Source organism: Mesocricetus auratus, unplaced genomic scaffold, assembly GCF_017639785.1.
Source record: "Mesocricetus auratus isolate SY011 unplaced genomic scaffold, BCM_Maur_2.0 Super-Scaffold_4256, whole genome shotgun sequence".
Classification (NCBI taxonomy): Eukaryota; Metazoa; Chordata; class Mammalia; order Rodentia; family Cricetidae; genus Mesocricetus; species Mesocricetus auratus.
Genome location: NW_024429182.1, coordinates 131946869 through 132226090, shown reverse-complemented (window position 1 = coordinate 132226090; position 279222 = coordinate 131946869). Strand labels below are relative to the sequence as shown.

Here is a 279222-nt window from a genome sequence, read left to right as displayed (position 1 = left end):
CTTTTCAAATAGACTCCACATTCTATGGCAGTGTTGTTGTTTGCAGCAGCATTGGGTAGAAAGGACAGTTCCAGCCTCTACTTGGCAGGATAGCCTCTTCTCCTTGAGGAGTATGTTCCCTACAGCGGATAAACCCGCACTGCTACAGCAGCCACACTAGCAGTCTCCATCAGGCTCTGTGCAGTGCGTGCTGTACGCTTTGAACATATGTATGGTGACATGAACCTGCCACTAAGTATACAGAAAGGCTTGTGCCTGAAATGCCTCTGAGCTCTGTCTGTCCAACTCCTACACCAAGTCCTGTCAGCCACTGGTTATTTCACATCTCCATAGCTTTCCTTCCTCCCTTCCTCCCTCCCTCCCTCCCTCCCTCTCCCTGTCCCTTCCTCCCTCCCTCCCTCCCTCCCTTCCTTCCTTCCGTCCTTCCATCTTTCCTTTTTATTTCAGACAGGATATGATACTGTAGCCCAGGTTGGCCTAGAATTCACTATGTGGCCCAGGCTGCTTAAGAAAATGGCAGACACACATACTTGATGTGGGTATGATCTTCCCAGGAGAGGAGTCACCTCTTTTTGAACAATTTTAATGTTTAGAGGATCATTAGTGACAGCCCCTCTTTCATTTCTGACATTAATCACATCTTCCATGTCTCTTAATGAGTCTGAGTAGAGCATACCAATTTTGTTGATCATTTTCAAAGAAGCTTTTAACTTCATCGACTCCATTTTCTCTTTCCATTTCCTGTTTGTGACCTCACTCTCTTCTGCTCTAGGATTTACTTGTTTGGCTGTTTTCCAGTTTTCCACGTAGGAGTTGAACCCAATGCTTCACAGGTGCCTGACAAGTGTTCTACCACTGACCCACTTTCTTGCTCCTTCTGCTGAGTGCTGAGTGTTGAATGCTCCTTTGTTGTGGCCTGCTTTGCGTTTAGTTCATGCTTCCTCGTCCGGGTCCTAAGATGGAAGCATAGACAGTTGGTTTTAGAAATTTTTTTTGCTAACATATTCATTCAGTGCCATAAACTCCCACGTAATTGCAGCATTTTTGTTAGTTCTGAATATTTTTAAATTGTTGTTTCTTCGTCCATCTGTGATGTTTAGAAGTGCCATGTTTAATCATTAAGCATTTCAGTGCTTACTAATCCTTTCTGTCACGGGTTTCTAGCTTGTGTTGATCTGAGAGTATCAGACTGCCCTCTCTTTAAACCTGCCAACTGTGTGTCCTGGGCCAGAATGTGCTCTGTTTGGTGACAGTTTCATGCGGGTTTGTGAACTCTGCTGTTGGATGAGGGGTAATGGATGTCAGTTATCGGCAGCTGATGAGTGCTTTTGGTTTTAACCATCTCAGCCGATTCTCTACCCGCTGGAGTTGAATTCTCTGACTATCATAGTGTAGTCATTGGGCCTCACTTTTAACAGCTCATATTTGCTCACATACTTTGATGTTCTGCTGTTAACCAGGCACACAACATAGGCTGTTGAATTGCCCTGTTATTTAGCATTCTGAAAAGACCTCTTTACCTCTAAGAATTTTCCTTGCTTTACAGTTTACTGCCTGAAGTTAATGTCGTGGTTCAGCGTTCTTACCGTTGGCATCAGCATGTCTGTCTTCTCCGTCACTCTCCTTGCATTCTGTAGGGGTCTGCACATTTAAAGTAGATTTCTTTTAGACAACATGTAGTTGGGTTGGCTGTTGTCCTTCAGAGTCGGGCTGTTAATTGTGTAGCTGAATGATCTTAGATAATGCCCTGTCCACCTTAAGGGTTACTGTTTTCTGTTTGTTGTTCTGTTTTTTTTTCATTACTTTTTTTGTAATTGTTATACTTTTTGTGGTTTTAATTGAATATTTTTGGTTCTATTTTCTCTCCTTTCTTAGGTATCAATGATACATTTTGAAATTTTCTTAGCAATGCTCCTGGGGTTGTAATAGGCATTAGCAACTTATATACCTCCGCCTTCTCCCTGATTTTCAGCTTTATTGGGGTCTGGCTGATAAAATTAAGTTATTCAAGGTGTAAAACATGATGTTTTGATATATGTATCTACTGTGAAATGAGTGCTGCAACTAGGCTAATTAGCACATATACCATCTCAACTAGTTACCTGGGTGTGTACAATTTGAATACTTAATATCTACTTTCTTTTTTAAATTATTAAAGTTTTTTCATACAATATATTTTGATCATGTCCTTTCCCATCCCACCTCCATACCATCCACCTATTCTGTCTTTCTAGTCACCACTGGAAAGTCAGGTGTTTCTAGTGGGCCTGCCTTTATATGTGACATGGTCTGTTTTCCTTGCGGTTTTTAATATCTTTCTTTGTTCTGTGCATTTAGTGTTCTGACTATTAGTATCCTGGAGAGTTGATTTTCTGTTCCAGTCTATTTGGCGTTCTGTATGCTTCTTGTGCCACGATAGGCATCTCTCTCTTTTTTTTTTAGATTGCAGAATTTTCTTCTATGATTTGATTTTTAAAAGTATTTTCTGTACCTTTGACCTGGGTTTCTTTTCCTTCCTCTCTATACCTATTATTTATATGTTTGGTCTTTTCATAATGTCTTAGATTTCCCGGTTGTTTTGTGCCTGGATTTTTTTTTAATATTTATCATTTTCTTTGACTAAGTTATCAACTTCTTCTTTCTATCTTATCTTCAATACCTGAGATTCTTTCTTCCATATTCTTTAATCTATTGACATCCTAAATGCTAAATTTTTTTATTTCCAGTTTTATTTCAGGTTTTGTTGGTTTGCTTGCTTGTTTTGTTTTTCGAGACAGGGTTTCTCTATGTTACAGCTCTTGCTGTCCAGGAACTTGCTTTGTAGACCAGGCTGGCCTCAAACTCACAGAGATCCGCCTGCCTCTGCTTTCCAAGTGCTGAGATTAAAGGCATGCACCACCACCGCCTGGTCAGTTTGGGTTTTCTTTAGTGATTCTATTCCTTTATTAAATTCTACTTTCACATCTTGAATTGTTTTCATTATTTTATTCAACTGTTTTTTCACAGACTTTATTAAGTGATTTATTCATATCCTCTTTAAGGTCCTTGATCATATTCATAATTGCTATTTTGAAGTCCTTGTCTTGTGCTTCAGCTAAATAGCTTTTCTTGGGACCTGGCTTCTGGAAGAGGTATTTGTCTTAGTTGTTCATGTTTGTGTTTGTTGATTTTCCATTTGTTCAGCCTTTGACTCTTAGGTTATACTGGCAGCAGTGAGTCCTTCATTTCATAACAAAAACTGAATTCTGAAGTTTTCAAAGACATATTAAACCATTCATTCATTTCTATAATAATAGTATTGAACTACTTTTTAAATTTTGTTTTGAGGCTATGGGGTGATGTTCCCATGGTTAAAAGCACTGGCCATGCTTCTGGAGGACCTGCATTTGATTCCTAGCACCCATATGGTGGCTCACAACCATCCACAACTCCAGCTCAGAGGATTCAGTGCTGTCTTCTGGACTCTGCAGTCTTGAGATGTGCCTGTGTTACACGGACATACATAAAAGCAAAACACCCATACACACAACAATAAGATAAAATGAGCTGGGCAGTGGTGACAAACACCTTTAATCCCAGCACTTGGAAGGCAGAGGCAGCCAGATAGATCTGAGCTCAATGCCAGCCTGGTCTACAGGACAAGTTCCAGTACAGCCAGGGCTATACGGAGAAACTATGTCTCAAATAATAATAATAATAATAATAATAATAATAATAATAATAATAATAAATGATAATGATTTTGAAGCAGGGCTACACTGTGCAACCTGTGTTGGCTTGAAGTTTTTTGTGAAGTTTAGGCAGGTCTCAAAGATCAAGCCAGCCCAAATTTCAGCAGGCCCCACCCCTTACATGGATGCTGTTGGCAGGAGAACTGCTGGGGAGGGAGAATCATTATACTTTGAGGGTGTGGCCACTGGCAGGTTTGCCATGCCCTAGCAGATGCCCACACCAATGCTTGTATGGGCAGCACTAGTTAGACTTAGGACATGGGGACATGAAGAACTAGGAGGAAGATGTGTTGTAGGAGATATTGGGAAGGTTGGAGGAGGACATGAGGGGGGGATCTAATCACATTTCATTGTATACATGTGCAAAATTCTGAAGAATAAAAAAAATTATAATAAAAATCTTAGTTGCCCTGCTTCAGCAACCATAGTCAGCTGTGAACTACTGTTTATACGAGCCAGTTGACACCCTGAAAAGGCTTTTTGATTGTGTGTGTGTGTGTGTGTGTGTGTGTGTGTACTCACAAGTGTCACAGAGTGTTTATGGAGGTCTAACATGTGGGGCCCACAAATTGAACTTAGGTCCTCAGACTTGCCGGAAAAAGGCTTTACCTGCTGAGCCATTTGGCCTACACAAGTTCCTTATTTTTACAGCCAACCTGAGTTGAGGCTTCTGTTACTGGAGACTGAAAAGATCCTAATTACATAAACAAGAAGCAAGCAAACCCCAATTGCAAAGGCCCAGCAAAGCACCCACACTGATTAAATCAAAAGGTTTTCAATAAGGGCAGGAATCTGGATGGATTGCTTCACATAGTCTCTGCAAATGGGCTCTAAATTATATAGTCTCTTTTGAAACTTGATTTTAACTGCTTGATTAACAGTGATTGTGGTTACTACAAGATTGCTTCAGGGTGTCAGAAAAAATGTGCTATTGGTGCTCACTTACTTAAGGCAAAGACAGGTAGGTCATTTATTTGTTGGACATCGTAGTATCATAGCAAGTATACACACCTCCTGGAAGTCAAGGCAGAAGTACTAAACTCATGGATTATGGGGATCTGATTCAGACCCAAGTCTTCCCCGGGAGAGCTGCAAGCAATTCCTTGTCTGCTTAGTGACTTTTTCCTTCTTTGAGGGAATGCACAGGGGTCTGTGGCAGTTTGGGGTGTGGGGCTGGACAGTATAGCACTATGTAGCCTGGGCTGAACTTGAACTTGCAATATAGACCAGGCTTAGCTTGAACTCAGAGAACTGTTTGCATCTGCCTCCTGGGAAGTGGGACAGAAGGCACACACCACACCTGGTCATTGTGGCAGTTTTGAAAGGTGTTTTAAAGCGTCATGTTTTAGAATTACTAAAACAAATCTTTATCTTCTTTGCCGTTGGGTGCTGCATCTCTAGAGAAATTCACCAGGATCAAAGATCCAGGACATAGCAAGCACGATCAGACAAGTTGAGAAGTGGGGCGGGTGAGAAACGTGAGTTAGCATCTCTGGCATGGCCTGGGTGGCTGTGTGCACACTGGCTTCTCTAAATCTGCATGCTGCCACTCAGCTCATCCTTTTGCAGAATTCTGACGGCTGGGGAAAGAATAATCTCAGCATCCCACGAAGGAACTCGTGACAAGGAGAAGTAATCCCGCCAAGGCTGTTTCTCCTTTTGCAAATAGGGAACAGCAGATCCAAGACAAACTCTCCAAAATGGCCTCTGGCATGTATCCCTGACATACAGGTGGGAACTGTGTCTTGTCCCACTGATGAGAACTCAGTTTCATAATCTGATGTGATTAGCTGACAGGTGGGGAGTGGAAGGGGAGGGTCAGGAAATGTGAGCTCCGGTTGGGCTGATAGAAAAAAAAGTTTCTCATCTGCCACCCAAATCCCAAGTTGTGTGAAGCTGGGGAAGCTTAGAGACACACATGTGGAGCAGCTGCATTCAGGTGCTATGTGTGTATGTGTGAATCCATGTGTGAATCACGTGTCCTGGTTCAGGTTTCCTGAATTCCTCTTTAACGTGAGGTTAAGGAAGGAGAGACAGCAGGGTCTTCCTTCCTTCCTTCCTTTCTTCCTTCCTTCCTTCCCCCTTCCTCCCTCAAGATTTATTTATTATGTATACAGTGTTCTGCCTGTGTGAATGACTACAGGCCAGAAGAGGGCACCAGATCTCATTACAAATGTTTGTGAGCAAATTTACAAAGAACTCGAGAAGCAAGTCTCCAAAACACCAAAGGACCCTATTAAAAAGTGGGCTGCAGAACTAAATAGAGAGTTTTCAATAGAGGAGTCTAAAATAGCTGAGAGGCACTTGAGAAAGTGCTCAACATCCTTAGCCATCCGGGAAATGCAAATCAAAACAACTCTGAGATACCATCTCACTCCTGTCAAAATGGCTAAAATCAAAAACACCAATGACAATTTATGCTGGAGAGGATGTGGTGAAAGGGGGACACTCCTCCATTGCTGGTGGGAGTGCCAACTGGTTCAGCCACTTTGGAAATCAGTATGGAGATTCCTCAGAAAAATGGGAATAAACCTACCACAAGACCCAGCAACTCCACTCTTAGGCATATATCGAAAAGATGCCCATTCATACAACAAAGATGTCTGTTCCACTATGTTCATAGCAGCTTTATTTGTAATAGCCAGAACTTGGAAGCAACCTAGATGTCCCTCACCCGAAGAGTGGATAGAGAAAATGTGGTACATCTACACAATGGAGTACTATTCAGCAGAAAAAAATAATGGAATCATGAGATTCGCAGGCAAATGGATGACACTAGAAGAAACCATCCTGAGTGAGGTAACCCAGTCACAAAAAGAGAAACATGGCATGTACTCTCTCATATATGGATTTTAGACATAGATCTAGGGAGTGCCAGCCTTCAAACCTATGGCCAGAGAGTCTGGGAAACAGAAACTTCATTTAGTGGCTGATCGAAGAAGAGGCAGACTCCCTTGGTTAAGTACTGAGCTGAACTCAAGAAAGCCAGTAACAGAGAGGGAGGACTGATGATCAAAGGGATTAAGACTGGGCTGGTTTAACCCCCAGAAACAGCTGACCAGACAAAGGTTAACTCTTGAATCCCAGGCATCAGCCTGGGAATCCAGCATGGGACTGATCAAGACCCCCTGAATGTGGGTGTCAGTGAGGAGGCCAAGTAATCTATTGAGCCTTGGGCAGCAGATCAGTACCCATCCCAAGTATACACACAGACTTTGGACTCCCATAGAACAATGTGAGGTGCATTCTCACCCTGAACTCTTGGGGAAGGGTCTAGGCCCTGCCCTATATGAAATGACAGACTATGGACACCCCCATGGAGGGCCTCACCCTTCCTGGGGGAATGAGGGGATAACGGGGGGGGGGGGGTTGGGGAGGGCACGGGAGGAGGGGAGGGAATGGGAGAGGGACCTGGAACTGACTTGTGAAGCAACCTCGTTTCTTATCTAAATTTAAACTGGAAAATAAAATATAAAAAAAACAAAAAACAAATGTTTGTGAGCCACCATGTGGTTGCTGGGAATTGAACTCAGGACCTCTGGAAGAACAGCCAGTGCTCTTAACTGCTGAGCCATCTCTCCAGCCCAACAGCAGGGTCTTAAACTGTGCATAAGACAACTGGTTGGAATGAGCTGATGTTTCAGCTACCCAATGCCAAACACGATCTGAAAATATTAAATGGAACTTCCCAGAGGTAAACTATTCTAATTTTTAAAACCTTTTTTTACAAAAGCATATCGTTACAAATGTTCTCTTAATTTTAGCTGTTGGTAATTTATGAATTATGCTTTATCACCTGCACTTGTTACAGAGAGAGCACAACATCCACAAACCCAGTGTTATCTGCAGCTCCAGGTGTCCACTGAGTTCTTACAGCAGACCTTCTACAAATAAGGGGTCTATCTACGGATGTAGATGGTTCATCTGCATCAGGTGTATTCCTATTGAAAGTTTGCATTTTCCCGTTATGTTTCATACTGTACACAGTGAGTTATTTAAATGTTCAAGGCCGTTTCTCTTACAGGACTGCATAGTAAGACCTGGCTGTGTCTACTGCTCATGAACATTCCAAGCTGCACAGATGGGGAAGGCAGAGACTGTGGCCTGGCCTGGAGCCAGTCTCTTTCCATTGACCCCTCAGCATTGGTGCAGGAAGGAGACTTTGTGAGCATAGGAAGTCCCGAGCCTCTCTGGGCATTGCATAGGAAAAGACAAGAAACTCAACTCCTGGAGGCAGAGGAAACTATGGAATCTGCTCATGGGAGCAATGGCAGTCTACGATCTCTCCACTCCTAGGGGAAGATTCAAACTGACGTGCCTGCCTTGCTACCTTGTGGCTGTCAGGCTGTGGGGTTCATGTATTTCCTTTGCTCTTTGTCACCATTTTGCATTCATCAAACATGTCAATGCCTCTGTCCCGGGCCTACCTATGGTGTATTTTTCACCATAATTAATCATGAAATTCTGGCTTATATGTCAGTCTCCATGAGTTTGGCTAATATCAGCCTACAGTGTCAAACAAGTTGGAAAGTTGACAATTCCTTTGTGTTTGATTTGCAGTGTGTTACATACATTGCCTGATTTCAGGGCAGCCTGTGTATGTGTATGGATGAATGACTTAGCAACTTCCAGACATCAGTGAGCAATGTTTGGTTTCAAAACCAAAGCTAACCCACAGTTCACACAGTACAACTTTGCCTGGTGGAGAAACCGAAAGAAAATTTCCCCTTTAAGAAAGCTCTGGGTGCTTCTAGAATATGTACATCCTCCAGTTTATCCCCACGATGGCTATGGAACATGCTCAAACATCTTCCCTGTAAATGTCTCCCTACACACTCATGGTATACACCAGAGCATGCCATGGTAAAGCAGTTGTTTGAGGTACCGTGGATGCTGGATCCACTAGAAAACAAATGAGAATGGCATGCTACGGGACCCAGGGTGACTCCCCCTGAGAGAAGAACTGCCAGTGGGGAGGCCAGGCTCTTCCATGGGGGCGGTTCCCTGGGGGAGAGAAACACAGAAGTCAGATACAAGATCAGGGGCTATTTGGAGAGGTGGGGGTGTCAGCTCTGCAGGCCAGAGACAGATAAGACAAACCCTTCAGAAAGCCTGCGGCAAAATACCATTTGGAACAACAACCTCCAAATTAAATGCTTGTGTACCTCATAAAGCCACCAGAGAAAAAGGATGGCCACATGGTTCAGCAGGCCTTGTGACCTGACTTCCATCCAGATCCCACAAGGTGGCAGGAGAGAACCGAGTAGGAGAGATGCCCTCTGACCTTGTGTGCTGCCGCTGGCAGGCAACTTCTCATTCCACAGTCAAACAACTGCAAAGTCTGTGATTTCTGGAAAGCCATAAACACGATCTTTCTTAAAACAATGTGAATTTGTACATATCGATGTAGTTTTAATAGACCGGAAACTGCTATGGCATGGAGGTGGCTTAAGCTTGCCCCATACTGGGAACTGTGTTGAGTCTTGGTCCTCTGTGCAGGGGAAGGCCCATGGATGATCTGGGTGGGCTCTCAGAAAGAATGGCAGGACCCTAAATGTGATCTCTTTCTTCCATATCCTGGTAGTTTCCTGACATTATCATCCACCAGGAGTCAGGCTGCTGGGGAGACCTTGACGAAGACTGTATCATACTGTTTGAACTCCTAGCATTATAACTGGGGGCTAAACACACCTCTTTACTATATAAAGTTAGCTTGCTTCTGGTGGTCTATTATAGGAACAACTGAAGGGACCTGCAAAGAGGGCTTGCTCCTTTCTGGACACTGGACTAGGCACAGACCACACCTAAACACCAGTTTCCAACACAAAGAGATCCTTTATTAAGCAACACAGAGAGGCAAGGTGGCTGGATCTGAATTGGACAGAAACAGCAACAAATGGCTTTGCAGGAGTGATTGTTAAAGGGAAAAATTGTTAAAAGGATGAGCTAGGATGCCTTGGTAGATTTTGATTGGACATGGTATTCAGGATAGCCAAATCGGGAATTTTGGTAGCTGGACCTTGGTGGTCAGCCTCAAGAATGGGTCAGCCTTAAGGAAGGAACCAAATTAGGAAATGGACTTGATGGCCAGGTTTAGAAACATGGAAGTGCCTAAATAAAGGAATCTAATGGCTTAGCTAGGGAGAGGGAATGGGGGAGGGCAATACCTGTAGGTGCCATGTTTACCAAGCTTGCCATGCTTGGGCCCTCAACAACAATGCGATTTATGAGCAAAACCCTCTATCATCTACCTTAAATAGACCATAATTAATCTTTGTTAAGAACCAGAGATTTGCCCTGTGCCTGTGACATTAGCTGTAGGTTTGTACTCCTTACTCTATGGAGATGCAGTCCTCTGTTTCTAGTCTCTTTGGATTTTTTTTTATTACAAAAGGTGATGGATATTGTCAAAAAACCTTTTTCTGCATTTATTGATGTGATCATGTGACTCCTGTCCTTGAATCAATTTATGTAATGGATTATATTTATTGATTCCCTTAAGTCGAACCAGCCCTACATCTCTGGAATGAAGCCAAATTGATCATTATAACCGTTCTTTAGGATTTGTTCTTGAATTTGGTTTGCAAGTATTTTATTAAGAACTTCCATGTCTGTTCATCAAGAAGATTGGATTACAATTTTATTTTTTTCTTTCCTTTTTGTTAGTTTTGTTAGTATAAAGCAGCGAAAAAGGTCCCTTTGGTGGCCTGTCCAAGGTGAGCTGCTAAGAGATCACACCATGTAACAAGAGGGTTATTGGGGAAGGAGAAGAGGGTGAAAGGACATGTCGGAGTAGGGACATGAAAAAGAAACAGAGACAGAGAGAACAAACAAGACAGAGAGAGTGACCTAGGGTAGTCGGGACCTTTAAGGAGGCGCGTGACTATATGTAACTTCACAAGACTGTGAGCAACTGGACTAGGGACGTGCTACACCTGGTGGCAGTGGGTGGGATGAGGTTGGAAGCCTTCTTTCCTTTTCCAGTTTATCTTTGAGAAGGACTGGTGTGCACTCTGTAAAGCACCCCTTGCTCCCAGAGTACTGCACTGAATCCACGGGGCTGGGCTTTTTTCTAAGATGGAAGGTTTTTAGTTACTGCTTCAACCTCATCGTTTGATCTGTTTGGGAGAAGGTTCCGTGTGCTGCTGAGAAGAATGGATGCTCTATGGTGTTTGGACAGAGTGTTCTGTAGACATCTGTTGTGTCCATTCCATTGACGGTGTCATTTAAAGCCAACATTTCTCTATTTAGTTTTTCCAGGCTCATCTGTCCGCTGGTGAGAGTGGGCTACTGATGTTACACACTTCTTTTGTGCCAGGTGGATCTGTTGCATTAAATCTTACAGCAGTGACTTTGTGAAATTGAGTGGCCTCAATTTGATGTGGAGATGTTTAGAACTGCCATGCCCTCGTTGTGGGTTTTCCCTTTAATTGACATGAAGTGACCGTCTTCGTCTTACTGGTTTCAGATGGAAGTCTGTTTTGTCAGACATTAGAACAACAACGCCTGCCTCTTTTCCAGCTCCATTTGCTTGAATGCCCCTTTCCATCCTTTCACCCCCAGGCATTATTTGTCTCTGAAGACAAGGTGTGTTTCTGGAAGGCAGATAACAGTGATCCTGATTGCTATTATCTTTTGATTGGAGGAATCGAGACCATTAGTATTCAGAGTTATCATAAAAAGGTATATATCAATTCCTGTCAGTTTGCTGACTTTGTAGCATTTGGCACTTTCCTAATCCTCTTTTTGCTTAATGATAATTTTAGCTTCTTTATTTCTTCCTTGTAGCCTCTTGGACATGTGTTTTTATTTCCTTTGATCTGAAGAATCCCTACCAATTCCCACGGAGAGCTAGCTTAGTGGTCATAAGCTCCTTTGGCATTTTATCATGGAATATTTTTATTTTACATCAATTATGATAGTTTTCTGGCTATTATAGCAATTGTAGTCTTTTAGTACTTGAAATACATCTTTAATTATCTATATGGCTTTTGAAGTTTCTGTGGAGAGGACCAACTGTTATTCTAATGGTTTTGCCTTAATATGTGAGCTGGTGTTTCTCTCCTGTAGCTCTTAACCCACACTCTTTGCTCTGTATACATACTATAATGTGACATGGGGATTTCTTTTCTGGTCCTGTCTATTTGGTGTTCTGTGTGTCTCTTAGTACATGGATAAGTCTCTCTTTCCCTAGACTCAGGAAATTTCTGCTATGATTATATTGGAAAATATTTTGTATGCCTTTTGCATAGATGTCTCCTTCCATGCCCATAATCCATAGATTTGGTCTTTTGTCCCAAAGATCTTGCATATTCCATTCATACATGTCTTTGGGTTTATTTTCTTATCCTGAACTGACTTCTATATTTCATTTCTATGTTTTGTTTTGTTTTTTAGCTAAATCAAGCATTTATTCATGCCCTCTTTCATTTCTTTGAACGTATTTGCCATCCATCTTCTGAATTCTTGTCTGGAATTTCATCTTAATCATTCTCATTAGGGGCATTTACTCTGAGATCAGTAGATCTTAGAGGGGACATGTTGTCTTTATTTTTCATGTTGATTATGATTTTGCATTGGGAGTGTGTGTCAGAAGTTAGACCACTGTTTTATTTTTTTAAAATTGTTTAGGTTAACTTTCTTCTTTCAGTTGGAAGTATTTGCGATGTATTGTGATGTTAATTGGTAGTAGGCCATAGTAGGGTTGAGGTATTATTTCCTTCTGTAAGCCAGGAATCAGAGGACTCGGTCCAACCTCCTAACTTCCTCTGTTACAACAGTCACTGCCAGGGCATAAATCCACTCTGAAAACAGAATCATAGCCTGCTATACAAAAATAACCCTTAAGGTGCCAACCACAATAGGGAGGAAAGAAGATTGATGGCATTATGTGTAGTAACATGTTACTTATTGTGGGTATAGGTGGAAAGCAAAAGAAAATAGAAGGAATAGTGAAACTCTAGTGATTAAAGTAGAGGAGGCGTGAATGAGAAGAAGAGCTATAGGGGCAAAAACAGTGGGAGGGGTGAGAGAATTCAGACTGAAGGTCTCACACACACACACACACACACACACACACACACACACACAGACAGAGACACAGAGACAGAGAGACAGAGACTGAGACCAAAACACAGAGAGAGACTATCAAATAATGTGGAGCATCACTTGGGAGACTGAAACACAGGGACCCTGGAAACCTGGTCAGACTACGCTTTTTGGGAGAGGAAAAAAATTAAGAGAAAAAAGTAAGAAGAGTGGAGGAGGAATGCACAAAACAATAAAATAAAATCAACATTGGGCAAGAAGAGAGCAGGGCCAAGTTGGCCTTGGGTGTTGAATTCAGATGGGTTAGATACAGAGAGAAAGCTGAGTGGGGAGGCAAGCTGTGGAAACAGACTGGCCTGACTGTGGCTGTGTCAGTTGTCAGTGTCAAGCACCCACTGCTCGGGGAGGAAATTTTGGTTCTCCATTTCATCACTGCTGTTGACCTGGGAAAGAGCTTTCATCCAGCTGTTTGGGTGCCCATTATTTTTTTCTGATAATTTATTTTCCAGCTTCCTCCAGATTATTCCCTGGAGACTCTTGCCCACCCTGCCTGAGTGTCATCCACCATCTTTGGTTCTGTTTTTATGCCTGTGTGTGTGTGTGTGTGTGTGTGTGTGTGTGTGTGTGTGTGTGTGTGCATCTGGCGTGTGGACACAGATGCATGCAAGCTTTTGCAGAGGTCAGAGGCTAACCGCAGCGTTGCTCCTCAGGAGCTGCCCACTTTGTTTTATGGTCCACTTACTGGGGCCTGGAGCTTGCTGATTACACAGATCTCACTGGCCGGCGAACCTCCTCCTGCATCCACCTTCCCAGTGCTGGTATTACAAGGGCAATCTACACACCTAGCTTTTTGCATGGATCCTGAGGGTAGAACTTGGATTCTCATGCCTATGCTGTGAAGACTTTACCAATGGAGCTGTCCCCCACCTGTTTGTTTTGACTTTTGGATGAAATTTTTACCTGTTCTTCTATATGGGCCATCTAAGGCACTGCAAAGTGGCAGTAGACTGGAGAATTTATTGGTGGTTAAACTATTCTGCAGTGTGACAGAGTTCCTCTTGCTAGGTGAAAAACCTCACCCAGGCTGAAGTGCGATGGGGAAACACTTTGCCACCATCAGCCCCTCTACTCTCTGCCTTTTAAAGTAGGTCACTGTCACCCTAATGTTGGATCTACAGGCATCTATCTGTCCCTGGGTCAGCAGAGACCCCTTTCATCTTCTTTGTGATCTGTCTCATTTCTCCATCAGGGTTCTTGTACTTTAATAGCTATCCACACCCTGCTTCCTAAAGCTGAAAGTGAAGGTGCTGCTTGTAAACTTACTGCCCAGTGAAAGCTGGCCTTCATGACAAATGCTTGCACGCTCCCTGAGAAAGCAATGCTGTCACCACAGTTTCTGCATCATCTGGGTTCTGGCGCTTGGCTCTCTGTTGACCTCAGTTTCCTGGCCTTTCCTCCCATGGCCCTTTCATACTCTTTGCTGCTCGTGTAGTGATGGTGAGAGAAATTTTACTTGTTGTGCAGCCCCAAACCCTGTATTCCATAGGGATTTCAAGTTTATTATCACAACAGTGCTGGCTTTTCTAACCACACTGACTTCAACATCAGGCCACAACTACAACATTCATTTTAAAACTTCTTCACTGGTATGGGTTGATCATAAACAGTACATACTTAATGCGCATAATTTCGTAAGTATTTTGCCTCCTAGAACCAAATGTGCCTTCAGATATGTGATTGTTATGCATTTCTCTCCCATTTCCATGGCTTGTCTTTTAATCCTCTTCACGGTATCTACTGTGGCACAGAGTTTCTCATTTTTATGGAGCCTATTTACCCTCTATTTCTTCTATGACTCATGCATTAGTCTATTGCCAGAAATCTTTGCTGAGCCCAAGGTCACAATTTCCTCCCAGAAGTCTAGCACTTTTATGAGTTCAGGCTTTACATTTAGACCCATGGTTCATTGGAATTAATTGTCATGTACAGTGCAGGATATGACTTAAAGTCCATCTTTTTGTGTACAGATACACATTTATTCAAGGATTTTTTTTTAATTTGTAAAGAGCATACACTGATGGATCCTGGGGACTTGCCTAGCTGAAATAGCAAGCTCCAGGTTGAGAGTGGGGGAATCCTGTCTCAGAAAGTAAGGTGAAGGTAGCTATCAATATATACACTAATGAGCATGTGCACACACACACACACAGATTAAGACAGAGCATAGAGAGATACACCTAGAGAGAGAGAGAGAGAGAGAGAGAGAGAGAGAGAGAGAGAGAGAGAGAGAGAGAGAGAGATTTTGGAACTCTATTCAAGTTTGTTGGTCTATTTGTCTTTCTGTGCATATGGCCTGCAATATTTTTGCCACTTTTGTGATGTCTTTTCAAAAACATTCTTTTTTCTTTCCCTTTTTTCTATTATTTTGTGACAGGTTCTCTCTTTGTACCCTTGTCTGGCTTGGAACTCACTGTGTAGGCCACGCTGACCTCAAATTTACTGCCTTCCTCCACCTCTCAAAGGCTGGTTAAAGGAGTAGGCCACCTCAACTGGCAAAAACACTACTTGAAAAAGGAAATGTAAGGTACTAAGCCTTGTATTTCAGAGCTGTATTGGCTATTGTAATCTGTTTCCATTACAATTTTAGAGTCTGCTTGTGAATTTCTTCAAGGAAGTTGCTAGGGTTTTGGTTAGATTAATGTTGTATTTGTATCCTGGGAGGCAGCTCCATCTCTGCTCAAAGCTGATACTGTTTATCACTCTTGAGGCTGTGGGACCCAGGAGAATGGAGCCGATAAATGAGGCAGCCTACAGTCTCATGTAATAGCCACCTTTATTCAGAGCATCAGATAATTTATACATTGGTGGTTAGTAGAGTCACATGAGCAAAGTGTCCAATCATAAGGGTGAGTTGCACATGGCGAGAAAACATGCTTTTTCCATTGAGGCCTACACACAAATAACAATGACTAACTGTAATGCATAATCTGAAGTAAGCACACTCCTATTTACTACACTTGGGTGGAGCACAAAAGCATAGTCCAAGAACAATTCTGTGTTTTGAAGAAACTAAGGTCACAAAACTCTTGTCTTGGTTTCCTGGAGTTTTCTCCCAAGCAGTCAGAATTCTCCCCATGGGGTCCCTTCTTGGACCCTGTCAAACACTGCTTTCCGTAACTATAGGAAACAAAGTAGCATGCTTTACTAAATAGTTGCTTACTATTTTTTTTAAAAGCTTCCTTTTAAGCGCTCTGCTTTTGAAATATAGTAGTTACTTTATCCGCACTTTCCCATAGCGTGAAAACAGCAAGCAGAAAATTCTGGAAATAAATAACTCATGACTCTGAAATTGTGTCTGGCCTGAGCAGCATGATAGAGCTTGGTATTGTCCCTCTGCTCTGGCTGTGATGTGACTTTCACCAGCATAGTCACGCTGCCTGTGTGCCACCTGACAGTCTCGTAGCAGCTTTCCCTGTTGTCACCATTTCTTGATGTTTCAGTTCTTAGTGTTTTCTATTGAGTGCCCACTATGAAAGGTAATCTTTTCTCTCTTCCATCTCTCTCTGGATCCCCACGTACTCTCCCCCTCCTCTCACTCTTTCTTCCAGTATTCCATTTTCCCATCTTCCAAACATAATTTTACTTAAATCGAAGTGTGTGTGTGTGTGTGTGTGTGTGTGTGTGTTTGGGGGGATATTTCTTTGTTTTAAGGCAGAATCTCCCTCTGTATTCGAGGCTAGCCATTAATTCTCTAAGTAGCCTATGGTAAACTTGAATTCATGGATTTTCCTGCCTCAGCCCACTAAATGCTGGGATTGCAGGCATGGGTTACCAAACCTAGCTTAAGAAGCCTGGCTTCTTAAAAGATTCTATGAGCTTCATCCTCTTTGACATCCTGAGTTCTCTTCACCTGTGTATGGATGGTTGAGTTGACCTCTATACACAGATAAGGACAGCTGATGCAAAGCACTTTCTTATCACTGTACTAAATATCACTGATAACAACAACAACGAAAAGTCCTAACCCACAGTGAACACATGCTCAGGAAAAGACCTACTTAGAATAATTGACTTGTGAGGACACAGATGTAGTTGCTGAGACTCCAAAGACCTTGTCCCACTGTATCCCACGAGCAGAAGCCATCATGCAGTCAGTTGTGCTACTTCCCCTGGTCTGATGAGATTGCTGTAACAAAACACCACCAATGGGCAGGGGGTCGGGGGGAGGCGTGAGAAACAACAGAAATCTGTCTCCCATAGAAATCAAAGGTCAGGTCTCAATGGGTCCAGTGCTTGGGTCTAATTTCTTAACAGCTGAGACCTTCTCCCTGGAGGGTTCCCTCCCTCTCCGTATGTAAATAATTTTTCATGCCTCTTTGGAGTAGATTCCCCAAGCATCCAGTTTAAAATGGGTGCTTGTTTGGGTTGGGTGGGGGCTTAAGGAGAAAAATATCTGCAAGGAAAGTTGAGGATTTGTAATGTTTTCCACTCTCCAACCTGCATGAACCCTTTGTCAGCATTCTTTGATTTTATTTTATTGGCTTATATTAATTTTACCTATAGAGTTGTGCTGTTGCTCTAGGGTTTCTTTTGCTTCTCTTCTATGAGGGTGGATGTCTTCATTTTCCTTCTGTTGCTCTGAAAAAGCACTTTGGTCAAAGCAACTTAAAGGACAGAGGGTTTATTCGGGCTCACAGTTCCTGAGGGGCTGAAATCCATTGTGGTGGGAAAAAACAGCCGTGGGAATGTGAGGACAGCCTGTCAGGCCACATCAGCAGTCTGGAAGCAGGACCAGGCTACAAAGCCTCAAATCCTAACCCTAGTGACACATTTCCTCCAGCAAATCTCTGCCTCCTGTAGGTTCCATAGCATTCCCAAACACCACCATCAGCTGGGGACACGAACGTGTAAGCCTATGGGAAACATTTCATATTCAAACCACAACAGGTTTGCTTTGTAAAACCTGCTAAATCTATTAGGAATGGTTTGAGCTGCAAGCAAAAGTAACTCTACCTGAAATGGTTTGCAGAAATCGAGGTTAATTTCCCAGGTAATATGAGGGGTGCATTTGAAGACTTTGGCGGAGGGACTCCATGACGCCAGCGTGATCCACTCTTTGGTCCCTCCTCCATGATTAACACACATCTGTACAGCTACCACATCTGCATATACAGAAGAAAGGCAAAAGAAGGAGATAAGGGAGGGAACTTTACAAAGACAGCCACAGAATGGCCCTGACCCTAGGCATAGTCCCTTTGCACCTTTCTAAGCTCTATTCATGGAGTGGGTGTGGCTGAGCAGTAAGTTAGTCCCAGGCTCCCACTGTGGCACGCAAAGCTGCAGAGGGCATCTTGGGCACCCTTTCCTAGAGCAGATCTCTAGAGATGGAACTGTTGATCACAGAATTTACAACATTTACATTTTCCCCAATGCCACCAAAGCAGTCTTTCCATTTCCACCAGTCATTTATAGGATGACTTGTACCCAAAATCTTACCAAGGCTTGGGGTTATCAGAATTACTAATGTCCCAGTGTAGTGGAGGAGAGTGGCACTTTATTTTAACGTTAGTTTCTGTGATTACTGGAAAGGCTCAGTCTTTTTTGCTTGTTTGTTTTTTGTCTTTGCTGTGCTGTCAGTTAAACCTAGGTTCTTAAGCCTACCAGGCAAGCCCTCTGCATCCATGCCTCCATCACCAACTGTTGGTAAGACTGCTGAACAGGTATGTGTTTTTCTTTTGTTAATTACCAGCCACGTCCTTGTCCATTTCTTTCCCACCAGCAGGCTTACCTTTTCCTACTGACTTACAGGAGTTAGTTGTATGGTTCGTATACTAATTATTGTCTTGGAAAGAATTTTGAAACATTTCTGTTTGTGACTTGGCATTTATTTTATTGTGCTTGATATCACACTGGAGGTCTTTCTAATTTTTTTAGAGTTTTATATTTCACTGAAATTGTATCATTTTCCCATTCCCTTTCCTCCATCCAATCCCTCCCATTTCCTCTTTTATTGTTATTGTTACATGCATAAATATATAAACATAACATGCTGAGTCCATCTAGTGTGGCTTGTGTGTGTGTGTGTGTGTGTGTGTGTGTGTGTGTGTGTGTGTGTGTGTGTGTACTTTCAGGGTTGACCACTTTGTATTGGATAACCAATTAGGAGACTCATTACTGGGGAAGACTAATTGTACCTCCTTCAGCAGACATTAGCTTGTAGATCTTTGTCTAGGGGTGGGACCAAGTGAGATTTCCATTCCCACATTGGCATGTCTATTGGTGTGGTCACTTTTCCCGGTCTTGTTCAGCCAGCTATATTGTTGAGATATTGTGGGTATATCTTTTTGTCACTCATTTGTGTTTGCTTGTTTTTGAGATAGTGTCTCACTGTGTAGCCCTGGCTAGACTAGAACCATATGGACCAGTTGGCCTGGAACTCTGGAAAAAATCTGCCTGCCTCTGCCTCATTAGTGCTGGTATTAGCAGTGTGCACCACCACATAGGGCTCCCTGTCACTTCTTGTAGACTCAATTTCACATTAGATTTCCAGGTCCCCTGGCTCTTACAATCTTTCTGTCCCCTCTTCTGAGATGTTCCCTGAGCCTTGGATGCCCGACCACGGGGGCTGGGCCGCCCATGATCAGTTGCTCTCTGCATTTTGGCCAGCTGTGGTTTTTGGTAATGGTCTCCATATGCTGCACAGAGAATCTTTTTTCATGACCACAGGATAAGGTTTTGGGATGGTAAGATTTAGTAAGGCTGTATTTTCTTTTTTCTGTACCAAGTGTCCTGCATTTGAAAGCTCTCTCTTCATGCAGGTTGGGTTTAATTATCTCTCTAATGAGTTTAGAGGCACTCTCCTGTATTTTCTTCTAATTATTTAAAATCACTTTTATGGATTTTTTCTCTGAGTTTTATTTTACATTATTTCCCACATAGATTAGCTAATTTCCCCTGGACTGTTTACTTAATAAAAAGTTATTTCTCTACTGATTCAAAATATTCTTTCAGTAGCTAAAATATTTCCACATAACATGTATCTGGTCTTGGGTATTTTATTTAACATTTTCTGTTGACCCATCCTGTCCCTGAACTAGTATTACAATATTTATTTAATAACTGTGATAAGGCCTGAGGGTATACTCAGTGATACAGCATGTGCTTAACAGCTGTGAGGTCTTGGATTAAATTCCCAACATGACCACCAAAGGCAACAACAGCAAAAGACATGTAATAAGTCTTGAGATCAAGTTGGTAAATACATTTCTCAGAGTGACTATTCTTGGATGCATTCACACAAATCCGTTGACTTTTGACTGTGGTTGCATTGGGGTTTAGATGAAAAGCAGGGTCACTGAGCCTCACACAGCAGATGCTCTGGCCTGGATACGGTGCAGTGGGCCACTCACCGAGCCTTTGTGTCTCTTAGTTAACTTCAGGTTCTATTACTGATACTGCCTTCTTTTGTGTTATTTTTGATTAATCATAGTCATTGTACATAAAACCTTTTCAGTTTTATATATTCGGTATTGTCTCAGATTGTCTTACTGAATCCATTTTATAGTTTCTCATTGGTTTTCTTAGGATTACCAGGGAAGTAAACCTAATGCCTATGTCTATTAACATGTTCCCCACTTCCCTTTCAAATATTTATCCAACAGTTCCTTTTTCTTGCTTGATTACAAATACAATGTTAGCTGATAGCCCTAAAAAGTAAACATCATTATATTATTCCTGATTTCTTTTTCCCACTAAACGTGATGCTTGCTATGGTTTCAGTGGGTTTATCAGCTAGACCTTCATAACCGCATAAGCAGGAAACCTGTTCAAAGGTAGTAAAGAAAGACAGGCCATGTGTCTGTCGTGCTGGTGTGCAAAAGACTTTGAGGGTCTGTCTTGGGTGATGCTTGTTTTCACCATGGCAGGGTGGCCAGTGCGGTTGCATTCCAGACATGGAGGGGAGGAGAGTCAATGGGCACTCTTACCCATTGTTAGACAAGTCCAAATTCTCAAGATTTACTTTAATTCTCATCTTTTGGTCAGAGCTAAGCTATGTTAGTGTCCTTATCTACCTGAAAACAAGTGTTTTTATTTTATTTATTTATTGGTTTTCTTGAGACAGGGTTTCTCTGTAGCTTTGGAGCCTGTCCAGGCACTGGTTCTGTAGAAAATGAGTGTTTTTTAACAAGACACATGGTTGCCTCATCTGCAATAAGGAAGAGATGTCATCTGGGCAACTAACTGTCTCTGCCAGGAAGCTAAGCCCTCAGTTGGCTCAGCATTCGTGCTTATCCTTACCCATCAATAAGCATGCAATTTAAGTATTTTGTTTTAAAAATATCAGTTGGATTGCTTTCATTTTTACTGTGATAAATTTCATAATGTGACATTATCTTCACATTTCCAGGATGAAACACAACTTGGTCCTGTAACACAGTTCTTACTTTTAATTATCACTGTTCTGAAGTATGCACAGTTTGTACCTTTTGATAAACTGTACCAAGCAAACCCATTGTCTGCTGCATTTATATCCCCTGACGACCTTTCCCAATCCTTCCCTCTTCAGGTCTCGAGGTGACCAATTCCTTACCGTCTAATATCACTCATAAACTCTGTTTCATTTTGAACTTTAATTAGCTTTAATTTTACAGAACGGCTTACACCATGCATGGTTTCTTTTGGTCATAATGATTGTGAGGTCATCCTTGTTATTATGTGACACTACAGCTTGTTAATGTTCATTCCTGTATAGTATTTCATGATAGAAAATTTATCAAAATTTGCTATATGATATATGCTTAGGTTGTTTTCAAATCGTGTATCAGTTGTAATTAATTAATCATAATTACTTAATTGTAATCAATATACTATCAATAGGAGCATTTCTATGCTTATAGTTCTGAGTTATAGGGATGTGAGTCTTTGACTTTCATAGATATTGCTGAACAGTTATTTTAAACTATTGTACAGGGACTGGGGAGATGGCTTAGTGCGTAAGAATACTTACTGAAGACCTGAGTTTGGATCCCAGAACCCACATAAAAAGCATTAGATCTAAATGCATTGTTGCTCTTATTTGTTGTAGGTCTAAATTTGTACATGTTTTTACATTTCTTTCTCCTGGACTATACTTGACATTTGTTATCATTATACATAGTTTTGTGTCAGGCTGAAAACCCTCTTCTTTAGACAAAAAGGGGAAAAGTCATAGCATCTTGTTTTGCCGGTGGACTTGCTGTGATGGCCGCATCCTAGGGGTGTGGCTTCAGCTGTGCAGACATGACCCCTTAAAAGGAAGAGGAGGGGTTGGCTCGCTCCTTTGCTCGGTGTTGGAGATCTGAAAGGGCAGAGGCTATGTCTTCAGGAGCAGGAAGACCATGGCAGTTGTTTACTATTAATTGTGTATTTCCCTATTAAATACCTGTTAATCATTTATCTGGGTCTTGTGGACTCTTTTAAACCCATCTTCCTGTAACTATAGCACTAACGGGTGTATGGCAGACACAGGAGTGCTGTGGAATATTTCTTCACAGTGTGTAAATATATGTCATTGTGATGGGCTTAATAAACAATCTGATTGGTCAATAGCTGAGCAGGATAAAGCTAGGTGGGAAAGTCAAACTCAGAATGATGGGATGAAGAAGGGTGGAGTCAATGCTCTTAACCTCTGAGTATTACTTTTAACTGATTATATGTAAGTTTCTTTGGGTTCTATATATCATCTGTGGAGTTACATTACTTAAAAATTCTTTAATAATTGCATAATTTGGTAATTACTTAATACTGAATTCTAAAACACTGAATTTATTTATGTGTCCTTTGTCCCCTGGAGAGTGTCATATGCAGGTCATTTTGAACAGAAAGTGGACTGTGCTGATTTTGATAGGTGTTGTCCTTTCTGTAGTATTACTTTGGTTTGTTGCTGTTGTTGTTGTTCTTCTTTGTGTGTGTGTGTGTGTGTGAGAGAGAGAGAGAGCGCACCCCCAGCATACTTTTGAGTTTATGTGTACCACATGTGTGTAGCTGCAGAAGAGGCTAGAAGAGGGCACCAGATTACTGACTGGATCTGTGGTTAGGTTTCAGATGACTGTGAGCTGCCTGACATGGGTTCTGGGAACCTGACTTGGGTCTTTTGCAAGAGCATCTGGTGTTCTTAACCTCTAAACCATCTCTACAGACCCTTGTTTTGCATTTTTGAGAGAGAGTCTTTCCGTGTAGTCCAGGCTGGCCTTAAACTCACTGCCATCCTCCTGCCTTGTCTCTGAAGTGCTAGGATTACAGGCATGTGCCACAACGTCTATGTGCCACTTAATATTTTAAGTCCAAGGAGGACTCTATATCTTTTTTCCTCCCTCCCTCCCTCCCTCCCTCCCTCCCTCCCTCCCTCCCTCCCTCCCTCCCTCCCTCCCTCCATTCCTCCTGCTCCTCTTCCTCTTCTTCTTTTTTGAGGCAGAGTCTCTCTATCTAGCCATGGCTCTTCTGAAACTCAATATATAGACCAGTTTGGCCACAAACTCTGAGATTCACCTGCCTCTGACTCCAGAGTGCTAGGATCAAAGGTGTGTGCCACAATGCCTGGCCTGGGGATTCTTTTATCTCTAGTCTCAGCCATGAATTCATTATTTTGCTTTAACATATCGTATTTGCCAAATATATGATGTCCCATAGAGGTAGTAATTTTATCATGTGAGTACAATGTTGTCTTGAGAGTAATTGCTTTCATGACTGTCAGCTCCATACCACAGTGACTCCCAGGCCAGAAACGAATGCAGCTGGGGACCAGAGTGGGAAGAAGGCTCAGCATCCTGGGACCTAGCTGGGCCTGCAGCCTCATTCCAGCAGCTTTGTGAAGGTCTCCTCCCCTGTCCACTGCCCTCCATGCTGCATCCATGTGCCTTAGAGTTCTGCTGCCAGCTCTATACGTCTCATCACCAAGTTGTCCTCAGCGAGAGCTCTCATCTGGTTGGGTTCTGTCTGCACCCACCTAGCTTGTCTTCTCAGGGAGTTTGGACGGGCCTTGCCGGAGGCCCATGCTGTGGCTTGTCTCCCAAGGGTTTATGCAATGAAAGTTTTGTCTCCAGGGTGATGGTATTGAAATGTGGTGAGGCCTTTAAGAGATGGAACCTAGTAGGTGATGACATGAGGATGAAGGCAAGTCTCTAGATTTGGGCTGCGTCTCAGGACATTCCATAGTACATGTTGCCACGACAGAGCCTGGCCCCTCACTGGTCTCTGGCTTCCTCTCTAGTCATGCAGCTAGTCCTCTTCCCCAGGACTCCTGCCACAAGGGTCTCACCAGAGGCAGACACTCTGCTGTGTGCTTGGATTTTGACAGCTGTGAGGAAAGGGAGAGCCCATTTTCTTTCTAAAATACCAAGTCCCGGTTATTTGGCTATGGCAGCAGTAGCTAGCTCCTCGGCTGCCTTCCTTATCCTCCCTGTGTGGTCTGCAGAACTCTCACAGCCATTGGTTCTCATTGGCTCTCAAAGAACAACATTTCTCAGCCTGGAGTACAAATCAGAATCAGCGGTAAGGGAGTGGGGGGATAGGGTGGGGGTGGTAGGCTAGTTAGAGATTGCATTGCACTGTGGACTTTGGGGTCAGTGGATCTGGGGTGAGGTCTGGGATTTTGTTGGTGGGATCAGCTGTGACACATTGCTCCTGCTGCTGATTGGGAAACAGCCTGAAAACCACAGACTGAGGTACGGAACAGGGAACCAAGCACAGCTCACTTTTTTTCTTTTGTTTTTCATTTTTGAAGCATTAAAGCCAGGAAATTGTTTATGCTCTGATTTTTGCCAACTTGGGGATAGTGCTCACAGCCAAGAATCCGAGCTGGCACATTGGGAGAAGTGTGGGGTTCCCAGGAAAATACCACATGCCTGGGCACAAGACCACCCGTCTAACTTAGCTGCTATTTTGAGGTGAAGGCTGTTCCAAGAGATACAAATACTATGTCATTGTGACCGCTATGTTTTCTTCCCAGAGTAGACTCTGGGACTTAGCTGGAGTCTGGTGCAGCCAACCAGAGCACACCAATGTCACACAGCATGGCTCAGAAAGACCTCAGAGCACCAAAGAACTTCACATCCCTCAAGTAGGCTTAGAAGGAGGAAAACCAATTTCAGGCACCCTGCCTCTCTGTACCTTTAGTTACAGGAGTTACTCCAGCAGCCAGCAGCCTATCCAGGCAGAGAGGTCCCTCTGGTGATCCCAGCCTCCACCCACTGCCTTCTTATGCAAATAAGCCTCACAATTCTCTAGCCTTAGATGGCCTGGCAGGTCTCTGTGTGTGGTTTACTGGCTTGGTATTTGAAATATGTTACATCTCAGACATGTGTTAAAATGTGAAACTCCACTAAGGTGTAGGAGGAAGACACAGGATGTGGTAAATGCAAGTTCAGGATTCTCATAGCAACCATGGCAACATATCGGAGCACCCTCCTTCTCAACGTGGTCCTCCTTTAGCTCTGCCGGTCTCCAGGAAGGGCATCATCTTCTCTCACTGCACAAGCCAGAGAATGGAGAGGAATCCTGGCAGGGCCGCTCCCTCACCAGCCCTCCTGCTAAGAGCAAGCGCACACAGGCAGCTGACAAAGGCCTCTTTCTTTAGCTTTCAGTCCATCTGCCTTCCTCTATCTCCCCATCCCCCTTCAGCCCGGCCTGCAGCATCCGCCCTGGTCCCTGCAATCTGTTCTGCACTTGGCAGAAAGAGTGTCATGCATTTGGGTATTTTTATTTATTATTATGTTTACAGCACACCTGTGCTATCAGAATCACAGAAGCACAGCTAAAGATTCTCTGCCTCATGCACAGTGAAGCAGGCTAGTTCCAGCCATTCCCCTGCCCCCAGCTGCCATTTCTTACTGGCTGGACCGACAGAGACAAGAATGGTTTTATAACAGTGCTGATGGTTTGGGGGGGTGGTGAGCAGACACTGTTATCTGAACCATGGCTTGTAAACGAGGAGGTTTCTAGTCCACAGTACTGTTGCCATGGTATTTGGCAAGTTTGGTCAAAGTTACACATCCTGATATGGTTTGACCCACTTCTAGGTACTTCCAGTGTAGAGTTCTGTGGTGATGACTACAATAGTTTGTAATGCACGCAATAATAAACAATTTAACACTGAACCATGAGGTGCTGGGCGGAGGACACACTTTTACATGGGATTCTGAATAGCTGTAAAAACACCCAAAGAAATCTTCTATGTTCCTTATGATATATGGGCATGTTTGAAAAGGCAACTGTAGTAGAAGAGTCATGTGAAACTATGTATCTGCTTGTCAGTCTTTTTTTGAAGGGGCAATAGGAACTGGTGACAAGCTAGTCAGTCCCCTACAGAGAGACCATTCCTTATGTCCTCTGTTGTTTCGTCAGACTTCAGACCAGGTTCCTACACTACTAGTGCATGCTATCAATACCTACTAGGTGCCTGGCACTTAGTAGGGCTCCACAGTTTGTTGAATTGATGACATATGTTCCTCCTGCGGAGCCTATGGAATGTGTGCTAGCTAGCTACTGCTATGATTTCAGGTGTGTCCATTACAGGCTTGGTTGCCAGCCAAGGGTACTCCTGGGAATCTGTGGAATCTTTAGGGGTGGTGGGGTTAATAGAAGGACCAAGCCCTTGAAAGGGATGTGGGACACCAACCCTTCTTGTCTTTCTCTCTGCTTTCCAGCCTTTGTAAGATGTGTGTTCTTGCAATGCTCCCTGCCACAATGCACTGACTCACAGACCCCTAAACAGTGGAGGTAGAAACTGTAAAACTGTGAGCCCACATAAACCTTTCAGCCCTGTAGACCGATGGGTCCATTGTTTGTCAGGATCAATTCCTTGCATAAAAAATTACACCTAAACTTGACAGCTCAAAAGAACAAATATTTATTTACATCCCCTTTCTGTGAGTCAGTAGCCTGGGTGTGGCTAGCTTGGCTGGGCGTGGCTTGCTTAGTGCTTGTGATGGTTTGAATCCAGCTGGCCACATACTCATGTGTTTGATGCTTGGCCCCTAGGGTGCGGTTCTGTTAGGAGGTGCGGCTTTGTTGCAGGAAGTGTATAACTGTGTCACTGTGGGGCAGGCCTTGAGGCCTCTCATGTGTGCAAGCTAGGCCTAGTGTGGCAATCTCCTTCTGCATCTGCGAATCAAGATGTAGAACTCTCAGTTCCTTCTCCAGCACCATGTCTGCCTGAATGCTGCCATGCTTCTTGCCGTGATGACAATGAACTACACCTCTGAACTGTATGTCAGCACCAATTAAATGTTTTCCCTTATAAGAGTTGTCTGATCATTGTAATAGATACTCTTCATGGTAATAGAAACTGTGGTGGTTTGAAGAGGCATGGCCCCCAACATGTGTTCAAATGCTTGGTCTATAGGAAGTGGTACAAGCATGTCACTGTGGGGGCAGGCTTTGAGGTCTCATATATCAAGTCACACCCAGTGTGGTAGACAGCTCACTTCCTGCTGCCTGCAGATCAAGATGTGAAACTCTCAGCTTCCTCTCCAGGACCATGTCTGCCTGCACACTGCCATGCCTCTTGCCATGATGATAATGGACTGAACCTCTGAAACTGAAAGCCAGCCCCAATTAAATGTTTTCCTTTATAATAGTTGCTGTGGTCATGGTGTCTCTTCACAACAATAGAAACTCTAACTAAGACATAAACCCTAAGACAGTACTCATGTTTTTCAGTCTCTCAGAAGATGGCCATTTTGTTTCAGAGGGTGCTGGTTCAGCCACTGGAGAGCTCAGCTGAACCAGGCTTACAAATGCGGATCATCAGCTCACATTCCTAGTGCCATTAGGACTGGATGTGACATTGGACATCACCTATATTGCCCAAGTACTGTTTCAGCACTGTAGCTGGTAAGCAAGGTACAAGGAATGAAATAGAAGCCATAGCCCATTTTTGAAGCCCAGAGTCAAAAAGGCCACCCACCAATGTTGCTGGATTCTGTTAATCAGAATGAAGTCAAAGAGTCACTGAGTCACTGACCACAAAAGGGAAGAACTGCAGAGGGCATGGGTCTCAGAAGGCATGAGCCTCAGGGCGTCTGAGAGGCACTGTTCACATAGGCAAATGGCTTCCATGTTCTTCATTAGGATAAGGATTTTAAGGTCTTATAGGCTTGGGCTGGCCCTGCATAGCCACCGGTTTCTCCAGCCCCTTCCACATGAGCCTTTTCTTACCTTCCTTATGTGATATATTTTCAGACACTTCCAGTGCCTCTGTACATGCTGTCCCTTCTTCCTGCAGCACAGGCCACTCTCCCATCCGGAACTTTCCCAACATGGAGCCCCTGTGTTTGCCTCATTTGACATTTCCCACTGTTTGAGTGACTTTTGTGTTAATGCCCATGTCTTCCACAAAGCTCCAAGGCAGCAAGCATATCTTGCTTTGCTTCAGTGGCATCCTCAAGGCCTAGCACAGAGTATGGTGTGAGGCTCTATTTCAGGTGTCAAGTGAACCCAGCAGTGGAATGCCCAGAGAACCGGTGACATATTAGCTCTGGGAGTGTCTGTGAAGGCATGTTTAGAAGAGTTGCTCATGTGAGTCATTGGAATGAGTGGGGAAAATACAATTCACTGTGGGTGGGTGCCATCCATCCAGCCAGGAACCAGAGAGAGCACACACATAGGAAGGGGAACTAGGCTCTCTAGAGCACTGTCCTCCTGCCTTAGGACATCAGAGGTCCAGGCTTACATGTTGTGTGACCTTTCCTGGGGAGATGTAACTAAACATCGATTTACCCCAGATAAGTCACTGATGGCAGACCTGAAGAATGACTTCACTGGGGTCTAACCTCGGGAACCATCATACTGGGGCACTTACAAGGACACAGGTGAAGGGCTACATATATTAGCATGGGAGACTCAGGGCACCTGCATCACTGAAAGCCCATGGTGACATAAATGACACCTCACAAACGCTCTTTCTTTGGAGCTGTGGGCAAGGCTCAAAGTCACCTCAACTGTCCAGAGAGTCACTCCTCCTCAGAAATTCTTATTGCTCACATGACTTTGGGGACAGAACTTGTGAATCTTGGCAGTTTTGGGAACTTGCTGAGATTTGTGAGTTGCTGACTTTTTTGTTGTTGGTGGTGGTGTTTTTTTTTTTTTTTTTTTGGAGACAGGGTTTGTCTGTTAACAGCTCTGGCTGTTCTGGACCTCACTCTGTAGACCAGACTGGCCTCAAACTCACAGAGACCACCTGCCTCTGCCCCTGCCACCTTTCTATGGGTCCTGATCCAGCCATATAATAATACCAAAGAAATACCAGGTAAATGGATTAAGTCATTCATAATTGAGTAGGCCAAGGTGCCAGTAGGAAGCTTGTGGTACTTTCAAATGAAGTAAAAAAGGAAAATTTAGTGAGAAGACTCTTAGCAAAGGTAGGATAGAGTTAAAAATCCAAAGGCCCACACCCTGGTGTTAGCAGCACCGAGTAGCCATTAACAACCCAGGCCTAAAGGAGGGGGCAGGGGAAGGCTTTCTGGAATCCAGTGAGGCTGGCAGCTGTGAGAGAGAGCCATGGGGTGGTTTCTATAGGCTAGAAAGATCACAGGGCCATTCCCTGTGCTCTGCAAGGAGAGCAGAAATCACGAGAAATCCTACATCACTCTCTTCATCCCCTCCTCCCCATCTTCTTACACTATATCCCACTGGGCAATCCAAACCGAGGGCTAGGAGCCTGCCCCAGTCTGTTTTATATGCTGTGATAAAACACCATTACCAGAAAGCAATATGGGGAGGGAATGGCTTATTTGGCTGACACTTCCACATTATGGTCCATTATGGAAGGAAGTTGGGGTCCCAACTCAAGGAAAGAGCCTGGAGGGAGAAACTGAATCAGAGGTCATGGAGGGGTGCTGCCTACTGGCCTACCCATCGTGGCTTCCTCATCCTGCTCTCTTACACGACTCAGAACCACTTCCCAGAGGTGGAGCCACCTACAGCTGGCTGTGCCCTCCCACTTCAATCATTAGTCGTGAAAATGGTCCCACGGACTTGCCAATCTGATGGAGGGATTCAATTTCTTTTCAACTGTGGTTCCCCCGTCCCAAATTGCGTCAAGTTGACAAAAATCTAACTGGCACAGAGCCCATAGGTCATCTTCATATATCGACGGCATGGTAGGAAAGGGGGCAGAATAGTTCTAGAGGAACTGCCCTCCTGCTGTTCGTGAGGATGGAGAGTCCCTCACAGCCAACCAGAGTGTGATCATGGCGACTCAGCCATAGTCTCACTGGGAACCTAGATGCTCACTTACTGCTTTATAGGAGGAAACGGTGTCATATGCAACTAGGCTTTGAAAGAAAGGTCCTGCCTGACTAAAATCCACCGCATCACTACTGTGCCCTCAACCCAAGGGTCAGGAAGTCCTATGGAGAGCATAAGGGGCTTTGAATGTCTGTCCCTGTCACACGCTTCAGAACTGGGTAGTAACTATAGGGTAAAGTTTCAGATCCAGGCTTGGGCCAAACGCTACCTGACTATCATGGACCTTCTCAGTGACTGAGCACAGTGACCTTTTGTTCTTCTAAAAAATGTCTTCAGGCTTAATGTCATTTAAGAGCCCATGTCCGAAAGTCCCTAAAAGGTTTTGACATTTCCCTTTCCCCAATGGACATGTGTTCCCAGTAAAGGGCCAAAGGCATCTGTTTACAGGGAGTAACTAAGGTGGAAAATTACAGCATGTAACTGTGACAGTGTTGCAAGGTCTTCCTGAGGACATCCAGACTCTCCCTCCACATACAGTCAATAGACCCTAGTTTTAAATTTATTATTATTAATTCATGTGTATGCGTGTTTCACCTATCTTTGGAGGACACTGGATCCCCTAGAACTGGAGTTACAGATGGTTTTGAACTACCACTTGGGTGCTGGGAATTGAACCTGGGTCCTCTACAAGAGCAGCCAGTGTGCTTAGTTGCTGAGGCATCTCTCTCTAGCCCAAAAGACTCTAGTTTTGAACTTTGAACTCACTATTGAGTCTACCCTCCCCAGTACTTTGTGACAGTGCTCAGCATCCTAAGGACAAACACTGGTAGCCACTCATTACATGAGCCCTCCTTCTCTCCTGGGGTTTCGTGCTGGCTCTGCACTGGGTGTCTCCTGATGTTAAATGTTAAATACCAAAATCCTTTAACATGATACCCACTCTCATGGATCCATCTACTGCGTGGGAACTACGTCATAGAATATCCCATGTTGTTTCTTAGGCCAAGGTCAAGCAGCCAAGCCATTTGCTACTTCACATAAATAGCTAAGTCTGAGTCAATTCTCTTTTTCAAATGAAGGACCAGCTGTGTTGCCTGAAGTTGTGCCCCTGATGGAAGTTCTTTTCCTCACTCAGGGATGCTCTGAGTGGGGCCTACCCCTTCCCTATCAGGGCCCTGATTCTGGTCCAATACTGCTGAGGCTGTGTCAGCCACCTCCAAGGTCCTGGGCCAGGTCTTCTGTGATTCAGGGAGGGTTGGGTCTATTTAAATGCTGTCACTTGACTCAGGTCATTAATCAACCTGGATCACTTTCCCTCTTCTCCCTTCATTCAGCAGATGCTCACAATCAAGGCATCACCTCCCTCCCTGGCTGTGTCTCCCATCAGTGAGGACCTCAGGAGCTGTAGAACTGTGTGACATGGATCGCAGGTCTCAGGGTGCCTCTCCTCTGTCCCCGTCTGACCAGCTGTGTACCTCCAGAATCCTAGCCTCAGTGTTGGCCTCCTCAACCACTTGTGTTGTGTCCCGTGGTTCTGAGGGGAATCTGGATCACTCTAGCAGACCCAAGATGAAGCCTCCCGAGCAAGCATGCTCAGACAGGGGGACAGAGGGACAGCAGGACAGGACAGCAGAAGAGGCTGAAGTGGGTGATCTCTAATGACTTCCTAGCTGTGGCTCAGTGCCATACGGTACTGTGGAGAATCGGGCAACTCTGGGTATCTATCTTACCAAGGTAAGAGAGCTCCCAGACTCCTATACCTGCCTGAGACTTGGGGGAGGTTGACTAGTGACAGGGGTAGAGCTGTACCCCCTTTATGCAGTTCCAGTTCTGGGCTTGAGAGGGCTCTGACTCTGGTGGTATGAAGGCCAATGCTGTAACAATCTAGGCCCAGGGCTGGAGGAGAGCCTAGTGTTGTGGCTTGAGTATGAAATGTCTCCTATTGCCTGGGGACCCTTGAGGAGGTGATGTCTCACTATAGGAAGTGAATCCTTGGGGGTGAGCCTTGAGACCTTACACAGCAGCCCTACTTCCTGTTCAGTCTCAGCCACCTGAATAGGACGACCATGCAGCCTCCCTGCTTCTGCTACTGTGGCCTTCCCCCCAGCTGTCACACCTTCCCTACCTCTGCAGCTGTAAGCCAAAGCAAACGCTTTATTCCTTAAGTTGCTATCATTGGGGTATTTATCACAAGGGCAAGTAAGCAAGACACCTATGCATGAAGCAGCTGGTGGTCAGTGCATGAGAGACCTGCTGAGTGTCATCAGGAGGCTGCTGTGTGCCCCCTGCATCCCTACTTCAGAAATGTATCCTTGGCTAGTGCTGCAATAGGAATGTACAGTTGCTGTCGCTGTCTGTGGGGTACTTATTCCAAGTCACCCAACAGATGCCCAAAGGTACATGTGAGTAGTATTTGTAACAAAGAAAACACACACACACACACACACACACACACACTGCTGTGTGCTTTAAATGCCTGATAAAACCTAAAAGCTGTGGAAATTATCATTTGAGTAACAACAAGAAATGTATCTGTAAACTGGCCTGTGGTGCCTTTAATCCCAGCACTAAGGAGGCAGAGGCAGAGGCAGAGAGGCAGAGAGGCAGAGAGGCAGAGAGGCAGAGAGGCAGAGAGGCAGAGAGGCAGAGAGGCAGAGAGGCAGAGAAGCAGAGAGGCAGAGAGGCAGAGGCAGAGAGGCAGAGAGGCAGAGAGGCAGAGGCAGAGAAGCAGAGAGGCAGAGAGGCAGAGGCAGAGAGGCAGAGAGGCAGAGAGGCAGAGAGGCAGAGGCAGAGGCAGAGGCAGAGGCAGAGAGAGAGGCAGAGAGGCAGAGAGATGCAGAGAGCCAGAGGCAGAGGCAGAGGCAGGTGGATCTCTGTGAGTTTGGGGCCAACCTGGTCTACAGAGCAAGGTCCAAGACTGCCAGGGTATACAGATGAACTCTGTCTCAAAAACAAATGAGTGTGTGGTTGAGGTTGGTTGACCCTGCAGATATGGGCCCTTTGGTTGTGGGACCTGCACCATAGGATGGGGTGCTTAAATGACAGAAAGCTGTAGTCTTACAGGTTTGGAGGCTACAGGTCCATGGTCAGGGTGTTAGTGGGACTGATTCTCTCTGAAGCTGGGGGAGGCAGCGGTGAGAGAAGTGGGGTTCAAGGCAGCACCCCTTCCTCAGCAGGACGTCAACTGCTGGCTATCATACAGGTTTCGGTGCCAGGGATGTCTTGGTTCTCAACACTGTGATCCTCCAGATACAGCCAGGTGGAGTCTTGGGTCATCTTTTGGGGCAGGGCGAGGAGGTGGACCCCTACTCAGTTCCTTCTTGTGCTGAGAGCATTTGCTCTTCGATCAGGATGCTCCTTGCATCCTGTCTCAACGATGATCAGAGAGAAGGGTATGTGTAGCTGATGGTCAGGGAGCAGCATATGGTGTAGCTGATGATGGTCAGAGAGCAGGGTATGGTCTAGCTGATGGTCAGAGAGAAGGGTATGTGTAGCTGATGGTCAGAGAGCAGGGTATGGTGTAGCTCACCCAGATCTACCCCAGAGTAGTCTGCTGATGACTGGGCAGGCTGAAGAAACACAGCCTCAGTTGCGGTGGGCCTCCTATGGTGTCTTTGGCTGGAAGCTCACATATCACTATTGAGTACCATTTCATTTAGGGGAGGTCAAGACTAGACTGAATGGAGTCTTACAGGAGTGACCTGGATCACAAACCCAAGCTTAGACCTAAAGAAGGTATGGAATGCTTGGGTTGTTGTGATGCAACTCATGTGCCCATCCTCATGACACCTGAGGGGCAAACCCCTAATCCAGGGGACAGAGAATGAGGATGGTGGGTCCTCTAAGTAGTCATCGCCAGAAGGGCAACCTGTTCTGGGCAAAAACATCCATTGTGCGATGTCTGTGGCTCAAGAAGAGAGGAGGGTGTGGCTGTCTGCTTCGATTCTGGTTATGAGTCAGAGGTGCCACTTACTTCCCTTCTCCTGAGCATCACAGAAGTGTAGCCTGTGGGCATCAGGGGACCACTGTGTGCTAGATGTAACTGTTCTGGGCTAGGATGCCCCAGGGACCACAGGCCAGGGACCTGCAGACTTTGAATGTCCAGTTTCCCCAAGCCCGCAGATAGCCTGGAAGGTGAATTCTGCTAGTTCTCCTGTGGCAAAGTCTCCCAAGTGCCTCCTTCTCAGCTCTGGGATCTGCGTGGGTACAAGGCACTGCCTGTAGCCACTCCAGATGCTCCCCCATGAGTGGGGCTTCCTCTTGATGTGCAGCCCATCTCCACAGGTGCAGACGGGTCCTTACCTTACTGGGTACCCAGAACAGAGCCAAGAGCTCTCAGGCTGCATTTGGGGTCTTGGGCAGATACTCCTTCCTCTGAGTTGCTTTGCATGACCAGCCTTGTGAAGCCTGGCTTTGGTTTGGATTGTTCTGGTCCCCGTTGAAGCTCACCCTCTGTTGCTTCAATGTCCTTTCTTTGACATGACTTGTGTAGGAGGCTTATTCCCAGTCTGTCCATCTCCTCTCCCTTAGCAAGACACGTGTTTGTGCTGGTCCAGCTCAAGCCCTTTTTTTACACAGGCATACTGAAGTGACTGTGTGTTATTACAGTCTCTTTCGGTATCCAGCAATCACAAAGGACAAGGGATGAACTGGAGACCCCTGAAGATGCCAAGATCTGCAGATTATCTCTTTGTGTATTCCTGGCTGTCCTGGAACTCACTTAGCAGACCAAGCTGGCCTCGAACTTACAGAGATCCTCCTGCCTCCCGAGTGCTGGGATTAGAGGTGTGCCACCATGCCTGGCTGATGGTTAAGTCCTTTAAAGAAAGGACACAGCACTTGCATAGAGCTTACACACATTTTCCTGTAGACCTTACTTCATCTCCAGCCAGCTTGTCAGACCTAATATCATGAAAATGCTGTAAAATAATTTAACACTGTATTGTTTAAGGAATAATAACTGGAAAAAATCAATAAGTGTTCAGGACAGATACAATGTGTTTCAAACCAAGCCCCATCCCTCACCCTACCCTTTGTGTCTGTGGTACTGAAAATCAAGGCCTGAGCCTTTCCCATACTACCCAAGCATTTTTCTATTGGGCTAAATCTCCAGACCTGCCTTTCCAAATATTTTCAAATGTGGGTTGAATCCCAGATGTGAGACCAGTGCACATGGACAGCAACTGTGTAGTACGGTGGGGACTCTGCAGTTTGTATTATCTATCATCTTTACTATAGATGCTACCTAGAGCCTCACCTTATCTCTGTGATCCACTCTCTGGTCTTGACACCAGAGAACAAAGGACTGGACTGTGGTGACTTTCCACCTCGCTTTGACCAGACATGGTAACTTCTCTTACAGGGAGCAGGAGTTGTCTTTCCTGGGCGTGTCAGCACTGGAGCAGCCATTCCTTTCTTAGAGGCTCTGCCAGAAGCCAGGGCGCACTCACCCACCTCCTCAGGCAGTCTGCCCCCCAGTCTATCCACTGTGGCTCCCGAAGCCAGGATTTGGAGGGATGGGAACCAGAGGCATATGATTATTCCTTTGTTGCTACAGAGCCTTGATTTTTTTTTCTTTTCAGAAGCTACACCCTACACTCAGCCAAGAAATCAGGAGTATTTACTTTTTAGGAAGGTCCTTTGCTTCCATGGTCACCAAAGGCATTTCCATGCTCTCTCTCTCTCTCTCTCTCTCTCTCTCTCTCTCTCTCTCTCTCTCTCTCTCTCTCTCTTCCAACACAAAGCTCCAGGCTGTGGAAGAATCCATTAGAGAGTGTGTGCTCTGGTGGGTAATTTCTTCCCTCACCTAAATCCTGACAGTAAGAGCATCGAGATATAGTTGAGGATGCATTTGTCCTTGAATATCCTGGATACTGGGGGTTTTGAAGCTAGTCTCTCCAGAAAAGGAACAGAGGATGAAACTGCCATACAGCCACAAGGTGATTTGCATGAAGTCTTGACACACACGGTGAATTAGCTGAAACAGAATTAGGACTGGCTGTTGGATCATGAAGAAGTGGGGTTCCAGTGGGGGTTCCAGTGTTTGGTATTAAGGGAGGTGAGACCCAGAGAAGCTTCTGCCAAGCAGTAACTCCGGGGTAGGGGAGATGGTCTGCCAACTCCACAGAATAAAGACATGTCTTTGTCAAGCAAATAAATTTATTTATAAATTCAGTGTAGGAATGAAAGAAAATTTTCTGTTTGGAAATTATTAAGGAAGCATCCTTCCTCATATATAACTTGAATGCCTATATTCTTCTCTATGTGTTATTTTAAGGCATGTGTTATTTTAAAAATATGCAGTGGTAAGAGCTGAGTAATCTGGCTGCAGTTTTACAGTGTGTTGCAGGAAATCTGACCTGGTCAAGACTCAGGACTCCATGCCCTGCAGGATCTGGCAACAAGCCTGCAATTCATGAATACAGCCACTAAGCGGCAGTAGGTAGCATAGTCATATGGTCCAAATACACAGGCTACCTACTCTGATTTCTCTCCCTAGAGAAAGGGACTTTCAAAGGTCATGTTCCTGTCTGGCCTCCTGCTTGACACTAGTGGGAGTGATGGGACTTTAGGGGGCAATGCCTAGTGGAAGTGCCCTGGAGGGGTATTTGGGCCCTGATCTCTTCCCATGTCTTTTCTGTCTCTCCTGGCCAAATGAGCAGCCTTTTACTCTCCAAAGGGTCTGTCCCTGAAGCTATGACTAATTTAAAAAAACAGTGAGATAATATCCAATATTTCAAAAGCCAAAAGGATAACTAATGAAAACTTTTCCTGTTACTCTTATTTTGGCCACTTATTTCTATCCAGGGATGGCCGGCATCTGCTTAATTTCTTATGATCTTCTGGGAGAGGCTTACAGTTGCATGCAGGCACCAACCTTTTCCCTCTCCTCCCTTTTACATCAGCCTTCCTGTGTACTCCAGTGTGCTCTTGAACTCAATCTGCCTGCCTCAGCCTCCCAAGCGCTGAGATTACAGGTGTGTATGACCATGCCTAGCTTCCTTTCCCTTTACTGTGTACATGGACACACATCTCTGTTCCTTGTTCTTTCACTTACCAGTGTTCCAGACACTGTCCCACGCGACTCACGTGCAGTTTCAGCGCCCAGGTATGCCGAGTGTGCATAGCTGTCCCCCACTCACCAACACCAAGGCTGATGATAAGTGACCGTGCTCCCAGCCCCTTTGCACGTGTGTTCTGTTCTTGTGGAAAAGCACATGGAGCTGGGATTGGGTTAAAGGGCTTTCTGCAGTTTAGATGACTGTCTTCCAAAGGCCCCTGAATGAAATGCTTGGTCCCCAGGCTGGCACTGTTAGGAGGTGGGGTCTGGCGGAAGTTAGGTCATTGGAGGTGTGTCCTTCAAAGGGGACCGTAAGGGAGCAGCTTCTTCTACAGTGTACTTCTTGCCACGATGTCTTGTTTCGCTAGAGGTCAGGACCAAGGTCAACTGAACAGTGGACTGGAACCTCACAGGTTTGTTAGAGAAAGCTGATCCATGCAGAGTGATAGGCATGTGCTGTTTTCATAGCAATGGTTGAATTTTCTTCCATAGATGCCAAACAGGTTACACTCCTGTGGGCAGTGAGAGGGTCTGCCAGTTTCCCCTTGACTTTGGGAACATAGTGTGCTATTGACATCAGGAGTCTCCAGCAGGTAAAAGCAAGGCAGCCTTAGCGTAGTGTTACTTTGTTTTCTCTTTCCTTTTCCTTTTGTGATGCTGGGGAGTGGTGCAAGGCTCTCATGAGTCCTATGCAGGCGTTCCACTCTGGAGCCACCCTCCCAGCCCAACATTTCTTTAAAAGCACCTCTCAGTGTTATGTGTGTATAAGTGAAATGAACTATGATTGATTTGCAAACATTTTGCATGGTTTTATTTGGTTATGGAGCTGTTTTCCAGGCAGGAACTTTTCAGTTTTGTAGCATGCTTAGTATGCCCTCCACACCATTCTTTAAATAGTCTCTGAAGAGTGGAGCTGACCCACTCCCTCCAGAGTGAGGCTGGGAGTGGGCCTGGATGTTTGATTCCATGGGCACCAGACACTATTGCTCCTGGATACCATTTGTGAGTCTGGAAAGAGCTCAAAGGCAAGGGCATGACCTCGAACCACCCAGACACAGAGTACAGTGGCTACTGTGTGTGGACCTTTAGGCACAGGTGTCTACTTTCCTATGGAGTTTGGTCACCCTAGTGCCAAGCAAGATTGACAAGGGAGACACCACAAGCTTGCAGTCCTAGCATTTAGCAGGCTGAGAAAGGGCAGTGAGTTAAAAGGCAGCCCGAGCTATATGGCAAGAACCTGTCTCAAGAAAACGAGGGCACAGGAGCATAGCTCCAGGTGGAGGGCTTGCCTTGTGTGCAAAATGCCCTGTGACCTGCAAAGCAGATGAACACATTTGGACCTCACAGTTAACATTCAATACCATTTGCATTTAGAGGAAAGCCGGGGCTGAACTCTTTGTCAGTTGGGTCAATAGAATGTTTAAGGGAATGGAAAATAAGCAAAGTATGCTCACCTCCAGGAGGAGGGAGAACGGGTCTAGAGTGGTTCTGCTATGACTGGCCCTGGGAGATGAAGGGAAGAGAGAGAGGCACACAGGCCACAGACCCAGGAGGTCCTTACTAGATCTGTCCCCACACTCGGCTTCTCTCCTGGCCCTGCTCAGGGTCTCTTCTGGCACTGGAAAGAGTTCTCCGTACTCCGCCCAGCCACTCTTCCTTCTGTGACACTCTGATCTTGCAGCACCTGGCCTTCATCCCAATCCACCAATGAAAGGAGAGTGTGGGGGGGTGTCAGCCGGAAACATTTGGGAGGCTCAAGTGACATAGGGGAGCCCCCGCCCCTTAAACAGGGCACTCTGTATGCCTTAGACCTTCAGGTTGCCACAAGTGCACAGGACAGAGTGAAAGGCCAAAGGTGACACTACATCTACCCAACCTTCAAAGGCTTCAAGAGGTTTGCTTGTACGGAGGTGCGGGCAGCTCGTTCTCTGTGGGAGTATTAGAGGTTAGGGGGCCTTTCCTTTCTGGACAGCCAAGACAACACTGGTATCAAGAGAGTCAGTGGTCACCAGGGACCGGATGAGAAGGCCTGATGGCTAGCAGGCCCCTGGGAAGCGACGGTGGGGAAGCAGAACGAGGCTTCCCTCGTAGGAAAGGCTTTCTGAGGCCAAAATCCCCTAGAGATTCAAGGGGCTCCACACAGAGTGGAGGTGGCAAAGCAGGGCGCGGTCGCCGCAGCCCCTCAGCGCCGCACGCTCTCCGGAGCCCGCCAGGGGGGCAGCGCGGCGTCAGGGGCAGGGTGCAGGCACCGGCAGCATCGCCTTCACCTGTTCTGCCCGCCGGGGACCAGACTTCTAAGGCTCCCCAACTGGCGCATCCCAGTGCACTCCCAGGAATCAGTGTGCGCCCCAGGGCTCCACCGCGACTCGTGGAGACGGTCCCAGCCCGTGTCCCGAGGACCCAGGTCCCAGGTGGGCTCGTCTGCCGGCTCCGCCGCTGTTCCCCGCGCCGCGCCGGGAGCGCGGTGCCGAAGCATCTTTGTTTGCGTGGCCGCGCGGTCCTGAATCCCTTGAATCCTTAGGGTATCTCTGGAAAGCGTTTCTGTCCCGCGTGGCCGGGAGCGGGAGGAGTGTGTGTGTGGGGGGGAGGGGGGGAGGCGGCCGGTGTGGCGGCGGCAAGGGCGGTGTGGGTGCGGATTCTCCCGGGCCGCGCCGCGTGCACCCGACAGAGCCGGCCCTGCGTGCCGTGCGCTGCGTCCGGGGCGCGCCCGCCGCTATTCAGCTTCCCGGGCTCATTAGCAGTCTCGGTGTGCGGCTCGGCGCGGGCTCACAAAGAGCTGCGGCGGTGCCCCGCTCTCGGCCTCGCCGACCCAGTCGGGGGTGGCGGCGCATCGCTGTAGCAGGTAAGCGGGGCCCCCAGGCGTCCGAGTCGCCGTGGCGGCAGCCTGGGTTGCTCGGCTCCGCGCTGGGGACCGGGGCGCAGTGGGGGGGCGCGGATGCTGTAGTCCCAGCGCTTCATTTCGGACCCTGTAGGGCTCTGGAGTGGCGTAGGGGCATCGTCGACCGGGCGGGCCGCCGCTGGGACCTGGGGTGCTGCGGACCAGCGCCCCTCTCTCTCCGGACCCGCAGGACCCTCCCCGCCACTGATCCGCGGCCGGGCGCGGCAGGGACCAGCGGGAGGCTGGGTCATCAGGGGCTGGCGGTGCTGTGGTGAGGGGCTACCTGGCGTAGCCTGAGGAGCTGGCCACTCGCTTGGGCCCCCCTACACTGGCCCGGCCGCTAGTGCGTTCCAGGTTTGGGGGGGCTGCTTGGTATTGATACCAAGTCCCAATGCTGGGCGGCAACTCTGCTTCCAGGCAACTGAACATTGATCTGTACCCCACCCCCCTTTTCCCTTTATAATGAGGCCCAGGGGGAGAAACTCAGTTAAAAATTCCACACCTGGTATTCTCTGGGGGTGCGGTGGGAACATGCCCCTTGGCTTGGGTACTTCCTGTTGGCAGGCAGAGCCTGGTAAGGGGACTTGGGCATAGAGGATGAAGGCAAACATTGATCCTAGCTTCTCCAAGCCTTGTTTTTACACTGAGCTGTATGGGCAGCAGGCCTCTATATGCCAAAGCTGTGGACAAACTTTCCCTGAGTCCGGTAGGGACAGAAACAAACACCAATGGGACTGTGTAAGGGTCTGCCCTGTCTGTAAGGTGCCAGGGATGGAGCTTGCTAGCCTTAACTTAGAATTTTGGACGACTTTTAATTCTCTGATGTCTGTGTGTGTATGTGACTTGTCAGAGGTCAGATTTAAATCTGAATTTAAATGTAGCCAGCTCACCCTGGCCTTGTGCAGGGCAAAGTTTTTAAACCTGACATATTGCTCTTCGTCTTTCATCCCTGGGCTGGTTTGTCCCTGGTCTCTTAAGTGCCACGATCCCCTTTATTCGTATTGCTTACTCTTTGGGAAAGGACGGTGCTTTCAGAAGCAAAAATCTGCAAGCTTTCAGGGTCCAAAGGAACAACTTTTTCTGAAGCACGGATCTGTAGGTGCCAAGAGCCCCTGGGCAGTCTTCCTTTGGGTCAGGGTCCCTCCAGTGAGGCGAGGCACAGGCTTTCCTGGCCAGCAACAGCTCAGAGGCAGGGGACTCAGGCCAGAGTAACTGGAATACTTTGCCCTGCACTCTGATTGCTGGGTGGTCATTTTGGTCTGTGGAGGGTCTCCTGAGCTTCTGAGCTCTGGGACAGAGGGAGGGAACGAAACAGACTTGGAACCCGCAGGCACTTGTGCAGTGTGGAAGGCATTAGTGGATAACTAGAGTCGGGCGTGAGCCAGAGGTTCCCACAGCCCTTCTTCTGTCGACACCATCAGCCCTGTCTGCTTGCCCTTGGGGAAGTCTCTGAGCTGGGTGTAGCAGTGGGACACCCCCAGGCTCCTGTCATCTCTGTGGTGTCAGGGGGCAGGCAGCCTCACCCCACTGCTGCTTTTCCATGGCTAGGGTACTGGACTCCACCGAAATCAGATGGTCTGTGAGCCAGTGTGAGCCAGAGTCGTTTTTGGCTGGAAGGAGCTGACACCGGGGACCACTAGCTGCTGGTGTCTTCCTCTTTCCCTTGGGAGGCAACCCCAGGCCTGAGTGGTGGCTTGTTAACCAGTTTGCACCACTATTTCTATGACAGTTCTAAAGTACAGCCCTATGATTTTTTTAAATTATTGAATAAAATATTAGTTTCACAGTAATAATTGGTGGGGACGGTTTGTGAAATGGAGGCGCATAAATATCCAATTTGCCAAGTGAGCTAAGAAATGCTAGATAAAAATAAAATATAATTGTAAAAGACACCAATCACACCCCTGGAGGCTAAGAGGGAGTGCTAAAACACCTTGATTTTTCCTAGACAAAACTGAGGAACTCAGAGGGAAAACACATTTGGTAGTGAAGTTGGCATCAACCAGGGTTTTGTTTAGGTTGGGCAGTGGTCACTGAGGTCTGTTGGAGGGGCAGAATGGGGTCGTACCTAGACACAGAGGAATCCTCTAGCCCTCAAGTCACCCCCTGCATTCTCCTCTTATCTCTGCTCCGAATATGCGGCTCAACAGGTGAGGGTCTCCAAAGACACCATGTTGCTTCCGGTGCCAGGAACATATGGGTATGGAGGTCCTACACACAACCCTCACTGGCCTGGCGGGCTTTCTAGAGCAAGGGGCTGACACCTGCTTACCCTGCCCTACCATCTGTGCCCTGGTATGGTGACAGCCTGGGCCGTGTGCCCTCTTTTCCTCTTCTCAGTTCCTCGTCTTGCTGGTGGCCACGAGGAGAGAAACATGTAAGCCTGGGGCGGAGAGTGCTGTGGCTGCTGGTTGACAGGCAGGCATTCCTGACATATAGGTTACACTTGAGACAGTGGCCCACACGGCAGGGTCTACAATGATGCTTACTCATTTCTTTTGGGGGATGATTGGGTGTCAGTTCTGAGAAGGGATCTTGCCTCCGACTCCTCCTCTCCTATGCCTCACCCACCATCTGGGCCAGGGCCAGCAAGAGTCTCCAAGCAGCCTGCTGGCACAGGCTGAGTCAGCATCATGGGCACTGGCTTCTCGCCTCTCCTGCAGCTGGTCCTCACTCTGTCCCTGTCTGGACCTTCAAGGGAGCCCAAGGAGAACAGCACCCTCAAGGTCATACTGTCAGGATCTATGAAACTTTACCCATTGGTGGGTGCTACAGATGGGCAACACCATCTGTACAGGTTAGGCTTGCGTGTGTGTGTGTGTGTGTGTGTGTGTGTGTGTGTGTGTGTGTGTGTGTCCAAGCGCGCCCGCTTGGGCGCATACATGCTACAGAGTAAGAGGGCAGAGGACAACAACTTATAGGAGTTGATTCTCTCCTTCTGCCATATGAGTTCTGGGATTGAACACAGCTCATCAGGCATGATAGCTAGTGCCTTTACTCACTGAGATGGTTTACTGGCCCTGGTTATGCTTTCTGTGTTGCCCCCAAGGTTTCTTAGGGTTGGTCTTTGAGACTGGTCCTTGATCAGTTGGGGCAATACTAGTCTGCCTCACTTTCCTAAGTGGTTAGTGATTCCCCATTGCCTACTCCACACCAACATTCTTGACCTGGTCTCCACAGTTCTCTCTCCCTAAGTTTGATCCCTCAAGACTGCCTAGGCTCCCAGATGACAGCCACTCCATAATTTGCCTTTGTTTTTGCCACCCACTCTGTCACAGTCTACTACTTTGGTCCAAGTCATAGCGTCCATTCTTCATGATTCCAGCTAAGGTGGCTAAGGTTTTCCTCTTACACCATGACTTCAAGTTGTTGGGCTTGTTCATTCCTCTGGGCATTTGCATCTGCTCCCTGGCCCCCTCAGATGCCTGCCTGGCTTGCTCCATTATTTATTCCTTTGTCTGTTCATATACCAGCTCTCTGACCACACTCCATGCGTTGGCATCACTTCCCCATTGTTAATGCAGCCTTGTGTTTCCTTAGCAGCTAATACCCAGTCTCTCTCTCTCTCTCTCTCTCTCTCTCTCTCTCTCTCTCTCTCTCTCTCTCTCTCTCTCTCTCTCTCTCTTTCTCTATCTCACACACATATACATATACACACACACACACACACACACACACACACACAATGCTCATTGTTTATTGTCTGTCTCTGACTACTCAGATGTAAAGATTCTTCACTTTCGTTTAGCTTCTAGAATTGTGCCTGGCACATGGTAAATTCTCAGTGCTATCGTGGCATGAATACCTGACTGAACCCCAGAGGCATCATTATCTTTGCCTTCCTGTATAACTAGGGCTGGAACCAAGACACCTTCATGCTTGGATCCTGAAACCTAGTGCAAAACCCTGAGGTCAGAGACAGGCAGGACAGAGCCACAGTGCAAGCCCATTTTTTTTGTGGAGACCAGAAGGGAATGTGGTGAGGCTAATCCAGCCCACAGAATGGACCTCTGACTTCTTACTAAAGGGCCTTTTGAATTTTTATTGGCTTAGATTGTATTCAGTCAGCAGTTCCAGCTACCAGAAGTTTCCTTTTCTTCCATCTGGGTGTTTCTTTCCTTTTCCCTTTTTCTCTAATGCTTAATTCTGTTCCCCATCACACTTCTTTACATTTTAGTACTCCCTCCCTCCCTCCCTCTCTCTCTCTCTCTCTCTCTCTCTCTCTCTCTCTCTCTCTCTCTCTCTCTCTCTCTGTGTGTGTGTGTACACATATGCATGCATGTGGGCGCGCACGCACACGTGTGCACATGAGCACATGCCTATGCACATGTATTGAGATTAGATGACAATGTGGGAAGGTCTTTCTTTCTACCAGGGTATATAAATCAGGTTGCTTAGTGGCATGTGCCCTGATTCCTTGAGCCATCTTTTGGACGCCCCCTGACCCACTGGATGTTTCTAAATCTGTCTTGTACCTCATGTCAGACCCAGTGTCTCCAGGGCACTCAGTTTGCCTGTCTGTTCTGGACGTTTTACACTGCTGGAAGCCTTCTCTTGCCTAATTCCGCTGCCTGAGTTCTGGCCTGGTGGTGTGAGCTGCCCCGGTTTCCTGAGGGAGGAAGGGGAGGTAGGAAGAGAGGGTAGGATCTAGAATAACAAGAGATTGACCCCAGTCTGGCTATGCCTCTGTACCTGGGGCATGTTGTTTGCCTTGGAGCCTTTCTCACTATGTCTAAAGTTGTTTTGAGGCATTAATGAAAGCCAATATTGAATTGATGCAAGACTCTATTATGATAGCAACGGCTTCATGGGATGCCCGTGTGGCTTCAGGCCGATTGTGGCTTTTTCTATTTTTCTTGGGAGGTGGCTTGTGAGTTTCAGTGGTTGCCTACTAAGGGAACCTAGCATAGATGCTTCCCGAACTCTGCTGAGCCATTCCAAAGTAAACATCTGTTGTGCGATTGGAAGAACAAACAAGAAAGATAAAAGTGTGTGGCTGAGATTCCAGTACTGACTGACTACAGAAGTGTTTTCTAGAAGCTGAAACGCTCCAGCATCTGAAGACGGTTTGATGGAGAAACCAGCAGAAATGAGTGAGGTGGCTCTGTGCGCTGAGCTCTGGTTCTCCGTGTTTACTGTTTTATATGGCCTCCCTTCTCACTGGAGGTGACTGGTCTTGTCTTACTCTGCAGGTAAGAGGCTGAGGACCAGGAAGCTCCCAGTGGCCTGAGGGCTTGGTAGGAGAACATCTCCTTCCAGGTGTCCTTTGGGGGATCATTTCCTGGCATATATATTTATAAATTGAGTGAGCATGACTAGGATTTGGGATCCCCTAACCCCCCAGTGCATGCAAGGTTAGTTTGCAGTGTGTGCTTGGACAGTCGATTGCTTGATGGCTGGGGAGTCAAGTGCCACAGAGATTAGGGAGAGGGCTGGGGACCATTCAGAACAGCTGCCTTTCTGGGGGCCCTAGGTATTTTCCACTTTACACTTGAAGTGAATGTGGATTCCTAGCATTTCTGGACTCTAGAATCAATGGTAGAGAGGTGTGCTGGCCTTGGGACCATTCAGCCACTTCTGAACAAACCCAAATTAGTAAATGGCAACTAGGAGAGTGATGTCGGCCTTTAGAATTCCCAGTTGGTGTGAGTACATATATATGTGTCTTTGTGCATGCATATGCTTTAGTTTTGTTTTATTTGTTTGGTTTTATATTCATGAAATTGATTCCCAGCAAGGGAGCGCTAAATATGAATGACTCTGAATTGTTGTGTGCATTGTTAATTTTATATATATATGCAACTTTCTTGAGGAATCCATTGTTTCCCAAACAGGAGAACCATCCATTGAGTGAGTGCATACATTTAGGGATGATGGATTTCTCAGGTCTCTCTGACTGCAAGTGTGTGCATTGTTCACATAAAGCAGTTTGTGTATTTAGGTCTTTTGGTGTAGTAAGTGAGCCATGTGCTGTAACATCTGTCCGTATTATCCAAAGCTGCTGACAGCTGTCACGGGTGGGGGGGAACAGAGTGAGACATGTGTGAGGAGTCGGAAACTCAGGAACGTGGGCTTAGCCTCTAGCAGCTGCGGGCTGTCTTCCCTCCAACGTGACTAGGCTTATCCTGAGAAGGGCATACACGTCCCTAGCCAGAGAGTAACGATGACAAAGAAACACAATCTGAATGCATGCACACACTCCTCAGTCGGTATGGTCATAGTTCGGATGTGCATGTATAGGTGTGTGCACATGTGTGCATTATCTCTAACCTGCCTGCTATGTCTCAGATAACTGGTACCACCTTGGGCCCTACAGCTGGTTCTGGTTCTGGCTGGTGGCTGTGATAGCTGTTATTTGATTGGTGGATGGGTGGGCTGATTCTGACTGTCGGTCACAGATAGATCTTGAACCCCAGAGGCAGGAATGAGTCTGTCTTGGCATCTGTTTCTCCAGGGAATGGCACTGGGTATGGTCAGTTTTCTTAACCCACATTCCCACTAGATGCTTCAGTTTGTGGTAAAGAGTCCCCTGGGAACATTTTTGTTCTTTGAATGTCAAGGAACTGCAGCTTGTTTGTGTGTGTGTGTGTGGGGGTCATGTGGTGGGGTAGGAGGGGCTGTTATTGGATCTGGGGCCCCATCTTTGTGATGTTTTGGGTTGGAAACTGCCAGTCTTGACTTACTCTTGGGAATTAGCAGATTTTAACTCTGAAATTAATTCCATTTTTATCAAGTACTGATTTTCTTCTTGTATCACAGTCAGATCTTTGCTTAATGAGCAGCAATGATTGGGTCTGCTATACTCATTTTGCTGTTTTCCAGGGCAGTGTCAGCCTACATTGATTCCATGTGGAAAGCTGTTTTGAGGGAGCCTGGACTATCAATGTTCCCTGCCCTATGCTTTCTGGAACCATGCCTTTAGTCCCTGCAAATGTCATTTGTTTTGTTTATAATATACGATATTTATTTAGTAAAGGAAGTGAGGGATAGGGGGTTTCTGGGCATTTAAAAGGTGGCCCCTGACTTAGCCATTATATCACTGGCCGGATACACAGGGACTTATCAGTGCTCAAATTGAGGAGTCCATTGAGGAGTAAAATGCTTTCCTTTAGTTGTCCCTAAGTGCCTTTGCTGAGGGCTCCATCCACCTATCCATCCACCCATCCATCCATCTACCCATCCACCCCATCAGTCTATCCATCTACCATCCATCCATCATCCATCCATCATCCATCCACCCATCCATCCATCTACCTACCCACCCACCCATCGGACATTTTCTGAGCCCTTGCTGAGTCTGTCTTCCCTGTTCCCTATTTGGAGCCAGGCCAAGTTGGCTCAGGGTGAGGTGAGGATGCTGGAGGGTGTTTCATGGTACCAGAACTCAGTCCTGGTTTCAAGTCCAAGCTCTTCTTTGGGAAACACAAGCTGGGAGGGGTGAGAGTTCTGGGGCTGATAGTACTATTCACAGACTCCATTCAAGAGAAGAGGCCAAACTTGCCCTTTTAGGCAGAAGGGCCATCCTTCATGGGGAATCCAGGGCACAGGGAGGACCTAGTTTTCTGGCATTAGGATGATATAGTTTATGTAGGTTAGGGCCCAATGAGTGCACAATGTCTATGGGTCCTGACTGATAGGTCTGGCGCTGCCTTGGGTGGTCCTGAGGGTTTGGGGACAGAGCAGCTGGAGTGATCATAGTGCAGTTTACTGAGCAAGCTATGTTGGACTTTCTGGAACCATGTTTCTACACCTGAGAGTAGGATCATGGGTAAATGACCATGAGGGGCCTTATGATACAGGTGACACTTAGAGGGACACAGGGAAGATTAGGGGTCATTTAGGGGCATGGGGCCATGTTGAGGTTGCCAAGAGGGGTTCTTGGAGGATATTGGAGAGGGTTGGCTAGGAGCTCCCTCATTCCCCAGGGTGCTCTGTGGGAGGTTGTGGCTGCTGAGTTCCAGCCTCATGAGCGTGAGTATGGATGCATAATTTCACCCTTTAGAGATTTATAGGCTTGCTAGATTAAATTGCCCCTGCTCTTCTACAGACATGACAAGACCTACGACAAACCATACATCTCATACATCACATTATTAATTTGCTCACGCAGAGTTAACCTGTGCAGCTCTGCTTGACTTACTCTGGGCTGGGCCCAGGCCCTGGGAAATATGTTTCCAGTTGTCTGCTAAGAGAAGGTGGCTCTCAGGACAGACTTACAGCGGGACGTATCAGCTGAGCCCGTCCTTGCCTGCACACAGCCAGCCTTAGCCTCACTGGGACACAGGCCACTATTTCCTGGGCTCCCAGAGCTTTCTGCTTGCTGCTACTGCTTCTGGGCTAGCCATGGCGCAATGGCACAGGCGCAGGGCAGGGCAGGGCAGAGCTGTGGCCAGATATCCTGAGCCTCTCTGCTGGGTGGGAACTGGATTTTCAGCCCGAGCAGCACAACAGGCAGTGAGAAGATAGATACTTGAGTGCCTCCTTTTTAGCCTAGAGGCCGGAGGGCTACAGCACCCGTTGCCCCTTTTCCCTTCACTTTCTGGCAGGATGAAGCAGCCATTATTCTCTTGAGACCAATGGGTCAGAGACAGCTCTTCCTCCAGCATACCAGCTATCAGCACATGTGCCCATCTTTGGAAATGCTGCCGGCCTGTTTTATTCTTTGACTTGGGGTGGAGGTGTGGGGCTCTATTCTCTCCCACAAGCCTCATGGTACCCTTGCCATCCTTCATGGCCTCTTTTGCTTCTAGATGCCATAGTTGGGAGTGGCCTGCTGGTGGTTGGAAATCACGACCTGAAAGGGGCGCTGCCTTTGATTGTGGTGGGGGACCCTGTGCTCAACCTTTCTGCCGTCTTGATGGCTGTTTTCAATACTGGTTTTACACTGCAGTTCACATTGACCGAGTCTCCCTTCACAGCATGGTGTGGTTAATGTCTCACAGGCCATAGGAGAACTGCTTTATTGGCATTACTACCTTTCTGTGCCCACATGGGAGTAATTGCAGTGGGAACCAACACTTTGTTCTAGATACCGGCCTTTGGTACACTGATTCCGTCAAGCCGTGCGGGTGGAACCAGGGAAGATGCCCAGAATTCACTCACATCTCTATTGTTTTCTTTTTCACACACATCTCTGGTGGAATATATTTTAACAAATACTTAAAATCCACCAATGCACTGTATAATCTATAAGAGGGCAGACAACCAAACTGGGACAGTGATAGAGGACGTTATGTGTGCATGCTTGCGCGCACACACACACACACACACACACACACACACACACACACACTACAATACAATACACAGACAAAAAGGTTCTGAACTCTGTCCGGCTACCAGGGAGATGCAGAGCAAATCATAGCTGTAATATACCCCATACTCACCAGGCTAGCTCTGATTCAGAGTGAACAGTGATAGGCTGTCAAGCAACTGGAGTTCTAGTTGCTGATTTGGTATAAATCCTCACAGCTGCCCGAGGGAGGCACCTCAAGTATCAGCTAAAGTTAAACTCACATGTCCAGCTTCATGAGCAATCGCAGTCTCAGCAAAAGCAAATTGTGGATGAGGGTCCCGAACACTTTCGTGTCTTAATCCCTATGGATGTTGCCTTCAGTTGCCTACAAACTGAGTAAGAATATGTAGATGAGAGCATAGATTCTCTGGGTAGACCCTGAATAACACTCGAAGGGTCCTTCTAGGAGGCTGGCCACAGAAAGAAAAAGGCAACATGCCCATGGAGTCAGAGATTACTCCGATGCAGCTGCAACTTAAGGAATACCAGAAGCCACAAGGAAGTGGATGACACAAAGGATGGGGAGTGTGTGTCCCCAGGAGCCTTCTGTAGAGGTCATGGCCCTGCTCATACCTTAATGTCCACCTATGGCAGCAGCAAGAGCTTTGAGAATGTAACCTAGGACTTAAGCTGCTCAGTTCTGTGATGGTTTGTAATAGCAGTCACAAGAAATTACTCCAGCTGCCAAGAGACACACACAGGTATCCACAGCTGCATGGTGATGGCTGTCAGTCTGTGAACAAGCCGGATAACTAGCAGCAGAGGAGTAGGTGGGGACACCACGTTTCATTCTCACACAGGGTACGGTACAGCAAGCAGGGAGAGGAGACTCTACAAGCGGGTGCCATGGGACAGAGGCGTCTTTCCCCATGATGTTGAGAAACTCCTAGATCCCAGAGTCTCTGCTGCATGTGTCACCTTACATGACATTCAACAGGCACCTTTATCCATGTCAGGTGCTGTCCTTGCAGATGGCAGTGAGAGGTCACATAGGGTGGAAATGGACCTCCTCCAGGGCCTGACAATGTTCCATTTACGGTATAGAATTTTCTGTCCACCTACAGTATTTCAATAAGAAGTTTAAAGCAGAGCAGCATGCCACTTTGACTTTTCCTGGAGAACTTTAGTTGACAGACTGCTGGATTATTTGCTTGCCGAAGTGATGGTGCTTAATGTGAGATAATTAAGTTTTTCCGTTACAGTGGATGCTCACTCATTTTTAAACACAAACTGTATTTTGAGAATGAGATCAAGGCAGGCAGACCCAAACGGCGTACTGATACCCTCCCAGATTTAGTTGGTATGGATATGTAGCTTACATAACTGAGCTTTTGTTCCTGCACATAGCAGAAGTTTTTGTTTGATGGGCGTCCTCCAAAGGCCAGCTTTTTTTTTTAAGAGAACCAGACCCAGGTAATGCAAATGTCAAAGCATCAAAGTGTTTTCATTGAGCAGGAATCCGAGGGCTTGAAGAAGAGTAATCAGGTAGGCAATGCACGGACAGCTCCCACATTCTTGCAGTCCAGGAATCATAGGTAGAGGTTCCCTTTAGACAGGGCCCATCGCTCCTGATCTGCAGAGGCAATGGTCCGCTTTGTCTCTAGCTCTGCCTGACATGACCACCCTTCCGCCTATGTGTTAGCTCTGTGTTTGCTTTTTGTTGCTATGACAAAATCCTTAGATAACATAAGAAGAGAAAAAGAGAATTTGGTTAGGGTCATAGTTTCAAAGGTTTCACTTTGTGTCCCTGTTGCTTTCAATTGAGGCAGCATGTGACAGAGGAGCAGTGGAAGGGGCAAATTGCCCACGTCATGGTGGCTAGGAAGCAAGGAGAGGAAGGGTGCGGCGATGTGGGGTGGGCGTGATGTTCAACATCTCCTTTGACAGCGTACCTGCGGTGCCCTCCTCCCTCTAGGCCCCCGCCTTTTAAAGCCTTTACTGCCTTCTACTATGGCCCCAGCCTTTATCACATAGGCATTCAGGGGACCTCTCCCAAACCACCCAGCCAAGCAATATCAAACTCTTTATTGCCCTGGACTTTGCTTCAGCCTTCCTAGTGCTGTCCTTAGTTCCCATGTACTTACTGCCTGAGAGCCCACAAAGAGAGGGTCATGACTGTAGAGAATACTCTTGCCAGCCCTGGCCACACTGGCTGCACAGGCTTGAACTGACTGGAAAGAGTATTGCGATGGCCTGGGTCATTTATGCCTTTGTGAAGCCCACTGTGGGCTTTTGGAGGGTTTGGTGTTCTGCGTGTCCACACTGCTTTGAGTGGCTCGCTATGTCCATGCACGTGCTTCTTCCTTAACAGCCTGGGAGGAAGGCACATCCTAGTGGGTTGGTCATGATCCCAGGGTTTGGGGATGGAGGTGCCTCTGTGTGTGTGTGCGCGCGCGTGCGCGCGTGCACCTGGTCTTGGTGCCTACTGTGCTGCCTGTTCCAGGCTGGAAGACGAACTCCAGGCAGAGGAGCGGTGGTAGTGCAGGTGTCCGGTGCTATGTCAGTCCTGCTCTAGGTAAGGACAGAGAAGGAGACAGAGACCAGGGCTGAGGGTAGTAGAAGCAGAGTCTGTGTTTTTGCCAGGAATTGACCATGTGTCATAGGTCCTCATGGCCTCCTGTCTGGCCTTTCCCAGCCCGGCCCAGATTCTCCAGGCTCTTCAGAACCAGCATGACTCTGGGTCAGGATGGTAACAGGTACCATTTCCTGAGCATGCCCATGGTGCTAGGATTTGTGAATTCACTTCTTAGTGGTGGCTGCACTGAATGAATCTTTAGGAAATGTGCCACCACTCTCTGAGGTGCTGTGGAGGGTCTCATGTGATGTGTCTGGTGACATGTGACTGTGGTGATGCTGTGATGTGTCTGGTGACACTGTGACTGTGATGCTGTGATGTGTCTGGTGACATTGTGACTGTGGTGATGCTGTGATGTGTCTGGTGACATTGTGACTGTGATGTGTCTGGTGACATGTGACTCTGGTGATGATGTTGTTGTGATGTATCTGGTGACATGTGACTGTGATGATGTTGTGATGTGTCTGGTGACATGTGACTGTGGTGATGATGGTGTTGTGATATGTCTGGTGACATGTGACTGTGATGATGGTGCTGTGATGTGTCTGGTGACATGTGACTGTGGTGATGTTGTGATGTGTCTGGTGACATGTGACTGTGGTGATGTTGTGATGTATCTGGTGACATGTGACTGTGGTGATGATGTTGTGATGTGTCTGGTGACATGTGACTGTGATGATGGTGCTGTGATGTGTCTGGTGACATGTGACTGTGATGATGTTGTGATGTGTCTGGTGACATGTGACTGTGGTGATGATGGTGTTGTGATATGTCTGGTGACATGTGACTGTGGTGATGCTGTGATGTGTCTGGTGACATGTGACTGTGGTGATGATGTTGTGATGTGTCTGGTGACATGTGACTGTGATGATGCTGTGATGTGTCTGGTGACATGTGACTGTGATGATGCTGTGATGTGTCTGGTGACATGTGACTGTGGTGATGTTGTGATGTGTCTGGTGACATGTGACTGTGGTGATGATGGTGTTGTGATATGTCTGGTGACATGTGACTGTGGTGATGCTGTGATGTGTCTGGTGACATGTGACTGTGGTGATGGTGTTGTGATGTGTCTGGTGACATGTGACTGTGATGCTGTTGTGATGTGTCTGGTGACATGTGACTGTGGTGATGCTGTGATGTATCTGGTGACATGTGACTGTGGTGATGCTGTGATATGTCTGGTGACATGTGACTGTGGTGATGTTGTGATGTGTCTGGTGACATGTGACTGTGGTGATGATGGTGTTGTGATATGTCTGGTGACATGTGACTGTGGTGATGCTGTGATGTGTCTGGTGACATGTGACTGTGGTGATGGTGTTGTGATGTGTCTGGTGACATGTGACTGTGGTGATGCTGTGATGTGTCTGGTGACATGTGACTGTGGTGATGGTGTTGTGATGTGTCTGGTGACATGTGACTGTGATGCTGTTGTGATGTGTCTGGTGACATGTGACTGTGGTGATGCTGTGATGTGTCTGGTGACATGTGACTGTGGTGATGCTGTGATGTGTCTGGTGACATGTGACTGTGGTGATGCTGTGGTGTGTCTGGTGACATGTGACTGTGGTGATGCTGTGATGTGTCTGGTGACACTGTGACTGTGATGCTGTGATGTGTCTGGTGACATTGTGACTGTGGTGATGCTGTGATGTGTCTGGTGACATTGTGACTGTGATGTGTCTGGTGACATGTGACTCTGGTGATGATGTTGTTGTGATGTATCTGGTGACATGTGACTGTGATGATGTTGTGATGTGTCTGGTGACATGTGACTGTGGTGATGCTGTGATGTGTCTGGTGACATGTGACTGTGGTGATGCTGTGATGTGTCTGGTGACATGTGACTGTGATGATGTTGTGATGTGTCTGGTGACATGTGACTGTGGTGGTGATGGTGTTGTGATATGTCTGGTGACATGTGACTGTGATGATGGTGCTGTGATGTGTCTGGTGACATGTGACTGTGGTGATGTTGTGATGTGTCTGGTGACATGTGACTGTGGTGATGTTGTGATGTATCTGGTGACATGTGACTGTGGTGATGATGTTGTGATGTGTCTGGTGACATGTGACTGTGATGGTGTTGTGATGTGTCTGGTGACATGTGACTGTGATGGTGTTGTGATGTGTCTGGTGACATGTGACTGTTATGATGTTGTGATGTGTCTGGTGACATGTGACTGTGGTGATGATGGTGTTGTGATGTGTCTGGTGACATGTGACTGTGATGATGCTGTGATGTGTCTGGTGACATGTGACTGTGGTGATGCTGTGATGTGTCTGGTGACATGTGACTGTGATGATGGTGCTGTGATGTGTCTGGTGACATGTGACTGTGGTGATGATGCTGTGATGTGTCTGGTGACATGTGACTGTGGTGATGCTGTGATGTGTCTGGTGACATGTGACTGTGGTGATGGTGTTGTGATGTATCTGGTGACATGTGACTGTGATGATGATGTTGTGATGTGTCTGGTGACATGTGACTGTGGTGATGGTGCTGTTGTGATGTGTCTGGTGACATGTGACTCTGGTGATGATGCTGTGATGTGTCTGGTGACATGTGACTGTGGTGATGCTGTGATGTGTCTGGTGACATGTGACTGTGGTGATGGTGTTGTGATGTGTCTGGTGACATGTGACTGTGGTGATGGTGTTGTGATGTGTCTGGTGACATGTGACTGTGGTGATGGTGTTGTGATATGTCTGGTGACATGTGACTGTGGTGATGCTGTGATGTGTCTGGTGACATGTGACTGTGGTGATGGTGTTGTGATGTGTCTGGTGACATGTGACTGTGGTGATGCTGTGATGTGTCTGGTGACATGTGACTGTGGTGATGGTGTTGTGATGTGTCTGGTGACATGTGACTGTGGTGATGCTGTGATGTGTCTGGTGACATGTGACTGTGGTGATGTTGTGATGTGTCTGGTGACATGTGACTGTGGTGATGGTGTTGTGATGTGTCTGGTGACATGTGACTGTGGTGATGCTGTGATGTGTCTGGTGACATGTGACTGTGGTGATGGTGTTGTGATGTGTCTGGTGACATGTGACTGTGATGCTGTTGTGATGTGTCTGGTGACATGTGACTGTGGTGATGCTGTGATGTGTCTGGTGACATGTGACTGTGGTGATGCTGTGATGTGTCTGGTGACATGTGACTGTGGTGGTGATGGTGTTGTGATATGTCTGGTGACATGTGACTGTGGTGATGCTGTGATGTGTCTGGTGACATGTGACTGTGATGGTGTTGTGATGTGTCTGGTGACATGTGACTGTGGTGGTGTTGTGATGTGTCTGGTGACATGTGACTGTGGTGATGCTGTGATGTGTCTGGTGACACTGTGACTGTGGTGATGGTGCTGTGATGTGTCTGGTGACACTGTGACTGTGGTGATGATGCTGTGATGTGTCTGGTGACATGTGACTGGAGATACTGTTTGCTCACTTTCTGCAGTGCTTGTCACCATAATCGCAGTGAGTGTCACCAGGAATATCACAGAGGCATCACCACCATCACAATGTCACTAGACACACTACAACAGCATCACTATGGCACGTGGTGTTGGGCGAGCTGGGCACTCATTCTGTGTGCTTTGACCCCAGTACCCAGTAGATTGCATTTACATTTTGCTTTCCTGTGTGTGATGTCTGATCTCATCTATGTTTCTTTTTCTTTTTCTTTGTCATTGTGCAAGGACTTCTTGAAAGTCAGTCTTTTCAGAACTGAATAGCTTCCTGATGGCGAGCAGGCTCTTGCCTCCTTACCCTCTTGAAAGCTATGGATGCCTCTTCATATTGTCAATTGGCACAGCTTTCTTTTGCACTTACACTATCCGTTCACCTGGCCATGGCTGGGGATGCTCACACTTTGCCTGAGTTCAGTAACTGTTCAGTGAAAAAGTCAGATGGTACTTTCTCCGCTGGTATACCTGTTCTGCCACACTGAAACCCAAGGATCAGGCACAGTTCTGCTTCAGTATCCTCTTCTGCGGTTGTCTCCAAAAGATGTGAATAAAATAAGGTAGTGACATGTGACAGGGGTCACTCTGCCCCTGCCTCCTCTGGGCCACTTTCAGCCAGAAAGTGCGGTCATTTAATCAGTATGGCCTGAGGCTCAGAAAGAGCATCCATATGGTCCATCTGGAGAGGCAGAGTATGGGGTTGCTATTCCCCAGGTCAGGGACTAGGGCTGGCTGTCTTGGTGCCAGAACATCTGGGGCCCTCAGGAGCCAGCCTCCACAGAGAGGTCCCACAGCTCTCGTCCTGAGGACACGTATTCACGAGTATATGGGATTTTTTAAGCTGGACACACACACACACACACACACACACACACACACACGCAGAGAGAGAGAGAGAGAGAGAGAGAGAGAGAGAGAGAGAGAGAGAGAGAGAGAGAGAGAGAGAGAGAGCTAGAACTGCAGTATAGAAAGTAAATTCTCTTAGTGTGTTTGTACTTTCTGTATCAGGTTTCCTGTACTTTTTGTATCAGTGTGGAGACTGTTGGCCAGACTTAAGGGGTGAAGTGGTTCAGAATGCTGTTCCTTTTTCATTCTCCTTCTCCGACTACAATGTTACCAGCAGTTGTTTTTGCCCTGGACAATAAACAGAGGATCCAGATTCTAGCCAGAAATTTACCTCCCCTTTGTTGCCCTCTCTGAAGCCAAGACTTCTCATTTGCAGGGAAAAACTCAGTGATTTTTTTTGTTTGTTTTTGTGTTTCTGGATGTTGGCACACTAAAGGCAGTATAAGGGAAGACTGGTCTCTGCCTTCTTGGAACTTTGGATGTGTATTGGGATGTGCGACTAAAAGATCAAGCTCGGGGTACAGCAGGATGGGGTACAGGCCATTGCTGACAGGAGCAGAGTAGGTGACATTGGTTATACTCTACAAGGGTAGGCTTGCAAAAGCCCAGTGTGCAGAGGGGAAACTGAGATGCTACTTGGTACAGACCCCGCAAATCCTATCCCATCCTGGTGGCTGAGGTCAGCATCCTCAGTGAATCACTGACAACATGTACACATGGTACCATGTGCTGGCCAAGATCAGCATCCTCAGTGAGCCACTGATAACATGTACACATGGTACCATGTGCTGGCCGGGGTCAGCATCCTCAGTGAGCCGCTGATAACATGTACACATGGTACCATGTGCTGGCCGGGGTCAGCATCCTCAGTGAGCCGCTGATAACATGTCCGCATGGTGCCATGTGCTGAGAAGGGAGCTTGGATGCCAAGGTTTCTCTTCCTTGACCTTAGCCTGTGTGAACACGAGAAAGCACCCCTTTAGACAGGTTTCACTTGAGTGACATTCTGCACACTGCCTCACTGGTAGTCTTTAAGAGTGTCTATATCAGTGGTTCTCAACCTGAGGGTTGCAACCCCCTTCGAGGGTCGCATATCAGATATCCTGCAATCAGATATTTACATTATGATTCATAACAGTAGAAAAATTACAGTTATGAATTAGCAACAAAATAATTTTGTGCTTGGGTGTAACCACAACACGAAGAACTGTATTAAAGGGCCGCAGCATGAGGAAGGTTGAAGATCATGGTGCAGGTCATCAAAAGAAGGTCTGAGTAGCTGTCACAGTCATGAAGCGGCAGATGGCTGAGTACGATGTGGTGCTCTGGATAGAGTCTTGGAACAGAAAAGGGTCATTCGGGGAAACTGAGGGAAGGAAAAGTAAGTGTGGACTTGTTTAGTTATAATGGACCAGTCTTGTTTTATACATTGTGATATAGTATATTGTCATTTTCCTGTAAATTTCGGCCTTAAAAAATCATAAAGCTGGGCCTGGGGAACTGGCTGCTGGGGCAACACACTTCCTGGACAAGCACAGGCAGACATGAGCAAGCATGAGACTCCAGCACCCCCGTGGTCACATGTAACTGTAGCCCCTGGGAGGTGGGGGGGCTGGATCCCCGGTGCAAGCCCCCACCTGTGCATCTGCAAGCACATGCGTGCTACATGCACACACAAAACAAAACAACAATGCAAAACCTCAGTAAAATATCAGGTTGATTGATATGCCATGCTTTGTGCAAGCCCATGGGAGGCCTGCCCCTTTCTGAATGGAGATGGAGAAGGATTGGATGGGGAAGGGAGGGGATGGAAGTCAGGGGAGAGGAGGGAGGGAAATCTGTGGTTGGTATGTAAAATAAATTAAAAATGTTAGTTAAATAAAGTAAAATTAAAAAATGAAATATGAAAAAATTATCTTAAGTCAGGCTGAGTCCCATCGTTGTGTACCTCTTGGTAGTAGAACCTTAGTTCTTGACATCATTCAGCTCCAGGGCCTGAGATGGGACGTCCCCATTGGCCCTCTCGAACTGTTTCCAAGAAAACAGGGACTGTGTTTGATCCAGTGTTTGAGGAAGCCAGAATTCCTTTTCTGCGACAGATTACTTGAAGAGGCACTTAGAAGGAGGGGGGACTCAGGAGAGAGGACTCAGGGGAGAGGACTCAGAAGGAGGGAGGACTGAGAACTGAGACGTGCAGAGGACTCAGAAGGGCAGAGGACTCAGGAAGGAGGACTCAGCAGGAGAGAGGACTCATGGTTTCAGTGACTTCAGTGTCTTGGTCCGATTGCAGTGGGCAAGGCAGAGCATCACCGAGAAGAGCACATGTCAAACAGAGCTCTCGCTTCATGGTGGCCTTGAAACAGGGTGAGCTCACTTTTTGAGCAGAGTCTGTCCCTCTGAAACCCTCTGAACCACCGCTCCATCGATGGATGAATCCACTAACGAGGCTAGAGCCTTCACCATCTGGCCACCTCTACCTCAGACGGAGTGCTTGGGGACCAAGCACACAGCACTGTGGCTTGGGGTGTGTGTGTGTGTGTGTTTGTGTGTGTGTGTATGTGTGTGTGTGTGTGTGTGTGTGTAAGGTTCAAGACAAAACACATTTAGAATATATATTTTTGTATGCTCCAAGTATCTGGGTGCCTGAAAACAATTTTCTCTGATAAAGTCTCTCCCCTTACTTAGGAATCATTGCCAGGGGGCAATAAACCCAACCACAAGAGCGTATTATCCATTTTCTGGTATCTGGTGCCTGGGGAATTGAACCACCCTGCTCACCCCACTCAGGGGCTGGCCACTTTTCATTTTTCTGATGACTATGGACAGCTGTGCCGCTGACCTCTACTCTCTTATGATTAATCCCTGGAGCCACAGGGGTCTTTTAAAAAATATTGATCCTGGTAGACAAAAGGCAATCAGGTGTCTGCTTGATGGTCCAGCCCGGAGGCAGAAGGAGCTGGGTGTCTGCACGGGTGGGGCTGGCATTAGCCATTTAGGTCCCACAGCCACACTCCTCTGCTTGGTTCCTCCAGGAGGGGCCTGCCTGAAAACTGGGCAGAAACCCTGGGCTGCAGATGCTAGCTTCAGTTTCCTTAACTTCTTAAACTGTCTCCTCCTGTGTGTTTGGCAGAGGAACATGATGAAGTGGGGAAGATCCCAGGGCTCATACCTGCTGTGCAGCCTGAAAGGGTGGGTCTGGTTCAGTGGACAGGAGGCAGTGCCTGTCCATCGTTAGCTCCTCCCTCCTGCAGCAGCAGTAACACCCTTTGCAAGATCATGTGAGTGTTGAGTGACATGGGACCCGGTATATGGTGCTGTGTTGTGTGGGATGGGGACTGGTGGGTTAGGCATAGGAGGTCTGTCCCTTGGAAGACAGAAAACCCACTCCACTGGGGACTGTGATAGTTTGGATAAATGCACCCTCAAAGGCCCATGTGTTAATGGCTCGATCCCAGTGTTCTGCTGTTGGGAGGTGCTGTGGGCCTTGTTAGAAGAGGGACCTGAGTGGCAGTCCCCTAGGGCACTGGAGGTGGGGTGTTCCTCCACAGGGGATTATGGGACTCTGGCCCCCTTTCTTCTTGGCCGTGAGGGGAGTAGTTTGCTCTGTAGTGCCACCTGGCACACCCACCTGAGGCAATGGGTGCATCTACTCACCGAGTGCAGTCTGCAAAACTGTGGCCGGAACACACGCTTGCCCTTGGTACGTCAGTTCTCTCAGGGGCTCCCTTACAGTGATTGAAAGATGACAAGCATAGGGACCCCGAGTGAGCCAGAGCACCCCCACTTGTCCGGAAGCCTGTCAGAGGAAACGGTTCCTTCAGGTCCTGCCACTTCTCCGGAGTTTTGGCAAAATTAGATGGAGCCATATGAAACTGTTATTTTTAATGTCAAAGTGATCAAATATAGGTAATTTCCTATGCTTCAAGCTCATTTTAGCATTCAAGCAGCTTTGGTAAGAGAACATTTTTATTTTAAAAATGTTATTTTAAGTTATTACGTATATATAATTCAGTGCATGGGGGGGCGGGGAGGACTCTGACACCTGGAACTCTTTCCTCCCAGGGCTGATTTCAGTGCTCCCTTCCCTTGAGCTGGGTACAGGGCTGCAGCGCGGCCTCCTCCATCCCTGTCAGGGGTCCTGTGTGCTCACAGACCCTGCTTCCTGCACCCTGGCCTCTGAGCTGTGCTGTCATTCTGAACTGGTCCCCAGGGCTGGCTGCTGCTGCTGTGGAGAGGCTTTCCTGTTATGACTGATGTTTTGTGGTAACTCTCTCTCTTTTATTTTAATCTCTCCCCTCCCCCAACCTTCTCCACATTTCCTTCCCCTTCCTTTTTCTCTCCCTCTCTTCATCCTCTTTCTCTTCTTCTTTCAGATACCCACGACTCTTTCTTGTGATGAATTCCCTCAAGTAGAATTGCTGAGCAAAATCTCCATGCTTTAGGTGACCCCAGGAATGCTCTACTGCCCACGAGCAGTGGGAGAGGGCGGGGCTTTCTTCCTGAGCGTCCTGTGACGCCTCTCTTCCCTCCCTCCTTGTCTTTCATGTTTGGCTTCCCTCTTCCTCTGCCCTTTGATGCCTGCCTGTGTTTACGTGCACATGGAGGTCGGAGGTCAGCCTTGGGTGTTGTTCCTCAGGCACCACACTCACCTAGCTTTTCTCTCTCTCCCCCTCCCTCCTTTTCTTTTGTTTTTCTTTTTTGAGACAGGGTTTCTCTGTGCAGCCCTGTCTGTCCTGGAACTCTCTCTGTAGACCAGGCTGGCCTCGAACTCAGTGATCCTCCTGCCTCTGCCTGCTGAGTGCTGGGATTAAAGGCGTGCACCACCACCACCACCTGGATTACCTTGTTTTTCTGTTGGCCTTGAATTTGCTAGGCTGACTGGCCAGAGAGCCCCAAAGACCCTACTGTCTCTGCCTTCCCACAAATGTTTTTTCCTTATCCCCCCCTCCATCTTCTCCTTCACGGCTAACACCTTTGGGCATGGACCTGCAACATCTCATGTAGGCTTCGTACACACATTTGTCCTGGGGAACACTGCTCTAACTTAGCTGGTGGTGTCTGGAGGGGAAAGCAAGGGCTTGTGGCTAGCCCTGTGGGAAGTTTCTCGGACTTGCTGTGGTATTCTAGGGAGGTGCCCTCACCAGGGATGGACTCCTGACTAGAACCCCAAGCTCTTGTGCCTTTAAAGACGCAATTAATTTTCCCTGTCACTTGGCATAGATGGAGCCACAGGGGCCATCTGGGTCAGGTGACCACCGATAGGAGCCTTTGGAGCCCGGCTGGCGCCCTGACAACCAGAGCTGCTGGCAGCAGCCCTGAGCATCTCGGAAAAGCTGCCCTGTCCTGTTCCCCAGGAGGATCTTTGTCCTCCTTTTGCAGAAGCAATGGATTCCTGGACCTGCTCTGTTGGGCTGGAAGCAGGAGCTTTTAGATTTCCTCTGGTTGAGGAACTTAAAATGGAACAATTTACGTCAATTCCTACAAACTGGACTTAGTAGCCATTTTCTATGCATGGAAGCACATCCCATGGGAACTCTCTGGTGATGAATTTTAAAGCATTTCATTCCCCAACACTAAGATGTCTTAAAAACCAGAGGCTGTGGGATGATGTCCACATCTAGGGCCGGTGTCCCCTTAGCCTGAGGAGAGGGACATGCAGGGCCTCAGCCTCCGGGCCAGTGGGTTGTTTGAAGCAGGAGTGATCATTCCTTTCAGCTTCACCCAAAGGCTTAGAAAGACTCAGACAGAACTGACTCCCAGCAAGCGCGGTCCCTGTGCTGTCTGTGGGAGGTGGGGATTTTGTGTATTGTTTCATTATCTAACAACAAAGAGCTAATAATGAAGATAAACAGATGTGACAGCCCTCTGTGTGAAAGCCTGCCTCCTATAGCAATTATCCTCTATCTTTGGAGGAGACACAGAGTGTTGTGTTTTCTGGCATCAGAGCCAGAGCTGGGCAAGACCCTGGTCCTGAAGGGGCAGGGCACCTAGCACTTTCTAGACCCCAGGAGACCTTTGCCTTTCATTTTGTACAAGCAGTTTTCCCCACTTATTTTTTCTGGTTATGAAATTAATATGTAAAAATTATAAAATTCAAAGCTCAGAAATAAATAACCAAGAAAACGAACCCCTCCCACTATAACCCCTGCATAGACAGATATTGTCAGTTTGGTGTATAATTTTTTTCTTTCTCTATGGGAGCTTTTAGACCTATGTTTTACATGAATACATACATAGTTATTATTTTTAATATTTTCAACAGAATGAGATCAAATTATAGGTTGAGCGTTCCTTATCTGAATGGTTCAAAATCTGAAACTATCTGAACAATGTGATGTCACATGTGGAAAATTCCAACTCTCACTCCCTCCATGTAAACCTTGTGTCATGTACAAAAGCCTTTCAAATACCAAATAAAACCATATACAGTTAAGAGTGTTACAGAGTTACTTCATGTATGTTCCTTATGGAGCATGACTTTTTCATTTGAACTTGGGTCACAGCCACAAGCTAAAATCTCAGCAGATATTCCCAATTCTCAAACAATCAGAACGCCACACCACTTCTGGTGCCAAGCATCTTGGATGAGGGGTCTCTACCCCATATAGAGGCTGCAAATGTCTCTGTAAGTGTGACCTCATCTGTGTGTCTGACCTGTTGCGCCTTGTGAGTTGTGTGTGTAGAATTATGGGTCCCCTGTGATAGATAGTCACGGCCTTGCTGAACCATAGAGTAGTTGCTGGCTCCCACCCTCGAAGGCAGGGGTAGAGTGCAGTGTCATAGCTATGTCCTTGATTAGTCACTGGTGTGCTCCGACAACACAGCTCTGACCTTCCTGGGGGGAGGGTCTAAGCATCATGTGTGAGTATGCAAGGGTGTGTGCATGCTCATGTGTGTGTAGTGCATGCATGCGTGTGCACATTTGTATGGAGGCCAGAGCATCAATCCTCAGGAGCTGTCCACCTTGTATTCTAGTCAGGGTCCCCTGGCTTAGAGCTTGCTGATTAGGACTAAGTTTCATGGCAGCTCATAAGCTCTAAGTATCCACTTGTCTCCGCCCCCAGGCCTGGTGATTACAAACATGTGTTACCATACCCCGCTTTGTGGCGATAAACTTAAATGATGCTGGCTCAGTCCCTGTGCTGTCTGTGGGGTTTGCAGCCGCATAACCTTGTTGCTGATGAGCATGTCGGTCTGCAGCTGCATTCAGCATGTGCGCTTACAGTTACAGCCTGCAACAGACTCTCGTCTGGTTCTCAGTCCTCGGTTTCAGTTACCCATGGTCACCTGTGTTCCTAAAATACACATGTGTATCCGGGTCTGAGAAGGAGGTGTAGATGGACAGGAGATGGATTATTCATGTACATTTTAGAAGAGTGCCCTGATTGTTCTGTTTCATTATTAGCTCTTTCTGTGCCTACTTTGTGAGCTGACTCTTGTCATTGGCCCTCGCGTTTAGGAAACAGTGTGTATAGTGTTCATAGAGCCTTGCCTTGGGCATCCCCTGGGCATATACGTCAAACATCATGTATATATTTGTTTTTCACTGTGCTGCTTTTAAAATTATGAACAGAAGCCAGAGATAAGGCTTAGGGAGTAGAGAGCCTTTGATGAACAACCACGAGGATTTGAGTTTGGATCCCTCCCACCCATAAAAAGCCACATGTGGCCCATCACACATGTAACCATAGCGCTTGGGGCAGAGGGTGAGACGAGGATTGCTGGGGCTTGCTGGTAGCTGGCGTAGCTCCAGGGAGAGCCCTTGCCTCACAGTAGGGCAGAAAGTGGTAGGAAAGGGTGCCCAAGTCTCTCCGCGGGGCTCTTCATGCACGCGCACACGCTCACACACAAATACACATAGAAAGTTTAAAAAAATGTTTGTCAAAGCCCAAATGGTGAACAACCACAAGCCAGATTCTTGTACTTAATACGAGTTTGAATTTCTCCTTTCACCATTGTTGCCTGTTTTCCTGCTGACTTGTTGAGTGTTTTCTCATTGATTTATTGGTGTTTAGCACACCAGGGCTGTTTCTCACTTGTCATAGACATAGCAGATATTTTTCTCTCAGATATCTCTTTGTTTCTTAACTCTGTTTAATGACAATTTTTTTTGCAGTGTAAATCTTGGGGGTTTTATGTTATCCAATCTATCAAGCATTTCTTTTATGTCTCATGGATTTTGTTTCTTACTGAAAAGATATCCCTTCCTTAAGTTCAGATAAACAGTTTCCATTTTTATTTTCATCTATTTTAAGACAGAGTCTCAAGTAGTTCAGGTTGGCTTTGAACCCATTTCGTCCAAAAGACGACCTTGATCTCTCAACTCTCTTGTCTCTACCTCTTGAGGGCTGTGTCACAGGTATATGGCACCATGCCAGGCTTCCTATTTCCTTTTTATTCCCAATAGTTTTACATTCACACCTTCTTTTATTCACCTGCAATATACTTTTAGATATGGTTTAAATTGAAGATGTAGTTTTTTTCCCACATGAGCATTCAGCTTCCCAATATTATTTATTAATGAGCCATCTCTGTATCTTTACTTTAATTTCTTCTTTTTTCCTTTTGGTGGTAGGGGTTGAATCCAGGGTCTCATGTAAGTAAGCCTGCACTCTACCACTGAGATACCCCCAGCTCTCCCTCTCCAGGATACAGGTTTATTTGGTAACCCAAGGGCTTGAACATGGAGCTCGTGGGTATTTGTTACTTTCCACATTGTGACAAAATGCAGAAATAAAACACAAAAGCAGCTAAAGCGTGAAAGGGCTCATTTTGATTCACATTCTGAATCTGTACCTGAGGGTACTGTCCATCACGGTGACAGGAGCTTGAGGCAGCTGGTCTCGCTGCATCTGCGGTCGGAAAGTGGAGGGAGATGTGTGCTGACACTCAGCTGGCTTCTCTTGTGTACTCAGCCTGGGACCCGGACTCCCGGGATGGCTTCTGACAACAGTGGATGAAGCCTCTATTGACCTAATCAAGATAATCCCTCAAGATGTGCCTGGTGGCTGGTCTACTCGGTGACCCCAGACCCTTCAGGTTCACAGTGCCAATCATCACAGCTGTTGAGGTGTTCAGGGTTATTTCTCCATGTGTCTAGACTCTCCGATTTACTTGTTTTATTTTCAGGGTAGTATCAGCTTCCTAGTGTTGCCGTGACTTTCTTTGGGAGACCATCACATATTAGAATTTAATGGAGACACCATGGCTCATATTGTTAACAGAAATGTCATGTAAGCATGGGACTGCTTTGTTATTTCTGGATCACAGCCTCTTTGTTTTTCTTCTTTTTACATTTTCCACCAGAATTTCTGTTTTGTGGCTTTTCCTGGGGAGTTGTGAACAATGTCTACTCATCTCAGATGGGACACCTATGGCAGACCAAAGGCACGATTCCACCCAAGTCAGGCTGAGTGAACCAATGAGTTTATTGGGGCCACTTATGGAGAATGAGCGACTCAATGGCAGGTGTCACTGAAAAACCTACTCCAGCGTGTGTATGGTCTCCTGGGACTGAGTCCTGTTTGTAGGCAGTTGGCCTAATGGGAGAGTCTCCCCTTTGCCTCACTTGTTACTGTACCTGGGGAAGCCCCTTGCGAACCTGGCAACTCCCTTAGCTTTCAGTGTTTGCCATGCGTTCCACTGACAGATACACTTTAGAGTAAGCTGACCTAACGCCAGCCTGCTCGGGATTTTAACTGGGACAGCTATGAAGGTTGGTATGGGCCAGAGGAGAAGACGTCTTTCATTTCCTCCTTGTCTTAATCTTTTCATTCTTTATGTCCTTCACCAGGGCCTTGCTGTTCGGTTTGAATGCAGTTGTCACATCGTCGGCTAGATTTCCAGTCAGACTGCACAGCTCCTATTGCTGTTGTCACTGGAATCACCGCCTTCCTTCACCCCATTTTCTAGCCAATTATGGAAGTCACTGCAAACCTGCTGGCTTTTGCATATAGAGACTGGTCACCTTGCTGGTGTTTGCTTGTTGGCTTAGATGGCCGGGGACTCACTTGTCCATTCTGGCCCTTCCTGTCGGATGTCTGTTCCTTTGGATACTTGCTCACTGTGGTGAGTCTTGGTTAGTTATGCGCTCCATGGGGACAGCCCTTTGGCTTCATGGTCAGTGGAATCTTCAGACATGAGCCTGCATGTTTGTTCTCAGTCACCTCCAGGCCACTCTGCTCCAGAGTAGGCACAGGTGGTAGTCAGAGAGAGCGCCTTGTTTCTGTGCAGTTGGAGCATTCTGCAGGGAAGGAGTCTTGTACTGAGGCTTCTCCAGGCCAGGGCCATGGTCCGACTGGAACCTGCCCATGAACACTCATCCATGGAACCTTAGATGCCGGTTCTACCTCCCGCTCTCTAGAAGAAGCAACAGGCAGGGCAACTCCTTGGGTGATGTCACTGGCTATGTAGTGGTGATGGTAGGGACTCCCAAGTCAGCAAGCTGCAAGGTGGCTTCTGAGGGCCTCTACTTCTTCCTCACAGAGCCATGGCCTCTGCACAGTAAGGCAGGAGTGCACAGGATGCAAGCAGTGGGGACCAGCACAGCAAGGAGTCGGTGACTGTGGAGGAGCAGGGATATAGATGAACCCCAAGATGGGACTGTGATGGTGGTTAGCCAAAGGAAGACCTCATTCTGGCTGTCCCAAGGTGTGCTTCCTGGCCACACGACTCAGACCAGACTCCTTCCTCTAAGGAAGCCCCAGACCCTGTGATGTATCACCCTTGGTTGTGTCCTCTGGTCACCATAGCTTTGGTGTTGTAGTATCCACTGCAGTAGCTACCCATTGCTGCTGGTTCTCAGTAGGGTGTCCTGGCCGGTGGTAGGTGTTGTTCTTGCTAGTTTAGATTCCTAAGTCATTTCCCACTCCATTTGTTTTATTTTAAATCTTATTTTATTTACTTTTAAAAACATGGGATCTTTCCTTAAGACATTATAGCCATTAACACTGGTTCGCCATCATTTATTTTTTTTTTGGGTAAAATACTTTTATGTATACCATCATTTTGCCTGCAGGTATATCTGGGGTCTGAGGAGGCCAGCAGAGGGTGTTGGAGTTCATGGAACTGGAATATCAGATGGTTATGAATCTCTTTGGGTGCTGAGAATTGAACCCGAATCCTCTGGAAGAGCAGCCAGTGCTCTTGACTGCTGAGCCACCTCTCCAGCCCCTCTTCATGTGCTTGGGAAGAAGAGTATTATATAATGAAATAAACCAGCCAACCTGGCCTAGCCCACCTGGTATCTTTAGGTTGTCTCTATCAGTGCTTGGCCCCTTGGGGGCTGGTTGGTAGGTGATGTTAGAAGAAATTAACCTCTTTCCATCAGTGGGAGTCAGTAGGGAGATGTGGCTCTGGGCTGCCCACTACTGGGCAAATGAGGGATTGTTCTTCCTATTACATGGTCAGGTCTCACTGGGTTAGACGTCTGATGGAGAAGAGAGGAAGCTGAGGTCTGGTCCAATCTCGGGGCTTGGGGTTTATTTTATCAACATCCTATCTGCTGGAAATCTGCTCATTGTAGCATCCCGCAGGTTGCCTACCTCATTTTCCACCTGTTCAGTCTGGATTCCTCTCCTTACAGGAAGAGGGAAAGGAAGAGGAAGAGGGAGAGAGGGATGGAGGGAGGGAGAGGGAGAGGGGGAGGGAGAGGGGGAGGGAGTGAGAGAGGGAGGGAGGGAGAGGGAGAGGGAGGGAGGGAGAGGGAGAGGGAGGGAGGGAGAGGAAGGGAGAGAGGGAGAGGGAGGGACAGAGAGGGAGGGAGAGGGAGGGAGAGAGGGAGGGAGGGAGTGACGGAGAGGGAGAGGGAGGGACAGAGAGGGAGGGAGAGGGAGGGAGAGAGGGAGGGAGGGAGTGAGGGAGAGGGAGAGGGAGAGGGAGGGAGAGGGAGGGAGAGAGGGAGGGAGGGAGGGAGAGGGAGAGAGGGAGGGAGAGGGGGAGGGAGGGAGAGGGAGAGGGAGGGAGGGAGGGGGGGCGAGCATAGAGGTGGAATTGATGGGGGTGGTGGAGAACTATTGTCCAGACTGTCACCAGCCAATGGAGGCCAAGCTTGGCCGGCTTTGTGGAAGGCAGCCAGCAAGAAGACCGGGCTACCCAAGGGCAGCCCAGATCCAGAGCCAGAGGTGCACATAGGCAGAGCTGGCTTCTGCAATGTGGGAGACCTTAGGCAACATCTGCAGAGCTGGCAAGGGAAGAAGGAAGGAGACGTGCCCTCATTTCAGGGGCAGTGAGGAGGACTGGCCCCCCTTTGACTCCAGGGTTAGTGAGCCTAGCCGCTAAGTGGGAAGATCACACCAGAAATCAATTGAATGCTTCCAAGGAGGCAGTCAATGTACTTGGCTTTGGGAATGGCATACGAAATTGGCCATGGGTTCAAATGCATGTACTACATCAATTTGGCCATCTCTTAATGTGCTTTTCTGAATGGCTTATTTTCAAATGGAATGTGATTGATATATGGTTGATCTTACATAGCTAAAATGCCACTAAAAAAGGAGGAGGAGGGGCTGATGTCACAGAGCCATGGACGGATAGTCTGAGCAGGGCCCCCTTCTGTTGTGCTGTTGGCTGAGGCTGCCATCTGCTGAGCACCTGTAGGCACCTACCATCTGCAGGCCGAGGGTCTTGGTACTCAGAATTCCCGAAACTCTGTACCCTCTCATTCATTTATTTTGAGATTCAGGAAATTCTACTTAAGGTCTTCCATATGCTAGGTAAGCGCTCTACCATTAAGCCAGATAACCTCTTGTTTTTAAAATTCTGACCCTGAACGCCTGTAAGCTATGAAACTTGTTACCGAAACTGTGGTTAGCATCTTGGCTAGGTAGAATTTGCCCGAGTGTGGAGGGCTCTCTCTCCCTAGGGTTCTATACATTGCTGGGTATTTTCTAGAGCTACCCTACTTTGCTGGTAGCCCAGCCCAGATGCCTGACACCAAGGATTGGGGGACTCTCCAGCATTATAAAGGATATAGTTCCTTGACCAGCTGACTGTGAGTTCTGCTCTATTTGACCCATTCCTTCCAGTTTGGGGTGGGTTCTAGAATTGTAGGGCAAAAGCTGAGAACGGGGCAGGTAGCTTTTGTGAGAGCAACGCTGGCCTTGTTGGGTATCCCTCAACTAGCAAGACAGCACTCTTCCAATCAAGGACTCAGCCAGGGCTGCCTGGTCAAGGAAGCATCCTTGGCCCTCCTGTGCCTGAACATTGCTTGAGGACGAGAAATCCGGAGTGACTTCTATTAGGGACCCTGGTGCACATCTGGGGCAGCTCTTCATGTGGGAGAATTTAACATCTGCCCACATGCACATCATTTCCTTTGTCTAAAACTGTGAGTGGCTCTTTGATTTTCAATTTTCAGCCTGTATCTTCTGACAGCTGGCCTGACCCTGGAGCACAGTACTGGAAATGGGCTGCCACTGCAGTGTTCCTAATGGGATAGGTTTTATTTCAGATGAATGGATGGTGACAACCTTTAACTACCTACATGTGACTCTTCTCAGAATAGGCCACTTTCTTCTCATTTAATGAGAGCTGCCATGATCGAAGCCTGCCTCACAGTTCTGCTCCCATAGTGGCCTGGGTGGATCCTGGCTCATCTGCCAGGACCAGGATCAAATGGGCCAACCACAGCCCAGGAAGTTTGGGGCAGAGAAGGAGACCTGCACCTGACCTCACTGGCCTCAGGACCCAAGTGGCCCTTAGTGTGCCTTATATGACCCGGAACACGTTGCATCCAGGTCAGAGCTGTTCTGCTGCAGGGCCCATGGCCTTTTGAGCATTTTGTGCAAGATGCTTCCTGGATGAAGAGTCAGGGAGGACAGCAAGGTGCTCACTGTGATGTTCCAGCATTTAAATGACTTGTGTTTGTGGGTGTCTTAGTATCAGGAGGTTTTTGCTCAGGAAGGGTGGAACAAAGGTGTTGGTACCTTTCCCCAGCGTGGCTTGGAGCATTTGTAGAATGAAGGGCACGTTTCAGCTTTAGCCCAGGAACCTCAGGGACTCTTGTGGCCTTTGTCTGCTTTTCTCCAGGTGTGAATGGTGTGCGTCTGCTTGAGTCAAGATGTCTGTCAAAGTGTCAGAACTTGGGCTGTTGACTTACCGAGAAAAGACTTTCTGAAGTCTCTTTCAAAACCATCATGAGAAGGTTGAGGGGTATTGTTCTGTGGAGAGGGCTTACCCAGCATGCTCCAGGTCTAGGGAGCACTCCCCACCACTGCATAAACAAGCAGTCAAGCAAGTGAACCAGCTTTCATGCTGTTACAATTTTCTCCTTGTCATTGGGGCACTATCCTCCTGTGTCCTCCGTCTTCTGTGAAGTGTCTGTGAGTGTGGGCCTGTGCCCGTTATTGGTTGGTGCCCTGGATAGGCTTGGGGCCTGGCTGGTGCCACCTGCTCTTATACATTCTAGAGGAGGTCCCTTGTGCTCTTCAGCTTTCACGGCATGCTCCTGTAGAGTCCCTTTCTGTGACTCTCATAGCTGCTTCTCTGGGGTCTTGTTCTTCACATCGGGAAATTTCCTGTTGGCTATTCCAGGCTCACGGTCACTCAGTCAGTGGAGGATCAGGAATGAGTTGACTGACATGATTCTCTTCTGTTCTTTCATCAAGGGTATTTTTATTTCCTTAGTTAAAAAAGTTACGGTAAAACATATGTAACGTGAAACTCACATGTGATACACTTTTATCTGTAAGGTTAGTGTGTTATGTGCCTTCCCCCTGATGTGTGTTAGTCGCCGCCCATCCTTGCAGAACATTTCATCTTACTCATTCCGTCATGACTGTTCATTCCTCTCCAGCCCCCAGCAGCCATTGTTCCACCCCTGTCTCTGGGAACCTGACATTTCTCAGCACTTCATCTAAGTAGACTCAAATGGTGTCTGCCATTTTCTGCCTGGCTCATTTCACTTAACGTGATGTCCTCAAAGTTTACTCCTGAGGTAGCTGGGCCAGACTTTCCTTCGTCAATACATTTGCTTTGTAACTGATACTTTTACAAACAGAAACTATGTATATAAGGTACTGTGTAATGTAATACATGTCTACATTGCACAAAATTTAAATCAGGCTAAACATTATCTGTTTTCTCAAACAAATACAGTTTCTCTGTGATGAAACTTTCAAAAACCCTTCTGGCCTTTTGATTGCTTACATTATTATTTATAATAATCTCTCATTGCTATCTGGCTTTCCTTTTTAAGGTGTTAATTTGTTCATCTGCTGGATACCAGGAGTAGCTTGTGTAGTAAAAACAGCCCAAGAAGCAAGAGAGACCTTAATCTCAGCTGCTCGTGGTCTCTGAAGAGACACTCTCTTTGTGGATAGAGAAGGCAGGGGGGAGAACTCCCTCTGGCATCTGAACACCGACTTGCACGAGCATCCGAGTCCGCCAAGTGTGAAGGCTGCAGATGAGCTCCAAAGCCAGTTCCTCAGAGAGCAGTAGCAACATGTGTGTTAGTGCCTGCTCCTATACAGGGTCTGCAGAATTAAAACATGTGTTATGGGGCCTGTTTCTACACTGGGCTTTGTGGAATTAAAAGACAGGGCTTGTTCATGGAGATGGCTGTATCCGTCCTGGAGGCTGTGGGCTTCCAGGCCTTCAGCTGGATGCAGCTGTGTGTTCAGAACTGGATGGACCTCTGGAAGCACCCATTCCTTCTCAAGCTCTGGAAACAATAGAAAGCCATGTTTGTCATAGCAAGAGCTGGGGCGCTCATACCCAGTTGCAGCAGTACTTGTGAAGTCCAAGCCTTAGATTCTCTCCTGTCAGATGACTATGTTGGTAAAAACTCTTCTGCAGTTGACATACCCAGAAACAGAGCTGAATGTGTTTAGAATTCTGGGAGCCACCATCCCAGGAATTAAGATGGGAAATGATTGGAGAGATGAAGTTGTGGGTGGGGAAATCCAGACTGGGTAATGTCATTTATAAGAGATGTTCTTGTGGCGTCTGGTCTTTTTGGTCCGAGCAAGAGGATTGTCTTACCTCTTTGGGGCCACACACAGTGACCATCTGTCAGGTTTACTCCTCAGGTCTCTTGGTAAAGCTGAGCTGGTGGTGTCCATCGTTGGATAGGCAGGATAAGGAAGGAACTCACAATGTAAGATGCCCAATGACACCAGGCAGGAAATGGAAGGTGCTGGTAATGGGAGGGGCCATAGGCTTGGCATAGCTTTTCCTGACAAATGTGGTAGGCAGTCAGTGGAGGCGCTGCCCCCAGTGGGTGTGACGTGTTTTGGGGTAATGCCTCCATCTATAGCCTGTGTCTAAGGAGTAGAAAGGTTCCTGCCCATGGAAAGTCCCCGGGAAGGCATTTTCCACATAGTGCCCCAGGCTGTACTCAGCGCTTACACCACACGACCTGGGTTAGCCAGGAGATCCCCATCATACTTCTCTGTTATCACTGGCTGTTTGGGAAAGGGTACTTTGCTTTCCTAGGAACCACAGCTGGGTTCTAGAATGTTTGGAAGTCCTACTGGATAATAGAGTGATTTTTCTCTCTGTTTTTCCTGGCTAGTCACATCCATTTCAAGTTTGTTTCTTGTCAGCTATCTAACAAGGTCGCTAGATGTAGCTTGCCTTCTGGAAAATGGGATCCATTATTACTTGAAACTTAAAAATTTAACATTTCAGGATTTAAAAGTCTTGGGATTAGGGTATTATCTCAGTGCCATCCAGTCTTAAAAAAATCAGCATCACAAAATGATGTTTCATATTCTGTGCTTTTTAGAAAGAAAGAGGATTTCTATAAAACTTCTAGGTTTTGTCATAGGAAACACTGATAAACCGATGCTTAAAAAGAACTTCAAGCAGATGAGATCTCGGTTTTGGCTACAGCAGAGGCAGGCTGGCTGCAGGGTGTTCGTCTGTGGTTCTGGAGCCGTGGCAGGTCTGTTGTGCTTCAGAGAGTCCAGGGTCTTCTCTGGCTGCCTTCCTGCTGTTTGTTCAGCCACACAGGAGCCGGGGAAGGGTGGCTGCAGCTGGTCTTGGGAAGAAAGGACACAGCCACCAGCCCTGCCTCATTTTGCTTCTCTAGAACAAATAAAATTGTCACTTACCGACAATGGGGTGAGTACCTATGGCGTGAGCTTGTCTGCCACTCTGCCGGGTAGAGATAAGATGCCCAGACCCATAGTGCCACAGTGAGATGTTTAATCTAATGTGTCCTCCCTTACCCCCCAAACCCACTTACATTCTGCCATGAATGATGCTGCCTTGTTTTTCTTTGGAGCTCTGTTCAGACTCCTGTTCTTCCTTTTAACGGAGCATTTCAATTAAAATACACATCATTGGAGCCATTTGCTAATGTTTCACATTGAAGAAAACAATAGGTAGTTGTTGCAAACATGTTCCTGACCACTCAGTACAACATGGCTTTGAGAAAAGTCCCTTCTCCTGTCTGAGATCCCCCTGGAGATGCTATGATCCCAATCAGAGCAGCAACTGCTTGAGGGGAGATCACAGGTTTCTTTCTGTGTAAGTGGCAGAGGCATGGAGATGGATGTATTCCCGTGATGACCCCTCTAAGTAGTGAGGTCGAGGAGCTGCATGAGTGAGATATCACTCAGAGTCTCCAGATGGGTGCAAAGAGAGAATGCATTACATTAAGGCACTTCTGAAATTCATTATTATATTATATTATATAATTATATGCTACATGTAATATGTATTATAACAAGCATTTCTGAAATCCAATACAGTGACTTTTTAACAATGTTTTTGTTTCCTTACTTCTGGTGCTATATTTATCTGAATTGTTTTCAAAGACAGGGTCTTGCCTTGTAGCCCACACTGGCCCCAAAGTATAGCGTTGAACCACCATGCCCAGTTTTTGATTTTAGTTTTCTAACAGTTCTCTCTAATAACTGCATTGGCTTGAGATATCTCACCTCTCTGAAATGGCTTTGAGAGAAAATTATTTGAATTAACTTTTGTTACTGGGTAGAAGGCCCAAAAGTATTTTCAGGACTCAGAGAGGCCCTCCTCCTCTCATTCCGTGGCATGTGAGAGCCAGGCTGACTTGTAGGCCAACCAGAGCATTTCTGTTTCTGAGATGATCTGGAAGCAGGGGACACTCACAGGCCTGCCCTTTCCTGCTTTGATTCTGAACTGTGGGATCTGGGGAGGGGTTTAGGTGTCCTTGGGTGGGTGATGAGGTGTATCTCCCCACAAGACTGAATCTTTGATTTGGAATCTGTGTGCAGCCTATAGAGTGCCCTGATGGCCAAGCCTTGCCAAAGCCCTGCTCCTGGCCTCTGTAGTCCTTCATAGGCCTGAGTAAAAGGCTACAGGCTGCAGAGTCTGGGTTGGTCTGTGGGGCCTTCAGTTTAGGTCTTGTGATATTCCTCTGCTATCTTTCTTAGTTTTCTTTTTTTAAAATTCCTTTTTAAAAAATTCTTCTATCATATATTACATCCCAGTGACTGCAGTTTTCCCTCCCTCTATTCCTCCTAGCCCTTCCCCTCCCCTCCCCTCACCCAGAGATTCACTCCTCCTCCTTGTTTCACTTAAAAAAATTAACTGAACATGGCTTAGCAAGTTAAGATAAGACTAGGCAAAACCCTCATCAAGTCTGAGTGAGGCAACTCAGCAGGAGGAAAGGGGTCGAAAGTACAGGTAAAAGAGTCAGAGACTCCCCCACTCTGCTCCCAATGTTAGGAGTCCCACAAGAACACTTAGCTACACAGCCATAACATATATGCAGAGGACATAGCTCAGACTCATACAGGGTCCATATTACTTCCCAGATGACCAGGAACCAGAGGCAGGACAGTCTAGAGATGTAGGAATAGAACCAAACGTGACTGGAAAAAAATCAATGAAATGATTCCTAGTGATATTTTGCTATACTCACAGATCGATATCTAGCCAGATTGTCATCAGAGAGGCATCATCTAGCAACTGATGGGAGCAGATGCAGAGGCCCATGGCCAAACACTAGGTGGAGCCAGGGGAACCCTGCAGAAGAGAGGGAGGAGGATTGCAGGAGGCAGAGGGGTCGAGGACACCATGAGAACAAAGCCCACAGAATTAACCTAGCAGGACTCACAGAGATGGAAGGCTGTTCTTTCTTCATTCTTCCTGTCCCAGAGAGACAGGAGAGGAGTTAGATTGTTTCTTGCGGGGCTTTATAGGGTTAGGGAACAACCTCTCAAGCTCCTGTCTTGTCTCCAGACCTTTATGCTTGTACCCTGGGCCTTTCCCTAAATGGTACCTTGAGACCTCAGGTATTTACTTTAAAACTACTAGGAAAAGATTGGGGGCATGGCATCCTCCCCATTGCTTCCCTTGTCCCTTGGCAAATGTTGGTTGACTACCTCCTGCAGGCCCATGATAGGCAAGCCACAGCCAGATTGCTTATCAGTACACCAGTATAGTCTGTGGCAGGGACTATTGGGTTTTGTTATTTTGTTAGTTAGGTTGAAATTGCTGTGTTAAAGACTATGATCAAAAGCTACTTGGGGAGGAAAGGGTTTATTTGACTCATGTATTCAGGGTCATAATCCATTGAGAGAAGCCGAAGCCGAAACTCAAGTCAGGAACTGAAGACAGTGTCACAGAGGAACACTGCTTTTTGGTGGGCTTTGCCACCTGTCTTATACATTAAGGACCACCCATCCAGGGGTGGCATCCACAAGGATCTGTTCCCTCCCACATCATTCATCAATTAATATCCCCATGTACTCACCTACAGGCTAGTCTGATGAGGCAGTTCCTTAATTGAAACTCCCTCTTCCTAGACGACTCTAACTTGTGTTAAGTTGATTAAAACAAATGAACAAACAAAATGTAACTAACCAGCAGTCACACATAAAGCAGAATCATCTGTACTGGCCTTTGTCTCTAGTGGATATGGACACAGACTAAAGCAAGAACTTCTTGACCAGAAGGGGTTGGCTTGGTCAAGTGGCTCAGTAGCTGAGGTTAAAGTGTACTGTTCTCCAAACCCTTCTGCTATGGCTACCCCAGTTTCTTGTCAGTCCACAGCCTCCATGTTTATGTGCTGGCTTTGTCTTCACAGTAGCCAGAGGAGTGGTGTGGCAGGTGATGTTGCGGTCTAGTTCGTGCCTCACTGGGGACCATAAGTCTACCATTCTGTATGTGTTCCACCTCTAGGAGCTTTTCAGGCCACAGTGCCTTTGCCTGTCCGTTCATTCTTTCTGGATGCTGGACTATCTTCTGACTTCACCCAGTCCCTGGGGAGTTAACCCTGGGAGGAGCTGTGCCCTTCTGCCTCCTGGTGGCATGGGATAACTGGTCAACCACCAGTCTTCCCATAGTTTCTAGATAGGTTCAGGAAAATCCTTCTGCAGTCCCAGTGTACTCTGGGTGCTGGGTGAGGTGATAGGGTTCTACTATACACCAAGGACCACTGTCCTTGCCTGTGCAGTTTATTTTTGTTAAAAGGTAGACTGAGCACAATACAAATTTATAGTTTATTCAGCTAAATAATGATTTGGGAAGCTCCAAACTGGAGGAGGCTGAGTTCTGCCAGGCAGTGCTTACCATTTTTCAGAACTGACATGGAAATGATGCAAAGCAAACATTTCTTTGGTTACAACCACACAGTTGCCTCACTTGGTCTATCCAATTGGAAATCCCCTAGTTAGAGAACTGGATGTGTTGGCTGCATCTGATTGGTTGAACTTTAGAAAGTTGAAGTTGGTTGTCAGCCTGACTACATCTGGAATTAACTAAAACCCTAGCAACTAGACACATGTGAAGGTTTTTTTCTTATTGAAGTCATCTGAGGTGGGGGAGACCCACCTTTAATCCGGGCCATTTTTTCTGTTAGCAGCCCATATAAAAGACATGGAAGAAGGAGACTTGCTCTCTTTGCCCACCTGCTTTTGCTCTCACTGGCAAGCCCACTCCTTCACTGGTATTAGAACCCACTTTGGGATTTTGGCATATATTGAAGACCAGAGGAGACTTCCAGTCTCCTGGACTGAACAACTACTGGGTTTTTAGACCTTCTGTTGGTAGACAGCCATTGTTGGTCTGGCTGGACCACAGCCTGGAGGCCGTTTTAATAAATGCCCTTTCTGTATCTACATATAGATTCATTCTGTCTGTTCTGGTCCTCTAGAGAACCCTGGATAATACAATAGGCAGCAGCTCAAGTTAAGTTATACTTAACATTTGCAAATCAAGCGAGTTTAAGTCCTTTGTGGAGCCTTACTGCTCTGGGCAGGCTTGGTCGTGATTTTAACGGAATGTTGTCATTATAACTTCTGCTGCTATTTTAAAATTTGAGAATTCCACCAGTTGCAGCATAAAGCCACATAAGGTTTACTGTTTGTGTTTGGAGTTGAAACCCTTTTGGCATATTCTGTTCTGTGACTAATGCTGTTCTTGTCTGACATCTTGGTGAACAAGAGGCTGTATCTTCTTCTGGGCTTCAGTGAGGTTCCATGACATCCCTCTAGCGATGTCAATGCTTTGGAACTCTCTCTCTCTCTCTGTCTATCTGCCTGCCTGCCTGCCTGCCTGCCTGCCTGCCTGCCTGCCTGTCTGTCTGTCTGTCTGTCTGTCTGTCTGTCTCTCTCTCTGTGTGTATGTGTGTGTGTGTGTGTGTGTGTGTGAGAGAGAGAGAGAGAGAGAGAGAGAGAGAGAGAGAGAGAGAGAGAGAGAGAGAGAGAGACTTTCCTTTCTGCAAGAGGAAGGCCTGGAGGGGACTCTTTAGAGAAATGGCAGTTCTGGATAGAGACTCGAGGTTCCCATTATGTCTGGACTGTGATGATGTGTTTGCTTTTCTGGCTACACTACAATCAGAGGGGTCGGAAGTCCTCTGGGAGTTGCAGTTGACAGTCTCTGGCATGCCATGGTTAGATGGGAGACAGAGGAGAGGTAGGATCAGACTCTCTTTGCTCCAGTGCTCTCAGATGTCCTGCTTTGTCATTTCTGACTTCAGGAAATCAGCTCACTCTCAAGCATGCTTTACATTTGGATAATAATCATATTAGGTCCCTTGAAAGGAAAATAAGTTCTGAAAGATCTGTACGTAGGAAAGCACTACATACCTGAACCCCAGCTGTGGAGGCAGGCCTCGAAGCAGTAGCTAGTCATGGGTGGTACCTGTGGACCGTCTGGGTCATGGTTTCCTCATGGTGTGTCTTGATTCTTCTCTGGACACTCAAGTGGCTTACACTGTGGATGAGACACTCTGGTTTATAGGTGGGGTGACTGTTTTACCCAATACTCTGATCCTTCTGCCACAAACACTGGGCTGCCTGTCACCTCCCACTCAACAATTCAGCCTCCTGCATAACTCTTCCTGAGAACTCATCCAAGACATTCCCTTACCTCCAGGAAAAGGTATGAAGGGTTTGCCATGCTGTCTCTCAGTCCCTCATCTACTTCAGCTCTTGGTGAGTGAAACTTGACACCATGACACACATCTTGTTCTTCCTAAGTGATGTCCCAGTGTCTAGAAGGGCCTGGTGGTTGGGACTTGGCCCCTTAGCACTTCGTATCTAGAGCCCTGCTCAGATGCAGATGGTCACTGTCATATGCTACAAACTGCCAGTCAGACAGCTATCCATAGTGAGGTATGCCATTTACAGAAGATAACCCATACTACAGACACCCCATGCCACAGATGAACACCCCATGCCACAGACAGACAATTCACATCACAAATACCCCATACTTCAGACAAACCCTGTACCACAGACAATTGCGTCATATCACAAACCAACATCACATAACTACAGATAATTCATGTCACAGATAAATACACCATACTCAGACAAACCCTGAACCATAGATATATACACCATATCATAGGTAAACATTCCTATATCACAGGTATACACCCTATACCACAAACACCTCATACTCTAGACAAACACATCATACCAGAAACACCCCACACCACAGATAACTATCCCATACCACAGATACACCATAGTATAGACAAATACCCCATACACACACACACACACACAAACACACACACACACACACACACACACACACACACATTCCCTGTCCCTAACCACACATCCCACCTGTATACTTTCATGCACACATGTATATATGTTGCACTTCAATGCTACACATCTCACCATCATGTCATACACATGAAGACATATGTATGTACCACACTGACCCTACACTCAACTGACCACATTCCACAACATGTAACATATCACACCACACACAGCTCCTACAACACATTCAACGCCCCCCCCCCATACACAGGCCGCTTATGGGTTTCAGGGACTGAGCTCAGTCAGGGTTGGCCTTTGCCAGCCGAGTCATCACGTTGGCCAAAAATATTCTTTAATGGAAAAGAAATACCCCAAACCAAAAAGCACCAGCTGCTAAGTGCAGACAGGGAGTTCTCCTGTGGGTTCTGAGCTGGCAAATTCATAGTTGGGAGAAGTCAGGGGTCCAGACAAAGGCTGACATGTTCCCTATCTATTCCCCTTCACCTTCTAGTGAATGAGGGGGGAAGAAAGTAAAACCTCAAGCAGTTTCACTAACGTTATTCAGCCTAAAGAGAAAGGGGATTGTGACAGCAGGGAAGGTTAGAAACCTGGTCCATTTGCATTGCCTTCTGGGAAAATTTAGCTCCATTTTCTGGCTTACTGGATAGCTCACTAATTATGTCCATTCTTATAATTAGCTCCCTGACTACCGTATTACATACAATATTTTCTTTTAAAAAAGCTATCTTTTTCATTGGTTTTAGGCTTGTAGAAAAAGAATGAGCATCAGCTTTCTAGTTTGCTGGGCATCTTGTCATGTATCCCCCAGTTCCCCGTGTTCTTCACGTCTTGCCTGGGTCACTCTGCCCACTGCGATGCCCGCACAGGATATGCTGCTAGTTTATGCCCATGGTGTATTCTGTGCCTTCCTCTCTGTGTTTCTCTGGAATTTGACAGGGTTACAATGATTCATCTGACTTACCTTTTCCTGTGCAGACACCTTTGTTTCACTAACTTCCTCTTGTTATAGGAATGTCCCTTGTCACATTCCTTCCCCGCTTGCTTCCCATGGGTCCTGCTGTGGTGCTGGTGGGCTGGTCTGGGGAATGATTGTTCCTTGTGTCTCTCTGGCTCTCTGGGCCCTCTGGCAGGAGCCTAGCACAGCCGGTCACTGCTTGGGTTCACTTAGGTTGCCCCCGCCCAACTTCTCCAAATCCCTTCCTCAGCAAAGCAGACCCCACAGTAATGGTAGCAGCAGCAAGCATTTGCCGTGCCTTCATGAGGGAGCCGACCGATCATAAGAGAGCCTCATGAACACAGGCCATCTCCATGTCTCATCTCACAGCCTTGCAAGAGGTGGAAGGCAGCTGTGCCCATTCCCGGGTGTGGGAAGTAAAGCCCAGAGAGGCTAAGCAAGCATGCCCAGTATCACAGAGCTAGGTAAGTGGCAGAACTGGGACTTGTACCTTGGCTCCAGGGCTAACCTCCTCTTCTCTGTTCAGGAATGGCCATGGGGCATGACCCATGCTTTGGGCGAGAGAAGGAGCAATGCTGATGTAAGCCCCCCCCAATGTCTTCAGGACCTAAATAGGAGACATGAGGCACTGGTCCTGGCTGGAGGGTCCCCTGTCCCCACTTCTCCCCTTATCCTTCTTGGCTCTACAGTCTCATTTGTGTGGAACATTCTCTTGGGATGGAGTTGTTGTTTTTTTTTTAGAACTACAAATGAGTGAGTTGGGTGTTCACGGGTGCATGGGAGCTGCAGAGAACCAGACTTTAGACAGAGAAGCAGGGTGGTAGCTCTTGCCAGCTGTGCTCTTCATGATGGCGCATGGGTGGGTGACAGTGCAACATTCTGAGTGTGGCTGCGCAGAGGGAGGCCCATGGTCTCCGGTACCTCAGGAGTTCCCAAGTCACTTTAATGTTCCCGTCCCTGCCAGCTCATTGTGAGAATAAATACACGTGGTGGGGGATTTTAGAGACTTTTTTCATTAGGAGAGCCACCAGCTCCTCTCTTTGTTGAAACAGGAAATAGCCTGGGTGTGGGTGGCTCTGAGGAACAGGCTGTCTTCCTGCCCCACAGCGAAGCCTGGCCTGTAGCATTTGGCTATGGTGATTCAGAGAGCAGAACCTGCTCTAGCCCTCAGGGTCAGGCTCCTGTGTAGCAGTGGGGGCCTGGGGGCCTCTAAGGAGGTCTGGGAGGCTTTGGCAGCACCACCGAGCTGTAGCCTGGAGCTGTGCTTCCAAATCACACTCAAGGCTTCCAGCTCCCCTTGTCCCAGTGCGGGGATGTATGAGGGGATGGGCATGCATATGTCAGCGCATAGTGGGGGGCTGTGGATTGAGTTGTGACTGAAGCATCCCAGATTCTGAAGTTGGGCCACCCGAGAAGTCATTGATTATTCTGAACCCCCAGTACAGGGGCACTGAGTCCACACTCATTGGGTCACCATCAAGTACAGTTGTAAGTGTCAGGGAATGTACCAAGGACACAGCAGATGAAGACAGAGGACTTCTGTCCCAGTGGGTGTTGGCAGTGGCAAATACTGAGCTTACTTTCAGAGGTGTGCAGGTATTGGTGGGTGGGGTACAAGTGACGTCTATCTGCAAGGCCTCTAGGGACGTCATCCATGCTGGTGTCTACCAGAAGCAGGCCTGGTGGCTCTGAGGAATGGCAGTGATGCATGGGTGTGGGGCTGAGCCAGGGGACATGGAGCAAGACAGAGGCCTTTCCAAGCATCCTGAGAACTCCTACTCTGGCAGACAGTTGGGATGCAGCAGGGGGTACTGGGATCCCACTTCCGGTTGATGTTTTACTATCAGATTTAGGGAGATATAATTAATATATTATGACGCTCACCCCTGTGCAGTATCTAATTCGGGGGCTTTAAGTATCTTCATGACATTCGTCATTACCTGCCTGTGCCCATTTCAGTAACTCCCTCTCTGCTGCTGTACTGATTTTAAATAGGTGTTGGGTGGGCATTGCCCCATCCGGGCCTGTGACTATCCCGCTTATGCAGGGAGCATCAAGCCATGCAGAGGGGACTACTGCAGACTAGAGTCAGAGCAGGGATCAGCTGGAGGTTGAGGCCAGGGTGGGCGGTGGAAACCGGGGTGGCAGGTGGGGAGGCTGTGGAAGAAGAGTCTGTCTGAAACTAGAGCGTGCTAGCTCAGGAGGAAGAGAGCTGAGAGGGATCCCAGATGGGTAGTCTCTCTGGAAGAAGGAGGCTGTGGGTGGAGCAGGGTCCTGTCAGGGGAGATGAGGCCCAGCTTGGACCAGCTGAAAGCCAGTCACCTGTAGGCGTGCTTTGGAGGTGTTGGTTGAGGTGTGAACTCAGAGACTGTGGAACTGACAGCCTAGAAGAGTGTTGTTTGGTCCCATGGTCTTACGCTAGGCTCCAGGCACCTAACACGACAGCCCGCCTGAGGTACAGAAGTACCTCCCAGTCCAAGGGCCTCAGCTCCCAGAGGTGGGCATGGCTGTCTCAAAGACCCAAGTCAGTGTTTTGAGGGTTCATTGTTTCTAATCTTTGCTTGTCTGAGGAGGCATGTGCCAGATGACCCTCAAATGTCCCTCATTTTTTTTCCTGTCCAATGTTGAGCTCTTTAATCAGCACACAGAGAAGTATAGCTCACGTGGGGACATTGCACACAACTTGTGACATTCCTCTTGTTGTCTCTCCCTTTGACCATCGTGAGGGTGTTCCTAGAAAGGAGATTTTTTTCTTGTTGGCATAAAACAAAGTCCTAACACTCTCAAGAGTCCACAAAGCAGAAAAGGCAATGGGTGTGAACGCAGCCCCCTGGTGGCCATGGCTGCTCACTGAGCCCAGGTAGCTCCTGACACATGGTGATAGGCACCGAGCGTGCAGGCCGTGACTCCACTGGGACCTAAGTCTGAGGCTCTGAGCCAGTGACTGGCTGGCTTGGCAGGACAGGATGAGAATAGAATTCCCTCAGGCCTGTCACTCGTCCGTGAACTCCCTCAGGGGAGGCCCTGTCACTGACAGCTTTCCTCACTGGGCAGGTCAGCCTGGAGCGCTCCCTTAGTTAGAACCTCCCAGGCTGTAGTTTGCAGGAAAAGGCCCTGCATCAGAATGAGATTCCACTAGGGCGCCCTTCCCTGTGTGCCCCTCCTTCTCTCTGTTGGATGCCCCTCCCACCGTCCACGCTGAGACACTCAAGGTCTCTAGGTCAACACTTTCTTAAGTGCTTGGACACATGGTCTGAAGTTTTTTGCTTTGGTCCTGGTGCTTGTCTGGGTGGTCCCACCCCTTTGAAGCTTCTGGAACATGGACAGTAGCGGCTGCAATAGTGAGGGTGAGGGTGGGGGTTGTTCACAGAGCACGTCTGGTGCCCAGGACTGTTTGGAAGGGCCAAGGACATTTTGAAGAGATGCCCCTGTTGACTTGAGAGCTTGTGACAGAGAGCAGTGCTGCCTCTATAGAGCCTGCTTTCTACTGAGGGGAGGCGGGCACGGCCACAGTCAATAAAAGATGTTGTATGTTAGGGCTGGTAAGTGTCAAGAGGCAGCTTCAAGTTGGGAGGGGTAGGGAAGGCTAGGGACACAGATAGTGGATTAAATAGTGTGGCTAGGAAGCTGATCCCTGCCCAAAAGCCCCAAAAGCATGGTGGGAGAGAAATGAAGTAAGGTGTAGATATCTGAAAGAATGATCTGTGCAAAGGCCTTGGGGTTGTCCTGTTGGGGTTGAAGGATGAGCAAGGGAGCCAGATCATATGCGACGAGAGCAGGGACAGTGCTGTGGAGTTCAGAGGTCAGTGTAGAATTTGTGGGGGTGATGGAAGGAGACTGGTCTAGGATGTCACGGGGGCTTTGGTCCGAGTAGCCAAGGACTGACTATCAACTGAATGGGAATAGTTTAGTGGAGACCAAAGTATCATCAATTCATGCAGCAGGGGTCTTAATTTGTCTTTCAGAGGAAGAGTGAGTATGAGGGATTGTAAAAGACTCACTTGGGGCAGGAATGCCCAAGGGGTGAGTGGTGAGTGGAGGAGGTTCTTTCTGGCTGCTGTTTGGCTATTGGAAGCTGGGTCACCTGGCTGTCCTATATACCTGCACCGGGTTCCCTGTGCCCCAGTCCATACAGTCCTGCTTGTGTTAGCTGACCCGAATGCCATGTTCTCTTACACCAGCAGAATCTCCAATACTAGGTAGAGGGGGATTCCCAGAGCCTCCTGGGAGGGAGCTGGATGGGGACACCATGGGAACTATAAGTGGCTGTTGTCGGGCACCTGCTGACCTATGTGGGTATGCACAGGGGTTGTGGGCAGGGCTGGTAGCCAGACTGCTGCATGCAGTGATTTCAGTGAGAAGGGCACTGGAGGGCCTGGGGATGGAAGCTGGGTGCTATTCTACCTATGCATTTTCCAGTGGGCCAAGTCACCCCCTGACTAGCTTGACTGTTTCCACCTGTCAACATTTATAGCGAGGGGAGCCATGGTGACTTGTCCGGGTGCAGAAAAGTGCAGGCTTGGGATGTGGGGGCCCACCTCTTTGTTCTCAGTGCTCTGTGAGTCGGGTACAGGGGAGAGGGAAGCAGCTGGCCCTGGGAACTGAGCTCTGTTGGCTGTGTAACAATTGTGGGGATTATAAGTGACTAGAGTGGCCTGCATGTCCCTGTAAATGTGCTCTCTGGGTGGGCCTGGAGTGTGGCCAGCCTGGGAAAGAAGGGCCAAGGTGCCCAGGATGGAGGGTTTTCTGCTGGGTAATGGTACATGAAGGAAGTCAAGCACTTAAACCCGGCTCCAGGTAGCCTGCTGTAGGTCGTCCACCCCATCACTGGTGTGGGTTGGGAGGCAAATGAGAGAACCACGGGGCCTTTGCAGCTGTCCTGGCTCCCAGGCAGCCTCCATTTCCCATGGGGCATTCCTGGAGGAAGACTGTGGATGTGTTTTTAGCCTCAGGAGCATGCTGCAGGTGGCATCCACAGGTTAGTAAGGGCAGGTGTGCAGTGAGGCAGTGATGGGCGCCTGTGTTTTGGAGACTGGTGGGCAGCGTCTGTGCTTCTGCACAGGATGCATGGCCAGGATCCAGGGGTGGCAGCTGAGGTCAGGGGAGACTTTTTCTATGTACTCCCTTTTTTCCTGAATGATTTTATCAGCATATCCTGGGTGGAAGGAGAGTGTCCCACAGTCTATAAGTTCCACCCCAAGGGAGACCTTTGCCTTCTGCTCTGAGCCACGCCAGTGATCCCGGGTTCTCCCAGGTCATCATGTACCTCACTGATTCAATGGGCTCCTCCTTCTCTAGCCTGAACCCACCCATGCCACTCAGATCTGGCTGATGGTGCTAGCCGCATTGCCCTTGGGATGCTCTGCCCCTACCTTCGTATGCTGGGATTACAGTTGTGCTGCCACCCCAAACTGGCATTTATGTGGGTCCTGGGGGGGCAGTCTGAGCTCCTGTCTCCATGTTTGCACGACAGTTTAACCATGGAGCCATCTCCTCGACCTTTTTCTAATTTTTGTTGGTTTGTTTCATCTCTTCTCCTCTATCCTCCTCTCTTGAAGGCAGCCTTTGAGGTGTGTTGGTGCTGACGTGTTTTCAACCTTGTAAAGGTTGGGATCTGTTGAGGCCAGGCATGTCCCAGAGGGAGCACTGAGTCCTGTGGGGAAGAGAGGAATGTTGGGAAATACAGCTAGGCCAGGTGCAGAGCCGTGTGATTACCAGAGTTCAGGGAGGAATGCCCAGTTGGGTTTTGGAGAATGAGTAGAGCTATTCTGGGGAGATTCCACAGGAATAAACAAGAGACTCCTAAAGATGGCAGGAGTGAAGATAAGAAGAACAGGCGGGGTAGGCTGTGGGGCGTGACAGGGTAGGGCTGTGTGGTGCCTGGGCCTCAGTCACCTTACGTCCTGTGTTTCAGAGTCAGGGTCTCGTTTTGTCGTGTCTCCATCCACACCACGAGAGTTGGTTTGTGTTTCTTAGGCATTATAATGGATCCCAGAAGTTGGGGAGGTTCTAGCTGGGTGGACAGAAAATATGTCTGAAGAAATTGCAGGAGAGAGAGCAGCAGGGGCCTGCCTTAAAGCTCAAGGAAGCATGGGTTCCCAGGTCAGCTCCTGCTTTGAAAGGGCATGGTGTAAGGGAAGGAACTGAGGGCATGCGCAGGAGGTGGTGCAAACTTGGAGTCTGGGCCGCAGCATTCTCTGAGACTCAGGCAGGTGTGGAGGATTCCTGGACTCTCCCCTGAGCAGATGGGGACCAAGGTGCTTGTCTTTGCAGCTCAGGGCTGAAAATAAAAGCAAGCCACTGAGGACATGGTGTCTCTTGCCCACCTGCTGGCTCTCTTCAAGCACCAGCACTTGAGCAAGGTCACTGTTTCCTTGCAGGGTCCTTGTTTGTTGCATTTGGCAGAAGCGTCCATCCACATGTCGCAAACAGTGTTTTAAGAGAAGCTATTTGAATGGCACAGAGCTCTGGGCCTTGTGTTGTGTTTTGCTACTTTGGGAAAAAACAAGCTGGGGACAAACAGAGCCTTGATGATGATCATATGGGAATGTGGGGGTCTGGGGGTGTGGAGGGATAATTTGATTGATTTCAGGGTCTTCCTGCAGAACAGTTTGAGAAGTCTATCCCTCACATACTCAGCGTGGCCCCAGACTGTAGGCCAATTAGTGGTCTATGGTGGCCTTTATGTGTGAAGATGTCAGGGAACTCATGACCAGTTGCACTCTATATTTCCAGATGTTGTCTGTTCAGGAGAATTCTTGGGTTCTGACTCTGTCCTGTGTCTGTGAAGAAGTGGATTGCCTTCCCAGTCTGCTGACGGCCATGTTTGTGATCTTTCTGTTGCAGTTCTCTGATCATTGAAGCACCATTGAAGCTCGGCTAGGTGACCCCGTGGAGGCTGGACTTTGTGTGGTGACAGCCGGTAAGTGTAATGCATTTCCCAACTCCAGCTTTTCCTGATGTGCAGTTGGGACAAGTCCCCATTAACATGCTAAGCAACAGCCTTACCTTTCTCTAACAAAACTCTAATACATTCATGTTGATTTTCAGCATTGTCTGGTTTGAGACATTCATATTTGCAGTTGTCACATGGTATCCATGTGGATTGGATCCCCCGAGGTGGGTTCCTGGATCCTCCAGGATGCTCCGTTCCCTTATGTGTGTTCAAAGTTTACACATGTACACATCCTCGTTGATGCCTTCTGACACCTCGTATGATGCAACAGCTATATGAATGCTTGTTTTCTTCTTTAGAGGATGGCAAGAAGCATTACTGCACCCATGTTCAGTGTGGATTGGGCCACTGTAAGCCTAATACCACAGCACAGGGGCCCCACCACATACTGTAGAGAGACCACAGGGTGGGAATAGGCTAGACCACGCCCATACCATTCGTGGGGTCTCTGCTGTTGTCTGGAAGGTTTGATAGGTGAGAAATGTTTTGACTTTTTAGGACTTTTGGAATAAAAACAGTTTTGATCTGCGGTGGGTTGGAACTACAGATGTGTGCGTTCAGAGAGTAAAAGGTACAGAGGAGAACCAGCAGTGTGTGGAGGACAAACGACCAGGAGGTCTGCCAACCATGTCCCACCCTGGGAAAGACTGTTCTTGGCTCTGCTGTCAGGGTACTTTCAACCCTCCATGATGCATTGTTGGAGACCCAGTGGTGATGGCCCAGGGCATCCGTGAGCTCCTTCGGGGTTCCAGGAAGCAGGAGCTGACAGGAAGTGGGCAGGGTCTCTGCACCTTGTGTGTGGGGTAACAGTTCTTATGTTGTTACACACTCAAACCAGGCAACCAGCCCGAAGGTGTTGTTGCTGTAGGCAGGCCCCAGAGCAGAAAGCAGGCTGCATACTCTTCAGAAAGTCCCAAGAGAATGGTGCAGGGTTCTTGGGCTGGGTCTGAGGTACCTGCATCTGTGGTTGGATATGAAGACTTGTCATCTCCAGGGTACCTCCTGCTGGGGAGTGAGAGTTTGTACTCTCGAAGTTTTGGAGGACTGAAATCTAAGACCAAGGTGCTAGTATGGTGGTTCCTTTGAGGGCTCTACAGGAAAGGACTGGTGGCTTGCCAGTCATCTTTGTTGCCATTTGGCTTGTGATAGGACAGCCTAACCTTCACATAGATTTCACTGGTATTTCTGCCTCTTACCAAGTGATGTAGTAAGGTAGGCTCAGATCATGTGATTCTGCATCATAAGATTAACTCCAAGCCCAAAAACCGAGAAAGACCATCCTTTGGAACGATCCTGGATCTCCTCAGGGGTGGTGCAGATCCCAGTGAACAGAAAAAAAATCAATCACCTAGGATATCCTCAAGGGTCCACCCTTCAGCAAACTCTTTCTCTTATAATAAAACCAGGCACCTGCTGGAGCCTGCTCTCCGTCTATGGCTTTCCGCACTTGGTTCATTTTTAATAGTCTGTTCTTTCGCTACTGTGTCTTGTTCAGTTCTTTGTTTGTGACAAACAGCAAACAACACAAACCCACTCAACAAGGCAAACTAAGCAAAGAGGCAACAACGTAAAACACTTCAACATTGCATCACGGGAGACCCCCGAGCTCTGTCTAACAGGAAAAACTTTGTAAGATTATCAGTCATGTTAGTTTCCATTCCCGTTGCTGCGGTAAAATACCCCTACAGAAGGAACTTATTTTTGACTCACATCCAGGGTACAGTCCATCATGGTGGCAGAAGCTTGAAGCAGCTGTGTATACCATCTGCCACCAGGAAGTAGAGGGCACGGTGTGGGGGTGAATGGCGTAGCCCAGCCAGCTTCCTCTTTTTTATGCTGTCTAGGACCCTAGCTCAAGGAAAGGTGCCACCCACAGTTTGGATGGGTCTTTGTACCTCAATTAATCTAATGTAGACAATTCCTTACAGACTTACCCAAAGGGGTGTGTGTGTGTGTGTGTGTGTAATTCTAGATTCTATCAAGTTGACAATATTAACTATCACATCAGTCATACTGAATTAGACCTTAGTTGACCTTGATTGTGTACAAAGATCTTATCTGCAAATAACGTTGCAGCTTAGGTCTGGCAGTGCAACCATACTGTGACAACATGACAGCTCAGAAAAGGTCACTAGGCTGTAGGAATTCATCAGGTCCACTCCAACCTTCTGTGTTGTTTGAATCTGGAGTATCCCATGAATTTCAATGTGTTGTACACTTGAAGTTGTGGGACCTTTAAGAGACAGAGCCTAGTGGGTGGTCTTCAGGTCATTGGAAGTGTGCTCTAGAAGGGACAGTGGTACCCAGGCCCTTCCTCTTCTTCTTCTCTCTGTGTTCCCATAAGATGAATAGCTATGCTCCCCCATGTGCTTCCTGTCGTGCTGTGTTGCATTGTCACAGGCCTAGAAGCAATAGTGCCACCAACTATGGGCTACAGCCTCCAAAACTGAGAGCCCAAATAAACCTTTGCTCTTTATAAGATGGCAATCTTAAGCATTTTGCTATAGTAGTAAAGCTGGATATAAAAATGTAATTTACTATATGATTGGCTTATGTATTTACATCCACATTTCTGTGTGTATGCATGTGTGTGTGTGCGTGTGTGTGTGTGTGTGTGTGTGTGTGTGTGTGTGTGTTGCATAGGAGTAAACCCAAGGCCTCTGTTCAATAGGTTGCTATTCTACTGTTCAGGCATATTCCAAACCTACACTAGTATTTCTTCATGTGCTTTTGTGGCAAAGAAGATTTTAATGAATAGCTTCCCCATCTTGGAGCTCCATCATCTGACTAATACATCTCTATAGTTAACTTCCTAGTGCCAGTCAGGACAGTCAGTACCATGCTACACTAGCCAACAGCTCCCAGATGTGAGGTGTAGGCCACCATTGTTGATTGCCCTTCAGTCTGCCCTGCCGTCATCCCTGGATTTTTCAGATTGAACAAGTCTTCCCAGCGGCTCAGATGGTTGCTAGAATTTTGAGCAGTGTTTTCTAATGAGATACATATATTGCATGTTTTAGACATAATGCTATTGCACACTTACTGGGCATGCAGCAGTGTAAACACCAACGTTGCATGCATTGGGAAATGGGAAACTCTGTGACCTGACTTTGTTTTGACATTTGCTTCATTGGGGTGGTTTGGGGGCTGAACCAAAATTACTAGGAGTATATCAGAGGAGGACAGCCTCCTCCTGCCCTGGACACAGGGCCGGGACAGACTAGGTTGGTGGCTGGCACTGGATCTGGTGCAGAGCAGTGGGGCTGTGGACCTCTCATGCAGATTTCTGGCTGTTCCCCCACTTAGTGTCCTCTCCCCTACATTGCTCTTCCGCAGAGCACCCAGGCCTCCCAGCAGCAGGGCCTCCTGGCCCTCGCTCACCCCTGATGTGCCAAGGCCTTGTGCTTTGCTTTCTGGTAGATTCCTGGTAGTTTTGGAGGTGCCTGGGGAGGAGGGTACTTATCTCTCCTCTCCCCATGGGGGGCCATCACCCTGTGTTGCTGCTGCTGCTTGCCTCTTTGGTGCCCTGTTAAGGGAGACCTGCATTTCAAGGGAAGACACAGAAAGGTGTCACCCGCCCCTTCCTAAAAATCAGATGTCACCATGGCTACTTCTGGCATGCTCCACCCCTGCCCTTCATGTGTGAGATCACCTAGACACTGTGTGCACCACATCTGCCCCCCATCTCCCTGATGCCCACGAACTTTGAGAGCTGGTCCCCCCTGTTGATCTTAGAGGATTCACCAGTAATGCGCTATCATTGGTAGGGCTTTTTAAATTAGGGAAATATACATAGCACAGAAGTTTACCATTAGCCATCTTAACGAAATTTATTTGCATTCACTTGGTGTGCTTGTATGTGTGATTATGGTGTATATGTGTGTGCATGCCATGTGCACACCCATTTAATCCAGAAGTTGACACTGGTGTCCTCCTCAGTAGCCTTCCACCTTATCGTTTGAGGCAGGGTCTCCCCGTGAACCCTCTCTTGATCACTGATACGGCCAGCCAGACTGGTTCCCCCAGAGCCCCCTGCTTCTGCTTCTCAGGGCTGGGATTACATGGTGTAATGCCATGTCCTGGGTTTTGTGTCAGTGCTGGGATCCAAACTCAGGATCTGTACTGACTGAGCCATATCTCAGCCCTTACCTTTATTTTTAAAAACTCATACGTAATTGTAAAACTTGTGTGTATTTATGGTGAATATAGTATGATATTTTGACAAATTGTACGTGATGCAATGTTCAAATTAGGACAAGCATCTATCTCTTCAAATATTCATGTTTTTTATGGTATTCTTGTAATCTTTTCATATGGTTTTGTAGTGTGTGTATGTGTAGGTCAGAGAACAGGGCAGAGAAGTCAGCAGCGAAACTTCAGGGCAGTCCGGGTCCCAGCTCTAACAGACCTGTGCTGGATCTTTTCTTTAATCCTTCCTCAGTTGAAACTTCATGGTTTGTGCATCCATCCTGTTCTTGGTGCAGTATGACCCTCTTCTCTCTCTGGTTACCCCAGAAGGAAACATTTATCACCCTTAAGCAATTGCTCCTCCTTCCATGCTTCCCCTCACAGTGTCTGGAGACCTCCAGTCTGTTTTCTGTTGCTGTGAGTTCCTGGCTGTTTTATATATGCTAGATATAGATATGCTAGATGTTTCCCGTTAGGAGCCGCCAGCTGTGGTCCTCTGTGGCTGGCTTCTTGGACATCCCTCATGCTGCAGTACTGGAGCCAGGGTGGTGGTGTGAGGTAGGGGTGGGGTGGGGGCATCCTGTAATCTTCCTGTGGGCGGTGCCCCTCATCTGTCACCTCCCGCATTTCCACTTGTGCAAATTCATCTCCATTCACTGTGGCTTCGGCCTTAATAGCTGTGATTGGAAAGCTTGGTGTCTGGGACTCATGTAACAGACTAAACCTCATGAGCTCTGAACATAGATTGCCTGACGATGATAAAAAACCATCTCTGCCCCAAAACAGCTTCATCACCGAATGTTGAAGGTCAGGGGATTTGAGGAACACTGTTCTGGAAGTGAAGGAACAGGAGGGCTAGGGGGTCCCAACCCCCTCCTCCAGGTCTGAGAGGAGGAGCGTTTCCCACGCTCTTTTTTGGTTCCACTCAGGGAGAGCATGGTGGGGATTTGGGGATAAAGTTTAGGCTCTAAGACCTGCCACCTGTCAAGGGAGTCCACTGCTCCAGGTGATGGGGTCTCAGGTGGCTCTGAGTTCACTTGTCCATTCAGATCCTGGAGGAGGGAGTCATTGGCAGTTGAACTTCACAGATAGGTCTAAGAAATTTCAGACTGGTTTTCAGACTGCCTGGCAGGCTCCCCTCTTAAGATGGGGTGGCTTGTGGCTCTTTACATGTTAGGGGCCCCTCTTTAATTTCCTTGGTAGTTTTCTGGGACTGTGTTCTTTGCTTGAACGATTAATTCTTTTTTTTTTTCTTCTTTCTGTCTGTCACCGATTCCTGCATGAGTTCCAGGGCCCATAACTTCACCTGTGGATTTACACTTATGTGTGCATTTATGTGGGAGTTTGACAAGATCTGAATGAATCAAAAGTATGGTCTGCTAATTGGAGGGTCTCTCTGTGGTTGGTGGCTTTGATGGATTTGGCTGTGGTTTATCTTTTGGGGTTCGTGTACTGGATGACTGAGAGATGGGGCTTATCCCATACCTGGGACATGTCCTTAGAAGGTATTAGTTTTCATGGTACCCTACCTAGTTCTTATGACTGGCTGTTAATGTGAGCCCACTTGATGCACTTGGCCTCATTTGCATGCAGTTGTTTCCTTGCCTCTCCCTTGTTCTGATGAAGCCAACGGGGTGCACTTACTGAGGCTGATGGAGCCCCTCAGTCTTGGACTTGAACTTCTAAACCCATAATCTAAAGAACCCTCATTTCTCTATGAAGTACATAATCTCAGGTATTTTGTTGCAGTAGCAGAAAGGGTATTACGGTAGCCTATGGGTGAAAGGTTCTCAGAAGTTCTCAAGGAGAAGAAGAATCAACCTACAGTCACCATTTCAAATGCAGAGCTATGATATCTGGCGTTTCATTGGTGTGTTGATCTATCTGTCTGTCATTGGTGTGTTGATCTGTTTGTCATTAGAGAATGTCCCTATAGTGGTGCTGAAGCCAGGGCCCCCTGAAGCATTCCCGAGTAGCCTGGTTGCCAAAGGAAAGGTGATCTTTCTATGGTTGCTGTTAAATTTTGGGCTCTTACCCTTTTACTGTACAAAGCTTCCAACCACCCGGTCCACAGCCCTACTGCCTTGCTTCGGGGATTACAGCGTGGGGTGCCCACTCGTCCAGAAAAGAAAACTCACCCCCATTCCCGTGTCTTGTTGATTTGATTCTCACAAGCAGATTTTAAGTGGTTGCCATCTGTTCTTCTCTTAATTATTTCTCCTAATTCCATCAAAGGTAGGAGGAGGAAGGACATTTTCCTAAAGTCCAGATCTCACCAATGAAGTGTGACTCTGCCTCCCACCATGGTGGAGGAGCACAGCTACCATCCCCGAGGGTAGGGAACCAGAGGGCGAAGCCAGTCCTTATGACTACATGGGCCATGCCCCTGCCTGTGGTCCAGTCAGTGCTAGAGTGGCAGGGACCTCCGGGCCTCAGCCTTCCCCTCCTGGCAGATCCCTGCACCCTGCTCAGTGGAATGCAGAGACTGGGCAGAGCTTCTGTGGTTCTGACCAGGGCCAGTTAGTCTCTGTGAACACCTAACCCATGTGGAGCTTTGTGCTAGCAGGTGCCAGGTTGAGAGCTTTATTGGAGAGGATTGTGTGGCTCCTGTTGGTGCTTCTTCCCCTGGCCTAGGCTATCACTGTCCAATGCTGCTTTGCATCCACTAGGTTAGATACTATTGTATTTTTATCCAGTAGGCTGGATACTACTGTATTTATTATCCAGTAGGCTGGATACTACTGTATTTATCATCCACTAGGCTGGATACTACTGTATTTATCATCCACTAGGTTGGATACTATTGTATTTATCATCTACTAGGCTGGATACTAACAGAGCAGTGAGGCCCATTAGCACCCCACCATCCTGCAGCATGTGTCCTGCAGGCACACTCTTCCCTGACCAGGGAAGTCAGACGGTCTCCGGAGCTTTCTCCTATGCTAAGTCAATGAGAGTCTCAGCTGCTTCCCAGTGAGGGAAGGCGTGGTCCAGCAATGTGGTGGGTGATTGCAGAGACCCCAAGTCTCCTGCCCAGCTAGAGCCTTCCCTATCCTGGAAAGCAGTGGTGGGGGGAGGGCTGTGCATGCCCCTCCCCTCCTTAACTGTCTCTCTTCTTGATATCAGACCTGCACCTGCTCAGTCCTTCTTGCCAGTGCCATTAGGTGAGCCTGAGGGTGTGGTATCTTTAGAAAAGGCAGTAAGGGTATTGATGGTCATGCTAGCACTTTCAATCCCCAGCATGTGTTTAATTCTGGCTTCTCTTGAAGGAGATATCCTGGGGATGATCTTGCTGAGAATGTAATTAACTGGGTGTCTATGCTTGCTCTGTCCAACCCAGATCCCTCAGCAGTCTCTTGGCTGGCTCTTTGAGATGTCCGCAGGGAGAACTCTGTGTCCACAGATGACTTCTCCCTGAACAGAGGCTCGTTAGCTCTTCAGGGATGGCTGGGTTCCACTCCCATGCCCGGATACTCAGGAGGTTTAGGAGTGAGCCATGAGACACTGGGGACTTAGCACTTAGTGGCTACCTCTAGAAGTTTGATTCGGGAGACAAAGCAAAGCCCCTAGGTCCTCCTTGGGCCACAGTCCTTCTTGCTGATCTCTAGGGAGGAGATTGGGAAAGCCAGCCTGGGGCATCTGCTCTTTGTGCCTGTTGCCTCCTGGGCCACATTGACCACCATGTCCCACCTCATGGCCTCCTAGGAGAAACTGCCTGAGCTGTCCATTCTGTAATTCTTATACCCTCAGGGAGGCCCAAGAATGGGAGGTCATGGAGTTCTACAACCTGTCCTGCATTTCTCTGGGGAAGGGTTGATAGGGTGACTCAGCTTTCCTGTCCCCTGTCTCTGGGACTCATATCACCACCATTGAAGGCTTCTCCTGCATGTGACTGGAGAGCCACCCTCACTTTGTGGAGGTAGGACGTGGCATCACATCTAGATTCAATGCCAGGCTCCCTAAGCTCAGGAGCCATCTCTCCTCAGTGGGCCTGGAGGGTCCTTTTAGTTCAGCAGCGTCTGTAGGTGAACTGGGGTGTTGTCTGCATCTGGCTTAGAGACGGGAAGGTTTTATTTCTGTTTGAATTAACAGCACTTTAAAATAACAACGTCAGTCTTAGCTGTGTGTATTTGGGATTCTATTTGCATCTTTGGAAGCAACCGCACAGTATGTATTTTGGGAAGTTATGCTCGAATGTACAGATGCTCACGTAGAGGAAGTCTCCGGGGGAGAGCCTCCGTGCTGGCAAAGGGGCATCTGGGACAGGTTTGCGGCAGCTGGCCCTTCCCCACCTGGCTCCTGGGTCTCAACATAGCTGCAGGGAGGCAACCACGGACCCAGCCTCCTCCCCCAGTTTAGCACTCAGCTCTTGCTCAACTTTAGTGCCCAGGATGGCCTGCAGGTGCCTGAAGCCACCAACTTTGCTACCTGCTCATAGTTGGGTGAGGTACATATTAGGCACAGTAGGAGACCAATAGTAATGAGTAACCCATACATTGCTGCAGTTCATTCATGATCTCTGAAGTGTTCATTTTTGAACTTTCCCATTTGATATTTTTGGGTGAGTGTTGACTCTGGATAACTGAACTTAAAAAGCAATGTCTCCAGATAGCAGGGGTTGGGGCACAGGGCCATCAAATCCCAGGAACAAAGCCACTGGTCCACTGCACAGCTGACCTAGTGTTACAGTCATTGTCTGTGACTTTGGTGACAGCCTGTGGCACAGGGCATGATGGGTGCAGGCGGGACGATCCCTGAGACTGTTCACACTTGTTCACAGTTGCCTCCGCTTGCAGTGGGCTCTGCTGCCTACAGATGGGTCAGTTTCCCCTGGAGGTTTTCCACACTGGCCAGCCTTTGTATCCCCAGGGCAGTGCCTGGGTGTGGGGACAGCCTCACACTCAGGACTTCTAATTTGGGGCATGTAGGACAGGAGGGGATGGCCCCATGGGGCTCCGCCTGAGCACCTGTGAAAGGGCCTTGTTGAGGGTCTGTGCTCCACAGCCCTCCTCATGCTGCCCCCATCATCACTGCAGAAGTGCACTGAGCTTTGTGACAGAGTGACAGTGACAGGGTGGCTTAGCTTCCTTCAGGGATCGGGTGGGAAGCCCGGGTCCTGATGTGGTCGAGTTAGACGTGGGATGATGTCTAAGGGGTGGGTTCAAGTGGAAGATGGTGGGGCTGGAGGTGTACCCCTCAGAAAGGATGAGGGAGTGGTGCTGAGGATGTGAGCTCAGTTCCCAGCACCCACTTTAGTGACTCACAACCACATGTAGCTCCAGCTCCAGGGAACCCAGTGCACTCTTGTGGCCTCAGCGGACTCCCGTACCCACCAGGCAGTTCTCTCAAGAGCCTATCTGTGGACAGAGAGTGCCTCTGGTCCCTACTTCCTAGCTTCCTTCCTTGCCAAGTGAGCCTTCCTTCTCCCCCACGCACCTTCTCCAAAGGTAGACCAATGGACTGACTGATTTCAGACTCATTTTTAACTGTGAACCAAATTAACCTTTTTTTCCCCATAAAAGTTACAAGCCTCTGGTATTCGGTTGTAGCAATAGGAAAACAAAAGACTAATATGTATTTCAGATACGCCAAGACACCCTTCAAGCAAATAATCCTACTTTATTAAAATGTGTACTTTGTCTTTCTGAATCTGGCTTGTTTTGATTAATATGGCCATCTCTAGTTGTCATGTCAGTGTTTTGGAACAACTCCTTCCTTCCTTCCTTCCTTTCTTTCTCTCTTCTTTCTTTCTTTTTTCTTTCTTTCTTTCTTTCTTTCTTTCTTTCTTTCTTTCTTTCTTTCTTTCTTTCTCTCTTCTTTCTTTCTCTTTTTTTGATTTTTTTCAAGACAGAGTTTCTCTGTATTGTTTTGGAGGTTGTCCTGGAACTTGCTCTGTAGACCTGGCTGGCCTCGAACTCACAAAGATCTGCCTGCTTCTGCCTCTGCCTCTGCCTCCTGGGTTCTGGGATTAAAGGCGTGCCCCACCAGTGCTTGGCAGGGACAATTCATTTCTTTCTGGCAAGTTGGTGCAGCTACTATCAAAGTCAGAATGGAGGGTCCTTAACAGACTAGAAATGGAACTGCCACTCAAGCCAGCTGTTCCCCCATGTGCCTCTGAGTTAGCATGTCACAGAGACACTTGTGGGTCATTGCTTCAGGATTCACAGCAGCAGTGTCAGAAAGCAGCCCCCCTGTCCATCAGTGGAGGACCACATCCGTTGCAGTCCATACACCAGATGCTTCCATCCTTTGCGCTGGAAGATGGCCACACCCCACTAAGTGAATGGAGGCTGTGTTGCAGCAGCTTAACCAAGTTCTGTTCTCCGGAAGAGGTGGACTTGGCTGTAGTCCTGCCACACCACCGTCCAGAAACACTTCCCTGTGTGCTCAGCTGTGGAGTAAGCCAGCTGTTGCCTGCCACCTCTCCTGTTTCCCCTCTTTCCTGAGGTGTTGGACACAAGTGGTCAGGCATCTTAGAAGCTTCCACCCCAGGAGTCCAAAGCCCACACCTCACCTGCTCTGTTACTTGACCAGAGCCTGTGTGGGAAGTGAGGGTCCCGTAGTTGGTCTTCTAGGCCACAGCAGGGTGGTAGACACATGGCCCCTGGTGACCATCATTACAAAAGAAGAGGGGCATTTTCCTCTTTCCCCTGCATGGTGGCCTGGGGCAAGAAGAGACTTACTTTTACATCGGCAAGCTTCTTTGAATTCTTGTGTGTGGCTGACGGACAGTCCCCAGAGCACAGGTGTCTCTAAGGAGGTCAAGAGCCTGAAGTGATCTGGCCCTGGACTCCTGCCATCTGGTGCATCTGCGCCTAGTCCTCTCTGCCCTGCTTCTCCCTGCTGCTCTGTCCAGCTCTGTCCAGATGGTGACATGAAGCTGTGCATTCAGGTGGATGGGGAGCTAAGCCTGCAGCTTGGGGTCCTGGGAGGGCTTAGTTGTCCTAGGGGGTGGGGTTCTATAGCTGAAAGGGCCATGGGCCACAGGACCAGACAGCCTGATAGGCCAAGCAAGATCTGCTGGTTAGCTCCTAGGGGCATGGACAGAGGCCATCAGAGGGCAGGGCCATGGGGCCAATGGGGAACACAGACCAGGAAGGTTGCTATGCTTTGAATGAGAATCTAACCGACAAAGCCATATGTGGGTGACTTTGAAGGATAATTACCATTATTAGACGAGGTCATTGGGGTTGGTGCCCATTTTGGCATATGTATGAAGAGGGAGAGAGACAACAACCTTGTACACCATCTCCCCACACGGTGCCCTCTGCCATGTTACAATACAGCAAGTAAACCCTTGCTAGATACCAGCACCATGCTCTTGGTCTTCCCAGACTACAGAACAGCGAGCCAAATAAACTTCTATTCTTTTCAAGTTATCCAGAATCAGAAATTAGTCAAACAACACTGAAGTTCTGGGTTGTCATGTAAATCCAACACAAGAGCTGCAACTTGAGGGCCAACCTGGGGGTGTGGCTGGAGTGCATTGACTGTCCCTTCTCCCAGAAATGGATCAAGCACAGGACACATATTCCAGGCTGGGCCTGGCTAGGAGGTTCAGCTCTTCTGTACTGGGAATACAGGGAGTCGGGGCAGGAGCCAGCCAAGTTGTTCTAATTAGGGACCTCTAGTTGTCTAAGAGGAGACAGGGGGATTTTTATTTTGTTTAGCATATTCTGTACTATTTTACTTCGTAGTCCCTGAGAATCTGTATTTCCTGCAGAATGTTTCCCATAAATCAGCTGAGACAAAATCCCTGTCTGTTCACCCAGAGGGACAAGCAGCAGGTATAGTGGGAGGGTTGGGGTGGTATATTTGCATCCTCTCTGGATGTAGGGCCTGGTTTCTTAGCACACTGATGGGCTTGTTGTAGAGTAATGCTGACAGTCCCCAGCCAACTGAAAGCAGCATTTCAGTGCAGGTGAAAACAGCCGCAGAAGCCTCAGCAATGTGAGGCTGGGGTGTTAGGAGGCCTGCATAGAAAGGCAGACAATGGCTGTCTTGTGCTTGCTTCTCTGGTTTTGCCACCTGGGTTCCCTGCTAGCCCTCTTGCACATTGATATGAAATGATGCTGGTACAGACCGAGGGCACTCAGTCCCGAGACCTCTGACCTGTGTGTGACCCGCCAGAGCGGCTCTCTGTGGGACTTAGAGGCCAACCCACCAGGATGACACACAGGCAGCACCATGTCTCCACAGAGTCCTTGTGTGTAAGGAGGCTGTGCCATGCACCTGCTGGCAAGTTTATGGGAAGCACAGAGGCCCTGGCGGAGCCAGGGCTGGAGCTGGAGGCATCTAGGATGGTGGGGGCAGGGTCCTGGGAGGACAGCGAGTAGGTAGAGGCCCCTAGAAGACCAGCTTTGTCCAATCCTCACTGATGGCAGTCCCCCTGAGCCTTAGTCTTTCCCACACAATTCTGTGAAATGGCCGTAACAGAAATGCTCATTTTTACAAATGTGTTTAGGCAGAAAGAGGCTAAAAGACACAGTGTGTCAAGTATCATTTGGAACATTGTTCTGAGATAGTAGCTCTCTATTTTCACTTGAGATGTGTACTTGGTGCGGAACTGGTGGTTGTTGGAGCCCAGGCTATGTTAACAGAGGGGCAACCCACTGTCAAGACAGTGTCCGAAGAAGCATGTGTGTAAGCGCTCACGTGTGTGCACGTGTGTGTGTGTGTGTGTGTGTGTGCGTGTGTGTGTGTGTGTGTGTGTGCTATGCTAGATGGAGGCCTGCCCTGTTTCTTCAGGTCCACATGGGCTGGTGAAGCATTGTTCAGCCTGCTCTGGGGAGGAGGGAAGGGCTCAAACACTCCCTGAAGCAGTGACTGTCTGTGAGTGTACCACCTCTGAGGGACAGGAACCCCTCACAACAAGTTTGCTGAGGAGTCAGTCAAACACTGCAGACTGCTTGATGCATGTCTGTGACATCACTGGCAGAGTAAGATGGAGTGTGACCCCTGCAGGATGGCATTACCAAACACAGGGTAGAAGTAAAAGGCTTCGACTTGGCCACAATTTGAAATGAAAATGAAAGCCATGGATGGTTTTCACATTTACATCATGCAGACTCCTGTAGTTTCCCCTGGTCCGAGGTAAGCACTTCCAGTGGTGGTATTGGGATTGCTTTGTTAGCATGAAGGATCTGGGGTTTTGATGGGAATGGTTTTCATCATTAGAAAGGGGAAAGGATTTTCTAGCCATCAAATCCTCAGGGAAACATCTAAACCCATTGATTATTGGTGCAGTCTTCTACCATGAAGACTGAGGGTGGAGAAGCTCTGCATGGGTGAGATTGTGTCACAGTCTCTGAGCAGATGGGGAGAGAAGTAGGGCTTTGCATGAAGCCAAGGGGTGTCATCTGGGGAGGGTCTGTCTGTGCCCGTGTTTGGTGTGATGGGTGTTAGTTAGTGGATAAGAGGCCGGTCACTATCATGAGAGTCTGTATGGGTGTAGGTACACATACCACATGTGCTGTGCTTTTTTGTGAGTGTAGGTACATGTGTGGGTGTAGGTACATGTTCCACACATACTTTGCTTGTGTGTGTGTGCGCGCGCACGTGCGTGTGTAGGTGCTTGTTTTCATTTCTTTTGTTTTTTAAGCTAATTCCTGGTGTTGTTGCATGGTGTCATTACAGAGAATGCAATCAGCCTTTATCGGGAGTTGTGCATGGAAGATGTCTGGGTACAGCTGTGCCTGTGCTGTCTGTCCAGCCCCTTCCTGTTCTCCAGAACTCTTCATAGTGCTGACCCTGCATTCGTTATAGTACGTCATCAGGAGTGGTTTGCAGTCTATTGGAGGATGCACAGGGGTTCTGGGGAAATGCTATGGCGTTTTACATAGCCTTGAGCACCCACAGTTTCTGGTATTATCAGGTCCAGGTCATCTGGAATTAATCCCCCAGGTATACCAGTTGATGACCACATATTACTGAGAGGCTGAGGTAGGAAGGAAAATGGGCCCTAAAGATGCTGATCCTGGGAGCATATTAATCTGTTCCTTTATGCATGGTCCCAAAGACTCTACTGATGTCACAGTAAGGGGTTTGAGTTGGAGAAGTTATCCTCTATTGTGTGGATGGGCACATGTCATCTTAACTGTGTTAGTTAACTGTGTGTTACTGTAACCAAACACAGGCTAAACCCCAAGTATGACATCAGGGTTGACCAGTGGCTCCTCCCACCAATGGCTCTGCGTCTGTTCATGAATAGCGGTGGCTTCTTGTGGGCACCAGCTCCTCTAGCTGTACCCAGTCATGGTCGTAGCCACTCACACTTCTTGGGATATACAGGCTTACCCCGTCAGCTCTTCTGAAATGCTAAATACTGGGAAATACTTGATGGACTTGGGGCAGCTCCGTGGAGGCAGCTGGACCCCAACCTGGGAGTGAGCAGTGGGTCTGCTATCCTGTGAGGCTGAGTGTGGCATGTTGTGTGTTCCAGCCCCAAGCTAGCTGAGTCAACTGTTCATTTTCCCACTTGTGTCCTGAGGTGGGGTTGGTGGACCGAGATCCTAGAGAGATTTCCCCAGCTGTCTCCTCTCACACTCAGAGATGAGGTTGCTGCCCTCAGGCTGCTCTCCTGCTGGCTGGTTCCTTTCTTAAGCACATTCCTCTGAAGTGGCCTGGGCATGTTTGGCCTGGTACCCTGTTGCCCATCATGAGGAAGGAAAGTTAGACTGCTTAGTCTCCTGGGCTGCCATCAAGGCAATGAGCCTTAAAATCAGGGGTGTCGCTGTGGCCTAGCAGAGAGCACCTGGAGACAAAAACCATGTTGCAGTGCTCACTGGGATGGGATCTACTTCCCGATGGAGGCCAGGCCTGTGTGCATGAGCTTGTCCCTAGGTTTCCCCTAAATCTGTGGTTTTGGAAGTGGAGATTCTGCTGGCTGCTCATTAATAGGTAAAACAGCTTTTCAAGGAACACTGAGGAACTGAAGGAGTAATTCCGAGTGGATCTGCCACTGTCTGACTCCTCCTGGGAAGCCCCATCCTCTGCTGGAGATGTGAGGATCAGCTTCCTGCATCACTGAGAGGTGAGGATGTGGGTTGGTGCTGGTACATTTGCATATGCTGTCATTTGATTTTTCCCAAAGCATGCAGACAGAGGCTGGTGGCTGGGGATGGGTCTGACTCTGAGGGCTCTGAGCTTTGCAAGCTTCCAGGGGCCTTCAGCCCTCAGAGCTCTCCTGGCTTCTTTATCTGTGCTGTGCCCAGGGAAGGTTAATAATCAATAATCCCTTCTTCTCCCCCTCCTGTCTCCTCTTCTCTTCTCTCCTGTTCTTTGCTCTCCAGCCCTTTGATGAGCTCACTGCCCAGGTCCTCTTGCTGACTTTGGCTGGGATAAATGTGAATGAAATCTGGGTGTGGCAGTGTAGCCATCAGCATCTGGGGTAAAGTGCATTTCAAAGTGGAGACTGCTATGGTGTCCTGGGAAGATGCTGCGTGGCTTTGGACACCCCCCCAACCCCCAGATCACAAATAGGCTGCTCAAGAAGTTGGAGTCTGAGGATCTGGGAGATTGTAAGGATGGTGTGAGGAGGGACCCAGGCCTATAGCTTAGATTTCCTGGCTTGAGGGACACTACAGCTATGAGAGGCAACATGAAGGTGGTTTGGCTTCAGCCTTGCTTCTTGTTTCTTGTTCTTGTGAGGAGAGGAGACAGAGGAGGGGGCAGAGAGGATAGCTGAGCCACGAGGCAGGGGCCCAGGATGGAAGATACCCCAGTAGGTTGCCTGTTCATTCGCTCAGTTTTTGGATCAGAAGAGCTGCTCTCTCCACAACATGGCTCGGGTACCATCTGTCCTGGTGTGCCTGCCTGTGTGTGTATGTGTGTGTCTATGTGTGAGTTTGTCCGTGTGTGTGCCTATATATGCCTGTGTGTATTTGTGTGTGCCATTATGTTTATGTGTGTGCCTGTGTATATCTGTACAAGTCTGTGTATGTATTTGTGTGTGTCTGTATGTACCTGTACATGTCTGTGTATTTGTGAGTGCCTGTGTGTTTATCTATATGCCCATGTGTTTCTATGTGTGTGCCTGTGTGTATCTGTACGTGTCTCTGTGTGTGTCTGTGTGTGCACCGGTGTATACATCTATATGTGCCTCAGGCAGGGGAATTCTTGTGAGAGGTAGAGCTCTCAGACCACTCTGAGAAGGCAGTGAATCAGGGCAGAACAGCTTAGGGGCTGGGTCATCTGCAGAGACTTGGGAGCTGTTCCAGGATGTGTGGTCAGGTGTGTGGGGCCGCCAATCACAGAGGGGAATGCTGCCTTGTGGGAGGCCTCCTGTACCCTTGGTCACTGTTGATGAAGCTTTAACCTTAGAACACCTTTAGATATGTGGAGAGTTTGCAGTGATGGCAAGATAAAGCAGAGAAACACCAACCCAGCCCTGGTCCCCTCCACATCGGCTGCCCCAGTGGACTGTTTGCCACAACCCTGGAAGCCACATTGGTCTGTGGCCATTTTTGGACTTTCTTTGTTTCTGATGATCTGGGCAGTGTTGAGGAGCAAGGGACTGGAACTTTGTAGATTGCACCTCAGTTTGGATTTCTCTAATGTTTCTGTCCTGGGTAGGAGTTACGAGGGGAAAACCCACAGAAGTGAAGTGTTACTCTAATATCACATGTTAATGTAATCAAAGTAAAACTACCCTCTTCCTTTCCAAAGGACTCTGTAGAAAGAAGCCGCCTAAGGGACAGGGGTCATAGGGAGAGGGTGTGCATCAGTGTCTTGGGATTTCTATATGGGGGAATGTTACTTAGTTATCAGTTCATTCAGTCATGAGTATTAGTATGGATTCCTGGCTTTGCTGTTGCATTTTGCATCATAATCCTCTGTATCCGTGGGTACCACATCTATGGATTCCACCCCCTGTGATTGACAGCCCTTAGGAAAACTGCATCTGTGCTGTACACGCACAGAATTTTCTCCTGCTATTCACTGTTTTCTCAGCCACTCAGTATCCACGTCACTGCGAATCAGCTGGAGTGACTGAAAACACACATGATGATGGCACAGGCTCTGATTTACATGAAGCACTCATGCCTCCTACGACTGTTGTGTACCAGGGGTTCTGCATGAGCCCTGTGGGCACCAAGGGGCCATGGTACCACGATATTGATTTTTCTGCTAAAATTGTTAAAAAATACTAGAATTCTGGGTACCTTCTGGATCACTTTGACAAACCACTGCCTTCTCATGTTTTGAGGGCTTTTGTTTAATGAAAGATTATTTTATATGTATGGGTATATTGCTGTGTGTGTATGCGTGAGTGTGTGTATGTATGTATGTGTGTGTGTGAATACCATATGGCTGTATGATACTCAAGGAAATCGGAAGAGGGTGATGGGTCCCCTTGAACTAGAGTTACAGGTGGTTGTGAGCTGCCACACGAGTGTTGAGGAGTGAACCCGGGTGCTCTGGAAGAGCAGCCAGTGCTCTTACTACTGACCCATCTCTCTGGCCCTTTGGCACTGTCTTACTTTTGGATATAAAATGTTTCAGGTTTATCTTGTACATCATGTTCACGGGCCAGTCTGGTCAAATTACTAAGAGAGACTGTGCCTCAAAACAAAAAGTGAAGAAGTGGCTGTGGCTGTAGTTTGGTATAGATCAGTAGCCTAGCACACACACGTCCTTCACACCACAAACAAACAAACACAACCAACCAAACAAACGCTGTCTGTGTGCTCAGTGTGTTTGTTGCTACCCAGACACCACTGCTCTGGGCTTTACCCTTCAGAGGTAGGTCACATATGTGTGCTCAAATCTATGTGGCAATGCATAGGCACCCTGGCTATTTGAAGGTCTGGTCCCACCCAACAGGATCACCAGTGAGGGAGAGCTCTGTGTGTCCATACATATCCCTGTAGAAAGGAATACTGGCACCACCTGACCTGTAGTCACGAACAAACAAAGGACTTGGAAGGCTGAAATAATATTATCCAGGCATGAAAAACTAGAGTTAACAGGGGAGATATCTGGGTACCTACTAGTGAGTTTGAGAAATAAGACAAACACAGTTCAGCCCTCCACAAGTGTGACTCCAGGCTGCCAATAAAAACACAAAACAAGTTGTTGATCACTCAGGTGATCTGGGTTGCGGTGACAACGGTTGATCACTTGGGTGAGCTGTTGTGTTGTCGTGCTGTCAGTCATGCGTGGTGCTATAGTGTCATCCTGGCTGTTGACCGTATGCTGGATGAGTTGTTATGTTGTCACACTGACGTTGATCACAGGCTGGCTGTTGTTTGTTACAGTAAGTAGGCACCCTGTTTCTCACATGCTGTAAAATGCTGTTACCGTGTGCCCGCAGCATGGAGTCCGGGTCTCCTGGGTACTTCTGCAGTTATGTGCCCCTCAGCTGTTCTGAGAAAAGCACGTCTCTGATTCCCTGTGTAGCCCAGGAAACCGATCATTAAAGCAGTAGTTGTCCATTGCCAGCTCCAAGCTGCTGATAAAACAGGCTCATGTGGGACTGGAGACATGGTACAGCAGCTAAGAGCACTTTCTGCCCTTGTAGATGACCTGGGTTCAGTTCCTAGCATCCACATCTGGAGGCTCACAGCTGCCTGTAACTCCAGCTCCAGGGCAAATGTGGTATACACTCAGGTAGGCACACACACACACACACACACACACACACACACACACACACACACACTGATAAATCTTTAAAAAAAAAGCAGGCTCATATTTCTATATGCAGAATACCAGAAGACTGTGTCCTTTGTCCTATGTGTCAGAGGTGGGAAGCAAAAGTGGTCATGTGTGAGTCCCTCGCACAGTCTGCCTTGGCAGGGACCTAAGATTTTTGGTATAAAGAGGCCTCTTATCATTGTTTAGATTCCTCTTCCCTGGTAGTCCCATTTTCTCTCCTCCTGGTGCTCAACATAAGACATCCCCGCAGAGTTGCCCCCTCTGTTCTTAGCAGCAGATGCCGCTCATCGAAGCTTCACCCTGAGCATCACACAGCCTGCTGTCTTGGCTCATTTCCTGCACGCTCCAGCAGCTGCTTTTCTCTCCCATCTTGGAGAGAAAAGGTCCCTGGCTCCCACTTCCTACTCCTCCTGTCCCGTTTTTCAGCTTTGTTTAGCCGAGGCTGCTGGAAGGTCTGCCTCTCCTAGCTGTCCCGTCCCTCCCTCCCACTCTCACACCCACTCCAGACAGACATGCTCCACTTCTTGCAACACTTCTGTGGGTGCCTTTGGCAGGGAACTGTTCCAGCAAGGCCACCTCTCGCTTGTTTCACTGGTCCAGTGGCCAGCCCTGAATCTTCTTTCCATCTGCTCTCTAGGACCATATGGACTGTCATCCCCAGAAATTCAGGCTTCCAGAAGTCTGGAGTTTTCCTTCACCCCATAGAACTGAGTCCACTCAGTCTCTTCCCTGGAGTCTTGGCGTGTCCTCATAATCCACGCATGGGCCTCCTTTCTCCTCAGTCCATGTACACAGGGTTGTTGGTTGCATCCAGCCTTGTAGTGTTAATTACCACCGGGCCCACGCCATGACTCAGTGGGTGAAGGCACTTGCTGCCAAGCTGTGACAGTTTGATCCCAGGAGCCCGCGTAGTGGAAGGAGAGAACTGTCTTTGCTGGTTGTCCTCTGACCTCCACACATTTGATTGTGTGTGTGTGTGTGTGTGTGTGTGTGTGTGTATGTATGTATATTCTAATAAATAAGCAAATAAGTGTAAAAACATGTATCCATATACGAAAGTATCCCCACCTTCATAAGTTACCCTTGACTTCTCTCCAGGACTCCGAACTGCTGAGTCCAATTGACATTCCAACACAGCAGGGATCATGCCATCCCTACCATCTTCCTGCCTTACATGTCTCTACTGTATTCACTGGAGTCAGTCTTGACTTCTTTCTGTCTTTCAAATCCGACAGCTAGTCTACTCCAGAGTCTCATGCCTGTCGCCTTTGCCATTACTATGGGGGTATGATGCTGTCGTCCCTCATGGATTGTATCACCTGACAGAGTTGCTATTTCTACCCCACTCCACATCTCCAGGCTGTGTCCTTCGGTCATCATGGCTGTCCCTTTAGATCTTAAACCACATCATGTGACTCCTTGGTGTAGAATTTTCTATCATCCTTCTTGCTTAGAGGAAAAGCCAGAGGCCCTGTCTTAGTTTATTTTCTCTCTGATGTTATTTCCCAAAACATTGCCCTTCCAAACTTTCTTGGTTAGCTTAGCATCTTCACATGCTGGTTTCAGATTCCCTCCTCTATAAGGCTTCTGTAGATGGACTCAGTTGGTACTGACCCTCCTGTTTCTGCTTTTGCCAGCTCATCACCCAGGGGGAACATCTTCTCCATGAACTCCACAACTTATGTATTAATCATGCTCTCCATCACTCCAGAGTGGAAGCCAGAGAGCTCAGAGCTCTAAGTCCACATATTTCAGCTCCAGGTCTGCCTCGGGGTCTGGCACACAGTCGAAGGAGGTGCCCACTCTCTGCAGGGCAAATGGCAGGTTGCACTTGAACTCTGCACTCTGACACTTTCTCATGTTCATGCTAGTCGTGCAGCCGAGTCAGGAAATTTCCCACCACTAATGCCCACATGTGTGCTGGTCTCTGTCTGGAAGCCTTGGAGGGAAGTTGGAGTAAACTGAGTGTGGGCAGCTTCTGCATATGGGTAGGTCATTTCCTTTTTTTACATTTATTTATTTGTGTGTGTGTGTGTGTGTGTGTGTGTGTGTGTGTGTGTGTGTGTAAGTCAGAATATAACCCAAGTAGCTGGTACAAGTTGCTTGGGACCCCCCAGAACTCCTTGGGACATGGCTATCTGACTTCTATGGATTCACACCCAGGAGAAGGCCCTTTCTCTTATGAGGGTGGCATACATGTGGACATTAATGGGTGAATTTTGTGTCCTCCACAGGGAAGAGGGATTCTGGTCCACCTCATCATCAGTGGGTAACCCATTCTTGGGACCATCTGATGATTCAGTTGCCCTTGATGTCCACAGGTGTTGGTGTCAGGAGGACTGCCAGAATCTAGGATACTCAGGTCCCTCATATATAAAATAGTGAAGTATGCAGAACTTGAACACATTTCCCCCGCATACTTTAGTTTTTTCAAAAGTTATTAAAAGTATGTGACAGCACATACTTTTAATCCAAGGACTCCGGAGGCAGATGAAGGAGGACCTATGTGAATTCTAGGCCAGCCTAACATACATACTGAGTTCCAGGACAACCAGAGATACATAGTGATATCCTCTAAAAATTATTAGTGTATATTAATTGAAAAAAGAATGCTTTTCATTGTGACATTTTCATAGTGTAGACAAGTACTCTGACAATATCTTCTCGCCGTGACATAGAGCACTGAATACAGTGTGAGTGTTGTGGATGTAGCTGTCATACTGTATTGTTTAGTGGATAATGATAAGAAAAAAATGACATGTTCATGGGCCAGTGCAATGACTCAGTGGATAAAGGTGCTTGCCACTAATCGTGACAACATGAGCTTAGTCACCAGGACCCACATGGTAGGAGAGAATGGAATTTAGGATTATCTCAGTTGTCCTCTGATCCATCTGTATGCCATGGAATTCCCAGCGCTATCCTCTAAATAAAATGTAATAATAAAAAATCATGTTCATAAAGAGGTAATTTTTTCTGGGTATTTTGCCCATGATTTGCTGAATCCTAAGATACACACCTCATTACATGCCAACTTGCTCTGCTTGCTGCACGGAGTAGACTCTGGAGATGTTGGCTTTTCTTTCAGAAACACCAGGAAACCTTTTCCTGGTTCAGCAGCAGTGATGTGATGTTCTGTAATCTGTGTTGGTTTTAGGCTTCCATTGCTCCTCAGTGCATATGCCCGCAACATGGGCCTCTGGTGATCCACGAGGGCAGCTTTCTCCACCATACTCACCATCCAGTGGGTGAGAAGCCTGCCCCGGAGCACTGAAGGGTCAGACTGAGATCAAATACACGAGGTGGATTTGCTGAAGAGCCAGGACTGGAATCCTGCCCCAGGTTCCCACCATGCAGCTTCCTGAGGCTTTTTATAATTAATGCTAATGGTTGTGCCGTCATGGCTTGTTTAAATTACCCCAAGAGGAACATCATGTCTATTAAAGAAACTTGATTGTAGCTGCCCACCTGGTCTATTCAGGGCCATGCAGCCTTTGTGGGAATTCTTCTGGGTAATTAAGAGGGTCTAAAAAAGCTGGTTTTATAGTCACTGATTGAATGGTAGATAGCAATGAAGTCAAATAATTTTTTTAAGAAGCAGTTTCCATCTTCAGAAGCATATGAGTGCTTTGAATTAGAAAGAGTTCTTCACATGCTGCTCAGGTGTCTGGGAAGGCGTGTGGCCTGTGGGGGCTCTGGGCATGTTCCCACTGTGGGTGTCTGGGGAGAAAGGCTGTGTGGGGTTGTGCAGGGCTGTTGTCCGTCTCTTGGTTTGGGCCCTGAAGGAGCTCAGGGGCCACACGGGGTGTAAGATCTGCAAAGGGTTTTGCCCAGAACCTCTGCAGACTTGGAAGCTGCATGAGCACAGAGCCAAACTCCAGTGTGTACCACAGCCAGAGCAGCGCTGGTCTGGGGATGTGGGTTTCGGGTGCAGGCTTTGCCTCCAGCTTGGATATCTTCAGCTCTAAAGAATTGGTGCAGTGTGCTTACATGTGTGGTGCTATGCTGGATGCCAGTGTGGCCAAGAGGCTGGTATGCTGCACTCTGGAGGTTTGTGTTTGGAGAGCAGGGAGGTGCCATTTTGTTTGGCTATGTATCATGGTATGTTTTACAGCACTCTGGGCACTCAGAAGATGAAGGTGGCACAGAGGGGTGTAGCTAGCAATGGCAGTGAGTCCTAGACGCCAGGGTAAAGGTTTTTTATGATAGCACATTTTAGCTTCAAACTTAACACCCCCACACACACCCCCACACATACACGCATGCATGCATGCAGGCACGTACGCACACACGCATGCATGCACACCCTATCAGTTTCAGGTGGACAGTTGGCAGCATCAAACGCATTGCATAGCTGTGAGTAGCACAGGGTATTTATATACTTTCCACCCATCTCCTGAACCCACTAGACATGACTTCTCTCCCCTCTCCAACGCTTCTGCCTTCACTCTGCCTTCTTTCTCTCAGAATTTGACTGCTTGAGGAGTCATACCTAAAAGGCATAGGCGCCACTTGACTTAGAAAGAATATTCACCAAAAGCGCTGCCTGGGTGCCTGAGAGGCATACCCAGGGACGTCTAAGTGTATGTGTGTTTGTGACTGGCTTGCTTTACTGAGTGTAATGTCTTCCAAGCCCGTCCATGCAGCAGGTGGCAGAATTTCTACTCTTTGGATTGTTTGGCGTGTGTGTGTGTGTGTGTGTGTGTGTGTGTCTACTGATGACTTTGTGTGTGTGTGTGTGTCTGTTGATGACTGTGTGTGTATGTGTGTGTGTCTGTTGATGACTTTGTGTATGCATGTGTGTGTGTCTGTTGATGACTGTGTGTGTATGCATGCATGTTTTGTGTGTGTGTATGTGTGTCTATTGATGATTTTGTGTGTATGTGTGTTGATAACTGTGTGTGTGTCTATTGATGACTGTGTGTGTGTGCATGTGTGTGTGTGCATGTGTGTGTCTGTTGATGACTGTGTGTGTATGCGTGTGTGTGTGTGTGTGTGTGTGTGTGTGTGTTTGGGTGCATGTGAAGGCCAGAGGCCAGTGTTGAGTGTCTTTTGATGTCACTCTTCACCTTGTTTTTTGAGACCAGGTCATCAGTTCAGTTAGCCGACTGTTCCGCAAGCCTTAGAGCCAGTCCTAGATCACCTGCTGCCACGCCTGCAGCACCGTGATTACAGATGCCTGGTGCTAAGTCTGTTTTTTTTAATGTGGGGGTTGGAGATCTGAACTCAGGCCTTCACGCTTTCATGGCAAATACTTTACCCCCTGAGTCAGCTCCCCACCCCATAACTTCCAGTCTGGTCAAGGCTCACTAATGCTCTGTTTATGTATGGATCATACTTTGTTTACACATTCCCCCTGATGAACTTCTGGCTGTTGTGAGTGATGAACTCTGCTTTCAGCTCTGTGCACACATACCTAGCAGTGGGATTGCTGGCTTACAGCATTCTACTTTTAGATTCTTGAAGACACACCATACTGTTTCCCACATTGGCCATGTTTGACGAAGCCAACACTCTTATCACATCAACACCAGGTGAACATGGGAGGCACCTTCACATCAAAGTGGGCTTCCTCTGCCCTGGGATCACGGGGACATCGAACAAGACAGAAATCATTATTGGGCCAAGGAACAGAGATTTAGGGACTTCTTATAAATTGCAGAAGCTCATCCATTCTGATGGTTCTGAGGAACCTGGAAAGAGTTCTAAGTGCAAATATGGGTTAGGATAAAACAGTGGCGCTTTGGGCCACATCGTAGGTTTAATGGCTCAGTGTAAGGAGCCCCCAGGGTGGCAGCACATTCTGCAGGAAGGGCTGCCTTCTTCTGTAGGTGGTTCTCTTGCTGGAGAGGTAATTACTGGATTCTTTTTTTTTCTATAGCCATTTTTTATTCTTTTTTTTAAATTTAGATAAGAAACAAGGTTGCTTCACAAGTCAGTTCCAGGCCCCTCTCCCTTTCCCTCCCCTCCTCTCGTGCCCTCCCCCCATCCCCCCCCCCGTTATCCCCTCATTCCCCTAATTACTGGATTCTAATGAGTGTATTTTGCAGGTGGTGCTGAGCTGATTGCTCACAGCTGCCCCAAGAGAACGGAGCTGCCCAGAGCTTGTATACATCACAGCTCTGTCTGGAGTTGTGGCCTCCATTTTCCAGTCTCATCAGACCCCAAACCTATATAAATTTAGGAGACAGCCCCTGACTCCATGGACCTCATTAGACTTCAAAAGCAAGAGAGTTGTTTTGGTGATTATTTCCAATTTTTATTCTACTACAGAAATGTCCTTTTAACATCAGAGAACTTCCAAGGCTTTCCTCCATGTGGTCCCACTAATAGTCTTAACACTCTTTTGCTCACTAAGTAGCTACTTGCTAAGAAAGTGTTTTTAAACTTAACTTTCCATTGTAGAAAAATTTACATAAAAGCAAAAAACCACCCCAAACAAACCATGAAACAAAAAACATGGTGTCATCTGTCCCTGAGAGGGTTAAGCCACATTCTCTCCCAGTTCTTCTGCTTAAGTGCTAGACCCAATAGAATGTGGTCGTATTTGGGAATAGGTATTTAGAGAGGTAATCAAGTTAAAAATGAGGTCACCACAGTGACTTCAGCCAACTCACCCGATGTCCTTATTATAAGAGAATATTGGAACACAAACCTCACAGAAAGACAGCTGTATACATTCACAGGAAGAAAGGGCTGTGTACACACATTGAAGAAAGGAGGCATGTGCAAGCAGAGAGAGGTGCCATGTACAAGCGGAGAGAGGAGGCATGTGCTCAGTGAGGAGAGTGCACCATGCACATGCTGAGGAGAGGGGACCACGTGCACATTGAAGAGAGGGTCCTCTCTTCACTGAGATTAAGGGCCGAGACCCACAGGGAGAGGGGCAGTGTGTGTCCAGATGGAGGGGACACTCCAGTGAGATCCAGTCTACTCCCATGATACCAGCATTGATCTCTTCTGAGTGTGGAGCCTCTGCATCTGCCCTAATTACTCACTTAAGATCCCATCACTTCAAAGCTCCTACGTTAGCTCCCAACTTTTCAGAATATTTGGGGAGAAGCCGTATCTAAGTCATAGCCATCAAGAAAGATGGAGGGAGACCTATGGCTCCAGCATCTTTGCCCCAGCAAGGCCAAACATGTCATGTGGACCTGGATACACTTCACTCCTGGGACTAAGCCGGGCCCAAGAGGAGCCGAAACAAGCATCATTCTTACACAATCAGGAAGTGGAGGATGAGAAATCACAGTGAAAAACGGTCCACGTGCTTACTGATGGATCCATCCTGGATGCCTTGAAATATCAAATCCCCATCTGTGTTTAAAGCTACCCAGTTCTCTCAAAAACATGCCGGGTGAGCGAAGCCAGACACGAAAGACTGCATATTGTACAATTCCGTTTATAGAACATTTCTAGAAAATGACTAAATATAGGCCCAGAAGGCAGATGAGTGAGTGGTTGCCTAGGTCTGAAGCTGTACATGGGGGTTGGCTTCAGACAGGCATGTGGGAGCACCAGGCTGCCACGTGTTCTGAGTCATCATGCAAAGCCTGGCAAGTGTAATGCATTCATGAGAATGGTCTCCACTTACAGTGAGGACTGCTGGATCTATAAGCTGTTTGTGGGTAAAGTTGTGCCTTGGGCTTTCTGTTGCTGTGATAAAACACCATGACCCAAAGCAACTTGGGGAGGAACGGGTTTATTTCTGTTTGTAGCTTGTAGCTCATCACTGAAGGAAGTCAGAGCAGGAACTCAAGGAACTGGAGGCAGGAGCTGATGTTGGGACCATGGAGGAACACTGCTTACTGGCTTGCTCCTTGCGGCTTGCTTAGCCTACTTTCTTAATAACATCCAAGGTCACCTGGCTTTGAGCTGCATGGGGAGGACTGAACTGTTGTGAGATAATCTTTTTGTGCATCTTGAAGATGTGTCTCTGCCTAAGGTACCTTTTCATTGATTTAATAAAGAGCTAAATGACCAATAGATATACAGAAGAGAATAGGCGGGACTTCAGGGGGAGGGGGTAGAAAGAGGAACTCAGGAAAAATCAGAGTCACGTGGGGATTGAATCATGGAGACACAGAGGAGTCGGACATACTGTATGGAGGAGAGGTAACAAGCCACGTATCAGAGCATAGGTGAATATAAATGGGTTAATTTAAGTTACAAGACCTAGTTGTGAACAAGCCTAAGCTAAAGTCAAGCATTCATAATTAATAAGAAGTCTCCGAGTCAATATTTGGGAACTGGCAGTCCAAAGAAAGTACGACAAAAATGACTGACTGCACTGGGCATCGTTGGAAGGAGTTAAAGACGAACAAGACCCTGGGGTGTATGAAGAGGGGAGGAGCTTGTCTCACATGAGAGTCTTAGGAGCCTGAATTAGGGCTGTCTAGATTAACAGAGTTTATAGAATGAATCTCTCTTCCTCAACACACACACACACACACACACACACACACACACACGCAGATTTATTAGAATGGCTTAAAGACTGTGCATCTAATTTGTCTGCTTATGAACAGAAGGCCCAAGAATCCAGTACTTGCTTAGTCCATGAGGCTGGATGTCTCAGCTGGTCTTCAGTATATGATGGAATCCCAAAGAAGTAGGCTCTAATGCTAGTGAAGGAATGTACTTGTGAACAAGGCAATAGCAAGTAGGCAGAGAGCCAATCTTCCTTCTTTCATGCCCCTATATACGCCTCCAGCAAAAGGTGTGGCCCAGATTAGGGGTGGGTGTTCCATGATTGGAACTGAAGTTGTGTCTTCCCACCTCAAAATTCCAGATTAGAAATGGACCTTCCCAGTTCAAACTAAACAAAAATCCCTCCCAAGTGTTCCCTACTGTAGATGGAGTTTCTGTCCCACCTGGCCCTGCAGCCCTTCACTCCTAAATAAACACACAGAGGCTTATGTTAATTATAAACTGTTTGGTCTATGGCTCAGGCTTCTTACTCACAAGCTCTCTTCTCTATAAATTCCCCAGATTCAGGGTTCTGCAATGGCAACAAACAGGAATTGAGAAAATGGGGCGCACACTTGTTCATCTTTACACCCACTGAGCATCCTGTGTGGACCATCCCACTGTGCGGCCACACACAAAGACTGTCTCTTTACAGAGACATTACCAACTGAGGGCTGGAAAAGACATTAGCAAATTAGAACAGCCCTCATTTCAAAATAATGCATAAGCAATAGTAACCACTGGAATATATGCCCCAGACCAGTTCAATCTGAATTCTGGTCAGCTTTGCTTTTTAGAGCTCTTGCCAATTAGTGAGAGTGGACAGAACTGCTGGACACCATGCAAGTTCTGTGATGGCTATTCTTGGTTGTCAACTTGCCTACATCTGGAACTAATTAAAAATCCCCAAACTGGTGGGGTGATGGGAAATGTAGTTGAGTAGAGGGTTGTATTGTGATCTCCCAGGAGGAGAGGATGGGTCAGGAGGGCATCCTCGAAAAGATAAATCCTTATAGAAATGTATATTAGTAATTATGGGTTAATAATTAAGTCAGAGATAGCCATTAAAAACCATAACAAACAGTCAACAGCTTCATAATTAATATAGTGTCTTGTGTGTTATTTTGCAGCTAAAGTGGTGATGAGACCCAGGCAGGATCCCGCAACAGGGAACAGGTTTCCAAAAGCCAGATAATCACCAGGGAGTAGTCCTTCTCTTGTTAGAAGCCTTACTAAGAGATCAAGCTAAACAATTGTCACACACTTTTGATATCCCCCTAGCAATCTTTGATAGTTTCTTGGCCTTTATAAAAATGAAGCATTAATTGTCCCATATCCCTCCTGCTAGCTTATTATGGAAGCATCCTGTATTGTTTCTATTGCTAAGATACCAACGTTGTCTTATCAGATTTTAAGGGCTTCAGAATCTGTTTTAGGTTGCTTTAACCATTCACTGGACAATATATGGGCTTGGCATACAGATACTAGTACACTCTGAAAGCTTTGCAGATCTTTGTGGCAGTCGAAGCTTGGAAATTCTGTGAGGCATTGCATGTGTGACAGGCATTAAGGAAGCTGGCTGGATGCTGTGGGTGAGATGTGGTCCAAAGCTCTCAACTGGGTAATGAGCACTATGCCATTTTAGACTGTGTTAAGATGAAATACATTTCATCTTGACCTTGTTATATAAATTTGGCTCAAACCAGTTTAGTGATGAAATTTGGTCCCAAGTAGCCTTTGTTCATAGTGAACATGATCCAACTTGACAGATGAGTAAAATGCAAACTAACAGTTACTGGTAACTAAGTGGCTGAGTCCCAGCCAATCATAACAGTCCCTTAGCCAATAACAGCAGGCTTCCAGTCAATCATAGTAGCCAGCCACTCACCCAATCATAACATCAGGCCTCCAGTCAATCATAACAGTCAGCCACTCACCCAATCATAACAGCCAGCCATCCAACCGATCATAAAACCAGGGCCAGCCAATTGGAGTCAAGAGACTACCAAGTTATACCGATATAAGGCAAATGCCAAGCTGTGCCCATCAGGTGATCTCTGCAGTAGAGCCTGTATTTTTCTGGCTGTAAATATAGTTCAACATATATTGTGTTGAATTCTGAACTACCCTGGGTCAGGAGTGCTCTTCTGGCACTCGGTTCTCAGGTTCATATTTTGAAGAGAACTTTCTGCTTATCTGCTCATTTGGTGTGGCTGCATGTGGTGATGTGGTATTTTCAGTGTAAAGGTCCTTCAGGGTAGTGTGGAGAACAGGCCCTTTTATGCGTTGCTTGTTACTCAGCAGTAGGATAACACAGTAGAATAATAATCACACAGCCAGACCTGGTACAGGACACATGTAAGATTCTCAGCTCCACCTTCACAGGTGTCCACTCCTTCCCGGGGGAGAGGGTCCTTCCCTGTGCCCGGCACTGTGCCCGGCCAGTCATGACCGTGTCTGTAGCAAGAATCCAACCCTGGATACCTGTTCAAAATCACACTGACCAGAGGTATCGCAGCCAGGGCCAACACAGCCCTAATATCTGCTGAAGAGGGTGAGGAAGTAGACTATAGTTCATCAGGAATAGCCATGACCAGAACCTCACTGACGGCAGCCTGACAGCCAGGCTTGTTAGAAAAGACAGACCCCAAGGGAGCATTGGTCCCAATGACACTGAGTGTGTGTGGTGAGCTGATGCACACTTTTAAAAGCTATTGTATTAAAATAATTTCAAATTTACAAGGACGTTCAAGGAAATAGGAGGTAAAGCCCTTAATGCCCTTCATTTTGTTCCCTTCAGTGTTGGCATCTGCCACATACCTTCGCCCTATTCTCCTTCACTGTTAGCCTCTACCAAAACTACTGTGTGAGAGTAAAACCAGGAAATTTGATTTTGGTATAGCTAACAGAACTTGTATTTCACAAGTCGCACACTAACTGTGCTTAAGTGTACGTGTGAATGTGTTTACATTTCTGTGCAGTGGTGGAGCCGTTTGACTGTGCCACTGCCCAAGGACTTCTTCCTGCTGTTCCCCGCAGCCACACACATAGTCTTCCACCATTCACAACTCTGGGCGATCTCTATTCCCCGTAGCTCTGCTAATCATGAACAGCCTATGTAAATGGAACCTCTCAGTAAGGATCATTCCAGATTGGCTTTTATCGTATGGCATTGTTTCTTTGGGGTTTAGGGTTCACTCAGGTTATTTTGTGTATTAGTAGTTATTTATTTTGATTGCTGAGTATTCCATGGTATGGTTCTATCATGTTTGTGTGTTTACTTACTAACGGACATGTGAGTCGTTTCCATTTGGAATTGTTATGAATACAGCATCTGTGACTCTGAGGGTGGATGAGTTTCTGTGTATAAATGAGTTTAAAATAAAAAATACATTTTATTTTATTTGCACATAGGTATTTTGCTTGCATGTGTGTCTGTGCCTGGTACCAGTAAAAACCAGACAAAGGATCAGATCTCCTGGAACTGAGTTACTGGCAGTCGTGAAAATGTCATGTGGATGCTGGGATTTGAACTTGGGGCCTTGGGAAGAACAGCCAGTGTCCTTGACCTCTGAGCCATCTCTCAGTGCCTAGAGGAGTTTCATCCCTCTGGAATCCATTACTGGAGGTGCAGGACTACACTGTGGAGATATTTTTAGTTGGAGAGGAAGTGCCAGGCTAGTATCCAGATGAGGTGCTGGTCCCCATCGCCGCCATTGCTGTGCAGGTGCCCTGGCGTTCCTCTACATCCTCGTCAGCATTTCAAGCTGTCACTGTTTTAACTTAAGCCATTCTCATAGGCATGCTTTGATATCCCATGGTGGTTTTACTTTGTGTTTTTCTCATGGTTAATACCGTTGGATAACTTTTAATGAGGAAAATCTCCACCTGTGTTACTTCCTAGGCGATATATGTGTAACTTCTTTTCCCTGGAACTTTCTTTTCTAATTAGATTAAAAAAAAACGCTTTTTTGGGACGTTCTTCATCTATTCTGCACACAAGTGCATTGTGGGATGTGTGGTTTGCAAGGGTCTCCTCTGCTGTAATATGCTTAAGTTAAGCTTGGCAGAGAAAAGAGTTTTAATTCTGATGAGATCCATTTTTATCATTTCCGCCTTTTTATTTATTTGGTACTATGACTGAATCTCCACTTAATCACAGCTCTCAAAGTCCTCCCGTGGGTGTTTTAAAGAAGTTTATTATTACTTATTTATGTTTTTAAGTTTATGGCCTATTTTGAGTTTTTTTTCTTTTGTTTGTTATAAAGTGTAAGGTTCATGTCAAATTTCTCTCCCCTTCTCCACTGCTTCCCTTTCTTTTTCTTGTTTACCTCCTCTCTGGATACCCAGATAGCCCAGCACCACTTGTTAAAAAGGCTCTCCTCTGCCTGGCGTTGGTGGTACATGCCTTTAATTCCAGCACTCAGGAGGCAGAGGCAGGCGGATCTCTGTGAGTTTAAGGCCAGTCTGGTCTACAGAGTGAGTTCCAGGACAGCCTCCAAAACAATACAGAGAAACCCTGTCTCGATAATCCAACCAACCAACCAAACAAACAAACAAAAAAAGGCTCTCCTCTTTTTTGATTTACTTTTGCTTTCTGTAAATAATTTGGTCACATTTATTTGAGTAATTTTGTACTGTTGTTACTACTGTGTCATTGTAGTAAGCCTAACTACCGGGCAAGGTGATCCCCCTCATTAGAAAGACAAATACATTTTCAAAATTATTTAGCTGGTCTACAGTTTTCCTATAATAAGTCTGCATCTGCAAAAGTCTTCAGGAGTTTTAGGCTGCTCTGCGTGTAGTGGACCTGCCCTGGCAGCCCAGAATATCCAGAGTCAAAGTCTTGTGCCCCCCCTCCCCCGCTACTCCCTCTGCTTAAGGTAAGTCTGGGTTCCACCCAGGCCCTACGACCCCATCCTCTTCCTGGAACTTCCTGGGTCTTCTAAGCCTGTAGTAAACCTGCCCCAACAGTCTGGACCCTCTGGAGTCTGCCTGCATCCCAGTCTTGGTCCCCCTATGCCTTCGCCTTGAGCTTGAGTCTTGACTCCCTACACCCAGGAGAGACGGGACCATCCAGAGTTGCTGACATCGAAGTCTTGGCTCACCTACACTCACCAGGAGACAAGAGGAGAGGAAGAGACCCCACCTACACCCACTTGAAGAAGGGATGGGAAGACGACAGTATAAGAACACATTCAACAACAGAAAGACCGGTATGACACCTCCAGAATCTAGGGGCTCTACATCAGCAAGACCCAAACATCCCAATGCAGATGAAGCAGAAGAGAAGGACCTGAAAAACAACCTTATGAAGATGTTAGAGACCCTCAAAGAGGAAACAAGAAAATCCCTTAAAGAAATAGAAGAAAAAACAAACAAAAAATACAAGAAATGGAGGAAAAGACAAACCAAAAAATTCAAGAAATAAACAAATATCTTAAAGAAAGGAAAGCCAAGAAAAGAGTGAAGGAAGCTATTCAAACAGTTCAAGGCTTGAATGCTGAAATAGAAACAATAAAGAAAACACAAAATGAGGGAATGGTGAGACTAGATAAGCTAGGTAAACGATCTAGAACTACAGATGTAAGTGTAACCAATAGAATACAAGAGATGGAAGAGAGAATCTCAGGTTTTGAAGACTTACTAGAAGAAAGAGAGTCATTGACTAAAGAAAATCTAACATCCAACAAATCCCTAACACAAAATATCCAGGAAATAAGGGACACTGTGAAAAGGACGAACCTAAGAATAATAGGTATAAAGGAAGGTGAAGAAATACAGCTCAAGGGCACAGAAAACATGTTCAATGAAATCACAGAAGAAAACTTTCCCAACCTAAAGAAGGACATGCCTATGTAAGTACGAGAAGCTTCACCAAGTAGATGTAACCACAAAATGTTCCCTTGCCGCATAATAATCAAAACACAAAACTTACAGAATAAAGAAAGAATAATAAGAGCAGTAAAGGAAAAAGACCAAGTAACATACAAAGGCAAACCTATCAGAATTACACCTGCCTTCTCAATGGAAACTCTGAAAGCCAGAAAGTCCTAGATAGATATTCTACCAACACTAAGAGACCACGGATGCCAGCCCAGACTACTATACCCAGCAAAGCTTTCAATCAAGATATTCCATGACAATACCAGATTTAAACAACACATATCCACTAATCTAGCCCAACAGAAAGTACCTGAAGGAAAACTCCAACACAAGGAAGTTAACTACACTCACAAAAACATAGGCAATAGATAATCCCACTTTACCAAACAACAAAAGTAAAAAAAGGGGGATCCACAAACAAAACCACCACCATGAACAAATAAAAAACAAACAAGAATTAACAATGTTCATTAATATCCCTCAATATCAATGGTCTTAATTCTCCTATAAAAAGACACAAGCTAACAGAATGGATATGAAGACAGAATCCATCCTTCTGTTGCATATAGGAAACACACCTCAACTTCAAAGACAGACATCACTTCAGAGTAAAGTGCTGGGAAAAGATTTTCCAATCAAATGAACCCAATAAACAAGCTGGTGTATCAATCCTAATATCTAACAAATTAGACTTCAAACTAAAATCAATCAAAAGAGATGAAGAAAGTCATTTCATATTCATCACAGGAAAAGTCCATCAAGATGAAGTCTCAGTTCTGAACATCTATGCCCCAAATGCAAAGGCATCAACATTTATAAAAGAAACATTACTAAAACTTAAATCACACATAAAACCCAACACACTTATAGTGGGAGACTTCAACACCCCACTCTCACCACTAGACAGGACCATCAGGCAGAAACTTAACAAAAGAAACAAAGGAACTAACAGAAATTATGGCCCAATTGGATTTAACAGACATTTATAGAACATTCCATCCAAAACACAAAAGAATATACCTTCTTCTCAGCACCACATGGAACCTTCTCTAAAATCAACCATATACTCGGCAACATAGCAAACCTCAACAGATACAAAAAAAATAGGAATAACCCCTTGTATCTTACTGAACCACATGCTTTAAATTTAGAATTCAACAACAACACAAATTGCAGAAACCCTACAAACTCATGGAAATTGAATAATGCACAGTTTAATCATTCCTGATTCGAGGAAGAAATAAAGAAATTAAAGACTTCCTAGAATTCAATGAAAATGAAGACACAACATACCCAAACTTATGGGACACGTTGAAAGCAGTGCTAAGATGAAAGTTCATAGCACTAAGTGTCCACATGAAGAAACTGGAAATAGTCACACTAGAGAATTAACAGTACAACTGAAATCTCTAGAACAAAAAGAAGCAAACTCATCAGGGGAGTAGATGCCACAAAATAATCAAATTGAGTGCTGAAATCAATAAAGTAGAAACAAAGGAAACAATACAAAGAATCAATGTAACAAAGAGTCGATTCTTTGAGAAAATCAGCAAGATAGACAATTCTTTATCCAAACTAACCAAAAGGCAGAGAGAAAACATGCAAATTAACAAAATCAGAAATGAAAAGGGGTACCTAACAATGAACACTGAGGAAATCCAGAGAATCTTTGGGTCATACTTTGAAAACTTTTTTTTTGTTTCTTTTTTGTTTTTTCTTTTTCTTTTTAAATTTAAACAAACAAAAAGAAAAATCACATGATCATCTTACTAGATGCTGACAAAATCCAATACCCCTTCATGATAAAGGTTCTGGAGAGATCAGGGATAACATACTTAAACATAATAAAAGCAATAAACAGCAAACTGACAGTCAACATCAAACTAAATGGAGAGAAGCTCAATGTGATTACTCCAAAATCAGGAACAAGACAAAGGTGTTCACTCTCTCCATATTTCTTCAATATTGTACTTGAGAAAGTGGAAGATACCTTTGAACGAATTGGTACAGGAGATCATTTCATGAAGACAAGTTGCACAGACACTGAGATGGAAAATTAATAAATGGGACCTCCTGAAACTGAGAAGCTTGTGTAAGGCAAAGGACACAGTCAACAAGACAAAACAGCAGCCCACAGAGTGGGAAAAGATCCTCACCAATCCCACATCTGACAGAGGGTAATTTCCAAAATATACAATGAACTCAAGAAGCTAGTCACCAAAACATCAAACAATCCAATTAAAAAGTGGGGATCAGAACTAAATAGATAATTCTCAATAGAGGAATCTAAAATGGCTGAAAGAAACTTAAAGTGTTCAACATCCTTAGCCATCAGGGAAATGCAAATCAAAGCAACTCTGAGATACCATTTTCCATTTTCTTTTTGTTTGTTTATATGATAGATTACATTGATGGATTTTTGTTAAGTTGAACCAACCCTGCATCCATGAGATGAAGCTGAATGGCTAAAAAGAAAAACACCATTAATAGTCTGTGCTAGAGAGGATGTGGAGAAAGGGGCAACATTCCTCCATTGCTGGTGGGAGTGCAAACTTGTGCGGCCACTTTGGAAACCTGTATGATGGTTTCTCAGGAAAATGGGCATCAGTCTACTTCATGATCCAGGAATTCCACTCTTGGGCATATACCCAAAGGATGCACATTCATACAACAAGGACATATGTTCAACTATGTTCATAGCAGCATTGTTTATAATAGCCAGAATCTGGAAGCAGCATAGATGCCCCTCAACAGAAGAATGAATGGAGAAAAAGTGATACATTTACACAATGGAGTATTACTCAGTGGAAAAAAAACCAATGAAATCTTGAAATCGCAGGCAAATGGATGGAACTGGAAGAAACCATCCTGAGTGAGGTAACCCAGTCACAGAAAGGCAAGCATGTTATGTACCCACTCACATAGATATTAGACATAGAGGAAATGACCACCAGCCTACTATCTACACCACCAGAGAAACTAGGAAACTTGGAGGTTCCTAAGAGAAAATACATGGTCTCCCAAAGAAGGGGAAAGGGACAAGAACTCCTGAGCAATTTGGGAGCACGGTGCAAGGGGAGGGGAGAGATAGGAAAAAGAGAAGGGGAGAAGAGGAGGGAGGAGGAGAACAAGAGGGCTCATGAAGGCTGAAACAGGGGAAGAATAGAGAGCAAGAAAAGAGATACTTTAATAGAGGGAGCCAGTATAGGTTTAAAGAGAAATCTGGCACTGGGGAAATGTTCAGAGATCCACAAAGATAACCCCAACTAAGAATCTAGGCAATAGTGGAGAGGCCTCCTTTGATGCCCTTCCTTCCCGTATAATAAGATTGATGACTACCTTAATTGGCATCCTAGAGCCTTCATTCATTAGCTGGTGGAAGCAGAAGCAAGCACCCACATAAGCACTGAGCCATAGTTCTGGAATCCAGTTAGAGAGAGGGAGGAGGTTGAGCAAAGGAGTCAAGACCATGCTGGAGAAACCTATAGAATCACCTGACCTGACCTCGTGAGAGCACAGGGATTCCAGTCGTAAAGCTGGGGAACCAGCAGTGAACTGAACCAAGCCCTCTAAATGTGGGTGCCAGTTAGGAGGCCTGGCCAATCTATAGGACCTATAACAGTGAAACCAGTATTTATTCCTAGTGCACAAATGAACTTCAGGAGCCCATTCCCTGTGGACGGATACAATTTCAGCCCAGGTACATGGAGGAGGGCCTAGGCCCTCCCCTAAATGATGTGACAGACTTTGATGATCTTCCATGGAAGGCCTCACCGTCCTTGGGGAGTGTGTGTGGGGTGGGTTGGTAGGAGGCATGGGAGAATGAGAGGGAGAGAGAACAGGGGGGGATTGATATGTAAAATGATTGTTTCTAAATAAAAAATGTTGTTTTTAGACAGAGTTGATATTTTATCCAATTTGGTTTCCTGTACACGGGCGTGGTATTTCTCACCATGGTATTTGTTTTGGTCAGTGGTTCTCAACCTTCCTAATGCTTTGGCCAGTGAATATAGTTCCTCATGTTGTGGTGACCCCCAAACCATAAAAACTACTATTTTTGTTGCTACTTTATAACTGGAATTCCCACTGTTAAGAATCAAAATGTCAGTATTTGATATAGGACTCCATGTGGGGGTCGTGCCCACAGGTTGAGAACTACTGCTTTATGTCTTTCATTTATTTTAGCATCACTTTTAGTTTATAAACCCTGTACATGTTTTGTTAAATTTGTTCATGTATTTATTATGTATGAACATCTCATTGCTACTCTAGAGGAAATGATAAGTGTTAATTTCTATTTTTATTTGTTGTCAGTATTTTGACAAAGTGTTACTTTTTTCATGCTTCCTTGTGTTCTTTTGCTTATGCTTCCTCTTAGTGCTCTCTGAGCTGCACTTGAGCCGATTGATATGTTTTCACTTTTTCATTCTTGTGTGTGTTAAAATTTTCATGAACATTTCCACTTTGACATATAGACTATTTAGAATTTTGTTGGTTAATTCATGAATATTTGTGTGTGATTTTAATTGGTTTGAGCTCCTTCAGGTTTGTCTAGTTGGATGTTCCATAGACTATTGAAAATGTGTTCCAATATGCCTCATTTATAGTGGGTTTGTAGCCAGATGCACTTAGTTAATGTGAAAATGCTGTAAGTCATCAAAGGACAATCCCCCTTTAGGCCACAACCCCAGAGAACCCAGGTAACAAAGGACTATAAGAGAGACATACATGGATCCGCCCAGGAAAGGGGAAAAGATAAGACTGCCCAAAGATAAATTGGGAGCATGGGGAGGTTGAAAGCAGAGAGGGGAGAAGGAAAGGTGAGTGGGGGAAAATGTATAGCTCAATAAAAAAAAAGAAACCAAGAAGTAAAAAAAAAAAACCTATGCTTTGTAACCCACTCAACATCAGAGTATGGGGTGACTGAAACTGAAGCTCCCACTCATGCCCCAGCACCCCAGAGAGGACCAGAACAAGAAAACAAACCAGAATCTGTAAGTGGACATGTGGTTTCTACCGAGTGTGCATCTGGGTGTGATAAGCTAGTTCTGTGGCTCGTGGGTGGAGTCTCCTGAGGGTTGGCTGGATCCTAATGATTCGGTGCTGATGTTGGCTTTTGCATCCTTGATGATTTTCTGTCTAGTAGTCTTAGCAATTATTGGAGGTGGAGTATGGAAGTTCCAGAGCATCACTGTGAATTTCTGTGTCTCCTCCGTAGAGGTAAGGTTTTTATATTAGTGAGCCAGCAAGCTGAATCTTAGGCTGAGCATTTTTGTCATCAAGTGATACATATTCTTGTCTTCGTTGGTTTCCTCTACTCTGAAGTCTACCTTACCTGATCTCCGTAGAGCCTCCTTTGCTTTCTCATGACCAATCTTTGTATGGCAGGTCTTCACCACCCTTTTACTTTCAGAATAGATTGGGTATGTTCAGGGTGTTATGACTTAGATTCCACCATTTTACTTTCAATCTGCTTGTGCTGTTGTGTTGTTTGTAGGCAGCATATAGCTGGGATATACTTAATCTACTCTGACAATTTATGTTATTTAGTATGTCTAGATGTTAGATATTTAAAATGGCTGTTGACAGGTTAGAGCTTAAATATGTCTCTTACATTTTTTAAATTTTGGTTCTCTTTCATCCATTTATTTTATCCTTGCGTTTCTATGGATTACTTAGCATATTTTATAGCCTTATTTTGCTTTAGTTTTATAGTGCACTCAAACATACAGCCTTGTTTAATTTTCTTTGTGGCCATTTGGGTATTATCACAGCCTAGTGGTATTGTAGTTTCCTTACTCAGAGCAAAGTGCAGAAGACTTCTTTTTTCCATGGAGCCCTTTTTTAATTCTCTCATTGTTTGACTAAATATCTGACGAAGGTTAGGTTAAGGGAGGAAGGCTTTGGTTTGGCTCGTGGTTTGAAGGGATGCAGTCCATTATGGTGGGGAGGGCATGGAAGCATCTGTTCACGATGGGACCAAGCCCTGGGGTTCTCCCCATTTCACAGATCTGCACAACAGGAAGCTGAGAATAGGGAGGAATGAGGGCTTGACTAAGATCTCAAGGCCCACTCCTAGTGACCCACTTCCTCCGCAGGGCTCCACCATCCAGAGCTTCTGCAACCTTCCAAAACAGTGTTACATTCAGGGGCTAGGTGGTCAAAAGCATTTCACTTTCAGTCCATAAAATTCCTCCTTCGACTCCACAAGCTCATGGCCTTGTAAAATGTAGAATGCATTTAGTCCACTTCAAAAGTCTCCATAGTTCTGTAGTTCTAAAACCGTTGTTCAAAGGTTCAGAGCAGAGCCTTTTCTGGGACTCAAGGCACAATAGAGGCAGGAAAGTCTCTAAGAAAAGAGTATTTGGTTCTGGAGGCCAAAGAACATGACACCAGCATCTGCTCTGCTTTTTTTGGGAGTGTGTGTGTGTGTGTGTGTGTGTGTGTGTGTGTGTGTGTGAACTCACAGAGGAGAGGGCGTGTGTAGAAGAGAGAGGGATACAGGAGGGCCGGCATTCTCTGTACTAACTTGCTGTCCTGAGAAGCAGTCCATTCGTCTGACAACCAATCCAGTCATAAAAGAACGAGATTCCTCATGAAGCCTCACTTCCCAGGCTCTGTCCCAGCCTCTGTATTGGGAATCTGAATTCAGCACCAGTGTGGTAGGAGGAGCCCACATCCAAGGCTCTGGATCTTTTTGTGTGTAGTGAGAACAGAGGTAGGAGGTGGCATCACAGAGGAGCAAGGCTGGGCTTGAGCAGCAGGACCTTATTCCCTATGGTTGTGGAGGTCAAGGTTGCAGGGCTTTCAGACAATGCGGTGGCTTCTCTGGTGCTCACAGGGAGTGAGAGAGATTTCATAGGTCTAACCTAGAGACAAGTTACAGTTAAGATTAAACAGTTACAAAGCTCCCTTTGGAGTCAAGGGATGTACTTAGATATGTTTCCAGAATATTTTGTGATGGGTATGGAAGCCACAGTCAGGGCCAGTGTAGCACTTCCTCAAATAGGCTGAGTGAGGTGTGGTGTCTGTCACAGAAATGCCAGCCAGCTCTTCGCCAGGAGGCGATAGGTGGGGCTCACTGGCCACTTACGTGGCTTCCAAGATGCTTGCATTAAGCTTTATACTGCCTGTACGATTTCCAGAGCGTTTGCCTCCTGTCTAGTCTGGGGTTTCCTTTAAATATCAGATTAATATTCAACCCTTCCCATCATTCTGCAAACCTGAATAATACAGTGCTTTCTGGTCAAGTGGCATGAAACAGGGCGGCAGCTTTGTCAGCCACACACAAATTCACATAGCCTTGTGTCCCTGTGATCTTTACTCTATTATTTATCATGCTGGATTTTATGTAATGTTTATTTAACTTAAACTTATTCATATAATTATACTGTCTTAACTACATAATATGTTAAAATGCATAAATCTGTTATATAATTACTGTTATTAGAATAATTCATTCTTTGTATTCCTATTCTGTGTGTGTGTGTGTGTGTGTGTGTGTGTGTGTGTGTGTGTGTGTGTTTGCTCTGATTGGTCACAGAGTCTTATATTTGTTAAGTTAGGACTCTCTGCACATTAACTCCACTCTGAGTCCCCCTTATCATCAGTATTATTATTATTATTATTACTTGTAATTAAATCACTTTCTTCTAATTAACTCACCAATAAAAAAACACAGATAGAGATGGCTTAAAGAAACCACTCAAATACCTGCCTAATCCACTCTTCTTTTCTCAGTGAACTTCTACATACAGAATGGCTGTCCTGAGCAGGGATTATTAAAGGACAATCTCAGAACTGCTGTGCGTGTTTCCCATGTAGTTAATTCCATCTGCATCGCATTACTTTAGGATGCCCTTGACGTTTCTCAACAGAGCAGAATAGTTCTGCCAGAGAAGGGAGGCTGAGTGGGTAGCAACCCTGGAGAGGATTCGATGGGTGAGGCAGGACAGGAAGCTGGTCTGGGAAGCCCAGTGTCAGGGCTCTGCCTCCTCAATCAGGATTTGCACACATACCCCACTCACAACCCTCAGGAGCTAATGTGTCACCAGTGTGGTAAGTTGACATCTCCTGGTCCCTGAGACTCCCTCAGGCCACCCTACAGGCCCTCAGCCACTGGACAGCATGTGCAGTGCCCACTGAACCCACACTGTGAAATCTCTGCACCTGTTTTTCATTTCCTATGAATTATCCTAGGGCTTATCATTTATAAAAAGCTATCATTTCCTCAGTATATTTACAATGGATATGTTTTTAGTAAATATCTCTTTTATGAGTTTACTTGAGGCATTTTAAAGAAATCATAACTGGATGCCTGAAGATTCCTATACAATAATGGCTGTTAAAACAGAATGCCTGCCTGTGTTCCCTGAAAACCACAGTAGGAACACTGGTGGCCATCCATGCATAATCACAGCACAGCTGAAGCCATCAATGCAGCAGGCTTTGCTCCCTATGGGGGGAACGGGCTTTGTGACTACAGAATCAGGGTTTAGAGCACAGACCGCTGCCCAGAGTTACATCAGAAAGAGCCTGATGGGGCCAGAGCAGCACTGACAGTCATGGATCTCAATTCCCCCAAGGGAGGAAAAGGTAAGTATAGCTCCCACAGTGCTGGCTGCTGAGGGAGAGACAAGGGAAGCTTGAGATCAGCTGCCTTCTTCCAACAGTGGGGTGCAAGGGTCTGGAAGGAAGGAGCAGCCGAAGACAGGAATATCACCCGACAAGACCTCAGCCAGGGAGAGGGTGACCCTGCAGAGCATAGAGAGAGTGCTGCTCACTAAACACACTGTGCTTCAGGGCACAGAGGAGGCCTGACTGAGCAGCTCCCACAGGAGCAGACCCCTCCCTCTGCTCTCCCTGCTCTCTCTGGTCTCCTGCAGTTTTGCTCCTAGGACTCTGCAGTGAGCACACCAAGCACCTTGCCCCACAGCACTCAAACAGGGCACAGGCAGAAGCCAAAGGACATAATTAACAAGCAATGACAGACACAAAAGAACCACCATGACACACAGTTCAAAGGGTCAGAAGTCCAAGTTCATCCTCTGTTACCTACCAAGTTTGAGGCTAGCCTGGGATACAAGAGACCCTGTCTCAAACAAGCAAATAACAACAAAAACCAGAGAGAGTGTGTCTGGACACAGTGCCACCATGCATGTGTGGAGGTGAGAGGACAACTTTTATTTTTGTGTTTTTAATTTTTACAATGTCTACTTATTTGCGTGTGTCTATGTGTGCATGCGTGTGCCACAGTGTGCATGTGGGTATCAGAGGACAATTCAGGGAGTCCCATCTCTTCTTCTACCATGTGGGGCTTGGGGATTGAACCTGGGCTGTCAGGTTTGGCAGCAGGCATCTTTGCCTGCTGAGCCATGGTCCTGGGCCCAGAGTCTGAGTTGCATCGATGCTGCTATTGACATGTTGAGGATGTAAACAGTCCAACAGTGAACAAGTGGCGAGGCGTGACCTTCTTGCTTGACAACTGCCATTTGAACGTGACACGGGAAATGTCTTGCCATATGCAAATTTTATCTTGGACTAAAATGCATCTTCAAAATTTGTTTATTGTTCTAATAATTGCAGATGTGTCAAGGGACTACTTATCCTTGATGGTTATTGTGTGATAATTACTGAAAACATTTTTGTTCTACAGAAGACAGAGGTGACAGATAGCCGCATATGCCAGGTAACAGGGGACAGGACAAGATGGTGGAGAGAGTTCTGTTATATATTTACTTTTAAGACCAAAACAGAGAGAGGTAAATGTGGGAGAATATAATATATAAACACCATATTTTATGACAAATGAAATAAAAATGGCAAGTGAAGTGGGAAGGAGAATAGAATTGGCTTACTAAGTGCCCTGAAGATAGGGTGGCTTCAGTAGCTGAAATCCAGGAAGAGACCTTAGTGTTGAAAACATGACAGTGGAAAGAAAATTGCAAGCCCTCTGGAATATTCACAGAATTGAATGATGAAACGAGATATAGGAAGAGAGGTAGGGAGGGCAGAGAGTAAGGTGAACAAATTACAATAAGGTGCATGAAAACATTAAGATGAAACCCAGTATCTGTACACTAGCAGGAAATTAATAAAATAGTAAAAATAACTATTAAAGGAATATATACACGCATTGCATACATGCGTATGTGCACACACGCGCGAGCGCACCCACCCACCCACACACACACACACATACACACACACACACACCCCACACTGTGACATATGCTGTAGAAATAGCACAAATAAAGGCTGTGGAGATAGCTTCAAGAGTAAAGTGCTTGCGTTGCAGGCATGAGAGCCTGAATTGGGATTCTAGCATGTAAAGGCCAGGCACGGCTAACGGTGCCTATAACCCTAGCACTGGAGTGTGTGCAATAGGAGGATCCTCGGAGCTCTCTCCATGTTTACGTCTCAAAAAAATAAGACGTGGAGTGATAGAATACATCTGATGTTGTTGATGCTGACATCTGGTGTCCATTAGTGTGCACATGCATGTCCCGTGTGGTGGTCTGAGTAGGAATGGTTGCCATTGACTGGTACATGTGAACGCGTGGTTTCTAGTTGTTGGGACTGTTAGGAAGGATTTGGAAGTGTGACCTTGTTGGAGGAGGTGTGCCACTGGGGGTGGGACTTTGAGGTTTCAAAATCCCATGCTAGGTTCCAGCTCCTTCTTTCTCTCTTGCCTCTTGCTTGTGGATAAGATGCAAGGTCTCAGCTACCGCTCTAGTGCCATGTCTGCCTGCCTGCTGCCACACTTCCACCGTGGTCATGGACTCACCTTTTGAAACTTTAAGCAAACCCCAATTAAATGCTTTTTTAAAATAAGTTTCTGTGGTCATGATGTCTCTTCACAGCAGTCAAAAATAACTAAGGTACATTTATGCATGAATATATGTACACACACACACACACACAAAGAAATAACACAGTAAACAGAGATGAAACCAAACCAAACCGTCCCATTGATAAATTTAAGACAATCTCATGTAGCGTAGGCTAGCTAAATCCTAGGATGAACTTGAGCTCCTGATCCTCCTGCTGCCACCACTACAGTGCTGGGATTACAGTCCTATGCGCCGTTCTGCCTGGTTTATGCAATACTGGTGATTGAACCTGGGGTCTTGTGTGTACAAGGCCAGCACTCTACTAAATGAGCTACATTACTGGCCTTGAATCAATAAGTCTGAGTGAATTTAACTCATTGACCACAAGCAGAGATTTAAGTTTTTGATCCAGTTCATCTGCCCTTCACTGTATAAAGGAACCCTGTCTAAATGGGAGTGATGTACAAGGCAAAGAATGACAACAGGGCCTACAATAGTGAAGCTCAGGGCAGACCCAAGCCAAGCCAGATACTGGCGACAGTGTTCAGTTTGCAGACAAGATGGGGTACTGTGGTTGAGTGTGCTATGCATCACATGGACTCCAGCTTCACAGGCAAGAAAGAGAGGCACAAGCATGTGTTAATTCCAGGATAATGTGACAGCCACTCTGAGACATGTAAGGGAACAAAGAAATGTGTCCCATGCATTCCAGACTTTGTACCATGTTAATAGAGAATGCAACCACGTTTCAAAGTTGCATGAGACATTCATGAAGTTTGACATATATTAGATTACAAAGGAAACCTCAATAAGGTCCTTATCATGGAAATGATATAGACAATATTCCCCAGTCACAATGCAATAAAGGGAAAAATTAATCATTTGGTAAAAAAGCAAAAATGGCCTACAGTGTGGAAAAATACAGATTAAATTCTCCTCAATATGTTCCTGAGTGAAAAAATATACAACCAATTTCCATAATTTCCAGAATATGGTAATAATGAAGATGTATCAATCTATGAAATCTGAACAAAGTTGTAGCTATGATCTCAGTAATAATGTTAACAAATGGATGCATTAAACGTCTAATTCACAGTGTTAGAGAAAAACAGCAGAGTCAACTGAAGCTGAAATATGGGAAAGGGTGAGAAGTAATGGAAGAGAGAAGAAGAAAATGGAATCGGTAAAGACTAAGTACTGATTATCATTGGAGATGGAGTGAACAGCCCTCTGTTTGACATTGCGGGGAATAAGAATGCAAACACACAAATGAATAACCATCGATGCAAACATTAACAAAGACACTGGAAGCGACTTAGTGCTGCGCATGGGAGCAAATGTGAGGGACTTAGAGAGAACAGACACTTATGCTAGGAAAACACAACTGATATAGACTGACCCCAGTAGACACAGTTTAAATCAGTCTTCATTTGGAAAAAAAAGAAAACCCAAGTCTCTAAACTTCTTTTTTTAAACAAGGGAATTATATTTATCTGCATAGCCCAGATAATGTCATTGCTACTTAGAACATTTCAGAAGCTGGGCGTTGGTGGCGCACGCCTTTAATCCCAGCACTCGGGAGGCAGAGGCAGGCAGATCTCTGTGAGTTCGAGGCCAGGCTGGACCGACAGCCTCCAAAACAGAGAAACCCTGTCTCGTAAAACAAAAACAAAAACAAAAAACAACAACAACAACAAAGAACATTTCAGAGCATAGAAAAATAGAAAAGCTTCAAGATTGTGCACTGTAAGAAAGCTCCATACAGGACAATGTGAAATTACTACATAGGCAACAGAGAGGCTGCTCTATAAGTGCACTTGGAGAAAGATAAAATTTAATCAGTGTCTTTCATCTTACACCAGGGTATGTTTCAGTGGCCCCAGACAGGTGGTCACCACAAGAACCAGAAGAAAACTTGGGGGAAATCTTGCACTTCTATGCCAGGCAGAATCATGATCCAAAGTTCAAAAGCAAGGCAAAAAGAGGTGGATCCATGCAGCTGCTTTAGGGGAAATGGAGAGCAAATGTGTCAAGCAGAAGGCAAACCCAGTTGATAAACCCATAGCAAATATTTGCTACTTACATCCAACGTCAGAGAATGCAGATGCTGTCAAGTGAAGAGCACAGCTAGTAAATCCGGGGCAGGGTGGGCAAAACCCCAAAAGAAAACCACCAAGAGATCCCAGCAGGTACTTTACAGAGAAATAAATGCACATGAGTTTTTGAGTCTAAGAAAAATATATTCTATCTCTCACAGAAGAGAAATGTGCATTAACACAGGTACCATTTTACTGACCAGATTGGAACAACTTCAACTTTGAGGGTGCCCCTCTTGCTGAGCCTGTGGCGAGTTGTTCAGCTAGTCCCCACCCCTGTCAATGGGCTACAAGGGACCCAGACTCTGCCTCTGCCCTGACGCTTTTCTGAATCACAAGAAAAACAGCACACCAGATCTATGCATGCCTGCGGTGCCCAGGGTCTTGCTTTAATGGATCTTCTTTTACGGGCTTCATTAAAGCAGTAAATACTTTCCTATAAAGTTCTTGTGTGCTTGCGTCAGACTACTGTCCAGGTTCTTTGCTCCTAGTCAAGTGACATCCGTCTGGAAGTGACCTCTTCTGATTGTTGTAGAGCTTGGGTCTTCATCTTCTGTCCAGCAATCTTGCCAGGTAGCTTGTGGAATCTACCAGACTGCATGTCTTCTGCAAACAGTGACAGCTGGATATGTCCACCCACAGCAGCCCTTGTCCTTGAATAAACTCTGCTTCCTTCTCTCTTTGGTTAGGGATGATGGGACAGACAGCAACACAGTGCTCCTGGGTTTGTGTAGTCCCCTGGAAGGGTTAAGCTTGGTGTATGATGAGGCTGTAGATCTTCACTCTCCCGAGGAAATCCCCTTCTGGGGTCTGCAAGGAGGGCTCCATTAGAAAAGGCTTGTCCTGTGAGCACGAAAACTTGAGTAAAGATGCTGAATGAGACAACACATGTGTGCGCTCCTAGCACTGGGGAGTGGAAAAAGGACCACCTCTGAGGCTTGCTGGCCAGCTACTGTAGCCCAATTTCTGAGCACCAGCATGATTCTGAAGGACTTGCCTCAAAGAAGGACTGGATCCTTCATGAGGTGTTATCCTTAGGCCAGCATACACACACACACATACACACACACACACACACACACACACACCCCTCCCCACCTCCCAGCAGACATGCCCACACACTCAGAAGCTGCTGTTGTCTTAAGAGAGTCTTTGTCCCACTGTCAGTCAGCTTCCCATTCTTGTGACAAATTAACTGAAACAAAAAAAAAAAAAAAAGAAAGGGACGGAATGTTTATTTGGGGTTACAGTTCTACAAAGATCAGTCCAAGTTTGACTGAACCCATTGCCTTGGGCTCGGGCAACGCCCAGATAAGGTAGGGAGTAGATGGTGGCCCAAAGCTAATTACCTTCTGGTGTCCAGGAAGCAAAGGGAGAGAAATGAGCAGGGATAAAATCACTCTCCAAGGGCACACCCCAGCCCCACCTTCTAGCACCCCATCCATTCAGCTGCGAACTGGTGATGGATTAAGCATGGCTGAAATTAGTTTCTTCCCAACCAGTCACCTCTCAGTAGAGCCAATGGCTGGACATTGCTCCTCCAACACATGACATTTTATATGCAGATCACAACACGGTCCTAATTTGTGAGGGTTTTCTTTCCTCCCTTTAATTATGAATGCATCATATGGTTCAATTTTATGAAATGGTTTCTGCATCAGTTGAGTTCATCATTTCCTCTGACAAATTATTTTGTGGCACTAATAGCTTTTCTAATGTTCGCGCGCTAAACCATATCCATTGTGATGTGTTTTCTATGAGATACGGGGCTCATGTGCTTTTTCGCTTTAGGTTTTGGGTGCCTGTGTTAATACGTGAGTGTGGCCTGTGTTCTCTCATCATCCCGTTTGGCACATATGAGGCCCATCATATTCAGTACCTCACCTTCTTCTCCTCTGAGAAGCTATTAGTGTGTGACTGAAAGGACTTGTTCCTTGATAGCTATATTGAGACTCCCATGTAGGCCAAATACAGTGTCGTGAGCAACTTCCAGCCACTCAAGAGGCTGAGCCCAGAAGTTCAAGACCAGCTCTTGCTGTATTGAAAGTGGGTACATTTTACTGATTAAAAGTCTGTTCAGAGTGGGTAATGAGTTTCACCCAACTGGTCATTTCTCTCCAATGTCTGAGTCACAGCGGAATGAGGCACGGTGTGTGCCTGCTACAGCCTCATACATGCCCAGCATACAACCTTGTGCACAATCTCCAGTGTGTGTTTACTACAGCCTCATGAATGCCCAGAGTACAACCTTTCACACAGTCTCCAGTGTGTGTCTACTACAGCCTCACGAATGCCCAGAGTACAACCTTTCACCTTTCCTAGCTTAGAAACACTGAACACTGCACATAGTGAGGCCCTCACCTACAGACTGTCAAAGAGTTGGTGATGGGCAGTTAGACTCACTCGCCCCCCCCATCTCCTACCTAGAGGCAGTGAGACTAGCTGGGGCTATGGGTTCAAGTGGACCTGGGTCAAATCCCAGCTCTGTCACAAAGGGGCTGTGTGTGTGACTCTGTAAATGGGACCTAAGATATTGTTTAAAGCTACCACTCAAGGGAAAAAAAAGCAATCTGTCTCTCCGGGGTATGGCAATGGCTATGTCTTACTCACAGAGTGGCTGAGTGCCGGGTCAGGTGGGTTAACCTCTATCTCTCTCCCTCTGTTCCCAACTTCTATCTCATTCAAGGGTGACACCACTGTCACTTGTCAAAGGATGGTTTTGATGTCCACCGCCCCACCACTTGTTCATTTGTTCATATCATACAGCTGCTTGTCTTAGCTGTGTGGCAGCATGGGAGACTTAAGCAGTGCCCATTAGTTTACCGAAGCAGAATGATGCCTGGGCCGTCTTTGCTTAGGTGGCTGAGTGTCTGTAATGTGGACTTGCCCTGCTTCAAGTGTTCTGGAGGTAGAGAAGGGGATGCTGTCCCGAGCTGTGAGCATGAAGGCTGTAGGTAGCTGGGCTGCTGCTGGCTGCCTTCAAGTGGGCAGTGGCACAAGGCTTTTATGAAAAGGCAGAAGGAAGAACAAAGAGTTCCCTGGTGTCCAGCTGTCAGGCCTGTAGCTTGTTTGGAGGGCACCCAGGGGAGCCTTGAAGGGAGTTCATTTCCCCATCTTTCTTACAAAAGCTATTGGTAGCTTGTGAGCTGAGGCAGACCCAACTGTGAGGTTGCTTGTCTGTGCACTGGTGCAGGGTGCATGTCCTTCCATGGTGGGTCAGGGCTGGATCCTGCAGAATGGCTCCCCCAGGGCTGCAGGTAGGTGGGCACTAGCTTCCTTCTGCACAGCATGCAGCGCAGAAGACAGGTGAAGGGACTTTACTAGCACCAGGAGATAGGCTGTATTTTTCCAAATCCATTAAGGATCTTGAGCAGCAAGAGTTGCTTAATGGTCCTGAAAGCATTTGATTAGTCCATTTGATTAGTACAGCAGGTCCAGGGACACTGAGATCTCAAACTCCTCTGGGTCTGAGGCCCTGGGCTCTCTGCGGTGTCAGAATAGTCCATGTCTCACTGTCACTGTCACCTGCCATCTTCCAAGGCAGGCTCTAGGGAAGCACTTTCCAGGGTACTTTGGCCAGCCCTCTATCCTTCCCTGCTATCCTACCCAGGGACCCTGCAGGCTGGGCCTCTGGTACTTCTTCTGCTGCCTAACCCCTTAGTTCTCCATACCTTTTTCCAGGGTGATGCCATGGCCCCAACCGCCCTGCCTCCTAGGTCTCCTCTGGCTATTCCTCTCTGTCCCCACTCTTCTTCACTGTCATTGGTGGCTTTCCAGGACTCTTATCACGTTGTCATTTAGTCTCCTTGGGGACACTGTTTTCAGAGGTCAAGGCTGTGGTCCTTTCATTGTTATTTGATTTGTCCATCAAAGGCACCCACTGTCTACCTCAGTCAGGGACTGGTGGCCCTCTCAGGTTTACCGCACTCCAGCCAGTTTCAAGATAAGATGGCTTCTCTAGGGCGGGGTGTGTCAGGGAGCTAGGGGCCCCTTTTTGGGTAGGGCCCAGCCTGTTGTAGTATCTGGAGTCATTGTTCATAGTTGGCAGGACTTTCACAGAAGTCCCCTGTCCCTCTAGAGTCCCTCTCTGAATGCATCAATGGCCACCCAGCTGCATCATTAGCCGATGGTTGTGGGGTACCTGTGGCCCACAGCAGGGAGATGGAGTGCGGAGATCTGTCTGGAGCCTTCTGACATTGTCAGTTTGACCTGGCCTGTGACTGTAGCAGGCTTCTAGGACCTCAGGTCCTTGGGCCCTGAGTGGGATGGGCAGAGGAGGTCAGAGGTGAGGTTCATTATTATTATTATTCTTTTGGTCTTTACATCATCAGCTATGGAATTGGGCTAGGGTGAGTGTTCAAGCCCACACAGCCAGAGCCAGCTGATCAGAAGAACAGCGTTTATTTGTGCTGCTGGTTAAAAGAAAATTTATTTCTGAAGGCTGACTTAAGATATCCTATGAGCACAAGAGGGTGAGCGAGGGTCAAGCTGTCTTTTGGAGATGGGAACCACTCCGTGTAGACAAAGTGCTTAGTAGATTCACCATGACTATTAGGCTCAGGGCAGTATGGGAGCTCCAACTGAGTTTAATTTCTGATTAAATTCCAGTGTAAGACTAGAAAAGTGGACCTGCCGCCAAGATAATGAAGAATTTTGTGCTTGTTTTAAACTGCATGGCCCAATATTTTTATATGTGTGTGGGAATGTTGTGGACTCTAACTCATCTTGAACTCCTGAGTTTTAGATGACTAGGTCATGCTGTGTCTCTGAGATGGCCCTCATCCATTAGCATGCTTCATGCAAGTAACAAAACCGCATTTCACAGTGACAAGGACCTTTTCTTCTCATGCAGTTGAGAAATCCGATGGGTTTCAGGCAAGTTTGATCTGTGTCTTGACCTTGTGATCATGGTCCTGTTTCTCTTTGCTCTCTCTTCTACTATGCCAACTTCATCCTAGAGTTGGTTCATATACTTCCCTATGTTCTGGTGCATATATTCTCATTGTCTACATTTCTATTTTTGCAATAGAAGAAATATCTAAAGTCCTCAAAGTAGTCATGTCATATTAAAACTTAATCATTGGACAAAGAATTGATGAATACAGTTGCAAACCAACCAAAACAGCGATTATCATGATGGGGGAAAAACTAACATAGAGGTACTAGAGAACCATGATAAACTTAGAGATACCTGTAATGTAAAGAGAGCATACATCCTTCCTAAGCTCACAGGAGCCTGGCATGGCTCCTACAGAACTGGTGTCAGTCTACTCTAGAAGCCAAATTGAGATTTGATAATGGGCCATGCTTGGCAATGACTCTCGGGTGCTGTCATCTCTTTATAACCATAAAAAATGTGACACAAGACTCCATGCATACTGGTGGAATCTGTGTGTTGGGTTTCCCTCTGCTGTAGGGTTTTCTGGAGGAACAGAACCAATAGAATGAACACATATTAGAAGAGGATTTATTAGAGCAGTTTACACAGTATGGTCTGGCTAGTCCAACAGTTGCTGTATCCCACTGGAAAGACTGAGAACCCAGTAGCTGTTCATTTCTTGAAGCTAAATGTGTCACTCTGGGACTGATGGTCTGGGGGATTCTAGGAGAGCTGTTTTTCTTCAGTCCACATTAGAAGCAGTTACGTAATTGGCTTTAGTGGTGATATGGATATGCTGCCCGAGTCCTGCCTAACATGAAGTTTGAAATTTGAGGCCAGGCATAGCAGTTTTCTGTGTCTTTAGTTCTCCAATACATTGTTTTATAGAGTCTCTTAGCATATTGAAAAAAAAATCACCCAAACTCAGAAGTTAGTTTTTCCCTCCATGCTTTCGAGGAATGTAGACATTCCGAGGGTACAGAATGTGAACAAGATCATCACTGTGTTACTCTCCGGGTGGGCCACCTGGCCTGTGATGATTAATCTTGTCAACTCGATTGCACTAAGAAGTACCTGGAGATTAGTCTCACACATCCCTGGGTGTGTCTGTGAGGGTGTTCCCAGGGGGAATGCAATAATGGGGAAGGTGTTCCTGAATCACGGCACTGGGGTGAAGGTTGATCAAAGTGGAAAGGAAGCATTATAGCAGAGGTATCCTTACTTCCGACATGAGGTGTTGGTCTCCTCCATTACCTATGTCTGCAGCCTTGCTATGCAGCTTGGGCTCAAACCCAAAGTTACAGAGCCAGGCAGCCACAGACTCTCTTCCATTGTTCATACAGGATTTTTGGTCAGTGGTTTAGGAGTAATTAACAGCCGAGCTCCTTCAGCCTGTGTGTGAAAGAAAAGTTCCAGGACCCTGGTACAGATCACGGGGAGGCCCACATCTGGGGAGTGTGTGGGTCTAGAGCACATACAGGGGTTAGGAGTCAATTCACAAGACCTACTGATCCAAAGCACTGAGGCCATCTTGTGGTCCCCACAACTGGGCTAGATTTTTTTCTTCAGGATTAGCCATGCTAGAAAACCTAGGGCCACCTCAGAAATATGATCTCCTCTGCTGACTTCCTCTTTGAATGTGTTGTAGAGAGTCCTCAGGCCCCCCCCCCACTTGGTGTGAGGCATGGACAGCTGATGCCTCTGGCTGTTGTGGATGCAAAGGTGCAAAGAGGTAGGCTATTTAGTAATTACCCCAGTCATGGTGCTTGGTACTACAGATGTGAGGCTGGGGACAGGGTGACTTGATGGAGCACATAGTGGGGATGGTGACAAGCATCATGACAGGGTAGCTCTAGGTTGTATGACTCTGATGGCCTTAGAACAAGATATGTGTTTTCCACAGAAAACTTCATTTGAACCACACAATAAGCCTGTGACACAGGTTCCTAGGAACTCCTACCCCATTTTATGGTTGAGACTGTTTCTGATCAGGATCCCTGGTATTTGAAATGCCACCAAAAAAGCATCAAAAACTTGGTCCCCAATCTGCAAAACTATTGGGAGGAGGTGGAACCTTCTGGAGGCAGGGAGGAAGTTAGGTTGGCGGGGACTCACCTTTGCTTTCTTCCCCCTTGAATCTCATGGCTCCCTGTGTGGTACCCTTCCGCCATGACTGCTGCTCTGCAGTCCAGGCACGATGGAAGTCCCGAAGCATCTGAAACTGAGGCAAGGCAAACTTTCATCCATGATCTGTCACAGTGATGCATGCTGATGGCAGCAGGCACGGAGCTCCCAGTCTCCTACTGGCACCAACCTCAGGCCCCCAGATGGCCTCTGGGAGTTGAGTTCTCTCAAAGCACGTTATTGCCCCAAAAGCCAGAGAAGGACTGTGGGAACTTCGGGGTCCCATTTCCAATGAAGATCTGAGCTCAGGAGTGGCCATAGCATGGTAGCTGAGGTAGTTAACCCGGTCTCTAGCTGTCTCTGTGGGAGAAACAGATCTGCTTGGAATATAGGACAGCTTGACTTGGGTCTCAAGCACTGTAGTGTAAGGTCATCTATCATCCCAACCCTTCAAGATCTACAAGATCTGAGTCTGGGGTGGCAGTGGCTGGGAGGCTTGGGGCAGCAGGCACTTGAGGGGAAGAGGAGGCAGAAGGAGGGACTGGGCTGGTCACAGCCTAGTGAAGCTCTGTGCCCCTGAGGTGCTGGCATAAGAAAGCATGCCCATAAGAAAAGTGGGCATGCTTTTCTTCATGTTTGCATTTCTCACTTTTCCCCACTTGGTCCAGCTGGAGGGTGATGAGTGATGAGAAACAGAGTACATAGTGTCATTTCCCAACTGGTCAAGGTCAAAGGAGAACAGGAAAAAATTGGATTAAACTCCGTACTTCAGCCTGAGTGTTCTGCCAAAAGGGATGCAAGCTTGGAATTTATATAGTGTCTGTTGTTAGATGGTAGTAAGAAAGGTGGCTGTTTTATCAAGATCAATTTTGGATGGCCCACTGGATGATGAACTCTTCTGTGAGTGAGTGTGTGTGTGTGTGTGTGTGTGTGTGTGTGTGTGTGTGTGAAGACAACTTTGAGGAGTCACTTTTCTCCTAAAACTATGGGTCCTAGGGATTGAACTCACATTGTACAACTTGATATCAGGTAACTTTACCTGCTCTCAACTCAAGACTCTGATTTATGTTCTCAGTAAAGATCTATAATGAAGCAGCATCTTGAGTAGCTTGACGGTAGGATACTGGGATGGATATAGATAGCTGGGTCAGCAGGAAGCATCATGCTCTGTATTCCTGGTCTCAGTAGTCACACTGTCACACTTGCTTTCTTCTCTGTACCAGGAACAAGACATTGTGTCCAGACACCTAGGGAAAGGGAACTGAGCCCACTTTTGAAGGGTTTATCAAAAACTATATGAGACATTTAAAGCACCAGAGAGACCAGAGTGGGACCCTTTCTGTTTTCATCTTCCTGTCTCTTGCGGATCAGTTGACTACTTTCATTTGTTGCTTTTCTGTGACACACCGCGTTTGTAAATATGCCTTCACCTGTTACTTTACAGGCTGTCTGCAAGCACTTTGTAAATGATATCAGGTCACAGCATTTGTTTTTTAATCTGTCATTGCCTTCTTTGCTTAACCTTTTGCTGGGGAGCTTCCCCCACAGGAGTCATAGCTGGAGCTTGCCATGTCAGCGTTGCCTGGTGCTGCTCATTGGCTCCCACTGATGGATGTTCAGCTGCTTTCCAGTTTCTGGCTGCCACAAGCAAGGCTGTCATGGATATTTATGTGTGTATCTTTGTGAACGTGAGCCAGATTGGTGAGGCGTGTTTTAACAAGGAGTTGCTGTGGGGTTGAGGATATGAATCTTAAATTTTACTACAAGTAGCCAAATTGCTTTCCAGAGTGGGTGGAGATAGCAAGGAATATTGCCACCAGTGTGTGTGAGTCTCCTCTTTGCCCTTTCCTTGACAACACTTAGCATTTCAGATGTTTTTAGTATTTGTTAGTCTGAATGTATTTTCTACCCATGGTGGTTTGAATGAGAATGGCCTCCATAGGATCATATATTTGAATGCATGGTCCTCAGTTGCTGGAACCATTTGGGAATGATTAGGAGGTGTGGCCTTGTTGGAGAAGATGTGTCAATAGGGGTGGGCTTTCAGGTTTCAATAGCCCACATGAAGCCTAGTCTCACGTACACTTTGCCTCCTACTTGTGGCTCAAGAAGTAAGCTCTCACCTACTGCTCCAGAACCATGCCTGCCTGCCTACTGCCATGCTCCGTGCCATGATGGTCATGGACTTACCCTCTGATACTGTAAGCCCGATAAATCCTTTTTTCCATAAATTGCCTTGGATGTGGTGCCTACACAGCAATAGAAAAGCAGCCAAGCCACTGCTTGAGGCCTTGATTTCTATTCCCTGCCTGCCACTGAGATGGAACACCTTTCATATATTTATGTTTACGTATTTATAATTAATTGCAACTACTTTTTCTTCGTAGATGACTGGGCCTACTCTTTGCCCCATTTCATCTTTTCTTGTGGTCAGTCTGATCCATTGTTATCTATTGCAGATGGATTTTCCCTTATTTCCTCTCAGAGCCATCCTGCCAGCATTAAATCCTAGGTTTGGCACTTCCTCTGTGTCCTTGACTGAGTTAATTAATCTGCATATGCCCCAGTTCCCTAGTCTGTGAGTGGGCTGGGAAGGGTAAGAGGTTTGTGTCTGTGTCGCAGCATTTATGTCCTTTTGCTGCTGCTATACAGAATACCACAGGTTGGATTTCCAGGACTTGCAGTTCTGCAGCCTGGGGAAGGCAACATGAAGGTACTCACATATAATTATAGTTGTATCGCCCATGACAGAAGACGAAAGGGAAAGACAGAGAAGCGGACAGACAGACAGGAGAAAGAGAAGTGGGCTAAGCTCGTCGTCCATCAGAAACCCACTCCTGTGACAAGTGAACCACTCCATTGATATCCACATCAATGCATTCACGAGGATGGAGACCTCCTAACCTAAATGCTTTTCAAAAGTCCTTCTGCTCAACACCTGCCTTTGGGTTAGACCTCCAGCGGGTAAACTGTGGGGGACACAGTGGAACCATAGGAGATGGTGGCGCACTTCATCTGACCATACTACCAAGGACACATGGGAGCCTGTCCACAGTCGTAGCTACCCTGTCCACAGCCCAAGTGAATTCTGTGCCCTCCTTTGATGGACCAGCAGGCGCTGCTGTACTTGGCCTTCAGCCTTCTGCACAGCCCTCCCTTTGGTCCCCAAGCTGCCTGAATAAAAAACAAAATCCCAGCCTTCCTCCAGGGGATGCCTGGGAATTGGAAGGCATTAGGCTCCTCACAGCAAAAATAGAAGCTTCATTTGCTTTGGAGAAAATGACAGTGAGAAGGGCAGCCAGCAGAGGTGGCTGGGGAGGCTAGGGAGCCCTCCCTAGTTCTGGGCACCTTGAGGTTGGATGCAGCTGTGCTGATCTGCCAGCAAGCTGTCCCTTCCCTTTCATCCTGTCCTCCCACTAGCATTACCATTGGTCTGTGACATCCACAGTCTTGGCATCCAAGGTCCAGTTTTTAATACCTCAGTAATGTACTGTCCTCTGGCGAGACTCCAGAGTTTAATGTGGAGAATCATTGGAAAAATATGTCAGAGATTATGGGATAGTCAGCCCCGCCAAGAAGGGCAAAGGAACTGTGCTTTGTCCCCGTGATGACATGGGAGACACATGGACAGACTTACTGAAGATCAAAGTACAGTCGAGACAGGTGATCACTAGATTAGTAGACCTGCTAATTCATAGCTGGGATTTGCAGCCATGCCTTGCTCAGGATATGTTCTGACAAGTGATGTCATTGTATAGATACTGTCTACCTTGAGGTACTGTGACATCATTGGGCATATGATCTCTGGCCACTATCCTTTATGTCCCACATTACATCACATGGACTCTGTGATGCCATTCGGTGTATAATCTCTGTCTGTTGTCAGTAATATGGCGCCGTACTGACCAAATGTCATTACGTGCCGTGTGACTGTATTTGAGAGTGCCTTGGGATATTCTCTGCAGAAGCAAGCACCAAGCAAGCCATAAAGTAAGTTCCTGAGTTCGGCCTTGTTGGCACATTCCTGAGCCCAGAAGGCTGGTGGTTTGAGTATCAAACCGATTGAAACAGTCCACGTCTGTACCCTCAACTCTTCCTGCAGGGTGGCTGCCAGGGTTTCCTCTAGAGCCAACAGTCACCCTTGAAAGAACTAGTGTGAACCAGTGAAGCCCTCTCCCACCCAGACTCTACTCTCAGATCTGGAGCAGGAAGTGAGTGGCTGGTAGCTCAATGTCACCTGTTGATGTGGCCCATTACCTCCAGACTGAATGATATCCTTCCAAGTCTGGGGCTTTGTAACCATTTTCGTGATGACAGTTTGCACATTATTTTTAAGTCTTTCCAATAGCAACAGTTGAAAGCACCTGCTATAACAAGCAGTTGTTTTTGAAACTTTGTGATCATCAAAGACTCAAGTTAAATCCAGCTTGTTCCCAAAACATTTGCACAAATAAGAGTCTTGAGATTTGAGCTTTTTATTCTGAAGATGCAGCTTGCACAGGAGGAAAATAACACATTCTCGTCTTTATAAATAGAGTTATTAGCATTGAAGACTTTACTTGGCAGCCAGCTTAGGGACTTGGCTGTTCAGAATTTGAACATCTTACTTATTAACAGTACCTGGCTTCCTCTGGTAATGTCTCTCCTTCCTGCTGGATCTGAGGACCTGGGAACCCTCTCTGAGCTTGGCCTCTCTTTGCTCGCAGAAACACTGCTTTGATCAGCTCTTGGAGTTGTGCCTTTGGGCCTCTTTCTTTCTTTGCCCTGGACAATACTTGCTCTGTCCTCCTGAGCCCGTCTTTGTGTATCACAGCAGCGATAGGCCCACACCCTTAGTCTTACAACACCTGCTCGTGGTCATGGGAACACCCGTTTTCCCCTCCTAAGAAGGTCCATCCTGAGTGATGTGTGGGTCCAGCCCCATCTATGGGGATATGTTTCATTCTTCTCAGGGCAGTTTGGAGGGGGGTCTTAAGTACCAGGTTCTAGAAAGACTGTTCTGTAGCCTACCTATCTAGAGCCTGCTTCTCTCAGTGAGGCATCCCCAGGGCAAGCAAGTCACCCAGTCAACAGTCCTGTGGGTAGCAGGGTACAGGTATGGGGGTGCCAGGGTATGGCTGTGAAGGTGCAAGGAGGAAGCCTCTATCTTTGATGCTTCTGGACCCAGACCATTACTTCTGACAAGGACTCTTTTAGACATCCCAAGGCCTCTGCATTGTGTGGGTAGGGTCCTGTTCACAGATGTCTGCACAGTTAAGGTTCCTCTTCACATTGTGTTCATTCTCCATCCCAAGCACAGAGTTCCAGACATCTCTGGTCTGTGTGTCTGGCAACAAGCACCTTACACTGTAGAGTTTTCCTGTTAGCACAAGGAAGTTAATATATAGCTCTGTGGTCAGCAGGATGTTAGAGGCAGTCCAAGTAGTCCTCTGCCTCTCTAATGGTGAGTCCGGTGTTCTTGGGTAGGATCAGAGGTCTCAGCTCTACCCAGTGAGTTAGAGGTGCTTACATATCCATCTTTCTGGTGCCTTACTCCTTCCAGGTTGTGGACTTTATGAAGCTGTAATGGTTTGCCTTGCATTTCAAGGATGCTTCTAATGAGCATGTGCTACCCTTGTGCATGCCTAGGTCCTTTTGCTGGTGACCTTGACTTTGGATGAACTCTTCAATGAGCTGCCTCACCAGGAGTGATGTGGGGTTCTCTCTCTCTCTCTCTCTCTCTCTCTCTCTCTCTCTCTCTCTCTCTCTCTCTCTCTCTCTCTCTCTCTCTGTGTGTGTGTGTGTGTGTGTGTGTGTGTACGATCTGGGACCTCCCCAAAGCTATCAAAGATAATCAGCAAATTCTGCCTCATCCCCTCTACAGAATTTTTGTTTCTGGAATGCCTGGAAACACAGAATTTCAAAGGCTGTGTTTGACCACGGACTAATGTATTCCCAGAAACTTGTATGTTGGAAAATATAGGACCAATGGTGGCAGTTGAAGTGGTGTCCTGTGAGAAAGTCAATGAGTCCTGGAAACTGATGCCAGAAATCACAAAAGTTACTTCCAGTAAGAAACCAGGCCTGGGGGTGGCATATGACATCAGGTAGCTGAAAGCTATTCATTGGATGTGTTCTCTATGTCTAATTACTGCCATAGACAGGACAATAACCCAGAGTGCCATTGTTTCTATGGTGGTTCCTAAGGCAGGGTGCTCTGGGAGGCCAAGTACTCTGGAGGATCCTATTGCATGAATGGGAAAGGAGCAATTCTTTGGCTTGAATTTGCATGTCTTTCTGGGGAAGCTAAACTGCAAGGTCAGCCATCTCTCACCTCCATCCAAAGCCAACACCTATGAGTGGGTAGATATTCTGGAGTCTTGGTCTTGTGGGGAGACCTGCAGATTTAATTCCCAGCCTGGAGGTTGCTGAGGTCTAGAACATTATTCTGAAGATAGCTGTGTGGTGAGTGGGTGAGAAGCAGGCACTGTCTAATCACAAATGGCTGAGGAGGCCCCCCATGCCAGACTCCTGTGGAGCAAGAAGGGGGAGGAAAATCAGAGGTGAAGACAAGCCCAGGTAACTCTAGCAGGCACGCTGCTGTCTTGTGTCCCTTGAAGCCGCTGGCAAGAGCTGGAATTTCCTGGTGACCCAGTTAACTAGAGGGATAGCTACTGACCCTTCTGTCTTAGGGGCCTTCCCCTAGTCTCATGCAGATCCTGGAGAGGACAGGAGAAACTGGTGGCGGTGCTGGGTCAGAGTGGTAGGTGACCTTGCATTTGAGTTAAAAGGCTGCTGGGAAATGGGAGGAAATAAACATAAAAAGAATGCAAATGAATTGCATCAGAGTGGACAGGAGCCCTGACTCCATATCCACCAGGGACGGCTGCATGGAGCCTATAAATAGACACTTAAAGCCCGGTTCTAAATTGAGTTCAGATGTGGGCCTGTTTCCTCACACGGAAAAGTATTTGTGTAAGGTATAACACACACCACTGTTTCCAAGCTGGGGGATTTTGTGCTTTCTGAGGGACTCTAGGTGGAGCAGGTGGGGGATGTGCTGCTTCCAGATGAATGAGACTCTGTCCTTGTCCTGGACCTCTCAGGAGAGGGAGCTCTAGAGAGAGAGGTTCCCTAGGGAAGGAGGCAGCTGCACTTCTCCCAGGGGAGCAGAGTGAGTCCCTGGACAGGCTCTGGGCTTCTCCCAGGTGCCTCTGCTCAAGGGCAGGAGAAACACAGTGAACTGGGATGATGCCAGGTGGTCTACAATGGGTGATGAGACCCTTGCTTATGGGGGGGTGAAACCTGTATGGTGGGCTGAGGAGTCCTAGCTTCCTACATGTGTGAGGGTTTTGGTTCCCCTAGAACTGGAGTTATGGACAGTTGTGAGTCACCATGTGGGTATTGGAAATTGAACCCAGGTCCTTTGGAAGACATATCAGTGCTCTTAACCACTGAGCCATCTCTCCAGCCTGGAGTCTAGTTTCCTAGTCAGGCTTCCTGGAAAAAATGGAGGTGCTCTCTCTCTCTCTCTCTCTCTCTCTCTCTCTCTCTCTCTCTCTCTCTCTCTCTCTCTCTCTCTCTCTCTCTCTCCTCCCTCCCTCCCTCCCTCTCTCTCTCTCCCTCTCCCTCTCTCTGTTTCTCTGTCTGTCTGTCTCTCTGTCTCCTTCTCTCTGTCTCTCTCTCACTCAATTCCCATTTTCTATTATGCTAATTGATGGGTACTTTGGGGGAAAAGAATCTATTTTCTTGGTCCTGGAGGAGCAGCATATTGGGATGGCCATCCATCTGGTAGCAGCCCCACGTGTGCACTCATAGCCTCAAGTGGTGAGCAAGAGAGCAAGGGTACTGTGCGTTCAGATTTCTCCCCCTCTTCTGATAACCCCACCAGGGTGAGTTGTGGGAGCTCAAGATGGCGGGTCCTATCCTGATGATCACCCCAAACCCCCACTCACCCCCAAACACCATGGTCAGAATTAGTTTCCATTCTAACTCTCTCACAGCAGAGACTAGACTCCAACACTAGTTTTGCAAAGGACAAGCCATATTCATACCTCAGCACTGGTTGGCTAGTTTGGGACCACAGAGCCACCTCCTAACTAAGTGATGAGCAAGGGGCGCCATTTCCTGGCGTGCAAGTGAAGCGTTTTATCCAGGGGGCTGTAACATGTATTCTATGTGCTAACTCCATAATCGGTTCATTTTGAAGGTGCCCAGGTGGCAAGTCTGTGCTGTCGGTGTAGCAGGGACTCTGGGATGGCAGGGTGGCTGCAGGGTTACTCTGGGCATCTGCTGGGTTTCACCTTCCCAAGTGCCTTTCAAGCACCTTTTCTTTCACCTTATTTCCCTGATGTGTATATTAATACGTATGCGTTCTCTCTCTCTCTCTCTCTCTCTCTCTCTCTCTCTCTCTCTCTCTCTCTCTCTCTCTCTCTCTCTCTCTCGTTATGTCCCCACTGGTGTGTGTGCGCATGTGCATGTGTGCATGTGCGTGCATGCGTGCGTGCGTGCGTGTGTGTGTGTGTGTGTGTGTTTGTGTGTGTGTGTGTGTGTGTGTGTGTAGACCAGAGGTGAACTTGACTATCATTCCAGAGGTGCCATCCACCATACTTTTTGCGATAGGGGCTCTCATTGGCCTGGAGCTGGCCAGTGAGTTCCAGGGATCTGCTTAGCTTCACCGCCCAGTGCTGGGATTACACAAACTACAGATGTTTGTTTGTTTGTCTGTTTATTTGATGTGGGCTCTGGGCATGGAACTTGGATCCTCGGGCTTGTGCTGTGGTTGAGCACTTTGCCAACTGATCCATCTCTCTGGGCTTGATGGTCGTTGTCTCCACTTTCATGCCGATGCTGTGCAGACTTTGTCCATGTCCACATAGGAAGCGAGCAGCCCATACTGACTGTGCTTTGGGAAGTGAGTGTGTGGCTGAAATGCCTCATCTGTGGTGCTCAGATGGGTGTGATAAGGAGGCCTCTTCAGAGAGCCAGAATCGGTAAGGCATTCAAACGCTGTGTATGCACCAGGTCTTTGGGAAGGACCTGCAGCCATGTAAGTACCTGGCCCCTGCCACCCTGGGGAGGGCACAGAGGCTAAGGGTCTGCGCATCCCTTAAGAGTCTTCTAGAGGATTCTAGTCCTTTCTCTCTGGTCATAAGGCATTTGCACGGGCCGTGTTGGGGCAGATGAAATTCTCCAACACTGGGAGGACCTGCTTCTAAGAATGTCTGTTGAGAGAAATGAGAGTCACCATCTGGCCTTGTTGGAAATGTGATAATGCAAATCTAGATCAGGCCTTGGTCACAGAGCAGAAGCCATTGTCTCCTTGGGCCAGGAACAAGACCCATTTTTTCTTCCAGGTAAATGAAGCCTGTGACCTCGGGTCCCACAGTAGGTGAAGGTACATTGCCCACACAGTGCAGGTCTCTGTGGATCCTCTGGCCTGGGCTTTCTGCCTTTGAAGGCCTCAGGAAGAGGCTTTCTAAAAGGGAACAGAGGAGCTGAGGAGATGGCTCAGTGAGTGACCTGTTTGCCCTGTAAGCATGGGTTTGGACCCTTGGGCACCCATGTAAATATCTGGGTGCAACAGCCTGGAATGGCAGAGATGGGACGATATCTGAGGTCACTGGTTAGTCTAGCCAGTGAGTGAGCTCAGGGTTCAGAGAGACTGTCTTAAAAAATAAGGAGAGGACTGACTGAGGAAGATGCTAGGTGTTGGCGTTTGACCTTCACATGCACGCACAAATGCCTACACACACATGCACACACGGGTTCACACATGCACACGCATGCACGCACATCACATATACACAAAATGAAAAGAAACAAAGTACTGTATCATTTCATCCTGCTTTAGCTGTAGCATACAGAGAGAAGAGGATTAGATACGGTTCTGAGGGCAGGTTAACCATTCTTTCCCTCCTCATCCCATTCAAGGTCTGGTCTTGAATCCCTCAAGTCCGTTGGCTTTCTTCCTCAGTTTTCATTTCTATAGCAGTCTCTGTTTAAGGGAGATGGAGGGCAGGGTCCTCTTTGGGTTACCTCATCATGGCCAGAAGGGAGGGCTGAGACCCTTGACAGAGAAAGTGAGTGATGTCCTTTCTCTTCCTGTAATAACTCCAACCCTTGTGCGGACCCCAGCCTTCTCCAAAAGTGTCACAGAACAAGGGTTCTACAACCATTGGGGTCAAGCTTTGTTGTGAGGAAATGAATATTCATGAGGTCTTTGACAAGCTTCATTAATATGCAGGTAGTCTCTCCTTCTAGAACGGAACATAAGCCATCATTATTTGCCCAACACGTTTTTCTTAAAGCAATAATTACACAATAAAATGGCTAAAGAAACATTTTAATTATTTGTTTAGGGTACTTTCTATCATCCCGTTCATTTGATTTTGCAGGTGATTCGAAACCTCTCATCTAAATTTGTGTGCATGGAAGAGCCCTATATAAGCATCATTGCATTTCTGGAATGAAGTCATTTTTTCTGTTCCTTCTGCTTTATTCCAGGAAGACTGGATCACCAGGGGAGTTTTCAGGACGTTATCAAGGCACTAATTTTTGGTAAGCAATCAGGGGCGGTCTTGCATGGAACCCGGTCATCTTGCATGGAGTAAAATTGGTCTTGCTTGGAATTACTTCTTGTTTCTGCCATGTGGTAACTGGGATTGCCTCAGCAGAAGGATACTACACCATGGCAGGTGGACAAGTTCTGTGTCCATTTCCAGGGAAATGCATGGGTATAGTTCAGTTTTCCTGAGCACAAATCTTTGAAGCTGATATTTGATTTGACTGCCAAGGTGTAGACAGACCATGAGCTCACCACTTGTCATTTACTTTGCCTGGAACTGGTCCTCATCTACCACCCATGACAATAGCAGTCTGCACAAACGCTATTGTCCTTTCTCTCTCAGACTGGTATTCCTCTGAACCCTTGTCCTCCCAGGGAATCCTATTTACTAAAGGTTGGGATTAGCAGCAGACCTGTCAGTATCCAACAGAGACAATTGCTACAGGTCCAGTGTCCTCAGTCTGAAAATTAGATGTCCCAAATGTGCAAAGTCCCAGGGTCAATCTCTAACGTTACAAACAAACAGTAAAGACAAAACCCCCCAAACAAAGTAAAAATAAAACAGCAATGACATGCAAAGCAAAAAAGTCTATGGAACATTCCCATGTCTAAATACTCTGAAATCATAAGCACTTCTAGTCCCGAGAATTTTGGATAAGGGTTACTCAGCCTATAGTCTGGTTTGAGAAGTCAGCCATTTGTGAAATTCTAGGAGTCAAGCACAAGACATCTGATTTAGATCAGAAAAAGGCCTCTTCTATCAGGTGGTTCCAGGTTGCCATCTGCCTGTGCTCGCCCTGGAGGATCTGCGGGATTGCAAAGGGGAAGGTGAAGGATGAATTCTGGATTGCAAGGGCTTATCTTCATGGGTCAGAGCTGCACCATCTGGCCTGGTGGTAGGGAACCTGATGAATGGGTTGGGGTGTGTTTGAAGAGGAGGGAACAAAAGGTAAGGGTTGTTACTGCCAGGAAGCAGAGCAATACATGGTCTCTGTGTCCTGACCCAGAGCCTTCAGAGCCTCTGCTTAGCTCCATGGCTCCCCCTGGATTCATGAGAAGGAACAGCGGCTGGACAAGCATAGACTAAAGGTGCACTGTCACTTGTGTTTAGAAGGAGAGGGAAACTTGTTCTACATGGGGAAGCTGTACAGCAGTTCTTAAGATGAAAGGAAGACTAATCAGGCCAACAGTGGGCTTCTGGAAGTCAAGGCTATACTTAGAAGCGCCGTTTTGCCTGGTTCTGGGTAGCAGAAGTCCATGGGTCATAAGTAGTGGTTTTGTTTTTGTTTGTACAGTGAGGTGACTGTCTATTCACTTTCAGCATCTTCCTTGTGTTTGCGGGACTACTCATATGGCTGGTGGGATGCACAGGCAGAACTTCCTATGCAACACATTGGACATGTTTTTGTCACAAAATGCCATGGGTGGATTGTGTGGTGGCTTTTGGCTGTGGCATATTCATAAACAGTTTGGAGTTGTAGAGCAGTCAGAGATTTTCCAGAGAACAAGGCAGAACTTCAGTGTTTCTCTGTGACTTCTAAAGGGTTGTGGCTGAGTGGTTCTGAACTTGTTCCCTCTTATCTGTTTATACATACACTGTGAATTTACCCCATGCTCTCCACAGACTTTTCACATCTTATTTGATCTTGTGCTAAGAGTCATGCACACATTTCACTTTTAACATCAAGAGATGCATCAGCCTTCTCAGCTCCGAAAACATTAGAGCATTTAGGAACCAGGTTCTGTAAAGAGGCAGGGTTTTGTTTGTAACATGCTTGTGAAGGGTGACCTTAATAATGAGGATGCAGCCTCATGAATTATTGTAAAATTCTAATGCTGGGTCATGCAACCAGGACATCCCTCCCACCCTCCAGGAATTACCCACTGTGAAACTTGTGCCTTAAAGTCTTCCAGAATGAAGTCCAGGTACATTGCAGTCAGCTGGAGCCATGGTGTGGTTCACTTTATACCTCCAAAGCACAAGGTTTTTTTCTTCCGAGCTTACAAAAACGCCTGGTGGGGCCTGGTGGGATTTTATATGATAGAGGAGCTGTACCAGTTGCAATAGCCAAGGCCCCTCCCAAGCGCTCCTGCTACCAGCAGTACGGTAACCCATCATTTAAGTGAATGTGCTCATCATCCTTCCCTCCAGTGTCCCCGAAGAAAAGCATATTCCTCCTTAGAAAGAAAAGTGGTGATGAAATGGATATTTTTAAATGTCAATTATGCCAGAATGAATGTCTGCTTGGAGAGCTGCAAAGAGAAGTGGAGGCCTGGCTTTATATCTTTTTCCGCTGCAAATGGAGCCATTTTATAATCTCCGAATACTAATGCCCATGATGCTCCCAGTGTCTTGTAGCAGAATAACTTTATAAATGCGTTCCCACTCTCAGTGAAAGTTTGAGATCCTCTTCTGTTTTTTTCCCTAGAATAATCGATTTATAATCCTCATCATTTTGTGTATGTATAGTTTGGTCTCTACTTACAGAATGCATGGAGATTAAGATCAGTGGTTGTCCTGCAGGAGCACTGAGAAGCAAGTGAACTGTATTTAAATCATGGAGAGCTCAGAGCATATGTGTAAAGAGAAGCTTTTTCCTTGAGAGAAGCCTTCCCGCCAGCCTGGTTCCAGAGCCGCATCAGTCCCAAATAAACACACAGGAGGCTATATTAATTATGAAGCTGTTGGCCTTGCTTGTTTCTTACTGGCTAGCTCTGACTCAAGTATTTATCCCATAATTGCTAATCTAAGTATTTCTCTCACCAGAGAGGTTTCCAGGCTTCCTACCCCATGGCGTTACATCTTGACTCTCTGTGTTTCTCCTTCCCAGAGTCCTCCTAGACTCCTAGTCCCACCTATCTAGATTCCTATTGGCCAGCAGTGCGTTATTGACATATACATAGGACTTCCCCAACACATATGGGATGAGGTGTTGTTGCAGTCGTGAAGATGGCTGCCTGGTAGAACCACAGCAGCTCCTGCCCCAGCACAGACGTGTGTCAGTGCTGTGTGAAACCCTGTCAACCATGTTTGGGGAAAAAAAACACAAAAAAGCAAAACAAAACAAAACACAAGCAAACAAAATCCAGACACAGAACCAGAACACCAAGAGAAGATGGCATTAGGCTGGGGCATTTCTGATGGGATGCTGCCACGATTGAGACTGTGGTATTTGTGTGGAGAGAGACACAGACACAGAAGACGCCCAAAGTGACTCTATGGTTAGATGTCATATGTGTAGGAACCGGGGACACAGTAGAGCTTTGCTGTGGTCCCGGTAGAAAAGGTTCCACCAGGTACTTTTTCAGTTATTATGGTAAGATGCGTATCATAGCTACTTTTATATCACTGTGATAAAAACACCAGGAACAAGGCAACTTGCAAAAGAGAGCATTTAATTTGGATTACAGTTCCAGAGGGTTAGAGTTTATGGTGACTGGGAGGAGAAGGAACATCTGAAAGCTCACCTCTTGATCACAGGCACCAGGAAGAGAGAGGTAACTAGGAATGATATGGGCTTTTGAAACTTCAAGGCCCACTCCCAGTGACACACCTTCTCCAACCAAGTCATACTTTCTAATCTTTCCCAATCATTTCCACCAATTACAAATCCAGTATTCACACACATGAACGTATGTGGGCCGTTCTCATTCAATCCACCACAATACCTAAGATAAAAGATTAAAGGAGGGAGAGTTCAGAGGAGAGGTTTCTGTCCATCATGGTGGAGGAGGTGGGGAGGTGGGGAGTGTCCTTCTGTATATATGTTTCTCTTATTGGTTGATGAATAAAACACTGATTGGCCAATAGCCAGGCAGGGAGGATAGACAGGGCTACCAGACCAGGAGAAGGCTGGGGAAAGGAAGGAGGAAGGAGAGAGAGGGAAGCCATGAGAGATGCCATGTAGAGACTGGGAAGATGGGAGGCACCAGGTGTTCTCTGGTAAGATAAGGTCATGTAAAAATACATAGATTAATAGTTATGGGTTGATAATTAAGACAGAGCTAGACTGTAAGAAGCCCTAGCTATCGGGCATCAGTTTATAAATTAACATAAGTCTTTGTGTGTTTACCTGGGGCTAAGCAGTGATGGGACCAGGTGGGACAAGAACCTCCACCTACAGTGGGGGAGGGCATGGCAGGTCTGGGGAGGTGTGGGAAGGCATGCAAGTTCAATTCTATGGAGCAAAGAAAGTACCAGGAGCATTAGTTTAACCTTCAGAGACCTGTCCTTAGTCTTCCAACTAGACCCCAAACTCCTAAAGTGTCTGCCACTTTCCAAAATAGTGACTGGCTACAGACCAAACATTCAACACATGAGCTAGTGGGAGATGTTTCATATTTAAACCACAACATGCAGGACAACTGATTGGTTATATAGCAAATGATAAAATGAGATTGCACCTTATAGCTTACATAAGTGAATGTCTATGGAGTGAAATAGTAAAAGTTTAAAGTATGTGGAAGACATTTTCTTCTCTTGGTCTCTCTAAAAATAATAATTAATTACACATATATAAGCATTTTAAAGAGAACCAAGAAAAAAGATAAAAGAGTTGAAAAATGGGCCAATAGCATGAAAAAGCCTAAATGGCTTATAGAGTAATGAACACTTTCTGTCTTCAATTGCCAAGTTAATGATATACCATTTCAAAACTGTATTTTGGCAGATTAAGATAAACCAAGAATGTGATGAGCAGGGGGTTGTTATGCCTTCCTTAGTGGGAGCAGATTGAGTAAAAGCCCCTTCAGAGAGCAAACACACAGCTTACAAACAGAACAAAATGTGGAACCCTATGATCCAATCATTCCACTCTTAGGTGTATATGTTTTTTGTTGGCCATGAATTAGTCAAAGTTTTCCAGGAAACCAGAAGTCATGGGATCAGTCTCAGGGTCTGTCAATATACTAATCTATCATTGGTGTGTCTTAAGATTTATGGTTGAAGGGTTTATTGCATTACAGTTATTGGCTCATTTGCCACAAGGTCCTATGATCTGCCTTCACTGACTGGAGAGCCCGTTGGCACACACTCCCAAGAGCAAGAGCACTAAGTGCTGCTTCCTGCCCAGGCCAGCAGCCTCATAGCCAGAGGACAGAGGATAGGACACAGATGTCCTGACTCAAGAAATCAGACAGAGAGCAGATTCTGTCACTTGGATTGTTGGAGGTCCCCAACCCTGGCAGGACCATCTGCTTTACCCAGCCCACTTGTTCAAATGCATGTGCACATCTTCCCAAATACCCTAAGAGAGGTAGCCAGGACATGCCAAGGTTAGCCAGGTATGGCCCAGTCAGTATGACACAAAGAAATAGCCATATGTCCCAATGAACATTTTTTAAATAAATTAAAACAAAATAGAAGATACCAGGACCCATTCTACGTGGGAGGGAATGTCTTTACTAGTATTATGAGTCTAATGGTTTGGGAGGTAGAGAAAAACTGAGTAACAATGGTTAAGCCTGAATGGTGTGTGTTCATGGGTCTCTGCCTCATTGTTCTCTACACTTTGTTCCGTTTATCTCAAAGCACTGATGGAAGAAGAGGTTAGGCTAGGACTAGAGAGATAACTCAGTTGCTAAAATGCTTGCTGTGCAAACACGAGGGCAGGCATTTGACTCCTAGGACATCCCCACAAAAAGCTGGGTGTGGTGGCACAAACTTTTACTTAATGGCAGCACTGGGGAGGTGGAGACAGGTGGATCCCTGGGGTTTCCAGATAACCCAGTGAGAGCTAGCCCGTGAGAAACTTTGTATCAAATAACAAGATAGGGGCTGGCAAAGTGGCTCAGGTCTTGCTCCTAAGCCAGATGATCTGAGTTCGGTCCTGGTTCCCACATCTCAGAAGGAGAAAAGCAAACCCTTAAGTTGTCGTCTGACCTCCACACTCTCATCGTGGCACTTGTGTGTTTATACACACATACAAATAAACATAAATACATGTACTAAAGAACTTAAAAAATAAAAACGATGAAAGACGCAGGCAGATGGTACCTAAGGAGTGATACCCGATGTTGACTTTATGTGCTCATGTACCTGCCCACACATAAACACATACACATGGGCCCCCTGACACACATACAAAACGCCCACAGGTGGCGCCCCTCCCCATTCTGTACTGTGTGTCTCTTCGAATCACTTTGCTTGCAATTGCTAGTGGACCCACTAACGGGCTGAATTCTTGGCCTTACCTTTTCTCAGATGGCTCTGCAATTGTCTCTTCCTTGTGGTGTTGGGATGCCTCATGAGCCAGGGTGTGCTGACTGACCTGGCCCTGTGTTTTCAGTGACTGCATTTCGGGCTGCTTTGGGTCCTGCCTAGCTTACCCATCTCTCAGGCACTTCTGAACGTCTTTCCGAACAACTCCCCTTTTGGATGTTGGCTGGAGGTCTGGTCCCACGGCCCTACCTGTTGTTGTTCTATTCCTAATCTCTAATATTGGTGTGGACTCCCAAGACCACTGATCTGTGTCGGTGGCCCAGTGTTTCATGGGTGCTGGATACTCTGGGAATATGGGATCGTTAATTCTAGATTCTCAGATGTCCAGAAATGCCTTTTTCCTACTCTACTAAATGGGAAGTCAGGAGTTGTGGGCCAGGCGGGGTGTGCAGCTGATGGGAGCTCTCTGATACTGAGTGTCCTCTGGAGGAGGCCTAAAGGAGACACCTGATTATTTGTTCTCAGATTCAGAATGTGTTTTCAAATATTTGGAAACTTCTGCCCTGACACTGACTATGTTTTTTAAGTTTCGTTAAGAGAGAGAGAAAAATCGCCAACACCCCACTTGAAAAGATGAAAAATGTGTTAAAATAACACAGGGAACTGCAACTAGGTTGAGCCCAACATAATTAGTGTGATTAAATTGAAGGAAGTCAGCCTTTTCTGTATGTAAGTTTTTATTAATGATATTCAGATCAGGTTAATTATGTCCAATTCTAATTAATGACAGCACTGTGCACTCAGGCTTTCCCAAACTATATTCTCTGGAGTCCCATGTGATGGTCCTGAATATAGTTCACATGTCCCTGGCTGGACAGTCCCCAAGAGACCTGCTTAATAAAGGCCTTGGGAAGTTCTGTTGGGAAGAAACCCATTTAATTTGATCAAACTTACCTCTCCAAGCTTGTTCCCAGTTACCCATGGAATTGTTAAACTATACCACATCTTTGCTTGAACCAGTAGGTAATGAGCAGTAGGCACCCATGTGAAGACACTCATCATTCATGGGTGGGAGTGCCCTCAGTTGAGTTTTGGAATGAGTTGGCATCATAGAGGGCAGGCGGGATTCTTGGTCTGCCAGTCAAGGCTCGGCTACAGGTGCAGCTGGTATGGATTTGAAGAGATCAGAAGGAAGCAGCTTATGTGGTGGTGTAGTCTGTGTAGGCAGACCTGAAATCCATAGGGAAGACTGTGAGGAAGGGTGGCTGGTGCTTCAGGCCTGGGCAAAGCTGCAGTCCACAGGGCAGACCACCTTCCTATAGGATGTCTCATGAACTGTGAGTGGTGCTCCTCGGGAGGGATTAGGAGGTGTGTTCTAGGAGTAGGTGTGGCCTTGTTGGAGGAAATATTTCACTGCAGGTGGGCTTTGAGGTTTCAAAAGCCCAAGGCAGGCCCAGGTGTGCTCTTCCTGCTGTCTGAGGATCCTGATGTAGAACACTCTCAGCACCACGCCTTCCTGTATGCTGCCAGGCTTCCTACCATGCTGATAGTGGACTAACCCTCTGAAATTGTAAGCAAGCCACCAGTTAAGTGCTTTCTCTTATAATAGTTGCCTTGGTCGTGGTGTCTCTTCACAGCAATAGAACAGTAACTAAGGAAGTAGTTAGTACAAGGAAGTGGGGTATTGCTAGCCTGATGCTGCTGCTTGTTGGTAGAATGTGGATTTGGGGGTTTTGGATTAGGAAAGCAGTTGAGCACTTTAAGTGGAGCTTAATGGGGCACACTAATAGGAGCATGGAAGACAGTAGTGCTGAGAGCAATGTGGATTATGATGACCTGAAGAGGTCTCAGAGGATAACAGTATTAGGAAATGGCCTAGAGACCCTTCTTGTGATTTGGAAAAGAATGTGGATGCTTTTTGCCCTGTCTTAAAAAATCTCCCAGAGGTTAATTGGAGAGGTTTTTTTGTTTGTTTGTTTTTTATTTATTAATGGCTTTAATAAAGATTTCAGGACAGTCTAGTTAGTATTGACTATGTGCTATTGTCTAATTGCTGCGACTAAGCACCATGACCAAAGAGCAAGTTGGGAGGAGAGGGCTTATTTGGCTTATGCTTCAGCATTGGTGTTCATCACTGAAGGAAGACAGGACAGGAACTCAAAGAGGGCAGGGCTCCAGAGGCAGGAGCTGATGCCAAGGCCATGGGGGGGGCTGCTTCCTGATTTCCTTCCCATGGCTTGCTCAGCCTGCTTTCTTTTAGAACCCAGGACCAACACCCCAGGGATGGCACCACCCACCATGGGCTGGGTCCTCCCCCACTGATCACTAAATGAGAAAATGTCTTACAGCTGGATCTCATCTAGACATTTCCTCAGCTGAGGCTCCTTCCTCTGATGACTCTAGCTTGTGCCAAGATGACACTCAAAACCAGCCAGTACAGATATGGTTATTATTAATAACTCTCAGGCACAAGCTAAGCAAGGAAAAATACAAAAACTACAGTTTGAGGAGAAAAGGAGCGCCAGGAAGTGTCGAGGAGAGTCCATGCTCAAGGAGATAAAAATTTTAAAGAAAAGCTTGAAGCTAAGTGGAATAAAGGGAGGGGTGACCTCTGGTAAAGACTCCCAACTTCTGAAAAGGAACTAAAGAAAATCTTCAGCAGGGAAGAAAACCACCACAATGTGTTATGTCCAACTTTAAAAGTCTCACAGTCTTCAACAATCCCAAGGCCATTCAAAGGCCATTGAGATTGTCCTAGTTTTGTTTCAGTAGCTGTGATAAAACCAGACAGAAAGTGAGGAGAGTGTTCCTTTCATCTCATACTCTATACCCCATTACTGAGGGAAGCCAAGGCAGAAACTCAAGGCAGGACCTTGAGGCAGAGATCATGGAAGAGAACTGACTGCTTACTGGCTTGCTCCTAGGCATACATCCAGCTACCTTTCTTATATAGCCTGAGCCCACTTGTCCAGAGATGGCACTGCTCACATTGGGTTGGACCCTTCTACATCAGTGAGTAATCCAGAAAATCACAGACACACATGCCCACAGGTGACTCTGATGGAGGCCGTTCTTCAGGTGAGGTTCTCTTTTCCCAGGTTTGTCGAAGTGACAACCAAGAATACCCTTGTGTTTGACTTTCTTTTGGGACCACCATCTCACAGATAACAACATGGAGACTTCTTATTAATTATGAAAGCTTGGCCTTAAGTTTAAGCATGTCCCCGACTAGCTCTTACAACTTAAATAAAGCTGCTTTATTAATCTATGTTTTGCCACATGGCTTGGTTGCCTCTTCTCTGTACTGTATGTCTGACTTACTGCCTGTCTTACTGACATCTCAGCATGCACCTAGATTCCTTCTCCTCTTCCTCCCTCTCCCTGGAAATGCTGCCTATCCTCTCCTGCCTTGCTATTGGACATTGAGCTCCTTATTAAAGCATTCAGAAGGGGCCTTGACAAAGATACATCTTCACAGTGTAGGAAAAAAGGATTATCCCAGGACATACCCTTAACAAAGACCGAAGAAAGTCTCTTAGTTCCAAGTCCTTTATTAAAAAGGACGACAAAACAAGTTACATACTTTCAATTCATAATATTATAAAGATTATCACTCAACATAGGGAATGAGAGCATAACAAAGAAAACTCAGTCCATAGCAATACCAAGAACTACCAGAGCAAACATCAAATCCTACAGCTTTGTATCCAGCATTTGGGGATTGGAATGAACTCATCTGGGCTCCACCTACATGGGGATACCTTCCTCTAGCCCTACTGTCCACAGTACAAGAAACCTCTCTCAGGAAAGATTCACTAAATACTTGACAGTTTCTTCTGAGGCCATCTATGGTCCTGGTATCTTTAACCTCTTGGGATCTCTGAGGCAATTTAGGTATTCCCTTCCCAGCTTCATGCAGTGGTCTAGGGGCCTTCGTGCAGAGACGCCGACACTGCCACTTATTGCCTGGGTTCAGTGACTCTGGAAAGTTTGGCACAAGCCTACATTTCTCTCTTGCATCTCTCATGCCTTTAAAACAAGACTACATAAATAACAGTGTGTAGTTTTGCTGCCCAACCTCTTGGACCACAGTTGCAATAGCCTGTGTGTTTCTTTGAGACTGACCCTGGGGCTACATTTTCCCATGTGATTGCATTTGAACAGGGAACTCTTATAGTGGTGGTCTTAGTTTAGACTCTTTTAAATTAGTTTTCATTTCACAGTAGGACCTTTTAATGGTTGAAGTCTTGCCCTTGGGATACCTTTGCTTTTGTCCCAGTGCACAGCGTGAGATGTTTATATTTTAATGATGTTAATTGATAACAATGCTGCTTACAACCTGCCTCAACTGGGGCTTTAAATTTTCCTTTGCAAACTGTACCCTTATATCTCCATTCTACTTACTCTCCTTTATTGTAAACCCAGATAAATTTAATGTGCAGCACAACCATACCCGAGGCTAAATGCTATTCTGTTTTTAAAATCTCCCAACCAAACAAAGTAGTCCATTACTTTTTAATTCAGTCCCAAGGTCTCAGGACAGTGGCAGGATGAAGTGAGATTCTTTTCCACAATATAATGTGAGTGGCCTCTATTCCCCACTCCTGATAGTGTCCTCATTGCCCTCTCAAGCCTTCTGAGCTAGACCCCACTATCTACATTCCTCTCAGCATTCTCGTCTTTGGACTCCCATTGGAATAACTACATTTACAGTACCCTGGAGATTTTCTAGTTCGAAGTTTCACACTCACCCACATTCCTCCTACAAGCCAACTGTAAAGGCCTAAGAACTGCAGTCAGGTTTATCATAGCAACTGTGCCACTCTTCTTACCAATTTTCTGTATGAGTTATCTGTTTTCATTGTTTTGGCAAAAGTGACTTGAGAAAGGAAACAGGGTTTATTTTGACTTTGAGTTTGAGGGCACAGCCTCTTGGTAGGGAAGAAGGCATGGTGGCAGGTGTCTCCATAGTAACAGGAATGTGCACCTGGGACTCCTCACATATCGGCATATTAGGAAGCAGACAGAGGACAGGCTGTAATAATTCCCATCCAAGTACTACCAGGCCTGACCCTGCTTCTGAGATCAGATGAGATGGGGCACATTCAGGATGACCATAGACAGGCTGTACTAGCTCAATGACTACTCAGTGCCCTACTTGCTGCAGTGAGGTTCCAGCTCCTAAGTGGAACCATAGCCTTTTAGGCATGCCACCAGCTGGGGACCAAGTGTTTAAACACTTGAGTCCATGGGGAACATTTCCCATTCAAACCACAACAGTACCACACCCTAAGGTTCCTAGAATCCTATCACCATGTGCTACTTTTGCTAATTTTCGAATTTTAAAATAATGGTGTACTATTTTGGGACAACTTCTTTCACACCATGTTGTGCTTATGAGTCATCCATTAGTATTGTCACTGTTACTTACTGATGACTGCTGTTCTAAGTTTACATGGTGTAGATATACAAGTGTTTGTTTTCTTCGTTTGATGGACACAGGACCTTTACCATTCGTGGGTATTATTTATCATAGAAATGTCCTTATATGTTGGGTGCACATGCTTGCATTTCTAGGGAGTATCTCTCTATGAATCAACTGGAAAGGCTGTGGGATCTGCATATATCTGTGCTTTGGTGAACAGGGCTAATCTGTTTTCTGAAGTGGTTGTTCCAGATTCCACTTCAGCTAAGTGTTAAGAGTTGAGTTTGCTTCACATCTTGCTACTAATTGCTGTTGTCAGTTTTAATTTTATATCTGGCAGATGTGTAGTGAGATCCTGTAGCTTAAATTTGCATTTCTCAGAATACTAATGGGGTTAAATAGCCTTTTAGAATGTTCTTTATTGTTTCTGAAAATTGCACTTCAAGTTGCCATACAGGAATCTTGTTCCTTTTACCGTTGGCTTTTCTCTTTTAGCTCTTGGTTGGAGTTCATATTTCCAACATGTTTAACCTATGTTACACACACACACACACACACTGTTGGAGACATTTTCTTACATACTTTCTGTCTTGGTTTCAATGGTGGTTTTTGTTGAGGAGAAAGCCAAGTTACCAGCCTTACAAGTCAGTGTGGTAAATTGGTAAATGTCTTGTTCAGGACATCTATACACACTCTGAAAGCTTGAAAGCACTCTGCAGTTAACTTTTAAAATTAACTAACTAACTAATTAACTGACTAACTAACACTTTCTTGGACTGCCAGTCCCTATACCATAACACAGAGACTTATTATTGATTATGAATGCTTGGCCTTAACTTAGGCTTGTTTCTAGCTGGCTTTTTAAATTTAAGCTGTTTGCTTCTCTGAGCCTCATTTACCTTATCTACATTCTGTCCATCCCACTTCCTCAGAGTCTGTCTGTCTGTCTGTCTGTCTGTCTGTCTGTCTGTCTCTCTCTCTCTCTCTCTCTCTCTCTCTCTCTCTCTCTCTCTCTCTCTCTCTCTGCCTGCTGCTCCCTGCCATCTCTCTCTCTCTCATTCTTCCCTTCTCCTTTCTCTCTGCCCACTGGCCCTGCCTACTCCTCCTCTGCCTAACTATTTTCCACTAAGCTTTTTATTATACCAATCAGGTGCCTTAGGCAGGTACAGCAAGAGATCTTTACATAGTTAAACAAATATTCTACAACATAAACAAATGCAATGCATTTTCACATAGTTAAATATTCTATTCCACGACAACTAATTAATGTGTGGTTGTTTTCCTGTATGCATGTCCATATGGAGGACAGAAGAGCCTGCAGATCCCTGGGACTGCAGTTACAGTGGGTTGTGAACCACCATGTATGTGGGTACTGGGATCCAGATCCTCTGGAAGAGCAGCCAGTAGTTAAATTTTTGAAGCTTTACTTGCTTTAGCTTTCACTTTGAGTTGCTTGTCTGAATGTCTGAATTGATGCCAAGTAAATGATGGAGTAGATGCCAAGATTTGCTTTCTTTTTCATGGGTGTCTGGTGGATCCAGCATTATCAATTAATCACTCCATGGCTCGCTACAAAGGGTCTGATTTCATTTCTGATGTCTGTGATCTGGCAGTTTTCAGACCTCATTCTCACTTCTCTTTCTGTCCCACAACTGGCCATTCTAAGAAGGGCCGGACAGTATCACTCATGGTACTGACCACAACTTCAATCCATGTAAGCCCCCTTACTGCACATAGACTCCACCAAGACCTAGTTCCCTAGCCATCAAGGCCTCTCCCACTTTCTCCCATGCTACTGGTGCCATGAGTGGACGGACCAGCCTTCATGGCTGCCTTGTTCTCCTTTTGGTCCTGGGTGTGATCACCGGTCTCACGTCTGAACTGCTTTTGCGGGGGAGGCTGATCCCACTTGCCTTAGCTTGATCTCAACACAGTTGTGTCACATTTTTACAAATGAAATCACTGTGATCATTCTGTCCCAGTGGCTCATCTGTCAGTGTATAAACACTGCAGCATTGTAATAATCTCACTTTTACAAAACACACTTGCTTCCGTGTTTAGTCCTTCCTTAAGTGTGTCTTACTGTGTTTATCTTTGCATTTCCACGTAAAGTTAGGCTCAGCATTTCCACATAAAGTAGGTCCATTCTCTCAATTTCCACATAAATACTTGTTTCTAAATGTGAACCCAGCACATGTTTTCATGACAGCTTTTGAGGTACAGATTCATCTAGAAGAAGTTGGCGAGAGTAAATGGAAGTCTTCTAATCGATGAATTTTTAATTTCCTTTCATATTGGTCTACAGTCTTCTTTTTTTCTGGTAATTTTGTGTATAGAACACCTTTCTTGAATTTTGATATTATTGTTGTAAATGTATTTTAAATTGTTATAATAGGTTTCATAGCTATCTATAAATGTCTTTCATATATTTCTTTTATGTACAGAAACCTTTCTAAACTTGGCTAATAATTTTGACAGTTATTTGTAGGTTATTTTAGATTTTTATAACTGTGAAGCCATATTGGCCATGACCAATAAGAGCTCCCCCTTTGGCACCTACTGAAAATCATTTTGGTGATTTTTACCTTAGGGGAAATTCTTCTGTCATTTCCTTTCAAAAGTTGTGATTATGTTTCTTTGTCTGAAGAAGTTGTCTGTTAAGTTTTTTGAAGTACTCTATACAATTCAGAATATTACCATCTGTTTCTAGTTTTAGTTTGCTACAGGTTTATCAAGAGGGAGTATGAAGTTTTCTGAAATACTCTTTGTGTCTCAGAGCAGCCTGGTCTACAAGAGCTAGTTCTATGACAGCCTCCAAAGTCACAGAGAAACCCTGTCTCGAAAAATCAAAAAAATTAAGCTAACCTTGAATTCCTGGGTCAAATCCAACCAGGTCTAATATGATGTTAGCTTTATGTGTAACTCCTTTTAATTTTCTATGTATGTTTTGTTTTGTTAGTATTTTTTTTTGTAATTTTGCTCAAAAGTGATTTGTTACGTTTTGGTTGTTGGTGTTTTTTTCTTCAGTATTAAGGCCTGTATTTGGGATCTGGGTAATGGATGCCTCATAAAGTGTTTGGGGGTACTTCCTCTTTTCCTCCTCCGTAGAGTTTGGGTAATATTGGTGGCTTTTGTTTGATGTATTGGCCTGACTATCTTAGTTTGCTTTCTGTTGCTGTGATAAACACCAAGAGCAAAGACAACTTGGGGAGGAAAGAGTTTATTTCATCTTACACTTCCAGGGAACAGTTCTTCACTGATGGAATTCAGGGCAGGAACTGAAGCAAAGGCCATGGGGAAGAGTGCTCCTTATTGTTCCATGCTTGCTCAGCAGCTTTCTCACACCCCAGGACCGCCTGCCAGCACTGGCACCATCCACAGTGATCTGGGTCCTCTCATATCCATCAGAATAAAAAACATGCCCCATAGACATGCCCACAGGTCTGTCTGATGGTGCCCATTCCTCGGCTGAGGTTTCCTCTCCCAAGTGACTCTAATTTGTGTCAAGATGACAGAAACTAACAAGCACTCTGATTGTTGGGAAGAATTCACGCAGGAAGCCAGTGAACTCTGAAGTTGTTTAAGATGAGGCTTTTAATGGCAGATTTAAGTTTCAATTTGGAAATACAGGGCCACTTGAAGCTTTGCTTCCCATACCAGTTTTGATGTTCGCTTGCTGTTCTAGCCGCTTTCTGTTGCTGTGATGAAAAAGGCAATGGGTGGAAGGAGGGACTCATCTCCACTTAAATTTAGGATTGTAGACCACAGTTGTGGGGAAGGCAGGGCAGGGACTTTGAGCAACTGGTCACACCACACCTATGGTCATGAGAAATGAATGTGTAGCCGCTTGCTTGCCTGTGTTCAGCTCTATTTCTCATCTCTATTTCTCTACTCTTATACAGTTCAGGATCTTCTCTCTAGGAAATAGTGCCACTCACTATGGGCTGAGTCTTTGCATATCAGTTACCTTAATGAAGAACACACCACCACCACCACCACGCTCTGATGGTTTGAATGAAAATGACCCCCATTGGCTCAAGGAGTGACCGTTAAGAGGTGTGGCCTTGTTGGAGGAGATGTGTCACTGGGGGTGGGCTTTGAGAGTTCAGAAGTTCAAGCCAGGCCTAGTGGCTCACAGAATCTTCCTGCTGCCTGTGGATAAGATGTACAACTCCTAGCTCCTTCTCTAGCACCATGCCTTCCTGGGTGCCATGCCATCACAGGCATGGACTAAACCCCTGAACTGTGAGTCAGCCTCAGTTGAATGTTTTTCTTTATAAGAATCACTGTGATCATGATGTCTTTTCACAGTGATTGAAACTCTAAGACACGTGTCCATAGGCCAATACAATGTAAGCAGTCTCTCACTGAAACTGTTTTCCCTGGTGGGTCTATGTTGGGTCAAGTTGACAACACTTATATCACATGTAGTTTAGTGATTTCTTCATCTCATAAAAATGCCATGCTTACTGGTGTTGAGTTGCTGAAAATGTTTACTACTGTCTTATAAGGGCTGGTCACATTCCACATTGATGTCACATTTGTACATGCTCATTTCTCTTCTTCCCACAGCCCCAGTTTCATCATTCTTTGGGGGTATTTGTTAATTTAAATCCCCTGAAGAATCAATGTATGCCTTTGTAGTCTCCTCCCCCTTTTTTCTTTTGAGAAAGGACTTGCTGACCACCAGGGTGGTCTTGAATTTTCTGTAATATTCCCTCCCCCAACCTGAGATTTTCCTATTTTAGATTTGTTGTCCATTCCATTTTTTCTATTTTTAAAAAATATTTCTTCTCTCTCTTCAGTTTTGTTTGGGATTAAACATGTTGTAACTTTAAAACCACTTTTCTACTTGTAAGTATTCAGGCATTATGCTGGCTGCCCCTGTCACCTGGTAGAATGCACTCGGGCAGTACCCTGGTCAGCCTAGGGCTCCATGGCTGCTACATCACTGCCAACACTACTTGGTCTGCACTCAGGTGCAAAGGACCCTTTTAAGAAAACCCTCTACTGATCCAGACCCCCTGAATGTAGTGTCAGTGAGGAGGCCTTGGCAATCTCTGGGGCCTTGGGTAGTAGTTCAGTGTTTACCATTGTGTACCAATGGATTTTGGCTGCCCATTTCACATGGAGGGATGCTCTCTCAGCCTGGACACAGGGGGGAAGGGCCTATGCCCTGCCCTGGATGAAATGACAGACTCTGGAGATCCCCCAAGGAGGGCCTCACCCTCCCTAGGGAGTGATACGGTGATTGGGTGGGGGGCTGGGGGGGGCTGTTGGAAGGACAAGGGAGGAGGGGTGGGAGAGGGAGCTGGGATTGACATGTGAAGCATTCATGTTTCTAATTTAAATAAAAATATATTGGAAAAAAAGAAAAGGAAACCCCCTGCCCACTTATGCTGCCTTTCCCGCTGTTCCCCTGGGGCAGACAGGACTTTTCCTGTCTCCCTCTTTTCTTTTGTCCTCTCTGTCTCTGTGTCTTTGTAGCTCTGTGTCTCTTTACCACTTTTCTCTTTCCTTCCCCCTTATGTCCCTTTATAATAAAAGTTCTCACTAAGCTCTGTCAGCCTGACATGTCTGCCCCCCACCCCGGTCACCCTCCCTAGCCATGGAATCCACCAAGGTTCCCCACACTCTTTATCATAACACTACTCTTTTTCTAATAGTGAATTTAAAGGTGTAAATGTCTCACTAAATTGGTTTTAACATTGTTATTAAAATTGTAGTAAAACACAACTGTACAACTTATCATCAATATCTTGAAGTGTGTGGTTCATTAGTGTTGTTGCATTTCAAAACCAATCTCCGAATTGTTTTCATCTTGCCTGTCTCCCCATACACCACCCTTTGGCAAGACCTCTGTGAAATATGTGTATGGAGTGACCTTTTTAGTTTCCTTATTCAAGTGGAATCATAAAGTTATGTCTACATGTTTTCAGCTTTTAAAATAAATAACGGCTCTTGGGTCAGGATTTCCTCTCTTTTAAAGGCCGTATAATATTCCATTGTGTGAATAAACCATATTTGTCTGTTCATATGCAGATGAACAGTAGCTGGCTTCCATCTGTGGCTATTATGAACAAGACTGCCAAGAACATGAGTGCGAAGCGTAATTTTCATTATTAAGTCACTGAAATGAGTTTAATTGTTGCAGTTCATCATTTGGTCTGAGGGTCATTTTAAAGGCACTAAATCGAAAATACTTTGCATTTTTTCCAAGTTGTATTTTGTGGTTTATTGCTAGATCAATTATGCTCTAGTCAAAAATACCCTGTCAGTGTCAGTGTTTTGAAACTTGTTTATTACATTTAGAGTTTCCCTATATAATTAATTTTGAGGAAGTGGTCTGTGTGCACTGGAGTGTAGGTCCTCAGTTCCAGGAGCATGTATGATAATGAGTGAAGGCTGCTAACTGTAGTGTTTATATGGCTGCTTTTCTCATTTGCCTGATGGTTACATACACATCATTACCGCCAAAGCTCACCTCACCTCTGACTTCAGGTTTGACTCTGTGGCCTTGCCAGTTCTTCCCCTCTAAAGAGTGAGATTCAATAACTGGACACAAAGCTGTTTAGAGCTCAGAACTAGTAGGCTGCCCTTTTCTTTCTTTCTTTTTTTTTGTTTGCTTTTTTGATTTTTGAGACATGGTTTCTCTGTATTTCTTTGGAGGTTGTCTTGGCATTAGCTCTGTAGACCAGGCTGGTCTCAAACTCACAGAGATCTGGCTGCCTCTGCCTCCAGAATGCTGGGACTAAAGGCATGTGCCACCAATGGCCAGAGGACTGCCCTTTTCAATATGAATTCCTTCACTATTCCTTTGGGGCAGCTTACTTTTCTGAAGTCCACGTGGTCTAACGATCAACACAGCGATAATGAATGAAAGCTTTGGCTGATAGAGACAGAGAGAGCCACACACTCCCTTAATTATCGTATCCATTATTTTTTCTTGCCTCTGGCGATACGGTACAGCTGTTGCAGCTGGTGAACCCAGGTCCGCACCTGATTGTTAACTGAAGCCTGCACTTTGGTTGTATTTTCTTAGATTTTTAACTGTGACTATAATTATGCCTTAACTTGTTTTCGGTGTTGTTGGTAGTTTCGAAGAGCACAGATCAAGAATGACATACCACAATTTATGATGTTTCTTCTTCTGGCTAGACAGAGAGTCACTCTGGGAAGTGCCATTTTGATCTTGTTAAGTCCGGAGTATGCAATTTATACTGCTGACAGTAATCTTGATCATGTGGGAGTGAGGCACCGTCTCCATGAGAGGACAGTGTGCATACATTATTTGGAATTCTATATGGGAATATTTGTCTGTTCTTCCTAATTATTTTTATTTACTCATTTGTTTGCATTCCTGTAAACTCAGAATATTCATTTTATACTTTGGGCTATAAACTAAACCTGCATGGTTGAGCATTTCAAATCTAAAAATCTAAAATATAAATGTTTTCACAATCAGAACCTATGGGGACTAGAATGGGAGGTCAAGTTGACAAAGGGTGGTGGTTAATGTTAAATGTCAGTTGACGGTTTTAGAATAACCTGGGAGATGGGCCTCTAGACATGTCTATGGGAGATGTCTTGGTTGGTGGCACCATTCCCTAGGTCAGGGATCCTGGAGAAAGGGAGCTGAGTGCATGCATTCCCTGCCCTCTTCTTCTGTCTGGCATAACGTGAGCAGCTACTTCAGGCTCCTGCCGCCTGACTTCTCTGCCTTGATGGACTGTACCTGGGCATGTGAGCTAAACTCAGCCCTTTTGCTCTTAAGTTGCCCTTGTCATATTAGCAGAGAGGAAACTGAGAGCCTTACCAAAAGTAAGGTAAATTACCTTCAGACTATGTACATAGTCTGTGCTATTAATTGGGTGTCTTATTTCAGACCCGATTTACATTCCCAAGTTTCTTAAAGTGTATATGTGCAAAGATTCCCAAACCCTAACCAAGTCTGAAATTGAAACTACCCATGTCTTAAGTATTCCAGATAGGGAATACACACAAGCACCACTGTTTGTTCTGTTCATATGGCTCCATCATTTGTCCTTCCCTGAGACACCCAGGCTCAGGCTCACTTCTGTGCCCCTGGGAGCTTGGCTCTTGGGTCTCCCTGCTGTATTAGCCATAGGTTGTAAACTCTCTCCTGAGTCCCCTGAGACTGTTGGAAGCTCTGCTTTGTCCAGTTGTCAGGTTCACTGCTTTCCTCCTTCTTCAGCCTCATGGCTTGAAGATACCTGAGTTCCCAGAGAGCTTGAATAGTAGAAAGGTATCACTAAATGGCAAATACTGAGGCATGCTTCCCTGCAGGTCCCCATCTCAGCCCCTGGGGACCTAGGTGCCATGGCAACTCTCTGATGCTCTTCAGATGTCATCAAGATCTTCTGGTTGTATTTGCTGTGAGGACTGTCTGATGCAGAGTAGTGCATCGTAGCTGGATGTAGCATCCTCTGGGAATGATGTTTCCTTCTTTTCCTACCAGGTCATGGTTGGTGGCACCCAATGGTATTTCAAGATCAGCACTTTACAACCATACATCAAATATCCTACAGAGTTCAGTGTATGTCAAATAGAGAATGAGGCATTGCATGCATGGCTTCACCTATAGCACACTATGCATCTATATCATCAGAGATGGATATAGCGGAGGCATCTTTTCTTTAATGTAAGGAAAAACGATGTTATCAGGAAATCACGACTATCGCGACAGCTTTCTAAAAGACAGACACATAATAATTGTGCATACTGTCAGTGGCATAAGGATCACATGAAGGTACTCGGCATGTCCAGCACTTCAGACACTCACTGTTTCTTTGTGGTGAGAACATTCAGAAGTTCTCTGTTTGTAGCCACTTGAGAATGTACAGTGTGTTATTGTTAATTGTGGCCACCATACTATGTGATTAAATATGAGATTTGTTTCTCCTTTTGTTTACAACTTGGTACTCACTGACCAGTCTCTCCCAGCTGTCGACCTCTTCATTACCCTCTGGTCCTCTGCTAACCACCGCTCTGGTCTGTTTCCATGAGAAAACCTTTTGTAGATTCGAGTATGAGTGGGATCATACAGAGTTTATCTTTTCTTGCGTGGCTTATCTCACTTCCACACACAGTCCCCAGACTCATTCATATTGTCACAAGTAACACAGCTTCATCTGAGTAATATTCCATATGCTAATGGTATTCTGTTGTCTTTATGCCCATCCACCTACTGATTGGATATTTAGGATGATTTGTACCTTAGCTTTTCTGAACACTTTAACAATAAAAGATGACACGTGTGGTGGGAATGTGGAGGAAAGGGATTCCTGACATACTGTTGGTGTGGTTGCTGCTTACTGTAAATACTGTGGAAACAATATGGAGGTTTCTCAACAGACTGAAAGCTAGAGCTGCCATATAACCCAGCCATCCACTGAACAGCCCATGGAAATAAGATCTGTGTGCGGGCCTAGAAGGTTCTAACGAAAGCTTCTTGGGTAGAGCTACTTCAAATGGCCCTCTAGCCATGGGCATCTTAGGATAGGCAGTTTATGGAGCAGACCTGCAGCAGAGATTGTGTGGTCTTGTTCATGTATGTGTTTGTGCAGAGGACCCGCAGCAGAGATTGTGTTGTCTTGTTCATGTAAGTTGAAAAGCTCCCTGCACTGGGCCTGGTGGCTCCCATCCCTCAGCCAGTGCTCCAATTTTATGTCACCTACAGGTCTGAGGAGCTTCTCAAGTCTTTGTCATCATCCAGAGATGAAAAGAACCAAGTACTAGGAACTTTCCATGGCCAACATTTACCCTGCCAGGCAAGGCCTTTGCCACATTGTTATTCAGCAAGCAACTGGCCCACCTCATTTGATTTGCATATTCCAGGCAGTCCACAGCACTTGGGAGAAGAACCTCTTAAGTATCTAGCTAAAACCCAACTATCCCTCTCCTGCCCCCGCTGCCACTTTGTAGAACCAACCTGGGAGAACCTATTTCCATGGAACTCATTTTAAATTCTAATTATTTTTCTTTTCTCAAAGCATCCCTTTAATACGTGCATCTCAGAGCTAGACTTTATCCGACTGCTATCTGAATGCAGCTCTCTCTGCACATGAAGCAGTATAGCTTTCGTCCCTTAGAGGAATGGCCATGCTTCCAGGCTCTGTGCCCACTGTATGGGGCAGGGCAGGTAACAGTCTGCCACTGTTGAAGTTCTCAAATCTTCTACACAGGGCTGGAGCACACTAGCCTGCAGATTTTGGAAAATTGCTTTCCAAGGCAAGCATCATTCCTTGCTCACTTCTGTGAGACTAAAACTCGGGTATGGAGTGTGCATCAGCATTTGGGTTCCGGTGAGACGCCATTTAGATGCCACACTGGATGGGCCTGCAAATGGCACTACCCACCCACTGATGCTTACCTGAATGTCTCTGTTGCCAAGGGAAGTAGGGAAGGGAAGTGAGAGCCCCAGTGGCTGGCCCAGGGTGTGCTCTGGAGTGCTGGAGCCTAGACTTGAGCTCTTGCAAGGTGGCCAAAGACATGGTAAACTTTTTAATTTTTACCGTTATTTGTTTAATTTACATATGTATGGTTATGTGTGTACTCATGTGTTTGGGCAGGTGCATGCCATGGGACACCTGTAGAGGTCAGAGGTCAAGTTGTGGGAATCAATTATCTGCTTCCATCCTGTGAGTTCTTGGGATTGAGGAACTTGAGGTTGGGCAGCAAATGTGTCTGCCCACTGAGCCTTCTCACTGGCCTGCTGTGATCTCGTATAGCTTCATTAGTAGAAATAAAAAGCAAAGGTGTGGCGGTTAATAGATCTGTGCTTTTTCCCAAGAAAGCCAATCAAGATGACTGTGCATCCAGACTGTGAAGATGGTGGCGGTGACAGCCCTGCTGAGATTCAGAGGGAGGGAGGTGGGCAGTTCGGGCTGCTTTGCAGGGTCTGAAAGGGCTGGGGGTGGGGCACTGCAGACTGATGCTTCTTCATCTGCTCAGGGCACCTGCACCCACCGGAGGAAGAGACTCCAAGCCATGGGGACACTCAGCTCAGAGCAAGCTTAGGACGCCTCCCTTAATGGAGCTGCAGCTCTCTGGTTCCCCTTTCTCTCTTCCTGAAGCTCTCATTCCCCATGTTCCCGTGTCAATATAACCCTCTGTCTTGCTTACGCTTTCTTCTTGGTTTTGGGTCTGTTATCCTGGTCCCCCATTTTGTGAACACTTCATTGACTGCATTTCTAAGTTGCCCCTTTGAGGCTGTGCCGCTTCTGTCTTACTCTCGGGAGCTGTCACTCTGTCGCTGTCCTTCTGTGTTCTCTCTTTGTTTGGGCCCGCCCCCTTCTGCTTGCTCTGGAGGCTTTTCCTCCTGGCAGTTGGCAGTGTCAGTTGGCATTCTTTTTCTTCAGTGGTTGCTTGGAGCCCTGCACTGCCTTTGTCTGCCCTGCTCCTTCTGCAAGCCTCTGTCCTCCTGGCCTGTACTTCCTGGAGGCTCATTTGCACACGTTCACATTTGCAGCTGACTGAAAGCCATTTGCACCCCTGTCTGCACAGGAGCTAACCCTGGGGTCTGGCCCAGCCAGCTGGGAATGTGGGTACTGATAAATTAGCATAGAGAGCTGTTGGTAAAGATGTGTGGATTTTAGCTCCCCAGTCATTCCCATTGCAACTCTGGCTGAGAGCCGGATGTGACAAGCTCTTCCTCTGGAGGCGGGGTGTGACTGCCTGCACTGAAACCAGTCCAGTGCTTTTTACTGCACTGCTGCCTGGGAGAGTCTGATTGCATCCACCCCATTTTCTGTTTCTCTGCTCCTTTGTCCTGTTACAGAGCGGGAGGGATGGCAGAGCCCTACAAGGCCCATATGGAGAATTAAGTTTCATGGATCTATGGATAAGAGTGATGAGCTGGTGTCCCAGGGGCTTGGGGTAAACTCTTGTCAGAGGTATCTTTGCAGCAGGGACAGGCAGGTGGGGAAGGGTAGCTGCTAAGGGTGGAGTCTGGGCATGGGGTTGTCCAGCAGAGCAGCGCCTGGCTGTGGAGAGGAGAATGGAAGGGAAGCTTAGGGATCAGAGCTTTGATGTTCAGAGACTGCTGAAGCCCACCATCTCTTTCTGTATGATGTTCAGAGACTGCTGAAGACCACCATCTCTTTCTGTATGATGCTCAGAGCCCACCATCACTTTCTTTATGATGCTTGGAGGTGACTGAAGTCCACCATCATTTTCTGTATGATGCTCAGAGGCCCTGAAGCCCACCATCACATTCTTGGCTTCTGTGCAAACAGTAGGGGCAAAGAGGCAGCTGGAAATGGTAGAGTCATAAGCAGGAGGAACCTGATGCTGGAGAAACATCAGAGAGCAAGAGCTCTACTCCATTAAGGGAGAAGTCACAGCCTAGGCCACCACACTGCCCCCGTGTCACCTTGGGGCACCTGTACTGCTCCTGGGTCTCTCTTCTGAGCTGGAGGATAAGGACCACTCTCTTCTGACTACAGGAGGTTAGTGCCAAAGAGTGGCAGGGAGAGCACTGTGGAGACTGGCCTGGAGCTCTGATGTTTTCTGACTCTTGGAGGCTAATGCAACTTTTCTGTGAGGGAGATTGGAGTTGGCCCTTGGTCCAGCTGTGGTGAGATGAAGGCCCTGTAGCTGTGTTGCTGGCGAGTTGGAAGCTGGTTTCACAGACCCTGTGTTCACTCTACTTTCTCCCTCCCTTCCTGGGGCTGCTCCAGCACTGCACTCCTCCAAGGAGAAGAGTGGCCCTTTCACATTCTCTTTGGCTTGGTGCTAATTGCCCTTAATTTTCAATTAAGAGTATTATAGATAGGCAGAAGTCTGTGCTTTCTTTCTCTGTCTCTGTCTCGGGCTCTGTCTCTCTTCTTATGTGAGTGGGTGTTTTCCCTGCATGTGTGTCTCTGCACCACTTGCATGCCTGGTGCCTGAGGAGGCCAGAAGAGAATATTGGATTGCTTAGAACTGGAGTTACAGACAGTTGTGAGCCACTCTGTGGGTGCTAGGAATTGAACCCAGGTCCTCTGAAACAGCAGCCAGTGCTCTTAACCATTGAGCCATCTTTCAGCCCCTGTATTTTTCTTTCAACTAAAGAATTTTATTTAATTATGTGTATGTGGGGGGGTGCTGGGGGGCAGTGCATGCGTGCACAGGTGCCTTGGAGGTCAGAGGTATCAGATTCCCTGAAGCTGGAATTAGCAGTGATTATGAGCTGCTGGACAAGGGTGCCAGGAATACATCTCATGTCCTCTGTAGAGACTCTGCTGGGCCATCTCTGTAGCCCTTGTATTTTCTTTAAAAACACTTGGATAATTTTTTGTGGTACCCAAAAAACAAACAAACAAACTAAAATCCCCCCAAACTCAGGAAGCAAACATTTGGATCCTTCCTAATATGACCTTATGTGCTCAACACCATAAGGTTTAACAGTGTTAGAGGAAGCGCTTTCCCTTCTCCACAGCTCAGTGCCTGTAGTTAAGTGTTTCTTCCCCAAGGAAACTTCATTGTGGGGATTAAATTCTAACACCTGAGCCCTTGGGCACACGCATCCTACCTTAGGCTTGGCAGTATTCACAGCTGTGGTGGGCTTTACAGGCAGGGGCAGCATCCCAGGGTCTGTGATGTTTGCCTCCTCGGGGAAGCTACCCCCATCAGTCCCATCAGGAGCTCAGCCTCGTTTGTGGTAACTGCAGTAGAGGCTTCCCTGAGCCGCTTTGCTAGGCACCGTGTAATGAACGCCTTCCTGCTAATGAACACTTAGATTGTTTCCTGACGGTTGCTCTCATAAACAGGATGCTTGTGGGCTAATGGTTCTCTCGAGGAAGCAGTGAGGGAGCGGAGTGGCTGGCTCCACAGCTCCACAGATGCTGCCATGTTGCTTCCGGAGTGGACTGCGGCATTGGGTGCTGATCCCGGAACTTGGCTCAAGAGAGATAGAGGACCTCAATTCTCATTCGAGTTTCCCAGGCTCTTTATGATGGCCATAATACCAGCCTGTCTCTCTGGTCAATTATCTTTCTGTAGTTTTCCTTAATTCCCACTGGGCTAGTTGTTTTGTTTGTTTGTTTATTAATATTTATACACATATGATATGTTATCACTGCTATCTATGCCATGAACATCCATCTGCAAAAACTGTCTCACACTCTTTTTGTTTTTTTGTTTTTTTAGAGAAAAACACTTAATAGAAGATCTTCCTTCCTGACCAATGGGTGTTTAGTACAAAGTTCACTTTGCCTTTTGAGCAGATCTTTAGAACATGCTTATTTGCATACCTGAAGCTTTGTTCTTACTGGCCAACCCTCCCTACCCTCTCCTGCCTCACACCCCTCAGCCACTGCTCTGCTCTCTGCTGAGGGGACTTTGTCGTAGATCCCTCGTTTCAGGGACAGCATGAGTTTCATGTTTGTGTGCATGGCTCACTGCACTTGGCTCAACTCTTTCCAAGTTCATCTGTTTCCATAACTGGTGAGATCACCTTCTTTCTCAAGGCTGGGTAATGCTGTCACTTGTGTATGCCATCTCCTCTTTACCCATTCACCTGCTGGACGACATGGAGGCTGTCTGTATAGGTGAAAATGATTCTGCAGTGAACAGGGTGGGCAGACATTTCTTCTATACCCTGAATCCATTCTTTGGATATATACCCAAGAATAGGGCTATTAGAGAAGATTATAGTCTCCCTTTTAATTTTTTAAGGACTCTCCATGATGTTCCATAGATGTTGCACTAATTTACATGTTTGATGGGGAATGTCCTTCTGTATATATGTTTCTCTTGTTGGTTGATGAATAAAATACTCTTTGGCCAATAGAGGCAGGGAGATAGGCAGAACTAGGAGACAAGGAGAATTCTGGGAAAGGTAGGCAGAGAGAAATCGAAGAGGAGGATGCCATGTAGCTGCCAAAGAAGTAACAGGTCCAGGCATTCTCCAGTAAGCCAAGACCAAATGGAAATACATAGATTAATAGAAATGGGTTAATAATTAAGACAGAGCTAGCCAACAAGAAGCCCGACTTATCGACCAACAGTTCAATGATTAATATGGTGCCTCTGTGTGTTCATTTGGGACTGAAGTGGTGGAGCCTGGTGGGACAGGAAACTCCAACACCACATGTTCACTAGCATCTCGCGGGGTGCCTGCCAATCCTCTACCCCACCCATGTTTCCTTTCCTATCTGAGTCAGTGGCCTTCCCCACAGGCGTAAGGGAAGTCTCACTGGCTCTTGCCCGATGGGGGTCACTCCTTTCCTTGATGACAGTGATGCCTGCTCTTCACAAAGGCCTTCCCTGTGCCAAAAACCCAGTGTTCTAGAGGTATCTGTTTTCCATGCTAGCCTCTCTACAGTTTATTTTGTGAGAAGTTTGGGAGCAGTTGTAGCTTTTTAAGTAAAAGGGTTGCAAAGGTTATGTCACCCTCCCTCCCCAGTTATTTGAAAAACCCATTGTCATCATATACTAAGCCCTCACATGTGCTGGGCTGTTGTGAACAGTCTTCTTGGGTACTTCTGTCCACTCCTATGCTAATAAAAGCTCCCTATGTAATTTTATTTTCCTGTGTCTCATTACTGCCCTGTAGTGTTTCTCCAGTCTTTTCCCCTGTTTGTCAGGGCTTTATTATTCTCACTGGGGATTCTGTTGATGTTGCATGGACCTTATGAATTGATTTCAACCAAATTAAAATATTTACAGTATTCTTTCATCCAAGGAACATAGTGTATGTTTTCAGACAAATTTTTTATATGTCTCTGTTGTTCCTTTCTAGATGCTTTATAACTTTGTTCCCTTGAGATGGCTTTTCACTGTCACATCTTACTAATTGCTGGTGCAGAGGACAACCATCGAGTCTTCATATCAAGGGATCTTGGCATCTGCTTGAAAGTTTTTCTTAGCTCTTCTGTTGCATTTGTTCGTTCTGTAAGGCAGCCTTTGAATCTGACAGGTAACTCCCCTGCCTCCTCCTCTCAAGATCTCCACAGTGTGAGAGGCTCTTCCTTTGGTAGCAGCTGTAGCCGCGATGAAATGTACAGAGTTGCTGGAGGACCGTGGTGGCTGGCTGCTCCTCACCCCCACCCCTCCTCTTACAGAAAGCCGTCCTTTCTTCCCCGCCTATTACGGCATTCTGCTGAATGTTGCTGTTAGATCTCCTTTACAGTTTCTGCAATTTGCTTCTCAGTCTGCTTTTTAAGGATCATATGTCTGTCTGTCCATCTGTGTGTGAGTGTGTGAACCTGTGTGCAGGGGTCCTCAGAGGCTAGAAGAGGGGTGAGATGCCATGGACTAGAGTTAGAGGTGATGGTGAGTTGCCTGACATGGGTGCTGGGACCTGACGCCCAGTTCTATCTAAGAGCAGGAAGTTCTCTTGGTTGCTGAGCCATCTCTCCAGCCCCTGCCTTTACTCTTGAATGTTTGCTTCCTTATTGAAGCAAGGCTGACAGAGCCTCACTTTGTAGCTCCAGCTGGTCCATAATGATTATTTTTAATCAGGTACAGGTTAGGTTTCATCCAGCTTTGTCCTACAGAGCTCTGTTGGTCTTGGGCACAGGCAGGTGGCAGAGGAAGGCCAGTGGTGGTGATGCATCTTAGCTGATTATTATTTCCATTTTGTTGGACTTAAACATTTTGCATTCATAGTAGGAAAGGAACCAGGACACTGGACTCACACCGCCCTCACAGATCTGCTCAGTCTGTATTAACGTTTTATTTAGTAAAAATTGTTTCCTTCCCCCCCCCACTGAAAATCTTAATGTCAGAGTCATTCGTCATCAATTGTCCAGGATCCACACTGTAGGTTAAAACAGTGAGAGGTTTATGTAAAAATGACTGAGCATGGTAAGAGTGGCTGGAAGTCAGAGGCAGCACTGTGCTGGTGCAGGTCTGAGCAAGAGTTCTGTGATGGGATGGGGCTCACCCCCCACGTGCTAGAAGCTGATGGTCCTGATGAGTGGCTGGATCTTTAAGAAGTGGTTCAGTTATGATCTTGTAATGCATTTCTCTGGGGCTGGGAGTCACGCCTACTGGTCATGCCTGATGATCGGAGCTCGATCCTTGGAACCCATGTTGTAGTGGAAGGAGAGAAGCAACTCCACCGAGTTGTCATCTGACCTTCATATATGTTCATTGGCACTCACATATGTTATGCATATAATAATAGTCACTTTTTAAAGAGACAAGGTTGAGAGTAATCGAGAATGGTACCACTGTCTGCAGCTGGCCTCCACATGTACACATGCACACACACACACACACACACATATACACACTCACACCACCAAGATGAAATCATGTCAACTTCTTTTCCACATTATCTCCCAGAGGCCCCACCTCTAAATGAGACAGGTGGATCTAGGGGTGTGGCTCGGTGGGAGAGTACTTGTGTAACATATAGGGACCCTTGGGTTTAATCTCCAACACTGCAGAAACAAAGAACCCCCTCGATGAAGCTTCTGTCCTCCTAAACATCTCACAATGGGGTTTAAGTTGCAACACACTGGGATACTCACTTGAACCATAGCCAAACTGTAGCAGCACAGTGGCAAGCTAGAAGCTGGTTTTCAAAAGAACAGTATCTTAACAGGCAAGGGCCTGGGCTTGTTTTGTTATCCAAGAGGCCAGCCTGTGATAATTCTGTAGCTCTTGCTGTTTGCTGGGGACACAGTGTGTCCTCATGTCTGCTGTGTCAGGGCATCGAGGAGTAGCAGGACAAATTGTGCTGCAGACTGAATACAGCAGTGCCTCTGTCTGCTCTGGTCCCCATTCAAAAGCAGGTGACTCTGCAGGAAGGTGGGAGCAGCAAACTCCCATGCAATTATGTTGCCCTTCAGACAAACAAGAGGGGTCCCCAAGTACTGTGTCTCTTCCCCGTTGGAGGGTGGCACCAAAAACATGGCTTGTTTTCCACCATAGAGGGGAGTCTTGATGTGCTCCAGGCCCTGGGGTCTCCAGAAGCTTCAGAGTGATGATAGCCTCGGAACTATTAAGGGATCGGTTTCCTATCTTCTTTCTTTTTCTTTTTCTTTTTCTCTTTCTCTTTCTTTTTCCTTCCTTCCTTCCTTCCTTCCTTCCTTCCTTCCTTTCTTCCTTCCTTCTTGTTGTTGTTGTTGGTTTTTTGAGACAGGGTTTTTCTGTGTAGCTAGCTCTGGCTGTCTTGAAAATCACTCTGTAGAGCAGTCTGGCCTTGAACTCACAGAGATCTCTGCCTGCCTCTGCCTCCTGAGTGCTGGGCTCTCAACCAAGACTATAAGGTTTCATATCTTCTTATGACTGGATTCATTACTAGGCTCTCTCTTGCTGAGACTACAGTCTTACCAACTACAGTCAGTCAGCCCAAGGTGTCATTGCAGTGCATCTGTGATGGGTTTTGGAATGTTCCACAGACAGAGTCACTTTAGAGATCAGAATTGCCAAATGCACCTGTGGCCCAGCCAGAAGAGGCACATTGCCTCTGGTGATGCTTTAAGGTCAGTGTGGATGAAAAAGCCTTCCTTGGATGGGTGACTTCACACCAAATACCAGAGGCTGAGCTGATTTTCTCCTACAACAATGTCATATCTGAGATAGCAACTGAAATCACTACCTGATTGAGGCTATGCTAGCCCCCAGTCCTTGTCTAAGTCATTGAGTTTTGCAGAGATCATATCATATCGGTGAATTAAGTAAGACTTGATAAGAATCACTAACCCTGCTAAGATTGTCATTGATGGCAATATTGATTTCTCTACCCCTCCACCCACCCACCAAAGATGGGAATTTGTGTTCATTTTGCTATCTTGGGAATGCAAGAAGTTCTAGAAACTTCCATGTAGCCATCATGGGCCTTGTCTCATGAATCAGAGAAGTATTGAATGGATTCTGTCAGTTGAAAAATATGTTTTCTCCAATTGAATATTCAGGAACTGGGGAAAATAATCCTGTAGTGGGCCCATGGGCCAGCTGGGCCCACTGTGAGTTAGAACTGACATAAGTAGGCCATCATTTTAATTAGTGACTGCAATGATGTTTTGGGTTACCAGAAACTGTCTTATTCATAGCCAGTATCTAGTAACCCCCTCCCACAAGGTCCAACTGGTATTTTTACCTTAATTCACAGTCTTTCAGAAAGCATTGCCAGTCCCTATGGGGAACAGTGGGCAGCTGTGCATTTCTTCCACAGGGGTTCCTGCCTCCCCTTCAAAGTAGGGGCTTGAGATGTGTTAACTGGCCTTGGAGGCAGGGGATCACAATTCCTTCCTTCTGAGACTCAAGACCATTTGCTGGACTGCCCGTCTGTTTGTCCCCAAGTCACCATGATTAATCAGCTATTACCAAAGGCCTGTCTTTGTAGGACAATGCATTCTGGCTGAGGTGACAGCTCTGCTTTTCTTTATGGCCGATGTGCCCCCCTTTGACATCTGGCCTCCATTAGTCTAAACATCTGGAAATCTATCTGAATTGTGGCATTCCTCACAGTCTCACCCAGCGAGCAGAGCAACCATGGGCCTCTTGGGGGTGTAGTTATTCATCCCACAAGTCTATTTTTCAGTGCCTTTGTGAAGAGAGTGTCTTCAAGGCCTTCTCAGGAACTTAGCTGTTCAGGTCACACATGTAGATCATCCCAACTGGATTGTCTTTGGATTTCTTCCTCCATAATGTGACAGAGAAACTATTAATACCAGGTATTATCCAAGGCAGACCTCCTCATGTCCACATTTTAGTCAGCAAATCTAGTGAGGTATTGAAGCCCACTCTCATGTATGAAGTTTGGAAGCAGAGTATGTATCTCCATTCAAGTACTTGGCCCAGCCTGCTGTTATATTTCAGAGTCTACCTGACACCCTCAGGCTACATTGCCACCCGTGTTCTCCAGACTTCTGTCTATTTTTTCAAGGTCTTTTCCTCCTGGCTTACAGTGTGCACCTGGCCTCGGAGCCTATTAGACTTATCCCAAATTATGAGTGTCATGGTAACAAGCAGTGATGGAGTTCTTTTGGATAGAATGAGCATCTCTTTGAAACACCATCCTGCCATCCCCAAGGTAAAAGTCCCTCCTCAGACACCTTTGGGACAGCGCTGTCTGAAGACAAGGGAGTGTCGGCATGGCTCGGATGTCGCTGTTATCAGCTTTATTTGTATCTAATTAGAAATTCTGTTCCAAGTTTTGAGGTATCATTCTTACCTGACTGCTGCTGTGTCATAAAATTGGCGAGTTTGTGAATTCATCTTATCACTCAGCGCTTGCACAACTCAATTGCATGTGTGACTTGTGTTAATAATAGCTATGTGACTCCAAGAAATTCTTCTCCCAGGGCCATTCTGGAAGCTGTCTGAGTCTCAAACCAGGACTTGGTGAGTCAGGAGCCCAAATGAATTCAAAAGAACCTACTTCAGGTCCTGTACCCATTACTTCCGCCTTAACAGTCATGTGCAGGAAGCTCCTTGCATCTCTAAAATGGGGACAGTTGCCTCTTGGCATAGCCACTGCAGTTGTTCTGAGTGTGGTACCGTCACATGCTGTGGGGACACAAGCAGGCCATTTTACACTGGCAAGAGTTCAGCATGGCACTCAAGCCCAGGAACACTGTGACCAAACTTAGTTGCAAACCCAAGCTCGAGGGGGTATTTTTTCCTTAGGACTAAGCAGCAGTTCCCTAGCAGCCTGCATTCAAGCAGGAGATAGAAATAGCCCAGTGGGTTAAAGAGAGAATACCCATGTATGATTAATTATTGTAAAATAGTAATTAGAAGGTACAGGAGCATAGCTGGGTATGGTTGTGCCTGCCTTTAATCCCAGCACTTGATCCCTGCACCTGAGGCAGGAAGGTCGTGAGTTCCCAGCCAGCCTGGGATGTGTAGCAAGTGAGACCTTGTCTCAAAAAACAAAAACAAAACAAAAACCAACACAGCCAAGAATAGACAAGGAAAAAAAATAAAAGCCAAACAAATATTCAAACATAAAAGTGTATAACTGCCTATAGACTCTTTAAGGCTAAGAGTGCCCAAGTAGAGAAAAAAAACATGCAAGTCACATACTGTACTAGGAAGGCATTGTTCAGCTTGTACACATCACAGAAGCTTATGGGCTCAGGAAGTCTGAGCTGGTCTGCAGTTCCTGTTGTACTAGGTGACCAACCTCCATAGTGCAGGAAGGGACTGCTACCTGGCTGGAGGCAGAGGGGATCATTCAGGCTCCAACAAGGCAGAAGCCATGGGGAAATACAGAATACGTGGACTGAGCAGTTATGCCCTCCTGATCAGAACGAGGGAGTGCAGCATGCGAGACCAAAGCTTCAAGGTCACAGTTTCCCCACTTGTGGCCTGAGCTGTAAATGACAAGAGCCCTCTTCTTCCTATATGCCCTTCATCATTCTCTACCAGGAAAGGCAGAGCTGAAAGGAATCCTGTCGTTCATCACAGAGCATACATGGAAGGATGTGTTCTGAATTGCAAGGCAATAAACTGACAACTGTCACAATCACTTTGTCATGTCTCATTTTGCTGCAGACTTACTCAGTGAATGTGGTGGACACAAATTGCCCCTTATAAAATGTGTGATTTCCTTTGAAGTTTGATGTTGCACATTCAGGGCTGCTTAAAGCTCAGCATATATATGTGCATATGTGCATGGAAAGCTTAGCATATATGTACATATGTACACACACTTACATACATATATCTTTTAAAACTGTGTTGGGTTCGGAGTTATAAGTAAATGTTGTTAATTGCTATTTAAATTTTTATGCCCCTGCTTATTCTCATCTTCTTTATTTGAACTCTGTGACTGTTCCCCATGTGAATAACAACTGTCAATCTCCCCTTCCTGCACCATCATGGGCATTTTAAAGGTATGTTGCTAAGTGGATCCAGGAACTATTTCCTTCTTATCTTTATATATTTCTCTGTTTACATCTGTTTTGCATGATCGATATCACTGTACCTGCTTCATTCTTTTTTTTTATTTTTGGTTTTACGAGACAGGGTCTCTCTGTATTGTTTTGGAGGCTGTCGGTCCAGCCCAGCCTCGAACTCACAGAGATCCGCCTGCCTCTGCCTCCCGAGTGCTGGGATTAAATGCGTGCGCCACCACCACGAGCATACCTGCTTCATTCTTGTTAGCACTTTCTTGGTAGATTTTTACTCCTTGTTTTTTTGTTTGGCACTCCTCATCTGCTTTGTTTTGGGTACAGGGATCCAGGCAGCTCAAGTCTGCTTTTCTGAGTGCACTGGAACAAAGTGTGAAGAACAATGGACTCATGTCCTAGGGCTGCCAAGGCTTGTACTCACAGGCTGTGCTGCTTAAATAATGGACATGCATTTCCTTGCATGCCCATGATTACTTTCATGTACTCTTACCATGCACAGGAGAGTGCCTCTGGCTGGGGGTGGAGGTGCACACTTGTATCCAGCACACAGAATGCTGAAGTACTAGGATCATAAGTTCCAGGACAGCCTGATCTTTATACCAAGACCCTGTCTCAAACAAAACAACAATATAGGAAAAAAACAGAGAGAGGGAATGCCCAGCCTGGCGTTGGTAATACACGCCTTTAATCCCAGCACTTGGGAGACAGAGGCAGGAGGATTTCTGTGAGTTCGAGGCCAGCCTGGTCTACTAGTAAGTTTCAGGACATCCTCTAAAACAATATATAGAAACCCTGTCTCGAAAAACAAAAAACAAAAAGAAAGAAAAAAAGAGGGATGCCCTTAGACCAGCATTGTCATTCTTGGTATCCATGGGGAATTGGTTACAGAACCTCCATGAATGCCCCAAATCAGTGAAAGTTCAAGTCTTCTATGTCATGATGCAGTGTTTATATATAAACTGTACACATTCATCCATGAGCTTTAGGTTCTTTGTAGTTTTCTTAAAGTCTAGCAACATGCTATGTATGAGTTGTCAATGCTTTATGGTTATGCAGAAAGCCTGTATGTGCTCGGGAATAGCAAACTTTCTCTTTCAAGCATTTCAGTCCTCAGTTAGTGGGATTCTTAGGTGAGGGGCCTAAGAACAGAGCCCTGGCTGTAATGATCAAATTCTAAGACACATAAGGACCATCCTCAAGACTTTATGTGTAGACAGGTCTCAGGTCTCAGGCCTGCCGCCAGCATTCCCAACATAGTACTTTAGTACCTGCTGTGGTTTTCTATCTCAGAGCCATTTTAAGAACAAGTATCGCTGGCTTCCATGGGATGTGGGGGACCCCAGAGGCTTGGGAGAGTGAACAGAGCATTTATAAGCTTTAGGTTGTAAGTCAGGAATGGTATCTACTACACTCTATTAGTTATGGACCACTTGCCCTAAATTCTGCAGGTGAAGGTGCTTTAGGACCCCACCTTTAGGTTCTGGAGAGCTGGTATGTTTGTGTGTCGATGAAAAGAATATCTGTGTGTATTTGAAGATTTTGTGTGAACAAACTAACGTCTGATAAAGACCTCTGCTGTAAAGTAATAAGGTCTGGCTGTTGGAATGTGTACCCAAAAGAGGAACTTTATTCCTTCTTAGGATCTGAGTGAGTAAGCTGGGGATCATATAGTACCCATTACCAAACAACCACTGCTTGGGATCTGCTCTCCAGGGTAAGTTATCCTAGCTCTGAATCCCAGGATGACCACACCCACTGAAGGAGAGGCGGGAAGGAGTAGGGAAGGGGAATCAGGTGTGGGAGTGATGCTGCCTTGGTGTCAGAAGAGGAAGGTGGTGTTAGCAGCTTGACCATGACTATGTGGTGAAGATATTTTCCTCAGAAGGGATGGGATACCTGGAGGGTAAGTTGGAAAGAATAGAAATAGATGATACCCCTACACTGGAAACATGATGTTGTATCATTTACCCTGGCTTGGGGTACCCATGGCCAATGTGTGTTGAGGTCAGAGTAATAATGTCCATGCATTTGTAGTACAACTTTGCATGTCAGCTTTACTAGGCCTCTGGTGATTGGCCCAAGCACCAGAGTGTGGCTGGTGAGATACATCATTGGGCTCTGAGTAAAGTGCAGTGTTCTCCATGGGATGGACGGATCTCATCTGTCCACAGAAAGCCTTCAGAGGCCTTCACACTTCTCGAGGAGGAAGGAACTATACTCTGGGATGCCTTCCGACTCCCTGATGAGTCCCAGACTGCATGATGAGGCCCTGCTGGAGTGTTCAGCTTCTCATCTTTCACTGCAAACCAGACTAGCCAGCCTTCATAGGCATGTGAGCTATTTACATGAACAACTCTCTCTGTGTGCCCCATTGACTGTTTTCTGGGTAAGTCTCACCCATTCCTCAGCTTTTCAGTTGGCGATCCATATGATTGTCCCACCAGCTTCTACCTTGGGATAATCTTAGATTCAGGAAAGAGTCATCTGCTAACAGACCCTTCATTCCCCAAATTCCCCTGAGTTCCCCATCCACAGGCCTGCAGCTCTCTCCATGCCTCTGAGGCTGCACCTCTGAGACCCAGTGCTGAGTCCTTGGAAGGCACAGACACTTTCCTTCAGACCCCGATCCAGCCCTGCAGTAGGAATCCCCTCAGTGTTGGCTCATGCATAAAGATAAGTCAGTCAGACAGACCAACAGATAGACACACTGAATGAGCAACTGTGGTCTATGTAGTGTGGGCTCTTCGCACTGATATAGTGAGATAGCCCTATTGCAGAGCTGGATTTCTGCATATAAGAAATGGGACCACCCTGCCTCCTTTACCCCCCATCCCCCCCTCCCTCCCTCCCCTCCCTGTCTCAGCAGCCTGACTCTGGCTGTATCTGCTGCTTATCTACACTTTTGATCAGAATTGGAATATCATCAAAATGATCAAGTTATGTGTGTACATGGAATAGGTTCAGAAGCTATGGAGGAAAACACTTTCAGATGCCAGGAATTGACAAGACACCTGCCACTCAGTCCTCCTGTCTGTGATGTCTCTCTTGTGCCAGACACTTTTCCTTGCATGTCCATCCTTGGTTTACACTCTGAGATGTCTTTCTACACCTGACATTTCCTCCCTTCTCCACCATTCTTCTTGTATTACCTTCCCTCTAAGACCTGTAGGTCTTAAACCTGTTTAACAACCATCCGTGTTAGTCAAATCAAACGTTAGAAGATTGCCTTCAGCAAAGCCACCCTAACATCTGACAAGTGGACTACAGATTCCAGGTTTCCAACTAGCAACCCTAATTTGCTAATTTCCTAGAAAGACTCATGGACCTCAAGAAAGCACTAAACCTACAGGCCTTATTCTAACCCAAGAGAAGAGACATGCAGGGTGAAGACTGTAAGATGGTCACACTGGAAGCTTCTCAGGGATCTATAATTCGTACCTGCCCTGAAATGTATAGTCATCAGGAAAGACTGTCGAGTTTCTTTGTCCAGGATATTTACTAGGGCTTCACTGAGTGGGTGTGACTGATTATATCAGTGGTTGAACTTCATCTCCAGCCTCCCTGCCCATCTTCAGAGGTCAGCTTGTATCAAGTATCTCAGATTCAAACTCTACAATAGCTGTAATTTCAGGAGCCCACCATGAATAGCAGAAACACTTCTTCCTCTGGCCCAGGACTCAGGGTCTTCCTCCCTGAAACCAGAGACAGAGGCTACCCAGTTGTATTACACAAAGGCTAACTGCTGTCACTGGGTGTTAATATGAAGCAAATGAAGACTACATGACTGTAAGAGATGGGGAAGGTTACATGCATCTATGTGTTTGCTCCAAGAGTGATGCTGAGAACCAAGCTGCCTTCCACCATCTTAGAGCACAGAGCCTCCCAGTAGAATTATGATGTGTCAAGGTAGAATGATAGATCTCAGACATACATGTGCATCAGATCGTGGTGGTGGTGGTGGGGCGTAGATTGCTGTACCCTGTCATGAAGTTTCAGCTTGTCTGAACTGGTACCCGGGATTTTCCAGTCCTAACTAGTTCCCAGGTGATGCTGCTGTTTCTGGTTCAGGGGTCACACCAAAACACTCCTATGGGCATTTCTCACATCAGAGTCTTGACCATGCCTTTCAGATTACAATGACAGAATGGGGAGTTGGCAGGAAGAGATTGCTTCCACACACAGGCTGCTAACACTGTCCTTCCTGCCCTCCAGTCTCTCCTGGGATCTCTCTCCAGCTGTCAGTGGGCATTCGGGCTCCAAATGTCATGGCTCACTGGGTTGTGATAGCAGTTGGTGTACATGTGTTGACAGGCCCTGCCTAGGCTGCTGCCTCTGACTTCTTCAAGTGCTGGAGCATGTGCTCTGGAGAGGGATATCAGCAGCCTAGATTTTGAAGTCTCCACCTCCAGGTAGGCACCTGACATCTGCCCTGTTCTTGAATCATAAAATGAAGCCACATTCTGATTCTCCTAGGTTTCTGAATGTCCTTCCCTCCTTGTCTTCCCTTTGGTGTGGTAGAGGCCACAACCCGATCCCAGAATTCTGTGAGGAAGAACAAGGGGACAGCAAACACATCATGGGCTGTACTTGAGGGTTCACTAGAATATTCAGTAAATTGCTCCAGACACTCTGGAGCATTGTTGTTTTGGCAGGAAGCAGGAATGGAATTTATTATCAGTGGGGTCCTGTCACCCAGCTCTTATCTGTTCTCCCTCTTGGTCAGTGGCATGGTGACAATCAGGGATAGAGTGCATTTTAGTCTCTTTTAGATCTGGAATCTGTCTACCCAGTTTTCTGAGAAGTCATCATAGACATTAAAAACAAACAAGGTTTGTAAAGGGAAGCCTTCCCACCAGCCTGGTTCCAGAGCTGCTTGAGTCTCAAATAAACACACAGGAGGCTATATTAATTATGAAGCTGTTGGCCTTGCTTGTTTTTTACTGGCTAGCTCTGACTTAAGTATTTATCCCATAATTGCTAATCTAAATATTTCTCTCACCAGAGAGGTTTCCAGGCTTCCTATCCCATGGTGTTACATCTTGACTCCTCTGTTTCTCCTTCCCAGAGTCCTCCTGGACTCCCAGCCCCACCTATCTTGATTCCCTATTGTCCAGCAGTGCTTTATTGACATATACACAGGACTTCCCCAACAGAGGTTTATTAATTGATTTTGTATCTGTGGGGGCACTGAGCATATGTGTGAAGCAACACCTCTTATGTGTGCAGTACCCACAGAGGCCAGAAGAGGGTGTCAGATCCCCTGGGACTGGAGTTGCGGGTCACCTTGGCTTCCCAGTGTGGATGCTGAGCCCTGAACTTGTGTTCTGTGGAAAGGCAGTAAGCGCTCTTAACTGCCCAGCTACCTCTCCAACCACATGGGCTTTTTTTTTAACAAAGGGAAAAACTTAAGTTGTGTTGATTTATTATATTTGGAATTTTATATATAACTACTGTATATTTTATTTTTATTTATTTTTAAGTTTAAATTTAGATTAGAAGCAAGGTTGCTTCACAAGTCAGTTCCAGGTCCCTCTCCGTTTCCCTCCCCTCCTCCCATGCCCTCCCCTCAACCCCCCCATTATCCCCTCATTTCCCCAGGGAGGGTGAGGCCCTCCATGGGGGTGTCCATAGTCTGTCATTTCATTCAGGGCAGGCCCTAGACCCTCCCCCAAGAGTTCAGGGTGACAGTGCATCTCACATTGTTGGATAGGAGTCCAAAGTCCGTGTGTATACTCGGGATGAATACTGATCTACTGCCCAAGGCTCAATAGATTACCTAGGCCTCCTCACTGACACCCACATTCAGGGGGTCTTGATCAGTCCGATGCTGGATGGGCTTTTAATTATCAGTTCCACAAATGTGGCTGCTGAAGGGTGGGCAGGGGTCCTGCCACTCATCATGTGACAAGAAATCTATGCATCTATGTGACATTTTGAATATAAAGCAGTGGCTCTTGGTGGTATTTGGGGCACACGTTGACGGCATACTTCCTCAGTTCTACCGCTGCAGCATCGTTCCTGCTGGGAGTTGTTTCATCTCTCAGATGACTGTCACACAAAGGGGCTGTCAGATATGAAGCCAACCAGAGGTGGTATGAGGCCATAGAGAGCTGAGATGGAATCTGACCAATCAAGGATGACAATGGCACACTGTCTCAGTTGCAAGCCAAGGACCAGTGGCTACACCTCTGGTATCATCTTGTACCTGGCCCTGGCATACTCTCCTTTGTGGTGGGGAGGGGATTCTAGGAAGTTAGAAGAGTCTGGGGTCCTGTGTCCTTGCAGTGTAAACCCTAGACGCATGCTTGGGATCTGTCAGCTACAGCTTGCTGCTTTGCAGATGGGACCGTTTTTATTTTTGTCTTGAAAAGTCACAACCAGGGCCTTTTCTTAAAAGTGCCACTCTCTCTGCTCCCAAAAGAGAGAACATATTCTTCAGGAGACAAAGGTTTCTCCAGGGGATTCAGAGACCCTGCATGGGGGAAGGGCAGCATTGGCAGAAATGCTCTCCCAAGGAGAATGTTCCAGGAGGTCATGGGGCACACAAGCCAGGAGGGAGGGCAGATGTCCTGAGCCCATGTTAGAGGTCAGCTCTGGAGAATCTTGTGGGACTCCCTGTCACCTACCTCAGAAGCTCGGGTACAGGATGATCACCTTTACCTTAGTCAAGGATGTGAGGGTCTCTCTCTCTCTCCACTGGGTCTGTAGCCAGAGGCACAGTGGCAATGCCCACATCTCTTCTGCAATGGTCTTCTGCTCAATTCCCACAGGGAACATTTGTGTAAAGTCTGTTGTACATAAATATAACTATATAAATATATACATAAATATAAATGTATACATAAGCTAGGAGAAACTCATCTCTTAAAGTTACCCCTTGGGAGGTTTTTATTCAGATTTGATGAAGTAGAATAAAATACAAATGGATAAAGTAGGCCATACTGTATCCATTTGGAAGTTTTCTTTTAGCATTCTGAGTTTTCATTCACCTCCTGTTACAAGCCATCACTGAGCCAGGGAGGAAGCATCTGTGGGGAGCTGCAAGAGGATGCTAATAAGAGACCCAGCTCCTGCTTGCACTGGCTTTGGTCTGGGTGAAGGCATCATGGGCAGGAAGCTCCAGGGACCAGGCACACAGACTGCAGGAGTTACTGAAAGGATGATGTGAATATTACTGTGTTGTTACAGGTTCACAGTCGCCATGGGTGGAGAGTGCAGGGCTGTGCAGGTCATTAATATCCCTTGTAAGTGAGGGCTTAGAGCAGGCAGGGACAGGCAGCTGCAGTTAGGTGGGACTGGGGTGAAATTAGAGGGCTACCCTTCCCAAGGATCATGACCTCCTGTGTCCCGAGTCCTGCCCACACTCTCTGGCACTCCTGCACAGTCCTTGGGACTCTGCTCCAGCTGGGCAGATGGTACTGTGATTTTCTCTCTCTGTACCTTCAATTCAAGTTCCATTCCAGTACCTTCTTCTATAGCACTTCTGACAAACCTCCTTTCTGGGCCCTTTGCACCCTAGATGCAGAAGGGTAGCTAGCAGTTGGCAAGGACATCAGGTGGGGAGGACTACAGAGTGTGGGGAAACCAGAACCACAGGTCATCCCAGATGGTTAGTTTGGAAAAAGAGTTCATATTTTCCCTGCCATGAACTGGGTTGCTATCCTATGAAAGCGGACAATTCCTGTGATTCAGGCCTCCAGGGTGATACGACTAAAGTGTCACATTAAGCATGAGGACAGACACTCAGCTCCTTTACCTGGAGTAGGGGGCCTGAAAGGGTGTGTGCATGCATGTGCGCATGCATGCAGGTACACACACACACACACACACACACACACACACACACACACACACACACACTCCTGCACACACGTCTGTACTTCTCAGTCCTTTGCAGCTTTATTCCAGTGGTATAATAGGATGTGAAGAGAAAGCCATACCAGGCGTATACATGAGGGATGAGAGCTGAATGGGTTTGGAGAGTCTGCACTGGTTCTCTAAGGTCCATGTGGTAGATAGTATGAGGGACTAGAGTCAGAGAGGTCTTTGAGGGCACGTATGATTGATAGCAAATGTGGTGTCGTAGTACCCGTACCAAAGGTCTCAGATGCTCATGGCAGTGGGAGGCTGAGAAGGGGCTGCTTGGCCAGCCTTCATCTCCACCCATCATTCCTTATCTCCTCCCTGTTCTCTTCACCTGGAGCTGTGCACGCCGAGGGATTACAGGACCCCAATGGGCCATGGGTCCTTTCTGGTTTCATCACATCTCACTCAGTGTCTCACCTTAACTGTGTGTCACCCACAGACTTCCAGTGTAGATGCTGGCACCCTACTCAGAACTAGCACTAGGATGTGACCCACAAATTGATATTTTTAGAACTTGTGGCTTAATTGTACCAGGCAGCCTGGGTTGAAGTCCCCAGGGCTGGTAGCATTTGTCCATTTCCCATGGCACGGCTTTTCCTGCTGCTGCTAATGCCGATGCCACCCAGCCGAGCCAGGGAGTGACAGAAGCTGTATTGGTTTGAAGTGAATGAAATAAAATAAGTTGATTTTTAACTTAAAATACCTTTCAAAAGCAATATCAAGATCAATGGAGAACACGGTGCTCATTGGGTAGTGTCACCACCCCACGGCTCATCTCTGTCACTGGACAGAGTTAGAGGCAATGCCCTGGGAAGGTTGGCCTGTACTTATGTGCCCAGGACTTTGGCATTGAGTTTTTCTTTGTTTTTTTCTGCTTCCCTTCAGTAGCAGAGCTCGCTCCTTTGAACGATAGCTTAATGAGCAGGGATGTAGAACTCTGAGAATGGGCCTTTGTGGCCAGAGGACTGTTGTGTAGGCTAACAGGGATGGGGAGATAATTATCATGTGACCATCACAGAGATTCCCATTTTCCCTTCCCTTGCTGCTCTATCCTCAGTCCGCCCTTCAGCTGACCAAACCTATGGAACTGTGTATTAGGCTAAGACTCTGAGACTGCCCACTGTTTGGAGACAGGAGCCAGAACAAGGAGTCTTTGTTAATTGGGGAATATGAAAGAAATCTTGGAGATGACAGCTACCTACCTGCCTGCTAACTACCTGCCTGCTACCTACCTACCTACCTACCTACCTGCCTACCTACCTGCCTACCTACCTACCTGCCTACCTACCTATGGATCTTGATCAGATGTATGTATCAGATGCACCCACAGAACATTAGTAAGGCCATTGGAACTAAGCTGTATTGTGAGTCATGTTCCTGAGCCCATATTTAATCCCTAGACAGCTCATGAGAAGCAGAGACTCAGTGGTCACAGTCAAGCTTTTAAAACTGAGTTGACATCAGAGTCAACTCCTGAAGATAGCGGGAGAGAGCTGAGGTCTGAGTCAAAGTGGGTAAATTGCCCAAGGTACCAAGCAAAAGAAAAGTCACATTCACTAGAGTCTCCAAAGGGAATCCTGACAAATGTCTAGGGTGAACCCCAAATTTCTTTGATCTACAAAGCACCAAGAAAATCTACATAATTCTCCAGTCAATCATGATTTTATTTTTTAAAAAGGGACCAGCTCTGAAGTTGGGAAGAATATAAATGTCACTCTGAGGTGGCCTAGATGTTGTAATTGCCAAGGGCTTTAAAGTGTTCCATGAAGTAGATGTTAGCAATTTTTTAAGTGAAAGGGAAGAAATTCTTGGTAGACAAATATAAATTTTAAAAAGAAGGAAATGGAAAATTTCAAACTTATAAAGACATCATTGGTCGATCTGAGAAGCAAAATAGACATGACAAAGGGAAGAATTAGCTATCTGTAAGGAGATGGAAAGATTTACTCCCCAAGTAACAGAAAGAAAACATTTTCAAGAAATAGCAAGTCCTTGGAGACTATTAGAATAATACCAGAAATGCAAGGATTCATATCATTGAAATTCCTTAGTGAAAAGAAGGCTGAGTGTGTGTGTTCCCTTTACACACATGCACTCACACACACACAGACAGGGTAGGGTGTGCACTAGCACCTATACCTGAAGCTTGGTGTGGTGTCATGCTCTCACAATCCTAGCACTCTGGAGGTATAGTAAGGGGGATCATGAGTTCTAGGACAGCGGAGCTACAGAGTAAGACCCTGTTTCAAACAACAATCCATACCAAACCACAACCATCTGATGAAATCAAAAGCCTGAAACATGTCACCTCAGTGAAAGATATAGGATTATGGACTACAGAGGCTCAAAACCTCCAACAGCATAAGCCAAAAAGAAAAATCTCACATAGACATACAGTCATCATTCCTCTGAAAAACGGCTCTAAACACAACCTCTTCACAGCAGGCTCATCGTAGCTGGGGAAACAGGACTCAGTGACTGGATTTCTCATTAGAAACCACAGGAGGCAGAAGACAGTGGAATGATGTCTTTAATGTAAAAACAATAACATCAACAAACCATGAACATGGAAGCTTGTATCCAGTGACTAAATTCTTCAGGAATGAAAATGAAAGAAGGATTTGTCAGATGAAGGGAACCTAAGAGGATTTGTTTGCAGGGCCCCTGCTTTAAAGAAATACTTTAAGAAAGGCATAGGTAGGCATCATGTCAAGATGAGGGATGTTATTTGAAGTGTGTCATTAGGGTTTTGTTGTGAGACATTCATGCTTATACACACTCTGAAGGTCATGGCATCACTAGGCCACAATTTTGTGTGTATGTGTGCATGTTGTTTGTGTGTGTGTTCATGCATGTGTGCATGTGTAGGTGTGTATTTGTGTGTGTGCATGCTGTTGTTAATCAGTATCGTGTGATGACTGCTTTTCCAGCTCAACAGAGGCACTTGAAATCTTAGGATTGAAAGAAAGGCAATAGAGATGATGAAGACCTAAGTGGTTAAAATCGACTGACCTCATCTCTTAGCCACTTTACATGTATGTGAGTGTCTTGTGCAAGCATTACCTTCATTGTGTGTGTTAATGTACATAGATATAACATATATGATGTGTAGTATAAGAGATAAGAGTAAGATATATATATATATATATATATATATATATAGTTGTAAGGGTTTCATATTTTCCTTAAAGTGGTAAAAGCATTTACTCAAAGTAGACCATAAAACATTAGCTGTGCATAATGTAATTCATGGAAGAAGCATTCAGAATTATACAAAGATCTGAGTGTGGTGATACGTATCTATAATCCCAGCATTCAGGATGCTGAGGCAGAAGTAATGAGAGTTTGAAGCCATCTTGGGCTGTATGTGAGAACTTCTTTCAACCCCCCCCCCAAAAAAATACAATAAAAAGAGAAATTAAGCCAAAAAGGCAGCAGATAAAGGAAATACTAAAGAAATGTAAACAACAAAAACTAGCCAAGATAGGAGAAAGAGAAGGACAAAAAAATGAAGGAAACAAAGAAGAAACAAACCAAAAAGGTAGATCTAAATTCAGCTAGGTCCATCAACATATTAAATATAAATGGCCTAAAAGTCTTAACTAAAAATGCACATCAACAGGCTGGGTTCTAAGAGTGACTTACTCATGCTTTCTCTAGTAAAGAACCAACTTTAAAGTGGTTTAAAGTAAGAAGGTAGAAGCTGGAGCTGGAGCTTGGTGGGAGAACACTTGCTAAGCATCCGCAAGTCCCTGAGTTTTATTTCTAGTACTAAGGATAAAATGGACATGATCAAAATAGAAGGATAGTAAAAGATACATTTTTCCGACTTAAAGAAGGTCAGAATGGTTATTTTAATGTTGGAGAAAGTCTTCCTAAGGACAAGCAATATTACTAAAGGGTGAAATTCACCAAGAAGACAAATGTGAATGTGACTAACAACAGAGCCCCTAAATACACAAAGCAAAAGCTGATTGAAGTATAAGAAGCAGGTAACTAACAGTCTCAGCGGTGCACACTCAGTAACTGGTAGAACAAATAAGGCAAGGACAGCAGAAGTACAGAGCAGATAGACACTCAAACCAACTAAAATGTACTATGGTCACCTATAGAAAATTACTTACTAACAGTGAAATAGACGTTGTGAAGTGAGTATGGAACCATCCCCAGGTAGAGTATGTGGTACATTATAAAATAAGTAATAATACATTTAAAATAATTGAAATTTTGCAAAGTATACTCCTTGATCATAGTGGGATTAAACTGGAAGCTATAGAATAAATACATTCCCAAATATTTAGAAATAATATTACATACTTCTGAAAGACTTCTGCGTCAAAGAAAAAAATCTCAAGAAATGAAACAGCTTGAAAGAAATGAAAATTAAATTCTAATATGTCAAATACTGTGGTATGCAGCTAAAAAGGAGCTTTGGGGGAACTTTATATTACTCAATGAAAGACGTACTCTTCATCGACATAGCTGTTACCCAAAGAAATGGACCAATTCATTAAAAATGATGAACTACTAAAAAACCTCATTAAAAATAGATAACATAAATTTCCCTATATCTATTAAAAATGTCAAATATATAGTATGAAAAACCTTCTAAAACATTCCAGTTAACTTAAATGGCTTCATTGCTGAGTTCTTCCAAATATTTCAAAAAGAAATAAGATAATAATGATGATACCCATCCTTCATAGCCTTTTTAAGAAAACAGAAAAAGCAATTCAGATGTGACTACAACATTCATTTCATATACGAAACAAATAAGAGATACTTTAAGAAAATTTTAGATCAAGTATCTTGAAAAAAATAGATATGAAACATCCTTCACACAATGCTCTCAGCGTATCCAAGGTGAAGACATCATGGCTAAGTAGTCTACCCTGTACATGGCTAAGTGGTCTACCCTGACATCATGGCTAAGTAGTCTACCCTGACATCATGGCTAAGTAGTCTACCCTGTACATGGCTGGGATTCAGAATTCATCAGTTCATCAGAGAACTCCATGGTGGTAACAGAGTGAAAAGAAGAAAAGCTAGGAGTGTCTCAGTATGGGTAGAAACAGTCAATAAAATTTAACAGCCATTCATGCAAAAAAAAAAAAAGACCAAAAAATCCACAATTCATAAAACAGGATTAGAAGGAAAGGAGGGAGGGAGGAGGGAAGGAATGAAGGTCAGACAGGAAGGGGGGACAGAAAGGGGTGGGAAGGAGGGGCAGGAATTGATGTCTGCATGCGCACAATGGAATGAATTAAGCCAGTTCCTCGGCATTATTGTCTACAAAATCCTTGCCACGTACAAAATACTCCAGGTTCTAATGAATAAATTCAGTGAGGCTAGGATTCAATAATCAGTGATATTTTGATACTAAACTCAATAGCTAACCATAGAAAGAAAATGATGTTTATAATAGCACAAGGAAGAAAAGAAAGAATGCAGTACAGCAGACAGGGAGGAGAGAATAATTGCATTAAGAAAACATGTAGAATGTGCATTCTGGGAAGTATAAAATGATGTTGAAAGGGAAGATGACCTAAATAAATTTAAAGATTTATCACATTTATGCATTTGAAGATTCAGATATTCTCCCCAGGTTGTTCTATGGAGTCAAGGCAATCCTAATCAATCAAATACATGATAAGACTTTAAAAAATAGATATTGAGAAACTGCTTCTAAAATTTGTATAGTTGGGCAAGGGAAACTGAATAGCTGAAACAGCAGTCAAATCCAAAGTTCAAAACAAGAAAGACAACAACCGCGATTGCCTGTGGAGATTTCACAGATCCTTGAGTGCACATTATCTTTATGGATGGTGTTGGTGTTCCAGGGCCACCATAACAAAGTCCCTACAATGGTGACACCAGCAGCTGAAATGTATGGCCTCACAGTTCTAGAAGCTAAAGATCAAGGCACTGTCGGTAATTCACTTCCTCCTGAGCTCCAGCTTTCCCTTCTAAAGCAGTCTCCAGATGTTCCTTTTCAGAAGGACACAGTCATCCTAGATCAGGGTCTGCCCAAATGAACTTACCACAAGAGCCACATCTGCCATGTCCAGATCTCAAATTAAGATTGTATTCTTCGGTCCTGTGGATTTTGACATGTGTGGGTTGTGATGGGTGTGGGGATGGGACTCAACATGTGCCTGGTTTAAGTTTTCAATGATGAATGTACTTGAAAATACATGAACAGGACAGCAGCACAAACAATCATTTTAAACTGCACAATCTTGTAGCTGTTTTCTCTGAGAATGCTAGACTTGCTACTGAGAACAGCTGTTATTGCCATCAGCCTGTGTTTGTTAAGTGGAGAAGTTGTTTCTCAAGCATGGTAAGAAAATGGTGAGAGTTGTGTCAAATTACCATCATATCACCACTCTTGCTTATTCCCTACCATGGTCAGCTTCCCATTACTGTAACGAATGTGACACCATCAACTTACAGAGGGAAAGGGTTGACAGCACAAGAGAAGTCGTAGAGGGCGGTCCTAGAGCTCTAATAGCCCTCTTTAGGGCCCACTTCTAGTGACCCAAATAGGGCACAGCCTCACGTCTATAGAGTTCACCAGCTCCCTGTAGTACTATTTTGTAGGCCAAACTTTTAACACATGGGTCTCAGGAAGACTTTCAAGGCCACAGGCATAGCAGCCCATCACAGCTTGCAGGAGTGAATATGCCACACCATGGCTAACTTCAACAAGCCCTTTCCCAAAAGCTCTTGAGAAGTTCTTGTGCAAAAGAATGCCTTGTTTTGCTATTGTTATTGTTTACTGGTTAGAGATGACCATCAAGGATACTAAAGTTTCTGTGAAGAAGTCCACATGTCCGTTGCTGATGTATGACACTGGCTATGGCTTTAGAGTAGGCTCCGATACAGGACTCTGGAAAAGCCAGTTCTCGTGGTCCTGCTGCTGACTGAGAGGGGCTGACAGCAGTTTTCAGGGAATTTCCTTTTCAGGGCTGCCTTTTCAGGGAATTTCCTCTTTCTAAGATAATGTTCTGGTGGGGAAGACACATAAGCATAAAGAATCCCAGAGGAACAAATTAGCCCACACAAGTTAGTCCACACCCCACCCTGAGCCCCTTAAGAAGGGTTGAGACCTCAATGCTTCCTGCTGTAGAACAGCCACCTGACCATGTGTGGCTTCCTGGACTCCATAGTGCCTGCAGAGAGGCACTCGTTTTTTTTGCTTTGTTGTTTTGTTTTGGGCTATAGCAGTTCCATGAAGATATAATGCCATTGTCCTCTGAGTCAAAGGCTGTATTGCTAATATTTCAATGCAGTTTCTCAGTTTATTCTGTAAGCACATGACTGTATCTGAACTACGGCACTGCATTCTCTATGCTAAACTCTGTAAATGTCTCCATTCACACAGTTGTCTTGTGGTTATGTCAGTGCTGGTTTAAATAGGATCCTGTTAATGAAGGTTTAATGTGTGTTCCACAGTTTTGTGCCTTCAAAGAAAAGCATATCTCCCTGTAATCCTAAGTAGGTTCTAGGTCTTGCTTGACAGTGATGGACATCAGCCTGGGTTCTAGAAGGGAATTTTTGAACTGGCCCCTCTGAGCTCAGAGTTGCCTGTGATCTTGAAGAAAACTATTTGGTGTCGTCTGTGTAGAGTGTTTGGGCTGATTGTATGAGTGTACTCTAAGACCATATCAATGCAAATTGTGTGTAGTGAACGCAGCTAAATTATATTAGAAAGGAACAAAAGAATGTTATCTTTACAACATTCGAGGCTTCACTGGAAGACAGAAGTGCTGGCACCAGCCTGGTTGTGTCTACATCTTATCTGTATGCTATGATTGTCCCCAGTCTGGACCGTGGTGGCTGAATAGCTTTTTTCATCTCTATGTGTTACATTACAAGTTCCTCTCAGAGCCAGTTAGTGCGTTCTCCCGTGTAGAAGACAAGTGTGACGTGTAATGAGGACATTGCAGCTCTTTCTTGTCGACAATGAGCCTTTATCCCCATCTCATTAGGATGCTTCAGGAGCCAAGTGCTGAGCAGTGTCAGGCTGTGTTTCTTGTTGATTTATGTGCTGTCACAGAATTAATTGAGTCTGGACATGGGGTCTTATTTTCTTGGACATGTAGCAGGTAATTGTGCTTCTCCTGTACATTCAAATAGTGTTCCAGATGGTCTGTTATGAAGGATTTGTCTTTAATATGACTAATCAGAAGCAAAGGACCTCAATATGTTTGTGTACATGCTCTGCAACAGAAAGTCTCTGGACCCCTATAGGTATGCAGTTAACTATCACTGGCCACACTCCTCCCTGTGCTCATCTGAAGATGTGAGCCACTAAATGCATAAAGGTTTTGAAGTGTTCTGAACAGTGGGGGAATGGCTTCTGGCATATCCTTTGGAAGCCTCACAGCATCACTTATACAAGAGCAGGACACTGCATTCAGCAGGGGAATGGTTTCTGTATCAGTAAAAGCCACTCTAACAAAAATACTGCAGATGGGCGTGGCTCAGGCTATATCTATATCTATATCTCAGAGGCTGTCTGGGGATGCCTAAGGTTAAAATGCATTGGGCTTCTCTCGTGACTCATAGATATTCACACGGGGCCCTTACATGGTGGAAAGGATAAGGCAGATCTCCCGAGTCTCCTTTGTGAGGCTCAGAAGGCTAGCTTTTCTGGCATGCTCTCCTCACATTTCCACCACCTAATACCATCCTTTTAGAGGTTAGAATTTCCACACAGGAACTTTTAGGGGGCTCAACCATGCAGTCTATAACAAGCTGTCTATTATCTTGGAACTATGATGCAGCTATTAAAGTGACACTCATGGGGAGTTTTTATTGCTTATAGTGTTACATTAGAAGGAACGAGAAATGGCTGAAGAGATGGTTCAGCACATAAGAACACTTGCTCTTGAAGAGGACCTGAGTTTGGTTCTTAGCAACCATCTTGGGCTGCTCACAACCAGCTGTAATTCCAGCTCCAGGGGATCGTCATTCTCTTCCGGCCTCTGCAGGCACCTGCACCCCCACCACACACCCACACACATACACACAAATAAATAAATATATAAAATATACTATAAAAAAGAAAAAGGGGAGAACACACAACTGCATTTCCAGTAAGCTCTTAGCCGTGTGAAGAGATGGGCTGAATAAAGAAAGGTATACACCACAGAGCCTGCAGTGTCTGTCTTCAGCTGCATCTCTTGACCCTTCTCCTTTCTTGCTAAATGCACAGCACAATGGATCACCATTCCCATGGCCAGAAAGTAAGGAGTCCTCAGAGGCAGTCACGCGCTGAGTATAAAACTCTGCCCACATCATTGCAGCAGACAGCATGCCAGATTGCTCACACCTCTGGCTCTCCCTCAGTGAAGCTCTTCCAGGCCTCCCACAGGGCAGCTGTCCCCACACAGTTGTACCCCTAGATGTGGTATGCAGTTAAGCAATTGAAATCTGCCCACCAGTTGCTGCCTGAGTTCACCAATGATGGCAGCCAAGCGGGTGGCCTTCCTCTAGGCATTCAGGGGCTCCCTGAAAAAGTCACTTTGAAGATGAGGTTTGAAAATAGCACTCTTTGTCATCAGATTGTAAAGGATTAGCATGCTGCATGCGGTGTGTTGATGCTTTGTTGGAATACACACTGCCTAAATATCACTGGATGTTGTTTTCTTATCCATTCTGAGACTGTGTACCACAGAAGGAGTGACCTAGGGAGAACAGAACTTCATTTGGCTACTGTTCTGGAAGCTGGAAAGTCTAAGGCCAGGACACTGGCACCTGCTGAGGGTATAGCATGGTGGAGTGTTAAAAGGGCACAGAGTAGTATGTGAGCATGTGTGCCTTCTTAAGGCTATAATAGTGTGTATTCAAGTGACATTGTACATATTGAGCACGTTACAATTTATGTATTTCAAAATACATATCATGTAAATATACATATATTTACATAACAACAATTACTGTAAGAAAAAAAAGAGGCCGTGAATTTGAAAAAGAGTAAGGGGGGCGTATATGGAATTCTTTAAAGGGAGGAATGGGAAGGGAGAAATGATATAATTAGTTTACAATCTCAAAAAAATAAATAATTTTTAAAAGACACTAATGACATCATGTGGGGGCTCTGCCCTCATGACCTCATCTAATCCAATTTTCTGCACAAATTCACTTCCAAATACCACTAGCACATGGACATTTCATTTAAGACATAGGTACAAGAAATCTAATCAAAGAACTATTTTCTAACAAAGCATCGTTTTGTTCCACCTACATCCAGGCACACATTTGTTGTCTCACTGCCCCTTGGCCTCACCTTGTCCTCTGGCATTGGAGTTGTCTGTTGTTCCGCAAAGGGCCACACTCTGCCAGATTGTCCACCCTTTGCCCTGCGGGTAGCATTGGGAGCGACCTATAAGCTGGATCTGAAAACCATCTATAGGAGTTTTAACCTTTTTCCCTGTGCCCATGGATGGGCTGGGGCATATAGAGAAGGTACTCTATTGCTTGGTAAAGAGGTCAGACCCACCCCACAGAGAGTGGAGAGTCCCCAGACACCCACAGATAGACATTTAGGATGCATTGTTCAAGTGAAGTCCTAGATCTGCTTGAATTGGAAGCACTTACAGCTCCAGGCTAGGCTGTGGCACACCCACCCAGAACATGCCACGAACATGCAAATCCCCAAGCTGACCTTCAAAGTGAGTGTTGGGAAGCAGCCCTTTGCTTTCTGCTATGACTCCTCTTCTGGGTGTGCTGCTACCTAGATGCCCTCATGCGCCGCTGAATATCAGGCTTGGTGTCACCTGCCATAGCCACTCTCTTCCTGCTGTGTTAGCAGAGCCACTTAAGATGCAATACATCACCTCCTTTGACAATCATTTGCAGCTTTCCTTAACTCCCTATTTGTTGAGTTTAGTCCAGGATCGGCCACTCTGTTGTGGTGGGACTATGGCATGTTGCCTGAGAGGTCACTATACTGGAAGTTGGATCCTGTATGATAATAGAGGGAGGTGATGCAGTCTTTAAGAGATAGCGTAGAGGAAGACCCTTAAGTCACTTCGAGTGCTGGTCTCAGTGGTAGTTCTCGTGAGGTCCCGAGTTACCTTTTTTAAATTTTTTTAATCTTATATATATTTAAATTAGAAACAAGCTTGCTTCACATGTCAATCCCAACTCGCTCTCCGTCCCCTCATGCCCCCCACCAAATCCCCAACCCCAACCCAATCCCCACTCCAATCCCCAGGGAGGGTGAGGCCATCCATAGGGGATCTCCAAAGTCTGTCATATCATTTGGGGCAGGGCCTAGGCCCTCCCTCATGTGTCTAGTCTGAGAGGGCATCCCTCCATGTGGAATGGGCTCCCAAAGTCCATTCGTGTGCCAGGGATAAATACTGATCTACTACCTGAGGCCCCATAGATTGCCGAGGCCTCCTCATTGACACCCAAATTTAGGGAGTCTGGATCAGTCCCATGCTGGCCTCTCAGACATCAGTCTGGGGTCTGTGAGCTCTCCCTTGCTCAGGTCAGCTATTTCTGTGGGTTTCCCCAGCATGGTCTTGACCCCTTTGCTCATCAGTCCTCCCTCTCTGCAACTGGGTTTCAGGAGTTCAGTTCAGTGTTTAGCTGTGGGTGTCTGCCTCTGCTTTCATCAGCCACAGAACTAAGGCTCATGTTTGTCTCTGTGACTGGGTTACCTCACTCAGGATGGTTTCTTCTAGTGTCATCCATTTGCCTGAAAATTTCAAGATTCCATTGGTTTTTTTGCTGAGTAGTACTCCACTGTGTAAATGCAACACATTTTCTCTATCCACTCTTCAGTTGAGGGACATCTAGGTTGCTTCCAGGATCTAGCTATTACAAATAATGCTGCTATGAACATAGTGGAACAGACATCCTTGTTGTATGAATGTACATGTTTTGGTTATATGCCTAAGAGTGGAATTGCTGCATCTTGTAGTAGACTGATTCCCATTTTCCTGAGGAATCTCCACACTGATTTCCAAAGTGGCTGTACGAGTTGGTACTCCCACCAGCAGTGGAGGAGTGTTCCCCTCTCTCCACCTCCTCTCCAGCATAAACTGTCATTGGTGTTTTTTATTTTAGCCATTCTGACAGGAGTAAGATGGTATCTCAGAGTTGTTTTGATTTGCATTTCCCTAATGGCTAAGGATGTTGAGCACTTTCTTAAGTGTCTTTCAGCCTTTTTAGACTCCTCTACTGAGAGTTCTCCATTTAGTTATGTACTCTACTTTTTAATGGGATCTTTTGGTATTTTAGAGATTTGCTTCTTGAATTTTTGTAAATTTTGGAGATCAGCCCTCTGTCAGATGTGGGGTTAGTGAATATCTTTTCCCATTCTGTGGGCTGCCTTTTTGTCTTGTTGACTCTGTCTTTTGCCTTACAGAAGCTTCTCAGTTTCAGGAGGTTCCATTTATTAACTGTCAATCTCAGTGTCTGTGCTACTGGTGTTATGCTCAGGAAGCGGTCTCCTGTACCAATTCGTTCAAGGATGCCTCCCACTTTCTCTTTTAAGAGGTTCAGTGTGGCTGGATTTATGTTGAGGTCTTTGACCCATTTGAACTTAAGTTTTGTGCATGGTGATAAACATGGATCTATCTGCAGTCTTGTACATGTCAGCCTCCAGGTATGCCAGCACCATTTGTTGAAGATGGTTTTTGCAGTTTGGTATTGACACAAAAATAGACAGGTAGGCCAATGGAATGAATATTAACCCACAACCTATGAACACTTGATTTTTGACAAAGAAACTGAGTTACCTTTTGAGAGAGCAAATTGTTATAACAGCAAGCTTGGTCCTTGGAGTGCTCATTGGCTCTCTGATTAGCATTGGCCCCCTTCCCCTTTGACCATACTCCACCAAACCTGTGCCATCTACTCTGAGGCTTTTACTAGAACTGGTGCTGGCATCTTGGCCTGGAAACCTTCAGAGCTGATCTAAATAAACCACTTTCTATTATAAAGCTACACAGCCTCAGGTATTTTGTTGCAGTAACAGAAAGTAGACTGATTATTAGTAGACTCCTATTTAACCTCTTCAAGACCTATAGGCAGATAATGGCATTTCCGGTTTCCTAACTGTGGAAGCCATCTCAAATATCTTGCCCAAAGTCTCCCAGGAAACTGCTGCATTTGAACAAGGGCCTTAGTGTCCATATTTAGTGAGAGTGCGCCTTCTTTACACCAAGGTGCCCAGGTGGTGAAATGGGACTCTGCAAATTCTTTGAATGGGCATCATTCCCCTCCCAGGTGGCTGCCATCGGTCCTTCCTCTTTGAAGTCACTGAAAAGAGGCCCAGATTAGAACTCTGATGTCAAACCCAGATGCCACAGCTACCTTTCGTAGTGAAATATTTACAAAAATTAGACAAAAACCAGATCCTTACCCCTGCTCACTAGAATCATATTGTGACTCAAAGGAAAAAAATCAGTAATATCAACCCCATTTGTCCTTAACATTCTGATAATTGCCGTTGATTGATTGATTGTGGCTGTTGTTGTTTTAGACCATTGTGTTTAAAATGTTATTTGTTCTGCTTCCTGAAAATTTTGGTGTCTCGCTTGTCTTAGCAGCCCCGGGTAAGCACCAATAAAACAAAAGCATGGTATTTAGGTTAGGATAGAGGGTGTGGTGGGGCTAGAGAGATGGCCTAGCAGCCAGGACTGCAGTCACCCCCAGTTCTGAGGGAAGCAGAAAAAGGAAAAGCCAGGACTTGCTGGCTTTCATCCACCTGAGAAAATAGAGGCTTCAAGTTGAGGGAAAGATCCCGCCTCCAAAGAACAGGCAGCGAGTGACAGAGGGGGACACCTGACATCTTCCTTTGGCTTCTGTGTATGTGCATAGACATACACGCCTACATATACACATGTGAGCATACAGTGACAAAAGTCGACTCACCAAAAAAATGGATAAATCTTTGAAATTAGAAATAAATCCCTATAGTTGCTACTTTTCTGTTCTTGTGATAAAATACCATGGCCAGAAGTAACTCATAAATCACAAAGAGTTTATTTGGCACTTAAGTTTGGAAGTGTGTGCAATGGCAGGGAGGCATGACCAGAAGAATGAGGTGGCAAGAGCAGAAAGCTGAGCCGTCACACCGTGAGTGTGATGACACCAAATCCCGAACAGATAGCAGAGTGGATGTGGCACGGAGACTTTAAACTCAAAGCCCACCCCCAGGGGTGGACTTTCCTCAGCTGGGTTACACCACTAAACCTCCCCAAAAAGTGCCACAAACTAGGCACTAAATGTTCACACATGTGAGCCCATGGAAGACGTTTCTCATTCAAATAACCACAGGGAAGGATGGATGCACCTAGTACCATTTTTAGTTCATCCCACAGGAAAGAACATGGAGATGGTCAGCAAGTTAACCACATGATGGGAAGGAGAAGCAAGGCCGTGAGGACGTGCAGGTGGTGTCATTTGCCTAGGGACACGACAGTGTCAACGAAAAGCAATCAGGAATAAGTAGGTTAATAAGATGTAATTTTCCTTGGCCAGTGCATGTTTTTTAACCTACATACCAGTAGCAACCAGGTAAATAAGGGGGGAGAAACTTCATTGTGACATGAAAACAGTGTAAGAATAAACTTAAGAAAGGATGTTATAAGCTTGAAGAAAACTGCAAAGTCATTGAGATCCATTTAGGACTTAGGTAAATATAGAGCTATTTGAAGTGAAATTGGTTAAAAAGATCCAGTATTGTAAGTTTGAAAATTTCTCTACAATAATTGATAATTGGAGGGTATGCCAACCACAGTAATGGTAGAATACTGGAGGACATTTGGACTCAATAACTCTTAAGTTCATCTGGGAGAATAGATGTGAAAATAGCTGGGGAGATAAAAAAATGAAAGTAATGGAGAAAATCGCCTTATCTGGCGTCACAGTCTCACAGCCACAGTAATTAAAGTGGCATGGAGCTGGTGCTGGGGAGGACAAAGGGCATAGAAAGTCTGGAAAGCTAGGGTTACTCAAATGTAGTGCACACAGCCTGTCTTAGAACTCACGACTCTCAAGTTTATAATGCTGTGCCAGTGTAGCCATGCAACCCGCCTGTTTTGCGCTGCCAGCATAATATTTAAAATCCACTTGAGTTATTCAGTTGTTAGTGGGAGATTCACTTTGTGCTACAGGATTTCCCCCAACTGTAGGTGAATGCAAGTATTGGATCATGAGCATGTTTGGGATCAGGGAGGCTACGTGCAAATGCTCTCTAGATTAGAGTGACTGAATTCATTTTCTTATAGAATTTTCTTTATTTTTTGTTAGAAACTTTTATCTCTTATTCATATATTATAAAAGCAAAACATTCACAATGGAAACTACGTACTAGAAGGTTACCTCAGCATTCAACCACTTTTCCAGTGTATCTTATAATCAAAATCAAGGTTTATGCTTTTGGCGCAAAACGTGTTCCATACCTCAAAGTGAATATGCCTGATGGCACACACCTTTTATCCCAGCACTCAGGAGGCAGAGACAGGTGAGCTCCACGAGTTCAAGGTCAGCCTGGTCTACAGAGCTATTTCCAGAATAGCCAAGGCTACACAAAGGAAACCCTATCTGGAAAACAAACAACAAACAAACAAAAAAAGACTAATGAAAAGGTCATTAGCAGGAATTTAAGAGTTTCTAACAATTTATTTGTTTGATAAATATTTTAGCAGAACTTATAGAGATTTCTCTCCCTTTTCTTTCTTTTTTTCACTTTTTTTTAAGCACAAGTCCCTTTGTCAACCAGTTCTGCAGATGAGTAACAAACAATTCTAAAATGAATAGCACTGGAAATACCCAATGAGATTTTTCCAATAAACGTCTAGACTTCCCTTGAGTTTCACGAAGCTGTAGCTATAAACTATACTTGTAGAATCCAAACTAAACCAGTGGAGATAAATTCCCAACTTAAAAAATCCAACCTTTAGATGTGTGCAGTATTTTCAAAGTGCAACAAGGGCATTGGGATGCATTCATTCAGTGTGGGGATTGCGATGTATTTTGGGTACCACTGCAGGTAAGAGGGCTGTGAAGGGCACTCTGGGAGATAGGATGTGGACAACTCTGGTTCGTGAGCCCTGTGGGGAGGCACAGTTTTTAGAGTGAGGCTGTTGAGGACTTGTGCTCAGACCTGGTCAGGGGCTGAAACTATTCTGCTAGGTTGTCCTCAGTCTCCCCATGTCTGACACGTTGCCTTCACCACCTAAATACCCATTCAGCCCCTGTGCTCCCACCCTCCACTGGTCTAGCCTAATGTCCCACTTCTTTTCTGTGTTTTTATTTAGCTATGATAAAATAGGGATAGAATAAACTTACTGCCCTAACCACTTTTTATTTTAATGGAAGTTCTTGTTTCTTACTAGATGACTGGAATATACTTAAAAAAAAATAAGTAGGTATGGGCTGGCCAGATGGCTCATTGAGGAAAGGTGATTGCAACCAAGGCTAATGGCATTGAGTTTCATCCTCTGAACCCACTTGATAGAACCAGTTTCTACACGTTGTCTTCTGACCTCTACAGGCAGGCTGGTAGATGTGCACATACGTGTTTGTACACACAAACACTCATATACACACAGAAAATAAAGTAATTGTGATGCAAAGAGAAGATATTGTGTTATAAATGTCACCATTGCATTATCTAGACTCTTGGTCACCCCTTTGTGGATCTAGAACCCACCCCTTCTTCTTGAGGCCTGTGATAGCCCTTATCAGCTGCCTTTACTCCTGTCTCCGCAAAGCAGCTGGTCCATGCTAGGCCCATAGAGGGGATCCCAGCAGAGGAATCCTGTATGTGCCCACTAGCAATGCCAGTGACCCTGATTGGTTAAGAAATAAAACACTGACTGAGGCAGTGCTGGCAATGCTGTCCCAGCGCAGGCACACAGGATCCTTTCAGGGTTCCCGTGGTCCCATGCTGCAGCTACATCTTGTTCCTCTTTTCCCTTTGGTTGGGGAGCTCTCTCCTTCCTGCTGAGCCCCCAAGCCTGGGAGGTGTCACACATGCATTGAGTTATCTGTTGCTCAACCAAGACAGGTCCACTAATTCGTCACTATGTGAAGACAGTTATGGAATGGGAGGACGGAAAGGACAGGGCAGACAGAGGAGGGGGACTGAGATGGACTTCGGGGAACTTCAGATTTAATTATTGTGTTTTCAGTGTGTTATAAAAGTAATGTATTTTTATAGTTAAAGATGCTTAAGCATAAAATATAGAATCTAAGTTTTCCTTCTGTGTGGAGTCCTACTCAGCCTTCTCAAACATTCTGTCGCAATTCTGGTTTTTATTGCTGTGATAAAATGCCATGACCATAAGCATCTTGGGGAGGAAAAAGTTTATTCTATCTTAGAATCCTCAGGTTGCCCAGGAAAGTCAAGAGAGGGATTCAAACAGGTCAGGAACCTGAAGGCAGGAGCTAATGCAGAGGCCATGGAGGATGCTGCTCCCATAGCTTGCCCAGCTTGCTCTCTTACACCATCCAGGCTCACCTGTCCAAGAGTGCCACCAAACACACTGAGCTGGGCTTGCTCACATCAACCATCAGTCAAGAAAATTCTCTCTAGACACCTATAAGCCAGTGGGGCATTTTCTCAACCAAGGTTCCCTCTTCCAAAATGACTCTAGTTGTGTCAAGTAGATTAACCAGCACAATACTTTATTTGTACACTTAATTTTATTGACATATAGTGATGGTGTAAATATGGGGTACACTGTGATACTTCAATATGTGTGTATCTTGAGTGCTGAAACACAGGTGTAGACAAGTCTATTTAATGTTGTTCCTCATTGTCATGGGTCTTCATGGTGTCTTCAGTAGGTGCTGATCTTTTTCTCTTTCAAGAGCAGATGCCCCAATCTTATGACCCTTTGACTTGGTCACCTGGGTTGCCCTGTATAGAGGTTAAGAATGAGCCTACATGCCATAGTGTTCTCAGGGGCAGACCACCTACCTTGGTTCCATCTCTAGCACCAGACTGATACAAACCAGTGAGTCTATGAGTTCTAAGGTGGACTTGGGCATCCTGGTGATTATCCTCTCCTCCATGCCTTCTTTTGAGCTCTACCTGTCCTTTATCCCTCCAGCCTAGTCATAGGCATTCAGATAGGACTGTCACACCCTTTGAACATCTATGCATTCACAGTGCCCTGAGCAAATGTGCTGTCAAGATACAGTGATGTGGGTTTTGTCACATAACAAGAGGCATGTATCGTGGGTTGGCCATGATCTATGTGACTCTGATAGCTCTCACTACCTTCCTCTCCACAGTGGCTGCTTCCAGGTAATAATGGCTGTGTGAGTGTCCACTATGGCCCACCGCAAGCGCCAGAGCACTTCGAGCAGCATGTTGGATCACAGGACCAGGCCAGGCCCTATCCCCCATGACCAGGAGCCTGATAACGAGGACACAGAGCTGCCTTTAGAGAGCTATGTACCCACGGGCCTGGAGCTGGAAACTCTGCGGCCAGAGAGCCCCACGCCTGAGGAACAAGAGTGCCACAACCATAGCCCTGATGGGGACTCCAGCTCTGACTATGTGAACAACACATCTGAGGAGGAGGACTATGATGAGGGCCTCCCAGAGGAGGAGGAAGGCGTCACCTACTACATCCGGTATTGTCCTGAGGATGACAGCTACCTGGAGGGCATGGACTGCAATGGGGAGGAGTACATAGCCCATGGTGCGCATCCCGTGGACACTGATGAGTGTCAGGAAGCGGTGGAGGAGTGGACAGACTCAGTGGGCCCTCATACTCACAGCCATGGGGCTGAAAACAGTCAGGAATACCCAGACAGCCACCTGCCTATTCCAGAGGATGATCCTTCTGCCCTAGAGGTCCACGACCAGGAAGACGATGGCCACTACTGTCCCAGCAAAGAAAACTACCAGGACTATTACCCCACAGAGGCCAACGGGAACACAAGTGGCACCTCCCCTTATCGCATGAGGCGTGGGGGTGGGGACCTGGAGGATCAAGAGGAAGATATCGACCAGATAGTGGCTGAGATCAAGATGAGCCTGAGCATGACTAGTATCACCAGTGCCAGCGAGGCTAGCCCTGAACATATGCCTGAGCTGGATCCTGGGGACTCCACAGAGGCCTGTCCACCCAGCGAGACTGGCCATGGCCCCAGTAGGCATGAGGCAAGGCCCAAGTCACTGAACCTTCCCCCTGAGGCTAAACACCCTGGAGACCCCCAGAGAGGACTCAAGACAAAGACCAGGACCCCAGAGGAGAGGCCAAAGTGGCCACAAGAGCAGGTAGGCCTTACCTATCACCAGAAAGGGGGTAGAGGGTCCTAGAGAGTGAAATATCACCCAGTAGATAGTGAAGCCTAAGAGAGGTGATGACAAGTGGAGGGGAGGTTAGGTGCCCTGCAGTTCACAATGTGAGCTAAGTTAATTTGTTCAGTAACTGTGATGGTTTGGGGATGCTCTGGTCACTTATAAGTCCATTCCTTAAATCCAGGAATCCAGAGCTGATTGGCAGCTCTGATCTCCTAGGAAATGTCCTGCCCTCAGAGGCTTCAGTCTATATTCCACTGCCTGAATCTGTTCCTGGCGGGCAGAGTATCCATGCTACCTTCTGATTCACCGAGGCCAGCAGGGCACTGGTCAGAATGGCGGCAAGGGGGATGTAGGCTTTCATGCATTTCCCCACCTAGGGAGATAAGTGCATTTCACAGTGCCCATTGCAATGTCTCCAAAGCTCTCTTGACCTGATAGGTACTTAGTTGTGAAAATTTACTGTCCTGAAAGTCATTATTTGAAATCTGATAAAGTCATAGAGAATTATTTTTTAACACAAGGGGTCAAAGCACAACCATGATTTATTTAAGATGCATCAAAGCAAATATGTAATCAAGCAAACGCATTTGAAAAACCACCATCCCAAGCCTCCAAATAGGAAAAAAGAAATCACTGTGAGTAGATGTAATTGCTGCATTTGTATAAAAAAATTTCTCTTTGGCCTTTTATATTCACTGCTTCCCTGGTTTATAAAGCCTTATTTCCCCCCCAGAATATTCTGTGAGTTTGAATTTAGTCAATATATATTGAATTGAACACACACACACACACACACACACACACACACACACACACACACACAGTGAAAACTTGTGTTGGGAATGTAAATCACATTGACTTGCTGTGAGATTCCCCACACATCTTGGTGCCTTTTGTTCTTGCTAAGTTAATAAGTACCAGCTGACTTCACTTTGGGGGTGCTCCTGTCATGCACAGTAGTTCTGCCTTCATGGGGGGGGTGCTGTGGGATATAAAGTGCTATTGTACTAATGAATGATGGCGGCAGGGGTTCTGGGCCCTGATCTGGGCTCTAGGCCAAAATGCCCACATTTTTGTTCATTCACTTTCAGAGCATGGGCTTGTCCCCAGCAACAGTGATGGCACTGCAGGGATGGACGTGGGTTATACAGAGCATGTGACATCCTGTGTTTTGTTGTAAAAAGTGGCCTCCCCGTCATAGGTCTGCCAAGAGAAAATTATCTTGGAACCTGGTGTGGAGTGGGAAGACCTCATGTTTTTCTCTTTCTCACTTCATGATAACCAGATGTTGAACTGAATGAAATCCCATAGACCTTTGGGTGGGAGTGGTGGGAGGGTGAATGGATGTAAATGGATATAAGGACAAGTTGTGGTGGCTGTTTAGAAGGGCAGGTGGAAGCAGAGAAAGTATCAAGCCATCATGGGAGACAAGAACAAGAAGGAAGTTTGTTTAATGGAAAAAGCAGGTGTCTTTAATCTCCAAGACTAAGGTGTCCTTAAAGCATCACTCTTAGCCAAGACATTGGAAAATTCGTGAAAGCTAGCTAATCATTACATAGGCTGGGTTTCGGTTTTTGTTTTCTGTTTTTTTGGGGGAGGGTTTTTGTAATTACTGATTCATTAATTTGTTCTTTCATTTACAAACTAATCCTCTCAAGAGACAGCCAAGCAGACCCAGCTCTAGGCTGACCAGACCCTCACAAATGAATGAGCCTAGTGCCTTTGGAAGACTCTGTTGGGCTTTGCCATGTGGCTGAGGTGTATATCCTGTAATACACGTCATACACGAGGAACTTTGAGAGTGGGCCGGAGATATGCACTGGTGATGGAATCTCCTTGGAAACCAGATTCTCTAGAACATGCACGACACTGAATACTTCGAAGGTGCTTCATTTGAAGCCACAGCTGTGTTCCTAAAAGGAATACTCCCCTGGGGACAGCCAAGCAGTGCCAGGGACCATCAAAAGCCTGGCCCAAGACAGTGAGTCAGAGTGCCACTGAGTCCCCAGCCCAGGTCTTGGAGCCATCGCATGGTTAGGGAGGCGCTGCCTATAACTGAGGTAGCAGCAGCAGAAGAGAGAGGCTGAACAGCCCTGGCATCCTTGTAGACTTTCTCTGTAAAGCATGCCCTTGGCCTAAGGCATGGGCCTCACAGGGGGCACCCCAGAACTATTCAGTCCTATTTGCATTTCAACAAGATAGCACCTTCAAGTCAGAGAAACAAAGTGTGCAGGTCTTTAGCTGGAGGGACATGGCAGCACCCCTATGTCTCCATTTTAAAGTTTGAAAATGATTGTCAGGGTTAGTTTTTGAAGTGTGGCTTGAGTGTCTGTGGAAAAAACAACCCAAATCTCTAAGGTCCAGGATCCCTTACTGGATTCCAGGATGATTTAAGGCCAACCCAAAATGGTGGATGATGGGTACATTTTACTCTTGTCATTAGAAGGCACCTATGCTCACCACTCTATCATTGATGCTGTACCTCTTGTCATCATTGGGACCTTTCATGTCTGAAGATATAATGATTGGTTGGTTTCAATTTATACACATCCTTGGGTAACTTCGAAGATGGCAGGGGAATCGGTGGCATGGTACAAAGGGCTCAAAGTCTCTGATCTCGGGGGTTAATTCCTGGAGCAATCCGAAGATTCAGTGCCAAGGTTGGATTGATGAGACAGATGAGGTGTGTCCTAGTTACTATTCTGTTGTTGCATAGAGACACCATGCCCAAGGCAGCTTATACAAGAAAGCATTTAACTGGGCTTGCTTACAGTTTCAGAGGGTTAGTCCGTGACCACCATGGTGGGGAGCAGGGTGGCAGGCAGGCAGGCATGGTGCTGGAGCAGTGGCTGAGTGCTCCATCCTGACCTGCAGGCAGGAAGCTGAGAACACACTGGAAACGGTGTGGGCTTTTGAAATCTCAAAGCCCACCCTAAGAGACACACTTCCTCCAACAAGGCCACACCTCCTAATCCTTCTTAAACAGCCTATCAGCTGGGAACTAAACATTCAAATATATGAGCCTAAAGGGGCCATTCTTATTCACACCACAGTGGTTGAAGCCCTCAAGGGATAAGTAGTTCTCCCTTGTACAACTAAAAGGACTGATCTTTGCTCCCAGGAGTTTCTCACCTGTGCTCTTAAGGAACACTGAAAGAACAGTCTGTCCAATGTCAAAGATGCTGTTCTGTGGGTGTGTGTGGTGGCCTGTGTGGTGGCAGGTTTTCCATGTGGGCTGCCTGCCAAGCATCTGGGTTTAGCAAGTGCTACTTAGCTTGATTTGGAGTGTCCCTCGCTTCTGCCCCCTTCCCTGCTGCCCTGTGGGGTCTGTTGTGAGATAAGGCACCCAGAAGTCCTTAGGGCAATGTAGTCCTCTGGGCTTTGGGGATTTCTGGCTGTTCCCTGTCTGGAACCTTAACATCATACAGTTGATAGCATTTGGTTTATAGCCTAGTTCAGCAGCTCTACACCATGGGTTCAGTGAACCAAGTACATGTTTGGATTATTTGCGGTTTTCATGATTTCTCTTTATCACCAACCCAGCAGTGTTTTCCAGCAAGAGCCCTCTGATAAGAGGAAAACAAGAAAATCAATACCTCATAGCCAGCTTAATACAACAGCTAAAGTGAAGTGTGATCCAGGGCCTTCAGCCACATTGAGTGTCACACCCATCACCATTCATTGCAGAGGCGTTCTGTCTGTGACATTTCACTGAGGCTTGTTTTGTGAAGGACTTTTCCAAGTTGCCATGCGAATGTTGGTACCAAGTAGGCAGAGATAGTGCTACTGGCATGCCTGACTTTGACCTGCTTCTGGGAGGTCATGCACCCATCTGGTGGTGTGTGAAGAAACGATTAGCTCCCAGAGTATAGAAGAGAATGGATGGAGAGAAGAGCTCAGGGGCATTGCTAGCATCTAGGCACCTCCCTGGTCTGCATGCAGCAGTCCCTCCCTGATCTGCATGCAGTGGTCCCTCCCTGATCTGCATGCAGTGGTCCCTACCTAGTCTGCATGCAGTGGTCCCTCCCTGATCTGCATGCAGCGGTCCCTCCCTGATCTGCATGCAGTGGTCCCTACCTAGTCTGCATGCAGTGGTCCCTCCCTGGTCTGCATGCAGCGGTCCCTCCCTGGTGTGCATGCAGCGGTCCCTCCCTGGTGTGCATGCAGCGGTCCCTCCCTGGTGTGCATGCAGCGGTCCCTCCCTGGTGTGCATGCAGCGGTCCCTCCCTGTCTGCATGCAGCGGTCCCTCCCTGGTCTGCATGCAGCAGTCACTCCCTGATCTGCATGCAGTGGGCAGGAAGGATACAGAAGGGGCTGGGAAGAAGGGCTTTAGTGTTTGCCCTGTGCCCAGAGGGTACAAACTATCCCAGTTCTGCTGCAGATGTTTTCTTGTTTCTTGTCCTACCATGTCCACAGCTGTTTCCATCCCAAATAAGCACACATATGCTATATTAGTTATCAAACTGTTGACTGGTGGCTTGGACTTCTTGCTGGCTAGCTCTGTCTTGATTAATAACCCATAACTACTAATCCATGTATTTCTACATGGCCTTGTCTTACAGGAGACCGCCTGGCACGTCCTATCCTTCCAGTCCCTCCCATGGTGACTCCTTCCAGCACCTCTCTGCCTACCTTTCCCAGAATTCTCCTTGTCTGCTAATCCTGCCTATCTTCCTACCTCTGCTGGCTATTGGACAAACAGTGTATTATCTATCAACCAATAAGAAAAACATATATACAGAAGGACATCCCCCATCACAGTTCAGATTGTGTTTTGGAAAGTGCCTATAGGACAAGGATTTTGGGGGTGGCGGTTCCTGAGGACCTCTCCAGTCTTAGGACAAACTCCTCAGGCCCTGGGTCTCTGTGGAGGACATCTCACCTCTTCCCCTGTACAGCCCTCCTGTAGCCTGTCCTTCCCATCCACACATGCCTCTGTTCACACATGCCTTCTGCGTCTGCCCGTGGGCTGATTTCTGTAGCCCATACTGCTTGACTGGGCCTTTATTTCTTGGAATCACCCTTCTCTCAGGGCAGTGTGACAGGCTGACCTCTGAACCTGCTTTAACAAATTCCCAGGATTGTTTTGAAAGAGAAATCTTGTGGGTGCTGTTTGACGTTGTTGTCGCCTCTTCTCGAAGAGCTTCTGAACTTGATGCAGGGGCATGTTGGCCCAGCCAGCTTTAAAAGGGGGCTTGGTAATGTGTCACCAGGGGTGGCCGTTACTCTCAGGAAGCAGTTCATTTAGCAGAAAGTAGAAAACTCTGTTAAAGTCAGGGTCTAAACTGTTTTGGTTACCAAAAGTTAATGAACTGATTTTTATATCTTTTTTACTTTCAATGCACAAATGGAGTTCAGTGTTCTAACATGTATACAGTATAGAATGACTTAATTAGACCACTGTTGATTCTTTATGATAATTTTCAGTGCAGGGACTGGGGAGATGACTCAGTGGATAAAGCACTTGATGCCCGTGGGGATGATCAGAGTTCCAGTCCCCAGTAGCCATGCAAAAAAATGAAGCCTTTAATCCCAGCACTCAGAAGGCAAAGATGCTATCCTCCAGGCAAACTGGCTACATTATCTGAACTGGCAAGCTCCAAGTTCAGCAAGACATCCTGCTTATGCACATCAAGTGAGAACCATGACTCATTGTCAGAATCTGGCCTCACACACATGGGCACACACAGACATGTGCATTAACAGGAGCATGCACCCATCCATGAGCATGCACATATGCACATATGCATACACACCCCTCATATGTGCAGCCACCAAAATTGTCAGAAGCTGTCTTTTCCCTGGTTCAGTGTGTGATGCTTGAGAGTCTATCTCCCACAGTCAGGAAACCTGGATCTCACCTTACGATCCAGAACATTTTGGGCAACCTGCTTGCACTGGTCAAACCCATCTCCAAGGTCTGGGAAGGAATATGGATTTGAACCTGGGTGTTGATGGAGTATAAGGGGTGTGTGGTGCTAACCCTGATGATGATGGCAAGTTTATTTTATTTTATTTTTTAAAACAATCTTTTAATTTTACATACCAATCCCATTCCCTTTCCTCCCCTCCTCCTGTCTTCCCCACCCTCCCCATCTACTCCTCAGAGAGGGTAAGACTTCCCATGAGAAGTCAACAAAGACTGGAACATCATGTTGAGGGAGGTCTGAGGCCATCCCCCCTGTATCTAGGTTGAGAGAGTAACCCTCCATAGGGAATGGGCTCCAAAAAGCCAGTTCATGCACTAGGGATAAATTCTGGTCCCACTGCCAGTGGCCCCATAAACTTCCCAAGCTACATTTCTGTCACCTACATTCAAAGGGTCTAGTTTGGTCCAATGCAGGTTCCTCAACTGTCAGTCTAGAATCAGTGAGCTCCCACTAGCTCAGGTCAGCTGTTTCTGTGGGTTTCCTAATCATGGCCTTGACCCCTTTGCTCATGTTATCACTCCTTTCTCTCTATGACTGGACTCCAGGAGCTGGGCCCAGTGCTCAGCTGTGGATCTCTGCATCTGCTTCCATCAGTTACTGAATGAAGGTCCTATGATGACAATTAAGGTAGTCATCAGTCTGATTACAGGGGAAGGCCAGTTCAGGCATCTTCTCTACTGTTGCTTAGAGCCTTAGCTGGTGCCATCCTTGTGGATTCCTGGGAATTCTCTTGCTAACCCCATAATGGTTCCCTCTATCAAGGTGTCTCTTTCCTTGCTCTCCCTTTCTGTCCTTTCCCCCAACTGGGCTGTCCTGTTCTCTCATGTTTTCCTCCCCCTCCCCTCCTTTCTTCCTCTCCTTCCCCTCCTCCCCTCCTTTTCCCGCCCCTCCTCCTTCCCTCTCCCCTCCACACTCCCTATTTACTCAGGATATGTCTGTTTTCCCTTCCCAGGGGGATCCATGTATGTCTCTCTTAGGGTTTTCCTTGTTACCTAGCTTCTCTAGAGTTGTAGGCTGTAGGCTGGTTATCCTTTGCTTTATTTACATCTAATATCCACTTAGGGGTGAGTATTGACCATGTTTGTCTTTATTAGTCTGGGTTACTTTATTCAGGATAGTTTTTGATGGTTCCATCCATTTGATGATGGCAAGTTCTAAGTCCAGAGGAGTCTTCAGTTTGGGAGACAGGCCATGCTGGCCAGGGCCTGGGGTTTCCAGTGGAACAACATGGCCTTGCTATCAGGGTGACACAGGGAGAGGTAATGCTGCCTGATGAGGTAGGGCAGGAGGGGGACTGAGGCTGTGCAGAGCCCCAGGGGGACAGCGTTGGGTGTGTGGAGTGGCTGCTCCTCTCTGAAGGTCATCCCAGGGGTAGTTTCTCATAGTCTCCTCAGCCTCTTTCCTCCCTGGAGCCCTGCATTTGGAGAACAGGAGACATCCACAGCTCCTATAGCTGCCCTGGCTTCCTTATACCTGCTTTCTAATGGAAGAAGTGATGGGAACCCACACTGGCATCACAGACATCAAACTGAGCTTTTTCACTGACTTCAAATGCTGCCCAAGGCTCTCCTCACTGCGGGCACTGTATCACCAGTGTCCCCTCTTGAAGTATGTTCTCCTTCAGAGCTGACTCCCCCCACAGGTCGCACCGTGTCCTGGGCTGGCTGGCTCCACATTCCCTCCCACCCATACAGATCGGTGCCCGTGTGTATCAAGCACTGAGTTTGCCAAAGTGACAATGGCCCCACTCTTTCATTTCGGAACTCATTCTGTGGGGAGATATGCCCCCAACTTCCCTGTCCAGGTGGAGCTGGGTACTCAAGAAAGATGCCCACCACAGTGAGGAGTTCCAGGCAGAAGGCAGACTCCAGCATGGGTAAGAAGAGGGAGGTTTGGGGAAAGAAACTCATGAGTGAGGCTAACCATGGAGGTGCGTCTGTCCTCAGCGTGGACTGGACCTATGGCTCTGATGGTCTGTGCGTCCAAAGGGGAGACAGGGATAAACAGAGGATCTGGATTGATGATGATGAGAGGGAGATGGAGAGTGGTCATTGTGGGTGAGGAGCAGAGCTAGAAGAGAATTGGAGTATAAAAGTCAAGGGCTAGAGACACAAAGAAGGTCAAAGTCAGCAGAACAAGCACGGGAGGACTTGTCAGCAAGAAAGTATTTCAGAGCTGTGGCCAAGAGGGTCCCCAGGGACAAGGTGGAGCAAGGTGGTGGGTTGGGAAGACAGAGAGTCACCCTTGGAAATGGTAGTATCTACAGGGACTTAAAGGGGGGACCTGAAGAGACAGCAGCAGGCTGGAGAGGGTGACCCACTGCATCTGTGATATTTGTTAGAGTTCCACTAATTCATCAGTGGGGATGCCTGCAGGTACATGACCTGAGGCAGGGAGCTGGTCTCTATGCATGTTCCTCTCTCTCTTCCTGGTTGGCTCCTGTCCATGGCCCACAGCATCCCACAGTACCTCATGTTTACCAGAGTCTGGACCAACATCCAGTTGACAAACATGGTTAGTCACATGGCATCGCCTGGGAAGCACCCATGTCTACACAGTAAATTTTAGAAACATCATCTGTTTAGAAAGGAAGTCAGCATGAATAAAGATGAAATGTGGAAATGAATAATGTCACACACAGTGTGTTCACCTGAAATGTGACAGTGTGACATGGCAGTCATGGGATTTCACCCCATAGCATTCATTTACATGCAGTGTTAGATCAGACACTAATAAAGACAGGGGCTGTGGTAGCAAGGTGGTCAATAATAACTTTTAGCCATATAGCAGACAGTATCAGACAGCATGGAAAAACAAGCATAACCCAGGCATGTTAGGAAAGGATGGATGTAGGGTGGTGCCCCTGAAACATAACCTGCTGAATCAAGGTTTACCCACCGATCCCACGGCTTACTTTTCTAGAAGGTCTACCTGCACAGGAGGGAAGCTGGTGTCTCTCCACCTGAGACCAAGCCAAGGTCCAAGCAGTTGGAGTTGAGAGATAGCCAAACTTGTTTCAAAAGCCCAATGTCTGCTTCCTCGTGTGTTAACTGCTGACAAGGATGTCAGGAGTGCTCATGGTTCTGATTGGTCTGAAAGCCAGGGATTGATACCAAGCGGGTACTGTCCTTGGTGCTGACACACTTGCTATGCTGCCTGGTGGTGGCCGGCTCTGCCTACAGCCTGGCTGTGTAGGATTGTGAGCCCTCACTGGATGATGGATAGGTAGGTGGGAAGCTGCTGATCCAAGAAAGCAGATCACGGAGATGGCTTTGGCTGGACAGACGCTGCTCTTGGGGGAGACATTAGCCATTCAGCCTCGTAATTCTGTTTGGCTTGTATGCTTGCACGTAGGCTCCAATTTGGCCTGTGAGACCCATGTGCCCTCTCTACTTTCCAATGTACCCTAGTGATGCTCCCTGACACTTCCCACACAGCCCTGCTCAAAGCAATTCTAGAAACCAGCTGGAAGACATCTGTTACTGACATTGGGGTGAGAGATATTTGTTGATTTTGGTGATTGTGCACTCCTGCATAAACTCACCGACTCAAGAGCCTCAGAGTGAGACCGTTCCATATGAAGGTCAGGACTCTCAAGTTCCCAAAGCCCTTTTGTTAATCCTCTCTTCCTAGTCTCTAAAAACAGAAACCTTCCCTTGCTGTGATCTACTCCCTTCTCCATTTACTTGTACGTGTGTGTGTGTGTGTGTGTGTGTGTGTGTGTGTGTGTGTGTGTGGTGTTGGGGGTGTGGAGACTTGTTACCTTGTACATGCTAAACCAGCACACTGACTTGCACCTCTAACCTCCCTGTTGTTCATTTGTTTGTCCCTTCCTTCCTTTCTTTCTTCATACCTGGGTATGTAAAAGACTGTATGACAGCTACTTTCAGAAATAATAGTCAGTCTTCAACAAAGGAAAGATCTCTCAGTCCTCGAAAGCTAAAGACACAAAAGCAGTTGTTTAGTAGCTCATTAACGTAGACTTCCTCTCCTCTTTCCTTTGAACTTCAAGAAGAATGTGAAAAACCACAGCATCTACAACAAAGCCAATCTGGCTTGTGGGGAGAGATGAGAGCCTGGTAACTTTTTCAGGGATTTGTGGATCATATGTTGTTGTGATGAAGGGACAAAGAAAAGCATTTGCCTACAACTGACTTTATTCAGCATTTGCAACCCTGAGCCCTAGAGACAGCACATAGAGTGGAGTAAGCCAGGCACAAAAGGACAAATACCGTGTGACTACACTTCCATTAAGTTCCCTGGACAGAAAGTAGAGTTGCATTTTCCAGGGATTGGGGGAAGTTTGAGTGGAGAGCTGTGGTTTAAGAGTTATGAGATTTTCAGTTGTGTAAGACACCAGCAGAACTGGGTGTGGGTGGTGGGGAATATACTCAAAGCTATGCCACTGTGCACATTAAAATGATTGCCAGAGTAAGCATATTTACTATTACAGAAGACCTTTGTGTTGGACTTGAGCCAGTTTGGAACATCAGTACCCAAGCTGAGCCGGTCTAGATGTAGCAGTCAGAATCACACACACAGACAAAGTCATATAGGACTACCAAATTGGTTTAGTTAGAAAAACAGTAGATGAACTGCCCACCCCCATTTAGATTGTGGACACAGGACATGTATGTGGCCATAGGGTAGTGGGCTGCTTTTTAGACACTCTGTGAGTGGCTTAGCACTTCCTGAGTGGGGAGGGAAGGATCCTTTTCTCTCCCGGGTCTTGGGTTGTGGTTAGTATTGGGCATGATTTCACCTTGGCAGGAGTGCCACATGAAAGATTATTTAAAATGTTGTAAGCACAGACAACTGACAAAGGGGAGTGGCCACCATCACACCCTGTGAATACTAACACCAGCACACAGTAGGTCCATAAGTCTTAATGTGGAAAAATGTTAGCAAAAAAATGCACAACCACCGTTTTCAACATCAGGGCCTAGCTGCACGGGATGCTGTGGATAGCTGTTTTCTGCTCCCAGCTGTGTAGCTGACTGGAGCTGTGGGTTGCTATGTTGGCCAGCGTCCTGACAGATGACTGAATTGTATGCTTCCAGCCCCTGGAAGGTGCAAATCCACAATCTAAAGTACAGTTCCTCCTGAATGCATGTTGCATTTGCACCAATGTAAAATTTAAAAAAAGGAAAAGTCTGGTCATAAACTGGGGCTCTCCTATCTTGTAAAATCTAACATTGTTAATTCTACTCTTTCTCTTCCCACAAGCTCAAGAAAAGCAAACATTACATTTTTACATTCCCCAAAGCTTGGCAGAGAGAAGCTAATTGGATCGTTGGTATCATTTTACTGTTCTATGTGGTGAGATGTCCTTTAAATTCTGAATCATGGGGTTTAGCTTTAGCATCAGGTACAGTAGGCACTCCCTGTGAGTCTAAAGTCAGTTGCTTATTATTGAGGACTAATCATATTGACTGAAGCTGGGGACTCATTTTCTTCTTCTAATAACACAGCTCTGCCAGTAGTGATTCCATGCTACTCATGCCAGCCCACAGGGACTGCTAGAAGTTAAATACAGAAGATGTCCCCCTGGAAATTGCAGCCTAATATTGACTTAGTATTGGCCATTGCCGTTCTTTTTTGACATGGCACCTCTGTTTCATTCCCCTTTCAGATGTCAAGTCAGTTTCCTCAGAATGTGTGCACAAGGCTAAGTGCTGGGCAGCTAGGGGAAATCGGAGGATGGTCTAGGACAGGCTCCTGGGAGGACTTCAGGTTTGAGCTTTGGATAACTGCAAGTGATTGCTTTGGAGCCCACTGGGTTGTTAGTATTGAAATCTGTCCTTGCCTTCGGATTAGCAGGAGGGAAGATTGCAGCTGTTCATGGCTAACCGGCAGAACCGGTGGAAGGAGCAGTGTCTACACAAAACAGGTTTAAGAAGTAGGGGGTTGAGATATTCTTGTTCAAGACTTGATCAGAACCAAATAGGATTCTCCCTTGCCACACAGTGTGCATTGCCTTGAGCCGTGGAACTCCTGTGTCCCCTTGAAGGTCCTTAGTGTGACCTCTCCACACTAAGACAGGTGCGCCAGATATAAATATGTGGGGCGAGGTCTGTGTGGCCCTCCCCTTCCCTTGGCTGCCCCTTCTACTTTGCCTATATGCTGCAGCTAGAGGGCGACCGTCATGCAACAGGGCAGTACTAAGCTGGACTGGGTCCTGGGTTGTGAAGAAGGCATGATGTTTAGACATCTAGAGGGTGGTGTTCATCCTTTTGTTGTTGTTTACTATTTTCATTTCATTCATTGTTTTGGCAGTGCTATGCATCTATCCCAATGCTAGGTAAGAGCTGAACCACTGCTGCACACTGTCAGCTGCCATTATTTTGAAATTGTAGTAATACATGTGTGATAGAAAATTTGACATTGGGCCTATTTTAAAGTGTGTTCATTCAGTGTCTTTAATAAATGCTCTGCAGCCATCACTACCATCTAGTCCCAGCACATTCCCATTGCCTGGAAAGACCTCTTACCCCTAAGCAGTCTCCCCTTGCCCTAACCTCTTAAAATGGGAATTTTTTCTATCTTTATGCATTCATCGACTCTAGATATTTTTGTCTATGCTATGCCACCCTTTGTGTCTAGCGTATCCCTTAGCCTGCTTTGGGGGCTCACCTGTGTGAGCAGTGCCTTAGAGCTTCATTCCTTTGGGACTGAATGACATTGCAAGTGATGAGTAGAGCATGACATGTGGTGCCTATCTCCAACCACTGATGGACATTTGGGTTGCTTCTACGTCTAATGTCAAAGGTGCTGTGAATATGCATGTGTAGGTTTTTGAGGACTCTGTGTGTGTGTGTGTGTGTGTGTGTGTGTGTGTGTGTGAGAGAGAGAGAGAGAGAGAGAGAGAGAGAGAGAGAGAGACAAAGGTGGAGTGTATAGGGAGCATCAGAATGTCTAAGCTTATGATCACCAGTGCTTACCTGTACAGTAGCAGAATTTCCCAACCCCACCAGCAGTTAGTGAGAGTTCTGCTTACTCTGAAGTTGGAAAAAGTTAATAGTCCTGGTCCTGTGGCAGGTCATACTTGGCCTCTCCAACTCCCCAGGTCTAACTCTAAAGGACAACTTTTGTTCGCTGTAAATCTGTTCATACCCTGGGTTATTCCATGTTGCCGGTGGAATGTCAAGGGTAGGGTCCCCATTGCATATCTCCCTGTCCTTAATTAGAAGTGCCCCACATAGTACAAAGCACATAAACATTACTCAAGATTGTCCACTTGTGGACAGGACAGTCCCTTCATAAAGGTTGGCAAGCAAAGGTGAGTTTAGAACAAATGGAATGATGCCGTGAAGTGTGTGGCAATTCACCATCCTCCACTGCCTGCAGGTCACCAGGCTCTATGGAAAGACCACAAGCCATAAGCAGATGCTGTGTTCGGATAGTTATGCTGGTCTGTAGTAGAGAGGGTCTCAGAGGGCCAGGCCTAGAGCCCAAAGCTAAAATGGAGAAAAGGCACGGGCCCTCAGTCCCTATAAGGGTGGCCAGATTGACAGACACCATAAAAGGGCCCTTTGAATTGGAGAGCTGAAGCTGTGTCTGGAGTTTGAGTTTTACAGGATGAAAAGATGGTGCTAATAATTGCCCAACATTATAAATGCACTTAGTGATACTGAACTGTATGTGCACATAATTGAGAGGGCAAATTTTATGCAATGGAAAAACTGAAGTTCATGCAGATGATGAATAATTTTCAGCATAATGTGTTTAATGAAATGCTTGGCGTGGGAGGTGCATGGCCCAGACCTACCTACAGATTTTAAAAGACAGAGTCTCTAACCAGCTTGTGGTTCCTAATGTGTCTGCTGTGATGCTTTTACTAAGTGTCATGCAAAGATGATCACCCTATGGGAGAGATTATTGCAAGAATAAATACCTTATCCCAGTCTCATTTCTTTCAAGGTAAATATTACAGTAGTGGCCTAAGTAAGAGGAATGGAGAAAACGAATAATAAATAGCAAAGTCTCCTTCCTGAGCCCTGTATGTGTCAGAAGTTGGATTCTTGGGGCTTTTGAAAGAACATGTCCACATTCCTGAGATAGACCCTGGCAGTCATGCTTTTGGCTTGTCCCCACTCAGAGCTGTCCTTGTGCAGAAGAACTGGCCTGACCCATTCCAGTTGAATGGAGGAAGAAATCTTAGTAGGGATAGCAGATGATTAGGACTGGTTGGCTCTTTTTAAAAACAAAGTCTGAAATGGTCCCCAGGGACACAGTCGTCTGTTGCAGGGTCGTGTTGGAGGGGGAGGTGTGACACAGTGAGATGCTGTGACTTCTCCAGATCTAAGCTGATGTTGTCTGTTCCTCACATGTCTGTCATTCAGGAGAAAGCTGTTGTTCCAGATGGCGTGAGCTGAGTGGGTGTGAGTTAGTTTGCTGTGAGTTCACCTCGAGCAATGTGGGTTATATTACTGGGTTTTCAGTTGAGTTAAGCAAACAAATCAGAATTGGCACTTTTAAAATGCCAAACTCTATTTTGCACCAACTGGAGCCAGCGTATTTATTCAGATGATTTATTGGCATTAGTGTTTTTGTTAAAAGTGTTTATCTCTGCGCTGAGCAGCTGTCCCTGGGTTCCAGCATGATCACCCAGTCTGTGCCACACCACACACTGACTTGCTACCCTGAGAACTCCACAGTGGGGCTGCTCCTCCAGAGAGCTCATTCCCTTTATGAGCTTTGTGCTAGCATTCGCTGTTCTCTGGTGGATGGTTGATGGTTTTGGCCACTGGCAATGATGAGGATGCTGCTAGTGGTTTGGAAGAGCCCTGGTCTTGCCTAATTTTGACATATGGCTGGCTGCTGTAACCAAGAAGATGCCCAATAAGATTTAGGTATCATCTTTATCCAAGAAGCAGGGAGCCCTGAATTCAGGAGGCTTCTAACCATGTGAATTTCCAATGCTGCTTCCCAGGCTGCCAGATCCCTTAACACTCCAGCCCCCTGGGCAGGGATCAACACCAGATGGGTTTTCCTGAAGAGAAACATCACAAACCCACCCTCCTTCCTCTTTGGAAACAAGTGTGGCTGTTTATGGAAAGATGTTGTTGTCATGGTGATGAGCAGCCCACTTGAGACTACATTGAGGAAATGTTGACATGGAGGAGGGGCGGTGCCAGGGAAGACCTTGATTTTTCATGACTGTCCCATACTGTAGCCCCACATCAAGCAGTTCCGGGGGAGGGCATAGGGAAGTTGTTGACACCTATCCTGTGTCCCCTAGCTAAGTCATGAACTCCAGCCTAAAGTTACCCAAAGGCCTAATGGCTGGCTTGTTTCAAACCTGGGGAGGGAATGCAGCTCCCTGTGTTCTGTTCTCCATATCTGATACAAAGTACTCTCTCTGTCTCTCTCTCTCCTTCTCTCTCTCTCTCCATCCATCCATCCATCCATCCAAAGTTTAGAAACCACGCCAGCTGTAGCATATATGGTAGGTTCTGTTTGTTGCTTTGTAGTTGCTTTCTGGAGGGCTTCTTGGGGATGAGTAGAGGCAGGAGGCAGAGTAGACCTTCAAGGAAGGGAGTCCAAGCAGGAACTCATGTGCTGGGATCTTCCAAGTAAGTCACACTCTGGATACAGCTAGACACAGGAAGATTCACTCAAAAGTGAATGATGCAACTTCCTGTTACTTGTTATTGTGTCATAATCCTTCCTCTTGCTGTTACTTCCAGGAAGTCCCATGACTTAAGGTGCTGCTCACCAGAGCTGTTTGGTTTGGGTGGTGACTTTAGTACCTCGGATATTGCAAATTCATTGTATAACAGTTTAAATAAATGTATATGAATACAAAGGCACATGTATATTTCATAAGTTTGAATCTCATTTAAAATTTTTTATCTGAGTTCACTTTTCTCCTATATAAAAACATAACTTTCTGGTTTCCAGGTTTGCAATGGCTTGGAGCAACCAAGGAAGCAGCAACGTTCTGATCTCAATGGACCCTCAGACAATAACAACATCCCAGAGGTAATTTTCTTCCAAAGATGAGAGTTCTGGACCAGAGGTCTCATGATGGAGTTACTGGCTGTGTTATGGTCAGCTCACTCTCCTAGTTCTTGTACCATCCAGGATCTGGGGGGAGGGAGTTCAGATCAAGCCAGCTGGGACCACTGTCTGAGGAAGAGATGTGGGTTCCCTCTCCTGGGAGGAAGGGACTCTCATATCCTGAGAACTCACAGCTGTAGTGCACTATGGGTGTGGGGATGCTTGATGCTCCCTGATCTGGTAGAAACTCAAGAGTAGATTGTATTTCTCAAAAGCAAAGTCATTGACATTTAGGGTGGACTGTCATTTTTTTGGTGGTCTTCCCTGTGGTCAATGAGCATCCTCAACCACTAGATATTAGCAGCTACTATACCTCAGTTATGACAACAAAGTGTTTCCAGATATTGACCAATATGTCATTGAAGACAAAAATCATCCTGATTGAGAGCCACCAGTGACCAATAACATGATTATCTGATTCAAATTAGAGCCTAGGTAGTTGAGACCAGATTGTCTACTAGCCCTGTCGAAATAGTTATATTCATCAATGGGTGGATTCCCATCTCCTTTATTGTGGTCTTAAAGACATACATGCCCAAGAAATTCTCATGCCCAGTGGTTTGAGAACTATTGGGGTGACTGCTCTTAAAGCTCCTTCCACCAATGACACGCTAAGCTAGGGGTCCTTGAGGCTTGGCTCATGGACTTCTGTAATCTTTCTCAGCATCCTGTGTCCCATATAAGACTAGCTTGCTGTGTGGATCTGATTTCTTGGGAACACCAGTCATTCATGGTGCTAGACAGTTCCAGCCCAAGGTGGTGCACATCTTGAGACAGTTCTCATAAGTCAATATTTTGCAGTTACTGTGTTTCATTCTCTTGGTTGTTTCTCAACAGACAAAGAAGGTGGCCTCGTTTCCAAGCTTTGTGGCTGGTAAGTGACTTCAAATTTGATCTCTTGGGAGGCAGTTACACTTTGTGTAAAAGCAAATGGTCCTTTTGTGCATGGGCTACCTCCAGAGACTCTTCCTTAGAAAGCACAGTTTCCAACAAGATGCCCGCAGGCTCTTGGGGCTTTGCATTAGTCTACTTGGGAGAGGGGCTTTCAGCTCCTCTGCCTGATTCAATGCAGTGAACAGCAAGCACCATTCTTGTGTTCTACCCTCACTAGCTGCATTACAGATGACATGGAGGGCTGGATCAATGCATTGAGATGTGTCTGTCTATGCAGGTCATTATGGTGTCCTTTTCATCAGGGTGGTTATAGTGACATCCAAATGCTGACTGTTCCTTTTTGCACCCTCTTCGACTTTCCCCCTCCCACCCTTTTCAAAATTAGGAGTGCATGTTCACATTCCAGAAACAGCAAAGCAGCAGACTTGGTTGATTGGCTCAGTGTCAGTGTTTGGGGTGGGGGCACTCCTACTCAGTTTTTGATGAAGCTGAGTTACAGTGGCCACAGGTATCAGGTGTCGTTGGGTCCAATATCAGAGGAAAGAACCTCTTAAGTAGGACTTTTCTCAGCCAGGAGAATGTTTCTTGCCTCTGATGTGTTATAATAAACAATGTGAGTTTTATTAATTCTTTCAATAAGCTGATAATTAATTCTTATGAATATTTATAGGAGAAAGCAAATGGATCTTCAGAAACAAATGGCTTTAAACCTTTGCCGTTCTGCTTTGCATTTATGGCAAATAACAGAAGCCTCCAAGTTCTCCTTTAAGGATGAATTTGAACCAGGCTTAACCAGTTCCAACCAGTTCACTATGTTGACTGCTATAACCTACTTAATTTGGAAGAAAATTAGTTTTATCTGTGAGAACTCATGTTTAAAACCCAAGTAGACAAGACTCCATGTTGCTCAATGCAAATAGGCTCAAATGGGTTTTTCCCAGCAATTCACTTGTGGCTTTAGGTGTATTTTTACCGGTTCCAACTGGTTCAAGTCAGTTTGCATTAGATCACAGCAGGTGATTATAGTTCCCTGGCTGGCTGGAGTTTTTTTTCAAGGTCTTATGATTGGCAGGAAAGACCACACCCCTCTTGTCAGACCCCCTTGGCATTTGCTATGTACAGAGAAGCCTGTGGGTGGTGTAGAGACCATCTAGGGACTGTAACGTTGGATTCGCTTCCTATCTTGCCTTGGTCTTGTCTTCAGGCTTGTAGCCTCATTGTCTGGATGACTCTATCCATTGCTTCCTGTTGTAGCAAGGAAAAGAAAGAAAGGGAAATGTCCAAACCAACTTTGTTGTCTCCCCCTTTACATTAAAGAATTTCTGTGAATGTGAGTGCATACAGGGGCTGGTAAGGTGGCTCAGTTATTCAAGTGCCTGCCAAGTAAGCTTGAAGACCTGAGTTCGGATCCCCAGAACCCATGCAAAAATGTCACGTACCATGATGCATGTCTGTAACCCTGACACTTTTGGGGGCTTGAAGACAAGCAGAACCTTGGAACTCATTGGCCACTAGCTTAACCAAATTCATGAGCTCTGGGTTTCATGGTCAAGAGTAAGGTGAAACACAATCATGGGACATGCTTAACGTTGACTTCTGGCCTCCACACATACACATGCCTTCACGAACACATACACATCACAAGGTGGCTATGTTGTCTGCCGGAGAATTGTATTTTCCATCATCTTTCTAAGCCTGTTCACCAGGTAACTAAGAAATAGTTTGTCAGCTGTATCAGTGAGCAGCATTGTTATGACAAAGTAGTAGCACTGCTGTGATAAAGGTGACTGATTGACTCTGTGTCTAGGTGGGGGAGTAGACTCATTGAGGGTGTCACTCATGTGATCCAGTCTGTCTTTTGGAGGGCACATGGAAGCTACATGTAAGTGGCGTGAGAACGAAATGACGTGAGAACTCTTAGCAACAGCTTTAGAACCGCATGAGGTCTATATGCTCTTCGTAGTGGGTGCCTTACTCGCTCTCCACTGAGCCATCAGCAGCCCTGGTAGGATATGGACAGTGCATGTGCAGTGTATGGATTCTATGGAAGAAGCAAGTGATCAATAGTGCCCATCATATTTTCTCAAAATAAGGGTCTCATGTCTAGTTGAAGTTTAGGTACCCCAAGTGTCTGAATGTCTAAGGGAGTTTATTAGAAGACTTTGGGGGAATCTGGGTGTGGTGGAACAGGCCTGTAGTTCTCACACTGAGGAGACAGAGGAGCACAAATGGTGTTCAAGGTCATCCACCATAGTAAATTTAAGGCCATTCTGGACTTTATGAGACCATGTCTCAAAAAGAAAACACCTCAAAGATGTCTTCAAGGCACTAGTTACTTCTCATGGGCCAGAATTGTGTTACATGAAACCTCCCACCCCTCTGTTTTAATGCTGGGTAGAGAACCATGTACTGGCATTTCTGTAGAACCAGGTAGGTCTGGAGAGATGTTGATTGGCCAAGCTCTAGTCTGCTAAAACTAGTGCCTTCTGCTATTTTGGCCTTCTAGATAGAAGAGAACTGTGGTAGAAGCCCTGAAGAATTTAGAAATACCTGTGAGACTGTTGCTTAAGAGTGGACCCACACACCTTCCTCCAAAGTCTATGTATCTGGAAGCTTGCATTTCTGGAAGTTAATGGGGCATGGCCTTTTGATCCTAGCTCAGGCCTTATTTCACTTGGGCTGCTTGTTAACAATTGTGAGAACAGCATCAGAAACTCGAGTGAGCGCATCTTCATCCTAACATTGACCAGATATCTTGGGGTTTCTATTGCTGTGATAAATACCGTGGCCAAAACCAACTTGGGGAGAAAGGGTTTATTTCAGCTTACAACTCTCAGGTCATACTCTGTCATGAGGGATGTCATGCAGAGACTCAAGGCAGGAATGTGGGAGCAGGAACTGAAGCATAGACCTTGGAGGATGTTGCTCATTGGCTTCCCCAGCCTGCTTTCTTATACCATGCAGCACCTCTTGCCCAGGGATGGCATCGCCCACAATGGGCCGGGGCCTTCCACATCAATCATTAATCAAGAGAGTGCCCTACAGGCTTGCCTATGTGCCAGTTTTATGTAAGCATTTTCTCAATGGTGGCTCCCTCCTCTCAGATGACTGTAGCTTGTATCAGGTTGACTAAAAGCAAAACAAAATCCTAGCTGGCACACCTGGGCATGGTGTGGCCTAGCCCCATGCTGTTTAGTATGTCTGAACCATGTCATCTGACCAGTTATCTTACAAGGAATGTGTACTTCCTGTCCCATGGCACAGTTAGGCAAACATCACATAGCTGATAACTCCTGGCTGAAGAGGGACAGTGCCATATCTGCGCTTAGAGCCTTTAGTTCTTAGCCTGTGATTTCTATCCAACATGCCCTTAATAATGAGGAGAGTCATGAGTGTTGCTCAGTGGTTGGGACCATGCCTGGTGTATATGAATCACTGAGTTTAATCCCAGCACTAAAAGTTAATAGATAGAGGGGTGGGTGGGTAGAAAAATGAGGAAAACCTGCATAATAAGTAGGCAAAGTCCAGCAGGTGCTTAACTTGAACCAGCATGATTGACCTAAATGCTCCAATATATCAGCTCTTCACTTCAGCCATTCTGCTATCAGTAACAGGCAGGTGTCATTACAGAGGAAGAATAAGAGGTTTGGTGAGAGTCACCAGATATGGAGTGGCAGAATGGGGTTGGAACCCAGGCTTTGGTCTTGGCTCATCCTCCTCATCCTCCAGCAGCTACTTGGAGTGGGACAGAAGACACACCATGCAGGTTCCAGGGAGTTCACTGGAGAAGAAACGTCCAAATGTCGAGAGACACTCCTGAGGACTTCCCTAACTGATGAAAGATACATAGAAGGCACATTACCAATGTCCCCTATTGCAGGGTGTATTGGATGGAAGCTCATAAATCCAGGGTAGAGGATGTGTCAAGAGTTGCAGACTGTGAACAAATTTGTGTAAAAGTCCAGCTTGCATGTTCTTCTTAAAACCCAAAGGATGGTATTGCTCACAAACAATGGTACCTAATGGTGACTGCTCTAGTCCAAAATAACAGAGATTAGAGCTCATACCCCATGCCTCACACTTGCTACTCCTCCTGTGAGTGAGTCAAAGCTCTTGGGAGAGGTCTGCAGTCCCAGCATACCACCTTCTGCTCTAGACTCGTCCTGCCATAATTATTGGCCTCATGTGTCGGGGCCATGGGGTTCCATCACAACCCATCTATAACTTGTCCATGTGCCATGCCTGGTCCACATGCTGGCCCAGTGGAAGAACAGGGACCCCCAGCTAATATGGCTTCTGGTCCTGACTGGTACTGCCATTCTTCAAACCTTTCTTCTCTCAGGGGTCTTCATAGTGACAAAGCCACCTATCCAGTGCTTGGATCCAAGATTTGAGTTGCTCTTAAAATAAACACCTAGGACAAGCCTGTCTAGAGAAGACCCCTGAATAGAGGTGTGTCTTCTTTGACTGTATAGTGACAAGGCTCCTGAGATTGCATGGGACTGGGGCAGTGTTGACAGGCTAGGAATCAGGTGACTCTGTAGGACCATGGGAGTTCAAAGAGAGGTTGGAGAAGCAAACAGCTTTTCTCTTTCACAAACAAGATAATTTTTGTTAGCACTCAATTACAGGCATTACACATGTCTTAAAACAGGAACTTTTATTGCTTAGTAGTGGGCTTGAAAGATTTCTTTAAGATAGAGTTTGGATCAGGCCAAGATCTGCAGAAGTGAAAAAGAATTTCCCAGAGGAACGTCCTCCCTTTGTACCCGCGCAGTGCAGAAAGCTCAGTTCAGACGTTGTCTCCTCTTCTGTGACTCCCTCTCGAGGCTTCCTGGATTTACTCCAGCTTACATACAGACCTCCCCTTCAAATAGACACTGCACTGCCCAAGTGGGGCCTTCACCATGCACTTTCTTTTCTTGGTAAATGCTGGCAAATGCTCAGATCCTGCTGACTGTTTAAGTAGTCATACAGAGCATGACCCAGTTTTGGGCAGTGCTGTATTATCCAGTCTGATGCAACCCAGCTCTCAGGAGGTTTCTGGCCGGTGCCGCAGTGAAAAGCCTTGTGTTGGATGTGGGTTATTCAACAGAAGTGTTCCCTGCATAAAATGCTGTGAGCAACAATGTCAACATTAGAACATGCTAACTTTGATGGACATAGCTGAGGTACTTTGCAAGACACAGCCCTTGGCCATTGTGGTAATCATTTTTATGTTACTGTGACCAAATATCTGAATAGACAACTTAAAGAATGAGAGATTTAATTTGTATCACTCTTCAGTGCTGGGCTCCATTGCAGTGAGCCTGTAGTGATCAGGCTTGTGGTGGGGCAAATCAGCTTATTGTCTGGCAGACAGGAATGAGAAAGACAGAGAGCCCCAAGATACAGCCTCTAGGAATGCTCCTCCAACTGACCTACTGCCTTTAACCAGGCCCCGCCTCTGAGAGCTGTCTTCACTTCCCAGTGCTATCAGCAAGGTATGAAGCCGTTGGTGAATTGGCCCATTGATCAGGTCAGAGGCCCTGTGGTCTGCTGGCCTCTCAGTTAGTGACTGGATCACTGTCTGGGGCCCAAGGCTTCTGGTGAGACACTGTAGCCAAGCTCTAACGGCTTTAACAGCTGTTGCTGAACGTGCTGACTCCACACTCATCACATGGCCTTCCCCGGGTATACAGTGGTGCCACATTGATTCCACGTGTGTATCTTTCCGCAGACGTGAAGTCCAGCACCATGACAGAAGTTCAAAGTCAAACCACAATAGCCTAATTTCCTCCAACTAGGTTTCGCTATTAAAGGTCTTGTTACTTCATGATAGAGTCATCAGCTGGGGACCCTGGCCTTTAATACATGGGCTTCTGGGGGACACCTCGGATCCGCATTGTTAACATAGCATTTGAGGGGATGACTCAGTGGTTGTGATTCCCACACAAGCTCCAGGACCGAGTTCTGATTCTTAACAGTCACATAAAAGCCAGACACAGCGGCACATGCCTGTAGCTCCAGTACTGGAGAGCAGGGATGCAGGGTGCTGGACAGGCAAATCCTGGGGTAGGAGGCTTGCGGCCAGCTAGTCCATATGGAACTTCAAGCTTCCAGTTCAGTAAGAGACCCTGCCTCAAAGCATAAAGTGCAGAGCAACACAGGAAGACATTTAGCATTGGCCTTTGGCCTCCACATGCATACATGGGTGCCTGTACTCACAAGTGCATACATAACACACACATGTACATCACAAGTGCATGCATACCACATACATGTACACACACCTACATACCCCCAAAACTACAGGCAACAACAACAAGAATAACCTTATTCTTTGCCCATTCCTCTATTGGATTTAACCCATCTATCCCCTGACATGAGTGGGAATATAATTGGAAAATACAAAATGTGTTTGTAAATGTGTACAACACGTTTGATATTTAAAAAATACATGGAGATGTAATCTCTACAGTGGAGCTAGCTAAACCCAGCTTCCTCTGCCACAGCCTCCTCTGTGTAGAGAGAAAACAATTAAGATCTATGGTCTTAGAAAATTCCTAGCACACAGTTATCCTTTGATATCCAAGGGCTGCCCCAGATACCAAAGACCCACAGATTCTCAAGTCCTGTACAGCAAATAATAGTGTATGCTTGTAACGTGTGCAAGTCCATACTCATGGGGTACCTGGTTCCTCTCTACAACATACAATATCTAACACAGGTAAATGTTATACAAGTGATTGTCATGCTGTATTATGTAGGGATAAGGACAAGAATACTTTTCTGTACAGGTTCAATACGTACAGTTAAAGATCATTTCAGTCAATGGTTGGTTAAAGACTGGGACTGTGAACCTTCAGGTGGTGGTCAGTAGTCACCATGCTGTATGCTGGGTCTGCAGGGTTCACTGCCTGTGGCTCAACATTGTTATACTTTGACCAATGTTTCCCTTAAGCCTTGGCTTGGCCTTTATGTTTCTTATGGATTTATGCTATGTTTTCACTTAAAAGTAAGCTCTTTGGCCGGGCGTTGGTGGCGACCTTTAATCCCAGCACTCGGGAGGCAGAGGCAGGTGGATCTCTGTGAGTTTGAGGCCAGCCTCCAGAACAATACAGAGAAACCCTGTCTGGAAAAAAACAAACAAACAAAAAGTAAGCTCTTTGGTTCATATTGGGAAGTTGTCCTGGGTTTTCCTTTTTGGGAGGGGACAGGGGGTTCGAGACAGGATTTCTCTGTGGCTTTGGAAGCTGTTCTGGAACTAGCTCTTGTAGATCAGGCTGGTCTCGAACTCACAGAGATCTCCCTGCCTCTGCCTCCTAAGTGCTGGGATTAAAGGCGTGCACCACCACCCAGCATCCTGGGTTATCCTTATCAATACTTTTGTCTTTTGTGGTTTTGTTTGTTTTGTTCTGTTTAGACAGAATTTTACCCTGTAGCAACAGCCTAGCCTTGAACTTGCAAGTCCCTGTCTTTGTCTCCCCAGTGCTATGTTTACAGGTGTGAACAACCACACCCAGCTTTTGTCCTACACACACACACACACACACACTACTTAACTGAAATTTTATGGGTTCAAATGGTCAATCTTTTTCTTTAGTACTTTTTTAAGTCCAACATAATCCTCACATTGCTCAGATTATTTTTGAGTTTTCATTTAGAACTTTTATGATTAGAAAAATGAATCTGATTCATCTGCAGATTTTTTTGTGTATGGTATAGACAGAAATGGTATTGAGTGCCTTGTACCCAAGCAGCTCAGTAGCTATGGCAGAACATCACTGGTGTGGGGGGCCCTGCCTTTGCTGTGTTTTTCTGGTTCTAGGTCCATATGGGGATGATCCACCCAGGTCCCAACTGAGGCTGCTTTACTCAGGACTCCCATGCATTTTATAACTTTCTGGGACTCGTTGGTGTTCCTGCCACCATCGTTCTTCATGTCTTCCCTGGACACTATTGTGTGGCTCTATCTGTCTGTCTGTCTGTCTATCTATCTATCTGGATCAGCGTATCTAGTTATCCTCATAAAAATTCCCTTTGGCATCTTTATTTGACATCCATTCAGTTTATCTAGTTAGAGGGAAAGTGTCAGCTTTACAGCATAGACATCTGTGATGCCCAAAGAGGCTTCTTGCTTCATCAGGTCAAATGTGTTTATCTTTAGAGCTTGTTTGGGAACCCTGACACATATCCTTTTCATTTATTCTTTGGCCTTTTATCCCACTTACTATTTTGGTAAATGCTATCTTTTGATTCATTACATTTTTCTGACTTGCTTGTAGGTACAATGAAACCTATTGATTTTTTAATATTAAATTCTAAGCTACTAGTTTTGCCAATTTTCTTATTTTCCCCCAAATACATTTTTATTTGTTTTGTTGGCTCTTCGCTGGCCTAGAATCATGCCATCTGCAAATCAGAATGCCTCCTACTCTCCTTTCTTGTTTTCTATCAATTCTTCCTCTTATCTCACTGAATTGGGCTGAAAATAAGGAACAGTATTATATAATAATGGGATATGCCCACTAGTTAAAAAAAAAAGTAGCATCAGTTTGAGAGACCCATCCTTTTAGTTATAAAATGTTCACACATACAAAAATTAGAAAGAAAATTAGACCTATCACCACACACCCTCACTGACTTCAGACACAAAGTGCCCACCTCCTCGTGACCCATAGTGCTTAGCCCTGTCCCCACACTCCCCCAAGTTCTCTAAAGCAAACCTATTTCCCTTGAAATATTTCAACTCTATATCTAACATATGGAAACTCTATTAAAAACGGCTGCCATGTTATTGTCACCATTAAAATAAAGCTAGCAGCCATTTCTATATGTCATTTGATGTCAGCTAGTGATTGCATTTGCCCATGCACAGTGCCCCTCTGAATAGTGTCCGCAGTGAGCCTGGCTGATGGATTTTCTCTTCTGCCTCCTGTAGATTATGCACTCATATGTTTTTCCCTCTTTCTTTCTGTTGCTGTCAGAAAACATTGTGACTGAAGTCACATTAGGAGCTGAAAGGTTTGGTTTACATTGCAGGCGACAGTCCATCATTGAGGGAAGTCAGGGCAGGAACTCAAGCAGGAGCTTGAAGCAGAAACCGTGGAGGAAGGCTGCTTGTTGGCTTGCTCAGAGACTCCATGCTTACCCAGCTTTCGTATAGAACCCAGGACTGCCTGCTTGGGGAAAGTACTGCCCAAAAACCGCTGGGTTCTCCTCCATCAATTAGCAATCAAGACCAGACCCTACAGACATACCCACCAGCCAATCTAATCCAGGCAGTTCCTCAAGGGAGGCTGGCCTTTCAGATGACTGCACTAAGTATACAAAGCTAACGATGACTGTTTTCTTTTTCATTGAGTCTTGATGATGCATTGTGGAAGTCTCTTTATCATTCATCCAGTGGCATTTTTTGGGTAACTGCATCCTGATGGTGTTGTCTGCATGGCCCCCTGTCCATGTCCAGGAAAATGGTCAGGGTTTAAACAGGGCACAGTCATAATAAATTTGTTTGGGTAGAGATTCACAGATAGCATTCCATCTGGCTGTCTCTCTTTTGGTGATTTTAACAGCAATAAATTATCATCTTCTAGATCCATTCATTGGTTATTCTGATCGAAACTTTTCCCTGCTGTTGATTCTTTGACCTCCCATACAAACAAACTTTCCCTGATATAGTGCATACAAGAAAAGTTAGCTGTCTTGAATTTTTCTCTTTAACAGTGTTTAAAATAGTAGGTTTCCTTATCAATCTATAAAGGTTAACAGTAGGCTTAGCGACTATCACTGGGCATCCTTGGGATGCAGCCTGGTGGGATGGCTCCAAAGATGCCTTGCTCATGGTTATTTCCATGTCTCTAACCAACTGGTCTTGTAGTGTTAGTCCCTCAGCCTTATAATGGACTGAGTATTCTGGTATAATTCAAAATTATTTTTGTTCTGAGAATGGCATTATGTTGCTTGTATTTCTTGTCCCTCCAGGTCCCACTGCTGATTCAGCCCCAAATGAACACACAGAGATGCTATATTAGTTATGAAACTGTTGGCCAACGGTTAGGGCTTCTTATTGGCTAGCTCTCTCTTAATTATTACTCCATTTCTATGAATCTATGTATTTCCACATGGTCTTGGCTTACCAGAGAATGCCTGGGTCTGTTACCCCTTTTGCAGCTACACAGCATCTCTTCATGGTCTCCCTCTGCCTACCTTTCCCAGAATTCTCCTTGTCTCCTAGTCCCGCCTATTTTCCTGCCTCTGTTGGCCAAACAGTGTTTTATTCATCAATCGATAAGAGAAACATATATACAGAAGGTCATCCCCCATCAGCATCAGTTAATTCTTTCATCGCAGACCTAGGTAAAATACTGTTTAGAGACCACAATCTGGGTGCAGTCACGGCTCCCTGTTGCAGAGCTTAGGAAGCAAGCAGATATGGAATGCATATGTGACAAGGCTCCCGGCAATCTGGTCTCCTGATAGTTACAGACATAAAAGCCCCTCGCTGTGACCATGAGCTTGGAAAAGGGATTAATAGGCTGTCACGTCTAAAATTAGGTTATAAGAAGAGATGGTGTTATCTGCATCAGTCCGTTGCTTGTTCTTTTAGGGAGCTAAGCTGCTGTGCCATGGTCCTGAGTTGCCCTGCAGAGAGGCCAGCAGGCAGGGGACCTCAGTCTCTGCCAACAACCACGGGAGGGAACTTGGAATTGATCTTTCTTGTCCCAGCCTTAAGATTGTAACAGGCTTCACAGCTACCTTGACTGCAGCTTCCACAGAGCCAGAGGCCCCAGCTGAGACATAGCAGGATTTCCAAGATAATAAGTGTTTGATGTTTTACACCACTACATTTTGGGATAATTTTTATGCAATTATACTCAATAAACAATAACCAGTGTGCTATAATTTCAAAGTTGCTCTGCCATAATGATTCGAACTGATATTTTGCCAGGGCTTCAGGGCTCTTGCATTTGTGGTCTCTTGTTCCTGTGTCCCAGGGTTTGGTTCTCAGTGATTATGCATTTGTCTTACTCTGCTAATCACACACCATTTCCAGAGTTAACAGAATCAACGTTGCCAACGACACAGGGCAGTAGGCTCAGCTAGGATTTTTCTGGCCTTCATTCTTGTCTTTGCAGCAAAGCCCAGAGGGGATGGACCACCAAATGGTCTCAGATGGGGAAGGAACTGTCTCCAGGGTGCCTGGGGCCTCCAGTACCTCTCTTGGGAATCACAGCAGCCTATCCCAGACACTTCGGAATCACAGTAGCCTATCCCAAATGCTTGGGAATCACAGCAGCCTATCCCAGGCTCTTGGGAATCACAGCAGCCTATCCCAGGCCCTTGGGAATCATGTTCAGTTTTTTGATTATGTCACGGATGAACATTTAGATTCCTTTGTTTCATTTTTCTTTTAATTCTTAAAAATAAGCTTTGCCAGTACAACCATGACCATGGATGTATGAGCATGGAAACTGCTTGCATGGGTCTAAAGTCAGACACGCAACACAGGTGTGCTGTGTGCAGAGCTGTCCCGTCCTGCATCCTTAACTGCTATCTCTCCACAGATGCTTCTCCATATAGACAGCCATTTATAATGTTTACCATCGCTTTCTTCTGATTTCTGAAATGCTCTGTTCCTTGCATAAACTTCTAAGTGGATACACAAAGCATAAAAGACTTTTATTTTGAGTTTTAGATAGGATTTTATGGAGGTTTATATGAAGTTTCTTTACACACTTGGTTTGTGCAGTGGTTAATGTTTTGTGTAATTCATTGTGAGCCTTATCTTCCTCTGTTTAGGTAAGAGGGGATGAATTTAGATTTCCTTTCTCCATCATGCCTTCTTTCTAAACACCAGTCCTAGCATTGTGCTCAGGAGCTGCATGGTGCTGGTAGCCTTCCAAGCTGCTCCATGGGACTCTGCTGTAAGATGGCTCCTGTTCAGCTGTGCCTGGGGGCTTCCCATGGCTCTGCCTTTACAAATAATGCCACAAGAAATGTCTCTTTCCATTTTGTCAGCCTGCCTCCCTCCCTCCCTCCCTCCCTCCCTCCCTCCCTCCCTCCCTCCCTCCTTCCTTCCTTTGTCCTTTTTCTTGGAAGTCATCCACTCAGACACAACCTAATGCCTATGGTGTCCTCAGCGGAGCCAGGGCCTGGGCTGGACTTGGCCTTGGCCTTTTCTTCTCAGCCACAGCTTCCCTTCCTGTGGCCACTGACCCTTGTCATTCACTGTGTTCTATTCTAAAGCAACACACCGAGTCAGGCCTGGATTTACAGGTAGCACCATCTATGAGCGGCACAGGCCGCTCTGCACAGGGGTGTTCAGAGGCCCAAGCTGCTGCAGGGCAGAGCCTTGCTCTGGGGAGGCTGCTGTGAAGACGGAAGCACTGTAGACTCCAGAGCCTTTCCGGGGAACCTGGAGAGCACTCCTTCCCCTCTTGGGAGCTCCTTCCCGTGAGTTGACTCTTCACTGACCTTGGTGGCTATCCTGACATTTGGTCTGAAGAGTCTCCCCAGAATGAAGTGTGAGATTTGTGGCCTTTCTGAGGCTGTGGAGACAGGTGTCCCTCTGCACCATAGTCCTCACAAGATCCGATGCCTATCCTCCCTCCCTCCTCCCTCCTCCCTCCCTCCTCCCTCCTCCCTCCTCCTTCCCTCCCACCCTCCCTCCCTCCTCCCTCCCTCCTTCTCCCTCCTACCCTCCCTCCCTCCTCCCTCCCACTGAATCCATCTGTCTGTCTTATATATTGCAAACTAGCAACCGTCCTCTTCTCCTTGGAGCCAGAACTCATGAGTGGCTCACAGTCTGCCCTTGCCCACGCTGCTCACCCCATGGACTAGCTCCCACCTGCTATTCTTTGAAATGGCTCCAAGGTCACTGCTGGCTGCCTTGTCAGGATGCCCAGTACATGGGGACCCCTTGTAGATGGCCTCCTGCCAGCATGGTACAGATGGACTCCTCTCTCTCTCTCTCTCTCTCTCTCTCTCTCTCTCTCTCTCTCTCTGTCTCCCTGTCTCTCTGTCTCTGTCTCTCTCTCCCCCCTTCCTGCCATAATGCCTGGCAGAGCTGGTCCCTGGGGCCTCCTCCTGCCACCCTGCTCCAAGTCCTCCCCACAGTGACTCACCCATGTCTGCAGCTTCCCTTAACACCTCTCATAGCTCATTCTTCATCTGTCGTCTAACCTGGGCTGCCTTCTGAGCTGTTCTTGGAAGGTGCCCTAGTCCCTGCAGCTAAACTGGTCCAAAAGCCCCACCCCGAGGCCTGTCCTCTCTCAAGGATCCCTTTAGAGTGAGTAGACGCTCCAGTCACCTAGCCATGGGCCATCTCCGATCCCTGTCTACCTCACCTCACATGCAGCCCGAATTTTGACAGAATCTGCCAATCCCGTAATCCCCCTGTCTACACCAGCGTCCTTTCCTGCTTGCTTAGACCCCTGAAGCACCCACTTAACTGCTCTCCATTCTTCCTCTCCGTTTCATCTCTCTGGAGAAAGTGGTGTGGCTGAGCTGCTTCCCCAGCTCGTAGGCCAGAGTGACCATCTTTGAAATGGCTCCAAAGTCCTCACATCTGGCCAGCGCTTTTTCTACACTCTGATTCCAACTACTGGCTCCTTCCTTGTGCCGGGCTGTCTGGAAGCCCTCGAGTCCTCCTTCTCTTTCTGCCGCCCCAGGACCTTTGCACCTGCTCCCGCCTCAGCCTGGAAAGCTGTCTTCTGACTTGCTGACACCTTCCAGTGTCACAGGCTTCCACTCACTGGCAGCCCCCCTCAGGTTCCGCAAGAGGTTAGGCCTGCTGCTCCTCCTTTGGGGGTCACACCTTCCCTCCTGGTGATCACCACAGCCCTTCATGATGAGTTTATGTTGGCCTGTGGACTGGTGACAGCCTCGCCCGCTAGCCTGTGAGCCATGTTTTGTGACATCACAAGTCCTCACAGGCAGGACACTGGTTTGGGGCAAGCCATTTGACCTTGCTTAAATGGCCTTTCTCATAAAATGGGACAATGAGGTTGGTTTCATGTGATTGTGAAGGACTGATGGCTGGGACTCTGCTATCACACACGGCTGGTGAGTGAGACATGGCAGCTGCACCTGGGACCGCCCAGCTGCACAGAATTCTGGCCACTTGGTGCTGTGATCCAGCCCCACAACTGTGCTGGCACCCAGGGAGAGATGGTCAGTTTTGGAGCTAGCCGCCTCTGCCCACTCCTTACACGCAGGAGTGTCCTGCCCAGGTAGCAGAGATGGGTGATCCCAGGTACAGCTCCATGAGACCCCAACATTTCCCTGTCCACAGAGCCGGGAAGAAGCCTCAGGTCCAAGTGCAGACTCTAAGACCACACACAGCACAAGGGTCCTGGGTCAGGATTGCAGGTGCTCTAACACGCTGCAAACAAAGGCTGCTTCAGACAGGGAAGGAAGGACAGTGTCCCACACCCCTGTCACCAGCAGGGACATATGCCGTGTGAGTCACGGGTACATCAGGGAGGGGGCACATTGCCCTCTGGGGACTCAGGCTCACCTGTCTGTTAAACCTTTGGAGTTACTCTGCTCTCTGTCTCCCTCTGCTGGTGTCAGCTAAGGGTTGCTGGGGAGTTGGACAAAGGAGGAACAAGTGCCCTTCACACACAGGGTCTGTGCCCTCCACTGCTCTCAGGTTAGTGAGGAACAGCAGTGCTGTCAATAGTCTTCTCAGGCACAGGCATGAAGACAGGCGTAAGCCTCATCCAGGCCCAGGAAGCTGCTCAGGTCGCCTGGGGAGCTGACGAAACGAAAGGAGCCATGTGTCAGCAGCCTCTCAAAGGTGGGAGGCAGATTCAGAGGCCTGTCCCTGTCCCTCCCTCCCACAGGATGAGAGGACACTTACCTAGTTTAGACCCTGGTATTGGCTGAGTCTCCCAAGGGTAGATAAAGTCTCTGCACCATTCACAGGACACAGTAGTACCCCTCCTTTACACAAAACACGTGCACGCACACACACACACACACACACACACACACACACACACACACACACCACACAGTCCCTGCACCAGACACCAGGACACAGTAGTACCCCTCCTTTACACAAGCACGTGCACGCACACACACACATACACACAGTCCCTGCACCAGACACAGGACACAGTAGTACCCCTCCTTTACACAAGCACGTGCACGCACACACACACATACACACAGTCCCTGCACCAGCCACAGGACACAATAGTACCCATCCTTTACACACACACACACACACACACATACACACACACCACACACAGTCCCTGCACCAGCCACAGGACACAATAGTACCCATCCTTTACACACACACACACCACACAGTCCCTGCACCAGACACAGGACACAGTAGTACCCCTCCTTTACACACACACACACACACACACACACACACACACTGTTATTGCATTGGGCCCCACTTGAGGGATGCAAGTCTATGAGATGCCCCTTCACCAATGATGCAGGCATCTCCGACCTGTGTTCACTGGAGAGGATTAAGCCCAAGGTAACCTGTGGTGGAAAAACCGAAATCCGGAAGTCAGAGTGGCAGCACCTGGGTTGTGATGGTTCCTGTTGCTTATGTTTGGTGGCTTCTGAATGCCCTGGCTGGTACACCTGCACAAGGACCATCTATGCCAATAGCCAGCTCTAGACGGAGGGCTATGGTACCTTTGATGGAAGAGGAGCCTGGTTAGGCCCGACGATAGAGAGCTGCAGGGACAGTTGAGGCCGTCTTGTCCTTGGGGTCAGGGTGTGGGAGCTCTTGCCTGAGAACGCTACTGTAGGTCTATGATTCCAGCGTGTGCTTAGCCTGAGAAACTCCTGACTGGGGAGGTGTCTCCTGAGTCCCCTCCGCTCCACTGTGGCTATCTTTCAGTTTGAGCATGCCTGTCCCAATCCTGGCCTTACTGAGTCCCCTAGGTCTGCCCCAGTGCTGAACGGGGCCCCCTTCATCCCTGAAGGCTCAGCTGTGCACTCAGAGCAAGTTCAGAGGCCTGCAGCCACAGGCTTGAGAGCCAAAGCCTTGAGTCCTCGTTTTTATTCTTTGATAGTTTGATACATGTACATAACTAACTCTGGTCATTTTCACACCCCATTAGTTACCCCATCTCACCATCCTCTCCTTCTGAAACCCAATTTCTCCCATCTCCTCCCTTTTCTTTGTGGTGTTTGTCTTTTGTGTGTTTGTGTGTGTGTGTGTGTGAGAGAGAGAGAGAGAGAGAGAGAGAGAGAGAGAGAGAGAGAGAGAGAGAGAGAGAGAGCACTGTGTTTGTGGGGTGGGCAGCATATGTGTCATAGGTAAGGGTTTATTTACTGGGGCATGGGCAACTTGCCAGTGGCTACACCACCGAAGAGAGTGACATCCCTCTTGGAACAACCTAGGGAGGGAACCTCACCAGCCCTTCCCTCTCCAGGATGAACTGTTGAGAGACCCAATCCTGTAGAACAGCCACTATGAGTTCACGAGTCCTTCCTCTGAATGGCTGCCATATCAGGAGTTTCTCTGAGTGTTGTGACCCCTCTGCTCCATCTGTCCTCACTGAGGGTGAGGTAGCTGGGCCTACAGAGCAGTTCTAGATCACAAACGTGGTCTCCCTGGGCTAGACACCTGGCAATCAGATGCCAGACTTGCCTGCCTCAGGTGCCAGCAATTCCTTCAGCCTTAGTAGCCATCTTCCTCTTTCTTCTGAGTTTGGGTTAAGATAATCACAGGCACTTTGCTGCTTTAATAATTTGGTGTGTCTTCCTCTGAGAGCCAAGGACTCCTCATTGCTGGAAGCTCACACCCCCTCCATTCCCAGGAGGAACACGGGGCCAGTGTGTAAGGTCCGGAGCCATAACCTGTGTCACCCTACCCCTCAGTGCTCTCTCTCTCTCTCTCCCTCCCTCTCTCTCTCTCTCACTCTCTCTCTCTCTCCCTCTCTCTCTCTCTCTCTCCCTCTCTCTCTCTCTCTGTGTATGTGTGTGTGCATGTGTGTGTGTAGCACTAGTCTGTGTGCCTTTGTGTATATGGCATACTGATGGCCAGCACTGTGGGATGGGAGGCTGATGATGATATGGGGGAGTTCTCGGTGAGGAGATCTCCATGGAGAGTCCATGGTGGCCTGACATCCACCAGAGATCTTCAGCTGGGTTGGTCTTTCCGACCTGACCCATCACCAAGCTCGATGCTAAAGTGGGCGGCTGGAGGAAGCATGGTAAAAAAAGACATCACCCAGGCAGCAGGATGCAGCTGTACTGAGCATCAGCAAAGTGACAATGACAGTGGGAGGAGCTACCTGTGATGGACCAGGCATCAGGGTGCTTGCTGGATTGCCAGTTTGAGCCCAGAAGGCCGCGGGCTGCAGAGCCCCCAGGATAGCCCTGTAGCGTGGCTGCTGCCCAAGGAGCTCCAGGTGGAATGTGTTGGCCAGGTCACATTGGCTATCATGGTGAGGAGTGTCAAGTGGTCATTGGGCACATGCCCACCACTGGACGCAGGCTTGGGAAAGGACCACGTCCCATCCCCTTGACTCATCCCACCTACCTCCATCTGTCCTTGGGTTCTACAATGGGCCATGCTTCTTCCCCAAGGACGTGGAGTGGTAGGGGAACTCAATGGCTTTATGCTGGTGTGAGAGCTATGCCAAGCAGACCGGAAGTCATTGGAGCATCGGTCTATACAGGATGATCAGGAAGGTCCTGACTAGCAGCAGGTGCAGCCGTGTAAGCCTATGCTACGTCTCCTGTCAGTTGACTATAGTCCCACCTGATATTGTAAATAAAGCTTTGATAGGATACACTCTATCCACTCATTTCCATATTAAGCACTGCAGCTTCTGCACCTCAAGGGCAGAAGTTGGTCTTTGCAACAGACAGGTCAAGCCCTGAAATAGTCACCATCTGCCCCTTACAGAGCATGTTAGTAGACCCCTCACTAGAGCTGCAATGGCCACGGACCACTAACCTGTGGCTCTCAATGTTTCAGTGTATTAACATTACAGTCATTCCTCCCTTGATATCTATGGAGAACTGGTTCCAGGACTCCTCTGGAAGCAAGTCTGCAGCTGTCCACATCCCTCAGATAAAAATGCACACCCTCCCTCACACTCAAATTTATCTCTAGATAGCTTTAAAGCACTGGCTACAATAGAAGTTTCAGGTGAACAACGGTTACACTGTAGTTTTTCAGGGAATAACCACAAGTGAATTATCTGTACTTGCTCAGCACAGACACAAACCATCTTGGGTCTCACTACATAGAGCATGAGCTGAAGTTCACTCATATGGGTCACTTATACAGAGCATCAGCCACACCTCGGGGAACAGTCAGTCTTCAGCTGAAGTGCTCAGAGCACCGGTGCCCATGGTCTAGGTGGTGCACTCCATCAGAGCTTCTGCTGTGCGGTCATAGTCTAGAGGCAGCGGATAGGATCACGGCCACGTTGCCCCCCTGAGGCCTGGGTTGGGGTGAGAAGCTGCGGGATGGCAGGAGCCCTGCTGGAGAGGGGAAGAGAAAAGTCCCCGAAGAATTCAGCATGGACCTGCGCGTAGCTCCATGAGAGTATGGGCAGTGCTGCTGTGTTTGGGAGGCAGTCCTTTCTGGACCACAGCAGGTGCGGGGAACCCTGGAGGCTGGGCTACCTTGGGAGACGGTTGCTGGTGTGCCCCTCGTCACACCGTTCATGCAGAGCTGTTCGGCCATGGGTGTGGCTTGTGCTGACTTCCTCTGAGTTGCAGGTCCACTGCACAGCCCAGTCGCCCCGCTTTGCCTTCCTGGATGCTGGGTACCTTGTGCCGGCTGGGCACGTAAGCTCCTGGTCCTGGTGGATTTCTTTTAGGAAGGCACTCACTCTATACCTCCTCAGTTCCAGGGCCCTGTGAGCCAGAAGACCTCATCGATGGGATCATCTTTGCAGCCAACTACCTGGGCTCCACCCAGCTGCTCTCTGAGCGCAACCCCTCCAAAAACATCCGAATGATGCAGGCTCAGGAGGCTGTCAGCAGGGTCAAGGTGGGGTGCTTCCGGGCCCTGAGTGCTACTTGGGAGGGCCCCTGGGGGAGCCCTGAGGGGGAGTACAGTGAGGTTCAGGTGCTTTGTCCAGCGCAGAAAGCAGGTGTGACCCAGCACCCAAAAGAGACCTGCAGCCTGGCTGGCACAGTCATCACTCTCTCCTTAAGCATGGTCCAGTCAGCCCCTGGGAAGCAGTTTTCAAAGATAGCTGACGGTTCTGAAGCCTTCCAGTCTTTAAGCATATTTGTTTGGAGCCTTAAATCCTATCCCAATAGTGTATTTTTAGCACTAAAGTGCTTCTAGAAGCAGGGGAGGATACATCAAGTGTCACTCAAATGTATGGCCTCAAGGATAACTGACATACTCAAAGCTCTGTAGACTTTTTGGCCTGTGTGGTTTTTCCAGCAGGTAAGGATGAGCAGGGGAAACCATACCAGCAAAGCTACATAAGGTCATATGAGGGGGGGACATGGTGCCCACCCTGGATAAGGTGGAGCCTGAATATACTGCCAGCTCATGGGAATGAGGGACAATGTCACCCCCTCCTGCCTCCATCACATACTAGCCTCCTTGGATGGAAGCGGAGGGTACCACAGGGACATCTATGCCTGTAAGCCATGAGGGCCAGGGCTGAGCCCAGCCTGCACCTTTCCTTTGAACAAGGCTCTGGGCCCTATGGCTCCTGACCCACCTTGGCCTGTTTCCTGGTGCCTGATCCCATCCTCAGGTATATGGAGTGAGTGGTGGTCATTTCTGTCCCCGGAGGTGACAGGCATGAAATGGTCTTCTCTTTATTGTATGTGTTCAGTACAGTAGTGATTGTCCACCGGACCCGGCCAGGGATTTACAGAGTCCGAGTTCTTCCTGTTGAGCACAAAGCTGAAAAATAACCTTGTCACAGCTTCCTTCCTGATTTTCTTTTCTCTTCCATGCTTCTCAGAGGATGCAGAAGGCTGCTAAGATCAAGAAAAAAGCGGTGTGTAGGACCTGTGTGGGCCTGAGACAGCGGTGCTTGTGTGTGTGCACGTGTGCGTGTGTGCCTGCCTGTCTTACTCTATGCATGGGGACTTCTGGTGGGAATTCAAGCAGTGCCACAGAGGCTTTTCTTCTGTTAGGAGAATGCTGGATTTGGAGTGAAGCCATACTGCTTACTTTGTTGTCCCACGTTAATATCAGCTTTTCTTACCTACTATCTCCCATGTCCTGCAGCATGTTTCAGTCTGCAGAGCTCTGTTTCATGTGCACACTTCTAAACAGGACATTTGCTAGGACAGTGTAGTGTGTCTAGTACTCAGTTTCCCGTATAGCATCAACTTTGGGTCCATTAGTTTTCACCAAGACAAAGAGTAGTAGTTTGACTTGGGGCTGCCCTCTCCACTAGACGTGGTTCAGTGGTAGAGCAGCTGCTTCGTGAGCAAAGGTCTTGGCACACACACCTAAAAAGAAAAAGAAAAAGGAAGGAAAAGAAAACTGTTTTTAAAGCCTGGGTAGACTTTCAAAATTAGGTTGACGGTCACTGGTTTGTTGACCTAGTCATTCAGTAGATGGTGGTTCTTTTCTGTATACTTACAGATGACACCAGCAAGCTTGGTGTCAGGGGGCCTTGGGTAAGTCCATGGAGATGCAGTGCAGTGGCATGTTAGCTATCCTGTTTTCCTTCCTTGTGTTCCAACAACAAGAGATCTAGTTTCCCCTGTCCTCAAAGTGACAGCGGTTTTTGGTGCTATGGCCGAAGGACCCTACCTGCTGGGCTCCCTTTCCCTATCTGGGGGATGAGCTCTCGGCTCTCCCTCTTCCAAGGCAGACTGGATGCTAAGGGGCAGTAGGTTGTAGGCTCGTGGTTGGGACATGCTTCCCTGTAGAGGAGTGCCTTCGTGTTTGCCATCCTTGTCCTCCCCTGCGCTGCCCAGGATTGGGGGACGTGAGAGCACTGGGGTCTTAGGGATTGGATTTCTGGGTCTATGGGCCCTGAAATCCTCTGGAGTCACAGACTCTGATGGGGTGAGACAGCGCAACCCTTTTCAGAATGGTCGGCAGCCAGGCCACTTGGTTCAGAAGGCCTTCCTTCTTCCCGGGCAGTGTCTGGGGTCACTGTGTAAGGCCCCTTTTGTGATCTGACCACGGGTAGTGGGGGACCCTGTGCTGGCCGAACCACAGCCAACCCTGTTCTCTGTAGCGCTTTTGTAGGACTTTGTTTCTCTCCATCTTTTGCCAGGGCAGGTCATAGATGACCTACCCCATCCCTTTTGTCAGCCTCTCCTCCGTGTCTTCACTCAAATCCCTAACACCAAGGCCAGCCCATAATTTTGTTTTATTTATTTACTTCTAGCTTTTCCTACTTTTAAGCAGCAGTTTTGAGCTATAATCTCAGAACATAACAGTCAAAGTGTAATGACACATGTGTATGAGGATGTCATGATGGAATAGTGACTTTGTAAGTTTACTTAAACAATTAATTTAGCATTGTGGTGGTGGGGATTCCACTGATGTGGAATGTAACCCAGGTATTTTTAAACAGAGGAGAAGTTCCTTGTGGTCCTGAAGATTTCCCTTCAACTCGATTGTCTAGGAGTCTGTTCTTTTTCTACTTATTTAAAAGCAGGGTCATCTTGTGGTAAACTGACGGCCTCAAAGATCTTGGCCCTTGGAAACAGAGCTGAGACACATGTTGTCACTGAAATACAGGGTCTCTTTGCAACTTAGAATCCTTGAGAACTTGTCTGCAGGGAGGATTTCGATTGGAAAGTTGTCTACTGAATAATTAAATCACAGTTTCTGCTATATTGTGATGGAGGACACCACCATAGCCCCCCAGTGACCACACTGAATTATTCTCCCCAGTGGGCAAAGCGGGGGCGGGGTGCACGACAGGACAGTTCTTTCTTTCTCAGTACCACTGTGAGGTAATTAGGATCCTCACAGGTGTGAATAACAATTAGAAGTTGTCCTGCTTAGGGGCAGACCTTGAGTAGCTACTCAGCTCCAGAGCAGGAGGTTGAAATACAGCTGACAAACTGAGCCCCTTCCAGCGGAGACCACAAACAAGGTGTGACAGCTTCTCCCTGAACCAGCATGTCACTGTCAGGCAATGCCCAGCCCTGTCTCTCTTTGTGGTCTTTGGAAGGGCGTCCATGCCATTGTGAACATCTAAGTAAAAAGGAAGGTTTTAGGTCCGAAGCAAACTTTTTGGAGACCGTTTCCCTCCACCCCCATTTCCTAGAGTCTCCAACCTTAAGTCTGTACCTGGAGTACGATAACAGTCACTATTACCACATCCAGCAAGAATTAACCAAGGGACCCGGCTTGTTGCCAAGGGAGCCGATAAGACCCCAGGCACCTGCTATGGCATGTTGCCTCCTCTCCCTGTGTGCTGTCCCTTGAGAGCTCACACTCCAGGGGGGATTCCCCAGCACCCATGCATGCAGGCTTCCAGGGGCTGCCCCATTTCCCTCCGTCTCACTATAGCAGTGTATGAGGCAGTGGATTGGGTTGTGACAACATCTGTTGTTCTTTCTTAGAATTCTGAGGGCGATGCTCAGACACTGACAGAAGTAGACCTCTTCATCTCTACCCAGAGGATCAAAGTTTTAAACGCTGACACACAGGTAAGCCCTGGATCTGTCTGGAATGACACTAGCCAACTGTTGAGCCTGGGGCATCAGGAGAGTGGGTTTCTAGCTGCAGAAGAGCTTTCCCCAGGAGGATTGTGCTTCTACACCCAGGCTCAAGGTGCCTTTGTGTCTTTGTCATTGTCAGAGAATCAGGAGGTGACACACTAGACCAGTGCTTCTCAACCTTCCTCATGCTACGACCCTTTAATATACAGTCCCTCCTGTTGTGGCGACCCCTAACCATGCAATCATTTTGGTTGCTACTTCATAGCTGTAGTTTTGCTGCTGTTATGGATTGTGATGTAAATAGTCTTGAGGATAAAAGTTTGCCAGGGGGTCGTGGCCCATGGTGGAAAAGCCCTGCACCAGCCTCTGTGTCCCTGATCCCTTACTCTCTGAATTCTTGGCAGCTACTGACAGTCTTGCCCATATTGTTTGCAACATGGAAGCGGCACAACAGTGATTTATAAAGACATTGCACTGTCTACTGCCAACTGATATTGCTCTACGACTCCCTGTCTTCCCTGCCCAGTTTTCCGCTAGACACTGAGAACCTTGTTGGTTGTGGTGTTATTTTGGTGTTCTTCCTTCCCGCCAATGTTGGAGACCGTAAGATATTTGGCAATGACTCGGGCCTGAGCCAGGCATCTTTTGCGGGCCCCACAGTTTGTTTTAGTAGACAGTGACATACATAAATATGAGCCTGGCTGCGGGCTATGCTCGCTGTTGCTGGCGTGTCGTTGCTCCTAAGCCCTGGCAGTTCATGGAGCTAGACTGTATGTGCCGCAAAAAGCTATACGTTCGTTCTCCTTGAGACCCCTACTGGGATCCCGCACTCTCCTCCCCATCCCATACACTCCCCTTTGTCTTGCAGTGTGGACCCCGGTTCCCAGCATCAGTGTGTTTCTGCCATTTAGTTAACTCTTTGTTACTGTTGGGGTTGGAATGCCTGAGCCAATCAGCCTCAAGGAAGAAAGGTTTGTTTGGCTCACTGTTGGGGCAATGATGGTCTACAGTAGTTGTTCTCAACCTGTGGGTCGAGACCCCTGGGTGTCACATATAGAATAGCCTGCATATTGGATACGTATATTACGATTCATAACAATAGCAAAATCACAGTTATGAAGTCCGCTGCAGAAATAACTTGATGGTTGGGGGTCAACAGAACATGAGGAATGGTTATCAAAGGGCCACCGCATTAGGAAGGTTGACAACCACTTGGTCTACAGCCTGCTGGTCCTACTGCTTATGAGCTGGTGGTGAGGCAGCCATCATAGTGGGATCACATGGGAGGACGTTGCTAATTTCCTGGTGGCTTTCAGGAGAAGAGAGAGGAAATGGTAGTCTGGGGTTCTAATAACCCCCAGGATGTGTCCCCAGTGACCTAGCTTTATTCCCCCAGGCCCAGCCTCCTGGAGGTTCTTCCACTTGTCAGTAGCACCAAGGGCAGAGGCCTTTGGGGACATTCCAGATCTGGCTGCAGCCATCAGCAAAAGGAAGGGTACCTGGGCTAAGTGCAGGAGAACCTGCCTGCATTTGCAGTCTGTCCTCAGAGACTCATCAGCTCCCCAGTAGTGAATGCCACTGCTAGTGTATCTGCCAAAGAGGTGTCTCAGGACCTGAGGTCCTGTCTGGGGGACTGGTCACATAGGGACCCTCTTCTTGCCATATAACAAGACTGCAGAACCCCCAAAAGAGTTACCATGTCCCACTTAGGCTCTGCCACCCACACGGCAATGGGGATCAGGCTTGACAGGCAATGTGGTGGCAGATGCTCTGAAATATGTATACTTCCCATGTACCAGCTGAGGAGGGCCTTGTAGACAAGCCTCCCTTAGGACCACCATCTGGTCTACTGAGGTGGTCCTTTGTTTCCATCCCTGTGTCTGACTTGGTGCTCGTGCCAAAATGCTGTCCCCCAGGAACAGTCCACCAACCTCTAGCGAGCTTGTTCCAAGTTGCTGTTTAGAGTGACCTGGAGAGGAGGTGGCAGCAGGAGACTGCTTTCAGTGGCGGATCAGAACCCCGGCAGGTGGCTGGAGGGTGGGAACAGGTGAGGGGGTAGAGGCCCAAGCGGCCAGACATGGCCGGGAGAGTGAGGCCATCACAGTGGCAGCCTCTGTCTGAGGAGCCAGAGCTGAGGAATGATTCGGGAGCTTTTGCTAGCCAGTGTCTCAGATTCCAGGGTCTCCATGCTGAAGACTTAGCCCCCGCCTTCCCTGTTCTGTGACAAGTCCCTTGGCAGGAAGTAGACCATTGCCTAGACAGGTGCATGCAATGCACAGAGCAAGGGGGAAACTCTGTGCAGAGGGAAAGAGCCCCGAGACACCAGACTTCCCTTCGTGACGGGAGATCAAAGGCACAAAAGTCCACCTGATGAGGTTTCCAGAGCCTTGCTAGGAAGGGGTCATGGGCAGGATGCCCAAGGAGAGTCCTATCAAGTGACAAAAGACATGCGGAGTAATGGGCCTGGCCAGGGACCACTATAGAGATGCGCTGACCACAGGCAGACTCGCTGCTTTATCTCCTGACATGTGACAAACTCATCATTGGCTTTCACACAGGAAAGCTGGGAAGGCCTGGAGTCAGCCTGTGTGAAACCGCACATGTCACCAGGATGCGCTTCAGCAAGTAGGAGAAGCATCACCCAGGTGGCTCTGTCCAGGACCATCATGAACACTATGTTAACTACAGCTGTGGGCATTCAACACCCCCCACCCTTCCTCTAGGACATCTGGCAATGACCAGTGGGTAGAGGCCAGGGATGCTGCTACCATCCTCCAGTTTACAGGACAGCCCTCCCTTCTGCTCTAGAGAGATCTGGTGGTAGGGTCAAGGTTACAAAACTCCAGGTTAGACTGGCTGTTAGTGGTGAATAGTCTCAGTGCTCCCTGATGTGGCCCCTCCTCCTCCCGACAGGAGACCATGATGGACCACGCCCTGCGTACCATCTCCTACATTGCAGACATCGGGAACATCGTGGTTCTTATGGCCAGGCGCCGCATGCCCCGGTCAGCCTCTCAGGACTGCATTGAGACCACGCCTGGGGCCCAGGAGGGGAAGAAGCAGTACAAGATGATCTGTCATGTGTTCGAGTCAGAGGATGTAAGTAAGGGTTAGGGTGTGGGGTGCAGGGAGCTGGCCGCTCTCTCAACAGCCAGGGAGTCACTCTGAGCTCCGGAGTCCACCCGTGAGACGAATCAGCGCCTTTTTTTCACACTTGCAACTGTGAATAAACAGGTTTATTTCCCTTCATAGAACAGGTGCTTCTGGAGCTGTTAAATACATAACAACTATCTAACCAAAGGAATCATTCTATACAGCCTCTCACCCTGAGATGAAGTTCATCTTTGCCTAACTTTTCTGTTATGAAAATGTATATGCTTACATGCCAAGCATGCACACATGCGTGTGCTTACATGTCAAGCATGCACAGGAGGTTGTGTCTTCACCAAGGCTAGGTAGGCTCTGCATTTGCTGTGTCATTTTACCATGTAACAAATCAAAACCTTTTTTGAAGTTTTAAACAACAAATAAAAGATCCTAGGTTGGCAGAAGTGTGTAATCCCAGCCCCTCTGAAGCTGAGGCAGTGGAATCATGTGTGTCAGTCAGAACTGCCTACAAAACAAAAACAAAGACACTCAGATAACAGAAACAAAACCAGAGGTGACCTTGGGAGAGGGGGCTCCAGTGTCTTGACAGGTCCTTGGCATTCCAGGAAGGCTACAGTTGAGCTCTAATTTTTTTCTCTGTTGACCTTCTGTGAAGAGACCATTGCAAGCTTGTCAGTGGTGGCAATGTTGTGGCAGCTCTGGGGTCTAAGGCATGCTTGTTTGCGGGAGGGCTTCAAGCATCGCTGGGTCAATGTAGGATCCATATAGTTCATGATTTGAAACACAGTATAGAATCTTTATCTGAAAACAAGGTTTAGACCAGTGTGTGAGGACTGTTACCTTTTTCCTGAGCCGTCTACTGAAAGTGCTTTGACGCACAGTGAGTTTTATACCAGAGGCCAGTTTTTCTGGACAGACCTACCAGTGCACAGATATGTACTTCCTGCCACTGCAGGGGGTCTGAGGCCAGGCGACGGGCATGTTGGTGTGGTTGGGAGCTGGGGATGTCTTAGAGAGTCGGTGTGGTGGATACCAGGTGATGTGTAGTGCAAGCAAGAGACAGCACTCAGTAGGGCACTCAGTAGGGCTCATGTGCAGATCGTGGGGAGCAAGGGATAGAAGGGGCCCAGGCACAGCTGGGGCAGACATCTTTCGGTAGCGGTTGAGGGGGGAGCTGCCTTCGCGGCCATTAGCTGCCAACCACTGGGCAGGCTACAGGCCTGGGAGCACAGTGAATGTTGGACCCAAATAATACTTGAAGGAGTGTGAGAGAAAAACTGTTCTGGCAACGTCAGGCACTCCAGAGTAGCTGTTCAGGGAGAGGATGTAATGGCAAACCTGTCCAGGTAGATGCTACAGCCTCCTCCTGACTTCTGTAGGAACCTGAGCCCACCAGCAGGAGGCCACCAGTCACTGAGGCCCTTGCACCTACCCTGCAGGTTGGCTGGGGGCTCAGAGCAGCCTGTAGCCACAGGCCTGGCTGTGAACTAGAACGAGCAAGGAATCCCTGTGGGAAGGGCTGGAGTGGGACCTCAGCTAGTGAGCCCCTGAGGTGGCTCCTGTCCAGGCAGGAGGGAAGCCAAGGCACAAGGGGAAGGGCTAGGGTGGGGCAAAAGGGGAAAATGGAGGACAGCGGGCAGTGCACACTCCATGGCTCTATGGATTGTGGCTGAAGACGGGGATCATTCCAAGATGCAAGGCTGACTTAAGTCTCCCAGGCATTTCCACGGGGCAGGAAGAAGGGGCGTGATATAGCAGGGAAGTAGGTTGGAGGATAGGGAGTGCATCTCAGAAGAACCTAGGTCAGTGGGCAGTCTGAAGCTTCAGTAGTAAGGACATCTGATGCCATCAGTCCTCCCTTCCCAGGTGGAAACATAAGGGGTTGGCAGCAGGAGCATTGAGATGCTCCCTCCCTGCCAAATGTGGTCCTTCTTTGCTGGTTTACTCTCAAGACCCCCATCTACTTGTACTGGCTCCTTTCCTATCTAGGCCGGCAGCGCCACCTAGTGGTTTCTGGGCTGCCACATCCACCCCCTGCTAGATATGCTGATGTGGGAGTAAGAACATTGTGGTGGGATCCTCCCTCTAAGCTGTTCAGAGTCTGATTTGGGCAGGCAGTTCCACCTAGAACCAGTGCATATTTAAAGCAAGGCCCCACATTCTGAGACTATGGTCCAGCCTAGCTTGATTTTAGATGTACTTATTTGTTTGGAAGCATTAAAATCATATATTGTGCAGAGGAAGAAAAGAATTGAAGCCAGACCCCCGCGTTCTTTGATCATACTGAACCAAGGTTTTCAGGGTTACCCTGCAGAGGCTTCTCAATGGCAGCTATGGAGGAAGAGTATAGGGAGGGCTTGGGCTGGGTGGAGCTCACACAGCAAGGGGGTTGAGTGGGGGAGGGAGATAATGGCTTTGCTGAGATGTTTCCAAAAGTCCCACGCCTTCTTAGGGCTGCACATCCTGAAACATGCGTGGCGTGGTCCAGGAAATGGCCTCGTTAGTGCCTGCCTCCTAGCGTCTTGCTTACATCGCAGACAGGAAGGCTGTCTGTCATCAGTGTCCAGGCCTCCATAGGTTTCTTCCTGAGGGCATAGAAAGAAGTGGTCTTGATAACATGGAGTCTGTTCTGGGTCCCAGATCCATGACTTGTGACCCTCAGTTTGGCACACCCTTCTGTACCAGAGCAGTGTGTCACACACACCAGCCTCCACCTGTTTGGGCTTCATAATTCTAGAGAGATAGAATAGAAGCTAACCATGCAAGCATCACTTGTGGTGGTGGGGGGGGAAACTCCACTCTACTTTTAGAATAAAATAGGTAAATTTAAAAAACATATTGCAGTTGCTAATTAAAACAATAAAATCTGGTATTTAGCAACTACTTCTACTTTGTCACTTTCTGTGATTTTTACGAAAGTATTGCTTTGTCCAGTGTTTGGACATGAGCACAGACAGCAGAGAGATTTACCACGGTGCCCTGAGGTGGATGTGAATGGCAGACAGTTTTCACCAGCCTAGAGCCCAGAGTCACTCCCTTCATCTTTTAAGCCCAAACAAGAGCTCCTTTGAAGGCTTCTGGGCAGCTAGTAGAGACTGTGTATCCATGCTTTGGTCTGACAGGCCTGCTCCCTTCCCACAGGCCCAGCTGATAGCCCAGTCTATTGGGCAGGCCTTCAGTGTGGCCTACCAGGAGTTCCTGAGAGCCAATGGCATCAACCCCGAAGACCTGAGCCAGAAGGAATACAGTGACATCATAAATACGCAGGAAATGTATAATGATGACCTCATCCACTTCTCAAACTCGGAGAACTGCAAGGAGGTGAGCCACATGGGCCGGGGACCCCCAAAGCTTGTTCTGCTGGACCCAGCTCTCTGAACTGAGCCCCTGCAGAGATGGGTCAGGCAGCCTGGATGTGGCCTCTCAATGTCTCCACATCTAGCTCACCAGGCAACGATGGGTTCAAGGCTTTGGTCCTCACACTCACCAGTGTGTCAAACACTGGGGCCTGCAGAACATGTCTTGCTCCTGCCTTGGAGCTGTGCATGTAGGTGTGAGATGAGATGCTTGCAGCTCAGACAAAGATTCCAATCAGTCTTAATGGCCCTGGAAATGTGCCTCTTAATGTTGTTACCACTCTGCTTAGCACTAGGAGATATTTCTGCAGAGCTCGAGGGAGGCATCTATAAAATAGGGAGCTTGGGTGAGTTGGCAGGAAGTTCTGAAATGGTTGGTAGCAGAAACCCTAGCAGATCCCAGAGGCCCTCCTTGGGGCCTTTGGAATTAATGAGTCTGCTCTTTGGGAATTAGTGAGGGGATGATTTTGTGTGTTTTCTGGGGAGTGAGTGAATGAGTTATCCTAGATCCCTGTTGAGTGCATGCTGGATCCTGGCTTCTTGATAGTTTTCTGAGACAGACATTGTTAAAGCGAAGAGGAAATAGGACTTTGGAATGGGGGTAAAGGCTAGGACAGGAGATAGGCACTAGAGGGCATTCCTCTGGCCCCAGAGGGTTTAGCGGGTGGGAGAGCTTCAGGGTCCGGGAGCCCTGCTTGCAAACTGGGATCCCTACTGAGTATGGCAAGAGAGGGACTCTGCTTCTCGATTCCCAGAATGCTCCTGGGTCCTAGATAGTGTTGGGAGCTGGTGCAGGGTGAGTCCAGAGGCAGGATAGTTCTCTCAGCCCCAAACCTTTCCCAGCTGACATAACCTGGCCTTTGCCTGAGGGCAGGACAGGCTCCTCGGGACCGGGCTTTGCCACAAGTGCGCCCACTCACACTGCCCTTCTCTTGCAGCTGCAGCTAGAGAAGCACAAGGGTGAGATTTTAGGAGTGGTGGTTGTGGAATCAGGTTGGGGCTCCATCCTGCCCACTGTGATCCTGGCAAATATGATGAATGGCGGCCCTGCAGCTCGCTCCGGGAAGCTGAGCATTGGGGACCAGATCATGTCCATCAATGGCACCAGCCTGGTGGGGCTGCCCCTTGCTACCTGCCAGGGCATCATCAAGGTGCGTATTCTGGGATCCTGTGCTCATAGTCGCCTCAGCCCCACCACACTTGACCCATGACCCTCACTTGACACTGAGGTCCAGTGAGACCCAGTGATTGGTCCATGACTGTCAGCTGAGCCCAAGACCAGCACATACCTGAAGTTAAAGGAAGACCAAAGCTTCCCCAACATAGAAAAAAGAAGGTGTCCCCTCATTCCAGGCAAGTTGCTGAGGACCTATGTAAGCAGGGTGTTGACTCAGCCTGCTTTCCCTGGGATAGTCCCAATTAGCCCTGCAGGAGGTTTATCTGGAAGCTTTCTTAGTCATGGCAGCCCGGAAGGTGGGCTGTCTTAAGTGAACAGGGTTCTGGGAGGCCGGCCCCCTTTCTGACCACCTCACCTATGAGCTTGGGACTTTGGGGGGTGCCTAGGCAGAGGGAATACAAGTAGGTGGAGTCAGATCTTCATAAGGCCCAGTTCAAGACTCAAGGTCGTGGGTACTGGTATTGGTAGCAGCATCACAAGCCGTGCTTAGCTCCCCCAGCCCTTTGTAATCATGCAACTAGAACAGCCCCTCTGTCCTTTCTCAAGGGGTTTCCCCAAGACCAGAATGTGACATGAAGGGGCTTTACGAGTCCACTTAGAGAAGCCTCTGTCCAATGGGATAGATACATGCAGGCCCAGCCTGGTTTCTGTGGAGTTACAGGTCCTGGGAGCTCTGTATGTGTGTCCATCTCTGGGTAACTTTAAATTGTGACCATGAAAGGCCAAGGCACTCTGGCCTGGGATGCTGGGACAGACCTATCCTCTCTAGAGCCAGTAACTCCTCTTGGCTCCTAGATAGCCTGTGCTGATGCAGCTCCCAGGCCCCCAGCACCTATTCAGGTTCTTACTGAGCTGGTGTGTTCCTCTTGGGGGTCTGCTGAGGGTGTTTGGGTATACAGCGATGTCTTCACAGCCCTTCAGAAGAGAAAATTCTTTTGTGTACAGTCTGGGGACAGCCGCTCTCGTGGCCCCTGAGTGTGACTCCGGTATTCAGTCCTCTTAGTTCCTCTTTGTGTATCCCTGAAACAGCTAGGACCAGCTAGTGACTTGTCCCCATGCTCTGCAGGGTCTGAAGAACCAAACACAGGTAAAGCTCAACATTGTCAGCTGCCCACCGGTCACCACAGTCCTCATCAAACGTCCAGACCTCAAGTACCAGCTGGGCTTCAGCGTGCAGAATGGAATTGTGAGTCTACCCCCACACCTCCTGCCTGGGCCACCCTCTCCACGTGTAGGGACTGGGCACTGAAGACTGGGTTGTCACTCTGCAGCTCTAGGGAGAGCATCCGGCCCAACAGATCTGGATGGAACATGCTGGCCAAGGCAGACAGGGTGGGCCAGTGTGTGGCCCGGGCCCCCTCAAAGCCAGACCCATGCTCCCCCGAGGGTTATTCTCATCAAGTACTTGTTGTAAGGGGAACCGCAGTCCTCGCCAGCTATTGCAGCCTGTACACACACAGCCAAGTGCTGTCATTGCACTCAGTGTGCTCAGCAGACACATCTTCATGTTTCCCTTGCTTCACTCGTTCAGTTCATCTGCTTACCCAGTCAGCAGACATGTGTGAAGCCCTGCTCCCTGTCAGGCTCTGTGGCGGGCACTAAGAAGACAGGGGCCTTCATGGAGGAAGGGATGTTTGGCCAAGCATCTACTTGCTTCCCAAGCATAAGTTCTTGGTCTGGGCACTACCTTCATTGACTTGTTTGGCCAGCATGAACTCAGGCTCCTTCTGAAGGGCAAAGCTACGGCCACTAAATGACTACAGAAGGGGCCATATCCTGGATTGCTTAAACCAGCTCAGAGTGTTTCAGGGCAATGAGGAAAGAGTTTATGAGGAAGAAGAGGGGATGTGGGTGCTCTCCAACAGCCCCAAAGAAAAGCATTAGACCAGCATTCTAGAAAGACAACTACCAATGAGAGAAACACTCTTCACTCTTTCCGGTAGGATTGGAGAGTTTGTGTAGTGTCACAGGCCTGGGGTCCAGGTCCTTTTCTGTTTAGGTCACAGCCTGCAAGACTTCCATGGGTCTGAAGAGGGGGCCGTGGTAAGAAGCAGGGGGAGGCTCTAGCTTGAGTTTGTGGGGGCTAAACTGAGAGGAGTGAGGAGAGAAAGGAACCCTGGGGTGAGTCAAGTGGGATATGAGCCCCTTCCTCAGAGACCAGAGCAGAGGCCAAGGTGTATATGTAGGGGTGGGGGCAGAGGTGCTGGAGGTACCACAGGGTCCAAAATACCCTCCTCAGAGAGGCGGCCTGTAGGATGGAGGCAGCCTGTTGAGAGGACAGTGAAGTGGGTGGTAGAAGTTTGGGGGTGCAGAGTTCAGAAGCCTGACTCTGAAGGGTTTGGAGTTGATGGAACACATACGTAATCCTGAGTATAAAATCGTTAGTCTCCAGAGGTCATGAGGCATGCAGGAGGGGTTTTGAGGTGGGGTCAGACCTTGCTCAGGGTCTGAGTCTGTGAAACTCTGGGGTGTCCATAAAGTGTTCAGCCCTACCTGCCACTGAATCCCATTGTCCCCCTGACCTCAGTTTTCCTGGCTACATACGTAATGAGCAGCACTTCATAGAGGCCCTGCTTAGGCTGTGAGCAGGTACTGGGGTGTCAGTGGAGGGCATGTGTAGATCTGGGGACACAGGGGCTGGTACAGGAGGACTGCTGTGTTTGTGTCTTTTCAGTTGCCTGTAAGGTCCTGGGTACTTGCTTCAGTCCCAGCAGTGGCTGGCTAGCCAGGGAGCCAGGTCCCCCCTCTGCTATGCCCCATGACTGAGATCCCAGTCCCCAGTCTCTAGGAGCAGCCTGCCTACCTCAGAGCTGGTTTTGCATAAGTGCTTTTCCCATTTGCAGCCTCATGGCACCCCAAGTACAGCACATCAGTTTGCAGACAGGCCCCAGACGACCCGTCAAGGCTATTTCCACATGGGTCCTCCTTTCTCTTCTCATAGCATCTCCCAAGGAGTCAAGGAGTCTGCATTTTGGGGACTCCCTGGAGTGCATACTTGGCAGTGAGAGCATGCAAAGGCCCCTGCAGTGCAAGCCTCATTTTGGAAGGCTAACAGCACCAAGTACCTGACAGCTCCCTCTGGTGCCTCGGGCTCCCCTTTCCAATGCCTTGTACTCCACAGCCTGAGTCCACCTCCCTGAGGCACAAACCTCACTGTCTCCTCTTTTCCCCCCTCTTTATCCCTTCCCTCTAATTTCTAAAAGTCAGTGGACACAAGGAATGTAATAGCATCTTCAGAAGTGTGCCCCGTCTTCAGGCCATGCTAAATCACCTTACTCAAGGTCTTCAAAGAACTTGTTACTTTTGTCACACAATGTCCTAAATCACTTTGGGGAAAGACTCAAATATCAGTACTCTGGATGCTGCTTTTCTAATGTCTTGGTTTTTAATGAGTTTTGTGAGTGAGTAGATACAGTGTCACTTTCCCAAACTCCATTTGTTGCTTAAGAATTTATCACTTCATTCTCTGTGCGGTGGGAAAGGGAGGGGCTGGCTGTCTTCCTCAGAAAGAATGCCAGGGTGTGGCTGATGGAGATGCTGTCTGTAGGCAGCAGCAGGAAGCAGCTCTCTGACACCCACAGGATGGTGTTGGCTCTTTTTAAAACCACACTCTAACTCACAGATGTCCTTGCTCGTGAGTCACAGTGACAAGTTGGGTTCCTCTCTGCAAGAGTAGGTTCTCCTCCGGTGTCTTTGGGACACGGTGGAGCATCTTCACGGTGTGGTGGGAATGGATTTGATGAATTAACCTGTCCCCGTAGATCTGCAGCCTCATGAGAGGGGGCATTGCAGAGAGAGGTGGTGTCCGCGTCGGCCACCGTATCATCGAGATCAACGGACAGAGTGTGGTAGCCACCGCCCACGAGAAGATAGTCCAGGCTCTGTCTAACTCAGTGGGAGAGGTAAGACGGCTGACCCACCCCAAAGTCCATCATGCTCACAATGGAGTCCAGGATGTCTGGGCTACTGTTTTCTCTGCCTAACAGCTGGCCCTATGGGCCATATGATGTGCTTGGAAAAGGCCACTGGTCCTCTATTGCGTGGGAATCAAGGTTCACCAGACTCAGTACAGGTTAAGTGAAGTTTATTCCGGGAGAATGCACTTACACAAGAGGCAGGTGACCACCACAGGTTCCAGCTCCAAGGATCCTTCCAGGCCTTTCCCCAAGACCTGACCAGCAGCAAGAGAGAGCTCTGGACTCAGGGCCCACAGACCTAGTCCTCTCCTCCTTCATGTCCTCACCTGTGAGCACACCCAGGGCGTGGTCAGTGCTACAGGTATGGGCAGGGTGGATATCTCACTACATCCTCTGAGGGAAAGTGGCCCTTTTCAGGACAGCCTGAGCCTGTGGGACCCTGGACTCACCTCTGCATGCTGGCTCACGCCACACTTTAACATCTGTGACCCAGCTACCTGCCAGTGGCCACTGGATGTCAGAGGAGAAGCAGGCTGTGTGGTCACCTCAGTGTCCATGAATACGATGAGCACAATGGGAGGTAGTGTCTCAGTCTCTCTGGTATCTCAGGGCAGAGGTCACTGGGCAGAGTCACCAGGCACAGCTCCCAGCACCACTTCTGAACAGAATCCTGCAAATCTAGGCCCCTAGGCCAGGCGGCTCTGGTCACCTCATAAATGGCTGGTGCGGTATTGCTGCCCCTCTGTACTCCTGTGTTCAGGGTCAGGCTGCTTTTCTTTTCCTCTTTCACTAGCTTGTAACCATCCCCTTAGTTCAGCTCTTCTTGGGTCATCTCCATGGTAGCAAGAGAAATAGCCAAGAGGGTCCCAGTGGAGGGGTACAACTGTCCGGAAGGAAGGATCTCGTAGTGAGCATCACAGTGCATGGTACAGAACAGGCTAGATTGGGTGACGCCACAGTGCAGAGAAAGGAGACTTCCCCAGTATGGGCGGGGTTTGGGGGGGTGTGTATTTGTGTGGCAAACATGTGCTTATGCCATGTACCCCTGAGTGTGAGAATGTGTGCATGTGAGTATGGGGGGTGGGTATGAGTGTGGCAGTGGGAACTGTGGCAGGGTGGCCACAGTGAGTGGGACCATGGTCTTTGGGAGAGTGGGTGTGCTAGCACAGAGGGCGAGGCTGGCCCTGAGCAGAAGCGTGGGGAGAGTTGGGTACCAGGTGATGTTTGGTTGGATTCTAAGGTCCCTGCAGGTTCAAGCCACCTGCCAAACTCCCTCTGGTGCCACCTGGTGACCATGCAGGTAAGATGGTCAGGGTTCCCATTTCCTGAGGGCAGGGAAGGGTGTGAGTCTCCATTTCCTCAGGGCATCCTGGTTAATGTTCCTCAAATCAGCTCTTTTGGGGCCACAGAGACAAAGTCAGCATCTTGGGTCCAGGGTCAGGGAAGAGGCACATTGACTCCCAAGGAGTGTATGGAAAGGGGCACTGGCTGCTCCTTACTCATGGCTTCCAAGAAAAGAACATCCCGTTTTCCTAAATAGACATTCAGAAATGACCGCCCCCATGGGAGCGCTCAGCCTCACACCTAAAGAAGTCACTCCTGTGCAGGAGTGGGCCTGGGATCCCAGGGAATGATTCTGTCTCCTCTGGCCTGAGAATCCTTGATACCCAAGGAGGCAGGAAAGCAGGGGGATGGTGGCCGACTCCCTTCAGCCTCTGGACAGGGACTGCCCTCCCAGCCGGGAGAGTAAAATGTTGGCTGCCTGGCGTTTTCCACCCACCCCAAGTACATTTGGAGTTCGGGTCGCTGGCAAACAAGGGGAGCCCCCGTCCTCAGAAGAGCCCACGTTGATTGTATGAGGGGTAGGGAAAGCCTGTCCTGGGATGTGGAGGAGCTAAAATATGAACACAGCAAATACCTCCAGACCTTTACCTGTATGAGCTGGGCAGAGTGGAGCCAGGGTCTGCTTGCATGGGCCGGAGAGGACCCGGGGGCAGCCAAGACCCTGGCAGCTTCTGCCTGAACGCAGCACAACCGGAGCCCAGGAGCATGGCCCTGTTGAGAGGCGTGGAAGATGACAGAATGAAGCTCGCCTGCTCTTTTCTTTCAGGGGCTCAGTGTCTTCCTCTATCCTACTGTCCCAGAAGCAATCCTGTGGTTAGCTGGTTGTGTACCCAGGCCATGGAGAGCCAGCAAGGGCAGCTGGGCTGTTAAGAGCCCTTTGTTACTTGATCCTCAGAGAATGGAGTCTTGGGACAGGTTGCCTTTTGGGCGTTTTCCTAGCCAGAACTCTGGCATCATCCAGTGTCAGTGTGTTCCCCTCACAGAAGCACAGAGTGCTCCTTGCAGCCCTGGGGTGGGGTGCCTGCATCCAGCGATCAAACTGTAGCCACCATCAGAAGTCCAATGTTTCATTCCTCTGGTGTCACCTTGAGACGAGAGGGAAAAGTCCTGCCCAGTGCATATAAAGGGAAAGGGCCCACCTACCTCAGCCTGGTCAAGAGCCTCCCAGGACTGGGCGTCTGCTGTTCGTTTTCACTCGATTGAGAAGTGGCAGGCAGCTCAGCCTTCCCTTTCTATTTACAGATTCACATGAAGACCATGCCTGCGGCCATGTTCAGACTCCTCACGGGCCAGGAGACCCCACTGTACATCTAGGTACACCCAGCCTCTCCGTGCAGCAGGGACACCAGGGACCCACCTGGGCCCAGAGGAGCCAGAAGCCAGGACAGAGCCCTGACCCCTGACCCCATAGCCCAACCAAGAACTCTGGCTCCCCTGAAGGGTGTGTCCTCATCACCTAGTTTTTTCTTGTTTTGGTTTTTGGTTTGGTTTTGGGTTTTTGTCACAAAAAAAAAAGAAAGGAAAAAAAAAAGGTATGTCCTCACCAAAAGAGAGTCGAGGGACAATCCTCTGTAAAACTTACCGGTCCACTGCCACGTTCTCACCGTGGCTGATGAAGGGTGCTCACGGGTAGTTCTTTCTGTGTGGCGTGCTGTGTCTTCCCTCCTCCCTGAGGCTGTGGAGTGTGAGTGTGGTGGCTGCCCATGAGGCTGTGGTGCAGCTGCAGCCGTCTCTGCCCTTTGTCTGGGACACCTGGGATCCCACCCGGTCCTCAAGGGCCCACAGCGGGCGTTGCCTCCATCTGCACAGGGGCAGCCTGGCTCCCAGGATGAGGCTCGAGCCGAGTGTGGGAACCTGTGATTGATTGTAAGTATTTACACAGCAAGGGGATACTCCTGAGTTAAATAAAAAGTGATGGTCACCATGTCAAAACTCCATATTTATTTAGCAAAGATTACTGTTTGGACTTTGACCTTGGCAAAGCCATTCTTCAGAGGGTTAGGTTTTCCAATGACCTGTGCCCACAGCTGCTTCTCCTCTCCTAGCCTGTTCTGAGTCCCCCTAGGCCCTGTGAATTTCCCTGGACATCCTCACTTTGACTCCTTCTCCACCACGGGGCTCCCTATTGGGGAACATCATCCTGCCAGGAACAAGGGCAGAAGCATGGGAGACATCCCTATTTTAAAAAGTCTACATATACATAGACACACACACACACACACACACACACACACACACACACACACACACACACTGTCCCCAACAAAGCAAGCCCACACCAGAGAATCCCACCTCTGTCCTGAAGGAGCCAGTGAGAGTGCAAATTACTTGTCAAGTGAGGTGCTCGGCCATCAAGCACAGAGCAGTGTCAGTGTGTGGATTAAGGAGCCCAGTGGCTGACTCATCTCATTAGCGATCAGTGTGCACTGACATCATTTTGTCTGGCAGTCTCTTTTTTTGGCTCAGGCCTTGAAGAATACACTGTGACTTAAGAAGCCTTATTACACAGTAACTAAAGCTTTAGGATTACTGTACTGGAGGAGTAACCTGTGTGTTGCATGCAGCTGACCCTAGGAAGACTTCCTGCATATCGCTAATAAACCTGAAGTTATGACAGAAAAGCACTTTGTGTGCCTCGTTTGTCAGCTGAGCAGGCCCTGCGGGCCTCTCTTTCCACAGTCCGGACGGTGGCTTTGTGAGTCTGCCATGTGTGGTCGTGTCACCCCACGTCACCCCTCCCTAGCCTGGAACCTTAGCAGCTCTCACACAGGAAGTTGGAGGGCAGGTGCTAAACTCACCAGGTGTCACTGAGGGTGTCATGTCACCAGGCCAAGTCCAGGGTCCCCACTCGCCTGCTGCATGGCCGACACATGGCTTTAGACTGCTCATGGCTACATAAAGTAATGGGGACAGGTCTGTAACCTCAGGAGAAGTGTGTGCGTGTGTGTGTGTGTGTGTGTGTGTGTGTGTGTGTGTGTGTGTGTGTGTGGAAGTTGGCCCACACCCTTGGCATTTCTCCATACCTGCATGATCCATGCATGTAGAATATTAACATCTGTGTGGTTCTGTACCTGGCTCAGTGGCCACACGTGGGCTGTTGCCTGACATGAGTGGGGAATGGGGCACACTCGGGATTTTTCTCAGGAGGCTGGGGTGGGAGAGCTTGGCAAGCTGGATCCTCCTCTCTGACCTGCCATAGCAGAGCATGCCCCACTGTCATGAGCTATTGGCCAAGTGCTGATTCTGCGGGGAGCCCCTGAGGGGCCTGAGCCATGGGCTCCCTTCACTTCTGGCCATCGGGGGGGCAGGAGAGAAAGAGCCTTTCACTGTGAACTCTGGCTCAACAGTGCAGCGGGAAGTCACGTCATCGGAAATGCAACACCAAGGTCTCCTCACTCCCCAGAGACAGAAGAACTGAGAACAAAGAAAGATTCAAGATGGCTCGAAATCTTGCAGAATGCAAACAGTCCCTGGGGTGAAAGCTAGAGAGCAGAGAGGCTGGTGTCCCCGCCTTCCCAGTGGAAGGAAGGGCAGAGGGGCTGGTGCACCCGCCTTCCCAGTGGAAGGGCAGAGGGGCTGGTGCGCCCGCCTTCCCAGTGGAAGGAAGGGCAGAGGGGCTGGTGCACCTGTCTTCCCAGTGGAAAGGCAGAGGGGCTGGTGCCCCTGCCTTCCCAGTGGAAGGGCAGAGGGGCTGGTGCCCCTGCCTTCCCAGTGGAAGGGCAGAGGGGCTGGTGCACCCTGCCTTCCCATGGGATGCCCCGTGTGTCCTGGACAAGCATGCGCTGGGTTCCAGAGGGGGACGCACAGTTAGAGATGATATGGGGGCACGGCATCTACCACCTGGTACACGGTGGGTGTGGCGTGTTTTCACCTGTGTGCAGGCACATGTGACCGTCTGAGCACATGTGGCGTGTCTTCCTCTGTCACACCTAACCTTTGGAGACACTCTTACAGAACCTGGGGCTTGCTTTTCCAGCTAGGCTGGCCAGCTGGTGAGCCCCTGGGGTCTGCCTGTCTGCACATCCCAGAAGTGGGGCTACAGTGTGCACCTCCCTTCGTTCTTAGAATCCAAATTCAGGTCCTCATGATAGCCTGGCAAGCCCTGTATCCACCAAGCTATCTCCCAGTCCCAGGACCTTAAAGGGAAGACTTTGGACTATAAGGCCCTACTTCCAGATACCCCTGAATGTGAGGCCCACGAGGGGCAGCTGTGGTTTACATCTGTATGTATAGGGGACTGTTCTCACCCCAGCCCCTGGCACTGAGTTTTAGATGGGCAGCTTTGGTGGCCTCCTGCTCCCCCAAACCCAGTCCCTCCAGGACCCTCTTAGTCCCAGTTAGACCTCAGCGACCAGAAATACCTTTTATTAAAACACTGATCATTATTAAAACACCTTTAGGTACGTTAAATAAATACAACCTTTCAAGTTGTACAAACAGCTCTCTGGTGGCCTGAAAACAATTCCCTATAAATTCTGCTTCAGCAGCATCTGTAGGCTGCTATAGCACAAGGGGAGGGGGGAGGAGGGAAGATCCGACACAAGCTTTCCGTTCCAGGGCTGGTTGCAAGCCTTTCGTTTTATCATGGCCTCCCTGAGAAGGAGACCTTTTAGTCCTTGTGATGGGGCCTCCTGCCCCTGCCTTCCTTGAAGTAGAGTTGATGTCCACCGTGTGTTCACATCAGCATCTTCCTGCCTGGGCAGACACTTAGACACTTGAAGGATGTCCTAAAGGGGATGGCCTTTTATTTTTTGGTTTGGGGCCCGGGACCTAGCAAGCCTGAATTGAGAGCATTCCCTCCCAAATGATCGCTGTTGGGCCCAGTTTGGATATTGGGGCGAGGGGGGGGGGGGGGAGCAGGGCAAAAGTTTCCACTACAAAAGGATGTGCAAGTAATGTGGAGGTTGGCAGTTTTTGCTTCAGGGAACCCACATATTGCCTGGGGGTCCTAGTACTAGGTCATCACCAAGGCAGAGCCAAGGGACCCAGAAGAGACGAGTCAAATCGCAAGAACATCATCTAGTGGCTGTAACCAATACCTGTGACTTCTGGAAGCCTGGAGCCTTCCTCGTGTTCATGTGGGCCACCTGTGGCCCTGCGAAGGTGCATGGAGACTGCCCTGTCTCCATCCTAACTGCCTTTTTCTGGGAGCCAGGGGTTTTCACCCACCCAGGAGCATGAAGTCCTGCGGTTTCTTTATCCAGAAGATAAACCTGTTAGGGGAGCCATCTCATAACCTAGCCAGCATGGTTTTTGCGTACCGCTTTCTTGAGGCTGCCAAGGCGCTCGGGGCTTCCAGGTGGTGGTGGTAGCTTGCAGCTGAGGGGAGGTGCAGGTTGAGGCCAGAGTGCCACGGGGCCAACAGATGAGGGCCTGCGGCAGAGCGACAGCATGAACGCCAGAGTCCTGGCTGTGTCCAGAGACTGTTCACCCTGGCTACACTAGGAAAATATCCTGGAGCTTGGGTCAGTTGGGATGGGACGGGCCTGGCCTCTCCCATATCTCAGCTGGTTCTGAGACCCACAAATGCTTAGTCACACTGCTGCATGGACCCTCCAATCAGGAGATACCCTGCGGCTGCCTCACTCCACTTCATCTTTGAGGCGATGAAAATGCCACGCACCCAGGCTATGAAAGTTTTTCAAGCTGATAGGCTTGGGGGAGGCTATTCTACCTGTAAGGGATTTGACTGAGTCCTCATCTGAGAAAAATTAAGAGGATTTTATAGTCTGAATAAAGTGTTCAAAAATTCATCTCTATTACAGCTCCTGCGGAAAAGGCAAGGTTGCCATCAAATGCCTGATTTATGTTTTCCAGGTCCCTAACTCAGGAAGGCAACAACTTATGGCAATGGTAAAGTTATCAGACCATGAAGAGTTGATCACCACTGGGTGTTTCCCAAGCCATATGTGGGACTGAAGCCCCACAGCTTCCAAATACACGAAGGTCCTCAGAATATTGGCTACAGGGAATTTGGGGGCTGGAACAGGGGTGTGGAGGCTGAAGGACAGGCAAGGACAGGTGAAACAGAGGAGCTGCTTAAGCCTACCAGCTGGACACTGAGCAGTGATGGCCATGCCCTGCTCCACCCTGGCACTTCCAACAGACTTAGGACTTTTCTGTCAAGAGGCCGGTTGGGGTGCGGTGATCTCACATGCTTGGAGCTGCTGGCTTGGATGAACCAGCTTTGGGTGTTTCCATTTTTGCAGGAAGTTCTTGCAGGCAGTGTTGCTCCAGACCCACTGCTGAAAAGTGGTTGCTGTTGATCTTGCCAGAAAATGAGGCTCTGAACAGCCAAGAAAGTTCATGGTGGGAGGGGCATTTATTTTGCCAAAAGCCACCCTGGTTGTGCCAAAGTTGGTTTTGCCTTGCACATTCACTCCTGGCACTCTCCTAGAAATAAGTGACTGGACATTTGCATCCTTCAACACAGGTGTGCCTATTGCCACCTGAGTTGAACAGGGACAACTCTGGATCAGGAAAGGCATACCTTAGCCAAAGGTGCACACACAGCAGAGAAAAATGCTTCTTAGCCCAGACTCAGTCCTACCCAGCTCAGTTGGGTGAGTTCAGGTCCCAGGGGAAGTTCTCAAAGGGATGGGGAGAGGAGCATACTGTTAAGACACAAATAACAATTATTTGCTGCGGTTAAAGTGTGGGAGACCATGGTGGGCGGGGCTCAGGAAAGGAAGTGGGGACAGCAGCCCACAGACAGAGGCTTAGTGGGGAAGCCTAGGACACTATGGGCATTTCAAGCTTTTGTGTAGTGCCTAGGAAGAGTTTTCATTGTGCATCTATTTGCACGATAGCTCAGTGAGCACAAGGGGGGGGGCCCAGGCTGTGCTAGCATTGCCCGTTTCCTGTGAAAGGAAGCAGTGGGTCTGGATTTTATGAAGGTTTCATTGCAGAGTGACACCAGCCACATTGCTGCTGCCACCCACTACCCAAACTCAACTGGGCCCAGAAGAGAACCTTGTGTTAAAGGCCTTGACTTGGAACAGGTGCAGTGTCCTTATGTTCCACAAGCGTCACCTGTCCCTGGATAGGTGTTTCTGTCACATTCTTCAGTTCAAGGTGCTATACTCCTGAAGCAACCAGAGCTTGCTGAGGGCAGGAGAGAAACATGTCTGAGTTAGTAGGACAGGGGACAAACAGTCCCGGGAAGACAATGATGGGAGAAAGAGTAACAGTTCCCTGCCTGGGCCACCAGAGAGCTTCTCCTGGGTATTCTGGATGTTCTCTGCCCAGCAGGCCAAGGCCTCTCTCTATCAAGCATGGTGGCTTCATGCAGGACTGGTCCTTGCAGGCACTGGGCCCATCAATGTCCACATCCAGGTCTGTAGCTGCTTCATAGCTGGTCCAGGACGCCAGCACCGAAGATGGCCTCCTCCACCCTTGGCTCCTCCGAGGTGACCGTTGAGCGGACAGTGCCCACCACGTGTCGCACCTCCGAAGGGACAGTGCAGTGTGAGTGTTCCAAGAACTTAGCCACCAAAACCCTGGTGTCTGTGTAGGCCTTGCTCTCCACCAGGGAGTGTGGCCTCTCTTTGGAGACGGTCTGTAAGGTCTCTGGCTTGGTTCCTTGGTCCATTTTCCAGGTACCTGGGTTGCCAGGGGGTGAGAGCTGGTGCTGACAGGCCGCTACGGCTGGGCGTGATGCGGAGACTAAAAATCAAAAGTGAAAGAGGAGATTTGAAAACAACTGTGGACCAAATGAAACCAAAGTTCTAGGGGGGAAAAAAAGAACAAAAGTATGCTGCAAGTTTTGTTTCAGAGAAGGCACCCGGGCGTGACCCAGCTTCCTGTCAGCCTGAGGTCAAGTTGGTGTTAACCTCTAAGGATTGAGGGGTGGGACCAAGAGAAGGGCTGGTGAGGGTTACTGAGCTCTCCTCAGACTTCTGCAGCTCCATGACCTCTATCCTTTGTGGTCTGGTTGCTTGCTGGGGCAGCCTAGGGAACATTCAGACAGCCTGATTTAAGACTAGAGCTGAGGGGGCAAAAAAGGCAGGGAGATTCCTCTACCCCGTCAGGTGTAGAGAGCAGCCTCTATCTGGGGTCTTCCCCAGTGTCCTCTAGGCTGGGCCTGGAGGAATGACTGACTCCCATCAGATGTCAAGCCATCACTCTACCTCAAAATTGGGACAAACACTGCTTAGATGGCACCTCCAAGAACTAGGTACCTTTGGGTGGTGAATATAGTCCACTGACCAAGGACCCATATTAAGAACCAGCCTGCCTAACATATCATCCAAAACAGACACATTCTGGGTGGTCTTTTCTGGGTCCCTGGGGGTAGTAGCATGCAAGCTTAGTAACGAAATACAAGATGATGTGTAAACTTCTTAGGCAGGGCCAATGACCCCCTAAAAAAATCGTAAAGCAAAATAAGGCCAAGCCAGGTGGCAATGACCCCAGTCTTAGCACTCTGGGGCTGAGACAGGAGCTTGGGGTCAGTCTGGGCTATTTAATAAGATGCTGTCTCAAAACAAAAGTAAATGTGAATCAATAAGCATATGTATGCTGTTAGTCATTGGCTTTGATACAATTACCTTGAGCCAGGAACTCATATTCTAGGGCAACAGCTGGAGCAGTTGAATGCAGAGACAGCAAAGGGCCGCTAGTCATGACCCCAATGCCCCTGACTCACAGTAGGTGGATGTCAAATGTTTGAGGAGCACCACACTTCTTTCCAGAGCAGCCCAGGAAAGAAGTCTTGGGTTTCAGGCTGCATCTCAACCTGAAGGACATTCAGACCCCATAGGCAGGAAGGGGCAGAAGGGATTACTGGTAAAATTCACCAGCTGCCTAGGGCTGAGCAGTTTGTTAGATGGCAGACAAGCAGACTGTAGATAAAAGGAAGCCACCTTGTACTTCTCCTGGCCCAGGTCCCACAGGAGCCCAGCAGGTGCCTGGGGATACCCTCCAATCCCGAGGCTCTCCAGGGATACAGAATACCTCCAACGTGTGGAACAATGGCGATCTCACCTGACCAAGAGGAGGCTGAAGCAGCTGTGCGGACCTCAGGAAGGGAAGGTGGCCACCTCTCCCTCGCCCCATCCTTTCAGCTGTTTGTCATAGACCGACCGTGAATCCCATCAAGAGGGATGGGCCAAAGAAAGCTATCAGAAGGCTAGAGAAGGGACCTGATCTCCTCCAACCATATGTGAGCCTCTTTCAAAGCTCTGTGAGGGAAGAGTGGACATGGAAACCCACATGCTGCCCCCAGGGGTGGAAGAAAGGGATGTCCTGTTTCCAAGTAAAGAAGCAAAGCGAGCATTCCAGGTTTGGATGACCTTTCTCCATGGAAGGGGGGGGGGGAATGTAGCACCCAAAGTCTACAGGTACAAATCTGAGATTTCTACCAGGAAGACGTGCCCAGATCTGGCTTCCCTCCAAAGGCTGCTCTTCTTTGGCATGGCCAGACTCTAGGCTGCCTGGTGTTCAGCTGCACAAGGCACTGAAGTGAGGCTGCTGTGGGCATCCCCTGTGCCTTCTGTAGAGCTCTTTCAAATCCACATCAGAAAAAGTCCCATCTGTGTGATGCAGAGTCAGGGTCCATAAGCCAGTCCTTAACTGGCAGACGTTATTCCCCTGTAACATCAAGGTTCTGATGTTCATTCTCCAGCCTTGGGCACACAAGCAAGACTCCCAAGGAAGCTGTTATGGCATATGCACCCCAGACAGCTGCCTACCTACTGCCATATTTTTCACCATGATGATAATGGACTAAGCTGTAAGTCAGCTCCAATGAATTTTTTTCTTTATAAGAGTTGCTGCGGTCATGGTGTCTCTTCACAGCAACAGATACCCTAAGTACTCTTTGAACACACTTGGTGCAGAGGACACACCACCTACACACAGTCTTTACCCGTGGCCACCTACTCTGACCTGGACCTCAGAGCATGCATGTAGTTCAGTGATCATGCTCATGTCAGAGCTGCAGGCCACCTGAAGGGATCTCATTACCCTAAACTCTTGAATCCTTCCTCCCTTGCCCGAATGATGCCTCCCTGGGAATGCAGCAAGGGCCTAAGGCTACCCACCCCTTCACCCCAACTCGGGGCCCTCAAATGTGCCGATGACACTTCCTAGGAGCCAAGGTTGGGCCTCAGCTGTCAGAGGTCATTTGCCCTACAAGTTGGGTACACCCCGAGAACACAAGAGAGCCATACCTGCTTCACTGGATGTGCAGGAGGTGGGGTCGCTGGCTGAGCGGGCCACACGCCCTGGGCTTGGTTGTGTCTGTGTGCTCAAGCTTGTTGCTTCTGGAGACACACGGTGAGGGACTGGAGTAGACAGGAGAGGTGGTGGGGTGTCTAAAGTGCCATCAGGGGATGGGTGGCTTGGACCCAGTGAGGCGGCACCCTCTGATGTTGGGAGACTTGTGCTACTGGCAGGCACTGCAAGGAAAGGGGCATAGTATCAGAGAAGGGGGCTACAAAGGCACCCGGATGCACAATCAGCCAGCCTCCTGCCCTCCAAACCCAAGCTATGTAAACTCCACAGTTAGAAGCAGATCAGCCCTGAGGCAGGTCACCACGAACTACTTCGATAAAACCCCCAGGGTGGGGGAAGCAGACAACCTCCCAGGGATTACTTCAGGAGGAGGATGGGGAAGCTCAGGCCCCGCCCCCTCCCAGAAAGACCAAAGTCAGCACTCTGCTGCTTCCATCACAAGCTGCTTGTTGATTGGGGCTCACACAAGAGAGAACTCAGACTCACACAAGGAAGAACATGGACTCCTAAGGACACCAGCACCAGAGGCTGTGCAACCCATGAACATTAAACCCCAATGGGTAGACACATCCTTCACTCTCCTGGAATTACCGCAGCCTACTGGCTCCACTCAGGAGCAGACACTGCAGGGTGATAACCTGCCTGAGGTCCACTGGCTGCACGGCAGCAGCCAGAATTCCATCAGTGCTGGGAGACTTTGCCCCTTCCTTCTCTTTCCACAGGGCGTGGTCAGTGCTCCATGCTCCCCTGTGTCCATGAGCTTGCCCCAGGCCAGGGCTTCAGAGCCACACACCACTTGGTACTCACTGCCTATTCTCAGAGAAGCCCATGGAAGACTCTAAAGACTCTTGCCTAACCACTGCTACCCCCTTCATAAACAGTTGGTGACAATTAGTGGTCCATTTGGGAAATATAAATAGTACCACATACATCACATGCAAGCAAACACCCCAATCTTCAGGAAGATTAATCCTTCTATTTTGAGGGCATAAAATTAGCAGAAGAAAAAAATCCATAACGGCAAACCTGCAGCTTGGAGCAGGGACTTCATGGGCAGGATAGTAAAGGGAAGAAAGGAAACTGACAATAAAAAGTTGTGTGCTTTGGCTGTGCCTTGGCTGGGCTCATGGGGCTCACAGAGACTAAAATGGTAACTGTGGAGCCGGAATGGATCTGTGCGAGGTCCTCTACTTATATGTTATGGTTGTTGGCTTGGTGTTTTGAGGGGACTCCTGGTAGTGGGAGCAGGGGGTGTGTCTGACTCTTGTCTGCTCTTGGGACCCTTTTCCTCCTACTGGGTTGCCCTGCCTATCCTTGATGTGAGGGTTTGTGCTTAGTCTTACTGTATCTTTTGTGCCTTCTTAGGTTGATGTCCCTGGGAGGCCTGCTCTTTTTTGGAAGGAGACAGGGGAGGGAGGTAGAACTGGAAGAAAGGGAGGAGGGCTGGGAAGGATGGGAAAGTTGCCGTTGGGATGTATTGTATGGGAGAAAAATAAATACATTTTTAAAAGTTGTGTGCTTGTGTAATGAACACGGTGCTACCAGAGCGGAAGTGAAAGAGAGACAAGTCCCCACCATGAGCAGGAAGGTCTTGCTAAGCCTCACACATTTCCTCATGACTTGATTTAATAAGCACTTTTTTCTATGAATCTACTCCCAAAATATCTTCTAAAAAAGAAAACACTTCAAATGAAAGAAGTGATTCAAATCCAGATACACACATGGACAACAGACCTGTAAAACAACATTGCTCAAACTCAAGGCTGGGAACGGTTATTCCATGGAGGGTGGGAGAAGCCATCCGGAGTGATGGCACCCTGCTGATGTCACTTTTCTGTAACGTAGTTTGGCTGCTCTATTAACACTTAAAATACAAGCTCCCTTAGACTCAGCAATGCTCCCAGGAGTTTATTACCTGACACAATTTGACAACTGCTCAGAAATGAAGAGATTATATAAAAAAGAAGAAATACTTGATCATATCAGAAAATTTCAAAGACAGAAATGGCATTCAGTAACCACAGCCAACCTCTGTTAGTTACTCCCTAGGGAACTACACAGTGGTGTGCCAAGATCATCTAGAATAAGCTGAGCTGTGTGGTGTGCTAAGATCATCTCAGGGAAGCCAAGCTGTGTGGTGTAGGCTTATCATCCCTGCTACACAAGATACTTTGAGGCAGGAAGACCATGTTCAAGACCTATCTGAACTACATATAGAGCATTTTTCCAGCTCATCTTAGGCAACTTAGTGAAAACCTGTCTTGAAATAAGAAGTAAAGAGAGCACCGAGGATGGTAGATCATTGTAGAATGCTTGCATGGAATGTGCAAGACCATGCATCAAATACAAGTATTGCTCACAAATAAGTACCCACATACATACATATCTACATATGCACACACTAGCATCAACTACTACTCATCTATCTCATCTGTGTGTGTGTGCATGCCACTGTGTGTGTGTGTGTGTGTGTGTGTGTGTGTGTGTGTGTGTAGTTAACCTTCTTGAAAATATTTAAGTATATATTTATTTCACCTCTTTGGAGACAAGTTAAGCCTGGGGTGTGGGGGTGGGGCTGTGCATTTGACGACAAGTACCTGCAGAGACCAGAGGCATCAGATCCCCCTAGATCTGGAGTGGTGGCTATGATCTGCCTGATGTGAATGCTGGGAACCGAACACGGATCTTCTGCAAGAGCAGGATGTGCCCTTAACTGTTGAGCCATCTCTCTAGCCCAACATCAAAAACGTATTTTAATTAACTTCGTTTTGTGCCTCTTCTTGATCCAATTTTCTTACTGTCAGTGCTAACACAATTAAGTCATGGATAGGCAAGTGTGACTTCACTCTGAATATATATAATTACTAGAACAAGAAATTACAGTAGATACCGAAGAAGCTCCAAGCCCAAGACTGGTGACTGTTTTTTCTTGCTGTCACCCGTGTAATGCTGCGTGCCTGTTTTTATGACAGTTATGGTTCTAATGGACTTCCAATTTTTCATCCAAAAAAACCCACCCACAGTTTTCATAATTAATATAGAATAATGTATCTAGCATGTGCCACATGTTTTTCACAACTCTCATTAATGAACTTCACTGTTCTCCCAGGTTTTCACTATTATGAAGAATGAAAACACCTTCGCCTTTAGAATTACTCTCCTTATGTTAGACCCCAGGGCACTCCCAGAAGTGGAAATTACCCCAATTAACAATATAAGCATGGCTTCTAGATAAAGAGCCCTAGAATGACAGACTGTTTTATAAGATGCCAGCCAAAAATCTGGGTTGTAGCTCCCCTGTGGTCTTGCCTCAACACTACATTATTATTCAAAATAGTCTAAAACCAACTAGAATCTATGAAGAATTGTAAAACTAAAGAGCAAGTTTAGCATGGTAACAAGGGGAAAGATCAACGTGAGAGTGAACCACATTTATATCACACTCATAACACAGGGACCAGGAAATCCCAAATGCAATACTGTTCCTGAGTTAAGAGAATGAAATCCTGAGGCATGCAGTTGACCCTCTGTGTGCATAAGTTCTGCATCCGTCCATTCAACCAAGTGTGCTTTTGAAAACTTTGGTTTCTATGCTAACTGGAGTAGTTTGAATTTAATTGCTCCCCATAATCTTATAGGGAGTGCCATTATTAGGAGGTGGCTTGTTTGGGTGGGTATGGCCCTGATGGAGAAAGTGTGTCACTGTGGGGGTGGGCTTTGAGGTCTCCTATGCTGAGGATACTGCCCAGTGTCTCAGTCTACTTCCTGTTGCCTGCCTCAACTAAATGTTTTCCTTTCTAAGAGCTGCTGTGGTCATGGTGTCTCTTCATAGCAATAGAAACCCTAAGAAGCTGGTGTCAGGGACTGGGGTGTTGCTGTGATAGGCCTGCCCATATTTTTGTTTGGAGTAATATGGACTTTGGGAGTTTGGGTTAGGAAAGCAGTAGAATGTTTAAAACATTTAACATTAAAACACTATTTAATGGGCCATCCTAGTGGGAGCATGGGAGACAGTGGCGCTGAATGGGTCTTGATGAACTGTGGTGATCAAGAGGTTACAGAGGAGAAGGTAGTATGAGGCCTAAGACTGGTATTGTGCTGTTTTGGTGAAGAAAGTGGCTGCTTTCTGCCCTTGTCCAAAGAGTCTTCCTGAGGCTAAAGGGAAGAGTTTGGATGAATTCCACGGGCAGAGAAAATCTCAAAACAGCCCAGAACAGACTCTGTTTTGTGGTTACTAGTGGTAACAGTAAGGAAGATTTATGATGAAAAGGAGCAAGCTGAGAAAGGAAAACTGTTTCTGGAGAAAAGAGCACCAGGAAGTGGAATAGAGCTAAGCTCTGTGTTCATGGAGATAAACACATTAAGAAATGGAGTAAAGGGAGTATTGACCTCAGGGCAAGATCCCACCCAGCTAAGTTTCCAACTTGTGAAAAGGAATTAAGGAAAATTTTAGAATCAGGTGCACGCCTTTACTCCCAGCACTTCGAAGGCAGAGACTTTCAGATCTCTGAATTTCAGGCCAGATTCTGTTTCAGGACAGCCAAGCTTAGGCAGTAAAGGTCAAAAACAGAAGGGTGTGAAGATATAATTGAATAAGGGGGCCCTGTTCCAACCCCAGCAAGCAGCAGAACTCAGCTTCCTGCCTAAGGAGAGCCACTGAGCCCAGGCATGTGTCAGGAACATCCCTGAGTGGAGACCTAGAAAGGCCATTGCATGAAGCTGTAAAGTTGAAGCCTAGATTGCCTTGGAGAACCCAATATGTTAGAGATGCCAGAGTCATGGGATACCTGCCTAGGAGAGCTGCTAACAGGGAGTGTAACTAGGCCAAGAGAAAGAATAGTGTTTCATGGACTAAATGTTCCTCTTTTTTTCTAAAGAGTGAGCCTCAAGTTGAGTAGTTGTTTTCTTCCAATTCACATTCTCACGTGAAGGAGAAAGGAAACCAAGGAAAGAGTCGACAAAATATTCCAGGAGAAATGTGAGCTCTCCCAGGGACACACCTTACTGGGTCTAGGTTAGGGAGGGATGCTGTGGCTAAGGCAGCATGCTACAGATAGAGAGGAGGGAGCAGGAAGACAGGGAGAGAAGGAAACAGGAGAAAAGAGACATCCTTGGAACACACACCAGCAGTGCTCAAACTGAGAGAGGTACGATGGATTACCTGGTGTGCTGAAGCCAGCAGCAGTGTTTGGGTCCCCGGAACTGGAGTCAGCCACCTGGTGATCAACACTTGGAACCTATAAAAGGAAACACACAGCATCACCCTTGCTTAGGAGAACACCCACCCAGGCAGCCTCCAGGAACACCAGCAGTGCTCTGAGCCCTCAAATTCCTTCTTCAATCAACATCGACTCCAAGTTATCAGGGCGAAA

General features: G+C 46.9%; 2 protein-coding genes across 9 annotated transcripts in view; one reads left to right on the top strand and one right to left on the bottom strand.

The window, feature by feature from the left end:
* The first annotated feature begins 39314 nt into the window (after window positions 1-39314).
* Window positions 39315-266235, top strand: Apba2 (amyloid beta precursor protein binding family A member 2). 6 transcript variants are annotated; one of them, XM_013123904.3, is made up of 15 exons: window positions 39315-39476; window positions 86886-86961; window positions 150616-150665; window positions 210212-211205; window positions 227067-227147; window positions 228063-228099; window positions 246950-247095; window positions 248036-248071; window positions 250614-250700; window positions 253626-253811; window positions 256962-257141; window positions 258115-258327; window positions 259420-259539; window positions 262115-262255; window positions 264857-266235. In XM_013123904.3, exons 4-15 carry the CDS (start codon window positions 210252-210254, stop codon window positions 264926-264928), a joined length of 2253 nt encoding a protein of 750 aa, XP_012979358.1. In that variant the 5' UTR covers window positions 39315-39476; window positions 86886-86961; window positions 150616-150665; window positions 210212-210251; the 3' UTR covers window positions 264929-266235. The 6 variants fall into 6 exon arrangements, with proteins under 6 accessions (XP_012979358.1, XP_005084466.1, XP_040586747.1 ...); XM_005084409.4 differs by having other exon boundaries at window positions 150612-150665; XM_040730799.1 differs by lacking the exon at window positions 39315-39476 and adding an exon at window positions 39770-39907.
* Window positions 266236-267963: 1728 nt separating this feature from the next.
* Fam189a1 (family with sequence similarity 189 member A1) overlaps window positions 267964-279222 on the bottom strand; it is a 409697-nt gene continuing 398438 nt past the window's right edge. For all 3 annotated transcript variants that reach the window (XM_040730819.1, XM_005084412.4, XM_040730821.1), the window contains 3 exons: window positions 279012-279087; window positions 273787-274014; window positions 267964-271279 (listed from right to left, as the gene is read on the bottom strand). In XM_040730819.1, coding sequence (XP_040586753.1) covers window positions 270963-271279; window positions 273787-274014; window positions 279012-279087 — 621 coding nt within the window. In that variant the 3' untranslated portion in view covers window positions 267964-270962. The remainder of the gene's footprint in view (window positions 271280-273786; window positions 274015-279011; window positions 279088-279222) is intronic.

Coding starts and splice junctions, on each gene's coding strand:
- Apba2 (XM_013123904.3), top strand. CDS start 210,252: ATGGCCCACCGCAAGCGCCAGAGCACTTCGAGCAGCATGTTGGATCAC. Junction 228,100..246,949: donor GTTTCCAAGCTTTGTGGCTG/GTAAGTGACTTC, acceptor ATACCTCCTCAG/TTCCAGGGCCCTGTGAGCCA. Junction 248,072..250,613: donor CTAAGATCAAGAAAAAAGCG/GTGTGTAGGACC, acceptor GTTCTTTCTTAG/AATTCTGAGGGCGATGCTCA.